Raw genomic sequence first — 203,698 nt, 5'->3', positions numbered from 1 at the left:
TTTCCACCTACATTCAGGATTCATTACACATAGAAAACAGTTTGACTGTTGGGTTTGGACATGGTTACAACACTGTCTCCTACAAATAGTGAAATCAACTGCAACAGCAAATATGGATTATGGAGCTGGATTATGTTTGCTCATTGGTTCATTTATGATTCATGTTGTTAATATGTTGCTACTGAACACATCAGGAAGACTTTCACCTCCTGATGATTCTATTAAACATGTTATGATGATGTTCAGGAGGTCACAGCACAAAGGTTGTGAGTTGGTTTTTGCTGCAGAATCATTTCACAATAAGTTCATGTAGCTAAAACCACAAACTCCCTCTGACCTTAACTAAAGTGATTCTGTCCCCAAACCAACCACTGAGAGGACTCTGTATGTAAACCATGGACTATACTGTCAAAGCTGTGGGTTTCATACACCCCCATCACCTCCTGGTGTCTCTGCTGACATTTCTGGAGATTTCTGTGGACTCATGGAAACCAAGCATGAGACAGACTGAGACATTATCTAGATTCCTAACATCTGTATGATCTCTGATATCTGTTGTTTTGTCAGGAGCTTCCTACTTCATCAGAGGTGGAGGTGACATCACTCTGACTTGTAAAGATGTGATAAATGATCAGAATAACTGTGAAAAAACTACCTGGTTATTCAGTGGTTCAGGAAACACAGCAGCAGTGGAGCTGGTTAATTTTGGGAAGATTAAACTAGAATCCAAATTTAAATCACACAGACTGAGTGTTACAGAGAACTGTTCTCTGGTTATAAAGAAGGTCACAGATGAAGATGTTGGACATTACACCTGCAGACAGTTTGAACCAGGAGAAAAAGAACATCTTTCAGACTCTGTGGTTTATGTGTCTGTTGTTACCAGTGAGTATTTATATCCTAATGTTTTCAGATCAAACAATGAACTGAAACAACACTTATGATCACACTGATAAAATACATGTTTCTCTGTCTTTCTCACATTATCTCCATCTTCACCAGTGACTCAACATGAGGACACTGATAAGGTGACGTTCATTTGTTCTGTGTGGACACATGGACTCTGTAGATACACAGTAAAGTGGCTGTATGATGGTAAAGATGTGAAAAACAACCTCCCAGATGTAAAGATATCACAGTCTTCCTGCACCAACACTGTTCATTTTCTGACTTCACTGTACAAATACCAGTCAAACTTATTTACATGTGAAGTGACTGATGATAACAACAAGCACCAGTTTCCCTTCAGCCTTCAGCCTCCAGGTGAGAAAATGATAAACTAATGATCATTTATTAACTGCAGATCATGAACATGTGTTTTCTTCTTTAAAATCACTGTGGTCACATTTCTGGTGTTTGTTCATTTGTCCAGGTGACAACACAATAACAGCAACAACACCAAGAACTGAATTATCAGCTACAACAGCGTCTACAAACACAGGAACAAAACCTGCAGGTAGTGACTGAAGTTGACAGATGTGTTTCTAAAGTGTCTCCCTTTGACAGCAGGATGTGGGTGGACAGAGTCTCTTATTCAGTCTCCCTCAGTAATAATAAACACTTTGTGTCTTTAGGTTGAATTTGATTGACCCTCATTAACAAATCAGCATTTGAACTTGTTCCTCACATTTGTTCAAACACAGCAACAGAAACACACAAACCTTTGTGGAACCAGAAGATCTCAGCCAAATGTCAGCTCTTCATTTATTGTTTCTTTCTCCTGATAAAGAACTTTGTGTTTACTGGTGTTTTAATGTTTTTCAGGTTTGTTGAGGCTCATTATTGTCCCTGTGGCTTTAGCAGCACTGATCATTGCTGTTGTTACAGTCAACATTTGGACCAGAACCAGAGGTGACAACATTCACTGAACATTTACATCCAACAAACTGTTAAAGCTCAAGTCGACTCTTTTGTCTTTTTAGTGAACAAAACATAGATGGATTTTATCAGAGAACAAATCGAAGTTTGTGATATCTGCTCTTTATTCTTAACTGTCTACAAACATCAGTTTCTTCAGTATTTCCTGGTTGGGACTGTGGTTCAGGTCAGTGTGTGGTTGGAACGTTGTGAGTGTGAATCCCTGCATTGTCTCTGACAGTGTGTGTTGGGAAAGTGGATGAGTGACGCTCTCATCTGCTCCAATCACCATCAGGGAAGTTCCCTTGAGCAAGGCACTGAACTCCAGCTGTTCCTCTGCAGCTGCTCTGTTTCTCCACTGATTAGTTTCAACTCACAAAGTGTGTTGTGCTGTTTTCCACAGAAGATAAACATGAAGATGAAGGAACAGTGAAGTTTGAAAATGTTGGAGACTCTTCTGCTTCTGTCAGACTCCACTGATCAACTACTTCAACATCAACTCACCACAGGAATCACTCACTGCTGCTGGTTCATCACTTCATCATCTAGTTTTACATAAAAAGTTATTATGATATTGTGGGATGTTATTGAATTGCACAACAATTCAGAACATGCAGCGATATTCAAATTTCATCTTAAATTGAAGATCAGTGTTTTTCTTTACTTTCATTTGTATTATCATGTTTGCTGGAGTTTAGTTTTTATTCGACTCAATTTGATGGTGTGTTTAACAGAATCTATGTTTCTATTGAGAACAAATGTAACATGCTTCATATTTAATATCACAAAGTTATTCAAACTAATTTAGTTCTCATCACAGTTATCACCGTGTCCGACATTCAGCATTTTTTAGTCTTGTAGAGAAACTGGTCATGGTTGTAATTTTACTGTCAATAAAGAAAAAACTAAAACAGATGATGCAGATTATCTCTATGATTTGTGTTGATGGTGCGTGGATCTGCTAGTGATGCCTAGTACCTCCGAGCTCCAGTAGAGGGCTCGTCCTACTCTCTCTAAAGCAGAGTGCTGGTCTCTTCATGCTCCCCTCTCTCTCCCTGTGTTTAAGGGTTCAACACTTCCTGCTACATGTGTGCAACACAACACAGGAAGATTTGATGCTCACACTCAGTTCATCTTCTTCCAGTTCATGATGAGCACAAAAACAGGTGGAAATCAGTCTGAGGAAATGACATTTGTCAATAACTGTGACAGAACTACCTGGTTATTCAGTGGTTCAGGAAACACAGCAGCAGTTTCACTGTTTGAACATGAGAAGATTAAACCAGAATCCAACTCTAAATCACACAGACTGAATGTTACAGAGAAATGTTCTCTGGTTATAAAGAAGGTCACAGATGAAGATGCTGGACGTTACAGCTGCAGACAGTTTGACAAATCAGGACGACAACAAGGTTCAGACTCTGTGGTTGTTGTGTCTGTTGTTACCAGTGAGTATTTACATCCTAATGTTTTCAGATCAAACATTGAACTGAAACAACACTTATGATCACACTGATAAAATACATGTTTCTCTGTCTTTCTCACATTATCTCCATCTTCACCAGTGACTCAACATGAGGACACTGATACGGTGATGTTGAACTGTTCTATATGGACACGTGGACCCTGTAGTTACACAGTAAAGTGGCTGTATGATGGTAAAGATGTGAAAAACAACTTCCCATATGTAAAGATATCACAGTCTTCCTGCACCAACACTGTTCATTTTGTGACTTCACTATATCAGTCAAACTCTTTTAGATGTGAAGTGACTGATGATGACACCAACCAACAGTTTACTTTCACCCTTTACCCTCCAACAGAGAAGCCAGGTAGGAAAACTATGAGCTGATGATCATTTGTTAACTGCAGATGATGAACATGTGTTTTCTTCTTAACCATCACTTTGGCCACATTTCTGGTGTTTGTTCATTTGTCCAGGTGACAACACAATAACAACAACAACACCAAAAACTGAATTATCAGCTCCAACCAGCATGAAACAAGGTGCAGCTAAAGAATGATTAGTTAACCAAACTTTAAAATATGGTGCAAACGATTGCTTTTAAAAAAAACCAAGATAACTGGAATAGGAATTATATTTCTATTTACAAATGCTCATTAAGTGTAGTGCACAACAACTAAAAAAACTGTACAGTACTTCATCATCATCATCAGTCAGTATGAAGTACCCAGAAGTATTATTTACAACAACTAAGTCAGGTGAAGTTAATTGTACTGTGTGTTATCTTTTAGGAAACACACTTACTTAAGTTAGTCCAACTAATATGACAATTCCTAAAACTTCAATGTCTGAGTTGGAGCCATTTTAACAGCAGTTTGACTTAATTGTTAAATTATTATTACTTTGGACACATCGTCTGTAGTCAGGGTTCGTTAGCCCTTCGTTCATTATCTCTTTCTGTTTCTCTGCTGTGCTCTGCTTTGGTCACTTAGTTGTAATGATCTAGAGCTCAGATCAGTCAAATGTACTTAACACTGTACTGCATTAATGTGAAGAGATTTTCCTTTCAAAAAGTTTAATCATCCCTCAGACCTTAGCAAATGCCAGCAGAGGGAGCTCTAATAGCAGGAAAAAAGAACTAATTGTTACTCCCATCCAGTTAATCACGGACACAAGGCGATCTCTTTTCACTGGCATTTATTTCCAAAGATGTTTATTATGCCGTGAGAACTAAATAAAGTTCAAATATAAATAAAACACACATATAAATTACATTACAATCTTTCTTTGACATAAACAGAAAATAAAATACAACACAAATAGCTTAATAAACTTATTTCAAACTGTACAATATCACTTTATAAGGATTATTCTTAAATAAATATAGGTAAATAACAGTTGTTACGTTCCCTTACATGTCGTATCGCTAATTAAACCAAGTTGGTAACAGTCGGTACAATATAAACAATGACAAGATTCACGTACCTCATTGGCCGCATTAACATACGGGGAGAATATAACTTCAGCTTAACAAGTCTTGCTCTGTCTTAGACCTTGGAAACATTTTACAGCAACGTAACTTAAAACATTATCTTCAGCTGAACACGACAACTCGGCATCACACGTGTAACATAATGATGTCGCACTCAATAATAACCTGTCTTTACCTGGACTGGCGAACATTGGTTCCGCTTGGGAAACACTATACAAATGACTTAAGAACGAAAACAAATATTCTTAATCATATAAATTTCTCCTTTTCCATACAAATTATATGTAATCGTACCTAAAACAATTATATAAACTTAAACATTATACCTGCTTCTAACAGCAGTTACACTCCCACCAATCACTGGTGATTTCTGTACTAATGTGCAAATATAAAATTCCATAACACAACTAAAAATAACATAACCCAATAAAGCTATATTACTCAGCTTCCATCAAAATCACAGTCTTATGAATAGGCCTCTCCAAATAAACTGGCTTGGTAAGTCGTTTTCCTTGCTCATCTAGTTCCTTGTCACTTAACAGCAACTGTAGCTTTCTCACACATCCATCTTTACTAGGATATACTGCTGTGACCTTAGCCAACTTCCACTCATTTCGAGATGCATTGTCGTCTTGCACAATCACTATGTCATTGATCTTTGCATTTCTATGGATTTTGTTCCATTTTTGTCTCTGTTGCTGGTTTAACAGATATTCTTTCTTCCATCTAGACCAAAATTCATTGGCCAAGTATTGTACCTTACGCCATCTTTTGCGAAGGTAAAGATCTTCTCTTACAAATTCTCCGGGTGGTGGCAAAACAATAGAAGATTTCATTGTCAGAAGGAGATTAGGTGTAAGAGGTTGTGATCCTGCTGGATCGTTGAGTAAGTGTGCCGTTAAAGGTCTGCTGTTTATGATCGCCATAACCTCATATAGATAAGTTCGCAATGATGAACTATCCAGTTTGCGGGACGACTGATCTAGTATGGACATTAGCACATTTCTTATTGTCCTAATTTGCCTTTCCCAAGCTCCACCCATATGACTTGCAGCTGGAGTGTTCATGACAAATTCACAGCCTAGTTGTTTTAGGTATTCTTGGTCCATCTCCTTCACAGCTTCCAAGAACTGACGCCTTGCACCAACAAAGTTAGTACCCTGATCACATCGAAGTTGTCGAACGTTTCCTCGTAGTGCAATGAAAGCACGAAGAGCATTAATAAAGACATCAGCCGTCATATCTTCAAGCAGCTCGATGTGTACTGCACGAGAACACAAACAAGTAAATAATAGACCATATCGCTTCAACTCCTTTCTTCCCTCCTTGACATAAAATGGCCCAAAACAGTCCATACCACAATAAGTAAAGGGAGGCGTTGTCTCCATCCGTTCAAGTGGCAAGTCTGCCATTTTTTGTGTTTCTGTAGGTCTTCTAAACCTTCTACACTTAACACACTTGTGAATGCAAGATGACACAGCATGACTACCACCAAGGATCCAAATACCACTTGATCTTAGTTCGTTAAGTGTTATACCACGACCTTGGTGTTGCACTCGCTGATGATAATGCTCAATCAGCAACCTTGATATGTGACTAGTCTTTGGTAAAATCACTGGATGCTTGATGTGTGGGTGTAAATCAGCATACTCAAGACGACCTCCCACTCTGAGAATGCCGTTATCATCCAAGAAAGGATTCAGTCTGTAAAGCTTGCTACTCTTATCCTTTGATTTCATCTCACCCTTACTCTGCAAGTTTCTTAATTCCTCAGAGAAAAATGTACCTTGGACAATGCCTATGATGGAAAGTTCTGCATCCTTTCTCTCTTGTAAACTTGTGGCTTCATTGGTTTTTGATGTCAAGCCCTTAATCTGTTTGACACGTCTTATGAGTCTAGCAATAGCCTTGACTAGTTTGGTCCAGTTGGAGAACTTTAGAAACCGATTATTCAGTGAATCTTCAATGGTCAAGGTCTTGTGTACATAAGTTTTACGAGCTTCTGGGTCTTCAACTGAAATATCTCCCACCTTGACATCTCTGCTGGGAAGTTCATCCAGCAGAAGAAAGGCTGGACTCGTAAACCAGTTGGATGTAGTGAGTTCTTTCGCTGTAAGACCTCTTGATGCATGATCCGCCGGATTGTCTTCAGAGGTTACATATCTCCATTGACTTGGATCTGTGCTCTGTTTGATACGCTGAATGCGATTTGCCACAAACACATGAAATCGTTTAGCATCATTGTTGACATATCCCAGGACAACCTTTGAGTCTGTCCAAAAGAACTCTTGGGCCTCTATCTCCAGCTCCTTTCTAAGCAGATCACTTGTACGGACTGCCACAACTGCTGCAGACAGCTCAAGTCTGGGTATTGTGGTAATCTTCAAGGGTGAAACCCTAGCCTTGCCCATAACTAAACAACAGTGGATTTGTCCTGAAGTGCTAATTGCTCTCAAATAAGTGCATTCACCATACCCTGTACTGCTTGCGTCTGAGAAATGATGTAATTCATACCTCTGAACTTCCTTAAAACTTTCTGGAATGTAACATCGACTTATTTTGACATCAGATAGGTTCTGCAGATCAAAAAGCCAGGATTCCCATCGTGGCTGAAGATCCTCAGAAAGTGGTTCATCCTATCCAATCTTGTCTTGACACATTTGTTGAAGTATTTGCTTTCCAACTAGAATGAAAGGTGCTACAAAGCCAAGTGGGTCAAAAATAGAGGCCACGGTCGATAAGACTCCCCTCCTAGAGAGTGGGCGTTCACTCACGATTACCCTGAATTGGAACTGATCTGAGGCAACACACCAGCTGACCCCTAGAGCTCTTTCAATCTGTGACTCTCCCAACATCAAATCTTGGTTCCGTACTGTTTCTGCACAATCTTCCTTGGGAATTGCTGCAAGCACCTCAAGGTGGTTAGAGATGAACTTGTGAATTCGTAACTTTCCAGTGTTACAAAGCTTCCTTGCTTCGTTCACTAACTGAATAGCTTCCTCATGTGTTGAAACACTTATTAGACCATCGTCGACATAGAAGTTCCTCTTAATGAAGCGGATGGATGCTTCACTGAAACTACCCTGTCCTTGAGCAGCGATGTACCTCAACCCATAATTTGCACATCCAGGTGAAGAGGCTGCCCCAAACAGGTGCACTCTCATACGATAGACTGATGGTTGAGATTGAAAGTCTCCATTATCCCACCAAAGAAATCTCAAGTAATCTTGATCCTCTGGTCTTACATGAAATTGGTGGAACATGCATTCAATATCACACATTATTGCTACAGGACCCACACGGAACCGACAAAGCACACCCACTAAGGTATTTGTCAGTTCTGGCCCAGTCAGCAGATGGTCATTCAATGACACTCCTTCAAACTTCGCTGAGCAGTCAAATACAACCCGTATCTTTCCCGGTTTCTGTGGGTGATATACCCCATGGTGAGGGATGTACCATGCAGGAGTATTATTGACTTCATCTTCTGGAACCTTCTCTGCTTCTTTGCGAGTTATTATTCCATTCATGAAGGTTGAGTAGTCCTTATGATATTGTTTGTCCCTTTCAAATCTTTTCCGCAAACATCTGAGACGATGATGGGCACACTTCTGATTATCTGGCATACTTGGCCTATTACCTTTGAATGGCAACGGCATTTCACAGCGACTATCTGCATTAATTTTTGTCCCTTTCTTCATTATTGATAGGAAATGCAGATCTTCTTGTGAAAGGTGAATTTCCTCTTCAGCTCTTTCAACGAAGTCGGATTCAAGTGCCCTTATCACTTGTGGTGGAGTGACTACTTCTTTGACTTGTGTGCGAAACATATATCTCACTTCATTTGTAAGATTATTAGGTGATTGCAACTGAGGTATCACTTGTTTCACAACCATCGTGTGGCTGCCTCCAATTGTATCGCCATAATCAATACAAGGGTTGACATGACCAATTATGCTCCAACCAAGGTCTGTTCTTTGAGCAAATGGTTCGTTGTCCTTACCTGCCACAACTTCTCTGGGTAGAAGTGCTTGTGAACAGTCATATCCTATAAGCAAGCCAACATCACAGTCTATTAAGGGTGCAATCTCTTCTGCAAGATGCTCCAAGTGAGGCCAAGCTCTTGCTGTCTTTTGTGTTGGAATGTGACTTACATTAACAGGAATAAACTCTCTTGAATAAGTTGTTGGAAGAGGAATTTTCTTTGATGAATAAAACCCTCTAACTTGTAATCCATTCAATCGTTGACTTGGAATCACTGTATTTCTAGATGACAAAGTGGAGATTTTTAATTGTACAGGCTCTCTTTGTGTGTTGAGTGTTTCTGCCCTTTCTTTTAAGATGAATGTGGTGTCACTTTGGTTGTCCAGCAAGGCATAAACAAGAAGTTCATTCTCAGGGTCACTCGTGGTAGACAGCCACACTGGAACAACTGTGGATGTGTGAGTATTGCTCTCATCTTGGAACAATCTATTAGATATTGCTTCATTTGACATTTCGTCTTTCTGTAGAGATTGCATTACTTCTCCTGATCTTTCCTTTTCCTTCACGTTTTTCCTGTTGTCTGTTAGTTTCACCATTTGCTGTTCTTTCTTTCCATCCGTTGTGGTTCTGTCTTCATGTAGACATGTTGGGTGCTTCCTTTTACAAGTATCACAGATGCTTCTTCTCTCACAGACCTTTGAATGGTGTCCCGGTTTCAAACATCCAAAACACATTCTTTTCATTTTTACAAACTTGACTCGTTCTGTAATTGGCTTATCCTTGAATTTCCAACAAGTATGAATACTATGTGATGGCTTCTCACAAAATACACACCCTTTCGCTTCCAGAGTTTCCTCTGTGCTGTTTACCAGTACACGTGAACCCACAGTTCGAGGTTTTGCCATCCGTGGCTTCTCACCATCACCGGACTTCAGGGCGTGAAGGGACGTCACTGGATTACAAGCTATTTTAGCTTCTAATGTGAGAAAGTCAACGAACTGTTTGAAACTTGGGAATGTTTGGCTGATTTCTTCAATTTCTACAGCCTTTCTATTCCATCTGGCCACTAACCAATCTGGAAGCTTGTTTAGAATTCTTTGGTTTTCACCACAGTCATTAAGGATTTCAAGACCTTTGATTTGTGACATTGCCGTACAACAGCCACGAAGAAAATCCACGAACTCTCTTAATTCAAAACAATCCTTGTGTCCTATCTTTGGCCATAAAGCAAGTTTATCCCTAAAGGCCTTTGCGATCACAAAGGAGCTTCCATACCTTTCTTCTAGGATATTCCATGCAGCATGATAAGCTTGGTCTGTACCTAACAGAAAATAACTTTCAATAGCTTTCCTTGCAGGACCCCCTACATACTTGCGAAGGTAATAGACTTTCTCATTTACAGGAATGTTTTTCTTGTCTATCAACAATAGAAAGGACATCTTCCAGTCTGTGTATCTTAATGGATCTCCACTGAAAACAGAAGGTTCGGGTAATGGTAGGCGACTTACATTAATAGATTCCACTATTGCTTCGGCTAATGCTGCTGTGGTTTCTTCTTTAGGAACATCGGCAGTAGACTCTCTCTTTATGGCAGGTTGAGGGATTGTAACAGGTTGAGTATGAGTGATGTGTTTTGGCATTGCAGAGTTGTGTGCTGGAGGTTCACTTGGGCTTAGAGCGGATTTGATCTCTGCAAAGTTATAATCATGGAGCAAACTTGTTATCTCTTCATCCGAGCTCGCTTCCTTCTCATAAACTTGCAAACGTGCCCTTGCCGCATTCATCCTCTTAACAGTCTCTAAGTGTTCTATCTGCCTGCGCTTCTCTTCTAAGGTCCTTTTTCTTGCAGCATCTTCTGTTTCAAGAATTTCAAGTGCTTGTTTCTCACACTCTATTTCTTCTAAGATTTTTAGAGTGGCTTGAGTGGCAGCTAACTCTGCTGCTGCCTCTTGTTTATTTGCTGAAGACAGGCTTGAATGTGTGGAACTTATACTTAACTTATTTATGGACCTCGAACCTTTAGAAGTTGCCCTGGACCTCTGGGAAACAACAGATGAAAATACAGAGCCAGTATCAGTCCAGTGAATTTGTTCCTTATGAGAACCCTCTCTCATTTCAAGACAGTTCCATGCATAGTCTAAGAGTCGCTTTGAAACTGCATCACAGGTGTCTGCTCTGCGCCGTGTCTCTCCATCAGGGACACTTTGTTGTCGCAAGTCATCATAAGCTTGTTTGACTTCTGTCAGAGCACAGTGAATCTTAGTCCCGAGGTCTAGTACAACGTCGGTGGAAGAAGATCCACCAAGCTCCCCTTTAGCTTGTTTGGCTAGAGCTTTCCATCTGTCATAAGTAATGGCAAAGCGATGTTGAAGCCTCCTAATTTTGCTGACATGCAGTTCTTGCCCCCGTGCAGTAAAGGTTCTGGTTCTTTGGCTTCTTCGTAATTCCTGTATAACAACAGCATCAGTTTCCCTTATAACATCATCATTGTCTGATGGATTTGGGCTTATATGCTCCTTATTGGAATCTTTAGACTGCTGTTGTGTCCTTTGGGCATAGCTTTCTTTATCTGAGCCCTTTTTGTTAGCTTCTTCTTCATGTTCGGCCATTGTATTATTGTCTGAGTTTATCTTAATATTTCCTAGTTTAATTATTGTTTATCTTAACAATGTACATTGTAGAAATAACTGAAGGGAACTAAACTATTCTGTTCAACCAACAATACCTTAATATAATCTACTCAGTACCAAACAACATACTATGATACATATGAATTAGTTTCAACTTACAAACTGAACCACTCATTTAAACACTTAAGAACAGTAAACAGTCTATAATATATGCTATTTACTCTTTCACGTTGCAACTTTCTTGATGATTGAGATTAAATGTGCTCATCAGCATTTTAAACTTAGAACATGTACATAACACTTTCTTTACAGTACTTATTGAGTCCTTTAACCATTTAATAACACTTAACTTGTTTTAAATGTTTCTTCTTATTGGCTTGACTCTCTTCTGTTCCACCCTTTTTAGGTTATTGGTGTATGTACTGTCTTATCTGCTTGATGCTAGTGTGCGTTGAATCTTGCTTGCAGCTTCTTCTGCAGCAGGCGTTTATCGTCTCTTCACCTCATGTCGAGCAGACTGAGTTCTCACTGTTACTCCCATCCAGTTAATCACGGACACAAGGCGATCTCTTTTCACTGGCATTTATTTCCAAAGATGTTCATTATGCCGTGAGAACTAAATAAAGTTCAAATATAAATAAAACACACATATAAATTACAATCTTTCTTTGACATAAACAGAAAATAAAATACAACACAAATAGCTTAATAAACTTATTTCAAACTGTACAATATCACTTTATAAGGATTATTCTTAAATAAATATAGGTAAATAACAGTTGTTACGTTCCCTTACATGTCGTATCGCTAATTAAACCAAGTTGGTAACAGTCGGTACAATATAAACAATGACAAGATTCACGTACCTCATTGGCCGCATTAACATACGGGGAGAATATAACTTCAGCTTAACAAGTCTTGCTCTGTCTTAGACCTTGGAAACATTTTACAGCAACGTAACTTAAAACATTATCTTCAGCTGAACACGACAACTCGGCATCACACGTGTAACATAATGATGTCGCACTCAATAATAACCTGTCTTTACCTGGACTGGCGAACATTGGTTCCGCTTGGGAAACACTATACAAATGACTTAAGAACGAAAACAAATATTCTTAATCATATAAATTTCTCCTTTTCCGTACAAATTATATGTAATCGTACCTAAAACAATTATATAAACTTAAACATTATACCTGCTTCTAACAGCAGTTACACTAATTAGTTAAAAAAGTTAAATGGATCGACTGCACCAAGCTGCACCCCAAACCACAAACTTCTAACTGTGAAAACTGGGAAAAAGTGCATATTGTTGATAACTGCATAGAGTGAACCTGCAGGTAGTGACTGAAGTTGACAGATGTGTCAAGCACAAGCACCAAACTAGGACAGGAGACATACTCAACTAGTAAGTACTGTTTGAAATGTGTTTGTTGGTTTCAGAAGTAGCTGAGTTTCTGTCATTTTTCTTGAGTCTGCTGATTTAGTCTGTTTGTTTTTTAATAGAGTTAAGAACTGTAGGTAGAAAGTTTTGCTCTTCTGGTGAAGTGGATATTTGGTCTGTTGTTGGTGGTAGTTTCACCTTAGTGATCACCGAGCGTTCACACCTTTGACCTAACAAAGACACAAGTTAGGTTGGTTTCAACGAGGGGGCGGATTCGGCTGTAGCCAATTAAGACCATATATAAGGAACCTGTTGGGCTGGAGCGTCAGCCCTTGTGTGAAGACTGATGGTGTAAAGACAAGCGAGTCTACCTGCGCGAGTCCACCGAGCGAGGACATTAGGTAGTTTATTTCAAACTTCTTCTACTTCTGTTTCTCTCCTTTGCTTCACATTAACCCTTTCTACTCCAGAAAGCCTTTTCTTGGTTTTACTTTGTGTTTTCAGCAGATCCCTGTTCTCCTACGCAAATGCAAGACAGGGCATCCTACTAGGGGACGACATGTCTCTCACCTGCCCACTCTCACCCAGACCACTTTGTCACCAGCCTCTTTTTCTCTTGCACTGTGGAACTGCCAGTCTTCAGTGAACAAGGCCGACTTCATTCCAGCTTTTGCTACACACTCAGCTGTTCACCTGCTTGCACTTGCTTCTCATCAATGACACCTGGAAGTTTTCCTCGACAGCACCACTCATCAATCTGTCTTCTCTGGATTATCATGCCGTTAGGATCACAGCACCGATTGCAGTCCAGGTGATTGTGATATATCGACCACCGGGCCAGCTGGGGAACTTCTGCGATGAACTGGACATCTTGCTGTCCCACTTCCCGGAAGATGGCACTACTCTCATCGTCATGGGAGACGTGAACAGTCACTTGGACAAACCACATGCGGCTGATGTGTTTGCTCTTCTAAACACATTTGACCTGAATCTGGTCTCCACTCCTCTGACCCACAAAGCTGGCAACAACCTCGACCTCATCCTCACCGGGAACGGCACCACAGACAGCATCTTGGTTACTCCTCTGCATGTATCGGATCATTTCTTCATTCAACTCACAGTCTTTATCACTAGACCTTCGCAATCTCCCCCCAAACTTGTAACATTCCGGCGCAACCTCAGGTCTCTCAACCCGGATCGATTCTCCTCGCTGGTCTCCGCAACTCTGCCCCCAACACAGGACCTCTCCATCCGCGATGCAGATGCAGCCACAGACAGCCTTTGCAATACACTTTCATCATGTCTGGATTGTCTCTGTCCCATGTCTTCGAGACCCGCCCGTCTCTCACCTTCTAATCCGTGGCTCACTGACGGGATCCGTGAACAACGCACCACGCTCAGGAGTGCTGAGAGGAAGTGGCGCAAATCCAAGACTCCATCTGCCCTTGCTGAGTATCAAAATCTGCTTGGACCTTTTTCTCACAGTGTCACCAGGGCAAAGATCAATAACTACCAGGAGAAGCTCAGCAACACCACGGACACCAGAAAGCTGTTCTCCACTTTCAAATCACTCATCTACCCACCTTCAGCTCCACCATCTACCTCTCTCACTGCTGACGACTTTGCCCACTTTTTTAACAACAAGGTGGCAGCCATCAGCTCACAGTTCTCTCCTCCAGATGATCACATCTGTCTAACCTCTTCCAACACTGCATCACTCTCATCATTTGCAATTCTGACTGAGGATGACGTATCCACCCTCCTCCTCTCTAATCATCTTAATCACTTCATCTTAAATTGAAGAGCAGTTTTTTTTCTTTACTTTCATTTGTATTATCATGTTTGCTGGAGTTTAGTTTTTATTTGACTCAATTTGATGGTGTGTTTAACAGAATCTATGTTTCTATTGAGAACAAATGTAACATGCTTCATATTTAATATCACAAAGTTATTCAAACTAATTTAGTTCTCATCACAGTTATCACCGTGTCCGACATTCAGCATTTTTTAGTCTTGTAGAGAAACTGGTCATTGTTGTAATTTTACTGTCAATAAAGAATAAACTAAAACAGATGATGCAGATTATCTCTGAGATAATCTTGTGTTGATGGTGCGTGGATCTGCTAGTGATGCCTAGTACCTCCGAGCTCCAGTAGAGGGCTCGTCCTACGCTCTCTAAAGCAGAGTGCTGGTCTCTTCATGCTCCCCTCTCTCTCTTTCCCTGTGTTTAAGGGTTCAACACTTCCTGCTACATGTGTGCAACACAACACAGGAAGATTTGATGCTCACACTCAGTTCATCTTCTTCCAGTTCATGATGAGCACAAAAACAGGTGGAAGTCAGTCTGAGGAAGTGACATTTGGTGCTCGCCGCTCGTCCTTCACATATTTGAAGACAGTTCAGCCTGACGCTCAGTGACGTCTCAGCTATTTGTGTTTCTGATGTTTATCTCAATCACATTCTCACAAAATACATCAGATTAAATTGTCACTGTCACAGTGTGAAATTTTGTAATGCTGTATCATGAATATGTTTATGTGCTGTGCTGTCTGTGCTTTGACTGATGATGATGATGATGATGATGATGCCTCTGGTGGTGTTGCACTGAGGTACAGCTCTGTGGAAGCTTCCTCTTCTTTAAAGTTGCACTGTCTCTTACACTAACTCCACCTAATATTTAAATAGTCAGTGGTGGTTATTTGGTCATCGTTTGTGGTTGGAGCCTTCAGAGTTCTGCTGCTGTAGCAGCTACATTGTCACCTAAACACCTCCCCCTCAGTTCACAGAGGGACAGTGACTTCGTGGACCCAAAGAGGAATCAGTAAACTATCATCTTATCTCTGTTTTTGCTGCCTGCTACAGTATCAACAGGAAGCATCGTGAGCAAAACTGACACATTCTGGTGAACGAGGACTTTCAGGACTGGACTCCAGGGTTGGTGGTTTGATTCCCAGTTCTTATTAATCACATGTCAGTGTCTTTCTCATGACTACATGAGATGGACGGACTTAAAAACCAACATGTTCTATTTTCATGTGAACAAGTGACACAAGAGAGAAATGAACGATGAAAAGTCATTATGAGGAAGTGACGCTTCACTAATTATAGGAAGTCGCGTAGATACAACATTTCTCTAGAAGAAGCTCGAGTGCAGACGCAAACAGAAGAGAGAAGAAAGTAACGATGGCTGAACACAGATGGATTCAAACCCTTTTCCTCCTCATACTAGAGTTTCAGTTTACAGGTAAGAAAACTGATCAGTAACAGACAGAAACAAACTAATGTATTAATATCAGTAATGTTACTTTTCCACCTACATTCAGGATTCATTACACATAGAAAACAGTTTGACTGTTGGGTTTGGACATGGTTACAACACTGTGTCCTACAAATAGTGAAATCACCTGCAACAGCAAATATGCTTGTTCTGCAGGAAAAGGAACTGCAGCTGGATTATGTTTGCTCATTGGTTCATTTATGATTCATGTTGTTAATATGTTGCTACTGAACACATCAGGAAGACTTTCACCTCCTGATGATTCTATTAAACATGTTATGATGATGTTCAGGAGGTCACAGCACAAAGGTTGTGGTTTGGTTTTTGCTGCAGAATCATTTCACATTAAGTTCATGTAGCTAAAACCACAAACTCCCTCTGACCTTAACTAAAGTGATTCTGTCCCCAAACCAACCACTGAGAGGACTCTGTGTGTAAACCATGGACTATACTGTCAAAGCTGTGGGTTTCATACACCCACCATCCACCCCCATCACCTCCTGGTGTCTCTGCTGCCATTTGTTCAGAAACAGAAACTAATCAAGTCATATATTTACTGCCAAATGTATTTGCTGTTTCAGTTTAGTTGTAAAAAATCTGACAGAATCTGGAGATTTCTGTGGACTCATGGAAACCAAGCATGAGACAGACTGAGACATTATCTAGATTCCTAACATCTGTATGATCTCTGATATCTGTTGTTTTCTTCAGTAGGTTCCTTTCTTGTGAGAGATGGAGAAGACGTGACTCTGACTTGTAAAAATATGATAAATGATCAGAATAACTGTGACAAAACTGTCTGGTTATTCAGTGGTTCAGGAAACACAGCAACAGTAGAGCTGGTTAATCGTGGGAAGATTCAAACAGAATCCAACTCTAAATCACACAGACTGAGTGTTACAGAGAACTGTTCTCTGGTTGTAAAGAAGGTCACAGATGAAGATGTTGGTCGTTACACCTGCAGACAGTTTGAAAAACTAGGAGGACGACAACTAGGTTCAGACTCTGCGGTTGATGTGTCTGTTGTTACCAGTGAGTATTTACATCCTAATGTTTTCACATCAAATAATGAACTGAAACAACACTTATGATCACACTGATAAAATACATGTTTCTCTGTCTTTCTCACATTATCTCCATCTTCACCAGTGACTCAACATGAGGACACTGATAAGGTGACGTTCATTTGTTCTGTGTGGAGACATGGACACTGTAGTTACACAGTAAAGTGGCTGTATGATGGTAAAGATGTGAAAATCAATGCCCCAGGTGTAAAGATATCACAGTCTTCCTGCACCAACACTGTTTATTTTCTGACTTCACTGTACAATTACCAGTCAAACTCTTTTACATGTGAAGTGACTGATGGTAACAACAAGCACCAGTTTCCCTTCAGCCTTCATCCTCCAGGTGAGAAGATGATAAATTAATGATCATTTATTAACTGCGGATCATGAACATGTGTTTTCTTCTTTAAAATCACTGTGGTCACATTTCTGGTGTTTGTTCATTTGTCCAGGTGACAACACAATAACAACAACAACACCAAAATCTGAATTATCAGCTACAACAGCGTCTACAAACACAGGAACAAAACCTGCAGGTAGTGACTGAAGTTGACAGATGTGTTTCTAAAGTGTCTCCCTTTGACAGCAGGATGTGGGTGGACAGAGTCTCTTATTCAGTCTCCCTCAGTAATAATAAACACTTTGTGTCTTTAGGTTGAATTTGATTGACCCTCATTAACAAATCAGCATTTGAACTTGTTCCTCAAATTTGTTCAAACGCAGCAACAGAAACACACAAACCTTTGTGGAACCAGAAGATCTCAGCCAAATGTCAGCTCTTCATTTATTGTTTCTTTCTCCTGATAAAGAACTTTGTGTTTACTCGTGTTTTAATGTTTTTCAGGTTTGTTGAGGCTCATTATTGTCCCTGTGGCTTTAGCAGCACTGATCATTGCTGTTGTTACAGTCAACATTTGGACCAGAACCAGAGGTGACAACATTCACTGAACATTTACATCCAACAAACTGTGTTAAAGCTCAAGTCGACTCTTTTGTCTTTTTAGTGAACAAAACATAGATGGATTTTATCAGAGAACAAATCGAGGTTTGTGATATCTGCTCTTTATTCTTAACTGTCTACAAACATCAGTTTCTTCAGTATTTCCTGGTTGGGACTGTGGTTCAGGTCAGTGTGTGGTTGGAACGTTGTGAGTGTGAATCCCTGCATTGTCTCTGACAGTGTGTGTTGGGAAAGTGGATGAGTGACGCTCTCATCTGCTCCAATCACCATCAGGGAAGTTCCCTTGAGCAAGGCACTGAACTCCAGCTGTTCCTCTGCAGCTGCTCTGTGTTTCTCCACTGATTAGTTTGAACTCACAAAGTCTGTTGTGCTGTTTTCCACAGAAGATAAAGATAAAGATGAAGATGAAGGAACAGTGAAGTGTGAAAATGTTGGACACTCTTCTGCTTCTGTCAGACTCCACTTGTGAGGGCAGTGAATTCAAACAGGTTAGAGCCCCAACACATATATTGTTATTTAACCCCATTTTATCTTAGTTCATATTCTACACTGTTCTTATGGCACATTTGATTTGCTAGTTTACCTTATTTTGAGACATCTGCACCTCAGTCTGCTGCACACAGACAACATTGAGCTTTTATAAGTGTTGTTACCGATATTCGCCACAAGAGAGAGACGCCCTTTAGCGAGCGTTTCTGTCGGGAGTGTACAGGCAGCGCCGACACACTGTGCGCTGAGACGAGACACGAGACAGAACGATGTTAACAACAGTGTACTGTTTGTCTGTAGTAAAGAGAGAGAAACCACAAGATCCTGTCTGCGTGTTTTGTCAAGTGTGCTACAAAATTTGGTGGCCCGTACGGGGATCAGCTGTGCTACTGAGAAAACAGTGTGAGGTTGCAGAGGCAACACAAACGAAATGGCGCTGGAGCACCTGCAAGACCAGTTGAGTGAGACCCTGGTATCTCTTAGGTTGGAGCAGCTACATGAGGTGTGTTTGCAAGCAAAAATCTCCACTGACAAACAGTCCAAAAAGCACACGCTGATCAGGTTAATAACCGAAGCAGCAGAAATAGCTGTTGAAAATGAGGAAGAGGAAGTGGCTCATGAGTTTTTAGTCCACTTATTAACAAATGCTAAAGAGGTGAAGGAAAGAGGTGACCAAGCACAGGGGACAGGGGGTAGGGCAAGCAAAGATGCTGCTATGTTGGCCAGCTTACAAGAACAATATGCAGAACTACAACTGAGTTTTCAGACCTCTACCAAGAAACTTGAGGAGGAAATGTTGAAGCTAACTAACAGAATAACTAGTCAGCAACAAAGTCATGCTTCCCCTCACCAACCAGCCTTGTCCACAGTTACACAGTCACCTGAAGTAACTCTTTGGAGGGAGTTCAAAATTAATGGACAAATTGGAGAAAGAGGGCAGAGGGACAAGCTGTCTTATTCTAACCTCATCCACCAGATTGACATGGGACTAAAGAAAAACCATAGTGAGGCGGAAATTATTGAGGCAGTGGTCCGAGCTGTAAGCCCAGGGTTGAACCTCCGCGATATGCTGGAGATTAAAACAGACCTCACTCTTTCCCAGCTGCGCAACATTTTAAAGTGACATTACAAGGAGGATAACTCTGTTTATCTTTACCATCGGCTGATAAACATCACCCCGGATAATCCCGAGTCCCCACAAAACTTCCTCTTTAGGGCAATAGAGCTGAAAGAGAGACTCTTAGCTTCTTCCAGAGAGCCTGGTACAGATGAGCAGTACAGCCCTGAGCTGGTTCAGAGGAAGTTTCTGAGAGCGGTGCGGACGGGGCTAATTAGTGACAGTGTGAAATATCAGCTAAAAAATTATCTGGATGACCCAGCCGTCACTGATGACGTGTTGATTGCAAAAACAAATGAAGCGGCCAGCCTAGAGTGGGAACGGCAGCAGAAATTCAGAAAGAACAGTAAAGAACTCAAGGTGAGAGAAATAAAAGCAGAAAGATCACTAGTCCCTGAGACAACAGTGAGAGCAATTGGTGGTGAAGAACAGTTCTCCTCCATGCCCACCAAAATTAAAATGCAAAAAACACCACCAGCAACCACTCAAATGGAAGCTGAACTGCTGGACACAATCAAAAAACTGAAAGAAGAGATGGAAGAAATAAAAAAAGTTATCCATGGATCTCCTAAGCTTCCAGTACAGCAACGAGTAAGCAGCGAACGTAGCTGCAGAAAATGTCAGGACAACAAAAAGGGAGAACAGTGTGACCATTGCTTCAAATGTGGGCAAAGCGGTCACTTATCCTGTGGGTGTAGGATGAGGAGGAGCACGGAAAAAAAACCAGGACAGGTAGAATTGTCAGCAAGCACTGCAACACCAACACTATCAGCAGACAAGAAAAGTAAGCCATCTGGAGATGTTTACAAGCTGATTGATGACAGTATCCAAGGTATAGAGAACAAAAGGGATGTTAGAGCACAAGACATTGGATCACAGAGAAATGACATGATCAGTGTCAGTCTTCTCTCTCCAAGACGCAGAGCACGGTTGCTCAGCCTGATTGGGAAGAAATTGATGATCACCTGCCTGTTGAACGGGGTTGAGACAAGAGCACTGTGGGACACTGGGTCACAAGTCTGCCTGATAAATGAGAACTGGAGACAACGGCACATCCCAAATACCATGGTGAAGAGTATTGCAGAGATCCTTGGATCAGAAACACTAGATGGAAGAGCCGTGAACCAGACACCGATCCCCTTCTCTGGGTGGGTGGAAGTTAAATTTAAACTGCCATCAGACCACACCACACAATTGGAACTCTTAGTCCCAATGCTGGTAGCTAATGAAGATGGTGTGGCTGAAGAACCAATTATTGGATATAATGTAATTGAACATCTGTTAGAGAAGGGCATAGACCCACCCCGTGGGGTTTCCGAGGCTGTCAGTGCAGCATTCTCTTTTGACTGCAAAAGGACCGAAGTCTTTCTGAAATTAATGAGGAGTGGAGATGACAGGCTAGGAGAAGGCATGGTCAAAGGAGGTAAAGAGATTACGACTATTCCTCCAGGTCAGACAAAAGGACTTAAATCCAGTGTACGTGTAGGCCCCCTCCCAGAGCAACAAGATGTCCTTTTTGAACCCCGCTCACACCCACAGCTCCCGGAGGGGCTGCACATTGAAAAGAGTGTGGTGCGGTTACAGAGAGGCACCTGGTCCCGCTTTACTATCCCAGTGACTAATAACACTGCTCATGATATCTATCTCCCTCCAAGAACCATACTGGGACAGACCCATGTAGTTAAATCCATCTACCCTGCGCCGGCAGAACCGGTTGGAAAGAATGAAATACGAACGGTGAACCAAAAGCCACAAGAAAAACAGGAAATAGAGACTAAGGAGACAGTGCAAGGAGACATGACAGTGAATGGTGATAAAAATAGCTGGGACCCCCCAGTCCCCCTCAGTCATCTCTCTTTAGCACAACAACAGCAGGTCAAACAGGTCTTGAGGGAGGAGTGTGGAGCTTTTTCTCGGGATGAATATGACGTGGGGACCATTCCATCACTGCAGCTCAAAATACGCCTGAGTGACCCCACACCGGTGAAGAAGACACATGTATCCATCCCCAAGCCACTTCATAAGGAGGTAAAAGAATATCTGGAAGATCTGTTGAACAGAGACTGAATCAAGAAATCAAAATCGTCTTACTCCAGTCCCATTGTATGTGTGAGGAAAAGGGATGGAAGCTTACGTCTGTGCTGTGACTATAGGGAGCTAAATAGGAAATCCATTCCAGATCGCCACCCAATACCCCGAATACAAGATCTGCTCAACAGTCTGAAGGGAAGCTCTTGGTTTTCTGTCCTCGACCAAGGGAAGGCTTACCACCAAGGCTTCCTGGAAGAGTCAAGCCGCCCTCTCACTGCATTCATCACACCCTGGGGCTTGTACGAATGGGTGAGGATCCCCTTTGGATTGTCATCTGCACCAGCAGAGTTCCAGAGGTCGATGGAAGAGTGTCTAGGGGGACTGCGAGATGAGATCTGTCTACCATATTTGGATGATAATCTGGTCCATTCTAAGACATTTGATGACCATCTCAGTGACCTGAGAAGTGTATTACACAGTTATAAGAACCATGGGGTCAAGCTAACACCAAGAAAATGCGAGATCTTCAAAAATCAGGTGAGATTTCTAGGGAGGCTGGTCACAAAGGATGGCTACACTATGGATCCTGCAGACATCGCCCCTGTGCAGGCATTGAAGCAAAGAAAAGTCACCACTGTAGGAGAGTTAAGAAAGTTGTTGGGATTCGTTTCATATTATCGAAGCTATATCCCAAACTTCTCTCGCATAGCCAAGCCTCTGTATGATCTCCTCTCCTCAGACAAAATGGTGAAAGCAAAGCACAAACGAGTAAAAAAGGACAAAAACAAGCGAAACAGTGGAGGCCAGTTGTCATCAAGTCATCCAGTTACATGGTTAAAGGAACATCAGCAGGTATTGTGCCAGCTCATTGACCTTCTTTCTCAGCCACCCGTATTAGGATATCCTGACTTCGAGCAGCCATTTACCCTACATTGCGATGCCTCGCAGGAAGGGCTTGGAGCTGTGCTTTATCAGAAGCAGCAGGGAAAGTTGGCTGTGGTTGCATACGGGTCCCGGACTCTAACAGCTCCAGAGAAAAACTACCACCTTCACTCGGGAAAATTGGAGTTCCTGGCTCTGAAGTGGGCAATATGTGAGAGGTTCAGGGACTATCTGTATTATGCTCCAGCATTCACAGTTTACACCGACAATAACCCTCTCACATATGTGCTTACCACTGCCAAGCTGAACGCAACCACCTATAGGTGGGTAGCAGAACTCGCCGACTTCCAGTTCTCCATCAAGTACCGTCCCGGCAGAGCAAACAATGACGCTGATGGTCTCTCGCGTATGCCATTTGATATGGAGCAGTATATGGAAACATGTACACAGGTAATAATGCCTGAGGTAATGAACAGCGTGACACAAGCGGTGGCTGTTCAGTCCCAAACAACTGATCCCTGGCTGTGCCCTGCGATCATCTCAACAGTAGTAACTAATAATAATGACATGACAACATCAGTAGCAGAAATCCCTAAAATCACCTTAAGGGAAGCCCAAAGAGAGGACCCCGTGATTGGTGAGGTGCTCAAATATGTCCTGTCAGAACAGTGGCCAAAGAGTATTAGACAACTCCACAATAATAAGAAAATAGCTGCACTGGTGAGGCAAAAACCAAGACTACACATGGACAGTAATGGGCTGCTATATCGGAAAACTGCCAGTCGAACGCAGCTACTTCTGCCAAAGAAATACCACCAGCTTGTGTACAAAGAACTCCATGAGGGGATGGGTCACCTTGGAGTAGAGAGGGTGTTGACCCTTATCAGGGACCGCTTCTATTGGCCTCATATGCAGAAAGATGTTGAGCATCACGTCACGCAGGTGTGCAGCTGTCTAAAAAACAAGCGACCCACAAAACCAACTAGAGCTCCTCTCTCTAACATCATTACTACATATCCATTCGAGCTGGTGTCCATTGATTTCTTACATCTGGAGAAATGTAAGGGAGGATATGAATATATTCTTGTAGTAATGGACCACTTCACACGGTTCGCTCAAGCTTACCCCTGCCGAAATAAAGCTGCCAAAACAGCTGCTGAGAAAATATTTGGAGATTTTGCACTGAGATTTGGTTTTCCCACAAGACTCCATCATGACCAGGGAAAGGAGTTTGAAAACAGACTGTTCGAGAAGCTACAAAAGTATAGTGGAGTTAAAGGGTCCCGGTCCACACCATATCACCCTCAAGGGAATGGCCAGGTGGAGAGATTCAACAGGACACTGCTGGCAATGCTCAGAAACCTACCGGAGACTGATAAAACAGATTGGAAGGCATCGCTGACAAAATTGGTCCACGCTTACAATTGCACGCGCAGCGAGGCCACAGGGTACAGTATGCACCTTATTTCCTCTTGTTTGGCCGTAACCCCCGGCTCCCTATTGATCTCATGTTTGGGCTTGCTGCAGAAGATCAAAGCTCATCTCATACAGACTATGCAGAGAAATGGAGGGCAAGAATGACAGAAGCCTACCAGCTAGCATCGAATACCGCCTGCAAAGAGGGAGTAAGAAGAAAAGTCCTCTATGACAAAAAGGCCTATGGTGCAGAGTTGTATCCTGGGTGCAGGGTGTTGATCAGAAATTTAAACGAGAAGGGCGGTCCGGGAAAACTCAGGTCATTCTGGGAAGATCAAGTGTATGTCGTAATACAGAGGAAACACCAGGATAGCCCAGTGTATGAGCTTAAGCCTGAAAATGGGAAGGGACGCACTAGGGTCATTCACCGGAACCTTCTGCTACCATGTGACTTTCTCCCAGTTGAAGAAGTGAAGTCACCTGGTGAACCGAGTAAAAGTGAGTGAAAGAGTGAAAGTCAACAAACAGAGACATAGGGAACAGGAAAAGAGCTCTGATGAGGAGGATGACTGGAGAGCCATCGTCAGAACACAAGCAAGAAGTGACGAAGGGGTCAAAGGTTATTTGAGAGCAGAAGCACCTGAGTTCTATCCACACACCACAGTAGTAGCAACAGAGGATTTGACTCCCGAGGACAGTAGGGAACAACCACCAGAGGAGGAGGAAAACAGAACAGCGGATGAGAACATTGAGACGCTGAACATGGAGTGTGAAAACGAGTCCTCTGAATCTCCACCCAGTAGCCAAGAAGACACTGACCTATCACCGGTCAGACAGAAAACACATCCTTTGAGAAGGAGAAAAGCAAAAGTTATTCTGACTTATCATAGGTTAGGTGAGTTTAGCATGTCTCAGTAATAAGTAATAGACCTAGTCAGAAAATAAGACAATTGGAATGTTGGAAAGAGAAATGTTGACATTTTTCACAGTTCATAAGAAGTACTCCAGCTACAGCTAAGCAAGAATGTAAGAAAGTTTTGCGAAGATTAAATAATAAGACTATATAAATGTTGTCGTTGAAAATGTCAGCGCAGTCACCTATCATAACTTGTGTACGACATTCTTGTGTAGGAAGGTTATTACTAGGTTAAAAGTCCTTACTCAGAAGTAATGCAGATACCCGCGTACATGGCAGAAGGGGCAGTGGAGTGTTATCGTGCACATTAACACCTACTGCAGACATATGGCATTAACAGGAGATATGTGTCATATGATTGGCTGGGAGCAGCATTGCATTTGCAGGAACGCTGTGAACTCTGACTCCTACTGGGACTAACCTATCTATATGCTGTGCATAACAAGTGTACTGATGATTTAATTACATGAACTGGTGATTGCATAATGTCAGGATGCCATTATTTTTGGAGGGGAGAGTGTGAGGGCAGTGAATTCAAACAGGTTAGAGCCCCGACACATATATTGTTATTTAACCCCATTTTATCTTAGTTCATATTCTACACTGTTCTTTTGGCACATTTGATTTGCTAGTTTACCTTATTTTGAGACATCTGCACTTCAGTCTGCTGCACACAGACAACATTGAGCTTTTATAAGTGTTGTTACCGATATTCGCCACAAGAGAGAGACGCCCTTTAGCGAGCGTTTCTGTCGGGAGTGTACAGGCAGCGCCGACACACTGTGCGCTGAGACGAGACACGAGACAGAACGATGTTAACAACAGTGTACTGTTTGTCTGTAATTTTGCAGTAAAGAGAGAGAAACCACAAGATCCTGTCTGCGTGTTTTGTCAAGTGTGCTACACACTGATCAACTACTTCAACATCAACTCACCACAGGAATCACTCACTGCTGCTGGTTCATCACTTCATCATTTAGTTTTACTCAAAAAGTTATTATGATATTGTGGGATGTTATTGAAGTGCACAACAATTCAGAAAATGCAGCGATATTCAAATTTCATCTTAAATTGAAGATCAGTGTTTTTCTTTACTTTCATTTGTATTATCATGTTTGCTGGAGTTTAGTTTTTATTCGACTCAATTTGATGGTGTGTTTAACAGAATCTATGTTTCTATTGAGAACAAATGTAACATGCTTCATATTTAATATCACAAAGTTATTCAAACTAATTTAGTTCTCATCACAGTTATCACCGTGTCCGACATTCAGCATTTTTTAGTCTTGTAGAGAAACTGGTCATGGTTGTAATTTTACTGTCAATAAAGAAAAAACTAAAACAGATGATGCAGATTATCTCTATGATTTGTGTTGATGGTGCGTGGATCTGCTAGTGATGCCTAGTACCTCCGAGCTCCAGTAGAGGGCTCGTCCTACTCTCTCTAAAGCAGAGTGCTGGTCTCTTCATGCTCCCCTCTCTCTCCCTGTGTTTAAGGGTTCAACACTTCCTGCTACATGTGTGCAACACAACACAGGAAGATTTGATGCTCACACTCAGTTCATCTTCTTCCAGTTCATGATGAGCACAAAAACAGGTGGAAGTCAGTCTGAGGAAGTGACATTTGGTGCTCGACGCTCGTCCTTCACATATTTAAAGACAGTTCAGCCTGACGCTCAGTGACGTCTCAGCTATTTGTGTTTCTGATGTTTATCTCAATCACATTCTCACGAAATACATCAGATAAAATTGTCACTGTCAAAGTCTGAACTTTTTAAATGCTGTATCATGAATATGTTTATGTGCTGTCTGTGCTTTGACAGATGATGATGATGATGTCTGTGGTGGTGTTGCACTGAGGTACAGCTCTGTGGAAGCTTCCTCTTCTTTAAAGTTGCACTGTCTCTTACACCAACTCCACCTAATATTTAAATAGTCAGTGGTGGTTATTTGGTCATCGTTTGTGGTTGGAGCCTTCAGAGTTCTGCTGCTGTAGCAGCTACATTGTCACCTAAACACCTCCCCCTCAGTTCACAGAGGGACAGTGACTTCATGGACCCAAAGAGGAATCAGTAAACTATCATCTTATCTCTGTTTTTTGCTGCCTGCTACAGTATCAACAGGAAGCGTCGTGAGCAAAACTGACACATTCTGGTGAACGAGGACTTTCAGGACTGGACTCCAGGGTTGATGGTTTGATTCCCAGTTCTTATTAATCACATGTCAGTGTCCTTCTCATGACGACATGAGATGAATGGACTTAAAAACCGACATGTTCTGTCTCCACGTGAACAAGTGACACAAGAAATGAACAATGAAAAGTCATTATGAGGAAGTGACACTTCACTGATTATAGGAAGTCGCGTAGATACAACATTTCTCTAGAAGAAGCTCGAGCGCAGACGCAAACAGCAGAGAGAAGAAAGTAACGATGGTTGAACACAGATGGATTCAAACCCTTTTCCTCCTCATACTAGAGTTTCAGTTTACAGGTAAGAAAACTGATCAGTAACAGACAGAAACAAACTAATGTATTAATATCAGTAATGTTACTTTTCCACCTACATTCAGGATTCATTACACATAGAAAACTGTTTGATTTCCGGCAAAGTGACTGTTGGGTTTGGACATGGTTACAACAATGTCTCCTACAAATAGTGAAATCAACTGCAACAGCAAATATGCTTGTTCTGCAGGAAAAGGAACTGCAGCTGGATTATGTTTGCTCATTGGTTCATTTATGATTCATGTTGTTAATATGTTGCTACTGAACACATCAGGAAGACTTTCACCTCCTGATGATTCTATTAAACATGTTATGATGATGTTCAGGAGGTCACAGCACAAAGGTTGTGGTTTGGTTTTTGCTGCAGAATCATTTCACATTAAGTTCATGTAGCTAAAACCACAAACTCCCTCTGACCTTAACTAAAGTGATTCTGTCCCCAAACCAACCACTGAGAGGACTCTGTGTGTAAACCATGGACTATACTGTCAAAGCTGTGGGTTTCATACACCCACCATCCACCCCCATCACCTCCTGGTGTCTCTGCTGCCATTTGTTCAGAAACAGAAACTAATCAAGTCATATATTTACTGCCAAATGTATTTGCTGTTTCAGTTTAGTTGTAAAAAAGTGAAGTTCTTGGACACATTTGTGTTTTTTGGAAACTGAGCATCTGTATTATCTCTAATATCTGTTATTTTGTCAGGAGCTTCCTACTTCATCAGAGGTGGAGGTGAAATCACTCTGACTTGTAAAGATGTGATAAACGATCAGAATAACTGTGAAAAAACTACGTGGTTATTCAGTGGTTCAGGAAACACAGCAGCAGTCGAGCTGGTTAATCTTGGGAAGATTAAAACAGAATCCAAATCTAAATCACACAGACTGAGTGTTACAGAGAACTGTTCTCTGGTTATAAAGAAGGTCACAGATGAAGATGTTGGACATTACACCTGCAGACAGTTTGAACCAGGACAAAAAGAACATCTTTCAGAGTCTGTGGTTTATGTGTCTGTTGTTACCAGTGAGTATTTACATCCTAATGTTTTCAGATCAAACAATGAACTGAAACAACACTTATGATCACACTGATAAAATACATGTTTCTCTGTCTTTCTCACATTATCTCCATCTTCACCAGTGACTCAACATAAGGACACTGATAAGGTGACGTTCAACTGTTCTGTGTGGACACATGGACTCTGTAGTTACACAGTAAAGTGGCTGTATGATGGTAAAGACGTGAAAATCAATGCCCCAGGTGTAAAGATATCACAGTCTTCCTGCACCAACACTGTTTATTTTCTGACTTCACTGTACAATTACCAGTCAAACTCTTTTACATGTGAAGTGACTGATGATAACAACAAGCACCAGTTTCCCTTCAGCCTTCAGCCTCCAGGTGAGAAGATGATAAATTAATGATCATTTATTAACTGCGGATCATGAACATGTGTTTTCTTCTTTAAAATCACTGTGGTCACATTTCTGGTGTTTGTTCATTTGTCCAGGTGACAACACAATAACAACAACACCAAAATCTGAATTATCAGCTACAACAGCGTCTACAAACACAGGAACAAAACCTGCAGGTAGTGACTGAAGTTGACAGATGTGTTTCTAAAGTGTCTCCCTTTGACAGCAGGATGTGGGTGGACAGAGTCTCTTATTCAGTGTCAAAGTTAAGAGATTTAGAAAGAAGAACTACAAAAACTCTACTGTGTCTCTTCTGTTTAAAGCTGTGGTAACTTTATTTGCCAATAACTAAATTCTCTGAAATGTTGTTCACAGTGGCTCGTGAGAAACTAGCACCATGAAATGTTCATAACATTACTACATGAAAGTGGAAGAGATATTAACACGAACACAGTTTTGCTCCATATTTTACACAAAAATGGAAAAGCTACATGGGTTTATTTTGTTCTTATTTGTGCTCGTGGTCCTTTCAACCACATCTTGATTATAACGCATTGTTGGCGGAAAATACTGCTATATTGACTAATTTTTTTGTGCTGTCAGAGTGTTTGCAGTTTTTATACCAAAAACTGGAATTGGATTTGCATTTGAAGTATTCAACAAGACAGAACACAAGCTGCAGTCAAAATGTTTAAAATACTTATGTTTTCTTTCCAGATCTATGGTGGTTGTACGTCATAGCAGCTTTGGTTTTACTAACCCTTATAGTTGTTGTCATACTATGGAAAAGAAGTAAAGGTGAGAGCATTTACAGGCTAAACTCAAATAACCAAAAATGTAAAAGCAGAGTTTCTCTGTGGACGTTTAGGTTGACTCCTCCTTTTCTGCTTACAGGAAACAGAACACAGATGAATGACAAAGCTGTAAGTTGAACTGAGCTGTGGGCCGTAGTGAATTGCTCTATTTCACTGGACTGAAGTTTTAGAGACATTGTGACTCTCGTGCAGCCGCTGCTTGTAGTTAAAAACTGCACAGAGACAGTTTAATGCAAATGTCGCACAACGTTTTTGACCAAATGTCACTCTGCTCCATTTGTCTAGAAGCTGAATTCACTTCCGTTGAGTCAGTCTGCTGCAGAAACCAGTCCTGACATGGTGAGATCACGTGAGATCGCTCCACCTATGCTCGTGTTAGCTTACATTTTGATTGCAACATTACGCTGCAAGAGACATTCTCACAGCTCTGTGTGTGAGGATGTGCAACACATAGAAGAGGAAGTTAGATACTGAAGTTTCTCACACAAGACGCCAATAGTCATGTGTGCAGTTGAGGTCAAAAGGGAAGATGATGCAACTGCTTCTGCAGAAATTAAGTTGAATGTCATAACTGCGTGGGACAAACCACCACGGCAGATAATCTGCACGAAACATTTACAACATTTAGACATAATTTAAGACATAAAGCTCTTTGTCAGATTATTAATGCACATGTACTAATAGCTGATTTTCTTGTTCTCGTCTGTGTAGACTGATCCTGAAGATGGAGTTTCCTACGCCTCCATCAGCTACACCAAGAAGACCAAAACTAAAGCTCAGGTGAGGTGTCTGACTGGATTCACTGATGGTGTCAGTCGATAAAGAAATTAATATTTGAATTGATAAAATGTGAGAAGGTAATTAATTTATTTGAACATTAATCTGCATGTACAGCCATCAGCCACAACAATAACACCACTGGTGGTTGTGATGTTGTCATAGAGGTCAGCACGCCCACCTGTCCATCATGCAGGTGCTGACTCCTGTCCTGTCCTGTAATTTTGTAATTAGGGATTGTTATAATTAGTTGGATTGCAGAGTGTGGTGATGTTGCTCTGCCTGTCGGTACAGTTTTTAACTGGGTTATACTGAACTCTAGTGCACAGCTTGGGTCATATTGTGTTTTACAGTTTGATATTATTCTTGCTTCTTTGCACTGTGGTATTCTTCAGTGTATTGCAGTGCATTGTGTTGCTCTGTTTTAATTTGTGCTGTACTGTTTATTTCCAGGCTCAGAGTAGAAATGATGATGATGCAGGTGACGCGGTGACATACACCACGTTAAAAGTTTCCTCCGCTGATCCCAACATCATCTACGCTAGCATCAACTAACCAAAGAAACCAAGTCCCATCATCAACTCACTGCTTGCTTTCCGATTTTTTAAATAATAACTTATATTGTATAAAGCTTTTTTTATCCAAAGAGGTTAGCTAGTAATGTGTTTATAAAGGAGATTAAATAATTACAGGTTGATATATCTTTTTTTTTTACATTTGTGTTTAGTTTAGTGACAGTTTTTTGTTTAATATGTAGTAATTGGACTATATATATCTTCATTTAGCTTTTAAAATCCTGGACTTTAAAGTATAAGGAGAATGTGGTATATTATTATTGAACTAAATAAATATTAAGATGTAAAGATTAAGTTAGAGTTTACTGATGTTTGATGCTTCAGATGGCTTATTAATCCTATTTTTTTAAGATACTGTAGGTAAAATGTTCCTGTCTGAGTATTATTAGTGAGACGTGTAGGTAAAATAAGCTCTGGCTTCTACTTTTAGCCTTTTTGGTCCAAGCAATGTCAATGTCAAAATACCTGTAGACTATGCACCATTTCACCAACGGGCTACAGCCTTATTTGTATCATTATGTTTCAGACAAATCCTATCAAGGAATTTCTGCTTGGCAACTGAGTGTAGTGTAATGAAACGTTATAAACAGAAGATAACGTATCATCACAGATGAAGCCAGTGGAAGCCACATTGTAACACAAGGCTGTAATTAGTGTAAGATATCATAAATATTAAACTGTGTTTAATATTTAAACCTGTTCTTTTATTACTTTTTCCATCACATTTTCTTTCACTTCTTCACTGAAATAACAAAAACTATTTGGCATTAAGCATAAAATTGGGAATAATCTATCAAATAAATCTGTCAAATCTTATCTTTTTGTGTTACTGCTTGCGTTTTGAAAATTCCACTGAGATTGTTGCACACTAAATGTAAAAGTTTAGGACGCCCTGCTTTTACACACGCTGTGTCCCTGTTTGAGCTTTTTAATGAAAAACAGCCGCCACTCCACGAACCTTTAATTTGAAAAGCTTGTTTTCTTCTGGAACCGGAAGCAATTGTACGTTGACCCAGAAGTGGTTCCCGTTGGTGGGACGGTGGAAGACTTTCGTAAACCTGGCGCTGGATTTTTTTTTTCTGCATAGTGGGGGGGAGAAAAAAACACTGGTACTGAATAACTGAAGTCATCTTTTTGGAAGCGCTGGCGTGAAGGAGAGCAGCTCGGTAAGTCGAACACGCAGAGAAAAGAGAAACTAGCTCAGCAGTTGCTAACAGTGTTAGCTAACGTTGGTGATCGTGTCAAATTTCCCCGACGACAGCGGCTGTAAACAACACCGCTCCGGATTTGAGAACACGTTGTGGGGATTAGGTGCTTTGGACTGCGAATTGGGGTTTGCTAACATTTCACACACGGTGGCCATCAGCATGTTGGCGCCGTCGTTAGCTTTGAGTAATCACGCTAGCTAGCAGATTCTGTGATGATGCTCTTGGCCCGGTTGGTTTTCCCCCTGAGTCTGGTTCACTTTCGGCTTGTTAACCCCTGTACCAGATGTGACTGTGGCCGCCTTCGACCATGAGTAACAGTCACCCACTGCGTCCACTGGCCTCCGTCTCGGAGATCGACCACGTCCACCTACTGTCGGAGCAGCTTGGAGCCCTGGTTCTCGGCGAGGAGTACAGCGATGTCACCTTCGTCGTGGAGGGGAAACGTTTCCCGGCGCACCGGGTCATTCTGGCAGCTCGCTGTCACTACTTTAGGTAACTAAACATTTACAGTCAACTTTCTTATTTTCTCTCTCACCCTGCTTGTCATTTTCAAAACCCCGTCGTTAAATACTTGTAGGCAAAAATTGGGCTAATTACAATTATTGCTTTATGAAGTGAAACTTGATAATGAAATGGAAAAATAGACTCAAGCATGACAATCTGTGACATGCAAATGCCTCATGCATAGATAAGGTGTGTGGGGGGTTGTTATCTGTTCTGCAGTTTGAGCACACGACTAGACTGTATTTACTAAACCTCCTTTGTGAATTGTTGTATAGGGGTTGAGATGTTCTACTTTGGGCCCGTATAGTGGCCAGTGGCACAGGAGGAGGAAACACAACATTTTGTTTGCAGTCAGTCAATAAAATGAAACTGAAAAGAAGTGGGTTTTTGTAACAGGACAAGAAGCCTCATGGCAGATCCAGTTGTGCAGGGTAAGTTGAATTATCAGTTGGTTTAAGTTGATTTATCAGTTGGATGGCCCAGTAATCGACTGACCTTGTTCAACTTGAGCATTTGTGTGGAGGGGGCAGGGTGCATATCAGCCAGTGTGCACTAGCGTAAATCAACATTAATAAACCCAGTGTAAGCTAACAAAATGCCCACTGATTACAATCCCTCCAATACAAAATTATAATTGAGAGGAATCATAAATCCATCTGTCTATTATCTGCACCCCTTCAGCTGTTAAGGGCAGCAAGTGTGCTGGCTTTAAGCGGCCCTTGGGCAAGCAGCAGGGTACACAGTGGTCAGGTTGCCAGTTTGCCTGTCGACCAGTCTCTCAGTTGGTTGTCCGCAGCTAAACACTTGCATGAGCAAGACTTTGTGAAGTTTTTTTAGGATCTTTATGGACACTCACTAAAAGTATAAACACTACTCCTGTCTTCCTTAGGGCCTTGCTGTACGGTGGGATGAAAGAGTCGCAGCCCCAGGCTGAAGTATGTTTGAAGGAGACGCGGGCGGAAGCTTTCTCGATGCTGCTACATTACCTGTACACGGGCCGGGCTAGTCTCAGCTCTGCCCGGGAAGAGTTGCTGCTAGACTTTCTGGGCTTGGCTCACCGCTATGGCCTACAGCCACTGGAGGACTCCACGTCCGAGTTTCTCCGCACTATCCTGCACACAAACAACGTCTGCCTGGTTTTTGACGTGGCCAGCCTATACTCTCTGAGCGTGCTTAGTGCTGCCTGCTGCTCCTACATGGACCGACACGCACCTGAAGTGTTGAATTCTGATGGTTTCCTCATGCTTTCCAAGGTGAGTGGTGGTAGGAATATTGAATATTTGTGTATGAGCAATGTTATGAGGTCTAAAATCAAAAAGTCCATCCAAAAACACTCATTTGAGAAGTTGTATATTTGAAGATTGAATAAAATACCTATTTGCAGACTGCTCTGCTGACTGTGGTCACACGGGATTCGTTTGCTGCCAGTGAGAAGGAGATCTTTCTGGCCTTGTGTCGCTGGTGTCGGCAGCACGGAGAGGGGGCTGAGACTCAGGAAGTGATGTCGGCAGTGCGGCTGCCGCTCATGACCCTGACAGAGATGCTCAATGTGGTGCGACCATCTGGCCTCGTGACCCCGGATGACCTGCTGGATGCCATCAAGACTCGCTCTGAGAGCCGCAACATGGACCTCAACTACAGGGGAATGCTCAGTTAGTCGTCTTCGTTCTTTATATGTTCACCATTTATTATGAATATGAATTGCTCTAAACATGGAATCCCAACGTAATAGATATATTTTTTAATCTATATTGTGTTTGTTAAATAAATTCATTAGCGCTTTCATTCATGTGCTCCTTCATGGGTTTCAGTTCCAGAGGAGAACATCGCCACCATGAAGTACGGATCTCAGGTGGTAAAAGGGGAATTGAAGTCAGCTCTGCTTGACGGAGACACCCAGAACTACGACCTGGACCACGGCTTCTCCAGACATCCCATCGAGGAGGACGGCAGATCTGGGATCCAGGTCAAACTGGGACAGCCCTCCATTATAAACCACATCCGTCTATTACTGTGGGACAGAGACAGCCGGTAAGACTAGTTTGTTACCCTGCTGGAAAAGTACCAAACTACCATAGCACAATTTCATCAGACATGTGTGGCATCATTTGCTTCTCTTAGTTAAATATTTAAATGTTTGACTGTAATAGTGACTGACCGATGTTCAACTATGTTGGCAAAGTAGTATGAGAGTAAGTATGAGAGTTTATTTGCTCATTTGTGTGCGAGTTCTGTTCCAAAATAATAAACAGTAATTTGTGATACCATAAATATACCTACAGAACATATTTGGGGGCTTCTCTTTTTAAAAGTACAGCATTTGTGTCGTATTTGTATACTGATTTCAAATGCCATACTTGATTTATTTCTTTTTTTATTTTAGGTCTTATTCCTACTACATCGAGGTATCTATGGATGAGCTGGATTGGGTGCGTGTTGTGGACCATTCCAAGTATCTCTGCCGTTCTTGGCAGAATCTGTACTTTCCACCACGAGTTTGCAGGTAAGTTAATCCAAACCGTTTGGCTCCCCCTTCTGTGACATCAATAGTTCCATTCCTCGGCCCAAACTGTGGTGGAAAAGTTTCACCCTGCCTGTTTACAAGAAAACCTGGGCTCATATGTCTCAAACGCGTGTACTCACAAGTAGTTCAACATATTTTGCCATCCTGACATCTTGTAAAGCTGGAGATGTTGGTTGCAGAAGGAGTCAAAGCAACATCTGATTCCATCTCTGTTATGTTTGCCAAGCGTCAAGGGCTTGGTTCTTGGAGGAAAGGTTTGCTTTGACCTGGTGTACACAGTAATTAGTGCTTTGAGGCCGTTCACAATAGTTAATTTAACCAATTATGGTGATATTTGCTTAGCACCATGGAAGGACGTGTATTTTCATTTTAGGCATATTCATTTTAGGCTTTCTGCATTTGAATAGCTTTAAACACTTCAGATTAGGAGTAATGTGTTGTAGAGATGCCTAGCGAGGATTCTAGAAAGCTGGTTTAGTTAATACACGGAGTTTGATACTAAGCCAGGTTTTCCTGAACACACCCTGACTGTCTAGTCTGAATAATCTCTGTTTCATCCTGCTGAGGCTAAAAAAGCTGAGACATGCTCAGTCATTTTCTTATTCATTCAAAACTTTAGAGTAAAGAAATTTTAATTGGGACCTTATCCACGCTGTCATTGGGTGAGATGCAGACTACACCTTGAACAAGTCACCATTCTATCTCAGGGCTAACACACACACACACACACTCACATTCACACCTACAGCCAATGTAGAGTCACCAGTTAACCTGACATACATGTCTTTGGACTGTGGGAGGAAACCGGAGAACCCAGAAAAAACCCACACAAGCACGATGAGAACATGCAAACTCCTCACACAAATGCAGCAGCCAGCAGGTAGATTGAAACCAGGGACCTTGTAGCTTTGAGGCAGCAGTGCTAAGCACTTCTCCACTGTTCTTCCAGGCATCACTTTTCTTCAGATGACTCCACAGCAGTATTTTTTTTTTCATATTTAAAACATTTTTTAACATTTTTTAACTTCTTCGTCTTTGGAGCTCATACACTACCGCTGTTTTAAAACAACATGCATTCTAACGTCATGCCAGTTTTCTAGACTATGACTAGACTATGGTTTGGTTTTCCTGCCCTCTCAGATGTGATGTTGCTCTTTGTGTCTCAGGTACATTCGCATTGTGGGAACGCACAACACAGTCAACAAGGTCTTCCATCTTGTGGCTTTTGAGTGCATGTTCACCAACTCCCCAGCCACCTTGGAGAATGGACTTGTGGGTATGTTCCTGGAATTAAATGTAAAGTCTGTGCTGATGCCAGTAGGAACACTACTCTAATGCTATAGCAATATTTAAGACTACATCCACGTTTTGTCCTTACTCCAAAGTGCTTGAAATATCTCTAATATCTCTCTGCAACCAAAAACAAAACATGTCAGTAACTCTGACCCTAATGTCTGCAGTCCCCACTGAGAATGTGGCCACCGTTGCGTCCTGTGCCAGCGTCATAGAGGGTGTGAGCCGCAGCAGAAACGCTCTGCTCAACGGCGACACACGCAACTATGACTGGGACTCTGGTTACACCTGCCATCAGCTGGGCTCTGGAGCCATTGTCATCCAGCTGGCCCAGCCCTACGCCATCGGCTCATTAAGGTAGATATAAAGCCATAAAATATTGAATTTTAAATAATGTGAAGATGTAAGTTATTTTATTCGACGAGCTACAGGTGAAAATGAAAAGCAACTTCAGCTGGATTTTGTTCTGTATGGCGTCTTTGTAATTTAGATTTCAGCTTTATTGATCTTCACAGTGCTTTATAGTCACAAATGTGGTTGCTTTAACTTGTAGAGGGAAATGACACTGCGTTTCACAGTAATTGCTGACACTTAGGTCACTTGACAAAATAAGTCACTTGTGTTTATTGTACAAATTGGTATTTTTTTTGGTTTCTGTTCAGGCTGCTGCTATGGGACTGTGATGATCGTTCGTATAGTTACTACATTGAAGCCTCCACCAATCAGCAGCAGTGGACAAAGGTGGTTGACCGCACCAGGATGCCGTGTCGGTGAGGCTCATGTTTGCTTCCTTTAGTCCCACTACTCTTCGTGCCATCTTTCAGAACAGTTGGAAGCAGCACCTTATGTTTGATAGTGTGTGAGTTAAAAACTAAGGGCATTTCTTTTCAGTGCACCACTGGAATAGGGATCCAGCATCAGCCTCAGTGCCACATAAAGTGCCATTTGTTTACTGCTTAAACCATTGTTCCAAACTGCACTTGTAGATCTTGCTTTATCATTGTAGTTTTCCAGAAAAGGTTTTAGGCCCCTTTGCGTTTTAATTGACAGAACCATTAACTTTAAATCAGCAAAGGAAGTTTCAGATCCTACACATTTTATTAAAAAATATTTTGTCATTAAATTGGCACCTTGAGCTACCAGTTCCTCTCAAAGGAAACAGAATGTCCAGTCTCCTGGAGGAGATGGCTTCTTAAAGAACTACAAGTAGTCTTTGTTTTTGACAGATTTGTGCTTAATTAACTGTTGCACTTGTAGGTAGGAGAATATTTAAGCAACAGAAAATGTGAGTTGTAATATCAAACGGTTACTAAACACTTTTTTAAAACGCTTCGTACAATAAACAGATCATATTCTGAATTGCTTTGGTTTTTTTTCTCTTGCAGATCATGGCAGACCTTGAAGTTTGATAAGCAGCCTGCTTCTTTTATCCGTATTGTTGGTACTCACAACACTGCTAATGAGGTGAAAACAGTTTACTGTGTTACTTCTTTAATTCTACTGGACACACAGAATCATACATTTGTTAGTCAATTTGTTGTAATAGGAGCTAGAAGGGCCGATATTTAATGGAACCATGCTCCATCAGGAAGTTGTATATGCTTGAGCCAGTGTATAGCGCTTTCCAGACAAATAATGAGTTTTCATATCTAGCTGGGCTAATAGAAGAATAACAGCATCCTAACTGATAGTGGCTCGTTATCGTTACGGACATAATGAGTAGCTATTGAAATAAACTGGTGTCTCCTGTTAATGTTTGACTGCGACCTCTCTGCAGGTGTTCCATTGTGTTCATTTTGAGTGTCCAGCCCAGCTGGACACAGAGATCACTGAAGGCAGTCCGGGCCTGGACTCGTCTGATCCTGGGGTTGCCTTCCAGCAGCCGCGTCCCCAGCGACCGTCGCGCACACACAGCCTACTTCCCTCACAGCCTTCTTCCTCCTCCTCGTCGTCCTCCCAGTCCCATCATTAAAACTCGCCTTGCACCCTTGTTGGATGGTGGTGAGAGGAAGGGAGACATCAGATTGCCATTTTGCACAGCCTCCATCATCCACACTGCACTGCTACAATGCTGCTAAGGGCGATCGTCTCACTGTCAAAACCCCTTGTCCTTCTGTCATAAGTGCAACATTAGACACTGGTGTATCTGTAGCAGTAGCATTTAGGGCTCCGGTGTTCCCAGTTTTGAAACTGAAAGTTAGGTGTTACATTCACTAGCTCATACATTTAGATGAAGGTAGTTTTTAGCTTCTAAGACTCAAGTTTTATCCCTTAAAATCATCAAAGAATCTTGCAGGAATCTTTACTCCATCAAAGAGGAGGCACACACTGACGTGGTTATACTGTACCACCAAAGAAACGTAAGACCAGGCAGGGTGGGAGGGTGTTGCTACCTGAATTTTACAAGTTAATATTTCCACAGAAATGGATTTTATCCTTAAGCTATTTTTTTAAGAAACGGTCTTAAAACTTTACGACTTTACTTACTTTTCATACCATCTAGCCAAAAGAGTAGAAGTCAAGTATTTTTCAAAAGTTTGGAATTAAATTCATCACTGGTTTGCCAAAGCTGTGGAGATAATGTACTCTGTGGCGTTTGTATGCAAATAGCACATAATCCAATTATGCATTTGCATATCACGAAAAGCTGTTGAGTATTTGTAGATGCTTTCACACACGAAGGAAAGTCTTGTGAACTAAAATGATCTTTATTCGGTGTGACTTTTTTGATAGTTAAAATTCATACCTCAAGAAAAAAAACCTCACTAAAACTAGATTTATTTCAGTGTTTTACTTTGCCATTTAAGCACTTGGATAGCTTAGCACAAATGATTGGGGAAATCAATTAAGTTGTTACAAATTGGGGCTGAGAGACTCGGACCAAATTATTTATGCACTAAGGCTGCTGGGGAAAAAAGTTTATATACAGTACAAGTACACATATGACTAGCTACTATTGGCACTTTATTTTACTCAAGTATATGGAAATAAAGGTTGCAGCTTGGGTCTCCTGACTGAAGTACAGTACTGTAGTGCTAGATTTGGTATCTTTCTGTTTGTATGTTAATTTAAAAACCTCCTTACACTTGGAGCTTTTAGGTTTTGAAGACGTTTTACTTTGTGTGTATTTTTGGGAGGTTTGCTTTTAAGTTAAGCTATCAGTGATGTGGTTCATGTTTGTTTCCTTTTGTGTGCTGATGTTGCACTTTGGAGTCGTCTTTTTGAAACTTATGCTATAAACCTTTTGTTTCATGTCCCATTATCAGAAGAACCCAATGATGTTTCTATAAGCCTTCTTTAGTCGTCCCTATTTACAGTTTAGAAGAATACTTATTAGCTGGATAAAGTCTTCCTTATTAAGAACTAACCTGTTCAGGTCGGTTTCTAAAATAGAGATACACTCCCTGTCCTAACTTTATGTATGTGTATAATTTTACTTAATATATATCTTGGTTTTGACCACTGATGTGAGTGCATTTCACTGCCTCTTGTTCAATGCATTGTTTGTGAAAAATGTGATTATTGAAATAGCTGACATTATTAATTGCTGTGAAGGGTCACGACTGTGTGCTTGGCTGAATCGCATCTGTTAAACACGGTAGTGCAATTTGACAAAAGCAATACAGTGATCTCTATCTTCACTTTGGTCTTGAGAGCTTCTGTTACAGACCAGCCGTGGCGTTTGGTCAGTCAATATGTATTCTTCATGCTCTGGGCGCTGATGCCCTCCGGGGTCTTTGTGTAAAACTGCCCACGAGGCTGTTCAATTGTCAGGAAACTTGTCATGTTGAGCTTCAAATACCATTTTGTTTTCCTTGTTTCTGTTGCTCAGATAATTGCTTTGTTTGTTTGTAGGAAAAGAACCCAAAGGTGTGGGATAAAAGAAAAAAACAAAACAAAAGTGATAGAGTATACCCATCGATATAAACAGCAGAGTACCTCTTTTTACAAATGAGAATTCTATGGAAGCTGTTGTAGCTTTGTGGAGTTTTCATCTAATGCAATAACAGATCAAAGGTCTAATTTGTTATCCAGCATTTTCGCAAGCATAGTGGCCAAATGTTAACCGACTCCAGACCTACTTTAAGCCTCCAGGTTCATCATGTGGCCTTTGGTTTCATTTTAGTAAAGCATGTGTTTGGTTACTCTGTATCTACCACTCACGACATTATATAAAATGACATTGCATATGTTATCACCAGATCTTGTGGTTACATGTCTAATATTCATAACTGTGTTTATCTGATTTAGTCACTACCCTTGACAACCATGCTACTGAACACTTCAGTCTTTGAGCTTCTTGTTTTGACTTATTCTCACTACTTGCATCACTTTTTAAAAAAAGAACAAATCTTGAAAGGAAAGCAAAACCAAGACATTTTTAGCGACTAGCTTATGACGACGTAGAAAATAAGCAACCTTTTTGTTTTCAACTTTGAAATGTGAGAGTGAGACCCAGTAACAAACTATTTGATAAATGTAGTTTGGAAAACAGGAACTACCACAAACACTAACAGTTACCCACCGCCTATATATTCAATCTAGGGCAATGTAGATGTTAATTAAATCAGCTGAGATCAAGCTACTTCCTCATCTTTGTAAAGATGCTGTTGAATGCCAACGACACGTGAGGTCACATTGTAAGAGTCACTGTTAGCCGTTTTAAAAGCATTACATATAAGCCAGGCCGCGTTGTAAGAACAGATTATGCTGTGATGCAGTGCAAATGAAGTTGATTTAGTTTTCTTGTATTGATTACACACGTCTTAGCGGAGCTAAGTCCTCACTGTAATCAGGTAAAAACGGATTACAGTGAAGCCCGTGATCAAAGGAAGTCGAACGCTTCTATACTGTCACCGCGCGCTCACTTTACGTAAACACAGAGATTTAAATATGTAACTTTGTAATAATTCGAGGCTGTTAATTGTCCTGTATTGGATTTGCGCGTCTGTTCATAGCACCTTCATCATTTCTGTCAAGCAATATTGACATTTCTGGTTTGATGGACGCGTTTCCGGCCCAGCGTATTTCGGACTAGCGACGTGTGAATAGGGGTGGTCCACAGCTGTTAGGAGGGGAAGGCCTTGCTCAGTCTATTTATTTCTTCTTTCTTCGCACCCACCCACCTATTTAACATCGCCATAATTGTATTTTACGTGTTTAGATGGGCAGCAGGCGACTTTTCTGGCCGTTTTAGTGTCGAGTAAAACACCGGGACGCCCCCCTCTTTTCGTTTGTCGGTCGTAACTTCCGAACGTCCAGCTGATTGCTTTGAGTGCCGTTCAATTATTCCAGTTCAAACTGAGCTGTTTTGTTTGAGTCAGCCGAGGCTTGGTGCGGCCCAAACGGACCGACGAAGACACTTTCTTCCACCGATTTGTGGACGCTAAAGGCAGGAGGACATTAATCTTTTTTTATTTTATTTAATTTTTTTTGCGCGACGCGACGGTGGATCGTTTTTCTCACTGGAACGACCAGGCCCCGGACTCATCCCCAGCCTCGCGTTTCCATATCGGTTTTTTGTTGGAAGTCATGGGAGACACTAGTGAACGAAGCAAGCCTCCGAGTCTACCTCCCCGGTGTCCCTGTGGGTTTTGGGGGTAAGTGGTCGAACTAGTATAAACTAGATTAAAAGCTTTTAATCTCGAAGCAAATGATAAATCCCCATAAAATCTGCTCCTCGGGTTCGACTAGTCCAAACCCATTGTTGTTGTTCTGTTGTACAGGCCGAGGGTGGGGGGTTGGGAAGTTGGCTAATAAATAAGCTCCTAGCTTGAAAACTAGCTAAATGTTCGCTCGTTTCTTGGCTCGCAATTGGACTTTTCGACGCTGCTAACACATGACCATGAGTTTAAAGCCTACTACACCGTGTTGTAAGCCAATTTGTGGACCCAGGAGATGACGTACCCGGGGGAGAGAACATGATTTATCGCCAGCAGGTTCCTTTTCGAAACATGCGTTGTTTTCCCGAGTTACCTCGAAGAGGGAACGTATCAAGCGGCTGACACGTTCCTTTGGACTCCCCCTCAAGCTAACCAGGGGTCAAACACCTGTTCCGGAGTTCTTTTACAGCCGTTTTTCCCTTCGGTCTTGTCGGGCGGTGGATGTGTGTTGCATACCGGATGTGATTCACTGGTGTCGCTTGTGTTGACCCAGAGAAAAATGCTTGCAAGTAACCTTTAATCGATATAACACAGGCGCTAACACATGACTCACTACTTCGCCCTGTACGGGTGTAAGTGGCGCTGGGAAAAAGCAGATTACTGTCAGCTCATTACTGAGGACAATGGACGCACTATAAGCCCCTGTGATACGTGCCTCACACTAAGATTAGTGTTTTCATACTTTTGTAGGAAATATTGCATTTCTCTCGTATCATTGTCATAAATCACATTTGATTGCCTTCATTTTGTGGCGTCCAGAAAGCCCACCTGTCAATGTCAGGTGTCACAAATGGCAGCACAGTGTTCCCTGCCTGCCCCGGCTCAGAATAACACCTGGCCTGGGGGCTGCTGGGCTGGCTGGGCTGTCCTGACCCACACAGGCTCTTCCCACACGTGACTGAAACCCAAGGCCACTTACAAAGATCTTTAAATAAGGTTACAGGATGGCTTTGCAGCCCCTTATCACATCAAAAATAATGATACGAGTGCACTTTTTTATGGTTTAAGCAGTATCGCTGTTAGTTTAAGGTTGCGTCTACCTGCTGGTCCCAATACTTGTTTTTTGTGCCTTGGTGTAAAATCTATTGGTTATGTGAAAATTATTTAGCGATTTTGCAGCAACTTAATTTTTTGTCAGGGCTCAAACTTTAAAAAAAATAACCTTACAGCCAGGTTTAGACAAGAGTGTGTGTGTGTGTGTGTGTGATAATGTGCAGTTTTTAATTCCAGCCAGTGACTGCTCCAGTCAATTGTATTGATTAATTTCTCCTCTTTGGGTGAAGCTGAGCTAATCAGTGAAATAGCTGGGCTGAAATGGCACCTGAGGACGTTTTGTACTGTGGAGCAGAGTGGCCTGTGCCCATACCTGATTTTAGACCATTACCTCATGTCCCGTATGGAGAATGAAAAGAATCTTAGTAGCATTTTCAGTATGTTCAACAGTCGTGAAATAAACTTCTGGCTGGATGGAAAAGTATGTAGCGGAACACTAAACTTAATGAAGTCTTTAAATGTCTGTATTGACGCTTCATATCAGCTGACACAGTATAAGTCAACACTGGTACAGGCTGAATGCAGTTGGCTAATATGTGACCATATATCTGCAGAGAATGGCATGTAAATATTCACAGCTCCCTCTTTAAGCGTTCAAGGTGAATGGCTCGCGTTTTGTGTGTGTTGTCTTATCTGTGTTTGTGTTTTTTCCACTCTGTATGCTGCTATCTGATGGACCACATGTGTTCGAGCACTTCAGCACCATATTCCGCTTGGTTAAAGCCAGTATTGCAAAAAACATCAAGAAAGTTTCGTCAGCCTTAGTTAAAAACTAGCGGCCAGTTCAGATGTTATCTTTAAAATAAATGATTGCACGAGATCTCCTTAGCATACTGTAAAGTGCAAATGTCCATTGATCTTCTCTAAAACTGTATTTGGCACCAAATCGCAGACCCTTCAACCTTCGATGCTGAAGGGTCAGCATGACTCAAAGTCAGTGGAAAGACTATTTGAACAGGGTTTCTTGAAGCCAAACTTTTTTAAGTTACATGTTGGACTTCAGATAAACCGAAACAAGCAAATAAAGAAAGTCTGATGGAATAAATGAGATGCTGTTAATAAATCAATTTAGAGTAACTACATAGCAGATCAGAGGGCAAGATGCCAAATACTAAGCAAAGACTTGCTGTAACAGACTTTTACTTAACTGTCCAAACATTTAACTAATTTATATTGTATAAAGCAACTACTACTAAGTAGCTATAAAATTGTGCTCTTTATTTATTAGCTGTTGACTTTTTAACAGAGCAAAGAGTGGATTTCAGGTACGTGCTGATGTTTTTAAGTCGGATCATACAGGGCTTTTTGTCGCTGTGAAATGACACATGTAACTTTTACAAAAACCCAACCAACTGGTACAAAATGCAGCCTTTGAGGCCTCGTCTGCTCAGCTTTTGCTGACGTTAAGTCAGTGTTTGATTCAGCCCCCCTTCGTGAAAGTGGAGAGGTAGAAGACCACTTTTTCCTGTAATATAAATACAGCAAAATATGTCAATGACAGCCCCGGGGGTCCTAACCAAAGTCTAATCAGTAGTTTCGTCGTCCTAAAAAATCTTATCCATCTATAGAGCTTGAGATATTTTGTCGAAACGTGTGCAGTAACACTTTACAGGTGGAAAAACCTTCTTGGCAAAAGGTCTGTGCAGGCTTGTTCTGTTGTTTTAGTTACATAGTTCCTGTAGGAACAATGATCTGAACACGCTACAGTGTTCCAGCTTCTGTCCTATTGACAGGCACCAGCCTAAGGTATTCTGGTGGATTGAACATTAGAGAGGTCCAGAAAGTGAGGGACTGACAGAATATAACCTGTGGGGAAGGCGCCACCAAGAAAAGGCAGAGAGATGTGTTTCTAAAAGGATCGTTTTCAAGATGGAAATCACTAGAGGCCAGTCCCTGTTAAATTCTCCTGGAACCTGGCTCACGCTGCAGTCTTAACTGATTCCAGTGACTTTCAGGCAGCTCTGGGCTTTTATAGGACGTAACTCTGAAAGTAAAACCCATGACACATTCATCCCCTCTGCTTTGGGGGCACCCAGAAGCATTTTGAGCATAGGGTAGAAAAACCTCAAAGGTTTGGGGGCCACATCGTGGGGCATCAAAGGGGAAGTCAGAATCCCACCTCACACCTGTGTTCATATCCATACAGAACTAACCTCTATAGAGCATCACTTTTAACACACAGGCTCCCTCCTCCCTCGCAGTCTCTCTCTCTTTGACTGAATGCTAGTTCCAATCACCGTGTTATTCATTCAGTTCAGCTCATTTAGTAGGTAATGTTAGCACCACCGAACATTACATTCACTGCCTTTATGTCGTTTCTCGTTACTTTGCATTATGTCAGAATTTAAGGCTTTGATTTAAAAAGACTTGTTCAGGCTGCGCATCTTTCAGCACCACGAAGTCGTGGAGAGCGGCAAGAAGAGAAACGCCTTTTTTTATTTTTTTATTTCCCTCTCCACATTAATCCGTCCTCATGTGGAATAAGTAACAACACAAGTGGCACCAATGAAGTCTCATCTGTTGGGAAAATTGGAGCATACAACACATTATAATTGTACATTCAAGAATGGTTATATTGCATTTGGTGTAGCAGTGTTGTTGTGCTGTCTCCTAGGGGGGCAACGTTTGGGAACCACAGTTTTCTGGCATCTCAGCTTGACGGACTGGATGTTGACATCTTTAACTGCCTTGTGTCAATCTCAGCAGTACACAGTATGACGACGGTGCCAGGCAGATGGAATTCAGGCTTTTTGTTTTCAAAAATTGTTAGTATTCACTCAGGTTACCAAGTGGTTTTCACTTGAGCTAAGCCCAATGTGAAGAACAAAACCTTATCTTACGTTGTCTGACTGAGGAAATGACCACCTGCGCCGCTTGTTGCACAGAACTAGCTTGAGAAAAATACACTTTTAAACAATAGGAAAACATTAAAATAATTACAATCATTAAAAAGGTCGCACTGTTCCTGTTCCTGTTACTGCACATTACATTTATGGTGACACAAAAGCCTGCTTGCCAGAATGACAAACCAAAGCAAAAAAAGGTTCCTGAAATGAAATCTTAGGAGAGATTATGAAAGATGTTATGGTTGGCACTCAGCATGTGATCTGTCATTTGAGATACTGAAAAAGAAATAGTGTTTGTTATCAAAGCAGTGCCATATTTCAGAATTTGCCTTTGTCTTCTGAAGTTGTTTGTATATGGAAACAGCAGTTGTGTTGTGTTTATTCCAGAAATATGCACGATGTCATTTCAAGCATTACATGCTTCCTTTCTGTACAGTTTCTAATTTTGTAAACTAATTTTTGCCGTCCTCCATTTTAATTGTAGTTTAATATTTAATGCAGTGATTGTCTTGAAATTAAAACAACTACTAGCGGTTTTTAAGGGAAGATGCTTGCATTTTTCCTAATTACACTCACGTTTACACCCTCTTCTCTCTCCCCAGGTCCAGTAAAACCATGAACCTCTGCTCTAAATGTTTTGCTGGTGAGTTTACTCAACACAAAATATTTATTTAATTGCAATAATGATAAACTAGCTAAATAAGATCAAATGGCCATTGTAAGTTAGTTTAAACGTGCATATCATGCCACAGCAAAGGGCTTTAGAAGCATTACACACAGCTCTCTCTCTTCTGTGTAACAGTGTGTAAAACTATCCTAGGTTTAAATGTAGTCAAATAAAACAACCTGCACAGCAGAGTAAGCATTATTACCTTCATGGTTTCCCTTTTCCCCCGAAATTGCTCTCTAAAGTCATACTGGTGAAGAAATATTTGAAATCAGCTGCCCAAATTCTGTTTCCTGAAAAATGTCTCTCTTGTTTACTGGCAGACTGCCATCTGTCATTTTGTCATCAGTTTTCTTATGCTAAAATGTAGTTTGTCTGCCCTTACTGGGTGGGGACATGACCTAAAGGTGCAGTGGTAAGCCGACAACACTTTGCTGCGCAGGTGTCTGTCATCGGTGCACTTATACATACACTTCTAATGTAACTTAATCTAACGTTATAATACACAACGTGAACAAAAACACAGGAAACCTGCATCATTTGCCTTGAGTGGTTCACCTGTGGTTTGTTCCTCAGCTACAGAGCTGATCCCTGATTGGCCATATTTATGCATGCTTCTGAGATGAATGTATTAAAGCCAGAGCTATATAATTTTATGTTTATGATTTCCAAGTCTTTCTCTTTTGGAAGGCACTGCTCTTTACGTGGCAGCCGTGGACACAGCCAGCTGCAGTCCTAGGCGAGGTGTCCCAGCTGATTTCAGTTAGCAAGGACATGTAAATGATGCATCTGCTATTTGGAGAAAAATGTCAGGTCAAAGTTAAAAAGTTACCTGTTAAATAGGATGAGGTTTCTTTATGTTAAACAGTAAACTTAAAGTTACTTTTTATATAGAGTTCCTGTGTTTTACTGTGAGAAACAGATGTACGTTTGGAAAACTGACACAATTCTTGTTGCAAACCCCCCTTAAAAATGTAGACGCTGTGTTTTTCCAAAATGTGACAAGTGTCTGACAAGAAAAAGTGTCCAATTAAAGTTTGAAAATGTCAAGGTGCACATGATTGATTTTTTTTTTTCCAAAGACTTCCCTGATTGTGTTTGGGAAGATGGGTTGAGGATACATTGCAGCCCTGTCGGTGGCCATGGCAACCGGAGAGTATGGCAGACAGCAAGGACCTAAGGGCCCTGCTATGAGTCTGGCATCAGAGACGGCAGTAATGCTCAGAATAGACTCAATACACATGAGTACGAAGGCTGAGCCGAAGTGGGTTAGCCCACGTGTGGAGGAGAAACTAAAATCTAGGCTGACCTCCCTCACCCTCCCCGAAGGGGGAAAGAGTAAAGACAGATCGATGAAGTCTGAATTATTATTCTATAGAGAGGTCTGAAGTTCGGCTCAGTCATCCAAGGTGGTGATGTTGTTCTCTTACCCAATCACATTGGGTAACAAAGTTAACTTACAGCCAGTATCTCTGACAAAACGTGACTTTGGTGCATTTACTGTTTGGAAGACTTGAATATGTTTAACTTAAAGATCCATTTATTTTATTTCAAGGCACAAAATCTGTTATTACCATTACCAGAAGACAGAACTGTTGTACAAACCGGGAGATGGAGAAATACATGCAACTGATGTCCCTGGGTGCAACATAGCTATCAATTATTGGTTATTTTGCTGATTTGCAAATCTACAGAAGCCCAATAAGTCCTTGCTGTTGCACCCACATTTGTGATTAAATAACAGATGGTTATTTAATTCTAATATTGTCTTTCAGCGTACGTCTATATTTTGTAAAAATCATTTTCCTGGTCTTGCTGGTAGCGACTTCACTATAACTCATCGTTACAAGCGTAGTGACAACACGTTTGCCGAGCACATCTGTATTTCTGTTCTACAGACCATAAACAGGCCCATAAGTCCTGATTTGACTGTTTCTGTGTTGCCTCCTGTTCTCCTCCTCCATCTGTCTGTGTCTACTGTTTCTCTTCTGTTCTATTTTTACTTTTTTTTTTCTTTCCCTCTACTCCCTTTCTTACTGTCCTTGACCACAGACGTCCAAAAGAAGCAGCCAGGGGAGGACTGCACCACCTCCAAGCCTATCCAAAGCACTGGGAGTAGCCAATCGTCCGTTTTCAGCAGCGAGACGAGCAGTAGCAGTAGCCAATCCCTATCGTCGTCACTGCCTTCTAGCTCCGAGCAGCCGTCAACCGAAGAAGCCTCGCCCTCATTTCCCAGCACAAGGGAAGGTAAGATGGGATAACCGTGACTTCACACATGCTTTTTCTGTTTTGTGGCATTCATTTGCAGGGAAACAAAACCCGGCAGTGTAATGATGATCAGTGTTTGCAAATGGAAAAACTGTGCATGAATTTACAGTTTAAGCTGCTACGAGTTCTACATTAAATCACCTAATTAGTAAACGCAGCACTGATTGTCTGTAGCAGGCTGTATTGAAACATTGCTCTGTCTGTTCTTTGTTTTTTTTAAATCTACCGGGAGTCGCAAACACCGGAGATAAAGCTCTAACCAGATTTAGTCTGAGGGATCTGATTCATTCAGCTACTCGCACCAAGGCAGCATGATTTAATGTGAACAACTTACGAGACAAGGGAAATCATTTCATGCTGCACTTCCCCCCCAGCAATGGTCGAGCTTAAGACTACATCAGCAGTGTTTCTGGATAGACATAGTAGCGCTTCAATGTGAAAGGTTCCTTTTCATTTTGAGCAAAACACTAGTATACTGTCTCACGTGTCTTCGTTTTCATCCACAGGCGTGTCGTCCACAGAAACAGCCCAAGGCACAACCTGCACACCAACAAAACGTCCACGAGAATCGGGTACGGTCGGCCTCTCCTTGCTGCCAGTAGCTTGGTGTGACCTGCCCCAGTTTGAGTGCTAACTTTTAACACTGCTGTTTGTTTACAGCCTCAGGCCCAGAGAGCGAGGCAACGCCAGAGAAACGGCCACGGACAGACGAGAAGGAGGGGAGCGGAGAGGAGGCCCGCGGGACGCCCAAGCAGAAGAACCGTCGACGCTGCTATCGCTGCCAAACCAAACTAGAGCTGGTACAGCAGGAACTGGGCTCGTGTCGCTGTGGTCAGTAGCAACTCTTCCGTGTGGCTTTCAGTCATGTGTCGTTATGACCCAAAAGGAAGCACATGCTGCACAGTGTTATTCATTTCTCTGATGTGATTCCACCACCGTGGCTGAAAGTGTGTCTTCATGAAACTACATAAACTACTGCAGTGCAGCAGGTGCTTTATGCCAGGCTAAAGGCTAAATCTCATTTTTTAATTATTTAAGATGAATATATACTTTTGACATCAAAAACTAAAGCTGTAAAGTAAAGCTTACAGTGGTTAAAAATATTAACAGGGAAGGTTATGGATCATCACAAAGCTGTTAAACATTTAAAAATTAAACACTAAGTGCCCAATTTTGAATTATGGAAAACGGCATGTTAAAATGCATGTTCATAAACTCCTAATGATATGCACCGATACACAATCGGCCGTGTCGCAGAGGTCAACGGTCAGCAGTCTGCAGCTGCACAGCAAAATGCAGAGGATGCACTGAGTGCAGATGTGGTAGAAGTACACAAACTTAAAACTCAAGTAAAAGATTTAAAGTGGTACTTTTTAGGCCAATACTTACTTACAAGACCCATTTAGATTTTCTAACCTGGTCTGCTAGTCCTAGCTTGTCTTGGTTCCACATCTCCCTCCTGATTCCAACGCACAACTCCCAGCTCCACACAACCTGTTTTTGAGACTGGGGAAGTTTGCACGTCAATTAAAAATGTATTAACAATTTTATGTATTTTTGACTTCATATTGAACAGGGACAGTAATTCACGTCACCAAACCGTGTTTGTATGGTTATAGTTAATAATTGCTTTGGCAGTGTCAAAGCGTGAAAGAAGTGCAATTATCGGTGTCACCTATCCCTAAACCCCTTGTTTCCGTTTCCCTCCCAGGCTACGTGTTCTGCATGCTGCACCGTCTTCCTGAGCAGCATGACTGTCTGTTCGACCATCTGGGCCGCGGGCGTGAGGAGGCCGTCCTCAAGATGGTGAAGCTGGACCGCAAGGTGGGCCGCTCGTGCCAACGCATCGGGGAGGAGTGCTCCTGATTGGTCACACTGTGACCAGCCATCCAGCTTAAGATGATGCGCTTACAATGAAGAAGAAGAGGAGGAGGTGGTGGAAGGAGAACGAGGAGGAATGACAAATGGGACAAATGGGACAATGGGGGGAGGGGGGAGGGGGAGGGAATAACAGGAGGAGGGGAGGGAGCATGGTCGTAACATCCTGCATCTGACCCAACGATTCTGGATCTGAGCTTCACGCTGCCCTGTCAGTGTCCTGATTTCCAGCCCAGAGCGTCTGTTTGGGCTCAGCTCTGGACGAAGCCGCTGTTCGTTCAGTATCGCATGTTCACACACACACACACAGCCTTAACCCCACCTCCCCAATCCTCCCGGTCTTCAGAGGAAGGACCCAGCAGAGAGACGGATCCAGTCAGTCGTACATCACGCACAGCTCCGCCTTCTCGCCACGGTTTCCTCCTCCTTTGCTTTTTTTTTTTTTCTTTTCTTTCTCTCAGTACAGAAAGTAATGGATGATGAACTGTTGTAGCGTTGAGCTGAACTGATCCGTTTGGATTCTCATTCGACAGAGCATTTGTTTCATTTCCATTTCTTGGTCGCGGGTGAGGGGTCCAGCTCTATCCCACGTCCACTCCTCAGGTCGTCATCAAGGGGTTGGAGTGTCAAACCTGTAACCCTGCCTTCCTCTTCCTTCTTTTTTTTTTCCTCCTTCTAACATCTGGGGCCATGCACTGCATCACTATCCATATTCAGCTTGTGCATGGTACCAGCAACAGTGAATTTGTGCAGGTTTGAGTTAAGTTTGTAATGTGAGACAGTCTAAGGATGCTGACATTTCCTTTTTTTTTTTCTCTCTCTCTCTTCTTCTTTCGTGTGGCCGTCATGGTGATTAGCTCTGTTTTTACTGCTTAACCATGGTGTTGTGGAGGACAATACAGCCAAATCCCTGCCTCTGCTCACATGGACTGTTTGACAGTTATTCTATAAAATAATGAAACCACACTAATGGACTAGAGTCACTCTGATAAATCCTCTGTGTAGCAGACCTTTTCTTTTCCTCTCTTTCCCTTCCTGTTTTCAATTTGCTGAGTGGTACTGTTGTTCTAGATGCATAAAGGGAAACGCAACTGAATTTTTGTATTCAGATGAAAAGTTGGTCGCCAAAGTGCAGTGTATTGATTTTCAGAATCAAATACCCGATGTTCATCGGAGTGTTTCTGCAGTAGATGATCAGTCAAGTTATAAATTACTTTCCACCCTTTTAAATTGTTGTATAATTTCCTAGGTTGTGTTTTGTGGATAGTATTAGTTGTCATTTCATTGTAAATTGGAAAGGTCATAATTCTCTAAATATTATAATTTCAGGTTGCTTGTATTAGTGAGATTTCACTAAGAGTGATGGGGTTTGTCCCACGGTTTAAAACAGTGATGTCATATTGATGCACATTGGTTTAAAGGATGAGACGCGAGCAAGCGCTGGTTGATGTGGTGGTGTTATACACCCAGAGCTCAAATAAACACGAGGTTAGTGAAGTAGGACCAGCCAGAAGTGTTTAAGTCGCCACTTCAGCAAGTTAACCGACCGCAATTCGTTCCTCTCGGTCAAATATTCCTATTGATTAATTAAAACTCTTACGCAGGTGTAACTTTATGATTAAATGTAAACTTTTGAATCCCAGCAGTCCAACATTGTGTTTCTTCTTTTGCGGCCAAGGTTGTGCATCCACTGACACAGATTTACACCTGCTCCCCAGTGTCGAATGATGCATCAGCTGCTTTTGGCTGCAGAAGCAGCTTTTCAAATTAAGAGGTTTTTCCCTTTTTCCTCCTAAGGTTTTGTTTCATCACTTCCGACCCAGCTCCTTATCATCAGGCCGTGCACTCTGACTGCTTGGAGTCTGTGCTGTGCGTATTGTTCAGTTACACACCTCCTCCTCCTCCTAAAACTTTGGTTTTCTACCAAAATCAGCTTTTTGTTTGAGACAGACATTTTCTTTACATTTTAACCTTTTGTTCTTTGGATTTTTGACACACATTGTAGATGCAGGACTCTACATGAAATGTACCTTGCAGCATCACACAGTGCAATGTCGGTGACCGTTTTTCAATTTGAGACAACGTGAGCAGTACATTTCCCTTGAATGGCACTAAATTCAGAAAGCGTCTTGTGTTTGTTTGCAAAATAACTTTGATAAAAGTTGATTCAGGTGGAGCACACTTATAACCAGACACCACCTAACTATGCTAATCCTCATGCACAAGTTGTTTCTTTACCCCCGCCTCACCTCGCCCCCATCCTTCTCCAGCGACAACACAGCAAAGGATGCTGGGAGTTTGGAGAAATGTCTGGGCTGGTTCTTATTTTGACATTTTGAAATCCTCGTTCCTTTTTTTTTTTTTTTTGAGTGCTAATGAGAAATGGAAGAAGTGGAATATCTTTCTGTATCTTTTTAAAGAAAAATTATTTAACCTTATATCAGTTTGAGTTACTTACATCCTAGTATAGAGTGGCATATTTAGTTAAATGTATAAAAAAAGCAAGAACATAATTCTGTCGTATTTTCTCTTTAATTTTATCGTGTTCCATTTTCTGCTGAGGAAAATAAACTGGATTAGAGGACGTGTGTGTGTGTGTTAATGTGCGTTTCTTTTTGCCCATATTAACAATTGTTGGAAAGGGGTTTGCTCTTTAAAAAATAAACTGAATACAATAATACGAATGTGCTCGTTTTTAGCTAACAAGTCAGATGAACTTGCAGACAAGGATGAAATAGTTGGTACCATTCATCAAAAAATATATAAATCACTGAAATCAACCAACATGGATCAAACACGTGGTGAAGTGTTCAAATAAGTAAAAATACCACATTCGAAGCTTTGCATTTAGAATTTTACCTGAGCAGTAGAATTACCACATGTTGGGCTTCTACCAAATCATAAATATAACGTTGCTCTTCTCAGGTTTAATGATTATGGCCATCAGCTAAAAGCCCCAAAGCAAGTTAGTGAGTGAGCATTGAGTTTTTAATCTTTTCCCATGAAGATGAACATGAACCCCTTAATTAGCCAGATACCACCAGATAATAGTATAAAATGCATTTGATAATATTTGAAAATGGTCTAGAAATGGTAGTTCTAACTAAAAGCAAAACATAAAATGGCTGTAAGTCAAGTAGGGCTGCAATTTAAAGTTATTGGTATAATTGATTAGATTTGATTGTCAATTTAATGATGGTTAAGGAAATTTCCCCAAAAATGAAAATCAGGGAATTCTCTCACTTCCGAGGCTGGAATTGAAAAACATATTTGAACACTTTTAGTTTTTTTTTGCTTGAGAAGTGGCTTCTGAATCAAGTGGAGTTAACATAGGACTCTTTTAATGTTAAAAGATATATTGGCGCTTTTCACCCCGCTGGTTTGCAGGACTGAGAGAAATTCCTCATTTCCTGTAGTTCACAAGTAGGAGTCATAATTATATGAGCAGATGAAATGATGTCATTTGTCATTTTGTTTTTCCATTTCAAACAATGCTGCTTGAAGTCTCCACGTTTGGAAACTGTAAATAAAGGATTTTCCAAACGGGGAGTGGGACCTGCCTGTTTTTCCCACTTTGAGCTGCCTGACACTGGGAGCGGACACAGTAATTCCCCTGCACACACACTAGATGGCGCACTAAGACAGTGAAGACGGAGTCTGGGGACGTCACAAAAAGTTGAGGAACCGTCATTAATAGCGCTGAGATCAAGTGCTCAGTGGTGGATGTGATCATGTATTGACATAAAACATCCCATTTCAATTTCGTCGTCTCAGATTTTGTTTTCTGTTTCTATTTGTCGTCTTTTCTCTCCTCTTGAGTTCTGCTTTTCCTGCTCCTTCTCCACTTTTCTCCTCTTCTTCTCTTTCTAACCGGCTTCTCGGTTCTCTAATTGCTCTTCTGCCTTTTCTGGGGTAAAAAGGGTTAAAAATTGACCCAGGAGCCACTGACCTATTCAAAACAGCAGGAAGTGATACAGTCCGTGAGATACTGACCACGCTTCGTCCTTCTGAGCCTCCTTCCTCTTCTTCACATCTTCCATCCCTCCGCATTTCTGCCTAAATGGCTTTGAATCAAAGCCAGATGCTTTATTCCACTTCACTCCGTTTGTGTGACACATTTGATGAGAATCGCGTCCCTGTTTGTGTGTTTGTGTGGCCACATTAGCAAAAATCAACCAGCGTGTGCGACTTGGCTCTGACGTTCACTGATGTTTGGGGCCTTGGGGGCTTCGTTCACTTTCTTGTGGACATCATGCTCAAACGTTTCTACTCGGGGAGGGTCGGAAGGGTCTCCCACCCTTACTTTTTGGCAACTTAGCTTATGCAAATTTAACATGTTTTTTTTTTGACGTTTCGTTTCTGTGTTTTTGCCAATTTGTGTCTATTTTTGGACATTTTGTGTCTGTTTTGGTCATTTTTGCAATTTTAGAATTTTAGTTTCTGTTTTTGACGTGTCATGTTTTGTTGGGGGTTTTTTTTGGGGGGGGGGGGTTATTGCTCATTTTGTGTGTATTTTTTATTGTCTATTTTATTGTCTATTTTTAGAAATGTAGTTTCTGGTTTTTGATGTTTCATGTTGTTGGTTTTTTTGACGTTTTGTGTTTTATGTCTGTCTGCATTGTCCCGTGGTCCCTTGTGGCCTTTTAAAGAAGACGTCTGACGAGTCGCCCCCTGACCTGGACCTGCGCCTCAGACACGTTGAAAGAGCCGATGGTGGCACAAATCCGACCATCAGCGTTTTCCTCTCTTCCCTTGTCTTGGCTTCAGTAGTTGTGCGTGTCGGCAGGTGGAGCTCCATGCTCTCCCGTTCCAACCTTCAGGAGGGTCCAGGAGTCCCTCAGCGAAAGACGCTGATGCGCAAACACACACGCACGCGCTCGGGGCTGTCAGGCGTGTCAGCGCTCGAGCTTCTGTGAGTTGTTGGAGAGAGAGAGAGAGAGAGAGGGGGGGAGAGAGAGGGAGCGCGCGGCAGTCCGTGCTTCACCGTCAGCGGGACCGGACCCACTTGTGCTCTGTTAGTTATTGCGGCTCGTTCGGGCTCCTGGGTTTGTTTCGCGGCTCCTGTAAAATGGGATTCTGACAGCGTCCGGGCTGCGGGCGCCGCCGGCTTCTCCTGACCGCAAAATGAAGCGTCTCTGTCGGAGGCTGGCGGTGGCCGTGGCGGTGCTGGTGTGGCTGGGAGCGCTGGTTTACCTGCTGGTGCTGAGCCGGAGGAGGCTGCCGGAGCTCGGTGCCGGAGCGGGAGCAGCGGGAGGAGGAGCGGGAGGAGGAGGAGGAGAAGAAGGCGGAGAGCCGCCGTACAACCAGGTGAAGTAGAGGCGATTCCACCTGTGTGTATGTGTCTGTGTGTATGTGTGTGTGTGTGTGCGCGCGCGCCAAACGAACTGAGGGACTTCCAGGCATCAGAACCGAGTTTAAAGTGACGCCAGACGGGTTTTAGGGCGCGTACTTCCACAAAGCTCAGAGATACTTACTGTGGAAAAGCATCGGAGTAACTGTAGTAATACTTAATTTCAAGTATAGTTCGATATTTTGAACATTTGCTTAAGTAAAAACACCGCACGTGCAACTAGTTGGAAGCAACTTGGTTCAGATGATAGAAGTTTGCTCTTTATTAGGCTGTTTTGCTGCTTTGAAAGTGAGCTTTTATGCAAAATAACTCGTGAGTGATACATTTAGTGAAAAATAGAAGGTCAACAATAGTCAAACATCAAAACTTAAGACTAATAATGCCAAACAAATTCCGCTGCGTTTTAAAGGCAGACTTCACCATTTTGTAGTTCGGTGACCACATGCACATTAATGCTGTTAAATGTCCCTCAGGCGTCCTCATATTTTAATATCTCCCAACTTTTAGCTGACACAAAACACATGACATCATCTGGAGGTTTTCATCATCAAGTCTTCGGACGATGTCGTCTTCCCGCGTCCTGGAACGGCACAGCCACCAAGAGATGTCAGTATATGAGTTGTAAAACCAGTTTTTCGCGTGGAAGCGGAGAGATATTTTGATGTGGCGAATCTTGGCGGAGGTTTTAGGCCATTTAAAGACGTGTTTGCTCCCCAAACTAGAGCCAAAGAAAGTAAGTTGTAAATGAGTGAAGATGCCCTTTAAGTAAAAGTTATTTTTTTTTACCATCAGGAAGCATTTGTCCATGTTTGATCCCACAATCATCCTGTATGCAGAGGAAACGAGTTAATCGTTTTGGGGGGTAAAGGGGCCTCACCCATAAAAAATAATAAACCCTAATAATATGCCCATTAATCGACTAAAGAGGCTTTTCTCATGTATAAAGTCGTTATCAGAGTACTGTGCCTCCATTGATGATAACTAGGTTCATTCTGGCCCCGCTTGGTGCCTGCACCCTGTCCGCTCTGCAGGATGCCTGTTATGCAAAGACCCTGTGCGGCATGTTAACTCTGTCTGGGCTGAAGGGTATTGATTCTGACTCCCCCTAACCGTGTTTTATTGACCCACCAGCACACAAACAAACTAGGACTGTTGTGATAAAAAGTAGCAAAGTGGTAAAAGCGTCAAAACTTATAACTTGCATTTCACACACTGCCTGGCCTATAGGAAAATTGTAGAATTATAAAACTTGTGCTTCTTAGTATGTTCATGTTGACATGTTGACTGTACTAAGAAGGTTTGCGTTGTGTTCTCTTTTCATGTACACAATTCAGTGTGTTTTACCACAGTGTTAGATGTAAAGATCATTGCGTGGATGCACGTGTGTTGTGTGTTGGTGATGAGATTTCCTTTATACCAATTCCATCATCGATCCCCTTGTTGATGCCTGAAGATTTTTTTGATTGGCGTTTTGGAAAAACAGTAAACTCAGGTTTACTCAGCATTAATGCAGATGGTTTATCTGCAAGGCAGAGTCCTCTCTGTTGCGTAAGTTCTTCGTGTTGCAAGTTTACAGCAGTGCAGAAAGAGAGTTTGAGGTCATGGCACATTTCTATTTGCAGTGTGCAACTGAATTAACAAAAACAGTGACATTGATAAAACGATCTGTTGGATAACGTCAGAGCCCTGGTCAATTGGATATTTTGGATCCTATTTTCAATTCCCATTTCAGTGTGTGTGTGTGTGTCAAAGGGACAAAGACAACAGGGCTGCACATAACCTCTCCACCCACACTGCATGTGCATGTTCGGGAATCCGATCAGTATGTTGCCGAGCTGCTTATTAATGGTTGCTTTTGATGCAGGTGATTCTGGAACTGAGGGTTATCCTGCTAAAGTGTCCTGTGTTTGTAGCCGCCGTGTGGAGTTTGCATGTTTGTGCCTGTACGGGTTTCCTCCTGTTCCCTCCCCTAATCCCAACACCAACATGTAATAAATAGGTGACTCTAAAATGCCCGTAGGTGCAACTGTGAACATGCTGCCTGTGTGTGTGGTCCTGTGATAGACGGGTGACCTGTGCAGGGTGTAGCTGGCCCTCCTGCCCAATGTCAGGGATCAGCTCCAGTCCCCCTGCAGCAGTGAGGATAATGAATGGATGGATGGGCTTATCCCAGTTTTGTTTTCAGCGTGGGTCGTTCTAGATGTGAGCATCAGTTAAATGGCAAAAATGTGAAATGCTGATGCACTGCAGCTGCTGAGTGAAAGCTTTCAGAAAAGTCTCTTTTCTGAGCAGCAAAACAACAGAACTTGAACAGACCCTCAATGTGTGTACTCAGCTTGTTGTTTGCTTTAAAATTTACATTTTTGTTTTGAGCATAATGACAACTATGACCTGATTGTCAAATGTGCTACATGCCTTCCTCATGCCTTCCTCCCATCCAGCACATTCATCATGTCAAAACTTGAATCTGTGAATTATAGCGAACATCTGGAACAACAGGTCTTTCGGGCGTATCCATGTGTGTAGGTGGAGGTGGTGAGACAGGCACAGTGTCTGTAATATACTGTGTTTAGTTTATAATGATGAATTATCAGTGATTCCATATTCCAAGGGGAAATCTGACAAATAATAATCTGCAGAATTACTCAGAATGATTAAATATTTGTGTAAAATTGAAAATCCAGTCAGCAGAGTGTAATGAGTATCTGTCAACAAAGATCTGAAGGCGTCAACGGTTCCTAAATCTACCGATGAAAGAAGAGCTGCACTTTCTTAATTTTGATAAATGATTGAGCAGGAGTAGGAGGTGTTTTTCAAACAGTGGATAATTCAGGCATTGAAGCTTAATGTGCTGTTGCTCTCATTGTAAGTTGACCTGGATAAGATCCTCAGCTAAATGCCTCAGTATGAAACTTGAAATGTAATTAAACTACTTCAGTTGGAGGGGTAAGAAACAGCTGCAACCACTTAGCCGATCAGGAGAAGAAGAAGGGGGTTAGAAAAAAAAAAAAAAAGACTGTCTTCTCTTGTGTGGACTTGTTCTGTGAGATGTGAGCCTACGAGCTAATGAGAGAATCTCTGTTCATTCAGCAGGATATGTATGTGTGTGTGTGACCGAGTGAGTGAGTGTATCATTTTCAAATCGGGACACACATGCTGTAACACACCTCAGCTAATGCCCGTGCCAGATACAGACTCGCCAACTTAATCCTACAGTTTTTCACACCCAGTGTAAAACTGCAGGATCTTCCAGCAGCTCCAGCCTTCTTTGTATAATGATTCCTAGCACAAAAGGAAGCATACATACATTAGGGCCTTTCTATTATAATAGCATAGAATGGTAAGTGAGGAGTGTTCCTGGAAAAGGCAAAGTGTGTCTCTTTGTGGATGTTTGTCCTGACAATTTCATGCTAGTACACCAAAAATACATATAACAACATTAGGAAAATGCAATGTTTCGTGCACCAGCATATATTCCTGTGATTACGCATACTTGCATGTCATCAGATGTTGTTTACATGCACTCGTACCCTCATTATTGGTCTAATTACTATATAATCACAATATTAATGGTGCACGTACAGTAACTGGAGCACGTGGGTGTGTTTGGGCAGTGGGCAGGTGAGAATGTGCAGAGGTGTGGAATTGTGAGGCACAATGTAGTTCAGAAACCTCCAATGGATAAAAGCCAAGTTTTTTTTTTTTTTTTTTTGTGCTCAAATCTTCCTCAGCTCCGAGTATATGCACTGTATTGGTGTGTGAGCCAAGACAAGGATGTGTGCGAGGTTTGTCAGCAGTAATCGTGGCACTGTGCACTATTCAAATGCTAATGCACAACTTCCATTCCTCATAGGATTAGTCTGCACTCCTGTTTACCTAGCATGACTACTTCCTCTGCTGTTTGCACATATAACTACACACCAACACACCCTCACACACAGAAACAACCTCATCTGCACGTGCACACAAGAAGGAAAAAAAAAAAAAAAGGTATTTATTGCACAGAGGCAGGAACACACACACACACAGCAGCCTTTGAAGCTCTGTGGTTGAAGTGTGCCAGTGTCCTCAGGCAGGTTGGCAGGGGGTCTTTATGGAGTTTCTGCCTTCAGAAGTCCAAACATGAGAGGAAACAATCTGTTGGTTCGTTGAATAATGAAGGACACACTGCTTTCTCTGTGTGCACCTCTCTCTCTTTCACATACTTGACACCAGGGCTGACTGGTGCCAGTGCTATCACAAACACAGCCAGAGCGACTGTTGGCTCGTTGTCCTGTGATTAGTGCCATAAAAATTCAGTCCTGGTTTCACAAAGACCAACTAATGGGATTGAAATGTCTGACCAAACGATGCAGGTGTATACACTCAGGTCCATGTATATTTGAACCGTGTCACCGTTTTTATCAGTTTGGCTCAGAAGGCCACCAGAATGGGTTTGAATCATAAATGAAATGGTCACTTTTAATGTCAATGTCTGGAACTCATACACATACATGGATGCTGGGTTTCACCCCCGGTGATGCTCGTCCAGGCTTGTTTTCAGTTTCTGCATTAGTCTGAGTGTTTTACCTGGATTTTTAGCTTCAGGAAGTGCAATGCAGCTTTTTAAAAATTCCAGCCAGGTGATAGACTTAGTCATATTCTATTTCTCTGTCCTTAAAGAAGAGGATCATGGCACATTTCACATTTTTGTGTGAAGTCAGGTCCAATTTAAAGTATTCTATAGCACTGAACATGACATTTAGTGTATGTTTTGTAATATTGACAGTCATTTGTACGACTGTCAATATTACAAAAGATACACTGATGATGTCTTTATCTTGCTTTACGTCTCCACACAGACCGATGTCCAAAAGCTGGATTTGTACGACATCATAGTTAGGGTTGGCATTAGCAGATTTGGCCTGATAGATGTTAGATGCATATTCATGGAGAATGAGAAGCATAATTATGGAAGTGTGAACATTTACCAGCATGTCAGGATTTGGAAGCACTGTGATGTTTGTACGTTTAGCTGTCATGATGATTTTTGAACATGCATTTTTGCACTCGTGTTCTGAGTCGGTTGCTCATTGATCTTTGGGTTCAGGTTGCAGCATTGTCGTGGCTGCAGGGCTCAGGCCTGGATGAGTTGTCCGAAAGCGCCAGGTAAAAAAAAAACACAAACGATACTCTCACTGGAACCAAGCTTTTTTTTTTTTTTTTTTTTTTTAAAATTTTCCTTGTCTGTCTGAATTTCAGCATGTGCCTGAGTGGAATGGTTTTCAAATCCACAACAACTAGAATGGACTTTTATAGCAAAAATGTGTGGAAGGAAAAAAAAAAATCCCTATTCTAATCATTCGTTCTTGCTTTTATGGCGTGTTAATCATTTTCCCCAGACCCATGTATCTTAATCTTAACTTTGTGCCTGAATTTCTCTTTCCATCTCTTAGCTTCTCTCTCTCCACCGCGGTTCTCCAGGAAACAAGATCGATGCTCCAATCTCTGTGCTTGCCTTGTGTATCACAATGCCCAATCGCTCCACAATGGCACGAGGCAAAAACACACATAAATACCCTACACACAGCACTAGACTGCACATCAACACACACATGCACACTCCGCATGTGCACTCGCAGTGGAAATTATTCATTTCCCTGTCATATGAAATGCAGTTATTGTTCCTTTCTCCTTCCCTCTCCCTATCAGGGGGTATTCACATGGACAAGAGGAGAGGGAAATGAGTTTTCAGAACAGCTATAACCAGCTCCCAGGGAGGGAATAATAATAATAATAATGTTTTATATGAGGCTCTCTGCACAGCAGGGCCCACAGGTTGGCTAACTAGACTGGCCTCTGGCACCGGGGGCCTCATTTGTGAAACACTCTTACCACGAGTAAAACGAGCCCAACTCTGGTTCAAGAGCTACAGCGGCTGATAAATCACACAAGTCACCTGACAGTTTTACTCTGTCACCAGCTAGAGAACATCAGTATTAGGAAATGCAAAAAAAAAAAAAAAAAAGTAATTTAACAGCTGAATTTTATATCAAGGGTTTATTTATTTTGTGAAATGTACTTAAGAGAGCAAAGGACCTTTTAAAACAATATAAAAAGTTAAATTAACTTTGAATTTAACGGACTATTGGTTTTTTAGTGACAACAAATGTCACTAATCGGTGAATCTGGTGAATAAAATTATGTGTTGAAGAAAATACATCATCAGTTAAACAGTTTTAAAATTTAATATGAACTGTATTTTTGATTGTTTTTTAATGTTAGCATTCATAATGCACAGCAAAGGTGAATCGATCACTTTACAAAAAGTTACAGCATTGCATGGACTTCCCTGAAAATGTAAAACCGTACAAATGTTACACCTACATGAAATCTAGCTGTTACAAATGCAGTTAATTAGTTAGGCAGGTCTCACCGTGTAAGGCTGAGTTTCCTAACTTTTTGAATTGTCATAGATTTGGTGAATAACCAACCCATGTACAACCCCACATTTTGAGTATAAACACATGGCTTCTCCTATTCGTATTGTTCCGATTTAGTGACTTTCTCGTGTTATAATATGTTTATATAATGACTTGATACGTATCATCTGATTTGTTTGAAAGAGAGACTACTGAACAGAAGTACTGTAGTTTACAGAAAACAAGGCATCTACCTGAATTGAATTAGCAGCCTCTGCCACGGTTTGGGCTTTAGAATCGTGCTTGCAGCGTTATGCAGCGGCACCTGGCAATCTGACGGTCAGGGGTCAAAGGTTACCAGGTAGTAGATATAAATGTGATGGCAGAGAGGATTGGGGAAGCAGCAGATAAGCGAGGAGTTTTAGACACCAGCAAACTCCCATGTGTTTGTGTCTTGCTCGTCTGTGGCTCTCGGCTAAATGAACAGTCGCTCTGATATTATACAGAGACAGGCAATTTGCAATCACTGTGCCATTCCTGCATTAAGAAGCATGTTTCTCAAACAAGCACAAGAAAGTGTGTTTAGCATTTTTCCCCTCCTCATCCCTTCCTCCTTTATAAATGATTCAGACATTCAGAAAAAAAAAAAAACAGCAAGGATAAGCATAAATGGAATTTTTTAATAGTGGAGGATGCAGCATAATCAAGCATCTTTGACTGCGAAATTATCCAAGTACACTGTGTGCACACAGATAAACAAGGCTGAAAGCGGTTGGTAGTTCTAGCTCCAAGGTTGTCGTCATCCAGGCTCATACACATATAATATACATTTCCATCATGCTACACTGATATGAGTGTCATAAAGTTTGTTTTATGTTCACATCCACTTGTGCTACACACACACATAAGCATTCTGTCATATTTCTATGGAAATATGACTTTATGTCAGTGACAAGGCTCGCACTGCTCGGTCACGCTTCACTACACATGCCCTCACACTTCACACAGTGAGATTTAAGTGACCAGTTCGCTGCCACAGGTCCTGGGTCTGTCGGTCTCTGTCGATCTGACGAGGGATCGTAGGTTGAGCTCAGAATGTTGAGTTTTGCCTACTAAAAATCTAATATTATAAAATTCAAAAGTGGGGAACTTCTCCATTTTAAAAAAGATACCCAGGTATGAACATCTTTCCAAAATTGTTGACTGATTGTACATTAGAAGAAAAGATGCAGGAAAGATGCCACAGAGTTTGACACAGCATCTGTATATTGGACCTGCAAACTGTAGCTTTGGGAACAGATCAGCTATGAACCATTGCCCAGGTTCAATGTTGCTGGTGGTCACTAGAAATGCAACTTTCCCAAGTAGAAACACATTTTAATTTGCACGTTGTTGTTCTAAGTACATTACTTTTAGTGTGGCAGTTTATTAATCTAATAAATTGTTGGGGTTGAGCACAGTTTTTCTTACATTTAATTTTTCTCTGGTCTATTCAGGACAGGTCTTGCTCTTCTCATGTCCCCCTTTACATTTGTTGATAATTCATTGTCTGTTTGAAACGGTGCATACATTCTGATTCAGAACTGATCCATGTGGATATGATCAATCACTTATTTTTTCTGTTTTCTCTTTTAGTTTTTGTAACCAGTGAACAGGTCAGATGAATTCACTGGACATTGTTAAGCTTAGTTCTGGGGACAGAACCAACCTTCTGAATTTACAATAAAGTTAACCAGCTACAGGTTCCTAAGAATAAAGCAGTGCATAGCTTCACTAACTGTGAGGAGTTAAGACCATTTCTTCTGTGTCATTAGCTCTATAGTGTTTTTTGATTTATGTCGACTGCTCCTCTGGTCTGAGGATCTGTATTAATACCTGTTAGCAAGTCAGAAACATGTTTTTTTATGTTTGTGCTTTTGTCAGTAAAGTTATTTCAGAGAAAATCGTAGGTTCGTTTTGGACGCCTCCACAAGAGGAGTGTGATTTTCTCCCTTTCAAACAATTTGATTCGTATCTCGATACGCAATTTTAACTTTATATTAAAACTACACATTATTTAAAGTGTTTGGAAAACACTCATATTTTCTCCCATACATGTTGTATTAATATGAATCAGTTAATGTTTAGACCCATTGAAAAACCTTATTTCTGTTTTTTATGATCATATTCACTTTTAAAGAAGGGAAGTTGTCCTAAAAGATGAAAGAATTTTGTCACTTCACTCACTGTTTATTTGCTTTTAAAACGAGCCACAATCTTAAACCAAAAATCATTCATATATCTGATTATTGGCCAACGTCCTGTCTGATGCCCTAAATTAAACCTCGTTCCTGCACGGACATTGGTTACTACTGTGAAACCCAACAGAGGAGCCGTATAGAGTCTGTTTGTGGGAGGTAAAGGGAAGGAGTGTGTGAATATGGCTGTCATATGGCTGTCACACCATTTGTGTGAGTATATATGTGTGTGTGCATTGGTGCGAAAATTGTAATTCTCACCTTGATGCATGTAGGATTGAGCCATCAATCTAGTTTATAGAGAGCAGAGGGTAAAATGAGGATAAAGAGGGTGGGGGAGGATAACAGAGCGGGAGATCGAGTAAGGAGCAAAGTAAGAAAGTGAGACGCGAGAAAGAGGAGAAAACGCAGGGAAAGCAAGAGAAAGGGACCGAAGACGATAGCAGTGACAGAAAAGAGACATGAACGTGAGACAGAAAAGAGAAGACGAGAAACAGGAGAGGCAACGTGAGGCGAGATGGGAATGGACAAAGAGACTTAAACATGGACAAAAAGACAAGGATAAAAGAGACAGAAATAAAGAGAGGGTGGGAGGAAACAAGGAAGGAGACAAAAGAAGAAAGAGAATGTGCCAGCACATGCACGTGCACACACACACACACACACACACACACACACAGCGAGCCACACAAACAACAAAAACAACAGTGAGACGACAGGGAGCAAATGAACTGGTTTAAAGCAGACAGAGTACAAGCTGTTTTCCCTGTCGCCAGTCATTTGTGCTCAATATGTCATTTCTCTACTCAGAGCCAGTCACAGCCTGCTCCTCTTGTCACCCACTCAGCGTTAGCACAAGCTAATATCACCACTGCAGCACTGAGAGGGAACGTACACGAGGCCGCTTAGCACAGGACGACTCCTCGTGATTCCCCAGCTTTCACTTGGTGCAGTAGCTAGAAGGTATGAATACAACAACAGCAAATCACGTTTTCAAATATGAAAAGCCGCTAAGCTTCTCATCAAAAACCTCCGATGCACACTGTGTTTTAGCTCGGGTTTTGGTCTCCACTGTCTCCTCAGTGACATACCAGTGTCTTCAGCAGTGTTATCACGCCATTAAATTATCAGCCATTATCAGCCTGTAACTATGGACCTTCTGCTTCACTGCAGGTTCGTTAACATCCACAAATGTGCTACGAGGTAAATGTGAGGGAAGCAGGTGATAGTTTAAAGACAGAAAGTGTGACGTTTGGTGCTTACACCTTACCACACCTTAGGATGTAGCTCTGCGTTTAATATTGTAACCATGTCAACATCACCATAGCACATGATAACAACCCACTGGTCTTACTGAGATGGTAGGTAGATGCCCACTAAACGATAACTATGGGTAGATAGGAACTGAAAACAGCCCAGTGGATGATGCAAGGAAGTTCTGATTAGGTGATTTCATGCTTCGATTTCCACTCTGATGAGCTCCAACATACCTGAGAAAGAAGTTTTTTGATAGGACACAGTTTCGAAAATGCAGGTGCCATTTTATTTGTTCAGTATGAGGCTGATGAAGCCATAGTTTCTGTCAGGTTTCACCACAAGATGCTGTTCCCCAATAGTTGGGTTTCTCTCAACTTTAAACTTTAGAGAAAAAGCATTTTTCAACTTTGTTCTCTTTAAATCTCTTCACAGAGGTTGAAAAATGTTAGCAGCGCACCAACACGGTTTTTGGTTTGGGATCAGGTTTTGAGGCAGACCAAGCCTGCCCAGCTTCTAATATCTTGTTCTGTCTTTATAGTTATTGGCGTTTTCTTTACCCGTCACAGCGACTAAAATGAGACTAAAAGGTTTTAGCTGATGCCAAGTCTTCGGGGAATTAATTCTCACGTAAGCCTGCCTGCAAAGACTCCTGTCATTCATCTACCTGGGTGAATAAGCCCTGGATTCACCCAGTAAAAGCTCAACTCTTGCATTGCTGCACTTTTCAAGAGTCACGTTGCTTCAACACTGTCAGCTACGACACCTACGAATCCTGCTCTGTTGTCTCACTGCTGTTGTAGTAGACGTCCTCACTGTTACGCTTTGTTGTCGTCAGTGTTGTCATTGCCGCTGCCGCTGCTGCTGCTGCTGTTGTTGTTGGGGCTAATAGCAGATATATCCTCTCCATTAGCAGTTAATCTCTTTGCCAAGAGGGTGAAGAAAGCAATATTACCAGGAGGATTTAAACGAGCGCTCTTCTATCTTCCTCTTCCTCCTCCTCCTCTTACTCCTCCTGCTCAACTCCCTCCTGAAAACTCGGATCTTTCATTCTTCCTCAGCAACACACTCACTCTCACACACACACACACAAACACACACGCACAGAGCAATGTGACTGGCCCAGCTGCTTGGGGCCAATAAAGGAAGGGATTAGATTGAAGGCTTTAAACCCTTCACACACCTCAAACACACACAGCTGCCATCAGGACGTTTAATAAGAAATCTGTGTGTTTTTGTGTGTATACGTCTCTGTTATCAGTTTTCATTACTTCACTTGTTCTTCGTTGAATAGGTGCTATATAAATAAAGTTGAATTGAATTGAATAACAACACTGTTTATGTGAGTTTGTTGCTGCTACTTTAACATCATCAGGATTAAAATGCTTAATTGTGTTTTCTTTGATAGAGACATGATGAAAGGTGATAGAGAGGTGGGTAGGAAGTGTGTGTGTGTCTGTAGTTAAGTGTGAGGAAACAGAACAAGAGAGATGAGGAAAAAAAGAAGCGTATATTGTATATTGTTGCTTCTCTTCCCTCTTTTATTCATGGCTTTTGCAGAGGGTGAATTATTGCTCGGCTTCCAGACTGCTTGCTCTGCAGTGTTTGCTAAGCATCTTCCACCACACACCACACACACACACACACACAGACTCCTAAACATTTATATTCACTAGTGAAGGAAGGTTTCGTGGGACAAGGTGAGGAATTTTGAGCAGCCGTGATTGGATAAAGAGCTCCCCAGTCTGCTGTCCACTGGGACATGTGAATGAATTAGAGAGAGAGCAGCTATATCTACAACAACAGCAGCACTGGAATTGTTGATTGCTGTTGCTGTTATTTTATAGAGAAGCAAGGAAGCATCCTGGTTTTCAGGGGTGTGAGACGGTATTATTATTCTATTAGAAACTAGCAACTCACTTACAAGAAATCCTGACATTTTCCAAAACACGAGTCGTTGTGCAGTAGCAGTGTCTGAAGTTAAAGAGCATGTTCAGACGGGATGTGGAAGGTTAGACAACAAAAACATTAAAGATTGTAGTTCTGTTTACAGGTAAACACATGTCTGAAGTTGGAATCCTGTCTGGATGTGGGTTTCCTCCACTTTCCTCCCACAGTCCAAAGACACGTATGTTAGGTTAAGTAATGTGAAGAGATGCTCGTGCAGCAGTGCAGAGAAATCGGCTCCTAAAGGTTTTGGTAACGAGGCATAGCCTTCTAAACAATCCGAGAATTTTTAATGATTTCTGCTTGATAGGATGCTTGTGCAGCTTTGGCATTGTAATTTGATAATGACTAATACCTGAAGGGCTGTGGCGGAGCGTATTAGACGGGAGACGAGCGTAGTTAAGTAGGTAAAGGGAGAAGGATTTTGAGTCTCATGTGGTCCCGTAGTAAAATGTGTGTGTGGGAAACATACCTGTACTTTACTCCCCTGCATGTAAATGTTAACAATTCAGGTGTTATCAAAAAGTCTTACAAAGGTTATTTGCATTCAGTATCTTTGAGGCTATTACTTGTATATATGCGATCACCCTGCAGTGGATTATCTCGCTTATGCCACAGGGTTCAGATTAATGGTACGAGACCCCTGTGAAAAAGTGTGGGCTGTTGTCAGGTATTTGGAGGAGACTATTTTTCACATGCTTAATTTAGAAATACAAAAGTTCTATGTGTATTTTTATGGTGCTGATTAGTCTGGTAGCTCTTGAATATGGATTGTATATGAGTAAATTATTTGTTTTTTTCTGCAGTCATCAGTTGTGTGTAACAATATTTCTGTGGTTCAGTGTTTAATATATATGAGAGTATTTCAGTGGGTATTTGTTGCTGCAGTTTTTAAGCTGATGTGTCTGTGTGAAGAGTAAAACGTGCATCTGTACAAGGTACATGCCATCTGTCGCCTCATACATATGCATACAGAAACACACACACGCACACACGTGCACACGCACACACAGACGAACGGCTTTGGCTGTTTTTCTTTATAGTTTGAGCTCAGTTGAACACAGATAGAAAACCTTCCAGAGGTGCAATGGAAAATACTTAAAATTCAAGGAGAATTTTGGATGTAAACATTCTCTTTTTCTCTGTTTATCTCTTCCTCTCTCTACCACTCTTCCTCTCTCACTCTGCTTTATGGGAAAATGCTTTTATCCCTGACTCTTTGCTGCAACATGAATATATCTATTGATCCCCGTGGGGAAACTCTCCCTCGTCTCCGCTCTGCCGCCTCCACGTGGATGGAGGTCAGCGGGCAAAGGTTGGGGTCGGGCGCACAGAGGGCACAAACTGATTCAGTGCTTTGCCCGACACCACTTGGTTTCAAGAACATGTTTTAAAAATTGAGAAGTTAGGGTTTGAATGACAAGAGAGCACTACTCTTCTTTCTGCTTTTTCCGATTGGTGGAAAATATTACGCACACTGAGCATCCATGTCGAATGGGCTGAACACATTTCTGTGCTTTTAAGGAGAAGTTGAGTGTTGCAGCTTTTGTCTGCTGTTATGAGAAAAACTTCTGATCTTGTCCTACATTTAGATATAGATACAGAAAACACATGCACACCGCATTGCACCACCAAACAGCTGTCAGACCAACAGCTGTCTCTGGGCTTCAGATGTTTCGCTCCTCAACTTCAGAGGAGAGTCTATCTTTATTAGATATGATTCCGTATGTTTGCGTTCATGCCTGTATGTGTATGAGTCCTTTCTTGTGTTTTATTAATCAAGTATTCACATGAAGCCTGCAGACTGTTTGATTTACACATCTCCACAATTGTCAAGATTAAGCAAACCAGTCCAATGATAAATTAAAAAAGTGTCAACACGGTTTGTAATCTTTGCACCTGATGGGACACAGAGGCATCTCGTCCATTTTCAATTTCCTGTTCTGTGATTGTGATGTGAGGAGATGGCAGTTTGGAGACAAACACAGAAAAAACATTTAGCATAAAAATAGAGCTGCATCTAACAATTATTTTGTCTTGAATATTCACTGGAAGTTTGAAAGGTTTTTAATTAATAAACCAGTGAATATTGGACTAATAAGTTTAAATGTGCAAACAAGAAAAGTGCACAGAGATTTTTTTGGTTTGTTTTGTTTTGTTTTCAGTGTGGCCATCTTTGTTTTTTGCATAACTGTAATGAGCTGTGTTCTGTGAATAAATTAGATCGATAACATTAAAAATGCAGTGGGTTGGATGATAAAATAAATGTATGAATCAGTCATTCTTTTGCTGTATGGCGCAAAGAATGCATGAGGACAAACATATTAAATGAAGAAAAAAAATGTAAATATCTACCTGTCAGTCCCTGAAAGCAGAGACAAATCCCCAAAAACAGCGTTAGCTGTTTAGCCAGTACAACCCTGGTTTTTAAAACTGATGTTACTGTGCAACTAAAATTAAATTTGGTTATTTATTTATTTTTCTTGTGATTGGATTAAGCTCTAGTCTAACACATCTTTTTCCATGAATGAAGCCCAACATTTATTAATGGAAAGGAAGTTTTCAGGGGGTGGGTGGAGGGAAGGTGGGTGCAGGAAGCACTAGACTGTCACGCCACAGACTGGAGTTTGGCCAACAAATTTAAAAAGGTGTTTGTAAAACAAGTTTTATCGATACTTTACAGATCCTCATGGGGAAACTGTTCTTGGAGTCTTGTCCAAGGAGAATTCATCTTGTTGACACGTGGAATCAAACCCCCAACCTTTGAGTTCATGGCCAGTTCCTCAACAACAACAGCTGTAGTGAGAGAAACTGGATGCAAACATTCAGTTCAATTCATTTGTTTAGTTTCTCCTACTTGCAACTTGCCATTTAAACTGCAATTCTGTCAAATGTACTTGCAGTTACAGTTTAGCTGTGTAGAAATGTAAGGACGAGACCGAAACATGTGCTTGGCTTGCTGTGATTTCTTTATCCTCGATGCATTAAGGCCATTAGGAAGCCAGTGTCGTGGTTTTTGTTGTTCTCTAAAATGACTGCAATAACCAGATCTTTAGTTTGTTCAGACAGATCCATTGAGTGCTGCAGACTTTCTCCTCAAACAATGGTAGATCTTGATTTACTGGGAGCAGGGGGTTTAAAAAAACGGGGTCCAAAAAGCTTCATTTAAATTGTTATTCTAAAAAGAAGGAGTGTGCATTCAAAAATGGCTACCAGTGTACAAGTATGGCAGTGTATCTGTATGTTTAGGTAGCTGTAGTTGTGTGTGTGTGTTTGTGTGTGTTTGTGTGTGTGTTGTGGTCATAGACAGAGATGTATGAGCTGGAACAGAAAACAATGTAGAAACCAAACAAGCACTGCTGCTGCAGGGAGAGATCTATACACACCCTTAATTGATGACACACTGAGAAGTGTGTGTGTGTGTGTGTGTGTATGTGTGGGTGTTTGTGTGTGTGTGTGTGTGTGTGTGTAGTATTGACGTAGCAGTGCTCTCTCCAGACCCGAGCTCAATAAGCCCTGACTTCAAACAAACCACTTCACCCAGGATGAGAGGAGAGGAGGAAGGTAACACGAGGAGGTAAAAATAAATGAAGGGGGAAGGAGAGAGGAGAAAGGAGTCAGTCGAGGAGAAGAAGTGATGATGGGGGAGGGATATCAGAAATAGACAGGAAAGGAGAAAGAGGAGCAGATGGGGGGAGGCGGGAGAAGATGAGAGGGACAGGTGAGAATGGCGAGGAAAGGGGCAGGAGGGAGGCAAAAGAGAAAAGCAGACGAAGGAAACAGGGAAAGAAATGAGAAAAATATATTTCCTCAGTGAAGCTGATTTGTCAGATGTGTTCAAGCACAGAACGACACAAACTGCTCAGATTAAGGTTCCGCTGCTGCGACACACAGTTCAGACATCAGGTTAGAACGTGACGATGTTTGGACCTGCGACACTGAAGCTTCTTCAGTTAGTTTGACCACCAGTAGCCAGTGACGAGCGCAGCTCTGACCAATCACGAGGCAGCTTCCCGCCACCTCACACAAACCCGCTTGTAAGTGAGTCTGCGGTGCATTGTTGAAATATGCAAAATCATGTTTGTGCTGGGTGAAGTTAGCGATGATTATCATCCGGTGTTAACTTAATTATTTCGCTCAAATCACAACACTGTTGGAGTGTTCAGTCAATATTTACATGAGACACACAGACAGACACTGTTCCAGGTCAATTTACTCCCTGCAATTGTTTCTCTGTTTGGGTTTGTGTCTATTTTTGCATGTTTTATTTCTGTTTTGCTAATTTTGTGTCTGTTTTCAGTATTTTTCTTTGTGTTTTTAGTCATTTTGAGCCTGCGTTTGTCTTTCCTGTTTGTTTGTTTTGTCATTGTGTTTGTTTTTAGCTGTGTTGTGTCTCGTTTTGGTCATTTTGTGGCTAAATTTAGATGCTTTGTGTCTGTTATAAGTCTTTTTGTGTCTGGTTTTAATTGCACTGTGTCTATTGCTGCCTGTATTTGTCTTTTTCTGGTCATTTTCAGTCTATTTTTGGACATTTTGTGCTTGGCTGTGGTCATTTTGGGTTAATTAATGTATGTTTTGTGTCTGTGTCTGGTTGTTTTGCACTCATTTGTGGTTGCTGTACATGCTGTGCTGTCACAGCTGAGCTCCCATCAATAAGAAATATTTGAACATTAACTTCAGAGGCTCTTGGGCCCCTGACCTCTGTCCTTTTTAAGTCCATTTCCTCAGGATCAAGCTTTAACAATCTTATTATCTCAGCACAGCAAAATATAAAATGCATCAGTTCAAGTGAATTCTATCTATAATAGAAACACACTGTGCACTTCCTGTCTGTTCCACCCTGATTAAAGCAGAATATGAAACACTGATCAATCGCTTCCTCCCACTGCATCTCCACTGCTCCGGTTCATCTTCAATGAGCTGGACTATAAAGAGCGACACTACCCCGAAGACGCTCTGATGTTGATCACAAGGTTTCGAGTCTCAGTCTGACAAAACAGTTTTCATGGGATAACAAGATTGTTAGTCGTGACCTGAAGATAAAAAAACTTTGGTGTTTTGTGGCACAGAAACTATATGAAAGCTTGAGATAAGTTGATACAAAACAGGTCTGTCTTGCTGTTAGTCAATATGCGAATCCAACTTTTTAAACATGGTTTTTGCAGCGTGTGACCTGTGCCACCTGCAACTAATCCCACCTTTTTTCTGCTTTCTTTTTAGTTCCTTCGCCTTGTAATCATCTTGACTCTCGTGTGTGTTTTAGTTGTAATTATTTACCGCCTGTCTGCCGATGCTTAATCATTATTGCCACAGTGGGTTTTTTGCCTTCCATGCACTGAAAAAATGTTCAGCACCTAGTCCACCTTTTTTTATTCACTTTATTTAATTTGACCAGGTTTTATATAGAAAGAAAATCTAAATCTGTTTTTTAAAGATTGTCCGAGGAAAGTAAGGAAGAAAACATTAAATGAAAGCAATGGAAAAGGAGATAAAGCTTTGAAATAAATAATGCGCCGCAACCCCACCTCTTTAATCATAGTCGGATAATTTAGAAGTTGAAGGAGATGAATTGATATCCTGGTTACCTACCACAGAAAAACCACCAACTCTCTGGTATTAAATTTGCCTTAAAAAAGCAAAGAGATAATTCAAGAAGAAGAAATGAAATAATGGAGACGTCACAGATTTTGATAAAACTGATACAGAAAGTCGTAAGATCACAATTTAGTTGAGGATTTGACGAGTGTGTGTGAGGTCATTGTTCATGCGCTGCAGACAGGATGAGGACGCGTACACACTCCATACATGATTTATGCCTTACATATAATGGGCAATTCATCATCTGACTAGGACGCACAGTAAGGTGAAGAGAGTGAGGGAGAAAACGTGGAATCAGCAAATGGAAAACTTGATCTGTAATGTCTGTTTTTCTAAAACTAATCACTTGTTCTCAAACTGCATCTTCCAGTTCCTGTGTTCTTAATGCTTTCTGTCCAAAAAATGCAAAGATGGGATCAGGTCTTTTTCCTTTTCTTTTTTTTCAACTTTAACAACTTTGCAAAATGTGGATATATTTCCACACTTGTCCAATTTACCCCGAGCATTAGAGATGGCTCAGCAGGTAGAGAGTAGTTCATTAATCACTGGGTTGGGGGTTCGATCCCTCACTCCTCCTCTCCACAGCGGGCGATTTCTCATGGTTAGGCCCATTTTAGCTTGTTTGCATCTGTGTGTGTGTGTGTGTGAGAATAATTGGGAAGGTAAAAGTGGATGAAATGTCCTCACACTTACAGTGAGGACACAGCTTGATACAATGATGAAGACGTATGAACGTTTCCTTTAACTCTAGCAAAATCGGACTCTATCATACCGACACACACAGTCTGTCTTCAAAGAGCAGTGCTCTCATTAGCAGCCGTCATGTGCTCAGAGTCTTGTGTCTCACTTCTTTCTTCATTTATTCTTCAGCTCTTTGTGTCGTGATGTGACGCACCAATAATATAAACCCTGTTTATAGTGATATGGACACTGACATCCCATTAATACAATGTAATACTGTGTCACCACAGTATTAAAGTATCTTCAATTCATCTCTATGAATTTATACAATATGAGTGACGGTAGCAAGGCACAATGTTGGGTTATTAATTAATATTTGACTGTTATGTGTGTTTGTTGCATTTATGTGGTTTGATTCACTGCAACAGAGAGCAGGCCTTACTGAAAATTGTAATGTATTTAGATTTTTTTTTGGTGTTGTTCCCTTTACAAGTCATGAGCATGTGTAACAATTGTGATATATACTGTGTCAGCTATAAGAAATAATGTAAATCTAAAAGTTATTAGCAATAACAGGCTCTAAAGCTCGTGTACATTAACCAGACAGCAGCAGGAAATCAGCAGGGATGTCCACAGGATACAGGCTCACAGGCAGTGAGTCTCTGTCGGACCCTGGTGCATGAACAAAATGAGGCGGGCCCTGAAGCGCTGGTGTGTTCTGGATATTTTGGCGCGTACGGGAGGTGTTGGGTGGAGTGAATCTAGCGTGTCTAGGTGATACTAGCATCAGCAGGTGTACAGGATGTGCCCAGGGAGAGTGAATCTGCACAGCCCGTTGTGTGTAGTGGCTGTGCCAGCGTTGAGGTACGGAACAGAGGCAGGTGGGCTGTGAGCACCGAGCTGCACTGCCTAAAGTTTTCCTCTCGGAAATATTTAAGGTTGCTTGGAGGCCAATGCAAACGTGTTTGTCAGTGTCGGACGTTACAGCTTAAGGACTAATTGGTGACTAATGAGTCAAAGTAGTACGAACTCATTCATATTGAACTTGCGAAAGTAAAAGTAGAACAGAATGATTTGTTCATTCTGGACTGTGCTGATGTAAAAGTCTTTGCCTCAGACTTCAGTACTATGAACTTTAAGTTAATCTACTCCCACTACTGTTAATGCCGTTACTGCTTCTCTAATGCAGACGTAAACTCTGGCACAATAGAAAAACCCTGTTCCTCCTGTCTGTTTTCCAAAGAAATCCTCCACAGCTCACGGAGCATAAAAGTCAGATCAGACATCAACAGTACGAGTTCACGCACAATGTATTTACAGCTGGAGAACACAACACAATGTTTGTATAGTTACCTCCATGACATCACTTACAGTCTTGCCACATATCATTTTTTAATTTCTGTTTTTATCCTTTCGGCCTTTCCCACGAGTTCAAGATCATTGTCCACATGTCTATCTGGCACAGTTTTCTTGACCCAACTCTCCCCAATGTCTACCGGGCTTGGACCAGAGAGAGAAAAGCCTGGGATGGAGATGGACTGTTGGGGGTTTTAGTGTCTTGCCCAGAGACGCACATACAGCAGGGACCGGGGATCGAGCCTGGGGTCCGTGGACGAACTGAGCTACAGCCCCCTCTGTCTTGCCACATATCATCATACTTCTAATACCACTAGTACACAACAGTAAAGTTGTCCCTGAGGGACAGTGTCTTTTCATTTTTTTCTCTCTAGTCCTTGCAAACTGATTAAATGGACTCAACCCAACAACCTTCACCAACCTTCCTTTAGGTTTTAAAGCACAGACCTTCTGTCCTGTATAATGTCCCCTCTCTCTCTGTCTCTCCCCGTTTCTTTACCGCTGCTGTCTTTCTCCATTGTGAGCTGTCAAAAAGTACGCGATGGCCGTGACACCCTGGGGGCATGTGCGTGTGTTCAGGCCTCAGCTTTCTCATTACGATTCCAAATGCATCAGTCTGTCTCGTCTGGATGAATTAATAGGTTCCTCGGTGGCTTGGCTCAACACACTCTTCCTCTTTTACACACACAAATGCACACATTGTTTGTCCAGCGGTTTGTGTCTTCGGGTTCGTTAATTGAATGTCTGTGTTCATGTAAGCGACCGTGAGAGGCATTGAGAGGATGCCACGGTGCATTAGGGAGACGAGCTCTGCGTGTGTGTGTCTTTTAAATAGGGTGGAATCCAGAGGACCTTGAACGCAGCCTCTCCTGAGCTCCTGGCGAGACGAGAGGCAAACAAATCATACAGAGAGGGGAGAAGGCCGCAGGTGTGTGTGTGTGTGTGTGTGTGTGGGAAAAACCGAGACAAGCTTAATCACACCCAGCCCTTGTTGTCTCGCTACTTCTTTCATCTACTCTTCCTTCGTCCACTTCTTTTCTCCTGTCATTTCCTTTTTGTTTGATGTCTTTTATCTCCTCCCATTCTCTACTCATTTACATCCTCCTCTCCTCTTTATTTCCTTCGTTCCTTATTTATACGCTCGTTTACCTTTTCTCTAATTTCTTTTTCTTTACTCCTTCAAAAATGCAGTGTCCTCTTCTCTTCTATCATGTCGACCTTCTCCTTTTCCTTCCTCTGCTTTTATTTTTCATCTCTACCTTTCGAACTTCTCTTGCTTCTCAGTTTTTTTTCATTTGTCTTTTCTACTTATCTATTTATTGTTATCTTCCTACCATCTCATCCCCTTTTTTCATGGCTTTTCTCCTTCGTTCTGTGCCACTTTTTCTGTCTTCCCTTGCTTGTTTTTATTTCTACCATCTTCCTCCTCCTCTCCCTCCATTTTGAAAACTAAACTGCACCTGATTGCCTCATTGCAAAAAAGTAAAAACTAAATAAAGTAATATAAAAAGCAAAAAAAGTGGACATTTTTCCCTGCACACCTTTATTTTTCTTTACTTGTTGCGTCCTGTTTTCATCCGTTTGTTTCCTTTCTTTCCACTTATTTGGCATTTTTCCCTCTCTTCTCCATTTTGTTTTTAAATCTCCATCCCTCCCTCCCTCTCTTGTTCTTCATGCTTCGTTGTTACAGCCACCAGGGGAAGAAGCTACACAGACACATACGCACACAATAGTGTGTGACTCCCAGCCCTCTAATGGCACCATTTAGACAATGTGTCGCATCAGCAAAGTCGTACGCCTGAATAATGGGGAGAGAAGAAGAAGCACGGGGAGGAGGAGAAGGAAGCAAAAAGATGATGATGAGTGTCAGTCGTTTTCCAGCCCCCCATCAAAGTCTGCTGCTTTATTGTGCTATGTGATGTTACACACACACCATCATCGCCATGTGTGTGTTCATTCATCTCCACTATGCGTCAGTGTTGGTAGTCGTTGGGGAGAAATACGGCCCCCGGGGTTTTAGCTGAAGTTCCTGTTATGTTTATGATGGGGCAGAAGAGAGAGAGGATGATAATGTAGATTGTTTATATCTCTCGCCCTCAAAGAAACAACTCCTCTCTCTGTTTTGCATTACTCAGACACACTGAAACACACTCCCCCTCTCTCTCAAACGACACCTAGGTGAACGCACGCACACTCATAAAGGTTACACAAACGCCATTTAAACAACAACAACACACACACACACACAGTACACACACCTTCATGCATGCAAACAAGCATCTGTACAGTCTTGTAAATGATATACACTTGTTTTAAATTAGACACACACTTTTACAACTGAGCACTAACAGAAAGTGCAGCTGTAGCTGTCGTTGCCACCTTGTGTTTTTCTACACCAGCTGTTAGGAGCTAAACCGAATTTATGTGCTACATTAACATTTTATATCTGATTTTGTAATGTCTATATTTTCTGGAGACGTGCGGGGCTCTGCCAACTCTGTTGTTTTTTTCTTTTGTGCTACAAAAAGGACGCAGAGTGTTGTTTGTGCCTTGCGAAGAAGCTGTGACTTCTGCCGTTGCTCACGCTGCGAACTGCTGTTCGATCAGCATATCAAAGGGGGCCACACGCAAAAGTACATGTTTTACATTATTGGATGTCCGTGCCCCTTCCTGGCAGCCATATTGGTTTCTGTGTAGTCACTGTAGCACGATAATCCACTTGCAGAGATTTAAACGTGGTTTGAAGATCACTTTATTGCGAAAGTTGTTATGTGTGTTGTGTGGTTTTGCAGCTGAAGAGTCTCTTTAGAGAATGTAGCCCACTGATGTGTTCAAGGACACCCTGACATCCTAGACTGAGCGTCTGGAAAAACAACCTTTTCAAATGTGGTGATTAAATCTCTTTTCACCACATCGATGCCTGCTCATTATTTGTCTTGTGAGGATGGATTTTTTTTTTTTTTCGCCCCAGCAACACAAAACATCCATTAATTCTCATCTGCTACCATGAGTTGAATGCACATACATTCCTTTTCATTTGGTGATAAGTGACAAAAACTAAAAGCAAGGTGCTTTGCCACTGTATGTCAGGCAGGTTTATAACTTCTGAGTGTGATTTTCATTCTTAACAAGAAAAAGATGAAGCCAGTGTTCGTCTTGAAGGTAGAAAGATGAATCTCAAGCTTTATATTAGAGCTTTATACCCAAACCCACAAAGTCCCTAGTGGGAACCAAACAAGTGAAGCCGATATGTGACTTAGCCATGTATTCAAAAGCTACTACCTAATGAAGGATGTGATTTCCTAAGCATGAGTGCTGCTTTATCAGAAAACATGTCAAATGGACCAGAACAGGAAAAAAAAAAACGAAAGAAAAGCTCAGGTAGTGTTTCATTTCTTAATTTCTCTTTTAAACTCTGCCACACTATCAGACTGATCATTCCAACTGATTATTATGCTTAAAGACTGTCTGAATGATTAATAGGCTGACTGACTGTTCCCACTCCCAACTAAAGCAAACAGGTAAAGTTTTAAGTTTCAAAACAAAATTCTCAACACAGCGTCGTAACAAATTGATTTATTGTTGAATTATTAATGTTTTCCGTTTGCATACACCTCCTGTAAACACCGGAGGAAAACACTCGTCTTTAGCTGTTTATGTGTTTGCAGCTCAAACTCGCGTGATCCGAAAATAAAGAAATGCAGCAACTTGAAAGCATGCAAAGCCTCCAGCAACACACGGATCAGCTCGACACAAGCTTCTGGGAGACAAAGTGCAGCGTTTGTTAACAAAACAAGGAGAGAACAAAGCCGACGAAAAACTTTCAGTCCAACATTCATCTTGTTAAACACCAACCAAGCAGAACGTTGAAAACCTCTCTGAATCTTCTTTAAGTAAAATGACCTCTAAAAGCTCTCCCGGTGCGTTTAAGAAGCCTCTCTGCTGGGGACTCACAGACAATATATCTTGGGTGGATAATCAGAGGTTAGAATCTTAGACTGAGACATTTCTAACCTAGACCTCACATTCAGTTACTGTATCATCCAGTCCAGTGAGTGAATCAAAGAAAAGTCAGCCGTAAAATCCTTGTACTGCTCATTTAAAACCAAGCAACATACTCTCTGTTGTCATGTAATAAATGAGGTTTTGAAGCAGGGTCACGAAAGACATACGTGCAGCAGAAGGTTAAAACATTCTGCTTATTGATCCTAGGTTGTGCTCCATTTTGATTTCTAGTTAAAAATAGAGAAATAGCGCCGGAAAAAGTCCCGGTTGTCATGCAAATGGATTGAAACTCATGTGTAGCTGATGTATTATTTCAGTGAGGACAAATCAATATAGGCCGTCAATGAGTATTAATTAAGGGACGATGAAGAATTCGGCAATTAGACCCTAACAATGAGTGCAGCATTGAAACACACGTAAGTTGTAAGACTTAGCAAATAGAAAGAATTTCCTCAAGGTAGTGGTGGCAAAGAGGACGAGGGAAATGGAACATCAGGTTGAAGCTTCAGCTACACCCTCTGGATTGGTGCTGGGGAGGATGCGGGTTGTGTAAGTGGAGCTGGGAAAGACAGAATGACAGGAGCCAGTGGACTGATTGGCTGAAGGAGCATGGGCTGGGTGGTGATGACAGAATTGAGTGAAGTAAATGTGACAAAATTCGGCAAATTTAAAATGACGAAGTAGCTTCTAAACAGGAAGTGAAGGGGAAATATCTTCCTCGTTGATTGGACATTAACTGATAACCTGATCGACAGATTTCGGATGCGGAGTGGGAGGACATGCTGGAGGGGTTTGACGAGAGAAGCTACCTGAACGCTCGACGCTGGAAACCCGGTGACGACCCCTACACCCTGTACGCCTTCAACCAGAGGGAGAGTGAACGCATCCCCAGCAACAGAGCGCTGAGAGACACACGGCACTACAGGTACGCACACACAAATCAGCACAGGGTTACACAGACACACAAAGAAAGACAATAAAGACCAAATGGACTCATCATTTTACACTCTTTTATTTAGTTTATGTGTACTTTAAACTTTATCTGCACAAACTCAGACAGCACTCGACCTCTGGAGGAATCTGCTTGTTACACACACTCACACACACACACACTGCATTGTGCTGCATGGATGTCTCAGGAGTGTATCGCTAGAAATAAAGCTTGTCAGTGCACAAAGAAACTCAAACTGCAGCAGCCTCCAGGCAAATACAAACACATCAAAACAAACACATGACCCTACAGATCTGCTCCCCGTGTTACAGGTATGTATACACACACGAACACGCTAGACACAGAGACACACACACACATGCACAGAGTTGAACAGAACCTCAGCAGCGACTCTCTGAGCTCGTAATTAATCCCCTATCTGCACTAAAACAAATTTAGATTACAGAAGCAAACACGTCTTCATAGAGAAACCATCAAATTACAAGCCGTCCTTCCACCAAGAAATTAAATTAAATACCAAAATAGAAATCCTCTTAGTGGAGTACCCCCCTCGTCTGTTGGAAGGACGCTCAGGCGAAGATAAGGGGGCTCGCTGCTTTGACAGCAGCAGCCTTGTTACACATTTCAGCAGATAAAAACTTCGAGGAAGGGGTGCAGAGGATCAAACACACACCCACTCGCCCACCCGGAGCTAGTGTCGTCATGATGCTCTAAGGCACCTATAGGTACTACTGTTTGGGACATATTCAGATATTATGAGATGTCAGAAATATTACATATTAGCTTTTTCACTGGGTTACATAAGAACCTTGTGTATTTCCTGATTTAGTCTAATGAACAGAGGTGGTAGAAGTACACAAACTGAAAGTAAAAGTACTTTTAATAACTAAAGCAGTAAAAGAAAATGTAGTGGAGTAAAGAACACAACATTTCCCTCTGAATTGTAGTAGGGTAAAAGTAATGTAGTAATACAATGGAAGTACACACACTACCTAAGTACACTACTTGAGTAACCGTACTTCATCACCTGTGCTCATGATTGATTTACTTGGTTCAGCAAACTCAAACTTCCAGCAACTCTTGCAAGTTATGGAACAACTGTGAATAAAGTTGTGAGGTTTATCACACAACTTTATTGTTAACAGTCTGCAAAGTCTTGTTAGAAGTTAGATTTTCTCATCTTGCTTTCCCTCATCCAGGCACCACAACGAGTTTGTGCCAGAATTCCATCTGTGCTCTGATTTAATGGTTCCCATGCGTTAACAGAGGGATGCTCATTAGACCGTGTTGTGTTGCGTCCTGGGCCCAGCCTCCACACCCCTCTTATTTAAAAAAACCCATAGTCTATCACTTTGTACCTGCCTGTGATTTTAGTTTAATTCATGTGAACTTGAGCAACATTTTTCATCCTAATTTAGATCATAATAACTAATAGTTTACATAAGTCACAGTGAATGGATCCTACTTAAAAGCATTCTCTGTGTAGCCTTATGTCTAATGCCTACGTTGGTAAAGACACATTATAATTTTATAATATTCAATGTGGTTTGTTTTGAATTGGCCCTGCTGCTGTAAATAGTCACTACAAAGCAGCCAAAGTGTATTAATCTGCCACTTTAAATGTGCTATTTAACATTTGCTATAAACTGTAGTTACATTTTTATTCTGAGGAAAAAAATGTCTTTTTGAGCTTTTTTTTAATAGTTTTCATGTTAAGTAGGAACAGGATCTGAGAGCCACTGACAGGTTAAGGAAGTCAAGTACAAGAACACATTCTTGCTGATCTCAAGGGAATCGGTGACAACATTACGAACAGACTATTGACTATTGCATCTTTATCCTTTACGGACATTTATTTGCTGCATGTATAGCAGCTTTTTACCTTTTTCCGAAAATATCCAGACTTTTGTTCAGAGCTGGCTTTGGCCTTTGTCGTTTTGATGCCTCTTATATTATCTGGATGTTTGTGTTATATTTTCGTGGAGCTGCAAGAGCAGAAAAAAAAAGTAGATTAATGCTGAACAAATCGTGCTGGAACATCCATTTTCCTGTTGTGATGGCGTTGTTCACTGTGTGATTAAAGGTTACCAGGCAGCTCATGGTGACCCAGCTCTCTGTAATAGGAAGCAGCGTGTGGGCGTTAATTGGGTGGCTGCTTGTTCTGGCAGTTTCCGCGAACATGACTAAAAGTCTTGGATGGTTGCTGCTGCTCCTGCAGCTGGTGGTGCTGGTGGTGAGCACAGCGGGTTACGGCTGCACGACTCACGTAGGAAGCTAAAATCTGTTAGCATAACTGGCACGGACATCAATCTGTGTGTGTGGATGTGTACAGCAGTGTGAAGATGTATCCCGCAGATAATGGGATGTATGATGTCTGACTCAATCATAGCTTGTCTGCTGCTTTTAACACTGCATCAAACTGTGCGTGGCCACAAGTGTGTGTGTGTGTGTGTTTCCCTATTTGTACGCTAATGTGCGTAGATGCGCGTTGTCAATTGCCTACATCGTCTGCTGTGTTTCCGGAGGAGGGGGAACGTTGTCAAGCACTGACATAAGGCAGCAGAGGAGTGTGTGTGTTTCACAGAGAAAGTGAGAAGGGAAGAGGGGAAACTAGGGATACGCTTACACATTAATCTGTTAGCAGGGAAGTAGGGGGCCGATAGTGCCCATTTATCTCATATAGGACAGCGATGAAGGGTGCGTGTGTGTGTGTGTGTGTGTGGATGGAGGCCGTTTGCTGTTATGTGATTATCTGTTAACTCGGTTAGTGTGTAGCTGGAGATCTCCGGAGCGCTTGGCAGGGAAAATGATAGCAACCCGCACTCTGTTAGAACGTGGAGGGGGGCAAAAAAACAAAACTGAAGGGAAATTTCTCGACTGGAGCCACCGAGCTTTTGTATTTTTAGAAGCGACGTCTCCTGTGTTGCAGATCCGCTGAGGTGCTTCCTACACTTGGGCACAGTTCCCATGTGGAATCATTTGTTGGTGTGACAGAAGTTTTGCCTACATAAAATCCAATAATCAAAACCATCATAGAATTGGACCGAATTTCAGATCGATGCTACACAAGCAAAAAGCACATTCTGGATGACATCCCAAAAGTATAAGCAAAACTAAATCAATCTTTTGAATCTTATCTGCTTGTGTGCATTTTTGCAGAGAAAGCAACATTTTGTTTGTTTGTATGATTGGACTCCAACATCAACTGCTCTTTTTCTTTCTTTGAACAAGCTGCATTTTACTAAAACGTGCAGAGAAATTTCAGGAGCTGTTTTTCAGTCCCTGTCATCGGACGAGTTGATCGAGTGACAGTAAGGATGTTTCCTAGTGCACATTTTATGTGACAGCTCAGACAGACTGGCTTCAAAACCTACCGATCTGCAGAAGTTCGATTTATTTTCCTTGCCTCTGCTTTTCCACACGTTCACACTGAGTCTTATGAGTAATATAAGAAAACATTTACATTTGTCACTTTTATTATACTTAAGAAGAGACGCCTCAATTTGTGCCGATTTCTTTCCAACACATCCTTTAGAAAATGCCACTTTCTGTTACACTGCTGCAAAAATACCTAATACTAAAATTACTGTGGCCATTATTATTCATTAGCGCAGGTTTTTTTTTTTTTTTAGATTTCCTTAATTGACAGATGTTTTCAGAGCATATCTCAGTTGAAGGATTTTATTCAGAAGCAAACATAACATGTCCAAGTGAGACTGACAGGACAGTGCAAACATGGCAACACAATCCTTTGAAACTAAGGACAAAAAAACCATGAGAACCTGCAGATTACGGCTCCAGAGGGAAGCTCCACCAGTAACAGCACAGGTGGTTTAAAGAAGCGGCTTCACATCTGTTATTTTCTCAGTGGGTCAATGATAAACTAAAGATTAGAGACGTAAGCGTTTGACCTGTAGATGCTTGGTTGGGCTCCCTGTGGCCTGCAGCCTGGCAGGAATCTGGAAATACAACAAGATTCAAGTCGGGACGTTAACAAACTGGGACTGAAGTGGACGGGTTCCACGGGGATTAGTCCAATTTCAGTTTTTCTTTTTCTTCGTAGGCACATTTTATGTTAATTAACCATTTGGAGGAGGGATTGAGTGTTCTAGTTTGAATACGACGTCCTGTTTTACTTTTGTTCAATACCTGAATTGAATGAAATAAATAAAGTGTATTTTTCTTTTAGCCTTTGTAGCTGCATAAACATGAACAATCTTCAAAACTCAGAAAAATTGTTTGGTTTATTTTCCATAGTTTCAAAGCATAAATAAATGTTTCTTGTTTCACTGTGATTGGAAAAAATAACAGCAGAGAATGAAAAACCTGACCCTAATCCAGACGATAAAAAAATAATAAGGGTCATATTGTGGTTGAAATGCAACTGACCCACACTCATAGTCCCTAAAAGCCTCTCTATGGAGGCAGGATGAGCGAGAGCAGCTGATTAGACTGCAGAGACGCACATCTAGTGAACAATCATTTGCTGCTGATGTGAACCTTGTGTGCAAATTTAGCTCAATTTGACTTATTAGTTAAAAATCCATAATTTCGTTCACTTCATTGTTCATTGTCAATTGTAGTTTTTGCATGATGAGACAGTGGAAAGGACAGGAAGAGCTGTGGGGCTTCAGCATATCAATGATGGAAAAGCCATTATTTATGATTTTGATATGAATTTTTACATGCAGACTTGTGTTTCGTAAGAAGGGGAGAAAATGGGCTAATTAGGCTTCACGTACACATGGTTCATTGTACGTGTCGCTATATTAGGTCACTTTAGTTTGGGTTGACGGCTCTGTTAATGCGTGTTTTGATCTTTATTGACTTAGTTATCACTTTGATTATCGTAATTATTACAAACTTATGGTGGCTGTCAATGGATCTCTTTTTGTTCAGTCTGCCAGTTGAACACGGCCCATCATCAGCCTCTTAACGACTTTTATGTTGCAATATTTGAAGTCCCACCACACATAATAATAACCAGTGATAATCTCCCAGTGTAGATGGAGGAAAGAAGAAGACCAAGAGCTGAGGCCTGTGGCAAACCGGAGAAAAGGTAGAAATAGAGAACCGTGAAGGTTTATCCAGATAGGTAAGAACTGAACCAGGCCGGAGTTGTAAGAGAGAGATGTCCAAATCAGAAATTGCAAACAGGAGGTTCAGAGTCTGCAAAGGCTGCAGATAGACTGATCGATGTTTTGCAGCCTGCAGAGATTCCACAACTGTCAGCAGGGTCATTTCTGTCAAATGACCACTAGTGAAGCCAGACAAGAAAAGAGAAGACATCAGACAGACTTGTAGATCAGTCTTGGGGTAATGAGAACCATGCGAGGGTTTTTGTGTCAGAACAAAAGTCGTACCGTGACTTCATTTGCTTTCTTTGACATTGCAAACCCTATGATGCAACTATTGCACGTATTGCAGTGGAAAGGCTGAAGTGATGTACTGTAATTCACTTACACATTTGTTTGCCTTGTGTGTTGTAGAACCACTTCATTAAAAACAGATTTGATTAGGAAAGTGGATCAGAGCGGTGCCATTTTTGTTCAGGTTCTCGCTGTTTATGGGAGGACTGCTCTGTCACGATCTCAAGTTTGAGGGTGGGGCTGCAAGGCGCTGAAGAAGGTGAAGCTGCAAAGAGCTTAGTGTAAGATGGAGCAGATAGGAGGGGTGGGGGGGGGGGGGGGAGAAGGGGGTTGTAAGAGAAAGAGAGAGGGGTGAGGGATGAGGATGAGTAAAAGTCAAGAAGAGATTAGGAAAAGGGAGAGGGGATGCCAAAAGCTGCTGAGAGGAGAAATAATTGCCACATGCAGAGCTGGAGAAGCTGTGTGTGTGTTTGTGTGTGTATAAACCACTCCACTCCAATGCTCTGCTATTATCTCTGTGAACAGGGGGAACCTCCCTCCGTCTGCTCTCAGACAGTCTATAAGCCCAACAGCCGCTCCACAGCAGGGATTAGATCCAAGCATGAAGACAATGGGCTGATACAGTACAGAGAGGAAACAGTGCTACACAATGGGTTGATATGGCAACAAGAACGGCGCTAGAAAATTATTCTAATGCAAGACAAAGGAAAACAGAGAGGGAATGTGTTGTACAATATCAGATAAAGTGTTTGAAAACTGATTTTAAAAACTGCAAAAGGGCTGAAAGTGAAGCTTTTCTGATAAGAAGAAAACATTACTTTCTCTCAGTTTTTTGTTTTACTATCTTTGAGTTTAGAATTCACTGTATTTCATGAATGTATTGTCCACATTCGTACAAACTCTCTTGGTTATCCAATGCACACTGTTGCCTGTTGGGTTGAAAAGTTTGTTGACTGCTGACACAGGAGCATGTAGCAGTTATAGTTCAGAACAGATTACAACAAATTACAACAGTGTTTCAGTTTCACTGTAAAATTCGGTTTTCTCCTGCAGTATCGCCACTGTCCTGTTATATGGCCACTATTTTAAACTCGAGGAAACAGAGTTGCAGCACACTTTTGCACTAATGAAGCGATAAAATGACGTTGGATGCGTTGCATGGCTGGATTTGTTCTTTTGCAGGCACCTTGCGAATGACAGCTCAGCATGAATATAAACACCAAGAACATGTCCCTGTAGAAACTGATAAACAAAGTTAACAATAATCCACTTCCATCGCTATCAGCAGCAACACATTGCTGTTGAGCTTTGCTAAGGAAATCATTTCCCACTGTTGCAAGTCTGACCGCAGATTGCTAGGAGGTTATTTTTTTTCCAAAAAACAAGAGGTGCTTTTCTGCAGATGTTGTGAATTATTTCGCATCAGTTTTTGTCATTTCACTGATTGTTAAAATCACAGACGTCTGCAAACAAAACCACAACTGTGGGCACACTTATAGAAACCACTAAGTCTTGGTGAGAAAGTCAAATGTTAATACGATTTCCAAATAAATGATTATAGTTCAACACAGAAGATGTAGTATTTGAGTTCTGTCCATCACTGGAAACCAGCAGCATTAGCAGTGTTGAAGTAGAAAGTTGAAACCAGCTACAATGTGGAATATTTTTGAATTAGCAACAACTATTGCAGGATATTAATGTTAGAAATTGCAGCATTTTAGCTCCTCACCATCCATACAATTAACATATTACAACACAAAGCAGCCACCAACCAGTTAGCATCTTTAGCAGCCATATGATGGCATTTTATAGATATAAATTAATGTTTGCATAGGTTTTAATATTAGTACCTGTTCATTTAAAAAGTTGATGAATGGATGAATCAGTACTTGTAACTGAAAGATTACAATATGTGATACCAGAGGTGAAGCTATTACTATTCAGTTTCTTAAATTGCGAGAAATTCAATACTATAAATATTGAATATTCTAATAGATTTAAAATGTATTTTAAAAAAAAGCTGTACAAGTCATTGGAATATGTCATTTGACGACATAAGTCCTGCTTTGCCCAATAGAAAACAGTGTCTCTCACTTGCTTGGACTTATTCAAAGCTATATTAGTCCCGTGACTCTCAAATAATAACAGTTGTAAAAGTTCTAAAACGTGTCTAATTAAAACAGATCACCAGGGGTTGTGTTTGTGTTTCGGGGAGTGTAAAGTTATCACCAACTCTCTCCTCTGAAGCACAATTGCACAAAACATAAGATAAGGCTTCAGTGTTATGTTGTCACAGCTCCAAAATGGAGGCATCTGGAACCAGCGCTGCAAGGGGGAAAAAAACCATCCACTGTCGAGCGACTGGGTTACTAATTGTTTCACTGCAGCGTGATACACTGATCTTTCAACAATTATCATTAACTAACCAATCATGGAGTTGTTCTATAACCTCATCCGTGTGCGAGCGTGTGTTTGTCTCTGCAGAGCATGAGTGTGTGCATTGTGTGTGCACACTGACGTCAGCGTCTTTTCACACTCAGTCAACCACTTAGTCATGTTTCCATGAATCACAACAGGCAGCTAAACATTAATCACTGTATTAGCTTTGGTGCCGCCTACGCTGACGCTCCTCACCCTTCTCCGATCACAAGCGCCTAAAACAACACAAAGGGGAAAAAAAAAAAAAAAAACCTTCTGAACTCTGACTCTGAATTAGTTTTTATTTTCCCTCGTCAAGCTCGTTTTATTTGATTACCTGCTCCAGTGATGAATGATCAGAGTCCGCTATCAGCAGCAGATGGAGGAAAAAATGAAGCCCCCGCGAGGCCGCGACTCACTGTGAACCAGTGTTCTGCAAAAAGCCTGGGATTGGAAAGCGAACGTTTGACCTCCACCAATGTTAAATGTCACTCACTGCATTACTTTATAAGCCTTTCCCCTGCAAGATTTAGTGGTGTCATTAAATGTCTAGACATTTACATTATAAATATGCTAAATTGGGATGAAACACTTGTTGTTTCACTCAGTCTACTTCAACACACCTAAATAACCACCCACACATTAGATAAAGCTCGAATATTCTCATGTAAAGACAATCTGAGTTTTTTAGGTTGGACTGATTATGAAGACGTCGTCCTGTAACACAGCAAGAATATAAATTAAAGAAAAATGGGCAGAAAAGTGCAGATGTAGTATAACATCTGTCACTTATCTTAATCACCAATAAAAAGTACACAACTATATTCTGCTCATGGGTAAAGTCAGTCATCCTGCAACCTGGATTAGCTTTTTCATCTGAGGTCATTCCACAGCATCACCATGGGGCTGAGCTCTGAATGGGCCACTTCTTTTTTTTTTAATCTATAGATTTACTATAATGTTTGGGATCATCGTCCCGTTGTGGTACCTGCAGCAGGGCAGAGATATTCCCTTCTCAAGGAAAGGGTTTTGAGGTATCATCTAACCAATCAGACATCAAACCCCTTGCATCAGAGCCATAGGATCATTTTATTGTTGCATCCGACTTTTTGAATGTCAGCTTGATTTGGTCTTGCTGTTGCATTTTGTTATCACGTTGCAAAATCAAATTTTCAGCTGATACACAAGTAGCAGAAGAAACAGATCCATTTATAATCTCATGTTGACAGACCTGATTTTTTTTTTTTTGTGTGTGTGTGATGAAGAATGTAGAAAACATCAACTCAATTGGCACAGAAATCCATAGAGTTGAAATCAGTACAGAAGACATTTAATAGACTGGATTTAAGGAGCAAATGGAATCTGTCCTAGTGATAATCCACTGTTGATGCTAATACTAGGCATCGGGAACCTCTCAGGTAGGTGGAGGTATAAAAATGTGGTTTAGAGCTGTTTTCAGATAACTAATGAGGACAAAAGTAAAGTTGAAAACAAACTCTACTGTGCTAAAGTCTTTAAATGACTGTTAGTTGCTAACAGTCGTACTCATGTTTCTCAAGAATAGACATCGGCAGGTTACCTGAAGTTCGCTCTGTTTTCCAAAGTTCTTTCCGCTTCACATTGCTGTGTAGACTCTCTTTGTTCATCTATTTGCCTTTTTGGTTTTTCAGCGAAAGTTTCTCCAGTTTTTTACACACTGGTCGCTGCCATATTTGTTTTGGCAGAAGAACATGCGATAATTCCTGTTCTTGCTGGATTTAGATCCGACAACTCATTCTAGAAGCAAAACAGTTTGTATTGCTCCTATTGTACTTGAGTAACTCAGTCTGGTAAAAAGTGGCGTCCGAACCTCCCAAATCTCTGCACCTGACTTTTTGTTTTGTGAAAAAGCTGAGGTTAAAAGTAGCGAAGGTTCTATTCCGGACAACAAAAATAAATCTTAATGACATTTATGGTTTGAAAACTTTGAAGTAATCAAATCGCTTCACACACATAAATGAAACACAGTGTTCACCCAATGCTCCAGTGATATAATGTAATTGTTAAGTGTAATCCTGAACTCTTTTCTACTGCTCCAACGACCTCCTCTGTCAGAAAACACTACAGTCACATTCGCCACTGTTTACACTGAATTTAACAAACAGCACAAACCTTGGCAGAGAGCACTCTGTGAGGCGAGGAAATCCCTTTGGTGTATTGTGGGTAATCTGCTGATGTGGAACCTGAGCTCTGAAGCACCCCAGTGCTCTACAACAGCGCAGAGTGACAGTGACGCTAAGCGGCTTTACCGTAGCTAGCACCTCAGCTAACCACTCCGCTCGGCCTGCGGGACGACTGCATGTCGAAACAATCACGTAGCAGACAGCGTGACAACTGTATCTTCTCCGATACCTGATTAGATTTGCTTGGCTCCTGTTTTGCCTCAGTGCTTTTGGATTATGTCTTTTTTTTTTTGTTTTGTTTTGCAGTTTTCTTGCAGAGGAATTATATTGTGGTGTTTGCTGAACACGAGGCAGAGCTGCTCCTTAAAACACACTGAAATGACGGATCCAAGTGAAGCTCTGATGTTTCATTGATTTCACCTATTAAATCCACTTCAGTCGTGAAGGCGAGATGGAGAGGAAGGATGGGGAGGAAGCAGATGAAAGAGTTTGGAAAGCTCTTGTATATTTCCGACATGGAGAGTGAAACTTAAACAGTCCAGATTCAGTCTTTTTTAACATTTTACAGAACATTTTAACACACAACTATTGGTGTTTTGCACTGCGTGTTTCATGCCTCTCAGTTCAAACAGACAAAGCAGGCTGAAGAAAAGTCAGTCCACCGGGAAACATTCATCACAAACTAACACACTGACGCCGCATCCTGATTAGAATATTTATTACAACCAGCAGTCATCAGGCAGAGATCTAGAGCAGCAAATCATAATCCACCCGCAATGACATGCAAGATAAACCAGGATGTTTTACAACTAATATTATAATACCAAAAAATGCATGGGAGAAGTGATAGACTGGGACAGCCAGAGCCTGCCGATGGTGTAAAATAACCCAAATGAATTTGTGAAACAAACAAGCCCAGAAAATAATTATCAGTTATTAGTATCACACGCACAGTCAATAAAGGGTGTCAGGTTTATGTTTTCGAGCTAAGCCAATGTAAATGATCAGTAGTTAGTTTTTTCACTGAAAATTATTAGTTTAGGGAATTAAATTCATTTGATTAAAAAAAAAAAAAAAAAAGGAAAACCAGCCTTTTGTAGACTTTGCAGCATGTATTGAAAAATTCAAGGAAAGCATCAAGGTGAAAGCTTGGTGTCTGTTTTAATACTTGTTAAACAACATCACAGTTAAAAAATAGGTAAATAAATGAGACTGAGGTTCACACATACCATTAACATGAAGGTGACTTAGATTTGAAGATCCAAACTACACAACTTTAAATTGAATTGAATTCAACTTTATTTCTATAGCACCTTTTTACAACAACATCATCTCAATTTCCATAATTACAAATTTAACTTGGTCACAGGCAAACTGCAGTTTAGCGGGTTTTTTGCAGTGCAGTAAATGGAGGCCAGTGTAACTGAATGAATTACATGGTCTGAAAGGTAATTATCACACTGCCTTTATTTCCCACATTAAGGTGAATTCTCTGTACTGTCTATCTTGACATGGCTTTAGTTTGAGCGGTGCATTGGCATGGATATGTGTGTGTGTGTGTGTGTGTGTGTGTGTGTGTGTGTGTGTGTGTGTGTGTGTGTGTGTGTGTGTGTCACACAGGTTGAGGCAGCCATCGATCGTTTTAGTTACATATTGATTCGTCTTTATTGACTGGCTGGTGTAAGTGCCTGTCAAAAACTCCTGTCGCTATCGCTTCTTACAAGAATTATTGCTTTTACATTCACATCTTTTTGTCTTCCTCTGCTCTCTAACTGTGCATCAGTCATATTTATGCTCTGACAGTCGGAACCATCCTTCATTTTTTCCCCTCATCCTCTTTTCCTTGTTGTCTTCCCTCTCTTTACCCTCCTCTTTCTGCTCTTCCTCCTCCTCCATCTTCTGACCCTCTTTCCCTCCCTCTTACATCCATTTTTTCATTGCTTCAGGCCAAATAGTAATTGAGCTGGAGCCAAAGAACAGTCAATACTGCCTGAACCCGGCAGGTGTGTTTCGTATTCGTGTGTGTATTGGGGGGGTAGGATCGGGGTGAATAGACAAAGGACAGACAGAGCTTGATAGTCAGAGCTACACTGATGTAAATTAATCTTTATAGTAATTAATTATGAATCAAAATCCTATATATTAAATTTTTTTGCTATGAATCACATTATGTACTGTAGAACTGTACAGCATACATGGAAAAGGACATTTCGCTCAATAAATCGAGTGGGCTGAGAGCAAGAGTAGCAGGGCTTTTGGTGGACTTATGTTTATTTAACTTTAGTTTATACTCATTTAATATCCAAAGCATCAATGTGGATTTATTTATTAAATAGGCACGAATAGAACATTGTATTTTTCTTTTCTAAAAATGTATTTTACACATGACCTGTGCCTTTATTTTGAAATTAAGGGTGAAAAGTGACTACGGATGGTGCCGTAAACACAGGCCAATACTGGATATCGAAGTATTTTGCAGTAAATTGAGGGTGGTTTCATTGAGAGACCACCTCTTTTATACAGAACTGTGATGCCACAGTCACACAATCACACACACACACACACACACACACACTCACAGTCTGACCTGTTGGCTACTGAGCTGCTCCACTGGAGCAGTTGGGATTAACGGATTTGCTCAAGGGCACTACAGTGGTAATGTTGATACTGATACTGTTAGCAACTCTCTTCTCTAAGCACTAAGCATCCACTGCCTCTGCAGTTAAAACGGATTGAACTAGTCCTGGTGATTCCTGGTGATTCCTGCTCCTCCTCATAATCTAAAATAATAATGAAATCAGTGCTGATACCGATTCTATTGATCAGTGTCAGTAGCATAGTCCGATTAAACCATCATTTATGTGGGTTGTGCTGCATAACAAGTCCATGTCATTCTTTAAATAAAAGTTTAATAAAGGTAAAAAGAACATTAGAAGAAAAGTTTCTACTGTAAATCCTAACATTTGGCACAGAGCTCCGAAATATAGCAGCTAAATTTGCCCCAGTGCTCTCGGATTCACAAATTAGAGTTTAAAACCTTTGGTCATTGTTTTATAATGTGTGTGATGAACTTAAAATATACTAATATTTTTTTTATAAAGTTAGTTGTGTTTGATAAAAATCAGGACACAAATGTTCTGTTACTCTAAAGGTTTAGTTTGATCGTTATCACTATTCTTTTCATTATAACTACTGCAGGTTTTATCTCAGCATGGCCGCAAAGTTGGTTACGTTGAAACAGACACATCCTGCTCATCTGGACGCGTGCAGTGCAGGGTTACTGCTGATGATCCTGGAAACAGCTGGATGTAACTTCACACTGAAATTCTCCAACTTGTCTTCATGCGTGGGCGCACACACACACACACACGCACACACACACACACACACAGTCTCCCTGCTGAGCTGTTGATAATTACAAGTAAAACACTGCAGTAAACACCCACCTACACACACACACACACACATGCAAGTTGAGAAGGAGTTTTATTGCAGTTTGGAGCCGCTGGGCTTTTGTTCTCTGAGCAGCATGCAGAGTTCACTAATAACCTTCAGCTGAAGAAGCTCAGGAAATGTAAGAAAGGCAGAAGCTGATTAAGCTGATATATAAAAGCCTGAGAAACATGTATACAGTAATTAATGCATAAGAGATTGAATAAGTAAATAAATGAGCTGATTAATGGGATCAAATTAATAATTAACAAATGAACCACTGGGAAGTAAACAAAGGGGAAAATGAACACAGATGACAGAGCGGGCGCCTGAGTGCACAGAACAACAAACTAATCAGATTCCCAAAGCATCAGCGAGGTGAAGTCAACATAGGCTCCCACAGACTTCAGTCAGAGGGACTTCCTGCACGACGCTTAGCACGATGTCATGTTATGGATGTGAGTCGCTGGAAACATTTGATGTATGGACAGAGATGACGAATGATCTGTTATTAAGAATTCAGCACTAATGTATTTCTAAAGGGGAGTGTTTGACCTTTTCTGTAGTCACACTTAAAGGTGTGTTTTCTGTGTTTTCTATTAACCGGCTGTATTTCTCCTAAAACTGACGACTCCATAGCTCTGTAGCTAGATTTGCTCTCTCTCTGCCTTGTAGTATTTCAGGGAAATGAGAAATTGTGTTAAACAGCTGTGATCGGTGCAACTGCGTAGCCTCAGAGAGCTTAGAGAAAACACGATTTCATGTTGGTCAGATGATTTCTCACACTTATCTCTGAGCCACATTGAACATGAAATGGAAGTTTTAGTCACTATAGTAGCTATTACATCCGACTGCATAGGAAAATCTGGTCCAACTTCACATCCTTATCCTTCCATCAGTGACAGTATCTTCACATGTGTAAAGCCAACTTTACTGTAAAGACTTTACTGTAAGACTTTTTAGTACAGTGGTTCTCAATCCTGCTCCTGAAGAACCTGTGCTCTGGTTGTTTTCTATGTTTTCTCCGTCTTTTTTGTCCTGAAAGATTCTATATTCTACAACATCTACGAGACTTGGCTCCACTAGTTGAATCCAGTCAAGTGGTTCAAGTAAGAACTCCGAATGCGTCACTGTTGCAGTAGCAACACCTTTAATAGCACCTTTTTCAATCCAGGAAATACAGGAGCAGCCCTGTGTCCTGAGCTGTTTATGTGCATCTACAACTGGGCTGTGTTTTCTCTTAACGGGAAGATGTTGATAATGCAAATAGCAAGTGAAAAGTGCACTGAAACTGAACATATCAGTAAAATGTTCCCAGGCCACATTTGTGTGTGTGTGTGTGTGTGTGTGTTTGCAGTTTAGCATTTCTATGTTGCATAGAAACATTATTTTTAGGAAACAGGGTTGATTGGAGCTGAATACATTGATTCACTGCCAAGGCAAAACAATCAGTACATGTACTAGAGCAGAAAACAAATCAGCAACGTGGAAAAGTGAGTTTTCCTTCACTGTGGCTGAATTTAGTTTTCTCTGTGTGAAGATGTGACGGTACAGACACCAGAAATTATTCATTTGGTGTTAAAATGTCTTGCAGCAGCTTTAAATCCGAATTTCTATTTTCCATCAATCTCAGGTTTTACCTGCAATCTTTAGATCTAAAAGATTCAAGTCAGGTGAACATCGTGCAACCGCTGTGTGTGTTGTTTCCACCTGCAGCTGCGAAGGTCAGTCGAGCATCACCTGGTCACACTGAGCTGAGCAAATGCCTGAAACCTAGAATGCTGAAACACAGTCCCTTTACAAGCCGTTCCCATCCTGTTTAATACACACTCACAGTAATCAGTGAACTCACACACACACACACACACACAGCCATTCAGACCTGTAGTGTAACACACACACACACAATCCGTCTGGCTGTTTCAGTTGACTGGTCTGTAACGATTAGGGAATTTCAGGCTGAATTTGTTTCCTGCTTCCGGCTTTTGTCGAACAACTGCAGTATGTTCTGGCTCAGCATGATGAAGTGCACAGAGAGCTGGCTGGACGGGCTCATATAGATCCTGCCTTACACACACACACACACACACACACACACACCTTTAGGCCCCCTAAGCAGGATTACCATTAAATAACCCATTAAAATTCCAACTTTTGCACAGCGCCCTAACATGAATTGGACACACTTTTCAGAGCTCTTGTAAAACCCAGAATTTGCTATGGAACTAAAATGATTTGTAATCCTATTTATTTATTGACAATCTAATATAAATATTCATCCATCCATCCATTATCTTTAAACACTTATCCTGTTCAGGGTCCTGTGGGCTGGAGTCTGTCCGAGCTGCCCATGGGTGAAGGACGAGGTCCATCCTGGACAGGTCTCCAGTCTATATAGTTAACTTAACATGCATGTCTTTGGACTGTTGGAGCAAACCCACACCATCACAGGGATAAGATGCAAACTCCACACATAAAGACCACAGCCAGCTGGGATTCTTCCTGAGGACCATGTAGCCTACTATGCTGCGCATATAGTACAGTTTAGTATAGTAAATACACCGATCAACCATAACATTATAACCACCTGTGCAATTTAATGCAATCAACTACAGCAGCTCTGTCATGAATTCTACAAGTATATAATTTTATAATTTTAATGCTACTGTGTGTTTATTATTGAGGTCATAATTGGTGGTGGAGTCATACTGGATTGGATTTTAAGAAGAGATAGTTCTACAGCTTTGGCCACCTTATTAAAAATGAATGAGGTATCCATAAATATGAAAATTCAGGGCAGGGCCACTGTACTGGATTGCATTGAATTGCACAGGTGTTCATGTTATGACTGATCGGTGTAAATGAGCAGCTCCTAAATCTGGTGAATATACGTGTGACACTTACAGTTGTAATTTCTACTTACATCTGTAAATTAGGTTTTATATGTAGCTATTATTTGTCATACTATATCAAACTTATGTTTTATAATCTTGAAACAGTTTTAATCTTACGCACACATGTGGGACAGCTGTTTTGGACAAGAACGAATTTTAAAAAAACTCTGTGCTTTTTAAAAAAGCAAATTATGATGCCAATGAAATTATAACAAAAATATGATAAAAGACATCAAAACAGATTTTCATATGATGGGGGGTTAAACAGCTGCTTGGTTACATAAAACCAGATCTGCATCTATACACTTCAAGTACAAAGTGGACGCAAACAAATTTACACATTTAGGTGCTTGAATAAACACACACAGGAGTGTGTGCGGCGAGGGACCGGGGGGAGTTTTCCTTGTCTGAAGTGATCAATAATGACAGCTGAGAAATACCCTGAATGCAGATGGATCGTCGCGGTGGCTAACGTCGCTGGTCGGCCGTTCATCAGCTCAAATCGAGCGTGGTGAAATATATAGATGTTCTGGGCGAGTGAAACATCGCCTCACATTACATTACATTTAGCTGACTGGCTTTTAAGTGGCTCGCTCGGGCATGAAGACTTTGTCAAACACAAGTTAACACCCACACGAGGATGCAGACACAACTGTAACAGCAGAAGGAAAATCTCACATCAGTCTTACTATTAAAAACAACGGGAAGTGAGAGGTTCACGGGTCAGAGGTCACAGAAAGCAGAGCAGAGACGCTACATATAAAATCCTGTCTCCCTGGGAAAATGAAGAAAGGATGCAAAGAAGATTAAGTAGTTATTTTAGTGAATTAAGGATATTTTTCCTAACATACTGCATCATGTCTGCACACTTTCTGCTGCAATTCGACGTACTGACAGACCTGATCCTCTCTGGGAGCCTTACGGACTAAATACAGATTTTAAACCTATCATTTCCATCTATGTTGCAGGTTAAGGTCAGTTTGGAATAAAATGTTTTTTAAAAAGTTTGCATTCCGATACTTTTAAATCTAAACAATTAAATACAAATAATTAAAAAAAAGACATTTACACATGTAGTTAGTACAAATGTTTCATCAGAAATTTTTAGTTTATCAAACGTTTGCACTTTAAGTTTTACTATTTTAATACAAATAACCTTAATTGTGATGTATTTTGATCATAAAGTGGTTATTCTGTGATGCCGTCTCCGATGTGGGAAAAAAAAAAAGTTGCGTATTGAGCTTTGGTCAGAGTAAATCAGGCTGATATTTGAGACCTGCAGCCTTTGCTCCAATCAGCTCTGAAGGGCTTTCAGATGGCAAGTGGTGCCCACTCAGACCCTGTTCATTTTCAGGCAGAGGCGTGCAGGTCAGGGCGGTTTGGCAGGCGAGAGGAAGAACTGGCTCAAAGAGTCTCTGGCACATGTCTGTCTTCCTCCAATTCTGATCCGTCCACAGATGACCAGTTAGCAGGCAGCGCTTCGTTTTACCATCAAAATGACAGTTAACAGATGAGCTTCAGCTGAAACGGGTACAGTCATTTAAGAAACCTAAATGCAATCACGGGGATTATACTAGTGAATTTATTTCTAAAATGCAAGAGGAAAGAAAGTAACAACAAAAACTGATTCCTAAAGGAGGTCAGAGACATGTCAAAGGACAACTAAGAAAGTAACAAGCATCCAGAAACAGGCACTAGGGAAGTTAACAAGGGCAAAACTGACAGGCTGAACAATCTTAAATGAACACAATACATTAACTACATGAAATAAACATGAAACTAGGGGAAATATCAGAACATTCAGGAAAAAAAAGTGAACTCAGATATTAATGTAAACCAGGGTCAGTGAAACCAAGAATCTGAGTGGTACAAAACACAAACTAGTCAACAGCACAGACAGAGCTGGACAACCAAAGGATGGGAGTGTGAGAAATGTGGGAAGAGCTGAGTTTAGGCAGGGAAACAGGTGAAAACAATACGAGTTGATGAGTGGGGGGCTACAAAATAAAAGCCCCGAAACAGGAAGCAGTGCTGGAGAAACAGACAGGGTTGGGATCATGGCAGGTTTATTCCGGAATCTGTAAAAGCGAAAACACAAGGAGGCTCCAGCCTGAATTAGCTGATTGGTCCGTTTGACTTTGACATCAGCACAGATCAAATACTTTGTGAAGGTTGCAGTTCAGGGGGCCCTTGCAAAAGTAAAAGTACAGTATAATGCTTCCCATCAGAAAACATAACAGGAATTTAGCTAAAGCTTTACCACTTGTTTGTATTAAATTGAGTGTTGTTATGTTAGTGATGTGCTTTTCTTTATGTAACACTAATCCCTGCAGCATCATCTAATCCTATTTGATTCAACATGGTAATTAACACAATTACAGAAGTCCATCTGGATTACGAGACGCAGAAAATCCAGCAGCGGAGTAGAAGTGAATCAGCGCTTAGATTAGATTAAATCACATTGGATTAGTGCTCATTTGATTTCACTTTAATGTTTTCTCAGGGGAAGCCAAAGTTGCTCTGTTAAACAACGATTTTAGAATACACAGTGAGTCACAGTGTCCTTTTTCTCTGAAACTCGTTTCAGCATCAAATGAATCCCAATTAAAATACTGAACTCATTTGTTGGCAGTTGTCGTCCAAGTTGTTTTCACATATAGCTCCTTCGGTGGAGCACAGGAGAGCAGAAGTCTGCAGGATCAGAACCCTGACTTTCACTTGAGCAAGAAACTCAGCGCTGCTGACAAAAATTGTAAATGTGCTCAATAATGTTAAGAAAGCCTCCATTCGATTGTAGTGAAACGACGGACTTTGACTGATAGAAGTCCCGTTGGTAGGTGATCACTGTTCAGAAGACAGGCTCGACATTGGATCTCAAAGTTCTGCTTTTGTTGCTTCTTAAAATAATAGTTTCTGATGATGTGGTGGATGGATGTTCGTCATTCAAAGGGGTTTTAAATGAAGAAAAAAATAAAAGCAAACGAGCCGGGATCACTGACCGGAGGCGATAATACCATTCCCCTCCGCATTACACCCTTCCATAAAATCATGGATTGTGGTTTTCTGAATTAGAGGGAAATGGAACTGAGTGCCTGGGAGAGACAGACACACACAGAGAGAGAAGGAGTAATAAAAGTTTAATGGAAGGGAGTGGAGACAGAGAGAAAGAGAGATGGATCAGCCGATCTCCCAACATGACAGCCTCATCATACAGCGACGTGTGTGTGTGTGTGTGTGTGTGTGTGAGGGAGAGAGAGAAAGGAAATTGTTCTGTCAGGATCTTTGGGTGTTGTATCATTATCCTGCAAAGCTCTCTACTGCTGCTGTCTGTCTCCTCTCTCTCTCTCTGCTCTCATCTGCTCCCCTGTCCAGCCGTCTAATGCAACAGTCCATGCAAATAGCGCGAGTTAATAGAGCGAGGGACAGGAGAGAGGAGAGGAGGGGTGGAGGAGAGATAACACCAGCATCCACCGTCCCTCCTCAGCTCCTCCTGTGTTACACTGCTGTTGCACTGCTCGAGCAGGTTGGGAGTCAATTTAAGGCAAAAACACACATCTTCATCCCGGTGGCTTTCACGATGAGGATGTCAGATTTCAGCATCGACCATAGAAAATCAAAAGCAATTTATGTCCTTTATAGGTGCAGTAATGTACAGCACAACAGCGACTTACGGAAGGCGAGTGAAGTTTAGGTCGTACAAATCATCAGACAGATATAACCTCAAAGGTGCATAAGATGGGTCATGACTAACACTTGGGGCATAGATTTATAGCCATATCGCCGCAGCTGATACTTGGGTTGATACTTTGGAGATTTTCAAGCTTGACATGTTTGTCTTTTGCTGAAATGAGATTAAGTGATCAGCTTTCGTCTAGAAAGAAAACAAAAGTTGATTGGCCCAATATTTTGGTTCATGACCAAATACCTGCAAAACGTACAGTTTTCCCATCAGCTTTGGAAGAAGTAGTAAATCTCATCATGCTAATGCAAGTTGCAGCAACAAATTAAGAATCATTTATTTTTATATATATTCCTGCTTTTTAACACAACATCAAATAAGAGAGTGTGTGTGTGTGTGACTTTCAATGTAAAACAGTGCTTATTTATGTTAGAATTGATTTTTATATGCAGCACAGAAGTGTAATCACAATGTTAGCAAATTTATTAGGTAAACCTGTACAATCCAACACAGCAGCTCTGCCAGTCTTTGTTAAGCTCGAAATGGTTAGTGGAGGCACACTGGGGTGGTTCTAATGTTTTGGCCACCTCATTCCTTTTAAATAGGGTGTATCCTTAGAGTCCTGTTGATGTTGCAAAGCTCCAAGCATCATTGCTGGATCCCTGTGACTCACAGCCTTTCTTGTAGTCACTGCAGGCAGTGCACAGGTTGGTGTGTCTGAAACAATGCAGGGCTGGGAGCAGCTCAGATACTATGCTGGACCCTGAAGCTTGAAGGCAGGAATACGACTGAGCGGGGCGAGTGTGTGTGTGTGTGTGTTTTTATATATATATATATATATATATATATATATATATATATATATATATATATATATATATATATATATATATATATATATATAATCAGTCTACTTAAGTTTAGCCCAAATAATCAATAGTAAGATTTTGCATAACTTTGAGATTTGATCCCTTCTGAATCAGATTATCTCATTATCTGAGTAAGTAAAGACATCACAACTTCTTCAAAACAAAATTATATTACTTCTTTGACTGATGCCAAAGTTAATAGCAACTTTATTCCTCCTGAGATGCAATTACAGCCTGAAATAGCATTTGAGGCAAACAGGGCACCGCTGACATTTTGGTTCAGTATTCCTTTGCTTATTTGTCCTTGCAGGAGATGAAACTTTTCATTTAGTGCAGCAGGGTACAGACCTGCTGTGTGGGTCGGACATTATTAGCTGTTACAAACCATTTCAATATCAGACTTTTCACTTCTTCACAGCACTTTCAACCTGGATACTGATGTCAGGTGAATTGCTGGTTTCACATGAACCAAATCGCCTCCCTCTCAAAAAGAGGTAATTTGGAGATTGTCCTCTCGTTAACCTTGTGTTGCTACAAATTACCACATGTGGGGGGAAGAAGCATATAACAGCATTAAACATGAGAAGAGAGCGTGTCGCTAAGTGGAGAGGCAGACTGGGTCACGTTCTGCTGGCAGAGAAAACAGCTTCTCGTCTTACCAGGAGACACACGCTCACACCCCCCGGCGTAGAGCCGACACACCGAAAGCGTGATGCTTCTTAAAATAGCTGCGAACCCGGTGCGTCCAGAGAGCCACCGACTGACTGCAGCTCCAAGCTGGACGCTGACAGACACTCATTAAAAGATACACATACATTAGCAATAAGATTTGCTGGACTGCATATTTAAAGTCCTTTGAGCTTCCACACGCTCATCATCAACAAATTAATACCATTTAATGAACATCATTTGTGGCGAATTAACATCAATACAATACATTTCTCGTCGTGAAGGAAGCACTAAGGGATTTAATGAATACCGTGTAGCATCATCCCCCAGCAGCTCGTAATTCATCAGCAATTAGGCATTGATTATTATTATTTATTTATTTTTTAACATGACATTTATTCCCCGGTCATGGACTTTGACCTTTAGGCTGCACATCCACGTGCAGCCGTCTGCCTCTGTGTGGCCGTGCACGGAGGCTCGCTAACAGGCGGCGCTGACAGTAGCGGACTTAGGATCGATTCGCCCTCCGGAGACACAGGCTTCGCCCTCTGCTCGCTGAGGGCTGCCGATTGCTAATTCCCTCTAATCAAGTCAGGTACTGTAATCAAGTGGAGACTGAGAGACGCCGAGACAGAGCGGAGTACAACATGTACCCAGCAAATACTGCAAAGTAAAGACTTCAGAGCAGCAATTAGCTTAGTAATTGGCTTTTTGATTAAATATCTTTTTCCTTGCTTTGAGCAATTTGTAAAACATTCTTGCTTATGGCCTGAACACTTGTTGATGTTGGTAAATGTACTTCCACTAGTTTGAATCCACAACGGAGCGTGTTAGATCTCTTCCTTAGACAGTTATAGACATGTTGGAAAATCTTCTGAAACATTTAGACAAAACTGTCCACTAAATGGTAATAAAGCATAACGAAGAACTCACGGTGCTCCAGGCTTTTTTGTTTTCCTCATAGATGTCTGGCTCCACACTGACACACATTTATAGTATCACTTTCAGTAGAAGAGTAGTAAATATGAGAACTGTAAGTAGAATTTCTGTTGAAGCTGAAACATTGCAGTGGAAACATTTAGTCGAAGCTTGAGGTGACTTTTCACATCAAATGTCCTGCTCATCTGAAGTGTGCGGGTGGGTAATTTCTCAGCCCCTCCCTCTAATTGCAGCCATAGTTACCTTTTCCTAAATTTGCTGCTGCTCTTAGTCATTTGAATCTCATCTGAAACAATGTCCCTTAAAGTGGATGTCTCGAGTTGGAGGTGCTTGTCCTTTTCCGTCGTTCAGTCCACTCGGTGTGGAATGGGACATCTTCTGTCTGAACATGTACTGCAGAAAAGTATGCAGGCAGGAAGGGCAAAAGGGGAGGGGTCGTAACCAATTGTAGTAATTATTTAATGTTTGCAGTGTATCCACAGATGTGCATACGACTATCAGTAGATCATTTTTAAACGTTCTGAAGCATGTTATTCTCTGATAGCTGAGTGTATTCATGAATGTTTCCTGAGGATAGATGACAGACACAGCCATTTTTTATGAACATATGTTTAGTTTGACTGGGTTATGTCTCAGAAAGGAATTCAAATCATCCTTTTTTTCTGTTCACATTGACCTCACACAGTTCTCCTCATATGCTCTGGTGCCTCCCTGGAGAGACTTAGTGTGTTGAGCTCTGACTTTTATAAAGAGAAAGTGGAGTTTTGTTGGTTAATTTGTTTTTGTCCAACAGAATCTGCTGCTTCTGCCACTTGAGCCGCCTTATTCGACTTTAGTTGTCCAGTTGATTACGAATCAGTTCCTTACCCTATATTTTCTTTGGTACTTCAACGCAACGTGAAGGACATACTCTCATTTGCGCCCTGTCACTGAGGGGCTGTTACCAACCATGTCCCTACGACCGAGACCCCTTCGGCTCAAAGCTTCGGATCACAGTAATGATCGTCGCCTCTTCAGGCAGAAGTGCGGCGTAGATGGCAAAGAGCGAAGTGAAGCAGACCCCTGCACAGCGTCAGAGCAGAGGAGACGGGACTTTCCATGTTAATGATGCTCACTTCCTCTTTCGGTCCCTGCCCTCTGAAGCCGGTACAGGAAATGAGAGAGCCTCTGATTGTTCGCTTTGATTCCCGGCGACTTTTGCCTTTCTTCCCCGCTGCTCTCCCATTCCCTTTATTGTTTTTCTTCCCCTTGCATTTTCATTTTGTATTCTCTTCTTCTTCCGTTGGCACTTCCTGCGAACAGATAAAGGGATGTAAATGAAGAGGGCTGGTGTTGACTGCTGGGCAGATGGCCTGATAGACAAAGTGACTGGTGAAGCTTAGATAAGAAAGAGAGAGAGAACTTTCTGCTCTGTAGCTAAAGCATGTTTTATATTTTGCATCGCAGTGTAAAATACCACACTCGTGTTTAAGGTCATGTTTAAGGCAAAGACAAACAAACAGATCTGGACATTGAAATCCTCTAAATGTAAATGCCCGTCTGTTGCTCTACACTGCTGCTCCGTGAAGAAATAACCTTCTCTACTGTTAGCAGCTCTGAACGCCCTCCGCCGTAATGTATGCACGCTGTTTTAAAGAAAACGGTTCAGTCAGCACACATGCATCGGTGGCTGCTGAATAAAAAAAAGAACCTTAATAATCCTCAGGATGTCCTTTACTGTGATTATGGGCTTTTTTTTTTTTTTGAGCTGCAGACGAGCCGCATCGCTGGACTTCTAATCACAGTGTGGGACGTCCTCAGTGGGGTCAGGACTTTAACACAATGGTTTTACTGCCTAAGGTATTAGTTTTCCTACAGTTGCTGCGGGAATTATTGTTGTTAAATGACTTCTCAGCGGCCGAGGCTTTCACATTTTAAAGTTTTCAAACCAAAAGTTCTCCTGAAGACTGGAACAGATTAAATCTATAATATTGATTCATAATAGTTAGAGAAGGTTCGGGAAGCAGAAATAAACAAGGCCGCATTTGAAGATGTCCAACAAATCTGAAACAAAACAAATCTGAAGCTCCAGAAACCAGAATTATCTTGTGTATCTGAGTGTCTCTGTGCTCTTTTCAAACGGCAGGACCCACAAAGGTGACCCAGTGGTACAGCGGCGGGTTGCTGGATCTATTGTAATGTGGCAGCGGAGTTGGTTTAATCCCCGTCCCAGTGCAGCCTAATCCAAATGGAGCGCTGAATAGTCCTGGAGCTAATAGCCTCCCATGAGCTTCTTCATTGGCTCTGCCTGCAGATTAACACAAGGTCTATTCCAGGCTGGTATTTGTTGTATGTCAGTGTGTGTAGGTGTGAGTGTGAGCTCTGACTTTGCTTCTGTTTAAACACAAACTCGACCAAAGCCAACATTGTTTGGCTTTTCAACATTGGCAACGCAAAGTGGAAATACGTTGCGATACAAACCACAGCTCATAACGTGACAGTCCCAGTTGAAGACAGCTGTGGTAAAACGTCTCAGATGGTCATGGACAAAGTTAGCTGAGGAGCTTCAGAGTTGCAAAAGAAAACACCTCCTAGTTCCCACTTTTCTGACTTTACAACATCCATTTGTACAGCAGACAGTACTTTATTTCACCTTAACTAATAGGATAAGTATGTGCTACAAACACAAGCATATTTGAATATCAGTCAAATCAACTTGTCTTCTCCCATTTAATCCCAGTTCTTCAGTTTTTTACTGGCAGCAGCTCCTTCGAAAAAAAAGATCAAGATGACATTTGCATGTATTTGCCCTCCCATTATTGTCATTCCACAGCATGCACAGACGTGCGGTGCACAAAAATGTGGCTTTGTGTTGTTGCTTCTGTTTGAGGCTCTGCTGATGCCCACAACACCACAGCAAAAGTCTGACTGCACTTTCACACCAAGGGTGTAAAACCCAACACGCATCAAAGTCACTCTGGTTGCACATCCTCCCACCTGGAAGTAACTGATGGATTTTCCCACAGCAGTGGCTAAATGCATCCATGAATTAAACATCGTATTCAACAATTCGACGCTTTGCGTCTGCAGCACAGCCACGTACCCAACTCCCACCTCTGCATTCAGCCGAGCACCTGCAAAACACGCATACTATTTACTAAAGTCTATAATTACCCTGAAAAAGATATGATTTAGGACATGCAACCACTACTTTCTCTGTAACATCTTAAAATATTTGAGTGAAATGAATCCCACTAAATATCGTCAATCTGAACCAATGTCTTTATTTTTACCTGAGTCAATTCAAATTAGTTTAAATCATTTTAAAAGCGTGTGTAAGGAAAATCCATTTTTAAGTTGTTACCATTCATAATTCCTTCATTCCTTCTGTCATTTGGCTTCAAACTCAAAAGTGCATGTGAACTTTTTGTGGGACTTCAGGCTGAGTGCGTAGATGAGGCCCAACAACTCGACGTAGGCCGCTGTAACTGAAGACAACAGAAGGTTGAGATCCTCTACAGTACGTCTCTGGGTGGATGAGAAAGATGTTCCTCCTCCCTAAACACTGAGATGATCTTTGTTACCTGCTGATGAAAATCGAAATTCTGTTACCAATTGCTTTACCTCCATAGAATTCTCCACCACAAACCTCCAGACAACACGTTTTCAGCGTTTTTTTCTTTCCTTATTAAGCATATTCCCACTTAAACAAAGTGCTCATTGCTGTCTCCTTCTGCCCTCTCTCCATTATACCATGCTTCCTTCGTTTCTTCATCCCATCTTTGCTAATTCCTTTATTCAGTCCAGACTTCCTGCTCCTCTCTCTCTCTTCTTCCCTGCTTTGGTATGAAATTGGTTTTTAAGTGATTTATGAGCGATGAGAGGCTTATAAAGAGTTTATGCTGTAACTCTTCATTACTTTACTATTAACTGCCTTCTTCTGGTTTGTGTGTGTGTGTGTGTGTGTGTGTGTGAATGAGAGTGTTAAAACCATTTAAAAAGCACCTTATAATGAATTCCGGCTTGATGGATGTTATTAAGGCAATCGTCCCTAGAATTCATTACTTATACTACTATTTTTTTGTTGCTCAGTTCTCAGGCGCAAAAAGCGCGTTAGTGAGAGAGAGAGACATTCGACGCTCTTTAATAAGACGTCTCACAACCAAACGTAGGACAATAGTGAATATAAACAACTCAACTACTCTTCAGCTCCCACATACACTGGCCTGCAACGACTGCACCGCCGAAAAGAGGGAGAAGCAAACAGCCCACACAAGCACAAGTGACCCCTGTTTCCTACCAGCACATTGTTTCTGCAGCCTGCACACACTCACCAATGTGAGACAGACTGAGCAGAAATCTCACGTTTGCTCTTGAGACGTTGTTCAGCGATGTAAACGTGTTTTAATTGAACAAGTCTGCGCTCAAGCAAACACGCGCTCGTCTCCTCACTCATTATCTGCTCATTTTTCTTGTTCCTCCGTTAGACTAAGCCGATCGCTCCGCTCTTTGATATTTCCCGATGAACAATTCATGCTGTAAGTTATGAGCATTTTGCTGCTAACGACAGCCAAATGGCCGACACGGCTGCCGTCAAACTCTAAATGTGTTAATCGAAGCTCTGTGCTCACTGCGTCACAATCAATATCTTTTCCTCAGGACAGGAAGATATTATTTCTCAACTCAGTGTGCATGTTTGTGTGTGTGTGTGTGTGTGTGTGTGTGCAGTCACATTATGATACACGCTGGGGGGGCATGTTGAATGCTGCAGGGATGAATACAATTTAGATGTGAAAAGGGAAATCACTCATTTTTTTCCGGTGCAGAGATCAATTACAGAGATCGCCCCTGGCCACAGTCTTGTTTCAGCTGTGGAGAGACAGAGCGCAGCCAGACAGTGGGAGGCAAACAGATTAGAGATGCAGAAAACGATGGTGTGGTTGGACGAACTGTACTGTATGTGCACGGAGCAGTTCATGAGGTAAAATTAACGGACACCTTCAGTGATACTGAACTTTTGGCTTCTTTGGGTTCTAGTTTGGGTGGAACATGTAATTGAACGCTATTAAACTTTCCTCTAAAATAGATTTTTTTTTTTACAGTGATGTGACATATGGTAGAGAAGCAGCTGATGCTTGCTTCCAATTTAGCATCCTGTTGTAAACAATTCACAGAACAAATTAACTTATTAAGAAACACTAGAGAGAGAGAAAGTGTGAAAACAGCTGAGATGTTGTGATGGTGCATGTCACGCACGCTCACAACTCTGTGAAATGGCTTTTTTTTTTTTTACCTGATTTGATGTAGGAGGGTGTAGATGGAGCAGTTTTGATGTAAAGCTTAACCAGTGACCACGCGTCTCCTGCATCTTCACCTGCAATCAATAAAGTTTTTCCTGCCAGTTAAGCAAAGGAAGCTACAACCAGACTCATGTGGAGCCTTTCAATAATTTATCAAAAGTCCAATGCTTATTTTTTTGCTTATGCCATGTAAATCTGCTGTGTGAAGAAAAAAAAAACCACCACAAATTACTGACCATACTGTATTTTCCCCTGAACAGCAGTCTGCTAAATTTTTCTTCTTCTTGGGTCAAGAATTAAGGAGCTGAGTAAAATATTAATGAGAACTCAGATGGCATTTTGGATGCCAGGTCAGAAGGCTCATCTACTGTAGCGGTGAGTCATTATGTTTCAGTCCTGTCTATAAATAAGCGTTGGAACTTGGACGGTAAATTGGTGACTGTGTTTGTGTTGTTTTGTGTGAACGTACCACAGCAGTTTAATTTTACTTCTCGGGTGGACAGACAGTGAAGACAGTGACTGTCACAGAGGTTCTGGTGCAATATTACATTCATTTATCAGTAATTTTATCTTAACAATTGCAAAACAAAAAGCAAAAACCAAACGGTGTTTGGATGGTTAAGAAGCAGCCGGCTGGTCGTGCTGGTCAGTTTGATTATAACGTTCCTCAACCACAGTGTGCACTCCACCCACAGAGACAGCAGCTGCATGTCCATGCGGCGTCCCCACATTTGAGTTGGGCCACAGAGCTGCAGCAGCCCCACCCTGACCAGCCTTCACTCAGTCAGTCATGATGATTTATGTTCCTCCCTCTTTACTGCTAAGTTCGTAGTTGTTTTTGTTTTATATGTGCTTTATCCATTTTCTAACTTTCAGTTCACAGGAAATACGAAATACTTTTCTTACCCAGACAGTGCAAACGGGGGCTGCAGCACTGCCACTTATACAGCTGAACATACAGAAGGAAAGAGGAGAGTTTTGATGCCAGAAACAAAGGCACCCACTTTCTCTGGAAGTGCCCTCATGGTTCTGAACAGAAGGTAGTGTGTCTTGTTTAATTAGGCCTTGTAGATGCTTCCTTCCATTGCCCAGGGTCCATTATAAGAAAAGCCAGTTTTACTTACATCTGTGGAAACCTTGGGAATATTAAAAAGCAGCTGCCTAGCAGAGCGAGTCTGATATATGTACTGTAGGATGTTTCATTAAAGAGCAGCACAAGTTTTTCTTCTGCTGCCTCGCAGTCTCTCCCTTTAGCCTGCAGGTGTAGCCAGATTTTCTTGTGCGTCTTTAGGTCTGATCAACAACGTTTGAAAAACAGCAGCCGATTTTATAATGAGTTTTTTTTCTCAGTTGTTTTAAACCATAATGCATCACTGGAATACACTTGATGATTAAATGTAAAAAACTGCAGTAGTTAAGGTACTGGCAGTATGAGACCTGCAGCTTTCTGTTTACTGTTTACGATGTTGATCTTGGTAGAACAATTTTGGTTCGTAGTTCCAGGACTTACAGTGCAACATCATGCTGCCTTCATCTTGGTCCCATGGACAGATTGTTAGACAGTAGGTCCCTGAGCACAGACAGGTAGGAGACCTTCAGTCCTCCTTTATAGGACCCTCAGACTGAAAGAGAAACAAATCCATTGCGTCATATAAGCCATCACACCCCTCTTGTCATTTTTAGTCTTAAACCATTTTTCCACTTTCATTGTCCTTTTGTGGCTATTCCTGGCTCAACTTGGTCGTTTGTTTGCGTGGGATTATTTTTTCCTGTGTTTGTGTTGACATTGTTGACTCTTTGACTTTCGAAGAAGAGATGCTCTGGCCAGTGTCTAGTGGGCCTGTTAGTTAATCCATCCACAACTAGTGGATATAAGATCGATTATTGATACGTAAAGTTTAAGGCATCATAGATCAGAGATTCTAAAAGTTATTCTGTTTTTATTTTCAAGCAAGTAAGAAAGAGCGGAATTCTAGAGGAACAGACAGAAGGCAGGACGTTGGGAACAAGTGACCCAAACAAACTAGCATAAGGTGTAAGGATACAATCCGTCATTGTTCTAGTGCTGTATATGAAAAATTATGAATCTGCATGGCAGTTTTATTGTGCTCCTGCACTGATGAAGAACCCCACAGATGGTACCTCAGTCAGTAAGAGAAGCAGCTACTAACAATCGTCGTATGGGTTAATACGCAGGTTAAAATAGGGACTTTGTACAGAGGGGTCGTTAGCGACGCTAATTAGGCGAATCAGAAGGAAATGACAGTCGGTGCTGCAGCCGTGGAGCTGAATCTGTGATCTTTAGCCCACAGTGAGTCGAGGAGATAGGAGATAATTTAAATGTTCAGAGCCCCGAGGCTTCAGAAGCTGGTTTCATGTCATGTTAGGGGGGACGAGAGGAGGGAATGTGATCTCTTTGAGTGTGTGTGTGTGAGTGTTCAGGCAGAGGGATACTGTACTCATCCTCTCTGAGTCACAGACAGCCAATTATAAAAACCCAACGGCCACCTCTCCCTCGCTCTCTAGTTGTCTCACTCCCTCCCTACCTTGCTCGCCCTCCCTGTCTCTCTCTTTCTCACTTCCTCTGCTGTCTCTTTCTCTCTTTCTTTTTTCTTTCTTGCTTCCCTCCCTCACTTTTTATATACATGTCTAATTCATTAATAAAGCCCTGTTGAGGTAAAAATAGGGGAGGCAGAGGAGAGGAAGGAATGAGGACGAAGGGAGAGAGATGAAAGGACAGAAGAGAGGTAAGAAGATAAAAAGAGAGCTGGATGTGAAAGGATGGAGAGAGGCCGAGGAGACACGGAGGGGGAAATGAGAGGAGAGGGCAGATTAAATTAGATTCGTTTTGACTCTATTCACATCTAAGTGGAAATTAAATTTTCACGACGGGAGGTGCATTAGAACAATGTTTCACCCCAGTTCAGCAACATTTGCTGTCACCACTTGTTCTTTTCTGCAGCTGTTAATAGTGTCAGTTTAAGTCTGTTTGCTACATGCTGAAATAGACGAGCTGGTGTCAGCAGAGAAAGAAAAAGTCCCTCTCCTGGTCTTCGTGCAGGACTGAGCATGGAGATGAACATGTTTTCATATCACTTGGACGTCAACATCTGGTACAAACCTGCTTGTGTTTTCTGAGGAAGGGGTTTTTCAGTCATGTGTAGTAAGCAGGCAGTTCAGGGTCATGTGGGGTGGAGCCTATGCGAGCTGTCCGAGGGCGAGAGGCATGGTCCACCCGGGACAGGTCAACACAGAGAGACATACACAGACGGACGACCATTCACACTCACATGCGTGTCTTTGGACACTTGGAAGAAACTAGAGGAAACACACGAACGTTCACCACACAAGTGACTGGGATTCAAATCTGTGAGGCAGCAGTGCTAACCACTCCACCACCGTGCTGCTTCTTAACAGTTTGGATACTATGTTTTAGGTATTTTTGGATATTATACTCAATGCGTTTACTATCCGTTTCTAAGGTTTGGGGTTTACCGATGTTTCTACATCTGCCGATCTGGACCTGTTACATAAAGCTGCCACATTTTTCAACAAGTTTTCATAACTTCACAAAGGTCTCAGAGAAGCCATAAATGTATTTAATAATTTTCCAGCTGAAATGCCACTCAGATCACGTCTGAAAATATCTCTGTCTCACTTCACTGCAAAATGCTACTGGAGATTTTTGTGTGTGTGTAAAGTGAGCTACACACACCGTAGACATGTGAATGTACAACAAAAGAACAAAAAGTGGGTTTTACATAACAGAGGACCTTTAACATGTCACTGCAGAAATACACAACACATGTGCTGTGTTGTAGAGTGTTTATCGTTTGAGTGCACACAGTGATTTTAACACCATCAGCAAGCAGCATGTGATGGGTTGACACTGAAACATCGTGACCCAAATGATGGACATATGTAATTATAGTCTACATTAGTGACGTTTATCCTTCAACCTGCATAATAATGACGCAAAGCATCGAGTGTAAAAATCCCTCCTCAGACGTCTTCGTGAACTTCACATGCCAGTGCTTCCAAAACAGCCAGTGTGGCTCCCTGCTCGTAGGTGGATCCAGCAGCTGTAGGTTATGCAGGACAATGTAGGTTTGACTGTTGAAGAGCTCCCACACAATGCTGCTGTAATGGTAAAAATAAAACAAGCCTCACAGTTTCACCTGTTGAGCAGGTGGGCAGCGTTGAACAAACTAATTCGACCTGGTGTTCTGATTGTTCCCTCCTCCCGTGTGTGCGGCAGAGTCGGATTGTTTAATACCGTGTGATGTATTTATTTTTCATGTGTAGGTGTGCAGTGTTTAGCGTGTGTTATTGAGCGTGGCAGTGAGTGTTTTCTCGTCTCCTGCCAGCAGATTCAGATTCCACACTGCAATAATCCCGATGGATACTGTTAGCGGCGTATGTCTCTGACTTCATCACACTGTCTGCTGCTGCATGTGTGTCGATGTCAGCCAGAAATCTGATGGATAACTTTGTGTATGCATCCATGTGTGTGTGCAGCCACAACATCCTACACTGGGATGCGTCAGCTCTTCATAAATCCGTGGCTAAGTTCATAGAACTTGAGCTGGGTCGAGATTGGATCATCTCATTTGCATAAAAAAGGTGGATGGAAGTGCATTTCTGTATGATTTCTCACCTTTGTTATGCATTTGTTTTCGGGTGAACCCTCTAACCATGAGCTTAATATTATGTTTACTGTGTGTGTGTGTGTTTGTTTCTCTCTCTTATTTAACTTGATGAAGAGGTGTGTGTGTCCAGGCTGTATTGCCTTGGACAGCTGTGCTGCTGGGAGCAATACAGTCGTCACGCACCATCTGCCGTGCACACAAACACCCACACCCACACACACAAATCAACATGTTGTGATTTAAGCAAACAGGCACATCCACCACCTGGCGTGGCCCTCAGCTACCTACTACTGTCTCTGTTGGTTTATATCTCTCTCTCTTTCTCTCATACAAAAAATCACACACACTCACACACACACACACACACACACACACCACTACCACCACCACCTCTCTGCAAGCACTATCAGTCTTTTTTCGGTGTGTTTCTTTCACACTCTTCAGCTCCTCTCTCTTTCACAGACACCTTCTGATTTTAGTGTGTTGCCGTGTGTGTGTGTGTGTGTGTGTGAGTGGAGCCTGTCAAGAAAGGTGTGTGTTTTAATTAGCCTGTATGCCTCTGTACAGGCTGCTCCTAAACACCAGCATAGCTCCCCAGAGGCACTGACAGGTGCTGCAGTGTTTTCTCTTTGACTGAGTGTGTGTTTGCGTGTGTGTGTCTGTGTGTTTTGATGGGACAGTTGCGATTATGGTATTGCAGCATCTGCAAGTGAGTGTGTGTGTGTGTTTGGTATGTCACAAACAATAGAGAGCATAAGCACAGATAGGTGACATGAAGATGCACTAACAAGTCCACAGGGACGGCAGCGTCTTTTTGTGGTTGTGTGTGTGTGTGTGTTTGTGCTTAACGAGCCTACTTCTTAAAACCAGAACAACCATTTCTTCCCAACCAGGCCGCCAGTGACAGTGAATCTACTGAGTGAATGACTAATGAAGTGATTCACTGCCTGACTGCTGGACGCACTGACTTAATGATGGTTTGCTCATCTTTTTAAACTCAGGGCTGTGGAAAAACAACACTCACCTGATTTTAATTGAACGGGCTTTTTAACAGTGGTCTACACAACACCAGCGCAGCAGCTGAAGGGTATCAGGAATCAGACTGGAAGAGGACTCTGTCTGCATTTTAAATGTCTCATCAGCCAAGTATTTGCTGCGATTCCATTCCAGGTTTATGTATTTATATAACAATTAATCAAAGCAAAACTTCAGCTCAGGACCTCACAGAATCACAGAGAAGAGCCCCAAATGTTCCTTTTACTGTAGCTAGGTGACGAGGAGAGGAAAGACTCCCTTTAACACAAGAAAACCTCAGACAGAACCAGGGTCAGCTTGGATCCATGTGGCCCAACACGTTAATATTTTCTACTCTTAACCCCAGTTCTTGAGTTTCCCCTCAGAACAGAGTCTTACAGCTACAATTAGTAATTTTTTCAAAGCAACTTAAGCAAGTAGGCAGCAGACACTAGGGACAGTTTTGGGGTTCAGTGTCTTGCTCAGGGACACTTTGGACTTGTGGCAGTGAGTCGAACCACTGGACAACTGCACTATGAACTTAGCTACAGCCCCCCCCCCCAAAAGATTTAGAGTCTCATTTTAGATTAACGTTAGACATTAGTCAGTTAACTGGCTAACTGACATCTGGTGAACTGATGCTAGCATATTATTATTATTATTATTATTATTATTGTTTAGTTCTATGTTCAGGAAGTGTATAAAGGTAATTGTAACATTATTTTGGTCTCCCTACCCATCGGGTGGTGACCCCTACAGTACACGTGACCACACAAAACCAAGGCTTAGGGCCAAGGAGGAGAACTGGGACTGGATCTAAGTCTGTATCTGCATATCTAAGAGAGGATTCAGATAATAGTGAAAGTTTTAAGCCTTGAGTAGATGCCTGCCTCTTTTAGTCTGACATTTCCGCTGGTGTTACGAGATAAATACTGTTCATCTGCGAGTCGACGTAATGCTCTGGCTCATCATTGTACTTTCATAGCAGCATCTCCGGTTCTAATGTGGCTGTTCTAGCAGGACATTTATTGCTTTCCAGACCTCGTGTGTTTTTCTTGGTTCCTCTCACTGTTTCCTGTTCGGGCAAATACAGAAAGGAAAAACACAATCAAGGAGGTAAGAGCCAGAGCTAAAGGACATAAAAGAGAGACGCGGTTTGATCAGTGTACAGTACGAGGTCCAAGTCCTTTGACATCGTTGCATTATTATAGAACATTCAGTGGGATTAGTGAGTGAGTTAGTTTACCCCCAGAAGTGTCTGGACCAAACAAGTCATATTCAGTCAAACAGAGGGTTTCTGATGGAGGCTGCTCATTTACTCTGGTTATTAATGCTTTTAAACTCATTGTCCATCACCGGTAGCAAACGTGTGTGTTTGTTTCCTCTGTGTCTCTGTGAACAGTAGGTGGATACAACAGAGGCAGCACAGGGACGTCCCCCCCCCCATGACCACAGCAACGCAGTCGGGTTGAAATTGTTTGCTGAGTTTAATTTGAAGACGAGCCTGAGTGGTTTGTCGACTCGTTCAACGACAGGTGAACTGAACAACTGGCTGTTTCACTGAGCTGCTGCACAAAACGTTTAACTGAACCTAACTACTGCTGCTATTTAAAAAAAAACTGAAATCTAAATGTTAAAGGCAAGAAGCCTCGAGGCTGCAGGCGTTTTTTTTATCCCTCAGGAACAGGGCATTTATCAGCAAGATTAACAGCACTGTGGGACATTTGCATATATGAAATATATGCTTTTTGGTTCAATAAATCATTTACAGTCCCAAGTTGGAAAGTGTTGTTGTACTGGACTGGTAAAAATGTATTTTTAAAGTTGATACTCAACAGCACAATACATAATGTATAAACACAGCAGGTTAAGCACCAGAGAGAACGTGCTGTAATAGTGTTTAAAACACAGTATTAAACCGTGTTTTGACATGTTTTTGGATTGTATGACAGTTATTATAAGGCTCAGTGAAGACTTGATGGAGAAATTGTCATGTTGGAGAATGTGACAGTCTTTTGTAATGACTGTGTGTGTGTGTGTGTGTGAGCGTCCCTGTGTTTTTTTGTTTTCTCTGTGTTTATTTGTTCAAGTGCTTCTGCTGAAGTGTGTGTCAACAGTTCAATGTGTGATTAAGCGTCCGTGCATCCGTGTGTGTGTGTGCGTGCATGTGTTTAAGGAAGCGATGAGGCGTGTAGTTTATTAGACAGAGGATAGTTTTCTGTTTTCACCGTCACTTTTCGTGTGTGTGTGTGTGTGTGTGTTAGTGAATGAGTGTCTGGGAAGCTGTCCAAAATAGGACATACCCCCTCCAATCACCAGCTGTTTACCTCAGATAGCTGCCACTACGTTTGGAGGACCACACACACACATTAAACAAAAAACTCTAACACACACACTGTCTTTCACATTTTCCCTCCATCCGAGTTGCTTAGTGGATATTTGGAACACACTGAGGTGGAGCCATGTGAACAGGACCTGAATGTGTGTGTTTGTGTGTTTCCTCCAGAGTTGGGCCCAGCTGAAAATAAGCAGGGTGCACTGACCGGCTGCCTAATTGACTGACGAAGCAGTCAGTGTGTGTGTGTGTGTGTGTGTGTGTGTGTGTGTACTCTAATAGCTTCATACTGCTCTATAAAACAGCAGCCAGATGGCCATGTGCTGGCTGAAGTTGTCCTCAACCTTGAGGGTGATAGGTTCAACACCCTCCTACCCATGTGACGTGCCCTTGAGCAAGAGCCACGATCTCTCAAATGGTAGTGTGTGGATTCAGTGTGTGGAAAGGAGGAATGAACCTTCCATCCTGTGATCGATGCCCTTTAACATCGATATATCCCTACAATGATAGTTTAATTTGAGCGGTGACGCTGATAATCCACAACGGCATTTTAGAGGCACGACTAGCCACTCTGGGCATATTTTAAAGGAGCAGTGTCTGCAAAAAAAACATCTGATTTGGTTCTTCACTCAACTCTAATGTGTCTCACCCTGCTGGTGTTGAAGCTTTTCTCCCTCCCAGCTCTGTGCTGCATAACGGCTGAATGTGGATCTCTGTGGCTCATTAGCAGCCAGTGGTGCACAAAAGTTTAAGATGGCGGCCTCTTATTTTTAGCCAGTGCTGATTGCTGCATTTACTGATTACAGTGACAGCCTTGCAGGCATCAGGTCAGTTCAGCTGTCACCAGTGAACATTCCGTGAGTTAAAGTGCTTGTTTTACTGTATGTTTGCAGCCAAAGATTGTTAATGAGAGACTCCACAACACGGCTACACAACAGAAGTCACATTCACCTGGTTATTCTTTCTCTAGTTTATTGATATATTTTTTAAACTTGATGTTTGAACAACCTCAAGTATTTGGAGGAAGTTCAAGGTGCACTTATTTAATGAAAACTTACTGCATGGAAATACAGACATTGCATCAGAATTAGAATTTGGTCAACGATAACTATACATTTCTAGAACTATGCAGCACAATTTTTGTTTTTGTCCAGCCACAGCTGCAGAAGTGAATTTAAAATTAACAATAAAATGCTTCTGTTTCCTGCACAAGATTTCTTATCTGGACAAAGATGCTTTAATTTCCAAAACCAGTATTTTACTTTTCCGTCAGAAAAGGAAATAGCAGTGGAGGGAAGCGCAGTGACTGTTCCCCTGACAGATTTCCATTTGTCTCATAGCAACAGCAGCGATGGCGGCTGCTCTGCAGAGCTCTGCTGGTTAAGTGTTGAGGGGTTTGGAGGAAACAGGACATAAGCACTTTGAAGAGAAGGTCATCTGGCTGTTGGCTGCAAGAGAACTGAGCATGTGTGGGTGTGTGTGTGTGTGTGTGTTTGTGTGTGTGTGAAGCTCCTTGACCACAATAGCATTCGACTCAAGATTGCACACATGCACACTTGAATCCTGGCACAAACACACACATGCACTAAGGCTAACAAATGCTCAAACCTACACACAAAAACTACCATTACCACTGTGAACTGCGAGTTCAAAATACTCTCTCTATTCAACTGATTGAGTCAATTGTTGCGAAAACGCTTTGAAAAACCTGCAGGGATCAACGGAAAGTGGTTGAAAGTAGTGTTCGTCTTTTATGCGCACAGGAGGCGGTTCTTCACAAAGTGGTTGCACTGTGGTGTCGTCGCTGTCCAGGGCTGTTGCTCATGTCCATTTTAATATACATAAATTACATTTTATATTTTCCTTTTATGCCTCTGTGCCTGCGACAGCTGTGTCCAGAGGTTTTGTACTGTCTATTTGAAGTGTCCAATCCATTCTTGTGAATGAGATATATCAGGAACAGCTTGAGGGAATTTCTTCAAAATTGAAACGTCCACTTGGACTCAAAGATGAACTGAGGAAACTATGAACCTAAACATATATGCACACGAACTGCAACATGACTGGTTTGCAGAGGCAGTAATTCTAGTTCAAGCATGTACGCAAGCCATAGATGGATTATAGGGCAATGCCCCCTGGTAACCTGAAGTAAGAAAGACACAACATGAACACAAATGAGGGCATTGTATTGAGTCATTTGTGTGGGGGGCATTTTGAGATGTTTATGACACTTTCCAAAACAGAAATAATGATTTTGAAAAATTATTGTTAAAACCTAAAATTCTCAGCTCATCCTTTCCACAAGTGCACAGAACTGAAACGCTGAATAAAAATAACACAAAAAAACCCTCCACATTTCTATTTCAGATCATTACATTGTTTTTCAAAAACCCGTTTGTGAAGGACAGAAACGCACAAAGCAGGAGAAACGGCACAAAGGCCGAACAAAAGCAAACCAGTGAACTCCAAGGTTTGAGGCCGAAAATCTCATTAACATAGTTAGATCCAGTTTTTCCAGCCATAGATCAGTGTCACTGATGCTCCACTTTCATCCCACTGTGACCCTCATCACAACACACCACCTCCCATCTCAGCCTGCAGCTACCTGTGTCAGTATGTGTGTCCTATTTCAGGTAGATGTGGTTTCTTTATCCTTACATTTCCTCTGAGTCTGTTGATTATATAGAATTATTCATTCTTATGGAATTTTTTATTTACCTTCATGGACCATAGTGAGGACTCATTTTCCACCTGGATACAAACTGTGGGTGCAGTCTGTGCACTGTCCTTACAAGTGTAGCATAAGATACAGCCGTGTGTGTGTGTGTGTGTGTGTGTGTGAAATAGATGAGAGGAGGAGAAGGCCAGAGGGAGAAACACAACTCTTTTTCAGCACTGCTTCCTGCAACATTCAGCCTCCAGGCATCAGTAGATGAGACCTGAATCACAGATGGGAGCTCCAAGAAATATTAGAGAGCACAGTTTCAGACTGCAGCTTGTATGTGTGTGGAGGTGTGCATATCGATAGTGAGGGACCTACAGCTTCAAAATGCCCGTGAAATGTGTGGAATTATATTGGAATTTGCAGAAATGAGCTTTAAATCAATAAAAAAAAACAAAAAAAAAAAAAACGATTGCTTTCAGAAAGTTTTCCAGCAGCTATAGTGCAGAGGTGTCTTTCAACCTGAGATACTGTATCAGTGTCAGGGGCAGCAGTTTGTAACTGAGTGCAAATGAAGAGCTTCCGTTTTCTGATGAAGAATATGGCTCGGTGGGGGTGGGTGGGGGGTCCCTGATCACATTAAAGCTAAATATTATTTAAAATCATTATTACAGTGTTAGGCTCATGAGCAATTGAAATAAAAACAGTTTTTTATTTGATGATTTTTAATTGGTTTTCACGATTCACCGGCATGTTTCAACCAAAGTAGGTCAGGCTAACTTATGCCCCCCTGGAGATGAAATTACAGTATTTTGTGGGGTTTTTTTTTCTTTCTAAATGTGTCATTACAGGTAACTCAGACCCCCTGTGAGCATTTCCCTCCATCACATCTTCTTAAAAATAACTTACCAGCCCTGTTGTTTCATTTAGATATGTTTACATATCTCCTGCTTTATTGGATGTGACATGCTAGGAAGGAAGAGTGAACAGCAGCCAGCACTGTCTCTTGCAGTAACCTTGAGCAAGGCACTCAATCACTATCATTAATTGACTGGTAGCACTCCAGAGGTTCAGCACAGTATGTGCAGAAGAAGCTAGAAGATGACAGGCCACAGGCTTTAGGCCGATGAAGACAAGTGGTTGACATGGTTCAGATACAGCAGACAAAGGCGATGTCCAAAGTCCGAAGCATATTCACCCCTTCATATATGAAACCTAGCAATGCACTTTCTTGTTCAGATCAAACATTTGCCTTTGAAAATTAGACTCTGTGAAACTGTAGGTGGCAGGTTGTGCTCATATGTCACCACAAAACATCCCTCTGCATTTACGTCCATTCTTTGCTTGTTTTCTACCTGTCACGTTAATGGTTTCTGAATTCCACCCACATCTTTCTGTATTTCAGCAAACAAAATGCTGAATCAAACACAGAACAGCCTGGTTGGAGACCTGCCAAAGTACTTGGACCAAATTTGGCGATTCTTGGATGTTGGTGTCGATTTTCCACCTTGCCTGTCTTCACTGAAGACGCGGGCCAGGAAATACCGGAGCAGGACCAAGTGAAAGCACATGAGTCCCGTGGTCTTGTTGTTATACTAGTCATAAGCCATTTTTCCTATGAAAATGGCTTATGACATGCATTTCTGCCAAAGAGAAGATAGATGAAAGGATATCATGTGCAAACAGTGCGGGTGACACAAAAAGCCTCCCTGACGATTTCATAAAAGCAGCTCCCTGTGAGAAATCAAAGTGAGAAAAGACCCAAATGACATAAAAGCTCATTTAGGAGGAAAAAGGCACAACAACAACAAACACAGAAATAAGGGTGAAAAATATGTTGTTGATACATTTCTAAAGAAGAAAAATTGCTGCAACGAGTCAGTAGTGGAAAAGTTTGACTGCATTTTTATAATCACAGATTTTAAGTTAGAAGTTATGTGTGCAGGTTGGTGGCAGCAGGGAACCTTTTTCAAGTTTGTAAACTTTATTTAAAGCAATGCCCCACTTTTCTGTTTCGTCTACTGTAGTGGTGTTTTGAAGTAACTGCTGAGATTTATTCACTCCATCGGTCACATGATCGGACGGGTTGGTGTTTCCTACACGGCCGCAGCAAACTGGATATTGGGCTGTGAAACAAATGGTATAATTTTGCAGAAACGAAAGAACTTTCTGTGATAATTCTAGCTGTCTGTGCTAAAGACAGTCTCAGGAAGAAACAATCCAATGACTTTCAACTGAAATGGATATAAACCCATTCAGCCCACCTAACATGTTGGATGGAATTGCTCTCGGACCTCTGTGTGCTCACACAAATGGCACTTTAAGGGCCCAGGATGCTGTTCACTAATGTATATGCAGCAGCAGCAGTGGAGTGTGTAGTTTGTGTAGTTCAAGCTTGGGCCTAATTGTCCAAGATCAACAATAGCATTTCTTCCCTATGAGCCTTTTTCAGAACCTACAGTAAACAGAGGCCATGGCAAGAGATGTGATAGGCCATATGACGACTTGAAAACAAGTAGCTCTAATTTCTAACAATGTGCATAAATGAGGCACAGCTAGAGAAGGTAGTGTAGACATGTGACTGGTTAAAATTAAATGTCTAAATAAGCAAGTGTTAATCTTTGGGTCGTCCAGGCTGGACGTCCTAAAACCAAAGCGAACAAAACATCTCCCACAGCGGCCAAAATCTAATACCATGCATCTGCTCTTCTCAGCAGTGGTTTACCTGATCACATACTGTACATTGGTACATCACACTTGTTTTGTTGGAGGCTCAGTTTTGGAAGCACTTAGTGCTTCCAAAAGGAGAGTGACCTTCACTCTGAAAGCCTTAAATGCACATCTAGTGAGCCGTGGTGGAAAAAAGGGTCTGTTCAGTTCACCAAAAAATCAGCACGTCCCACAGCTCGGAGCACCAGCACCAACTGCACGATGCACACACACATTCTCTGGTGCTGTTTTAAGTGTAATGAAGTCTCACAGAGATTAAAGGTGGAGTCCAGGTTCAGGAATTGATGTTATGCTGAAGGACAATTCAGCAGCTGCAGCAGTTTGTTGGTATTTATACTTATTTCTTATTGTACTGAGATTTACTTCTTATTTTGACACTGAACCCCCAGCAGCCCATTCCCCTCCCCAGCTGTGCAGTGCTGGTCCAAGCCCGGTAGAATTTGGGGAGTTTGGCGTCATGAAGGGCATCCGGTGTAAAAACTGTGCCAAATCAACATGCGGACAATGATCTGCTGTGGAGACCCTGATCTCACGGGATAAACCGAAAGGACAAAAACAAAGTTCCAGATGTTTACAATAGCTGTATGTGCCTCTGCTTCTGCTCATGTCTCCACACAGGAGACATCTGCTCATGTCTCCACACAGGAGACATCTGCTCATGTCTCCACACAGGACACATGAGCAGACACGTGCGTGTTTGTGTATAAGAGAGCGAGAGGTTTGGATGGAAAACAACTAGGACAGTGCAGACCCTTGCTACCAGACCTGCAGGCAACCTGGCATCACATAAACTGCTAACTGTGTGTGTGTGTGTGTGTGTGTGTGTGTGTGTGTGTGTGTGTGTGTGTGTGTGTGTGTGTGTGTGTGTGTGCTAATAGGTGTTGTAAAGTATGTGTCTTCATATTATGTTAATGTCTTCATATACATTTGTTTGTGTGTGATTGTAGAGAAGTGTGTCTGATTCTATTTGCCAGTGTCTTGAATGCGTCTGTGCACTGTGTGTGTGTGTGTGTGTGTGTGTGTGTGTGTGTGTGTGTGAGGTGTTGCTAATGCTTGCTTGGCACTGAGATTCTTGCCCTTCGGGCATTCACCACCACACACAATTGAACAACAACACTCTCCTGAGTTTAATGAGTGTGTGTGTGTGTGTGTGTGTGTGTGAGTGATCACATTTTCTTTCTGTGTTTGTATTTGCATATAGATGTGCATTAAAGTATGTTTACATATATGTGAGTGTGTATGTGTGTGTGCAATAAGACAGGTGATTTTACTCTGCTGCAGACCCTGTCACACTCTGACAGATGGGGTTTTTACACCACTTTGTGTGTGTGTGAAAGAGAGAGAGAGAGAGAGGGAATAACTGTGTGTGTAATGTATAAGCATTTCTCTATACCACCATCTGTGGTTTGGTGCTGCTTTAGACTGAAATATTGCTTCATTCATCACCCAACACAACACACACACACACACTGCTGTGTGTGTGTGTGCGTGCGTGTGTGTGTACTTTTTGCACTAGTATACTTGGTGTATGGCCCCTTGTGTGTGTGTGTGTGTGTGTGTGTGATGGAGAGTGACCATAGATCTATTGTACAGAATCCTCCATGCGGAAAACCTCTCCTTCTGCCTGCCTCTGAACATTTATCTGCTACACTGTGTGTGTGTGTGTGTGTGTACTTGGCTGTGTTTTTACATTGTGAGCACCAGCTTGAGCTTTAGACCAGGGGTGAGAATGTTTTTGGACACACTTTCTCACACCTGCAAAGGGCTGTTTGAGCGTTGAAACAGAGGCTTTAAGGTTTCGTCGATATCCATCGATGCTCAATGATGTGACGTCGAAAAAGCCAATCAAAGTAGTTTGTCACCGTCTATCTTAAATAACGAGTTTTGGAATTTTCTTAATGAATCCTATTTTTAACCATTGCTTTATCTTCCAAAATAAATGTAAGCATGTAAGCACATTTGTAAAAATGGTAAAAATGTAAAATTGTGTTGAGCACTGGTCCCTGAATGTGGTTAAATCAAACCGGCATTGTGTCATTTCTAAGTCCTGGATAAGAGTCGATCGCTGGCTTGGAGAATCAGACATGTTGTCGGGATGGTTGAGGTTAGGTGTTAGTGAATGTCAATGGGAGTTGCAGCCATGTCAGGACTGACACAAACACACACAGAATAATGGGACATACTCTCCTCTGCCTCGTACTGTAATGTGAGAAGCAGCTTACAGGAGGAAAGTGTGGACTGTCAGGCTGCCTCCTGTGGAAATTGGCCACTGTGACATTCTCCTGGAAGCATATGAGGTAAAGATCTGAAATATGCAGCGATTTCTGATACATTTGCTACCATATGCATGGAGTGATGAACATGTGATGAAACACCAACTGCTATTATAATACGTATTATGATTATTATTATCACTATTATTGTGGATTATTGATCTATTTCCCACTAAATAATACTACATTTTACTGATATGCTGTAAAACTTTTAGAAGGAAGATTTGTTTGGGGAAATACCTGAGGGGTAAAGAGACCCCTAAAGATACTCGCTCATCCAGCAGCATTAGTGCTACAGCCAACCATCATGTCGCAGGCTCCTGTATCAGTTTCTGCACTTAAAGACAACATCTGTTAGCTAGTTAGTTAAAGGCTGCTCAGGTTTAGTGCCGTGTGACCTGGAGCTCATAATTGCAATTTGTTGATATGTTGACTGGACCATTATGGTAAAAATATTACATTTCTAGCATTTTGTTCAAGATCCACTTTAGGACTTAAGACACTTTGCATTTTTACATGATGCTGCAGGAAACGTGCTTTCGTTACATTACACCTTCAAGCACCATTAAACTATGTGCTACATGGCAGCATCGGCCCCAACCCCCCCCCCCCCAAAAAAACGGACACATATCCGTTTTAGCCATTGGAACTTGGTTTCACTTAAGGAAGGATATCATCTTCAGTCTCCCTGTCTTGTAGCTCGTGCTATCACAGCAACAGCAACACAACTTCAAAAGTCAGAGCTGTAACAGAACTTGGGCTCGTTATGCTGCATTTTGAACTGTAGGTTGAGTTCTGCATTTTCTCTTCAGCAAAATAGAAAACGCTATGGTTTTCTTGTCAGCTATAAATATGGATCACCATGTCAGCTTCCCGACACTGAAAGTAGAGCCTGAGTTTAGCATCTGCCTCAGTGTGACTGAATCCTAATGCGTGTTTACTCTTAAAATGTGCTCTGCTCAGCACTAACAACTAGAACCGCAAGGAAACTTGTTGACAGATGTGTTGCTCGTCTTCTGCTGTTGCAGCATGTGTGCATCGCCATACAGTGTACAGCACTATGAACAATACACAGCTCTCTGGTTTTCACAGTCTATATATGTCTGCGTCTCCCCGGCTCTCTCCTCCAAATTCACTCTCTTTTTTTTTACTCGTCTGCACAGGAGACTCAAAATGGCAGGCTGCTGGTCCATGTCAAGCTCCATCTGGCAGGTTGACATCACCTGAAAAACTGTCACCTTTCACATTTGTTTTCTGCAAGAGTTTTCCAGAGCAGCAGCAGAGATTTGGGGTTTTGACGGCTGTATATTAACCAGCTGTAAAATCTAAACTCCTCTCACAATGGTAAGAGCCACGAGGTTTAAATGTTTAGGGACACTGCTGTTGAACGTGGCCTTTTCTTGCCTCTTGATCCACAGTTTCACATTCAGAAAACATGTATTTTTACTGATAAATCACAAATCAGGGTTTTGGATCAAACAGTGCATGAAAATGACAAACACAAACCAAACACCCTGCAATTATCTCTGTCATGCAGCTGCATTTAAAAGCCACAAACGGGGGTTTAGTTGCTGTTCCACTTTTTTCACTGTGAGATATCTTTGCCTCTGATTTTCACTCCTATTAACTCGCTAACCTTTCTTTATAAATTGCTCTTTGTTTGTCGCGGCTGTGTCTTTTTTTGGTATTTTTGGATCCCCCCTTTGCTGCCATCCTCACTCTGCCCACTCTCATCCAATGTTCTGTGGAGTGCGTTTTCCTGATAGAGCGGCAGAAATACAGACAAGAATGTAAAGCAGAAAGCGAAAGGGAGCGAGAACAGACTCCCTTTCCTGCTCTCCATCACTTTCTGTGACAAATCTTTAGTCGGCTTTATTGTTCAAAGACTTGTCTTAGTTCAGATTCTGGTTTCTCTCTGCTCTGACGTGACCGGATTAAAGTAAAGAGATGGACAGAGAGGAAAAAAACAAGAGAGTGAAGCTGAGGAGAGACAGAGTAGGAAGGAATGAGGACATTATGACATTATTATCATTCATAATTTAGTAACTTTAGTGCTAATGGCATTATTAACAGTAGTGATAGTGAGGGTAGAGAAAGTATTGGTAGTAACAACTGCAGTTGTAGCTATAGTAAAAGTACTGGTAGATATGTCATTATTTTAGTAATTGGATTTATTACGAGTAGCGTTAGTATTACACTGATTGTGATTATCAGTAGTAGATTTAATAGCACAAGTGGTGACTCAGTGGACGTAGTAATAACATATTTAAATGTATTTTGCCATAGAAAGTCTGTGTTTCCCTAAATCCCAGTGAAGAACGTCCTCGTGGGGGTTTTAACAGTCACGGCACAGTTACCAACTCATGTGTGGTGTCAGTCGGCAAAGTTTCTTCACAGAGCTTTTTCTTCCATAACAATGTAAAAAGAGAGGAAAAGAAAGTCGACTAACTAGAGCCCTGCACCCACAGCAAGAGCAGTTTTATGTTTTAGTAAAGGGCTAAAAATATCTGTTGTCTAAAAGATTGGATGCACATTATTTGATATAATAAATAATTGAATGTTGTTCTTATTGCTGCACACACACACACAAAATCTACAGCTAGAATTCTGTACGTGTATATACAAGATGACGTACACGGTGTCAAATTCATGCAAAATGTTTCCACCTTTGCATAAACACAGACTTCTGCACACACACGTACGCACACACACACACACACACACACACTCATAGGCAGGGAAAGTTGTAGAAGTGTGAAGCATGAATAAATAAGCAGCATGAGGGTGAAGCATCTTTCCCCAGCAGTCCCAGCCTCATGTTTTTCAAACACTCTGAAAACTCTGGAAAACACGAGCCTCTCCGCTCCGCTGGGGGACGGCAGCAGCGCTAACAAGGAACCAGAGGGGCGCCGGCAGTTGGTAAAATAATATTTTTTCTTCTCTTTAAAAAAAAGCATCCCATCTTTTTGTGTTGTATCTGAAAATCACTGCCTTTGTTCAGCTCTCCCTCTTCTGTCAACTCCACCACTAACGAGTCAAATGCCGCTTTGGCTTCGAGGCCGTCAAAGTCTTCCCTTCTCTGGTTTAGTTTGCCGGCTGCAGGTGTGGTTAACCTAACGAAGAGGTCACAACGAGCTCTTTGAGTGGCATTGCTCTCCTAATAATCTGAGGGTGTTGTGGTTAGTTTCGTCTCTCTCCTTAAAAAAAAACCTTATAGGTTCTAATCGTACATCAGGGCAGTTAGAGAACCATGAGGATCGAGCACCTTACTTGTTAAGCTGCGACTCTGCTCATCGCTTTGACAACTTCACCATCTGCTGCTAACACAAAACTGATTCATGAAGATCAACAACTAAGTCAAAATGCTAATATTAAAACAAATGCTGTGTATTTAATTCTCAAACAAATAGTTTTTTTCAGTTCCGCGTCTGCAGTAGTAGCATCGTGAGCAGCTCTGCGATGGTATAACGATGTTAGAGTACTACACACCTGATTAAACACTGGTCTAGGCTTGTTCCCCTTGTTCATCTACACTGTAACTGTAGTCAGAGTTAAAATTTAACCTGGGGAAAACCACAACTACTGCCACTTCTTTAAAAGTAGACTTAACAGAAAGACGTCAAACATTTACATAAAGATAGTGGTCTTGGCGGTGATCAGGATAACAGGCGTTTTATGGTACATAGTCTGATTATGCAGGGTGTCTGGACTCAGGATCAGTGGTTCGACTCCTGGTCCTTCCTGGTTATGTGTCAAAGTGTCATTGGACACTGAACCCCAAGGTGCTTCTGTCGTTGCTGTGTGGATGAGAAGCAACATCACAAAGTGCTTTGAATGACTGTGCTACATAAGCTACGTGACCCCAGGTCAGACCCAGAATCTGGCCTGGGAACATCTTGGGATCCCCCATGACAAACCAGAAGATGTGACTAAGGTGAGAGTCTGGACGTCCGGACTACCCTGCTGAACTTGTTGCCATAGCAACCCTACCTCCAATACGTGGCGTACTTCTGAATCCATTCACTTTGGAGATTCTGTATCTCATGGAGATCAGTGGTTTTGTTGAGCTGGGTTAAGGCCAGAGAGAATATGAATCCGGTTCAGCTATGGTGCTGTTGAGGCATAATGCTACATTCTCCACCAGGCAGTAAATCGACAATAAAACCATACAATAAGAAACCATTTTTTCCCTGTGTGTTGTTACGTAACACCAACTACAAAACCAAAAACCAAAACCTAACCGCTGCCTAAACCCAACATTAAGTATTTTTATGCCCAAACCAAACCTGGCGTGAAAAGCAAATTGTCTGAGTACAGTTTGCATCCTGCGGAAAACGCTGCTTCATATTAAACCAAAATAACATTCAACGAGTACTTTTTCTGTCTGAACTAATTGTTTCTTTGCTGTACACATTGTCGCACACATGGATTCTGTCACGTGTGGGTTAGCAGGCAGGTTAGCACTCAGCATTAGCAGCCACAAAAGCGATGCAGCACAATGGAAGAACTGGGTGTCTAACTAACATCAGAAATACAAAAGCAATTTTATTTTTTTAGATATTAATTTATTTCCTTTCTGTGGTCCGTGTACCAGCACTGATCAGTACATAGTCGTAGCCTGGTCACTGACAATCCCTGATATCTTCATACACTTATATCATCAGATTGTCAGTCATGGTATATAGTCTGTTGTTTCTGGTTTTAGCACAGAACTTTCTGAGCAGAGGAAAGTTATTTTCTTGCAACATACGTAGATTTTATGAAATAATGATTCATTTCTTGAAATCAAAATGTTACTTGCGCCAACTGACGAATGATGCACCGTCCATTCACTACACAGTGTAATGAGAGTAATGGCTTTGTTTTTCTTCTATCCTGTAGTAATGTTTTCCTCCTATTGATTCACCTGATTTGCTATCTACGTGCTGCATATGCTGTAACGAAACATGCTTAGATCTTTACCAGATTTTCCACACTGTCATCTCCCTAAGGAGGCTCTATTTTAAATCCTGTTAGTGAGCTAGAGCTCTAATCTTTTGGGACTTGTTCATACTTTACACTTAAACAACCTAACAAACAGCTGTCACCTCTGCGGTTACAATGGGATTGAGATGACTTTACTGTCGCTGTATAAAAGCAAAAGATGACTTCAGCAGCAGAAGTGAGTGCACATGAGATCACAACCTGGTCATTTTCGGTTGCAGAACACACCGACTCTTTCACTCATTCTGGGGACTCAACCTGCTTCAATTAAAATTGGTGAATGTACGGAAACTATTCATTTGAGCTTTTCATTCATTAGAGTCATTGACTCGGAAATTTCCCTAATGGAATTTTCCAGTATAAGGAGAAATGAGGCATTATCAACTGTCCCTCGCTGTCGTTTTTTTTTTTTTTTCTTTTCTTCCTCTCGGTCTGTACAAGTGAAATCCCTCACTCCCTCTTTCCCTGACACTACGAGTGTGTATAAATATGTAAATGGCTGTTGCCTAACCAGCCAAAACTAGGCCATCTCCTCCTCTGCGAAACACCTGAATGCGAGACAGAGATAGTGGGAAGAAAAAGAAAGGCCAGAGGTGAAAAGCTTACCAAAATATCTTACTCCAGCAGGCGCGCTGCTACTTTGCTCAGATTAAACTGACATTGTTCCATATCGTGCCGCTCAAGTAAAAAATAAATGATACAATATTCCCATTGCACGTGTTTAGCTCTCAGAATATCACATTAAATAGAGGAAACATTTGATACTTGTTTTTAAAATTTATGTATTAAAAAAAAAAAAAAAAAGCTTTTATTTCCACACTTCACCGCTCAGCATTGCTGCCTACATTGGTGCAGACAGAGAGGAAATGATTCAAATTGAATTAAAAACTGTTTAGTTTGCTGTGTGCTAATTGCCTGAGCTGTTATATTGTGAGGAAAAGTGAGCTGAAAGATTTTTGTCTCAAGTCAAGTTTCATTCATTAGGAAGTCGAATCTTAAAGCTTTAAGCTTCTTTTACGTGACAGTGTGTGTTAAACAGCGAGGGTGCAGGTCAAGAGTCGGGTGTAGACTAACAGAGGATGGGAGGAGAAGAGCGGGTTACTTTCGGTCTCGTGTTTGCACTAGTTTGACCTTCTGAACTTGCTAATTGTAGCTTTTTTCGAAAAGCCAGCCCTCTTTTATTTCAGCACCTGAAACTGCTACTGGTCTTAAAACTCATGTATCTGATCTGTTGATACTGCTGAATTATTGATATTGGAGTAAACGGGCAGCAGCAATCACCTGGTAACACACACACACACACACACACACACACACAAGACCGAACAAGTACAGGAAGGTTTTTCAGCTAGACACTAAGGCTTTGGATCATTTGGAGACTCCAAGTAATCAATGTTATTACAATATGCTGATGTTAATAAACAAAGCTAGAGCGTTCATTTTTCATAAAGTCACAAACTGTAATTTACAGTCAAATTCAATTCCTTTGTAACTTTTTCTAATTCATTTTTCTATAGACATATGCTCCATAACTTTTGTATTGCGTAGAAGTGCTATTACCGCCTCCTCTGACAGGAACTCCCAGAACAGCCAATCAGAGAAACCCAAACCCTAATTTGCATGTATCTGCGCCATGAGGTCTGACACAGCACGAGTGTTTGACGCCGTGGGTGAATTGATTTCGAACTAAAAACTAAACAAAACTTGATTCTGTTAGCGAGACAGGACCATTGATTTGTATTTACTTTCTCCAGCTCCAGTTTGGGGAGCACATGTCTACACCTGGCATAAAACTTTCATCTACATTAACTCTGTGCTCCTACCTGGAAAACTCCTCCAGATGACCCCACGGACACGGGCATGAATCAGTATGGATGGCAGTGGAAAAACTGAACTCTTGGACTCCTTCATGAGGTCGCTGAAAAAAACAGGGTCAACTTTCCAGACTTTTAGGGAGGTGAAGCATTTACTGCAGCTCTTTTGTGGCAGAATTCGCTCCCAAATCGCTGCTTTAAATCACCGCTGACTCCCTCCAAGTCTTTATGTCGTTACGGTGGCGACTTTTTCAGCCTGGAGTGAGCGAGAGGAGGCTGAGAGACACGGAGGGCACAGCAGGGCGCTGGGAAGAGAGCGAAATTGAAGGGAGGAAAAGCCGAGAGGCAGAACGAGCGAAGGACAGAGAGAGAGAGTGTGTGTGTTAGAGGTGTTAATCAGAGGCTGTAGGTAGGTGGTGTGTGTGTGTGTGTGTGTGTGTGTCTGACAGTATCTCAGGGCTACATCAGTGGCCATTAGTATTGTGCAGCACGAACACACACTTTGACAGGTCAGCTGCAGCCGCCCGCAGAGAGGAACTCTGTGTGTGTGGGTCTGTGTGTGTGGACTGTGCTGGGTTTGACCTCTCCTTTCATGTGTTTATCTCACCTCCAGATGAACTTTGATGAGCCGGCACACACACACACACACACACACACTCCTCAAATGGCTCAGCTCATCAAATATAAATGACGTTCGCACCATCTGGATAGAAATCGAAAACACACTGTTTGTCTCCTGCTCTTACTCCATTTTCATTTCCCCTTATTTTTTAAACTCAGACCCCCCCCCCCCCCCCCCATCTTCTCTAGCTGACCTTCTTCTGCTCTTCCTCACAGTCTTCTTAATTTTTCTTCTCATCTTCATCTCCTGCCTATTATCGAACACTGCACTGGAAATAAACAGCTTCAAATTGGGAGATTTTTTTTTTTTTTTTTTTTTGTGATTAAATCTGAATTTCTGTCCTAAAAGAAAATTCTGTTTTATTTTCTTCTGTGAATAGACAGGACTACAGTACAGTAGCTGTCTCAGCAGGACCTTCAAGCAGTTGATCATCCAAACACTTCACTCTTATTTCCCTTTGTTTGCTTCTCTCTTCTTTTCACTCTCCTCCACTTGCTGTGCTTTGAATCCTCCTTCATCTAATGACTCTGTTTTTTTCTGCCCCTCTCACAGCAGTTTTCACTTATTTTCTTCTATTTCCTGCACCTATTGTTTCCTCTCCTCTATCTACTAGCCACCATTTTTTGTTCCTTCTTTCCATGTTCCTCTCCTCTCTCTCTCTCACCTCCTTCTCTCCCTCCACTTTCCTTCCTCTCCTATCCTAATCAGTATGTCTCCTTTAGCCTTTTTGGCTTTCACAATAAATGTCTCTTCTATAACCTTATTTATTGCCTGTAATTTGTTCTTCTCTAGTGTTTCTATCCCTCTGCTCGCCTTCCTCATCTTCTTTTCCTGCCCTCTCACTCTTCCTTAAGTGTGTGTTCTCATGAGCTTTGATGCATCAGGAAGCACACACACACACACACATAGACACGCACACACACACGCTCTGGGAGTATGGAAGCTTGTTCATATCAGCTATAACATCAGTCATCTGTCAGCACAACTTTTATCTGTACATCTCTGTCTGTCTCTCTCTCTGCCTGTCTGTCACTGTGTCTCGGCCTTTTTCATCCCTCTCTGGCATCCTCTCTCTCTCTGTCTGTCACACACACACACACACACACACACACACTCACTCCCGCAGTAGCAGCTCGTCTTTATCTTCTTATCTCCCCTCTCTAGTAGAGCTGCTGAATACATCAACTGCAGGAAAACCAGAGATGGAGACAGGGAGATACAGGGATGGAGCAGGCAGAGAGAGGCATGATGGGATATGATATGACAAATATATACGGGGCATGATCACATTCTCACTAGGAGAGAGGGAAAGACAATGGGACAGGGAAGGACAGAAAGAAGGTAACGTGGATGTATAGTGACAACTGCCTCTTCTAGTTGTGAGACATTTTTCCATTCATCTCTTTACAGTTGGTCCAAATTTGTCACTAAAACCAACAATGAATTGTTTCCGCTCGGCTGTGACGTCTTTCAGTCGGCGCTGCAGACCTCCGCTGTTGCCCGAAAAAGCTGAACACACCGCTCCACTGGGTGACATCATTCCTAAACGCGTGAGGATAAAAAATGTAAAAATGTGCTGAGGAAGGAGACATTGCCTCGAGACGTTAGACACGCACAGTTGACTCTTGCTACGTCCCACTGCTGGTTTTATGGCAATTGGGATCATTTAGGGCACAGTGGAGCGGTGTGTCTGGCTGATGTGCTTTTAGTCATTTTTGGACAACAACAGAGGTCTACTGCCATCGGCCTGTGACAAACCACACGTAGTCCTGGATTCTCTGCTTTATCTTCTTCTCGCACAAGCGCAGAACGTGCAACAGACAACAGGTGACGTGAGCTGAGGAGGCAGTTGGTGTGTCATGGTCCTAAGAACCCGATTTTGGACTGACAGACATCATCCAAGAGTGAGGACGCCATCGTCTTTATGGGAGTTGTTGAAAATACAATTTATTTAGAAATTGCCCGAAGATGCGTTTATTCAGTGTTTAGATTACAGATAAATCAACTGATGATAGAAAAGAAAAAGGATTTAATTTCCCCTTTATGTACATTTTTCAACAATGAAAGTAAAACTTCTAAAATCTTACATTCTATAATCTGCTTTGGTGATATTGTTTCCCCACTTAATCATTGTGCCCCTAAACTTAAAAAAAAAAAAATTCAAATTGCGAGTTAATGAGGTGCTGATAGTATTATTTCACAGCTGGGTGCTCGTGTGCACTGACTGATGCTGCGTGCCGACCTGTTAATACAACAAATTAGGAGTTGAGATTGTTTTCTAACTTAGAGCAAATCACAGGAGGCGGTTCAGTGTTTGGCTCAAGGACACTTTGATGTCAGAGTTTAATCTGCAAAAAAAAAGGATGTGAATACTGTATATGCAGCATTTGTCTTGATTTGTTAATATCTTTATTTAAATGACACTACAAATTGCCATAGTCCGTTTTATCTGGTAGCTAAATCAGTTGGCATCAGGAGTTTGCAAACCTGGAGTCCAATCAACAAAACAACGTAGTGGTGGTGTGACGTCTGTGTGACGTCGAAGAATTTTTAAAAGAAGCATTTGTGGATTTGAATTATGTTTTCAAAAAAAACCAAAAGATCTCAGCAGATGGTCAGGAATTGTTGGTTTGCATAAAAATGGAAAGTAATCTCAAAGATTGTAGATATTGGAGGCAGATCTCCAAGAGTTAGAGCATTAACCAACGACAGTGTCAGCAGTTTGATTCCCAGCTCCTTGTGTGTAAACGTTGAAGTGTCTTAGGGTAAGCTGCTCCTGCTGGCTCAGGCTGGCACCTTGCATGGCAGCGCTGCCACCATTGGTGTGTGAGTGGGTGAATGAGCAGCAACACTGTAAAGCACTTTGTCCAGTAAAGTAGAAAATGGTAAATGCTCTGCACTTTTCTACCTTACTGGTACCCAAAGCGCTTTACACTGCCAACGGGGAGCTGCCGTGCACTTTAACACGTAACAGGGGAAGCCAGGAGCTGAACCGACTACACTGAGCTCGGTAGGCAACTGCTCTGCCTCCTGAGCCACAGGATAGCTCAATATGTTTATTCATCAGTCCATCAAACATAATCTGAGACAATGTAGTTGGTTCAGCGAAGATCTGCTGTGCGGCCACTGGGCCCCGTTAGACAAAGGAAATCCTCCACCCGGAGTTAACCACAGTTCACCCTCTTCATGTTAGAAACACAGATCTATGTTTAAATATATACAATAAGCACAAAGGGAAACATGTAAAGGCACAAAATACAAAAGAGGATGAAAAAAAATTCATGAAAACTACACAAATGACCAGAAATACATTAAAAACAAAAACAAAACGAGAAGAACAATTATTAAAAAGCAGACATGTCAGCATTTGGTCCAGTCATTTATTATGATCCGCAAAGCATTAACACAACGGTGTTAAATCATCTGTTAAGTTCATTTTCATAGAGCAGTGTTTCTGTACATAAGCTTTGTGATGCAGAACGTGTAACTACAGTTTCATAGGTGCAGGAAAAAAAGAAAATACATCAAAGGGTGAAGGAAGCACTGTTAATACATGATCCAAAATACATCATATTCCTTAATAGTTTGTCATACAATCACATTTTATTAGTGAGGATTGTGGATCAGACAAATAAACACAACCGGCCAAACTTCATAGATGTTCTTTAAGTGAATATTTTATTAATAGCTATCTCTGACATGGACTTTGCTCCCAGATCACAGCTTGTCAGACTGTTTTTGGTGTCGGCTTATTTCACATTCTTGAAAAGTACCTGCCTCTGAACTGCAGAAGCTATGATTTATTCTGTGAAAAGATATCTTCGCTTTTTAAACTACAAAGTAAGGCAGCACCAGAGAGAGAGAGAGAGAGAGAGAGACTGAAAAAATATAAAAGTCAGGTTATGATAAATACAGCTTTTTTGGAAAAAAGCTCTGATTTGAACTCAGAGGATTTCCAGAAATACTGCTTTGCTTTAAATTACACTTGTTAAAAATGATTTTTAGTTTCCTGTAACATTAGTTTGATGACTTTGATGCTGCAATGTAGAGATGACAGCTTGTAATGCAACGCTATGGGATTAAAAGAAAACATCACTGTATGTGTTCGTTGGGGCCGGTGGCTCAGTGGTAGAGCATTGGGTGGGGATGCAGAAGGCCACGGGCTCGAACCCCACCCCACCAGGTTTGGCCCCACCCAGCCGGACCACCTCGGTGACGGTACCGAGCCCGGAATAACATGGGAGTGTTTCAGCAGGAAGGCTTCAGCTTCAGCTTGGCTCATGTCACTGTCTCTATGCGACATTTTTCCATTTTTGCTTTGCTTTTTGTAGAGTAACAGGCGACTTAATAAAGTGAGGAACATCAGTCAAATGTCTCTTTCAGTATGTGTAGCTGAATATTCCAACTGCAACCTAGTAAAGCAGTAATGAAACCCATTATGCAAGCAGCAAGCTGGCTGAAAGGTGCAGTGTCTCAGGTTAAGACCTACCCACACACACACACACACACACACACACACACACATAGCTGAGAACTTGAGGTTTTTAAAATTGAAGGGCAGACAAAAGAGTGCAGAGTGTTTCTGTTTGAAAATGTCACCAATCCATCAATCTGATAGGTAAAGGCCAGACTTCTCATTATGCTGTGTGTGTGTGTGTGTGTGTGTGTGTGTGAGCACACAGATGCTTTTTCCCCCTTTTAATAAGAAAAGGCTGCTGACCCAGCACAGGCAGGTCTGACAGTGACACTCTAACATAGTGTGTTTTAATGAGCCTCTAGCTGGTCATATAGAATTAATTTTCAACAGGTCTGATGGCTCAGTCTTTGTACTTGTGTGTGTGTGTGTGTGTGGGGGGGGGGGGGGGGTATTTTACCTAAACGATGATTTATTACTTAAAAAAGTAACAGTTACCTATTAGACTCTGCAAGTGGATTCACTCGTTCTGAGAACAATGAAGACAAAAGAAACATCTAGAGTAAATAAGTCAACGTCAGTCTGAGTTTGTCTTCTTCTTGCTGCAGGTGCACAACTCTTCACTACAGCTCTGATCTTCCACCAACCTCCATCATCATCACCTTCCACAATGAAGCCCGATCCACCCTGCTGCGCACAATCAGGAGGTGAGACACACACTCCCACACACACTCACACACACACAGTCTTTATACCTTTAAAGAATTTCCTCATTTGTATTATTTTTAATGTATTGCAGCTGCAGTGCATCTGATTTGCATGCGGTAAAAATGATGCAAAGTCCCGGCAGTGAATTCTGGCACAATATTTGCTATCAGCCGCTTTAATCTTTAATTACTGCTAGAAGCATCAGCCTTTAGAAACCTGTATCGGTCAAAGTTTTGTTGGCTCCTGAGGAACAACGTGTTTAGCTGCCAAAATGTACGGTGATGGTGCAGCCGAAGCAGACGGACACACACCTTCCTTGACCTACAGTCTCTGGACCATTTTTCTGTCATTGTGTTTGATGATATCAGCAGTTTGCCACACACACATGTGATACAAAGAGACACACTCCTCCAGGGTTTGGCCCGAGTTCAGCTCATTATACCAGTCAGTCAGCAGGGACTCTACGTCTCCTTACTATCACAGAGGACATTGTGTGTTTAGTGTGTGTGTCTGTGTGTGTGTGTGTGTGTGTGTGTGTGTTGTCTCCCCTTCAGCCCTTCTCAAAGCTCTGCAGTTTTCAACCAATTAAAAGACAATCTGTCTCTCTGGGCCCCTCTGCTCCTTTTGGCTCGGACTCTCTCTCTGCTCAGAGTGTGTGTGTGTGTGGTTTTGCTGGCAGAGACTTGGAAGTGGAAGTAGTTTTGCAGCTTTTTTAGTTTATGAATGTGGAGCCGTGGCTCTCACCAGGAGACACAGGGTGCAAACGTTTTTATTTCATTTGAAAAGATGCAAAAATAAAATCGTCGAAAACAAAAACTCTATATGTGATATATACCAACCATAATATTTTTATTTTGGGTATTAAAGCCCCAAAGTGTTTACCACATTGTGCCCAGATGCCCGATTACTGGACTATAAACCTTTGGAGTCCCGGGCTGAACTGCGTAACACTTCATGGCACCGTGTAGTTAGTCGCTGGCTCAGTGCTCTCGTAACTCATTTGTGGATATTTTTAACATGGCACGACATGGTGGAGGCAGCAAGAAGGGGATGAAGCAACGACGAGAGTGAGAAGATGAGTAAACATGAGAAGATGAGAACATGAGCAAATACATTGGCCTTAACTTGTTGGCAGGTTTCTCCCCCTTTTTTCAAAGGGCTTCGGTGCTGTCTGTAGATGAGGGGGGGCTGCAGCTTCTGACAGACAGAAGCTTTGTGGTGTTACAAATAATAATTTCACTTAGGACCATAAGACAGGAACTATCCACCCTGATTTTACAGCTCTTTGATTAGTTGTTAACATGTTTATGGCTGACGGTGGTGACATCACAACTGACAGAGATCGACAGTAACTACAGCTCTATCTGAAGTTTGCTTCGTTTTACCAACTTATTCCACCTCCATTTTCCTCCGTGGACTCTACAGTCCAGGTTGTAGGTCTCTGCAGATTAAAAGCGCAAATATTGATCTTTGCGCTTTATAATGATGATCCATGAAGAAACACATTTTTAGCCACTTGTTTTGTCACGTTCTGCTCCATTCATTCATCCAAAAGTGCATCAACAAATGATTCAACGATCTGTTTGACTCAAGTGGAGTTAAGGAAACAAAGAAGCAAATACAAAACAAAAAAGACTGATCCACCATCTGATTCATAATGATATTTACAAGCTGCCATTTCCTGTTTCACTCAAGAGGGAAAGAGGCAACAGGTTCACTTTGAGAGAAGTGCTTCAACTGGAGAAGCGAAGCACTTTGGTAAAGTGGAGAAAAGTTCATCCTGCTCCAACAAATCGCTTGACATTTACAGTTTGTGTATGAGTCAGTGAATCACGGGGAGGGAGCTGGCAACCAGGAAAACAAGCTACAGACACAAAATGGTGACATAACGACTAATGAGAAATGGAGTTTGAAGAAAAATGCTGAACAGTTTTTGGAGGATGTTTCTATGAAAACAGAGTTTACAAAAGGATGTGGACTTTGTATTTACAAGCTAGATCTTTAAGTCTTAATACCATTAAAGAAGGTGACCATCCTGTGTTTATGGAACATTTTGCCCATTAATTAAAAAATATATATAATTAATCAACCACTTGCAATAAGCAAATACATTTTTTCATACGCATTTCTAATTTCTACAGATACATCATACTGTAGCTTTAATGGTACCACAGCTGTGAAATACTGGACATGACTTCCAATTTACATACACTGGCTTTAAACAATCATTTACTGTGTGAGTGCATTAAAAACATGATCTTTGCACCAATAGTCTGACACCAACATGACCCAAATCTAGCTTATTCTAGCTTTATTGAAAGTGCTACAATATAAAAGTTGTTATGTTTGTATGCGTAAACCTGCAGCATGTTCTAGATGTTGAGCTAAAGAACTCTATGTAATAAAGGGCAAAAATATCTATATAGTCTTGAGTTTATTATGTAAAGTGCCTGGAGATTGGTGCTATATAAATAAAGTTGAATTGAAAAATTCAATTGAAGAACTGTCCTTGAGCAAAGCAAAGCGTTTAATGGGCACAACAACAGCAGACGACTCTCTGCGGCTCCTAAATGTGAATGTCTGCACCAAAGTACTGAGCTGAGAAAAAGCCTCCGTCATCACTCTTTACGGGTGAATACTTCAGAAAAAATGTCAATCTGCTTATTCTCCAATCTTCCTCTGGATCGCAGCCAAAACTTTCCAAAAGATATCGAGCGTTGTGAAAGTTTTCCTTAGTGGCTTTGAAAGATATTTAGTCGAAGACAGCAACAAAAAAAAAAAACAAACAACAAATTGCAATCTAATTTCAAGCGTCAGTTTTCAAGCATAAAATACTAATAAAAGAAAACCTTGAATAGCCAGATAATAGCTAGATAAGTTTGCTTTTTGCTATCTGCAATCACGCTTTGCTCCGTAGACTCTGAAAACACTGATCGCAAATTGAATCCCTACAATTACATTATAAAAGGGTGTCATTTTGGTCGTTTTGTGTGCTTTGGGGTTCAGCGATATGCAGGCTGAACTTTAATAAGTTTGATTTCTGAGACAATGATGGGCACTTTGAGAGCTTTTCATCTTAGGATCAAAGAGCTGCTTTCTGATGGAGAGCCAGGCTTGTCGATATTTAATCAAGCTCCGATCCCAAAATTGATCTCATCTTCTCCGTCTCCTCTGGGCGGGAGATAAGCAGACGTAGAGAAGGGGCAACGCGACAGAATGAGAACAAGAGAGAGCGAAGGGATGTGGAGCTGTTCAGGACGTATTTGGTTTTAATGGGTTTTAGTTTGAGTTGACTTTGCATGTGTGTGTGTGTGTGTGTGTGTGTGTGTGTGTGCGTTGATGTAAAACAGCCTCCTGAGCTGAAATTATGGACGAGCCACAGGAGGCTCACAGAGGAAGAGGGAGTGGAAGAGAAGAATCTCCTCCGATGTGACAAATATTATGAGATCAAAGCTGCTGCATTTAGAATTCTGACTCATTAATCCCGAATTGAATGACAACTGATCCTACAACAACATTACAGAGGGAGCAGCATAAAAAATACATCAAACCTAATGCGTTTCTTGTTTTAGCCTGTTTTTACTGGGATAACATCTGCAGGCAAACCAGTGTAACCATGCTGGATGTTAACTCACTGGAGAAAAGGGTTAAACACGGTAAATATCTGATGTTTCTGCTGATTCCCGGCCTGCATTTTTCATTCATTGTTGCTTACGTACATTGATTAAGCAGCAGATTGATTCCATGTGCACATTCACACAAACACTCCTGTACAATAATCCATATATTCTATGCCCCCCGCACACATATTGCAGAATAATATTAACCACATTCAATACAATTATTGCGAAATAAAAATGCTCCCACCAAGATTTATGTGCAGATTGGCAAAAACTGCATTTTAGAGCAGGATGCACATAGGCAGTGGCAGCAGAAATAAGTGGGGGACTGTAGGTGGAGAAACAGCGAGGCCACATTAGATTCACAGTACTTTCCCATTTTCTACTGACCAGCAAACAACAAGCGATGTCCCAGGCTGAGTACAAGTATACACATTTGAGTACTCACTGATATTGAGTACTGATACAGTTACTAAACTATTTAGCTTCTAGTATGAGATGCTGGACAGTAAAATCCTCATTGATCCACTGCAGCCAAGCAAAACCCGTGAGAACAGAAATGCACAGCAAATATGCAGAAAACCGTGCAGGTGTTCAATAAATGGAGCAACTTTCACTGATAAGAACAGAGCGAAAAGGAAAAAAGGCAACATGTGGGCAACATGGAATAACTTCAGGGAAGTTCTAGTTACTATACTCTCATTCATTTTAAATAGAGTGGCCAAAACATTAGAACCACCTCTGCTTATAATGCACTCCAGTACAACTCCACTACCCACTTTGACCTCCATACTAACAAGAGACCAGATTTATCACGTTTCTGACAGTGATCAGTGAAAAACTTCGAATTCATGGCAGAGCCGCTGTGCTGGAATACATTAGATTGTACAGGTGTACCTAATAAAGTGGCCAGTGAGTGTATAGCCATTGTTGTTGCTGATGTCAGGAGCAAATATCAAATATCGTTGGGATGTCACACATGCTATTTGGAAACGGAGCCATTTTCGTTGGCATATCAAGCAAAGCTGCATGTGATGCGTCCAATTAATTCAACTTTATTTAGATAACGCCGATTCACAACAAAGTCGTCTTAAGGCACCTTACTGAATAAAGTCAAGACTAACTGAGCTAGCTACTACATTATATAATGATGTCTACGGTACAAGTGTTGTTGAAATCCCAGGACATTTGTGCAGTTTGTAACTATAGGTGTGTACACTATGTACATGCCTCCTAACGTGGAGGTAGCAGTGGGATTAGGCCTCACTAGCCTTATTTTGTGCCTAAACCAAACATGTAATGCAGCATTTCTGACTGTCGTGTTACGCCGTGCGGCTTTTTGGTGCCGCTCGTGCTATTTTCGTGCCTCTTGCCTAACGATGCATGTTTAACAGATTCCTGCCATCATGGAGGCAGGTTAAAGTACATTACTTGTTGCTTGGTGTCATGTTTTGTAAAAGATGCCCATTTCTACCTACTGGGTATTTTCTGATTGATGTTTTTCAGATCTTTTCCTTCTCCCTTAAATTGGATTCAGTATAACCTCTTTCTTCCCTGTTTTTCCTTTTGGTTTATTTTTATTGATTATACATGTGTCCTCAGTGGAGGTTTGTCTACATCTGTCAATAGATGTTGTTAACTATCGATAGAAAAAGCATCTTCTTTCAGCTACAGGTTAATGATATTTTGCTCTTGACTTCTGTAATGAAATCAGTCCACAGCGACATATGTGGAAAAACTTGAAAGTGACTGGAAAATTCGACTCAGTTATCCATCTAATTACCCACTTGGTCTATCAGTCAGTCTGTAACTCAGCCAACCAGGCATCCTGCTCTGCTCAGCAGCCAGCAGTCATTCGGAGCGTAGAAATGCCACGTCTAGATCAGCACCAGCTCAGCACTTTCTGATTCAGTGGTCCTAAAAGCGCCCAGTAAAGAGTCTGGATCACTTCCTCTACAACTGATCACTCAGGATTTATTAGGAAGAGGTCATTAGGCCGATTTATAGTTTTTGCTTTCTACTGCAAGTTATGTGTCTTCCACTGGCCTGCTCTGTTCTCCCCTTCTCTTCTGTTTTATTCCTCTCGTGAACACTGTGGGACCCAAGATAGTCCCCCCATAGACAGATCATGAGAAAACGACTGAAAGAGGGTCAATAGACAGACAAGTCAACTCGAACTGAAGCATGAATATGAGAAGTCACATTGTGCGTTTATTTCCTTGTTCTAAATCTGCTTTCAGTGTGCTTTTGTCTTCTTTGTTCTCAGGACATTTTATGTCTTTTGGTTTTTAGTTGCTTTTCTCTTTTTGGTCTTTTTGCATCTTTTAAATGGAGATTAATATCTGAAGTTCAGAAGCAGGACCACACCTCTAACACCGACCTTCCGGTTTATCGTCTTTAAATGCCCCCCGGCCGCAATCGTCAGAGCATTCTCATTTTTCTCATATTCTATTGTCCCCATAGGGCCAGGGGGGTCTGCTGTGCATGGAGTAATAGCAGAGCCTGCCCAAGGTCTTTCCCAAACTGCAGTCATCCTGGACCATCACTCCATCCAACCATGGTCATCTCGTAGCATCACCTAGCAAAGTTCCTATTGAGCAGCTGCTAATTATTCTTTTTATCTTCTAGAAACTCTTCCATCGAATCAGATTTGAGTGTGTGGTCCTTGCTCGTGAGCTGAGGTTTACAGTTTTTAAACACCCACTTCACCCAGAATGCCTAAAATAATCTATTTTTGTTTGCTGTTTTATATGTTACCAGACAGCATTCAACATACGTGATTAGGCAGCATTCACAAAGCACATGCATTAATCACCCAGCTTCAACTGTGATTAGATAGCATTCGTCAGAAGTCGACGCTGTTTACAGCACCGCGATATCGAGAATCACTGATACCACACAATGCTTGTATGAGGCGTTAGATTGTCCTTGATAAGTTTACGCGTGAAGCGTTCACTAACCAAACAGACATCAGGCGGTAGTTACAGAAAACAGACAGACAAAAGTGCAGTATTTCCTGTGGACAAACTAGACTTTGATCCCTTTGAAAGAAAGCTGCTGATACATGTAGATGTATGGCCCCCAATCAGCAGTGGTGAGACAGTATTTACTGGGTGCAGATATATAGTATAATTTATCACTGGTGGTCAGACAGAACAGAACATACAGTATTGAGTGGCTGAATCAGGGTTTCTTTCTAAGAACACTTTCTGTGGATGTGCTGGGAAAGGCTTTCTGTCAGAGCAAGAAAGATTTAAGATGCAGTAAAAAAAAAAAAAAAGAAAAGTGACAGTGTATAATTTAAAAAAGCTAAATCTTGCCACATATTTTAAAAGTGGCTTGGCTCAGAAAATAATCTCATCCCACGATCATTTTAGAATAAAAATAGGAGCTTAAATAATAGACATCTAATTTTGCAGTGAAGCTCTTACAGCCGCTGTCAGACGCCCTGATAGAGAAACAGGCCTGAGAAAGATGACAGGATGCGGATCAATGGGAAAAGCGTGTGTATTCACAGGGGGCGAGAAAGCAATGATGAATTACTTCAGCCAGGTAGAGGATGGAAGCGCTGGCTGTCAGCTAACCAATCAGGCAGACAGAGGGAGAAGGAGGGAGAAAACCGAGCCGAGGTACGAACGCAGGAAGACAGGAAGGCAGACAGCTTTAGAGAGGATGAAAAATAGCTAAACTGCACCCCGAGCAAAGTCTAATAGCACATGAACAGCAGAAACTAATAGGATTCTTCACCTGTAGGGAATGGTGTTAGTGAAAAACAATTCTGCAACTGATTTACAATAGCAGTAAGAAAATACCTGGTACGCATGGAAGGAGCGAGTTGCAATGTGTTTTTACAGTAACCAGCGGAGCAGAAGATATCTAACTCACAACAGCTGAAAACAACTCTTCTCAGGTGTAAATAAACCCATAAATCCTGGGCAGCAGAGAGGAAAAACAATCTAAAGCCTGCAATAGAAGTTTTGTAGTCGTGGCACATCTGCTGCCATCGTGCAGGAGCAGTGGACAAGCTGACAAAGAAATTAACGCAAAAGCCTGATTTTGTCTTTCGGAGTTGATGGCTGAACGGTGGCGTTACATGAAGTGGCTCTTTAACCTGAGCTTTAACAAAATGAGCAGATCTGTTGCAACATCTACAACTAATTTCCGAGAATAAAATGTTGAAATCTTGATGGTCCTGGTTTGTTTATCACCACATTTGATGCCATTTGCTTGTCGAAATAGTGAAGACGGTTTCACATTAACAGTACTGCAGAATACTTCATGATAGCTGCCGAAAAAATTTATTTCTTGGAAATAAGTAAATAGCACAATGGCACTGTAAGTAATTCTTTACCCAGTGTACAATTTATTGGACTGGACAAACACACAGTTCAAACCTGTGCAAAACTATGTACAAAAATAATACAAATGACAACAAAATAAACCTAAAACTGGTGGAAACTAAATAAAGAAAACTAGGCCCATTAACATTGGGCCAGTGGCAGCAGGTGTTCGTCTAAGCTGTGACAAGCAGCAACTCTGAGGAGCTTTGTATATCAGAAGCCCCTCTTACAAAGACAAACCACAATTAAATAATAATCAATTACCGTTTCTATGTAGAAATAATATAAACGTCTTTAATATTTTATTCTAATGTGTCTCACACAGGAAGGTAAACGATTGATGTTACAATATGTAACGTAATCATAAACTCCCCCTCTATCACACCCCAGCATGGTACGATCCAATTTCCCCTCCTATGAAGAGCTGTGGAACCTCCCACTTCCTGTTTCAAGGTCTGGACCTCCACCCTGCTGGTGGATGTAGTGAAGCAAACATTTGGTTAATGCTACATTCATAACTGTTTATAGAAAATGGGTCAAAAATGGGTTTTCCCTTTAACCTGTACATTATGTCAATGTTTAAACTAAAGTGTCTAAAAGAGATTTAGTGTTAAGTAGCTTAGCTATATGCTAACATGTTAGCATAGAGCATAAAGTCAAAACTACACAGATATGTAGAGGAAACCCAACAATTCGCCCTTTAACAAGCCCCACAGAAAAGTGGAGAGGAAAGAAGCCTCCAGCAGAACCAGGCTCCGGGTGGTTCGGCCGTCGGTTGGGGTGAGTGGAAAGTGGAGACAGAAAAGAAAGAAGCAACATATTTAGCCTTTGGGTCAGTAACCAATTTACTGGGAAGGTTTAAACTTCCTCTTGATGGTGATAGTGGTGAATGAAAATTAAGGGGACAGGAGATATGTTACCGGTTTTCTTCAGAGCCACATTTCCATCAACATCTCACTTTAGTTGACATATTTTGCACGTGAAAACCTGAGATCATTTGTTGCTATGCATCATCCTCTTGCAACGCTACCTGCTAAAAGTGACATGCAGCTAAATTCCAAATGTACTGAATGTAACTGCAAGCAAATTAGATTTTCTAATAACAGGATAAAAACTATAAAACCTATGAAAATAATCCCATTTGGTGTCATCCACACACCCTGTATCAAACATTGTTTGGAACTTCGTAGCAATCCATCAAACGTGACACAAAATGTTAAACCCTGTGAAGGTTCTAGAAGACGGCATGGCAGGAGCTCATCAGTGTCTTTAGGATTCGTCCTCTGGGGGACGTCAATGTCTGTGCCAATCCACACAATAGCTGTACAAAAGAGCGTCGGACTGACTTTGCCAACTCGTTTAAAACATAAAAGTGTTAGTAACATTTAAAATGGCAAGTGGGCTCTTTTTAAAACAATGCAACGGTCGCCCTGGGGTAACCATTTAAAAGGAAAGCGAAGAAAAGGACGCTTTAGTGCAAAGCAAGTTGTAGAATAAATCTTATTTTCATGCAAAGCTCCCCAGGTTTCACTTTCCTCCCCATTTCTCTTGTTGACGGCACCTCAGGGAAACTTTACCCTCGTTCCTTTAGAAGCACATGAACACAAACACGCCTCTGACCGTCTGCAGTCTGAAGACTGAAATCTCGGGTCTGCTACTCGAGCTCAGTCCACGCCTCACGTTCAGCCAGGCTGATGCTACAGGAAATGAGGTACTTGGCTAACCATCCATCAGTCCATTCTCTGAACTGCTTGTGCTGTTCAGGGTCAGCCAGGGCTGGATCCTGCCTCTGCGTAGCACGGGCTGGACTGATGAGACACAAAATCAATGTAACACATACGTCTGTGAACAGAAAGCAGTTCATCATGTACGACTGTCAGCTTTCGTAGCCGCTAGCACACAGCTGGGGACCTGTGACATTACCTCAGCGTTACCAGCTTTTTGTCACTTTTATCCAAATTGCCTCACTCTGAGCACTGGTGGCTGCTGTGGGAATTGAACCCCTCAACCCGGCAGTTGTATAGAAGCACCCACTTAGAGACAGTGGGGTTCAATTCCCGGCGGGGACCACACGCAGCCGTAGAGGCGCAGGCTCTGGAGGCACTTTGGACGAAAGCGCTCTCCAAATGGCAGCTGTAGGTAATGAAAATTTTTCCGAAAAAAAAAAAGAAAAAAATTCCCCCTAAAATTGATATATAGAGTGTTGGAAATGAGCGGTGCAGATATAGAGCTGCTATTCTGTGGCAGCCGACTGCGGTATTGTCAGTGGTGATAATATTTTCTGTGAGCTGAAGATAGCTTCTCCCTCAGCACGCCTGAGGGGAGGTTAAGCCTCATAGCTAGTGGCCTGTGAACCAGAGAATGGGAACTGTGTGTGTGTGTGTGTGTGTGTGTGTGTGTGTGTGTGTGTGTGTGTGAGAGAGAGATGAAAAAAGGAGGTGGAGAAAGAACTGAGAAAGGAATAACATTGTAACGTTGTTAGATATCGGATAGACGGGATAAATACAGTATTTTGTTTCTCTTTCGTCTGAATTTCTCGACCTCAATATTTCTTCCCTCCTTTCGTTCATTTGCTTGCCCCCCACATTTCCACCTCATCCATCTCATCCATCCATCCATCCATCCGTGCATCCATCTCTCCTGATCAGCCCTCAGAGCTGCACGGAGAGTGGGACGTACAGTCGGGGTTATTTGTCTCCCTTACTCGTCTGCCATTCTTCTCTCTCCCTCCTCCCTTTTATTCCTACACCCCACCCCCACCCCTCCCTGCTTCCATCCCTCCTCCTGATGGGGTCTGGTGCCTCGGAGACTCATAGCTTTGCTCCACACCTCCTCCCCCTACATTATCAACCTCCATTCCTCTTATTTCGCTTCTACACTTCACTTCATTCCTCCTGAATCCCATTCACCTCCTTTGGCTCTGTGTCCTGGCTCCATTCTTCCCATCATTTCCTTCATCCTTCCTGCTTCCTGTTCCTCTTTCTCATTTCCCCTTTTCCTTTTTTAAACGTTTTTCATTTTCTTTTTGTCAGTTCTTCCAAGCAGCTCTTCCCACTCTCCCCTTCCCTCCCACCCCCATCGCCTCCCTCTTTCCTTTCCCTCGTCTGTTTCGTCTTTTCACCCTTTTTCTGTCCTCTATCAAACTTCCTCTCCATCCTCCTCATGTTCAAGTTCTGTTTCTTTTTCTTCAACCCATTGCACCTTCATCTCTTTCCTTCCTTTACTTCCATCCTTCCCCTCGAGCCTCTTTTCTCTCTCTCTTTATCCTTTTTTACTATTCCCATGTATTTTCTGTCGTCTTTTGCTTTTTCTTTCTCCTCATTCCATCACTCCATCCCTTTCTTCGTCGTTTCTTCTTCTTCGCCCCCTCATGCATTAATTCTCCTCTGTCCTTCCTAAATTCTCCTTCATTCCCTTTGATTCATCCTCTCCAAAATGCTCCTTTTCCCTTTAATCCTTTTTCTTTTATCCTGCCCTCTTTTCCTGTCATTTTTCTTCTTCTATCGTCCTATTCTTGTTCTATTTAATTCCCTTCATCCGTCCCTTACACTCTCCCCTTATGTTTCCCTTATGTTGATCTTTTCCTCCTTTCTATTTTCTTTATCTTTTTTCCCTGCATAATATCTTGCACTCAGCCCCTCTTGTTCCTTTATTTTCACACTTAATCATTCTCACCTGCTCCTCTCTTCCCTTGCATTTCTATGTAGCCTTTGCTCTCCTCCTTCTCCTCCCTTCTTTCTCCTTCCTTTCACACATTCCCTCCTTCCCCTCTCCTCTCCTCCCCCCTCAGCGTTACCTAGGGGGGATGATGAACACAGAGGTTATTGAAGAGTGGAAATAATGAAATAAAAGAAACCCACCCAGAACAAAACACATATTCTCATTTTCTTCCAGTAAAAGTTATGAATTTTTTATGTTTCAATCTTCCTCTTTAATGAAATAGTTTTTTAGAGGCGACACATCATACATTTTCATAACGGAATTTGGGCTGACATTTTCAGTATGTTGTTTTATATGGCGTGCAGTGCATGCATAATGGATTCATGAGCACCTGAGTGAGTGTGTGTGAGTGTGGCTTGGCATTTACTTCACCACACCTTTCTGTAAATTGCAAATGCTTTTTTTTTCCTCGGCTGTTTTTCCGTGCGTGTGCATATTTTAGACTAATGTTTTACTTTGTCTCTTTTTCTTAACAGCGTTTTAAACCGGACTCCAGTTCATCTCATACACGAGATCATTCTGGTGGACGACTTCAGTGGCGACGGTGAGCTGCAGCTGGACGCACATGTATACATGCAAACACAAATACCCGCGTTCCAGGTCTCTCTTCCAGGCCAGAGAAAATAGAGATAAGCCCTAAATAACAGGTCAATGGGATAAATGTGTCCACAGCAGCTGGGTCCACAGTTTCGGGATTAGAATGGAGGTGAAAGGAAGCACTCTGGCTTAGGGAAGGAACCAACAAGCTCTGTGAACATTATCTCACATGCAGCTGTGTCAGCTCTGTCTCCAGAGACACAGGAAGTCAGGCTGAAAGAGACCAAACAGTCAGAGAAAACAGTGTAGATTTCTGTAAGAATTAAACTGGCAGTAGTATCCGTAAAAAGGAGCTACGTTATATTGCCAAAAGTATTCGCTCACCCATCCAAATAAATGAATTCAGGTGCACAAAGCAAGGTCCATAAAGACATGGATGAGTGACTTAGTGTGGAAGAACTTGACTGGCCTGCACAGAGTCCTGACCTCAACCCGATAAAACACCTTTGGGATGAATTAGAGCGAAGACTGCGAGCACTGTGTATTATGTATTTCATAAACACACTCCTGAACCTGGTGGAAAGTCTTCCCAGAAGAGTTGAAGCTGTTATAGCTGCAAAGGGTGGACCGACGTCATATTAACCCCTATGGGTTAAGAATGGGATGTCACTAAAGTTCATATGGGTCTAAAGGCACGTGAGCCAATACTTTTGGCAATATAGTGTATGTTATAGGTGGGTTTTGCTTTTTTGCTGACTACAAATCAATTGAAAAGACTGAAGAAAAAAACCCAGCTATGAGTTTATCTTGCTAAAAAGCATTCGTACTCCTCCTTGTCACAGAGCTATGCTGTTCAATAACACTATAGAACAGATCAAGGCTTCGCACCTTTGCAGGTCCCAACATTTTATTTGTTTTGTCTTATTTTGGGACTTAGTGTCAGAAACTTTGTTTTGCTCTTCCCATGGGATTATTTTTTGTTTTTGAAGGACAGCAAAATGCTCAAATTAAGCTTAGTGTGTCTTCTGCTGTCACTCAAACGCCAACACCTCCACTTTCCTGCTGTTATGGCAGCATGGTAAGCTGTAGCCAGGTCCCTGGATACACCAGCAGGTGTAAGCTTTGGTCGTGAATAAGCTAAGGACAAACTTCAGGAGCTTACAGAACTTCCTGACCCAACTCGTATAGTGTGGCAGAAATAAAACAAGTAAAACAAGTTGAGCCTTATTCAAAGCCATAATTAAAGCTACATTGTTTAACCTTTTTCTTTTAGAATATATAGTTTTTGGCCATAAAGTATGCTCCATAACTTCTTTTATTGTAGATTGTAGATGTCTCATAACAAGAATCGTGACTTATTTAGCTTTAATTTTGCCATATTATTCATTTATTTTGAATAAATAAAAATAGTTTTATGATTCAGGTAGACGTCATAATACAGCAATACAACAATTATTCCTGTAAACCAAGTATCTCTGTGGAACTACTGTCATTAAAATTTAAAGTCTTGTCTTGCTGTGAATGAATACATTACAAACCTTGCTGCCCCAGATGTTATAAACAGAATAACAATGATAATAGATACCTCGTGATTAGACAATAAATATGAATGCAGAAAATCTTAAAAACCTGAGTTTAATGCAATATACTGTGCAAATGTAATGAATTAGAAACATAAAGTGGAATAAAATGTAACTTGTATTACAGTGGATTCCTGAAGTAAAGGTACTCTCACTTTTTGACATTTGGTGTATAAGTACAGTGAAAGTTTACTGTACTGTATACTGTTAAAAGCACTTTTGCAAGCGGAGCAATCGCAGACATTGCTTTCATCAGCTCTAGTTCCCATTTTCTTCCTCCCACTCTTGTGGAAAAAAATACGTTTTCCTCCATATCTGCTGAGCCGACTTTGATATGATCAAAAACAATATGTCTGCACTTTGGGTTTGAGGGCCCAGAGAGTGCAGCAGTGATAGGAGAAACACAAAACAGGAAAAAGTGCAGCAGCTTCAGGAGAAGCAGAAGCAAACACCTGATAATAAGATGTGATTTATTCCTGGAGCCTAATCTAAGTTCACTGACACAGAGTTCATTCATCTGTGTTTGTCTGTGTTTGTTCATGTGTTTCCAGTGTATTCATCCCCTTCTGTGTAATTTATATCACAGTTGAAATGTTTTCGAGGGAACAAAGAAAGAACTAAAACTTAGTGGACCCATGGCTTGTACAGTAGCAGCCTGTTCTGCTTGGACACTTTGTTTGTTCGTCCTCATCTGTCTTTTGCCTGCAACCTTAATCTTTTGTTGGTCGCCGAAATGCAGGGATGCTTGCAGAACATCCAGCTGCTGATTCCTTTCTGCTACAGACGTGTAAATCCAGCTAATCGTGGCTAAACAGATCCAGATTTAGAAGATTATGAGCAGTGGAGAGATGCTTCTCCAATCAGCAAAGAAACAGCCAAAGATAGAAATGTGTGCGAATGAGCAGCAACAAGACAAACGGTGTATTTACACTTGAAACTCGATTCCCACGAGTGATTGTTTGATCTACAGAACTTAATAAACCTAATGTATTTTCCTCCCACGTTACATTTGTCATTTTAAAACATTTATATTGTTTTTTTTTTTTGGCTGTTCTGTTATTTTTTTTATGTTATTTTGGTTGATGACAGCAACGGCTGTATGCAGAAGCATTTTTTTTAAGCTTGTCTTTCCCATTCTTCCCATTTTTATTTTTTTTAGTTTTGTTCAAGCTTTAATTTGTGCTGCTAACACTTGGCAGATATGTTTCAGCTATTTATCCTGCACTCCTACCTTTCTGTTTCAACTGTACAAGGAACACAGGCCGGTCACCAAATCATATTATAGGCCTTCATAAAGCCACTGAGCTCCTCCAATGATCTTTCACTTGCAGAAGCATCTCTGTTGGAGAAGGCTTTTGTAAACGGAGACAGTCACATAATCTCGTCCACCATCTCACACCATCGGTATAAGCATTTGGCACTAATTCAATCTCCATACAATAACGCCGATGCTGTTATCCTCACATTAGTTCTCGTTTTCCCCGTCACAAACCTCTCCACCATCCTGCTGTATCGGCATTTAGTTGTTTGTGAATGTAGTTTTATTTCTGTATTTATTTTTTTTATAGGTTCATGTTCATGGACAGTTGCTCCTTGAGCGGAGCGACACGCCAAACCAAACGTAATAAATGGTTGAACCATTTCATATTTGAAAGAATTGAACTAAAAAACCCAACCAGCCCTTCAGTTACACCCAGTCAGTGCCTTGTCTGCTCTCATTTACTTTCTGTGTGTTTGTCACTGTGTCCCCTCAGTTTTTTTAAGGTCATTTGTGTAAAGTGATTTACCTGTCTGCTCTGAACAGATGAAATAAAATAAAAGCCCCCTAATAGGTCAAAACATTTCAGTCTGGGTCATGTCTTGCTATTTGTCGCAGAGACTTCTCTCATGAAAGGGAATGTTCAACGGAGAGGAGGGCAACCAGGCGTCCATTCTGGGTCAAAGGGCTCTGATGGAGGTTTGGACTTTTTCCAGACAACTAAACTTTGACTCTTTTTTTTTTTATTATTATTGTTTATTTCACAATAGCACAGGGAGCAGTAGCAGCAGCATCACACCATGTGCTTGTTAGGTGCCCACCTCCCTCAGACCTGTCACCTTCTACAGTGAATGTATATTGACACTACATCCATGCTCTGAACACGACCATGTCCTCCTCCAGTGAGACATTATACAGAGTGGACAAACGACTCCGTTATTTCAGCTCGAGGAGTCTGTGTAGCCAGACTGTATAATTAGGATCGAGGCATCATTGAACAAGAAGATATTTGAAGTTGAGGTGCAGGGAGTTGGTGGGAAGCTAACTGATAAAACCTAAAACATGTTCAGGCTGAGACATTTTTTAAAGCTGTGCAAGAACTTAGACAAAACATTGTCATACTGGTGAGAGGACTAAAGTCCAGCCGCTTTGCCTTTAGGAAAATGCCAACTAAACAATGCTGGAGTGCAGGTTTTCCCCCTGTAAAATATGAAATTGTTCTTTCCGACCCCAGCGGTCATTGGACGTAGGGTGGGGTACACCCTGGAAAGGTCACCAGTCTGAGTCAGGGCTGCAGAGAGACAGACATTGACATTTGCACCTTCGGGTCATTTTTAGAGTCACCGATCATCCTAACATGTTTGTCTGGATGTGGCAGGCTTTGACTTTACTTCATCGGTTTACCACTACTTTTAACTAAACGCAGTGTGTCATAACTAGCCCACGTGTTAGAATGACTGGAATATGGGGGACTGGAGTCTGAATAGGATCCAGGTTTGATATTTTAATTGCTGTCAATATTTTCAATTGTCATTGTTTCTCCAAAGGGTTTATAAAATATTAATTTCACTGGTGGAAGTGACTCATATCTCAGTGCTTCTGATTGTTTCCTTTATTTTCTTCATTTCTACGCTTTGCACCCAATTATATTTTGAGCATGTATTGCAGCAGACAGTTATATTGTAAATTATATATTAGTCCGACTCAAAAATCCAGCGGGGAGCGCGCAGTCATCTGAACAGCAACTAAACAAATGTCTGAATGTCAAACTAAAAGCTTTGATTTGTCGCCCTGCTGCTGCTGAGCCTTTCACCGAGCTGCTAATGTCCCTGCAGAGGTTTAGCGTAATTACTGTATGAAGGCATATTGTGTGATGCATCGTGCACGATTTCCTACTAAATTCCTTTCTGTTTTTTTGGGTTTTTTTGCAGAAAGTGACTGCCAGCTTCTCACCAAATTGCCAAAAGTCAAATGTCTTCGCAACAACAAAAGAGAAGGTATAGCACCAATTATTTGCATGTGTGTGCGCGTGTGTCTCAGACTGTGTATGTGTTCGTAAGTGTTGTACAAAAAGGGGAGAATTTGCATTAAAATGTGCTGTACTTCCCGCAGTTTCTGCATTCCTGTGTGCAGAGATACCCTAAAAACCCAATGTACAGTATATAAACACACACTCTCAGACAGGCAGTCAGTGAAGTGAAGCTGATTCATTCATCTCTGGCTACGTATGGAACCGCAGCACTGAAATGACCTGAAGTGAATTGAAGTGACAGGCGCAGCTACTGAAATAGAGCCCAGAAAGAGCAGGGAGAGTTACAGACTGTCATGAAAGACATGTTACTGAAAGAAAACGTGTCTTCTACAAGCCCAAACCAAGCGTACCATGAATTCAAACGCATGACACAAGCAACATTTACCTGTTACTTTGTAAAATACCAGAAAATCTGCTGCAACAACTTGCCAGAAAAGACAGATGACAGCCAAGCGGAGACCTAATGCCTCAGTCACGCTAAATATTGATGTTGTTTCTCATCTTATCATTTTTCTAGATAATCCATTCAGAGCTGCCTCCATGCTTTTAAATATAGAATAAAAATGAATTCGCAAATGAACACGACATCTTGACAACGTGTCGGGGTCGGGAGCATTCTGGGAACTAAATGCCTGTTAGGGGCTGAAAGAAACCGTTGGAAAGACGTTTGATCCTGGTCGAATGCTCAGTGCTCACAGAACATTTTGTTCTTCTTTAAAACAGGTGTTTGATTGGTTTAATGGTTTAGTCCATTGATTGTATTGTTTGCCACCCACTGTTACACCTGCGTGATGATTGCGAAGACTGCAAACATTAAAAGTTACCAGTAGAGAAGACGATTGTCTTCTTTACATTTAGCTGTGTTGGAGGAATGAACTGTGGAAAAGTCTTAAGATATAGGAGCCATGATGGGCATCTGTAGGATTTTTGCCAAGATCAAACTCAATTTCTACCCTGTCTGAAGCAGCGCTGGGTGATAGTGTCCAGTTTTTACTGCACGGCATGTTCGACAAACCCATTAGCATGGTTCTTTGTAAAGCTACATGTTGCACGTGAAACATAGAATTTACTTGCAGCACATGCATCACACTGCTACAAGCTTTCTGACAGAGCTGTAATCACAGTTGTTAGTGCTACTCATTCGTTGCAGTGAACTTTCACCAGTGTTTATACCAACAGTTTTTCATAGCACAGAAGCACAAAACTGTAAAGCCACTTCACTTTCAAAGTTCAGAGATGTCACTGCGAATGGGTTCTATGAGCTCACCTTCACTTAGACCTTCACGGTGACCCTGCCGTGTGAGTATCATCTTCTCTGGCTGGGTCGGTCTGTGTTTGCTCTGCAAAGTAGCCTCCTGGAAAGAGGCAGACTGAAACATCTTCGCATGTCTCGTTGCTGTTGGCTGGTGCCGCACGGGTTCAACCGCGGTAAACTAAAGTAGAAACACCCGTAAACCTCCTAACATGCCCGCTGATGGCTCGGTGAAGTCTGATTACGGCACTGAAACATCTAAAAAAACAAGTTCCTCTCTTTCTTTTATCTGCGTGTGTCTTTATTTATGCACTTTATTTTCACACATCCATGTAGTTTTTCTTTCTACCTGGCAGCATCTTGTATTGTACACTGTGGTCTATCACTTCCCTTCACTCTCACCGATCACTCTGTCTCCTTCTCTCTGTGGCAACAGGAACACTTGTCCTACACGCCGTCACTGAAGGATTTCATTATAGCACAGTCATGCTGATCACACGCTGACAAACACTCACACGGAGGCAGGGTTCATCAGTTCGGAGAGTTAATAGTTTATGGCTTCAGGCCGCCTGACTTGATTGTCTTTTTAATACCCATAAAAGCTCAGCAGGCTGATACTGCGTGTCTTTGTGGCGGCATACAGAGTAGTAGTACTTCTTACAATATTCTCAGGACCATCATTGACATAAACTTGACCAAACCTTTGCCTAAGTGTGTGTTAGTACGATCTGCATACAGAATGATTGCAGGCAATTCACTGCTTCACCTTATCCATGTTCTGGTCAACGTTTCTCCCCAACTGTGTGTGTGATTAAGGTTAATGGCATTAGTGGGATAGGTGGAGCTGAAAGAACGTCTGTGGTTTAGAGCTGTTTTGAGGCGATTGACTGCTGTGCTACAGCCTTAACATCTAGTCGATAACATTCATTCTCACGTTTAAAAACGCTGAATATTGGTGAGTCACATTAGCAACAACGAGGGTTATATGAAGTAACTAGAACAGGCAAAAGTGCTATTGGGACATCTCCAGGCAGAAGACGCAAACTGACCTAAAAACTTCAGTAACCATTTACACATCAAGTCATGGACCTTACAGAGTCTCATTTCTACTGAGACATTGTTCACCATTTAACAGAACTGATGTCACAAGGAAAACCAGCCCCTCAAAAACCGTGAAGCTAATGGTCAAATAGCACATCTAATCTTGGGCGGACGGAAAACACATTTCTATCCGAGAAAGCCATTGTGTATTTGGCAGCCGTGGCTCAGGAGGCAGAGCAGGTTGCCCACCGATGGCAGGGTTGGCGCTTCAGTCCGCAGCTCCTCTGGTCCACGTCTCCAAGTCTGTGAACGCCAGGTTCCTCCTGTGTGTTTTAAAAAGTTGGTTCCATCTTGGAGAATTTCAGTGCAAACAACCCTTTTGGGTCGAGTAAGGACCAGGCAAAATGTTCTCAAAGGGCTGCAGCTGTAGTTGGTCCCAAGAATTAAACTACAAAAGCACACACACACACACACACACACGCAGCTGTAGTACGTGGAGATAGTTAGGAGTTATTGATGTAGATTAACACTCTCCCCTGTACAACATCAGCCTGCTCTGCACTGTACGTGTGTGTGTATCTGAGTTAATGTCTGTCCCCTTTTGTGATTGTGCGCATGTATCTGCCTGTGTGTGAGTCCAGTTTGTGTGTGTGTGTGTGTGTGTGTGTGTGTGTGTGTCCATCCATCCAGAAAATAAAGCCTTATTGAGGATGAAATGGGATTTTTAATTGGCTGAGCTTCGGCCTTACTGCGCCACGCGAAACTTCACGGCCCCTCGTACAATGTCACACACAGAGGCACACACTCTCACAATGGACCCACACGCAGTCCCAGTGTCTCGGGCACAGTTTCGGCACTTTTTCAAAAAAAAGCACACACGCACACGCACGGACAATACATCTCCATGTCAGGGAGTATTGATTAGACCATTTAGTCCAAATAGAAGAGAACACTGGCCCCCATCAGGGAGAAGTCCCTAACTGCCTCATTTAGACGCACACAGACACACACACTTTGTTTCTGTCTCCCTGCAGAACACCCACAATTGGACGACGCACACATTTGCCGTCCATAACACTTACATCAATTCATTTCCTTTTTCCGTTCCCCCTTTGAAAATGCACACACACATGCAGAGTGAGATGGGCCTGTTAAAAGATTGTGTCCATGTCTGACAGGGCCTCTAAGAGCCCTGCATCGATTTCCCCCTTTGCTGACTGACTGAGAGAGTGAGCAAGTGGGAAAGAGATAAGACATGTCAGCAGGTAGAGCAAGGCACGAACACTACCAAGGCGAAGGGCTCCATCCCCTCCCAGTACCTGCAAATATTTTATCCCTCTGCAGCTGTGAGGCCGTTTGGATGACAGTGTGTTTATTTATGTGGTGGATGATGGAAGTGTTTGTGTGTGTGTGTGTGTGTGTGTGTGCGAGAGCAGGGGAAAGTTGAATGTTCACTACATCTTATTTGCTTTGCTGCAGTGAAAATAATCCATTTCAGCAGGTAAACTGGATGATTTAAATTTAGCAGAGAGCAACTCTTAAGCCTCTGAATGTTGATGTTCATGGATATTTATTTAACACATACATGTAGTGTAGCAATCTGTCAGACGTCTGTTCTCCAGGCAGGTAGCAAAAGACCAGTAGATGGTATTTTATTGTATTTACACACTCACAGCCTGCTGACTTTAGCAAACCTTTACACACTGAAGACCCTGATTCAAATTCCTAATTTACTGACATTGGTACAGACAGCGGCGTAATGTTGAAGCCTGTTTCTCCACCACGTTCCACTTTGTCCTGTCGTCCCAGCCAGACTTTCAAACCGGCATCAACATTGGGTCTTTGAGGATTGTTCCCACTAAGTCTGCCAGAAATCTGGCGGTCGTCATTGACGATAAACTGAGCTCTAGCTTTCTTTGTACCTCACTTGTAAGTCACTTTGGATAAAAGCACCTTCCAAACGACTACATGTAAATGTGACCCGTGCTGGTGTTAATAAACTTATGTGACCCGGCCGAGTGAAGCCTGGGTGTGGGAGACATTGAGAGGGGTTAAAAGTTAATATAATGCAAAAGAAGAGGGTCCATCATTTGAATTTTCAGCCTCGGCCTCTTGCTGCTTTAATGGCGTTGGACAGTAAAGATGTGCATGCTGCATTGTGTGTGTGCAAAGAGAAACACATGCAGAGTAATGACACCTGCATTTATATTTTGCATGAATAACAAACCTCACTTCAGTGTCATTTCACCAAGCTCTGCCTCAGAAACAAACACTGGGAATCCACATGATCATGGAAGCATGGAGAATGTTTTATTATAAGCTACTACTTAAAACAAATGATGTTATTGATGACATAATTAAATGATGCACGCTTTCAAAACCTCACTGCAGGAGCTTAAAAATGCATAGGTGCCGTTTGTTTCATTCAAAACCCAGTAAACAGTTGTATTGTTCTGGCAGATTCATTCTCAATGTTCTGCAGCTACGATCATCCACATTTTTCAACTTGTGCATCAGATTATTACATCAACATTTGTAAATTTGACTTCACATGATGGATGACATGTGTCAGAAAGTCCGAAGCAACGTTGCCGTGTTTTTGTTGGTGCAACAGGTCTGATCAGGTCCAGAGTGCGGGGGGCCGATGCAGCGAGGGCCGGCGTCCTCACCTTCCTGGACAGCCACTGTGAGGTCAACAAGGACTGGCTGCCCCCGCTGCTGCAGAGGATCAAACAGGTGAGGCAGCACGACCAGCCGTTTGGGGCTTAATACTTGTTGTTAGGGTGACGCGATGGTCAGAGGACGGAGATGACGTTATGTCAGTGAGCGGCTTCATAATTGTAAAACGACAAGCTTGCGTGAGTGTGTGGGATGATGTCAGTGGTTGAGGTGAAATTGCACCATGGGAGAAAATAGCTGTGGGTCTGATTGCCTCTCATTAAGAAATAAGTGCTGCACTCTCCCCTCTGCTCTCCTCTGTTTGTCTCCCCCCCTCCTCGTCTTCTCTTTAGTCACCTTGCTGTATTTCCTCTGACTGACACTCCTCCACTTCTCCTCATGTCACCTTTTACCACTTGTCATTCCATCCTCCCATTTCTCACTCTGCTTCCTTTAGTTGTCATTGTCCCCTCCTCCTCTCCGCTTGCTCTTTTCCTCTCCTCACTTCCTCGTTCTCCCCTCGCTCACATCCTCACTTGCTCTCACCTTTTTTCCTCATCACTTCTCTCCCGTTTTGATTTCTGCACACTTCCTTTCCCCTCTGTTACACACTTTCTCTTCTTTGATCCTCTCCTTACACTTTTCTCTCCCTGAATTTTACTCGTCTCCTCGCGACTCACCTCACATTTCCTGCCACGTTATTATTTAGCTCTTTTTCCTCTTGTCACCTTTTGTCATCCCTCCAGTCTGATCTCCATGACTCCCACACTGTGTCTCTCCTCTTCCCTCTCTGCTCCTTGTTTCCATCCTTCCTCACTTCCTGCTTCTTTCTATATTTTTTTTGCCTTGCAGCCTCCCTTTGACCTTCCTGTTGTTGTCTCCTTTTTTACACTCACCGTCCTTCGTTTTTCTCCTACAACAGGTTGTCTCATCTCATCTAAGCACTTAGACTTGTCTTCTTGTGTCCTCGTTGCATCTCCTTTACCCTAACACTCATCTATTCTCTGTTCGTGTCGTTGTCTCTCACTCACATCCTCCAAACTCATATTCTGTCTCCTTTTGTCTATTCTCACCTTCTACCCTTTTTTTTTGTCTTTCCTTGCTACTGAAATGTCCAATGTCCACATTGCAGTTTGCATGCATGTTTTTTTTTCCTCCTCCTGATATCAGACACCTTTGATCTACAATCTAATGGGCAGCGATCAATAACCACAGAGCCTGATCTGTTTCTCTCGCTGTGCCAACATCATCCATATTCATACTCGCAGCGTGTGTGCGTGTCCATGCAGTTGGGTCATCCATCACTGTCTGTCCAATCACTTTATAGTCAAATATTCAGATTTAAATGTATGAGATATTGATTGGGGTAAACACACATACAGAGAGGTAAAACTCAAATCACCATAAAGTTTATTCCTTTTAAAATAATTGTCTGTCCCGTCCAACTTCCAGATTCCCTTCTGTTGCACTTGCTTTCATCACTCAATTCCACGTCTCTCATTAAAACGCTTTTCTATTTATCTTGGAGATAGTGAAGCTACATTTGAATTTATTCCCATGCAGTACGAGGAGTATACATTATTGCAATAACACCGGCTCTTCTCTGCAAACCAATCATTGTTTTATTCATTAGTAAAATAAAAATAGTCAGTAGCTATTGTGCAGTCAGGCCCATTGCATCACATGCAAGTTTTTGCACTATGTCCATTAATTATTGATTATATTTTTAAGGGGATTTTGTGCAGACTGTAAATTGTTTCTTGTCACCTTGAAAAATGCTCATCTTTTATGCTACAGTCAGGAGTTCAGTGGGATTTTCATATAACTTCCTTATCCCCTACTTTAGAAGGGTCAATTTCAGTCCAGTATGAAAGGCTCCAGCAAGCTCACTGCAGAATCAGAGCACAGAGAACTGAAAACAAAGGCAGTAAATAGCCTAAAGGGTCTAAAGTATATACATCTTCTCTGAGTAAGAACTGAAAGCAGTGTGAGTAGTGGCGTGACTCATGTTTAACATTGATGTATACACTGGGATTTAACAAAGAGCAAAAACATGAACCATCTTGACTATGTGAAAAACAGACTATATGCAACAGCAGGAGGAGAAGAACTACTGTATGTGATAGACCTACGTACACCATGCTACTTTCAGAAAAGTGATTAAATGGACAGAATGAAATGAAGAGTTGTTTTTATGTTAGAAATATGGGTTTATCTTCCTGATAGTAGCTGCAGTCTTCAGAGTAGAACACGAAAAAAACGTCATAATAGCCTTGTAAAAAAACAGGATCCAACAATAATAAGCAGGCGGAGCTCGCTCTCATGCAGATAGACTGTTAGTATTAAACAACCAAATAGCTTTTAAAAAGGCATCTAAAAGACAAATTAAGAGCAGTTTATAACTACAAAATTGCACCGAAACTGCCTCTTTAACTCACTTGTTCTGACTTTATTCATCTAATGTAGTATTTTGCATGTAGGAGTGGGAAGTGTGTGGCTGTTGAATCATTGCCGTATCCCTTTGTGGTTATACAGTATAATGTGCAATCAATGTGTCATGCTAATACAGCACTAAAGCAGCATAAGAGCATGAAGGATGCCGATATAGGGTATTCGGGGGTCAGTTTTCCTCTCAGCTCAGTCATCAAATGTTCTCATTTCAAATCAAAGAAGAAATGTCTGAAATTAAGAAACTACTCCCGAGCGATTTGAAAATAACACTCATCCAATTACAACAGTAATGTCGCGAATGCTTCACCCTGAGTGCTGCACAGTGTCATTACCCTAACAGCTATTAAAGCAGGCGCAGTGCTTTGTATTGTCGCCCGAGCTGTGGAGGGATGCAGCGTGCGTCCCCTTCTACTGACCCTGTAGCTAATGGTCCAGAACCGCTCCACCTGCTCCGTAATATCACTGGCTGAAGATGCATCCAGCCGTTTGACCAAACTAATAGCGGGACACTCTATGATTTACACAGGGAGGAAGTCTCGTGTGTGTGCTTGCACTTTTATCCTTGCAAAGAGTAGAGGGTGCCATCAAGGCCGGACTATGAGCGGAATTAAGTACAAATATTTCTCCAGTTTCACCTTTGTAAGGGTTAGGGAGGCAGTAACGAGGCTAAATCTATAAGAGTCTTATGGCCCCATGGATGATTTACCAGGATTGATGGATATAGGCATTTTTGCTGTGTTGGTGGCAGGATTTCCCCCTGTTTTATATGTGTAAGTCTGGATGAAACACTATTTGTAGCATGGAAGTGCAGGGACTGCCCCCCTGTGTCGTAGCCATTTGTAGCAGAAGCAAGAAATGACCAATAGAACACGATGGTCTTCCTGGATTAAGAAACAAGTTTCTACTCTAGGACCACAAGGCTTTATAATCTGTAGAACAGTGACGTCCTTTGTCCTTACGGACGCAACACTCAAGTTATTTCCTAGGTGACACTTTTTGTCCACCTCAGCCTAATTGCAGCCATATTGGTGATGCAGTACAGAGTGAAAAATGTTACGTCCACCTGCCGTGATCGTGGAAGCCTCACCAGTCCAGGTCAGACACGAGATAACGTGCCCGTCTTTGCCCCTTTGTTCTTTGCAGCAAACAGCAACTTCAAAGTCACCAGAACATTTATTGTCCCGTCCCTATTCCACGTTTCTCATCAGATGGAGACGTGTTTTAATGCATGTCCTTGAAGAATCAAATCAAATCACTCCCTCCCCCCCCCAACACTTATTGAGTTTTGACAATGTCCTTGTGTGTCGACATGCACTGACTCTGCATTCACTCGGTTATTAGGTTTTTTTTTTTTGCTTTCTCTTGATGAATTATTCGAGAGAGTTTTCAGATGACTCAATAGTGCGGCATTAATTCCAGTAAAAGCGAATAAAATGAAATTGATTTGAAGTAGTGAACAGAGGTAGAGGTCACTCTCACCTCACTAAATTGCTGAATGACTAAAATTCTTTTTAATGTGGTGCCATGTAATGACCTTGGACTATACATGCACACACATTAGACTGAAAATCCCATTTATTGGGTACGAATTTTATGAGCTTCACACTGGAACACATTCACCTTTTCGTCTCTTGTTTCCTGGTTCCGTCATTTATTTTCCATTTGCCATTGTGGAGCTTTCTTTTCACTTTCATCCCCGTTTTTGTCTGTTTTTTTTTTTTTAGCACTTTTTAACGTCCGTCAATTTTGTTTAACAACCCGAATTCAACCTGCGTGTGTTTGTGTTGTGTGTCCAGGACCCGACCCGTGTGGTCAGCCCAGTCATCGACATCATCAACATGGACACGTTTGCCTACGTGGCGGCGTCTGCTGATCTTCGTGGAGGTAAGAAAGCAATACACACTGTCTGCTGACAAAGAAACTCTTCAGGGTTGTCAATCATAACAAAGTAGATCAGATCTGATCTTTGAAGCACACACAATGAAAAAATACCTGATGGTGGATTGTGGATTGTGAGAAAACTGCCCCCCCTTCACAATCACTAGACTGAGGTTTTTATTTTGGTCGTTTTGTGTTTGTCTCTGGCAAATTCATTATCACTGTTGATTTTTCTTTTATTGTTTTTCTTCTGTCTTTTATTACATTTTTTTTCAGTTGAACTGTGTGTTTCTTGCTATTTTGTGTTTAGCTGTGGCAATTTGTGTGTGTGTTTTATCTATTTCTTGTGAGTTGATGTGTCTCTTCGACTTATGAGCAGTAACTTTTTTTCTTCTGTTGTTAATTTTTAGCTGTTCCTTTTTTTAAAAATAAATCTATACAGTCTTTTTATACAACGAGTCCACTGATAGGTGCCAGCCTGTGATTTTAATTATCTCATCTTCAGTGCTAACAATTTCTCTCCCATCAATAAAGCAGCCTCAGCTGCCATTGCTGCAAACAGAAAATCAAAAGTCAAATGGGTAAATCCTGGACAATTGAACACAAAACACTACAGTAGCACCACAGTTGACAAAACAATCCAAATTTGAATGCAGACAGTCCAATTTCAGTGTAATGCTTAATGTCTTGAATATCAGGTTTCCACAAAGTGTAATTTGTAGATCTGTTAACTGTTTATAGAGCAGCCGACATAATTTGAGCTTAGTGATTTTTTTCTGAAAATACTTATAAGTTGTATTGATTCTCACCCGATGTTTAAATGCACACAGTCTGTTACTATAGACTTTTTTAAAGCGGATTCTCAACTTTTGCACTGATGATTCAACAGAGATTTATGTCAATCAAAAGCATAAGTATGCTCCAAATATCACACATGTACTAATTGTATCCCTGGGAGACTGGAATGGGAAACTCAAGCCCCTGTGTGTATAAATGTTGAGCCAGTCTCGTCTCCTCTGCTGACCTCTTCTTCCATTTTGAAACACTAGTTGAAGAATCGTTTGTTGTGCTGCCGTTGCTGAAATTCGGCCTTGAAAACTTGAAACCAGGAGATTGCTAACAGCGGTGAAAACAGAGGACGCAGGTTTTGCGGACGAATCGGTAACAGTCCCCTAATGCACTGAGCAGCGCAGATCGATGCGGCCGAGCTGAGAATCTGATGAGGCCTTTTCCTCTGGGCTTGACACAACTCTGCAGTTTCAGATGAGACCAACTGATAATACATTAGAACACAACTATGTTGCACACTCATCTCTCCCAAGATCCCCAGAGTACCTCACTCTTTCCATTAGCTTGACTTATTCCACTCTTCTACTCTTGGTAACAACAGTGTGCCAATCAATGCTGAGAATAGTCCTGTACACCACTCCCCTCTCTGTGTCTCTCTCTCACACACACACACACACACACACACACACACACACACCAACATGGGAATCGATGGCAATAGTTGGTTTCACAAAGGACATTTTAATAATAGATGAAGCTGCCGCTGTGAACATAACAAACGACGGCAATAAAAGGGATTTTAATTGATCTGGACACACAGACAGACTCACACACATTGACATGTACAAGCGCACTCACAGACCCACACAACCCACACAGACACACACTTGTGCACATTCACTTGCTTGTACATCAGCACACAAACAAAACACCTGATTTTCTGGCTGTTTTTTGTAATTTTTTTTTGCAGTGAAATTATGGTTTCAAATGAGCCCCCCCCCCCCCCCAAAAAAAAATGTGTGATGTTTTTCTTTGTATATTTGATTAAATATCAGAGGCAGCTTATTCTTAGTAACACACACAGTTTGCCAGTTTGTTTGCCATCGCGATGATTTAATGTTTGTGTTCCACTACAATGTTTTTTGCAGTGCAAAACACTCTGTCCCCACTTTAATGCAGAAACTCAAGAAATTACTTTGTACTGTTTCCAGCAGTAAATGTTGCACACATGCAACTGAACCCTAATATAGTTTGCGTCTGGTGTGAAAACACTTTTACGATGGGTTGGACCTTTGACACAGCAGAAAAGTGAGGCACGAGTGGCAGGAGCACCTGGGAGAAGGAGGAGATGAGATACTGAATTTCAAAATTTCAATCGCTGCGAAATTACAGGCAATAGTTGAATTTTCATTAATTTCTGCAGTTGCATCATCGTAACTTCATGTAGGGACAGTTTATTCTTGTGAATATGAACATATCAGTGCCTCTGTTTTTATAATTTTCAAAACATCAGAATATGAAAGAGCATTTATTCATTATTGTTATATTGATGTGTTAATATTATAACAAAAGACAAACAAGATTATATTATTCTCTCTTTAGATACAACATCCTCCATATGTTTGCTCTTTTTCTGCCCCCAGGGTTTGATTGGAGTCTCCATTTTAAGTGGGAACAGTTATCATCTGAACAGAGGGCGAACCGGCTCGACCCAACTCAGCCAATCAAGTAATGCGCACGCACACACACACACATACACAAATGTGTGCAGTATGAAAACAGTCACACAAATCTCATGCTGTGCACTTGGTTACATGGTAATTTGAGTGGAACTGTAATAACAAATTGTTTCTGGTTGGGAAGTTTTCCTTCACAAACTACAGGAATTAAATCCTTGCACCAGGATCATAGCATGAAGTGAGTGTGCTTAGTTTGCCCATGTGGCAGAGAACCACAGGGAAGGGAGAAGTGTGAGAAGATACAATAATAACAGGAGACGCGTGGATAACGTTTAGAGAGGACAGGAAATCAGAAGACACCGAAAAAAGAAGGTTGAATACAAAAACAGAAAACAGAATCCGGTATGAAATTCCTCTAAGCCCTGACAGCTTGATAAGCTTTCTAACATTAGCAAGCTTCCTCCTTTTCCAACCATTCACGGATAAGGAGGACGCCATCATCGTGGTTGCAGATTTAATTGCATAAATACTTAAAACAAACTTGTCAGAAAAACTTTGATGTGGGTGTTTAACCTTGATCCTCACTTCTCATTTCGAACTTGAGTGGAGAGTTTTAATTGCTGCTAAATGTAGTCTGTGTGTTCCATGTACTGTACCATGAGAAAACACGCTTTCACACATAAAAATGAATTGAATTGATGGATGTGATGCATCTAATTTCCTTGGTAAACTATTGTGTCCTACCTATACAGAAGGTTACGGTGCATCCAGGTGTTTCACATCTACACACATTACTTTGAGTCATTTGGTTTCGATCCAGTGACACACACTTGGGCAACTTTAATTCCACTGTCTTGGCCAGAAGAAGCCTACAATCATAAACTGTCAGATTCGGTCACTGTGGTTGTGGTTGACCCAACAGTGCTAATCGGTGGTAACCGCAGTTCATTTGAGTCCTTGAAGACGTTTCACCCCTCGTTGGAAAAGACTTTTGAAATCTAACTTTCAAAGTGGATCTCACGTCACTTAAGGCCAGAGACGCACCAAAGCCGATACCAAAGAACTAGCAGGGGTGAAGCTCACGCCGCCTACGTCAAGTGGCACTTGAATTTGCTGCTAAAGACTAAAGCCAACAGCCATGTAACACATACATCCTGTGCCTGTGTGAGGAAACACCTCTCCATACCAGCATAGTCTGTATTTGTCATTTAAAAAGGGAAAAGCACAAAAACTGTAAAAGACAGTAGCATACGCCTACAATTTTTATCTGACACGCTTCATTTTTTTTTTCATTCCAAATGGGCGTGTTGTTGTCAAAAACAAATTTAGCATTTATTGATCAGCTGAGGATCCTTTCAGATGTGCTCTGTTAACTTTGTGCTTGGCTTTTCACCGCCTTCCAGGACTTAGCTAGTGCAGAACACACCCAAAAACTAGGAAGACAGATGCTCACTGACAGCCCGACAGTAGCAGATGGCCACCCAGCACTTTGGCTCCGCAGACACAGCTACACACAAAGCTGAAACGCAGGAATAAAAGAATGATGGCAGCATTAGTCATAAGGTCGCCGGGTCAATCGATTGCAGCTCCAGTCACCTGTTTTTGCCTGTTATTGCTGCAGCGCCCCCTGAAGGATTGTGGTGTAAAAGCGGGCGTTTTACAAGATGTAAATTATTAAGGGCCTGACTAATCCTTTGCTGTGGAGAGAACAAACAAAGGGAAGGCACATGAGCCGCAGAGCAAACACACAACACACACACAGAGTTATAAATAATAAACTTTGGCACTGTTTCTTCTTCATAAGTCAGATTGGTGGCAGGAACCCAGATTTATCACTGTGCCAACTTGTGACTGCCTGACTCTGTGCGTGTTTTTTTTTTTTAGTAGAGGCAGAGTGTTAAACACTCACAGATGGATGGATGGTGGTGTGTGTGTTATGGAGATATATGTAGAGAAATGGAGTGGATAGCCTGTTTATTATGATGTGTGCCTCTACCTGGATGTCAGCATGCTGTTTCTGCCTTGTGTCAACCTGTGGAGGCTGAACTGAGTCATTTGTGCGTTTGGGAACACAACACACACATTGAGTAAATATAGTCACTTGTTTGACAGCTTCAGGAAAACTCAGCCCTCTCATTTAGTTAGATGAAACCACAGAGGGGAGCCAGTTTGTGGCACAACGCAGGGGACAGCATGGGGACCCCAACCCAGTCCACAGCTGCTCAGCCCCATGTAAAGCACGGACAGCATGCTGACAACCATCCACAACATTAAACCACAGTCAGTGCAAGCAATAAAGTTTTACACACACACACATATGCGTGTGGATACTTTCATCCCTTTAAACCATAGACGGTATATAGATGTCGTCTATGCTTTGAACACACAATTGAACGTAAAAAATATTTTGTGTGCTTCCAATCGGATACAGCCCCCCCCCCCCCCCCCCCCCACACACACACACACACACACACACACACACAGCTATGTGGTGGCAGCAGGATAATTGTTGATGAACAGAGGGTATTGGATGTCGCATGGAGACCCTCGGCCGTTCACTCATCACATTGTCCAGATCATTATTCAGCTTGTTTGTATCCATGTGTGTGTGTCACAGCAGACTAATAAGGTTATTTTTATTCTGGTCCTGTGTTCCAGTGTTTTTTCTCTTCCTTGGCCTTTAGATTGAATTACATTAGATTAAAAGCTAAATTGCACTGCACATAATGCACAAGTCATTACTAATGGCAGTACCTTTACATTCATGCATCAACCTGTTCTTCTCCTGTTCTCCTACCACAGGACTCCCATCATCGCAGGTGGTCTCTTTGTGATCGACAGGTCCTGGTTCAATCACCTTGGCAAATACGACACCGCAATGGACATATGGGGAGGGGAGAACTTTGGTGAGTGATTCTGAGTCAAGGGCAGCAGTCACCATGACCGGTGGCAGAGCGGGGCAGACAGTAGAGGAGGGGGAGGGAGGGGGGGAGGGCCAGACAGAGCAGACTGCATCGATTTCTAGTTTGGCACTAATTGTGGTTTAAGTTGCATACTGTGTGGGCACCAAGTGATTTCATTGCCCAAGCAAAAAATATTTAGAAAGTCTTAGTTGAATGCTGATTTTTTTTTTTTAACCTTGGAACCAATTCTTATGACTTATTTATAATATCAGAGTTTTACACACTTTCCAGGCCAGAGTAAAAAATATGCTAGTGACTGTTATCCTCACAGCAATTGTCTTTCCTTCTAAAACATTTTTTTGACAAAGAAAAGTGCTTATAGAGAGCTTTTATTCAAAGCTCTTTAGAATACAACCACAAGGGGGCACAATCCAGTGTCTTCTTTTGCCAGTCTCAAGTCTGGACAAATGCACAGGGTTGTGTCAGGTAAGGCCTCCCAGGCAAAACGTATGCCAACTCAAACAGGTGAATCGTGACTTCTTCTTGGAGAGATGGAGGAGAAGTGATAGGGTGCTGATTTTTAAGAACAAGGGAGATGATGAGGAATAAAGCTGATGAGCCAAACAAAGAAGTTGTGGGAAAGAGTAGTGGAAGCTCGGCTAAGGGCAGAGGTGAACATTTGTGAGCAGTAATATGGTTTCATTCCTAGAAAGAGAACAACAGATGCAGTATTTGCTTTGAGGATGCTGATGGAGAAGTACAGAGAAGGTCAGAGGGAGTTGCATTGTGTCTTCGTAGATTTAGAGAAAGCGTATGACAGGGTGCAGAGAGGAGCTGTGGTATTGTATGAGGACGTCTGGAGTGGTGCAGGACATGTATGAGAGCTGTAAGACCGTGGTGAGGTGCTGTAGGTGTGACAGAGGAGTTCAAGGTGGAGGTGGGTCTGCATCAAAGATCGGCTCTGAGCCCCTTCTTGTTTGCTCTGGTGATTGACAGGCTGACAGATGAGGTTAGACAGGAATCTCCATGGACTATGATGGTGAGACCAGAGAGAGACAGTGGCACTAAAGAAAACACAGGAGGCAGAGGTGGAGGTAGCAGAGCTTAAGATGTTTGCAGATGACGTGATCTGTAGCAGGTTGGATGAAGGCACATAATTTGCCCTGGCAACCGCTGAAAGCAAACAGCCCAAAGGAAAAGAAGAAGAAGATTCAAAGCTCTTCATAATGTTGCTTCTCATTCCCTCATTCACACACACTGATGGTGGCTGATGCACCAGTAGTGGGAGTAGCTTTGAGTTCAGTGTCTTGCCCAAGGACACGACATATATTAAAACACCTGACCCTGTGGTTCATTGATGACTGATGCTTCAACTTCTTCAACTGCAACTTCCCTGAGACACACATACATGTATTTTGTAGATAAGTTGTCTTTTAGATTGCTGCCCTTACAAAGTGCACACACCTGGATAATGAGCAGCTCAGGGAATCATTAATAGAAACAACTTTCATGTCAGTCTCTTTCTTTTTTCACCAGAAAAACAGTCTTTATAGTCTAACATCCATCCAGCAGAAACATCTGGCTCTCCTGCTGCTGCTACCTGCCTCCAGACATCTGAACTGTGTGTGTGTGTGTGTGTAATGCTGGAGTCACTTTGCTGATTGCTGTGCTGCTGCTTGTCTCTGATTATTTAAAAGGTTGTTTTCTCAGATGCACACACACATTTATCACCTCAAGACATATGAGCCTACAATGGTTTTCTTGAGACACCATAACTCAACCATAATCACTAGCTGTGTGGCTTTAACCTAACCCTGACCTTTGACCTACTGCCGTCTTCAAACTAAATTCAGTGATTTCCATGATGAGGACTTGCGTTGTGTCCCCAAAAGGAAGGTGAGTCCTCACAATGTGACAGTAAAAACTGTAATGATTTATACCCCCCCTATGACTAAAACATGCACGCACACACACTCACACACACGCACACACACACACACACACGCAAACACACACACACTTATTTGCTCTCAGTCATGTTTCTGTCAGTCTCACAGGCTCTGCCAGCATCTCGGTCTCTTGCTGACTTGTCTCGTTCTCCTTTGTACTCTGTGCTGTTTCATCTTTACTTCCATCTCTCCTCTTCCTCATCAGACCCAGTCCGTGCTCTCATTTTCACTTACTCTCCATCTCTTTGTGTCTCCCTCGCAGTCAACTGTGAAACTTTCTGAAGTTGTTCTTTGGGGAAAGTGTGACTTCTCCTTTTCTCTGCCCTGAGCTGACGGACAGCAACTCACTGTGAATCAAAACTGTGAACTAAAGTAAATCCGTGTCTTCTGTTTGTTGGTAATGAGCGCAGTGTAAGCAGGTCATACACACACACACACTAAATTTAACAAAGATCAGAGGCTGTCAGTGGGTCATCAAATATTCAGGGAGGTTTGGCCCACTTAGCCACAATATGGAAGATAGAAAGCTAACAAGGAGACAAAAAAGCCAAAGCTTGAAATAAACAACGAACCCGGATGCCCACAGGGAGATCCACTGCTCCAATTCAACGCCAGAACTGGCCCCAGAATTACTCTATTAATTACCCAGAGATTAAGTGCCATAGCGTTGCTTGAAAGTTTAAATGAGCAGAGAAACCGGTCGGCACATCTACATTTGTCTCAGTCTCCTTGAAGATACCATCATGTACAATTAAAATATTGTCACTGTTGTATCCACAGTCAGGTCGGGTTTTCAGGCCACGAATGCAGCAAGGCTCTGGTTGAAGCCACTGGACTATTCTGTATTACAAATGATCTTTCCGTAACTTTCACCAGGTGCTGTTATTAGGTAAATATACATCTAAAATTTGCAGTAGTTCTGGAGTCACTAAAAGATGGGGATCAAGATGGCGACACTGTCGATGGTCGGCCCTCTGTTCCCACTCTGTGCTCTGCTGGTTCCTACGCTTTTACCTGGCAGTTTTCCAATGGTGTCTGCTCTACTGGTCTATGATCGCCAAACACTACTTAGATTAAGTAGGTCAGCCGGCTGGATGTGCTCCCTTCCACACCCTTAATGAAAGTGTTTTGAGCTATCGGCCCTTGGCTGACCATATTTATTAACTTTATTTATTAACAGCTTGCAGGTACGTCCGGTTTCTTTCAAACACGCTATTATTTGTCCGCAGCTCAAGAAACCTAATTTCGACCCCACGGAAGTTTCACATATTAGACCTGTGTCGGAACTGTCCTTTCTGTCTAAGGCTCTTGAGAAAGTTGTACCTGATCACACAACCTCTTTTGGAAACTAATAATATTCTAGAAAGATTCCAGTGAGGATTTAGATCATAGCACTAAGTCTACCCTCTTCAAATTACATAATGACATCCTATGACAGGGAAGGCTACAGAGTTAGTTCACATGATGCAGAGAAAGAAAGTGGATATTCAGTGAGAATGAAAGGAACTAGAGATGTTGTTCAGCTTAGAGACAGTGACACTGAAGAAAAGACAGGAAGCAGAGCTGGAGGTAGCAGAGCTTAAGCTGTTGAGGTTCTCTTTGGGAGGGACGAGGATGGACAGGATCAGGAATGAGGACATCAGAGGGACAGCTCATGTTAGATGTGTTGGACATAAAGTCAGATTGAGGTGGTTTGGACATGTTCAGAGGAGACACTGTGAATATATAGGTAGAAGGATGCTGAGGGTGGAGCTGCCAGGCAGGAGGTCTAGAGGAAGAGCAAAGAGGGGATTTATGGATGTAGTGAGGGAGGATATGAAGTTAGTTGATGTGAGAGAAGAGGATGCAGAGGACAGAGTTAGATGGAGGCACATGATTCACTGTGGAGACACCTGAAAGGAAACAGCCCGAAGGAAAAGAAGAAGAAAAAGAAAACACTGTTAATAATGGCAGTAGAATTAATATAAATACAGTCTATTGTTGAATATATACATTCAGTGTTTTTAGTCCGACACTTTCAAACATAAATCAGTCCTATATGTTTCATTATTTTAGTCTGTTTTGTCTCGATGAAATGATTTTGGTGCACTGAACATATGTGTCTGTTTACGTACTGTAATACTTCATCCAGTGCTTGGTTTGGATTGAAAAAATTACAAAACACAGGTGACCTTTGTTTTAGTTTGAAACCCACTTGGTTCAGAACATTTCTCAAACTCTGGTGAGGATCTCTATGTTCCATATGAGAGTCCTGCCAACACAATGCAAACATAAATTAAAATAACTGGTTGGATGTGAAGAGCTTTGGAATCCACATGGTAATGAGACTTTTATAATGCCTTTGCCATAGTTTATGTGTGTGTGTGTGTGTGTGTGTGTGTCTGTGTGTGTGTGCGCAGAAATCTCGTTCCGGGTGTGGCAGTGTGGTGGTAGTCTGGAGATTCTGCCCTGCAGCAGAGTGGGTCACGTCTTCAGGAAGAAACACCCATATGTCTTCCCTGAGGGCAACGCCAACACCTATATCAAGTAAGTTACTTTACTGCACACACTCACACCGGCAGCTTCCATATTGATTAAAGATTTGTTTTTGATGCACTTCATGGTCTTAAGCACCAGCTTATTATTTCTCTGACATGCTTCAAGTGCATGAACCAATCCGTGCTCTCAGATCCTCCGGCTCGAGTCTTTTTGGTTGTGCCAAAGTGCAGGACAACAACTTTTAGTGAAGCAACTTTTAGTGTTTGTCTGTTTTATACACATTAGTATCTAAATTCAATTTGTTTCACTGTGTTCCTATCATTTTTAATTGATTTAATTTATTTTTAATCTTCTATTTGTGTGCATTGATCTCTCCCATAGTCATAGTTGTTTATTAAAAAAAAATAAATTTTACTCTGCTTTTAAAGGCATTATTATCACAGTTTTGACTGGGGGCGGCTCAGTTGGTAGAGTGGCCACTTACTCTACCAGCTGGTTTGCGTCCACTCTTCCCGACCACATGTTGAACTGTTCCTGGGCAACACACTGAACCCCCAGCAGCCCATTCCCATCTCGTTGCACAGCGCTGGTCCCAAGCCCGGTATATATTGGGGAGGTTTGCTTCAGGAAGGGCATCCCCTGTGGTGACCCTCTACTCATAGGATAAGCAGAAAAGGACAAAAAAAATAATGATAATTATCACAGAACATGATTCTTACCCACCACCCATTGGAATGTGTTCTTGCAGAACGTATCAGGCTGTTCATTACAGTGGCAAATTGTTGTTGCTGTTGTTGAAAAGCTGCTTTTTTCCAGCTGCGGTGGAGTTGTGCGTGGGGTTCGTGCGATTTCGTAGTGCTCAGCTTGACCCAAATAGTAAGAAACTAATTACTTTTATGACTTGTGTGTAAATTCTTAAAATCCTCCAGTATTTGTTAGTAATTAAACCAACTTCACTTCTGACTGACACAAGCATTGAGAGCAAACAGACGTGCAGCGTTTCCACTCTGAGCTGTGTGTTGCAGTTGCCGAATGCAGCTCACATCATTGTTAAAGTGGATTTACAGCTGCCTGGGAGCCTTTGAGCTGCAAGTGCAATATTATCCTATTAGCTTAAGCTGTATTCTGTTCCGTGCCCCTTTCAAACAGTTCAAACAGAAAGATGTTTACAGGCAGTCCAATAATCCATTAACAAGACTAATGTGCCCAGGCTGCATGTGAATTGATCTCGTATAAATAGATTAATCAAAGCTACAATAAGGATGGTGCTTTCGTTCAGATTATAAAATCACTTATAAAGTGTACTTTCAACATTGCTGCCTGCTGCATTCATCAAAGTGTGTGGAAATTAAGTTAGAAAATGATGGTGTGTGAGTTCTCAAGAGTAATGTGAATTGTTCAACGTTGAAAACTTGTTCTGAACCGTCCAAACAAATGCCAACATCGGGTCTCGACGTGCACTGAAAGGCATGCTGGGAAACGCTAAATGACGAGCCGAAGCTCTGTAGAAGAAGTGACTAAATTGCAGCAGTACATCACAAAAATGAACTCCTGGGATCCACCGCGCGCCACATCTGATGATTTATCTTGAGGATTATTCCTTCGGCAGTTCAGTAATTCATAAACTTCAGCATGTGAGCAAGGCATTAACGCTGCCAGGGTTGGGAGTTGAGGTTCTTTTGCGGTTTAATGGGCAGACGAAGGCACTAACGCTGCCAGATTGGATTGGGTTTATCTCCCCAAACGAGCGCTCCTGCTGCCGAACGGCACTTTGGAGCGAAGCCTCCGCCTAACGGCTCATATAAACTTATTGTTTTGTGTCAACCAGCTAATCCACACCAACAATTTCTATTTTTTTATTTGGTTCCAGCAAGGCTGTTTAGCTGCTCATTCCGCTCCCTGTTGGCCGTTACCGAGGCAACATCTGTTATGTGCGGAAGATGACTCTGATTCGCATCACGATGGCCCGATGTTTGTGATCAACGCAGATCTCCCAAACAAAGCTGCTGTCTTCCCACGTGTTGTTCGGCTGCTTAATTAGCTGCAGGCTCCGCACTGGCAGCCGGGGTTATGAATATGCTAAATAAAAAGAGTTGCTTAATAATTCGATTACAAAGATTATGCTGTTTCCCCCCTCGCTCAGGCCTGCTGCTGTGACCGCGCGCGTGTGTGTGTGTGTGTGTGTGTGTTTGCACACGCTGGGTTTGAGGCTTTAATTGTAAGCCTGTGTGTGACACATATTTATGTTTATACGCCTACAAGCATCTCATATCCCCCCCCCCTCTCTCTCTCTCTCTCTCTCTCTTCCCCTTTCATTAAACTGCCACAGCCAGTGTGTGTAATGCCTGTAATGGAGGGTTTCTGTCATTTCAATGAGATAGTTCACAGCTCAGAGAAACTCAGCTAATAGCTAATTACTACAGAGAGACGGAGACAGAACAGGAAAATGAGAGAGAAAAAACAGTAAATTGGGATAAGAGAAAATGTGCTTCACTGTGCATGCAATGTAGGTGAGTACAGCACACTGAGTGGGGATTTACACCTGTTATAAACTCGATTTGCATCTAGAGATGGTGATGCATTCTGCAATGGTTTCCAATGTGCGTTGAAGCAACACATTCTTCCGTAATCCAGACACGCTCACGTTCGGAGATGTTCTCATGTTGTGGCCCTGTTTACACCTGGTATTAGCATGTGATCTGTGTCTGGAAACGGAGAAGGTGTAAATACGCAGCTGTTTGATTAGGATGCAATCTGATCAGCGAGACGCCATCTGGATGAAGAGTTGTGTGATTCAAGATTCATAACGCTTCATTAATCCCAGAGAGAAATGACTTTGCCTTGTTAACAGCTCTTTGCTCCAAAGAAAGAAAGAAAGAAAGATGCATAACAGGAGGTTTACGATAACCAGCTGTGTTGTGGACTGCACTGATTGGATGGACAGTGATGACATCATAAATAATGATTTACGTGAGGATAAATGGAGCAGTATAACACTCATGATAGAGTGTGGCTGTGCTAAATAGGACAGGAAAACTTCTTGTCCAGTTCCAGGATCTCCTGTGTTGCTCTGTGGAGAACTTGGCAGCGATCAGTCTCTGGGTGGACGTGCTCCTCTGACCAGCCTAAACAGTGATCAGTGGGTGGGTGGGATTGATCCTCGTCTCAGCCACAGCATGTAGAGGGCCCGGCTCAACATCCAGACCAGAGCTTGTCCTCCTGAATAATTTGTCCAGGTCTGTTTGTGTCGACCACCTGCCCCAGCAGACCACAGCATAGACGACGTCACTGACCACCACAGACCACAGACCTAAAGGAACAACAGCGTGTGCAGACCTTCGAGGACTGGAGCCTCCACAAGAAACTTCAGCTGACTCCTGCCCCCAGATAGTGAAAGGAGTAACGGGAGTCCTGCCTTTCCTGGAGTCCAGCAGCAGTAACTTTGTTTCACTGATGTTGAGCAGCAGATGATTAAGCCAGTCCACAAGACTGTCCCCCACTGACTGGTTCTCTGTGATGTCTCCACATCCTACAACTGCAGAGGGTCAGACAACTTGTAAAGGTGGCAGGATGCTGAGTTCTTTCTAAGGCGTGAGAAATACAAGGTGAAAAGGACGGACAGAACTGTCCCCTGTGCTGCAGACCACAGTGTCAAACACAGGGAGTCTTTACTTCTCTTTCTGCTCTCTTCTACTTTACTGTTTAAAATATCAGCTGGGTCACAGTGAGGAAAAAACATTCAGGGAGTTTAACTGATTGTACATCTTTGATTCATAGACCACGTGTCCCTGAACACACCACCAGGAAGGGTTTTCAGCACAGATTGAAAACAAAGACTTTGTCCTGCTTGTTTCTGCTCTGTTATAGTGACATCCAAGCAAAAGTGGCAGAAAATTACGTTGTGCTCTTACCTCTGTGTGTGTGTGTGTGTGTGTGGGGTGACAGGAACACGCGTCGCACAGCTGAGGTGTGGATGGATGACTTTCGCCTGTTCTACTATTCCGCTCGCCCAGCAGCACGTGGCAAATCCTATGGAGAGTAAGAACACACTCACACACACACACACACACACACACAGAATTAACACTGTTTGTAGCCTGGTTCCAAACCTGTAATTAGCTGCTGACATCTTCAGTCTTTTCAGCTCTTCAAACTGAATACTTGTTGTGCTTGTTAACGGTAGATTCCCTTGTTGGAAAAGCAGCCAAGCCACACTGACCTTTGTAGGCAGGATTAGAAATGGTAATGTCATCAAGTTGTGCCACAGCCAAAACAAACAAAGGACCAGAACATTTGCCACTGATGCCAACGTTGCCGGTTGGTGTCTGACTGGGTAACGTTGTCGTTGCTTTCTGTTTATCTCAGCTGCAGACACTAGTGGGACTGCGTCATACAGATAGCTGGAACCTGCACGAGCTCATTTACAGCCATATAAACTCACATAGTTCTCTGATCAACCATCTGTGCTGCTGCCTGTCAGAGGTGAAGCAGGCTTGAGATATTTCTGCAGAAGGTGCAGCGAACATTGCTTCTCAAAAAATGTTTAAATTCGCATCTTAAACCTGAGAGAAACTGTTTGACTTGGATCACACCCACCAAAAAAAGAGGGATGTGAGTAATATAAGACTTGCACAGAAGCACCGCTGTGCTTAAATGCCAGTGTTTATCTGTCAGACGCAGCTAAACGCTGACATTTAAAGACGGCTTTAAGGTTTTCACATCACTCATTCTCATCATTTGTCATGGCTGTTTAGTCCTTTAACCAGCCAGTCAGTTTGGGTATTTTGGGACTTGTTCTCCTTGTCTGATTGCTAGTGAAAAGGTTTCTAATTAAAGGGTTTTCTGCGTGCGTTTAACGGCTTATTTCTTCTGTTTATGTGTGCGCTAACATGTCACCAGTATCCGAAGCAGAGTGGAACTCCGCAAGAAGCTCAAGTGCAAATCCTTCAAGTGGTACTTGGACAACGTCTACCCAGAGCTCAAGTAAGTGTGTGTAACTTGTAAAGAGCAGTTCCACTGATGTCTACAGATAAGCATGTCGAGAGTGTTTGAATGCAAAGTCGGCATAATGAATTGAAACGAACACAGAGTTTGAAAGATGTGACACGGCCAACTTATTAGGGACTATAGGTCGGCATATCTCAGCTCACGCCGCTTCGGTTTTGAATGTTCTGTTTTCAATATGTCTCTTGTGAGTACCTCAGCTTTATGGAAGTACAAAACTAAATTACCGAAGTTCCCATCAAGCCTGCAGGGACAAGCCATTCAGTGGCCTAATGATTAAGGCGCATATCATATAACTGCAACGTCCACAGTTCAATTCCCAGCACGGAGCCCTTTCTTTCGTCTCTCGCTCTCTAGTCGGCCTACTGTCCAATAAAGGCAAAAAGCCAAAATAAATCTTTAAATAAAACTTTCCCAGGGACTCCAAAAGAAAATAGGCTATAATAACAAGTGCTGGGCAACTGTACAAGCTGTGCAGAGAGGAGCTTAAGGGTTTAATCTGCAAGCTTCATTTGCAGACCCTATGGTGCAGTCACACCGGATTTCGCCTCGTGAAATTTACTCATATTCTAAGGCCGAAAGTACAAAGCACCGGCGATAGCGTGGGCGTGATTGCAGGGACAAACTGCAGGGGTTAGCGCGGCTGCTGCTTGGTGGCGTACGCAATGCGTGTCCTGCTCCCGTCTTCGTCTCTTTGATCACCTCGTTCACTGTCTTTGTGTTAAGTCGCTCTCCCTGTCCTGATTGGCCGCCCTGTCCGCACAATTTCAGACCCTTATAAACGCTGGCAGGGACTTGTGCTACGTGAAGTATGGCCACGTACCACGAACACGCACACAAACAAACCAATAAATAATACTTTTAGGACGCACGAGAAATCATTCTTCTCTCTTTCACACACACGTGCACACACTTAAATACCCATTTATCCACTGGAGGCCGGTGTTAATCCCCTCGAATGGAATTAACAGGCTTTCTCTCAGGGGAAGACAGACCTGACCCTTAAAACGTAGAATAACCTTTAACGGGTTATTAAAACAGAGAGAGATAGCAGATTGAATTAATGCTACAGGGCTTAAGCCCGAGTTTATAGTGCGGCCGAGAATTTATCAAGTAGGACTGAGAAAGTTTATCAAAGTGGAAGACTGGGAAGAAACTTTCTGAAGTAATGAGTTTAGAGAATCAAAGCCTTCAGTGGATTTGTTTAAGGTGCAAAAGGTGGTTTTTGATAATTAAATCGCTGCTAATTTAACTGTGATATCTTGATGTAGTTAATAAGGGGGGATGTCTTCTGTCCCATCAGCAGCTTAATCTGTGAGATACAGTACTTCCCTTAGTTCAGATCAGATTCTATGTCGTGTCTCCACCGTCAGGGTCCCGGATGACTCCGACTCGAAGTCCGGGGTGATCAGACAGCGGCAGAACTGTCTGGAGTCGCGCAGGGTGGAGGGCCAAGAGATGCCCATCCTCACACTTGCTCCTTGCATAGGAACAGAGGGGGTCCCGGCCATCAACCAGGTGGGTCAACCAGGAGGAAGAAATACAATAGATGAATGTGGGATTTAGTGAAGGTTAAACCATAATGTTCCCTGTGTACTAGCGTGAAAATAAAATCCAACTGTGACTTTTGATATCAGTGATCATGGAAAGACAAATCCCATGAATTCAAAGCATTATCTTTAGCTAAATGTGCTTTTATATCTGGAAGTATTGTGGGACCATTAAAAAAAACAGACCTGTGTGCAGGCATAAACCATTTATAGCGTCAGCTCGACGCACAGGAACTTCACTCTTCACATAAAAGAGGAACTGCAAATATTTGAGCATATCTGTGCAGGATAGCAACATTCAACCGATGTCCTCAGAGTAATTGAAAGCTGTAAATGACGTGAAGAACTCTACACGTAATGACAGCGTCTGCACTGAGAGGCTCCAAGTGAAGACAAAAAAAAAAATACTAGTGGAATATAATGTGGGATAAACAACTATTGTTTTTCATTAAGGTAATGAGGACATTTCATGTCCTCTCTCCCTGTCTGTCGCCCTCTCACTGGTCATTAGTAGATGTAAATTATTCCTGTAAGAGAAAGTTGTTCAACAGAGACGCTGTAACAACACAAGCTGTGTTTGTATGTGTGAGTGACAAGCAGAGTGCAAGGTTGTGTGTGTGCGTGTGTGTGTGTGTGTGTGTGTGAGAGCATTAAACTGCAGTTTCAGGTATTGCTACATTTACTTGTGTGTAATGTGTTTGTGTCCAACCTGCTTTCACTGCTTTTTACTTGTAGCTGCTCAGCACACCAAAGACTGTGTGTGTGTGTTCAGCCGTCTCTCAGCCATAATTAATACCCGTAGGATTCTAATTATTCCATGTTTAGAGCAAGTGTGGAGGCTGTGATCCGCTCTAACAAGCCGCTGTGCTGAGAGCGAACATGTCAGATGCTGAAATGCCTGAAGGCCGGCTTGTGAGTTGAAGGTCGCTGGTTCAGATCCCTGAACTCATGGGGAAAACTGCTGGGATGTGTGTGAGAGCGAATAAGAAATTCTCCGTCTTCACTGCTGTGGAGAAGCCCTGAAGGAAGGCTTTAAAATTCCTGTTTGCTCTGACGGAGCATCTCCCAGGTGGGAGCTTTTTGAACTCCAATAATTAAATTAATTTTTTACTTTGTGGCCAATTTCACCCTTAAAATCTGAAAACCATGATGGTAGAAAATATGTGCAGCCAATGAAATAAAAAATTAAAGGGAACAACTTGAAAGCACACCTGGTTGCCATGGAGAAAAAATGATATCCCATCTCAGAACATAGCTTTTGACACATGAGACAGATGCACACATCACGCTGTGTTACCCCTACAATGAGTTTCTCTGAAGCTTATCTAGATAGTTTTATTGGTTTAAACGTAATCACGCTTTAATGAGAGAGGAGGCAGATCAAAAATCAAATGCACTGACAAACAGCAGATGATAGTCTCACGTGCACCAACAGTTTAGAATTTATTAACAGCTCTTTCAGGCACCGTTGAAAATATAAATCAAATCCTCTGCTTGTGTTTGACAGGATTTTTCTATACTAGCACTTTACAGCTTGGAAACAACAAGAGTATTAGTGGGGTCAAATTATGGAAATGAGGAAATAAAAATAATTACGTAATATCATGTTAATTACTAAATTACTATCCAGCAACCCTGTCAATGAAGACGGCTTCACTTCTGAGCAGTGGTCGTTTTTTCTATCTTGGTCACTACAGATATAACTATGTAATAAAGTAAAAACAAGTAGTTTTAAATGTCTGTTTCATCCTTGTGTTTTGAGAAAACCTGTGTTGTGCAATTTTAAGAAACCTGCTTGATATTCAAATCTGCTCGAGGTGAATATTTGCGGTGCGTTCAAATGGCCTCCGAAATGTTTAAACAAGCCACTTCTAATGCGTGAAGACCTTTACCTTGCTATTACTGAGCTGCATTGTGCCAGAGGTTTTCCATTAAACACTGGATTACTCAAAATGACACCTTCCTTAAAATCCACCAATATTCAACATGCATTTATCTTAGTTACATGTTGAACAAACTGACTGTTGACTGTTCGTCGTCTTTTCCTTTGGGCTGTTTACCTTTCAGGTGTCTCCACAGTGAATCATGTGCCTCCATCTAACTCTGGCCTCTGCATCCTCTTCTCTCACACCAACTAACTTCATGTCCTCCCTCACTACATCCATAAATCTCCTCTTTGTTCTTCCTCTAGACCTCCTGCCTGCCAGCTCCAACCTCAGCATCCTTCTACCGATATATTCACAGTTTCTCCTCTGAACATGTCCAAACTACCTCAATCTGGCCTCTCTGACTTTATCTCCAAACATCTAACGTGAGCTGTCCCTCTGATGTCCTCATTCCTGATCCTGTCCATCCTCGTCACTCCCAAAGAGAACCTCAACATCTTAAGCTCTGCTACCTCCAGCTCTGCCTCCTGTCTTTTCTTCAGTGTCACTGTCTCTAAGCCGAGCAACATCTCTGGTCTCACCACCGTTTTGAACACCTGCATATATTGTTTGGCTCATCAGCCTTATTCCTCTGTAGTTGCCACAGCTCTGCACATCTCCATGTCTGATACTCTTTTCACCTCTAGAACATTCCTCACAAACTCCTATTTCAGTATAACTCCTACTCCATTTCTCCTCCTATCTGACCCATGGTAGAACAACTTGAACCCTGCTCCTAAGCTTCTAGCCTTGCTACCTTTCCACCTGGTCTCCTGGACACACAGTATGTCCATTTAATTTGGCATGTGTTTGATGCCCTTCCTGACACAACCCTCTGCATTTATCCAGACTTGGGACTGGGACAAGGAGACACTGGCTTGTGTCCCCTTGCGGTTGTAGCTGAAAGAATCGCTATAAAAACAAGATCCAAGTTCTTAAAAAAGCTGTGTAATACATTTATTAGCTCCACAAACTCTGTTACTGTACTAAGTGTGTTCATTCCTCTTCTGCAAAATGTAAATATGCTCATTGTAAGATCATATTAAGACAATTGCAGCATCAATATGGAGTAAAATGTGATCTCATACATCCATTGTCGACACAGAGATTTGGTCTTAGTTACGATTTCTGTCAGGATCCAACATTTTGCACAAACAGTCAAATAGAGGGAAAAATCAATAGCAGAAGCAGAGAGAGCAATTTGTAAATCTACAGCAGCAGAAAACAGGGCGGAAACCTTGTAATGTCAGTCAACCCGGATTCAAATGTATTCCACTGTTCCATTAATGGCGAGTGTCGCCTAATCTAAGGCTGACAGCTGTGCATAACGGAGCAGACGTATGAGATGAAGGAGTAGCAGAGTGACGAGCATGAAATGTGACCCACTGAGCCACAAAAGCATCATTGTGAACACAATTGAGCCCCGATGTAATGAGCGCACGGGAATGAGGCTGTGTTTGTATCTGCTGTCAGCAGTGATGTGACTACGCGGCGGCTCAGTTACCTTTCCTGAGCAGAAATAGAGCTTTTCCCCACAGCTCTCCACACTGGGCTGCAGGTGTCATTATTCTGAGCTAAAGTGCCCTTTGGTTTTAACCTTTATTCTTTCAGAGAACATTTCTGCTGAGCATGCAGGCTTTGTTTCAGCTCTGACCTGCTTTATGTTTAACTACACAACCAGTAGGTGTGTTGTGAGCATAGAAACAAAGTACTGAGGTGTCACAGAGCCAAACAAAAGCCCAAAGCTCTGTCTGTGTAAAAATCCTGCATGTACATGTACTCTGAATAAATATATGCATATGTGAATATAACATGGATGCAGTTCACTAATAAGAGGAATGTGAGGCATATGATGTCAGAAATTCATTTCACATCAGGGCAAATCAAGACGACAGCTTCAGCAGTGAGATGACTCGCTCATTTGGCTCAGGACTGAAGATTCTGCGTGCACGTAAATGTAGCGGCTGAATCTGGGAAAGCTCCAGCAGGGAGGACACATTGAGCTACAGGACCAATTAACCTCTGATGTCATTCTCTTCGCCACAGTTCAATAAATCAATCAAATGGTGAAATAAAGCCTGCAGCATTGAGATATTCAAGATAAAACTCAATACATCATAGAGCTGCTTTGAAAACACCTCCCACTGTCCCCCAGCTCCCAACCTCTATTACTTCATATGCACCAGTGAGCAGGCTGTTAATGTTATTAACACGTACAGCTGAAGTGATTTAACTGTGATAAAGTCAATTGAAAAATAATTATGCTTATTCTGAGAGTGGATGGAGTCGTTGGAGTACAAAAAAATGTCATTAAACTTCGCTCTGACTTCCCTACATTCAAATCTCTCCCTACCTACAGCTGAAAAACGCACCAGATTACATCACTAGGAGGAACATTCAGTTTATCTCGTTGCTCACACTACAGAGGTTGTAATCGTGGTCAACCTGTTTTTCCAGAGCGCCGCTAGATGACATCATCTGAACTCCAAAGGATGAAAAAACTCCACTGGGTGATGTCATCTGGAGGGGTTTTTCCAGCAAGAAGCAGAGAAATATGTGAAATAGCGAAGTATCAATGTACATTTACACTCTAAACTAGAGCAAGTGGAAATTTGGTGAAATTGCGCTTTAAGTAAAAATATGTAAGTTAGCATGTAATTTAAGTGTCAAAAGTAAAGGTACTCAGGCTTTAGACAAACAGGCCTTCAATAATATACATTATGTTATGGCATAAAATCTGATTATTGATATGTAAAAAACAGTTTTATCTTTTTACTTTTACTTTACTTAAAGTTAAACCTCAACTCACATTCCATGGTTTGTATATGAAACCTGTAAACTTATTAGTAACCACGGCTGTTACACAGAGTAAAATCTATTCCCTCCTATACTGTGAATGTACTGTGACATCATGATGATAGCAGGTTTAATATGACTATGATGATTGGTTTTTTTTTTGTTTTTTTTTTTCAGTTTTATATAGTGTATGTGATGAGTTCAGTCATCAATCAGTCAAAGATCAACAGCTTTTGACTTGTCCCTTCAGGGGTCGGCACACTGGAACGTGTTCCCCGCGTTAATTTGGGGTTGAGTTTTTACGTCAGATGCAACCGTCTCATTTTGCTCCTCAAACAGTAATGACTAAAATCATCACACGTCTGTATAGAGATGTGTTATTGTGTATTAATGTCATGACACTAACAAAATATTTAATTTATAATTATTATCCTAAAAAAAAGTGATTCACTTTGGAAGTGACCTTTCTGCTGTTTGTCTCCTAAGAGTGTGAAGGGGCCTTAAACACACACACACACACACACACACACACACACACACACACACACACACACACACCAGGTGGAATTTACAATGGATCCTGCCAGCTATGGTAGTAACCCTGACCTAGTTAGACATTCTCTGCTTATGTGCGTGTGTTTGTTTCTCCCCTCAAGCTGTTATTTTGCTCTCCCATCACGTCTTTCTCCTACATGATTGTTAATACATCCAGGTGCTGTTTAATTGAACTTTCAACTCCTTGTTGTGTTTCCCCCTGTAACACTGTGTGTGTGTGTGTGTGTGTGTATGGGGTAAAACGTGAAACACAATTCACGTATTCCACAAACATGACATGAATGTACAAGTGTAACTGATTAATTATTGTATTAACTCTTGAAGGTGAAACTAACCGTAACTAACATCAACCTAACAAGAACATGGTAAAAAGGTTTCTACTAAAAACTAACTAAAGTTACCACATAGTGTAGCTTTACAACAACAGTTTGTGCGTTTATGCTTCTCATAGCATAATATCTTAACATGTATATTGCATTTTAATGGTGAAATAGGTAAAACCTGCAGGTGCAATGTAATTTATACACCAATCAGCCACAACATTAAAACAACTGAGAGGTGAAGTAAACGAAATAATATCCTTTCAGTGACACCTGTCATTATATGGGGATGGCTGCTGTTAGCAAGTTATATATTTAAGTTGATGTTTTAGAAGCAAGAAAAGCATAAACTGCAGCTTTGACAAGGGTCAAACTGTGCAGTGTGCAGCAACAACATGCAAGTTCTGAAAGTCAGAAACATGAGTTTTCAAACCCCAACCAGCAAACAGCTCATGCTAACTTTCTCCCTCCCCCTTTCTCTCCCCAGGAGTGGGTGTACACTCACGGGCAGCAGATCCGCCAGCAGCAGCACTGTCTGTCTCTGTCCACCACGTTCCCTGCCTCCCAGGTCCTGCTGCTGCCCTGCAACATGGCCGACGGCAAGCAGGTCTGCACACGCAGACACACGCAAAAACACATGCATCAGGCAGACAGGTGGTGTGTAGCTGCAGGCCAGTCAGCACTGCCTATCATACAGCTGCTAAATTAATCTAAATGTTAATTAATGTAAAACTGAATTTGTCTAAAGATGATTGTATATTCTCACTGCGGGGGCAGATGCTTGACATGTTTTTGGACAGGCAGCTTGAAATACTCTTCTCTCTTTCCCTCTCTCTCACTCACACACACACACACACACTTGTCATTACCTGACCACTATGCACCTTGACGGCGTCCCAAAAGCCCCTGCAGCAGAGAACAAGCTGACAACCAATAAATCACCTGTGAGAGAGGGAGCGAGGGAGAGGAGAGGCAGAGATGAAGAGAGGCACAGGTGGAAAAGGTGAAGCAACACAGACAGAAGAGGAGAGAGAGGGAGGAAAAAGTGGGGGGGAGGAGGGGGGTGTATGTCAAGGGAGTGAGAGAGAGGAATCTGAAGATTAGCTCATTACACCTCACCAACTGTTCAGGCTGCACGGACAAATGTGCTTAAGTGTGTGTTTGTTTGAGTGTGTTAATCCCATCTGTGTCACTGCAGTGTAATCAAATCCACTGGACATGCGGATGTGGACGCACATGAAAGCGGCGTGTTAGCGCTGTTGCATGTGTGACGCGCTCAGTGTTTGTCATTGCTGTTACTGTGCATTATTTAATCTACGAGTCATCAGTGACGAGTGAGAAAGATGGGACGTGTCCAGAGAGGAATACAAATAAGAGGGGAAGAGGGAGGACAGAAGGACGGACAAACGGAAATGAAAAGAGACAAAGATTAGGAAAGAGGAGGAGGAAGAAAAATGGAAAATGAGTGGAACAAAACACTACAGGTCCACAACAAGCCACAGTCGGGTCAGTGATGCGTCATGTAAGATGTCATTGGACGCCTGTAGCACACAGCGGCTGCACGTCAACAACCCTTCATGGCAACATGTGAAGCACAATGCATCAAACAAAGTGAGTCTGGACTCTGGGCTCTGGATTCAGTGGGCGTCTGCGTTGTATGTCAATTGATTTTTCACCCGAGGAGCCAGTCCTTACCAGGATATTTTTAAACCTCGGCAGCATGTTCCCCCATGACAGCAACAGCAGCACAGAAGATGTGCTGTCACCAAATAAGACGAGGCTTCAGGTGAAGCACTGACGTCCCACCTGAGGGAGGGGGAAAAAAACCCATCTGATTCAAAACAGGAAAATATGAATCTGATAAATGTCAGGACAAGGATGCATTCTTTAGGGGGACATGTTCATTGGTCCAGACATGTAACAACAAAAGATGCAAAAGCAGAAAGAGAGAAATTAGGAAAGAAAGGATGTCGGGAGAGGAGGAAACAGAAGACAGGAAGCAGGAAGAACTAGAAAGAGAAAAGGGAATAAGAGAGAGAAATGAGGGAAGGAGGAAATGTAATAGATTCAGAGAAACAAAGCACAAGGAGAGAAAAAAGAAAAAGTGACCAGAATGAAAGAGGTTGGTTAGAAGAAAGAATAGAAGGAAGGACAGAGGGAAGACAAACAAGGGGCTGAAAGGAAAATAAAAGCAAGGAGGGAAGAGACAGAGAGAGAAATGGATATTGTAGATAAGAAGGGAGAAATTAATTAGTAAAACAAATGAAGGGAGACAAAGAAAATGAGGGAAGAAACAAAAAGAAAAAACATTTAATAATTGAGAAAGAAGTAAAAAAAATAAGGATCTGAGAGAAAAAACAGAACATATTAAAGAAAAAGAAGATAAGATGAAAAGAAAAGAAGACAAATGAAGATGGTAAATAAAGTAAAGGAAAAAACAAGAGGAAGAACTGGTGGGGAATGAAAGAACAGAATAAAGGTAGAAAAATAAAAGCAAAGGAAAGAAAGAAAAGAGGCAGAAAGAGCTGAAGTGTCTGATAACTGAGAGTTGTACACAACACACACACACACACACTTGTGCACACTTCAGACAGGTGTTGTATCGCTGGAGGGGAGTCAGTTCAGCCCTGTTACATGTGTGAGATTCCAGAGTGTTAAATTAACTACCTAAAAAACTTCAGCACACTTTGTGCGTGTGTGTGTGTGTGTGGGTGTTTGTGTATTTTAGCTGAACCACTCAAGCACATCGCTGTCATGTTACTGAAACTAGTAATCCTTTGTACTTACAAACACACACAAACACACACACTGCTGTCCCTGTGTGTGTCAGAAGGCAGGAAGTAGAGTGATGATAGCTAATTAGAACAAAGATCCACTAGAGAAACAGCCCAGAGCTGACTGAGAGAGAGAGAAGACCAAATGCAGAGTGAGGTTAAATTAAGGATGGGGAGAGAGGGGGAGGGTGATGGGACGGAAGACAGAGAGGAAGTGGTGAAGACGGAACTAAACAAACCGTGACAGAGAGAGAAGGAGGAATAGTGTTGGGAAGACAAGTGACTGAGGGGAAAAGCTGAAGAACTGAGTGCTCAACGCGTGGAAATTAAATGTGATGTATTCTAAAAATATGCAGCTGTAATAGTCCACAGAATGAATGTATTTGAAGTATCCAACTATTAAATTAAATAGTCGTCCTTCCGACATTGTGATCTGTAGCAGAAGCAGGTGGAGGAAAATCTAGAGAGGTGGAGGTCTGCTCTGGAAAACAGAGGAATGAAGCTTAGCCGCAGCAAGACAGAATACATGTGTGTCAATGAGAGGGACCCAGGTGGAACTGTGAGGTTACAGGGAGCAGAGGTGAAGAAGGTGCAGGACTTTAAGTACTTAGGGTCAGAGGTGAAGAGGTGAGTGCAGGCAGGTTGGAACGGGTGGAGAAAAGTGCCGGATGTGTTGTGTGATCAAAGAGTATCAGCGAGAATGAAAGGAAAGGTGTTGAAGATGGTGGTGAGACCAGAGATGTTGTTCGGCTTAGAGACAGTGGCACTGAAGAAAAGACAGGAAGCAGAGCTGGAGGTAGCAGAGCTTAAGATGTTGAGGTTCTCTTTGGGAGTGACGAGGATGGACAGGATCAGGAATGAGGACATCAGAGGGACAGTTATGATGTGAGACGAGGCGTCAGAGAGGTAGAAGCTGGCCAGACCCCTGTGACCATCATGGCACATGATTCAGTTAATAATCGCCGTCTTTCTTTTGTTGTTGGCACCACAACTGTTGGATCAGAGCAACCTTAAACTCAGCACCCACTAGACTAAAACATGGATTCATAAATGAGGCACCGCAATCAAGAAGACTATTGGCCTAAAGCAAAAACATTCCGAACCTCCCTTAATTTAATCTTTTCGTTTCTCCGCACTTCATATTTAGCAAACTCTCTAAACTAGACAAACTTGTTGTAAATCACTTGTTTCAGCCTGATGAATGTCACCTGTTCTTGGGGTGCGTGGGAGATTTTATCATTATCATAATCATCAACACCATATGGCTGCCTGTTCCGCTTCGCTTGAGACGACCGTTTGATACCATTTTGTGTGTGTGAACTGAAGAGTAAAAAGAAGCGGCAGCTGGAAGTTGGCAAACAAATGTAACCGTCTCTAGAGTAGTGTGTTACTGGAGGGGCTAAAATGGTCCTTCATTATTAATTGTACAGCTCCTAATCACTCATAAGTTATTCAAGCTTGACCGCGTGGAGACGGAAATAGTGCCGGAGACTAAAAAAAGCTAAATGGGTCATGACTAATGTGAGCGGAGGTCACGCGGGAGTCGAGATGTTAGATGAGACAATATTACAGCAGGTGATGTTTCAGTGTCGGGTGCAACTGCTTAAAAGACTGCGAGCACCTGGACAACAGTTTCCCAAAAAAGCTACTGACAAAGGCTCTCAGACAATTAATTCATATATTTTATTTTCGTTAACTTATCATATGCGAACGAAGCAGCCACAGCTTACAGCAAGTGCACCCGATGGTGTTAATGTTGTGGTGGGTGGGCTCAGCATAGCAAAGCTGAATGCAGGGTATGAAAACGATGTTTTCCCACGAGGTCGGAGGTCAAGGTGTGGTGAACAAATGGCTGCAGAAGAGAAGCAGGAAATGGTAAAATATGGTTAAATACTTCTGGAAGGTCTGACCAGTCCTTCTGACATTCTATAAAATGGGAGGGGGAGGTGTTTCTGAAGCTATTTAACCATCGGGCTCACGCCTCTCAAGGAGCATACTGCTCTTTTCATTCATCAGGATGTGTTTCACAGCTGATTAAGTCCAGAACCCCAAATAGCTGGCTACCACTTTAGAGGAGCGACAAGGACTCAAATCCCAATGCCCTGAAGTAGGCAGAGCATTCACCATGAAATTTTGATGCCCACTAAAGTCAGGTCTGTCAGTGTTCGGCCAGCGTTGACCTGGGCCTGATCCCCGTGCATCCTGGGGGGGGGAGGCGTGTACCGTTCTTGAAGGAGGTCTGCTGATGCAAAGTGTTGTTCTCACAGGCCGATGTGAGCAGTGCTGCAGCAGTCGGTAATGAGGTGAATGCTAATTTATTAGCTTTTAATTTTCCCTACTTTTTTTTTTTTCCTCTCTCGATTGAAAAGCTGCACGGCAAGTCGCTGTCCGTGACGGCGTGTCCTATTGAGGACAACGCAATAGACCCACAATCCAACTCTTTAGAACAAAAGCCGTGTGTGTCTGTGTGTGTTGTTACAAGGCTTTGTGGGATCATGATACATGACAGTGTTACGCTCCAGCAGCTCGGCGAGCACAATGTGGCCGCTCCCTGCCAACACACACCGACTCAGACATACACACAAATTAGAGTTACACAAAGATTCTCATATAGATATCACATGTTCACCCATCACGGCCATGTTGTCTCCGTCTTTCGTCGCTTTCTCATTTCTTTCTCTTCCTTCATCTCTCTCTCGCTCCCTCTTTCTCTCTGATGACTGGGTTTCAGACCCACAGCTGGATAAAAGCCTCTTTTCATGTCTGATCGTATCAGCAGCTTTGTTTCCCAGCTATGAATAATACACACACACTAACACACACACATTCTCTCTCTTCAGTGTCTGAGAGCCACCAATCACAGCAAAAATTTATGAGAGGCCTCCATCTAGTGGTGAGCAGCAGGAATCACATTTTGTCTGTGAGACACAACAAACAAATGTGTTATCACTCACTGATCTTATACGTATGTTCTGCAGCTCCGCAGACGTGGAGTTAGGTTTTTATAAAGATGCGGCTGTATAATAAATTGGCTCCTACTCCTCTTCCATAGGTGCCCATATGAACACAAACAGGCTTTCTGTGCTGTAATAATTCTTTGTTTCTCTAAACTGGCCTTTTAAAAAAAAAAAAGAGAGAGAGACCAAGAAGACGTGACACAGGTCAAAATCCAGTTCTGCAAGAATGTACTGACATTTTTTTAGTCTTCAACCTCCCAAATGAATCGGTTAATATTTTCCAAAGCTGCAGCACCTTTAGTACAAGCTGTCCACTTGATTTGATTACATCATGTTATTTTACCTAACTCAGAATGTGTCTTTCTGCAGTGGTGAAAAGTACATTCACTTTTCAGCACTGAATGTAAAACTTTATCTGTTCTCTGCATTTTTTATGATACTTACTATACAGTAGTTTGGCTGGAATTACTGCACTACTACATTTACTGCAGCTGCAGTTCTGAAAATTCCACATGAAAAATACAAAATCACCCAAGAAATGAGGAGACACTTTTATAAGTTAAGATCAGCGTATGAGTATTAAAGTAATTAAAACAGGGTCTGTACTTACCTGTTGCATGTAGCTGTAACATATGATGGACACTGAGTCTTTCTGCATATTAAGTACTTTTATTTTTGCTCCTTTAAGTGTATTCTGCAGAAAATTCTTTTGTTTTATGCTGTAATTGTTCTATCGCTGCTGTGTTGTCAGTGACGTTTGAAATTGGACCTAAGTACCCAGTTCTTGTTCTGTGTACCGAGTTGAGCAGAAAGTCCACGTTCCTCTTTCTTTTTATGCCAGTGTGTGACTTTAAATGATATCGTGGGTTCTGACAGATTCACGTTCCTTTTCATACTGTATCATGGTCATTTGCTGAGGCACCTGCTCTGCAGAGCATCACACAGGAACTTTTCAGATGTTTCTCAGGTTCCTGCACTGCAAACATCCTCCAAGCAGCACCTCCGTTTAAATTCCAGGTTAATCGCTGTTTTGCTCGCTGCAGCATTACGTCATTATACCACAACAAAAGATTTGGATCCACAGCAAGTAGAGCAAATTAATCATATGAATGTAAATCAGGTGGATGTTTGCTGAAATGAGCAGCAAAAATTACATTTTGTAAAAGTTTCTGTACTATAATTTTTGGCTTGCATGATTGGACAGTATCATATTTTCTCTGTGGACCTTCCTTTTGTCCTCCAGAGGTGGCAGAAGTCGGGGACTCACTTGGAGCACCTGGTCTCTCGGTTCTGTCTGGACTCGGAGATGGCTCTGGACGGGATGGACTCGTCACGAATGCTGGTCATCAGCCCGTGCGAACTGAGTGCGTACACACAAAGATGGGAAGTCCCCTTCTCCTGACCCCTGACCCATTGACCTTTCACCTCCAGCAGCGTGTCCCGTGTCACCCATTCTCAAACTTGTGGGCACTTGTGGGTGCTGCGCTGAGGGAAACCTGATGAGGAAGACTTTGTCGGGGCTGAGGTCCTGATTTATTGAAGGGTCTCTGCTGGATGGGAACTTGCTGAAAGGAGAGACACATCATGAAATGTTGAGTTTGTTTTGTCCACATTTGAGGCTGTTCAAACGTTTTGTGGAGATTCAAACCAAGTGCACCTTAAAACCCTGAACTGTCAAAGATTTGGAAAAACCATCAATCAGACAATGTGTCTTGTAACCTTTTGCAATACAAGTGTCTTTTGTGGAGGCTGTTCAACAATCTGGGAATTAAAACCAAGCACAACTCGAGTTTTCAGTTTACCTGTCACTGTCTTTGCTGTGATACTTGGTCCTGTCTGTTCTTTCTACTGGTTGTGTTTGTTTGAACTGAACTGTAGCACAAACTGAATCTGCTGCATCTCTTCTCATTCCTACTTTCACTGTTTTATAGCTTGTTCAGCTTGTTCAACTTGACAAACACTGCACGTCAGCACTGACATAACATATAAGAAGCTTCTCTTATATTCAGTAAGTCATAAAACCGTAATGTGAGACAAACCCGCCCGGATTCCAAAAGAGGATCAAACGACGACAGCACCACACTGGAGTCTGAGTCCTCGCTCGTTACTGTCTGTCTTTTCTGTGTGCAGATGCATTTCCATACTGTCAGTGTTCTGAAGTATGGCAAACCTTTTGCAGCTTCCCCGTGCAGGCCAGCAGATCTGTTCCCGGGAGAAAGGAAGGGGAGCAGAGGAGGGGAAGCTCCCACTAAGAACACAAAAATCAGATTTCAGAACAGGCGAGCAGAGTTAAACACTGAAATGGGGGAAAGGGGGCGTAAAGAGTAACACGTGGAAGAATGAGGAACGCAGAACAGCATGAATGCAGCACATCTCATATGAACTGCTTGTCTTTCCTCGAGGACGGAGCTGCTGAAGCTGCTTCGCGTCGTCGTGAAGTGCTGCTGTGTGTGTTTGCGTAGCTTTATTTTATTTTAAAGTTTTAGTTTAGAGGCGTCTCTCTTGCCCTTATTTGCCATCAGCACTTTAACTTGGAAGGATTTGTTTTAGAGTCTGTTTTTAAGAAAAGGTCTCAATCCTTCAGGCTCAATTGGAAGAATCTGGAGCATGGTGACAGTCAGAGCTACCCAAACTTTTCTTGGTCCCACGTGCGAGATTTACAGTTATGACTGACAGGATATGTGCTTGTTATTGATCGACGAACTGCGGCTGCTGCGGAAATCGAACCTGTGACCCTCCCGGTCATGTGACAGAGCATAAATACATCTGCTGGCAACTACTGACCTTTACATGTAGAAATAAATTTCTCTAAACTTCCCCAGAATCAGTTTACATCATTTTATGAAATGATTCCTCATTTCTCCCCAAATTACGTTTCATGTGTTTGACATCTTCAACTGCAACATTTTGATATTCTGTTTGCCTCCTGAATAAAGATTTTATAACAGATGTTTCTGTAATTGAAACAGGTCTTTTGTTCACATGTAGGTGTGACAAGCGGAGATGTTTGTGACCAGTGCAGATGTCGCACACATCATTAGAAAACAATACATTCAGCTTTAAATATTCATTTAATTTAATAATGCAGTGAAACTGTACATGAAGTGTAATTATTGCTATGACCACAGCTATTATTATACTCAGACCCACTATTATGTTTGTGAATACTTCTCATTGAATTTTTTGCAAATATGTTTTGAAGGTAAATAGTTAACTGCTGTGAGACCTGCTCTAATTGTTGGAAATGCTGAATTTGGGCATCACACTTGCTGGACTGGGATTAGCTTCCACATTTTGCTTTTGTGTGCATGTGCATACAGAACAACACAATTAAGTGAAATATTTTACCTGGACTGGAGTCTTAACATTTGAATAATTGATAATTAACACCACATAATTCCTCTAAACATTGTTGTAGGGCTGGATGTTGGATTAAGGGTCAATAATACTGCGGGTGTATGATTTAATTTATGGGAATCAACCCTCACAAAAAAAGAGCCACACTTTAATTAAGTGCTGTGATACAGTGAGGTTACTCTTTTATGATGTGCTCATAAAAAAGAAAAGCAGGAAAGTCAGGTCTTGACAAGTATTTTCAGTAGTTTATTCACATGAAACGGAGTTTTCAGTGATGTGTAAACATTAACCAGCAAGTACACGGTGTTAGTGGAAAGAGCCTCGTTTATTTTCCTTCTTTTTGCTTTGCTGCAAATGAACGCACATCTGAGAGCAGTGGGACACACACACACACACACACACAGAGACAAATAGAGAGGGGGGGGGGGGGGGGGGTTGTCCGTGCACTTCCAGGTCTCCGTCTCTGCAGACCCTCATCAGTTGCTCCTTAAACACACAGTGGATTATCAATCCATGTACTAACCGCTTTACTCCGGGTCTGAACGACATGCAGGCAGAGAACAAGCCGCAGCTCAGTAGCTGACGTTTTACCTTTTCACGACACCGCTGTTTTCACTGTGGGGGCGATCGTTGTTACGTGAGTACAATGACCGTTGCTTTTCGCCATTCGGGCTTTGCCCACAGCTCATTTGAACGTCGAAACAATGCCGCTGTACTCGTTCTAAACCAAGTCGCCGTTTCGGTGGATTTAGCGATATGGAATGATGATGACCGCGCGACAAACCGTGACATTATCAGGATGCTCTCGAAGAATAAAAGCCAAGCGTCTAATCGTAGGCTACGTTTCCAGTCGGTACATGATTTCGGACGTACGGAAAGTGGCTGTGGTCCGCTCATAAACCTGTGTCGTATCATTCAATGGTAGGAAACGGAATAAAAACTACAAGTTCCAGACCGGGTAGGAAGTAATCGCCAGTGGACATGCTGCTTTCGCGATGTCGGAAATGTTGAAATTACTAATACAACTTATAAGAGATGCTTGAATACGGAATTTTTATTTTATGTAGATGCTTTGATTTGTGTGTCACTAGCAGACAATCGAGTGGAAATTAACAAATACACTAGTAAAATAAGCTAGTGCACGCGTTTTATTCCTGTCGCCTTTGTTGATGAACGTTACTCATTTGTAACTGCGACTCTTATACATTTCATTTTGTTCACGTATAAAAACTGCTATATACGGGTATTTTATTAAAATATTAATAAACCTAGACCAGAGGTAGAGTGACTTTGCCCGTCGCGTTCCAACGTCTTTTTAACTAAACTTGGAAGAAAAATAAACAGAGTTCAGGTGAGGTTCCTAAAGGCAGCACAAGACTCCTCGGCGACTAGTTTACGTATGGGGTGACGTCATATATCGGGGACGGCTGGTGAGCGGGTTGTTTTGGTGTCAGTCAAAACAAAAACCGATTTAAAACATCGATAATGCGGAGTTAGAATAATTAATTTCTGCACATCGAAGCGGAAACATAAACGATGTCTCTACCGCCTCCGGAGAGCAGTAAGTTCACGTTGGCTGAATGGCCGAAGTGTAAAATGTAACGATAACAGTGGTTTTGTGCTCATACTAACCGAGCAGCACAGCTGGACTCAGTTAGCTGATTGATGACGTGCAACCGTTTAGATAAACGACAGGTGTAAAGTGATGGAAACGCGATGTTGCTTAGTTGGGGCTTTTCTCCCGTGGTTGTCCACTGCACACTTCAGTTTCCATTTAAAACAACACGAACCTGAGAAAAAGTTCCACTTGAAACTAAACTTGAATCTCTGACGTGTTTTTTTTTAGTTTCTATTATCTGTTCTAACTGTATTAATGTTTTTCTCCAGAAGGTCTTACGTTTACTGGTGCTTCATTCTGTTAACTGTCTTTGTATTTCCTTTGCCAGCCCCTCCATGTTCCTTAGCCGGCTGAGCTCCTTGAGCTCCTACACCTCCTCCTTCCTTTCCCGCAGCCGTCCTGCTCTCTGCTGGGCCGGCTTCAGCAGCAACAGTGCTTCCTCCTGCATCACTCCGTTCATCCCAGCTTCTGATCCATGGTGGTCAGTGCAGGGATTTCCCCCCTGGCCTCCTCGACTCCCTCATTCCCACCCAGCAACCCATCAGGTTTTCACTGGGAGGATATTACGCTCTAAGAACATTAATCCTGGTAATGCCAGTGGTGGCTGGCGTTCATTCTACACCACTGCTGGCCTATTGATGGAGCGCCCAGACCGGGACAGAGGGCCGCCACAGAAAAGGAGAAAGAGTGCAGAGGAGAAGCGGACTGTTGAACAAAGGGATGGACACAGAGGAGGAGTAACAGCAGGGGGGACAGGAGGCAAGGCCAAGGACGGAAGTTCTAAAAGGGACCACCATCTTCAAGATCCCAGTGCAGACAGGCGTCCTCGACAAAGTCCCTTCTTCGGGGATAGAAGTCAAGACAGAGGGAAGAATGGAGCCAGAAAAGATGGCAGTCGGGAAAAAATGAACAGTAAAGATGTAGAAAGGACTAAAAGTGGGAATAAAAACAGAGAGCGAAAGGACGGCGGCAGTCAGGATGAAACCCCCCATCAAGGGAGGAGGGAACATTATCAAAGAGGACATAAAGATTCACAAACTGCAAAGTCCAGGACTCAAACCCCAAAGTCCAAACAGGAGAAGGATTCAGTTTCCATGCATAAACCCAAAGCTAACCCCTGGTTCAAAGAGAGGGGGGGAGAGAGGCAGGGGGAGTCTCACAGGAATACAACACCAGCAGAGGAACGGTTCAGGGACAGAAGAAGTGATAGAGGACACTGGACGGGGATTGTGTACCAGCCTCGCAACACCAATCCCCCGTTGAACCCGTGGGGGGAAATGGAGGCCAAGTGGCAGCCCCCCCCACCTGGGACCTCCCCACCTGTTAGGCAACAGGACGAGGCTGCACGAGTGAAACGTAAGATGTTTTCCATGATTTCATTAAACTTCATGTAACCACACGTTCTCCAAAGCGCCGCACGTTTAAGTGTGAGGCTGCTTACGTTTATTTAGCAGTAAAAGTTAACTCACATGTAAAACTTTCAAAACAGATGCTTCATTTGTGTAAATTCAAAATTTGAATTTATTTTTTAATTTTTTTTGGTAAGATTTTTCCTTTCCTTCTCTTGTGAAATGAACCTTCAGTGTCTCGGTTTTAACAGAAAAGCCTCCTGATGTCAGAAGTGCACATCATCACTTACCTCTATATCTCCTCAGCTCTTCAGAGACACTGGGAAATGTCTTCTGCCTGCGGCACCTACCCCCCACCACCCGGGTGCAGCACAGCCTTTGACTTCTCTGTGATGTCCTACAACATCCTCTCTCAGGAGCTGCTGCAGGACAACACCTACCTGTATGAACACTGTAACCCCAGTGTCCTGTCCTGGGACTACAGACTGCCCTGCCTGCTGGCTGAGATCCAGCAGCACAACGCTGATGTGAGTGGTGAGGATCAGGTGGCACGTCTCTAGCCTGTAGCAGCCAGATTTACTATTCAAAATGATATACAGTCTATGGTTAAAAGTACCTGGACAGGTGAACACTAATTAAACCTTTTCTGTCTCAATAACCTGGCTGACACTTTGCTGGCCACTACTGTTGCGTGATAAGACGGTGACTTGCAAGAGTTCGTTCTAAAGATGCTGGGTGGGGTTGACATCAAAGCTCTGTGCAAATCTGCAAAACGTACCGTAACGGAAGATTCTGTCCTTTCAACCTCAGCCTTTGGTCTTTGATTCTAGATTCTGTGTCTTCAAGAAGTCCAGGAGGATCACTATGAAAACCAGATTAAACCAGCTCTACAGGCACTAGGTAGTGTGTGTGTGTGTGTGTTCGTCATTTTTTTGGTGGAAATTAGCAATTTTGTTGGTTAATAGTTTCTATCTAGGACATGAATGCCCCTTTTTTTTTCTGTGTTGTTTTATATACATATACATATTTAGGTCTTTTCTTCAGTTTGTTTAATTTTTGTGTAATGAATCTGTGTGTGTGTGTGTTTTCCAGGTTACCAGTGTGAGTATAAGAAGCGAACGGGAAGTAAACCAGATGGTTGTGCAATCATCTTCAAATCATCCCGCCTCTGCCTTCTCTCCTCCAATCCTGTTGAGTTTTTCCGGTCTGGGGACGCCGTCCTCGACCGGGACAACGTGGGACTGGTTGTGCTGCTGCAACCTAACAACGCTGCGGGCCAGTCGGATCCCTCGGCCTTTATCTGCGTCGCCAACACCCACCTCCTTTACAATCCCCGCCGCGGCGATGTCAAACTGGCCCAGCTCGCCATACTGTTGGCAGAGATCAGCCGGTTGTCCCGCCTCCCGGATGGGTCGACCAATCCGGTCGTGTTGTGTGGGGATTTTAACTCCACACCCTGGAGTCCGCTGTACAACTTCCTGACCACAGGCTGCCTTGAGTATGGAGGACTGCAGCTCGGCATGGTGAGGCCGACACACTGATTCACTGATGGGTCATTAACACACAGCTTATTCACACTTAATTTGCTAATCCATTCATTTATCAAACTGTAAACTGAAACATTGGGTAAAGAAGTCAGAGGGTCTGGGTTTCAATGATGGTGACATCTTCTGAAATAAACAATATCCACTTATCAGAGCTATAAAATTTCATATATCTTTGTACGTGTCCAGCATATGTAGCTAACATACAAGAAGGCAAACACTAACGTGTGTGTGTGTGTGTGTGTATGTGTGTGTGTCAGGTGTCTGGTCAGGAATACCCCCCCAGACATCAGCGTCTCCTTACGTCTCCAATCTGGTCTCAGAGTTTGGGAATCAGTCATAAGTGTCAGTATGAGAACAAAATCCCAGTGGATTTGTCTCCCAGCAGCCCTGCAGGTACAGTGACACAGGTGATGTCATGTCCTCTTTTAAATTGCAGCAAGTTTAGCTTTTGTTCTACTTTAGCAGCAGTGTTTCAGATAGAACCATCATTCAGTGTCAGTCTGTCTCAGTCCCAATTCACTTTGTGCAAGTTCCTCTGAGATTAAACTAAATGTAGTTAATTGCTTCAGCGCTGACAGGTTTGTTTCTCCCTCTCTCAGCTGTAGAAGGAGCCATCGCTAATCTGACTGTGGAAGATCTCGCTAACAAAGCTGCTGCTGCTGTTTTAAACAGGTGACGTGTCTCTCTCTCTTTTTCCATTTCCCGTTCAAAGCCAAACACAGGTGCAGTTATGAGTTGATGCCGACTTAAAGTTGTTAAAATGTTGCAAAAAAAAAACCACTTTCATGCAGTTATTGGTCTAGAGTGTAAAGCAGAGTCTGCGCCAAAACACACACTTTAACCCTGTGTGTGTGTGTGTATTCAGAGCGAGGCTGGAGCACAGTCTGAAGCTGCAGTCATCCTACCTGCACTGCCTGATGCCTGATGGGAGACCTGAGATCACCACCTGTCACTCTCGCACTGCCATGACGGTGGATTACATCCTGTTCACTCCTGGTACTCACACACTCACACACAAATTCTTGATGCTGGTGTCCAAGCTATGATCACAGATTGGAAAAAAAAAAAAAACGAACTGAATTCTCCTCGATTTCAAGACTCATAAACATAACACGGCTTGAATTAATTAAAACACAAACCCTGAATTAATTTGAAATATCTTATCAAAACTAAATAAGTTGAAGAATCGTATCAAACGTACAAGTACAAAACATTAGTTTTTAAAATGTAATTGAATTATATATTAAGTTTTATGGTGTGACACCCACACTTCTTCTCACTCTCCTCCACCTCTCGACTACTTTTGAAGCTTTTTGTTTTTTCTTTTCCGTCTTATTGCCGGTTTTCCTCTCTTTCTACTGGCCACACTACAATCTCCCTCTGGTTTTCTTTCTCCAAGAACTGGTCACCCCTCTTTCACTTCCTGGTGCCCGGGGCCTCCAGCTGTTGGGCAGGCTGTCGTTGGTCGGCCAGTCGGAGCTGGAGGAGGTTAACGGCCTGCCCAATCGGCACCACTCGTCCGACCACCTCCCTCTGCTCGCTCTCTTCCGCTTCCAGCACTGACCTGGCGTCGTCGGACAACCGCTCACAATAGCAGTTACCTGAAGCGTTAACTGGTCACAGGCAGTAAAACCTGAGCTGCTTCTGTTCTGTTCCTTTCAGGAGCTTGTTATAAAAAAGATCTTTGGGAATCACAGAGAAATGATTTCTTCATAGCACCTGTGACTAACGGTTGATGAAAATACTGAAGTGTTTTCTTCTTGGCCCTTTGTAGCTGATGTTTTACTTGTATGCAAACACTTTTTTTATACTGCTACTAATTTCTGACGTGAATCTATGAAGAGACACATTGTAAATCAGTTTCTCTCTAATCATTAACCCAGTACAACAATAGGTTGCTTACTATTATCCATTAGCCGAGGTTTTAAACCGTCTTAAAGATCTGCTACTGCGAAGAGGAACTAATTGTGTATAGAATATTTGGTTAGGATGAATTTTATTGTTCTGTTTTAAAATGGGGGGAAATGTGCATAAAGACTTGAGCAGTTGCCTTCATCAGTGCCACAGATGTTTTTATATTATCCACTGTATCAAAAACGTCTCATAGGAAATATGTTATTTAAATTCCAAATATTGAACAACCTGAACATAATGTTCATTTTAGCTGCAGAGTCTCAGCCTTTACAAAACCAGTTATCGTAGTGTTGTATTCAAATCTGCTGCCTTCAGGCCATTTTAACTGTTCTAACCTCTTTTTAATCTTGCTGTAGTTTCCTGCCTGTACATGAGCAGCAGTTAACGAGGATGCATTTATTTTCTCAGCGTTTTGGGGGACGAGATTCAGGGTTTGGTCTGTTTACAGGTTGTAAATAAAGGACTTTTTTTTACATGTGGCTGCTGTTGGATTAATGGTGCCGTCGGTGTCCATGTGGTTTGACGTCTAACTCGCAGGCTGTGTCCATCCCCCACTGCTGCTTCATAGTGAAACAGTCCAGATGTTTTTAAAGTTTACACTGTCACTTTTTAATGGCTTGGTTTAAAAGAACACTGGATAAACCGTGTTGGAATTAGACACTTATTGTTTTTACAGAAATAATAAGAATAAATGGTGCCACTACCTAAATGTATCTCTATGTGACCTGAGCCTCCTTCAGTGATCTACTGTAGCCAAACCTCCTCCATAAAATAAGCTGGACTTTTCTATGTGAAGTGCCTGGAGATGGCTTTGTTGTGAATTGGCGCTATATAAGGTTGAATTGAAATGGAATTTAATACTTATTCTAGTCAAGTTCAATGGTCCTCAGTCGTTTAATTGACTCCAAGAAAACACCTGGTTAATTATGCTGTCGTCTGCCATAATTATCAAAAGGCCTCAATATTTCACATTTACGCTTTAGTGATTCAGGTGGTCCAACGCTTGTCTCCTTGAACAGAAAAGACTTTAATACGTTTTTACACTATATGCTGATGTAGTAATGACTGGGCCTCGAAGTTACTCCTAATATTTCTTATTTGAAGTAGCTCAGTAAAAAGACTCAAATTGAAGAACTTGAAACAAATGAAAAGAGGCGTAAACTGACAAAATGTCCAAAAACAGCCTAAATGTTCAATGATCCAAACAAAAAGATGCAAACTGTCCAAAAATACATAAAAGAATACGAAGACTGAATGTCCAGAAATAGACAATAAAGGACTAAATTACAATTGGACAAAATCTAAAAACTAAATGTAAGATGGTTCAAACTAACCACAGTCCCCTCCCCACTCTCTTCTCATTGTTTTCATAAATGCTCGTGTGTGTGATGGAGGGTCTTCAGTGTGTGCATGTTTTCAGAGCCTTTTTAAAGCTGGTTGCTGTTGTGTTGGTGCATAATTGGAGTTTGCTTGTTTCCCCCTGTTCATTTGTCTCTGGAGAGACACCTGTTTCTGACAGGAGCCTGTTGTCGGTCCTCAGCCTGATTGGACACTGCTGGTTCAGGTCTTGTTTTCCTGTGTGCTGAAACCGGTTGAGTCACCTTTTAGAGTGTGTGTGTGTGTGTGTGTGTGTGTGTGAGAAAGTGACAGATGGTTGCACCATTTACCTTCGCTCCCCTCACAAACACTGGACTGTATTCTGAGCATCACTGCACTGCAGCGAGACGCTCGGCTCAGCAAGCTCCTCAGGTTCCTGCACATTTTGTTCCTACTGTACAGTGGAGCCCAATCGACCCCGTTAACTGGGAAGAACAGTAACCGAACGATACTTTATTCACACATTGCATATTAAAGTAAAACATTTTAAATTAATTAAGACAATATGGAACAAAAAGCAGAAAACAGCTGTAGAAATACTCAATGGATACAACGTGATGTGAAATCAAAACCACATTTGTCATTTAGTTCAGGCTGCAATGAAAGTTAAAGTGTAAAATTAATTTGTTATAGTTAAAGCAGCTATAATCTAGATTTTTACAACCACAATGTGTAAAGCTACAGAGAACTGAACCTGCAGTATTACAGTGAGATTTGGCTCATTTCTTTTTACTCAAGTTTTACTCTGACATATCTCAACAAAGTTGGAACAGGGTGATGGTCACCTTGCTGTAGCATCCCCTCTTCTAACAGCTGTCTATAGATGGCTGGGAAGTGAGGAGACCATTTGCTGGAGTTTCAGAAGGAGAATGTTGTCCAATTCTTGTTTCATTCAGGATTCTAGCTGTTCAACAGTTCTGGGCCTTTGTAGCTGGATGTGGTGTTCTATGATGCACCAAATGTTTTCTATTGGTGAAAGGTCTGAAGTGCAGACAGGCCTGTTCAGCACTGTGAGTCTTCTCCTGTGAAGCCATGCTGTTGTGATGGATGCAGTATGTGGTTTAGCATTGTCTTGCTGAAATATGCGAGTCCTTCCCTGAAAGAGACGTTGTCTGGATGGAGCATATGTTGCTCTAAAACCTCTATGTACTTTTCAGCATTGATGTCTCTGCAGATGTGTAAGCTGCTCAGGCCACAGGCACTAATGCACCTCCATACCATCAGAGATGCAGGCTTTTGGACTCCTGCTGATAACAAGCTGGCTGGTCCCTCTGCTCTTTAGTCTGCAGGAACAGTGTCCATGGTTTCGTTTTTCTTAAATTGTTGCACAATTGTTTGGTGTAGTTTGTCACAGGCTGGTGAACCTCTGCCCATCTTTACATTCAAGAGGCTCTGCCTCTCTGAAATGCTCCTTTTTATACCATCCCATGTTACTGAGCTGTTGTCGATTAACCTAATTAGTCAAACGTTCTTCCATTTGTTTTTGATTTGCAGCAATTACTTTTCCAGCCTTTTGTTGCCCCCGTTCCAACTTTTTTGAGATGTGTTGCTGCCATCAAATTCAAACTGAGCTAATGTTTTCCATGAAATGTTAAAATGTTTCAGTTTTCACATCTGATATGTTGTTTATGTTCTATTGGGAATAAAATATGTGTTGATGAGATTTGCAAATTATTGCATTCTGCTTTTAATTGTTTTCACACCCTCAACTTTTTTGAGATGGAATATAAAAGTGATTTGTAGTGAAAATTTACAAATATTGATCAGCAGCTGGTGTCTCATATTTCTTTGAGCTCATCACATTTCTAATGGAGAAAAGTGGAGAAATTTA

General features: G+C 41.9%; 5 protein-coding genes across 9 annotated transcripts; 4 read left to right on the top strand and 1 right to left on the bottom strand.

The window, feature by feature from the left end:
* Positions 1 to 4,569: 4,569 nt before the first annotated feature.
* Positions 4,570 to 12,645, bottom strand: LOC137102730 (uncharacterized). Its single transcript, XM_067482528.1, has 2 exons — positions 12,295 to 12,645; positions 4,570 to 12,044 (listed from the first exon to the last, which is right to left on the bottom strand). Exon 2 carries the CDS (start codon positions 11,405 to 11,407, stop codon positions 7,451 to 7,453), a length of 3,957 nt encoding a protein of 1,318 aa, XP_067338629.1. The 5' UTR covers positions 11,408 to 12,044; positions 12,295 to 12,645; the 3' UTR covers positions 4,570 to 7,450.
* Positions 12,646 to 32,067: 19,422 nt separating this feature from the next.
* btbd9 (BTB (POZ) domain containing 9) lies at positions 32,068 to 40,792 on the top strand. Of its 2 annotated transcripts, none has more exons than XM_067481466.1 (11): positions 32,068 to 32,226; positions 32,552 to 32,760; positions 33,662 to 34,025; positions 34,157 to 34,424; positions 34,584 to 34,803; positions 35,156 to 35,275; positions 36,463 to 36,572; positions 36,757 to 36,946; positions 37,252 to 37,359; positions 37,975 to 38,053; positions 38,367 to 40,792. In XM_067481466.1, exons 2-11 carry the CDS (start codon positions 32,576 to 32,578, stop codon positions 38,559 to 38,561), a joined length of 1,839 nt encoding a protein of 612 aa, XP_067337567.1. In that variant the 5' UTR covers positions 32,068 to 32,226; positions 32,552 to 32,575; the 3' UTR covers positions 38,562 to 40,792. The 2 variants fall into 2 exon arrangements, with proteins under 2 accessions (XP_067337567.1, XP_067337568.1); XM_067481467.1 differs by lacking the exon at positions 32,068 to 32,226 and adding an exon at positions 33,169 to 33,203 and having other exon boundaries at positions 32,620 to 32,760.
* Positions 40,793 to 41,663: 871 nt separating this feature from the next.
* On the top strand, positions 41,664 to 53,644 carry LOC137102213 (AN1-type zinc finger protein 3-like). The gene is made up of 6 exons (XM_067481468.1): positions 41,664 to 42,189; positions 46,754 to 46,794; positions 48,871 to 49,065; positions 49,593 to 49,658; positions 49,747 to 49,917; positions 50,798 to 53,644. The coding sequence occupies exons 1-6, from the start codon at positions 42,122 to 42,124 to the stop codon at positions 50,950 to 50,952; spliced, it is 696 nt and encodes a 231-aa protein (XP_067337569.1). The 5' UTR covers positions 41,664 to 42,121; the 3' UTR covers positions 50,953 to 53,644.
* A 2,108-nt stretch (positions 53,645 to 55,752) lies between these two features.
* galnt14 (UDP-N-acetyl-alpha-D-galactosamine:polypeptide N-acetylgalactosaminyltransferase 14 (GalNAc-T14)) lies at positions 55,753 to 192,494 on the top strand. 3 transcript variants are annotated; one of them, XM_067481715.1, is made up of 15 exons: positions 55,753 to 56,271; positions 80,549 to 80,718; positions 136,560 to 136,658; positions 148,816 to 148,883; positions 153,646 to 153,711; positions 158,654 to 158,775; positions 162,945 to 163,032; positions 165,459 to 165,543; positions 168,297 to 168,400; positions 172,746 to 172,872; positions 176,770 to 176,862; positions 177,724 to 177,807; positions 179,202 to 179,346; positions 185,462 to 185,581; positions 190,589 to 190,641. In XM_067481715.1, the coding sequence occupies exons 1-15, from the start codon at positions 56,089 to 56,091 to the stop codon at positions 190,622 to 190,624; spliced, it is 1,590 nt and encodes a 529-aa protein (XP_067337816.1). In that variant the 5' UTR covers positions 55,753 to 56,088; the 3' UTR covers positions 190,625 to 190,641. The 3 variants fall into 3 exon arrangements, with proteins under 3 accessions (XP_067337816.1, XP_067337815.1, XP_067337814.1); XM_067481713.1 differs by lacking the exon at positions 190,589 to 190,641 and adding an exon at positions 191,949 to 192,494 and having other exon boundaries at positions 55,765 to 56,271; XM_067481714.1 differs by lacking the exons at positions 153,646 to 153,711; positions 190,589 to 190,641 and adding an exon at positions 191,949 to 192,494 and having other exon boundaries at positions 55,760 to 56,271.
* A 2,044-nt stretch (positions 192,495 to 194,538) lies between these two features.
* angel2 (angel homolog 2 (Drosophila)) lies at positions 194,539 to 200,963 on the top strand. Of its 2 annotated transcripts, none has more exons than XM_067481701.1 (9): positions 194,539 to 194,699; positions 196,009 to 197,036; positions 197,336 to 197,556; positions 197,860 to 197,929; positions 198,122 to 198,552; positions 198,834 to 198,969; positions 199,176 to 199,248; positions 199,442 to 199,572; positions 199,976 to 200,963. In XM_067481701.1, exons 2-9 carry the CDS (start codon positions 196,016 to 196,018, stop codon positions 200,137 to 200,139), a joined length of 2,247 nt encoding a protein of 748 aa, XP_067337802.1. In that variant the 5' UTR covers positions 194,539 to 194,699; positions 196,009 to 196,015; the 3' UTR covers positions 200,140 to 200,963. The 2 variants fall into 2 exon arrangements, with proteins under 2 accessions (XP_067337802.1, XP_067337801.1); XM_067481700.1 differs by lacking the exon at positions 194,539 to 194,699 and adding an exon at positions 195,376 to 195,623.
* Positions 200,964 to 203,698: the final 2,735 nt, after the last annotated feature.

Source organism: Channa argus, chromosome 17 (genome assembly GCF_033026475.1).
Source record: "Channa argus isolate prfri chromosome 17, Channa argus male v1.0, whole genome shotgun sequence".
In the NCBI taxonomy this organism is placed as follows: domain Eukaryota; kingdom Metazoa; phylum Chordata; class Actinopteri; order Anabantiformes; family Channidae; genus Channa; species Channa argus.
This window is presented reverse-complemented; position numbering and strand designations above follow the sequence as displayed.

What these genes read in the sequence shown, in the direction of transcription:
- LOC137102730 (XM_067482528.1), bottom strand. Translation starts at nt 11,407, where the DNA reads ATGGCCGAACATGAAGAAGAAGCTAACAAAAAGGGCTCAGATAAAGAA.
- btbd9 (XM_067481466.1), top strand. Translation starts at nt 32,576, where the DNA reads ATGAGTAACAGTCACCCACTGCGTCCACTGGCCTCCGTCTCGGAGATC. An exon ending in CTGTGGGACAGAGACAGCCG is followed by an intron (nt 34,804 to 35,155) that starts GTAAGACTAGTT and finishes TTTTTATTTTAG; the next exon opens with GTCTTATTCCTACTACATCG. An exon ending in TTTCCACCACGAGTTTGCAG is followed by an intron (nt 35,276 to 36,462) that starts GTAAGTTAATCC and finishes TTTGTGTCTCAG; the next exon opens with GTACATTCGCATTGTGGGAA.
- LOC137102213 (XM_067481468.1), top strand. Translation starts at nt 42,122, where the DNA reads ATGGGAGACACTAGTGAACGAAGCAAGCCTCCGAGTCTACCTCCCCGG. An exon ending in TGTCCCTGTGGGTTTTGGGG is followed by an intron (nt 42,190 to 46,753) that starts GTAAGTGGTCGA and finishes CTCTCTCCCCAG; the next exon opens with GTCCAGTAAAACCATGAACC. An exon ending in ATTTCCCAGCACAAGGGAAG is followed by an intron (nt 49,066 to 49,592) that starts GTAAGATGGGAT and finishes TTTCATCCACAG; the next exon opens with GCGTGTCGTCCACAGAAACA.
- galnt14 (XM_067481713.1), top strand. Translation starts at nt 56,089, where the DNA reads ATGAAGCGTCTCTGTCGGAGGCTGGCGGTGGCCGTGGCGGTGCTGGTG. An exon ending in GGACGACTTCAGTGGCGACG is followed by an intron (nt 148,884 to 153,645) that starts GTGAGCTGCAGC and finishes GTTTTTTTGCAG; the next exon opens with AAAGTGACTGCCAGCTTCTC. An exon ending in CGTGGCAAATCCTATGGAGA is followed by an intron (nt 176,863 to 177,723) that starts GTAAGAACACAC and finishes ACATGTCACCAG; the next exon opens with TATCCGAAGCAGAGTGGAAC.
- angel2 (XM_067481701.1), top strand. Translation starts at nt 196,016, where the DNA reads ATGTTCCTTAGCCGGCTGAGCTCCTTGAGCTCCTACACCTCCTCCTTC. An exon ending in CGAGGCTGCACGAGTGAAAC is followed by an intron (nt 197,037 to 197,335) that starts GTAAGATGTTTT and finishes ATATCTCCTCAG; the next exon opens with CTCTTCAGAGACACTGGGAA. An exon ending in ACCAGCTCTACAGGCACTAG is followed by an intron (nt 197,930 to 198,121) that starts GTAGTGTGTGTG and finishes TGTGTTTTCCAG; the next exon opens with GTTACCAGTGTGAGTATAAG.